Raw genomic sequence first — 288,358 nt, forward strand, 5'->3', positions numbered from 1 at the left:
ATAAAGGAGGGGATACGACAGTTAGTTTTACTACTACTAAAGCACTGAGGGATGCTGCGGCTAAGAAACGAGCATTATCCAAAAGGAATCAACAAGCTGGCAAAGCACAGGTGATTTTTGACTCCCCTACCTGTGAATATTTCTGAATCAGATTTAGTTGGCTAGTTCCTGTTACTGTAGAGTGAAATGATACTTAGCTGAATACTAAGTTTTTGTTCGCTGAATATACCAATATTAATGATTGTTTCTGGAGCAAGATAGAATTTGAGTGGAGCGCACAACTGATGGACGGTCAATGTCAAGCCAACCTTTGCTACAGTGCTACACATAGATTATTACATTTTGAATTGTTCAAAGTAGCTACTGTGCGTCAGATACCTTATGTGTTTCAGTTGTTGTGCGTGTGTTATCAACTAAGTTTGACATTGGATGTGGTTTCATTAATGAGTTGTACCAACAAAGCATATTTTGGATTAATGGATGTCTAAATGCTTCTTTCATCATATATTGTTTGGCATGCAATTATTGTTTGAAGCAAACAAAGCGTTGCAATATGGACTATCGACAAAATAATTTGGCGTTGCAATATATGATATAGCAACAAACAAATGGTGTTGCAAAAAACATCATACCAACAGAATAGTGGGCGTTGCAATGGAGTCTCCAAACTGTAGCAACACAATAGTTAGCGTGGCAATAGAGGGTCCAACAATAGCAACCAGTATTGATCATTACAATAGAGAGGCAACCTCTAGCAACCAAACATTTACTGTGGCAATAGATGGATGCACCTATAGCAACCACAATGTTTAGTGTTGCAATAGAGAGGCTACCTCTAGCAACCAAATGTTTATCGTGGCAATAGACGGTTCCACCTATAGCAACCAGTATTGATCGTTGCAATAGAGAGGCTACCTCTAGCAACCAAATATTTATCGTGGCAATAGACGGTTCCACCTATAGCAACCACTGAGATAGCGTGGCAATAGAGGGTCCATCTATTGCAATGCTATTGATGCATGGCAATAAGGTCTATTGCAACACCAAATATCGTTACTAGTGCACCTATTGCCACACTTTGGGTTCGTGGCAATAGGTATTTCTGGTGTTGCAATAGGGGAAAATCTATTGCAACACAAAAGAGAGTCATTGGGCAAACCTCCCCCCACGGTTATTATGGCAACGCCTACCAACAAAAATTTTCCGTTGCAATTTTGTCTTTCGCAACCATTTTTGGTATATTGCAACGCTTTTAGGCCGTTGCACCAGGGGTAAAACCTTGTAGTGTTAGATAGTTTATCTTTTTGCATTGGTTTTGGTAAGGTTAGAAAAAGAGGCCATGGTTTAGAGTTAGAGTTTTAAGTTGCCTAAGTCACCCCCTCTTAGGCATCACGGTCCCTTACACACATAAATGCAAAAAACACTCTAATCAGAGCTACATTGATCAAGAAACATCTACCGGAAGATTTACTTTTATATAAGAAGAAGAAAACTATAGGCTTCATTTACTTTAACTATATAAAATCATATATATAAGATATTTTAGAGAAATATCCAAATAGAATTAAGTCAAATTATATTTGAAACTAGAAAACTAAAGTAATTTTAATCATATTTTATTTATAAACCTCATTGCATAAACATTAATCAAGTTAGGATTTAAATCATGAAATTCTAGATCGAGTTACACGGTAAACACTGTTACAAACGCGTAGATTATGTCATTACGAATCTAACACATCATAAACGGATCAAATCGGAGCTAAATGGAGATTTTATGGCTAAAACAAGATCAGTGGCATAACTATAAATAACTAGATTTTATTATGAATTAAAATAAATCAAAAATTGAAATTTTGAATTTGGTCAAGGACCACGGGTTGATTTGTGGAAAATAGAGGGTCTCTTTAGCAAAATTGCCAGCAAAGGAGTATCTTCTAACCTAGGCCATTGATCTGGATTTGGGCGGCTAGGAACAGAAGGGGGAGATGGGGGTTGTCGGCACAGTGACCGCATGGCAGCGGCACCATGGCCGGGAAACTAGGACCTCGTCGATGTTCATCGATATGGCAACTCTAGACGTCATAGGCCAAATGAAAAGGACAAGGAGGGATAGTGGAGCACGACAAACTCATCTAGGCAATCGGAACAAGCTGCGTGAGTTTGAGGGCGGTGCTATGCTCGGTTTGGCAGCTCGGGCTCGCTGGTGATGTCTCAGCGATGGTGTGCGAGTGAAGCAAAGCAAGAGAATCCAAGAGCGGGCACCATGAGCCCACTTACCGACCTTCGAAGCTCGGCAAGCAGCTCAACGCGACGGTGAAGCGGTGGTGGCTTTTTAGGGTTTCACGATGGTGAAAGCTCAGGGCAAGGGCGATGGCTTGTGATAGGGTTGGCAGAGGGGAGCAGCACACCTAAGGATTGACTTATATAGGGGTGCAGGCATAGGGAGCATGCCAAATCATGGGAAATAGGGCTCGATTGCATCCAATTTAGGACAAAGTCCCGATTGGAGACGACGGAGGTAGGGGATGACGTCGGCTGACAAGCGGGCCCGATGTGGCAATGGGTGAGGAGTGGGCCCCAATCATTAGCCGAATAGAGGGGGTGGGAGAGCGACGCGCATGGGCTTGGGTTGCTGGGCAGCAGCTTTGGTGGGGAGAGGGGAAAACAGGAGCGGACCAGCCTGCTGCCGAGCTTGGCCTGGTGTGGGCCATGGGGAAGGGTGCTCAGGCCTACAGAAATGGGAGGAGGGGGAGCTAGAGGAGCTGGGCCTTGGAGCTGCTTCGGGTTAGAGTCAATAGAGAGGGGGAAGTGGGCCTAGCTGGCTGTCGGCCTGAGAAGGAGAGGGAGTGGGTTTTTTCAAAGCCATTTCAAAACCATTTTGTAAAAGCAATTCAAACCATTTTAAGTTTTAGACAAAGCCACGCATTTCAATAATTCCAATGCAGAGGCATGTATGCTCAAACATGTTTCTACATCCTATGATAAATTTTAACTTAAAGAAAAGATATATTAATTTCCTATATTTCATGAGTGCAAAAATACAAAATTAAACCTTTTTAACCCTATTTCAAAAGAGGCAAATTTTAGGGTGTTACAGAAAGTGAGAGTGAAAATGAGAGTGATGATGATGATGAGTTCAATCGACACTTTGCACATCTAAGAAAGAAAGACAAGTTGATGGTGCTCATGCTCATAGAGAAGATTGATGAGCAAGAAGAAACACTTCACAAGCAAGAAGAGTTTGTCATCAAAAAGATAAAATGCTTGTAGAAGTTGACCAAAGAGCATGAAAAGCTTAAGTGCTCTCATGCTAGTTTGGTTGAAAGGTAAGAAAACCTTTCAATTGAGCAAACTTATACTATTAACTCTCTTTCTTGTGTTGCTTAGTTAGAAGATGAGAATTATGTGCTCAAGGACAAAGTGGAAAGGCTCACTAGCAAGAATGAGTTTTTGCAAGAAAATCATGATGAGCTCTTGTGCTCTCATGAGAAGCTTATGGATTCTCATCTTATGCTAGAAATTGCTCATGAGGTTGTGTAACAATGGTAAAATCATATCAACCTCACACACAAGTGCACATGTACACAAGTTCAATCTATTTTATCATGTGCTAACCATTGTTGCTCTCAAGAAAGCCAACCTTCCGCTGAGCATGTACTTGTAGAAACTTGTGATGATTCCATAACAAGAGAAAACAAAGAGATCTAGGAAGAAGTTGAGAGGCTAAGGAAGGACTTGATTCAAATGAAGGAAAAGTGCAATGCTCAACCTTCTCAAGATAACCGTGAATACATAGTGAAGAAGCTTGAGAAGGAATCAACCAATGCATGCATCAAGCCCCATCAAGAAAGTCACAAGTCCAACAATAGCAAGATCAAGGAGCAAAGAAAAATGATGAACAAGACTCCCATCATTTGCTTCAAGTGCAATAGAGAGGGTCATCATGTGAGAAATTGCTCCTTGAAGAGAGAAGAGAAGCACATGAGCAAGATCCAAGAGAAGAAGATGGCTCATGTCAAGTGATCCAACATGGGACATAATGCCTCTACGTGTTCCAACAAGGTTGATGACCAAGCCACACTTCCAAAGAAGAAGGCAAAAATAAGCAAGAGGAAGTGTTATGGTTGCCATGAGAAGGGACATGAAATTGGCTCATGCCCCAACAAGAAAAGTGAAGGCCCTATGTCATCAAGAAAGATGCTCATCGGTAAGGAAGCAAGCAAGAGGCAAGAAGAGAAGACATCCTACAAGAACAAGCACTGCCTTTACTATGCTTGCTAAAGAGAGGGACACAAGATTAGTGAGTGTCCTAACAAAGACAACATCTCATCAAGGCCAACCCAAGTACATGTGAGCAAGAAAATACAACATGAGAAGGCTAACAAGATCGAGAGCCGCCTATGCTACACTTGTAGAAGAAAGGGACACCTAAGTATGGATTGTCCCATGGGTAACTCTCCTAATCTCAACTTATCAATTAATGCAAATTTGCTTAGGAGACCCAAAAATGACACTTGTGCTAGGAAGGTGATTGGTTCACCATGTGCTAGCACAGAGGCCATTTGGGTGCCTAGGTCTCTTGTGACTAACCTTAATGGATCCAACATAGCTTGGGTACCAAAGTGTGCTTGATGAGTGTTGTAGGTACTTGAAGGTGATATGAAGCCTTGGGGTGCATGAGCAAGTTTATTGAAAATATCATCTCAAGCTATCAATCTTATTCATATTGTTTATTCTCTAAAGATTGACCCAAGGAGAAATTTATGGATATATTTCTAACTTCATACTCATCTCGGTAACTAGTACCTAACCCTTGCAAGCTAGCCACTTAACTTGTGTAGTCTCTAGTAGTTCACAAATATGTGTGTGTTTATGAATTATTAGGAGTGGCTATCAAGGTTAATTGGATCATTTGCCATATGATGCTTTTAATGGCTTTCTAGTAGAGCAAGATCTTGTTAATATTGTAGGAATGATGAGCCACCAGTAGAAGCATTAGATCAAGAAAAAGAGGATCCTTAAATGGTTGCCTCACATAGTTTGTGACTTACTGTTTCCATGGAGGCTCTGCTCTAGTACGTAGAAGCTCCGTGGAGCGAAGGCTCCGCGTAAGGACATGAAAGCTCTACAGACTAGGAGGAAGATCAAACTACACCATGTATAATTTAGGATCAACATCAAATAGAAGATGAAACTCATGATGGAGGTGATTCATTGGCAAAGATGAAAATGAAAGGTCAATTCAAGACCAATCTTGATGCCACAACTAAGAGCTCACCAAAACATTGAAAAATAGTGGTAATCTCTAAAATCTCAAGTGTATGTTATTTTCAAATTTTACTCCTCTATGTCTTGTGTAGCCACTTATAAAAAGAAATCACTTGGGTTTCCTTGGTGGACTTCAAACCAATCTTGATGTATATTGGTTGTTGGTCATGAAACAAAGGTATGATTGGAATTGAATTGATCATCCAAACAAGCAGCATAGATGACTTGGGTTTCCTTGGTGGACTTCCAACCAAGAATTTCAAAGTGAAGCAAGTTTATGTCCATTCATGCATACTATAAGTTGGTTTGAAGGATTTAGAAACTTGGCTTACATTGGAGGATACAAGTAAATTTCAAGAAGGCAAAGAATGAAGAATCATGCTCAAGTAAAGTAGAGGCACTTATCACTCATAATTCAAGAAGCCTCTATTTGATGTAATCTTGTCATATGGTAGATTGCCAAATTCTCATTGTCATCTTATATGGCCATCTACATGCTCAAATGGTTGTAAGTATCTCTTGGCATAATTCAATTTGATTATTCTATTGTTGCCATGACCTAGACATTGAGTGAATCCCAAGTTCTTAATTGAATAAAGTGCTATGTGAGAAATTCAAATACTTAGAGCACTTAAAAAGGGAATTTACTCTATGACTAGTGTTGTGAGACTAACCTTTCTCTAAGTGATTTGCGTAGTCTCACTAAAAGAGAATGTGTTTCTCAAATGGAGTGTGCTATCATATAAAGGCCATCAATCTAAGACCATGTGATGTATTCTCTCTAGTCAATTTGGAATTGATTCATTTATGTTAGCCACTCACCATAATATGGCTTAAATCTACCCTTTGGACTTAATTGACTAACCATGCACATTCACATTTCCATTCCACTCAAAAGAGTGTGCATGAGGCTCTAAGGGAGATTTAATCCATGTTATGAGGTTTCTCTATTTTGGTAACCTACTTGCCTTCCACACATAAAGGGTTACTAAATGAGAAACTAGTGCTTGTGTTACTAATGCCCTCTTGTGTTGAGTTTATTTATAAAAAATCAATAAGAAGAGGGTTTCTTGTATAATTGGATTAATCACAAGCTTAAAGGTTACTCTTCACCTAAACTAAGATGAGGTTGCTAGAGGCTAAAGAGGCCAAACTCCGAGTTTGAATAAAATCAAGTTTGAGGTTAAGTTGGATAAGCTATATAGGAAGATTTTACAAGACAACAATTATTTACAAGAGGACTGAATGTAAATAACATCTTGTGAATATTCTCAACCAAAATCACCTCAAGATTGGGCAAGAAGAGAAGAATTGTGAAATATCAAATCTGTCCAGAAAATTAGAATTCGGAGTTGGCTGCTTTCAAGCATAAATTTGGAAGTTCAAATAGTGATGAATTGGCCTGAAACTTTGTGAGCATGCTATACACATCTAGTACTTGTTGTTGTACAATTGGCATGAATATTGGTTTAGAAGAATATCAGTTTTGAGTTGAATTCGGTTAGCTTCAGTACTGTAGTTGCAGACTCTAGCAGTTTTGGTAGAAAATTGATTTGACTGATCAAATGAAGCCCAAATGAGCTGAAATTTTTACAGCAGTTAGAGGACTCATCGATGCACATGTCTACCAAGTTTTGTGCATATTGGTCTAGTAGTCTGAGAGATATGAATTATTTTTCAAGGAAGACAGAATCTGAAAAGTGTATGGAATTGGATTGTATCGCAGCAGCAAGATTAAGTTGGCTCTCAAGTTGGTCATGAATAATCAGTAAATACGAGAAGCATCAGTTTGGTCTAAAGGAGTTACAACCAATATACAAGTGGCAGCAAGTAGTTGACACTAGTTGGAACTAGATGAAACTAGTTGACTTCGACAGTTACAAGTAGCAGAAAAAGTTAAAATCAGTAGGAATTTGCTGAAATCAATTGGAAGCAACTAGAACCAGCTAAAACTAATTGGACTGCAAGCAGTTTGAAGGAGTTTGAATATATAGTGTAAACTTCTCCTTTGACTTCATGGTACTGATATGCATAAGCGTACTTTGTGTACTCTTGTATGCACAAATTGAGGGGGAGTTTAGCTTATATCTTGTGAGACTAATGGATTCTTTCAAGTTCATATTAAATAGTCTCACACATTGAAGAAAGAAGAACATCAAAGGAGGATGGATGGTTCCAATGGAATCTTTGGGTACTCCAAAGGTTATTCTTGGGTGTCTTGGTCTTTATAAACCAAGTGCTCTCGATTTAATGTCGGATGCCCCAATCCTTTAGTGGAACTAGATTTGAATGAGTTGGAGAAAAGAATCAAAGAGTGGGCTTTCATTGTTATTTCTCCTCTCTAGAGCTCAACAAGTGCACTTGGATCCACCCCATTGATCGCCTAAGACCTTGTCAACAAAGTGTGAACTAGGAACATAATATGGATCTTGGATGATCACAAAGAGCTCTAATTCACCATGAATCATCAACTAAGAACTATGGCCATCCAAATCATTGAAGTCTCACTTATGATGATCATATCAATGAAAATTTTTATGGTGATCTATCTACCTTGGTGTTGGTATGTTTCCTTAGCATAATTTCAATTGTTGTAAATTTATCATGCCCGGACCAAGATATAGTATGAACTCCTCTAGACTCTTAAACCGATTCAAGTGCATTTCACAAGTAATTCGAGTACTTGATGCACATATTAAGGGGGAGCTCATTCTATGTCTTGTGTCTTTTGGGACTAACCTTTTCTTCTAGTGAATTTGTGTATTCTCTTGGTGAGAATGAGTTTCTCATGAGTATGCTACATTAACTCAATCCAAATTGGTAAAGTTATCTCTCATATTCATTTGGATTGAGTGAGGTATGAGCTAAATATGCTAACTTCTCAAGAATCTTGACTTAAATTGTTGCATACTTTGTTTGGTAGAAGACTTAGGAGAGAAATCCTATATACTAAACTTTTACCTACCTCTTGTCGTCACTTGTCTACCATCATTTCTTCCTTTTGGTAGAGAGATCCTTTTTGGAGATTAATGCTAAAGGGGGAGAAATATTGGGAGAGAGTGTAGAGGGGAAAGATTGATATATGGATTTGAAGGGTTAAAAGAGAGGCATATAAGATGGGGAGAGATTGATATATGGATTTGAAGGGGTAAAAGAGAGGCATATAAGATTTTTCAATTTTTATTATGTGGTGTGTGCAAAGATAGTTTAGATTGATGCTCTTAATAAGGACCTCGTATGCTAGTATGTGATGTTCATGCATTCAATGGTGTATTGTTTTATTTGCTAACTACACAACTTGTGGAGGTTCCACACCTGGTTGTAGAGGCTCCACTCCACAGAGGTTCTACGACAAGACGCAGAGGTTCCGCGGACTGGCAGTTTAGCAACTTCTAGAGTGCATGAACTGTCATGAGCATCACATTTATCATGTTGACACCTTGCACCCCATGGATGCTATGATATAGGAGAGTTCCCACACTTCTTCTTAAATATGTGTATTTGGCATTTGAGGCCAAAATTTGAATTCCTTTCAATGCACACATTTAGGGGGAGCTTCCTATATCATAGGATTCAAAATCTTATTATTTATCAATCTCTTGTGAGCTTTAATTCTGTTGTCATCAATCACCAAAAATGGGGAGACTGAAAGTGCATCTAGCACTTTAGTGGGTTTTGGTGGATTCAATGACAACATAATTAAAGGTCTAACATGTTTGCTAAGTGTTGAACAGGAAATTGAGTCTATTGCATATACTTATGGATTATGGAATGAGAAGTGACTAAAGGTTCAACAAGAAGGCAAACTTGATGATATTCCACATAATGTTCAAATCAAGGCCAAAGTTGTGTATTGTTGTGTTAGAAGATCATGGAAACAATCTAGTTCAACAAAAGGACAACAATGCAAATGGAGTTGATAAAATGGCTTCTATGTTGTGGGATATCATAGTATCATGAGAAAGCAAGCATATTTAGCAAATGGCAAAAGAGACATGAGTTGATGATTTTGGATTGGTCTCAATAATGGCTTGCTTCACATGAACAAGAAGAGTTTGATAGTAGATTAGCTTTGATCAAGGATTAAAGAATGAGTCAAGAATGCATAAGTGAAGAAATACCAAGCAAAGGTTAAATGACAAAAGACACAATTCATATTGGATATAAGTCAGTCTCTACATTGGTTTGCTTGTATGGATAAAGATTTAGAAAATCACTTTGCATTGATTTGATCAAGCTAGAAGTACGAAGACATATATATTGAAAAAAAGTGTTAGGAATATCAAGCCAAAATGAAGAGGAAATGAGGAACCATGAATTGGCTTGACCATATTAATGTTTATTCATATATGTCTCAATGTGAATCAAACTAAAGCTTGATTGATCTCAACATTCATATGTAGAAGATATTCAAGAAGGATCACAATATTGAAGAAATGTGTCGGTGCAGAAAGTGACCAACAAGTAAATATATGTAGTTTTGTCATACGTTGTGATCGGAGGTGGCCTAGCACTCAATGACACAGGGTTTATACTGGTTTAGGCAATGTGCCCTACATCCAGTTTGAGTTGGTTGGTGACTTTATTCCTGAGCCTAGGTGCTCGAAGTTTGTAGTGGGGTTACAAACGAGAAGGAGAAAGATGGGGTGTACAAGAGGTCCGGTTGGACTCTAGTCGGAAGGGCCGAGAGCAACAGGAACTCTGCTATGAGCTAAGTGTTCAAGCGTGTGCTTGAGGTCCGAACCTGACGGTTCTATGGTTATGAGCTAGTGAACTTGGTTGATCTAATGAATCTTTATTCACTTGGATGAACTGAGTTTCTTGGGAGAGAGCGCATCCCCTTTATAGATGAAGGGGACGACCTTACAAGTGAGAGGGAGAGAGTACGTATGCTTCTAAACCTTGTTACCCATGCCAGCGGGTATAGGATGATTGTAGGTGCCCACAATACTGTTGGATGTCGGATGCATGTGGGAGGTTCTATCGTTTTGTTCGGGTATGGCATATGTCGGTACCTGCTATACTATCATTGCCTAGAGGCATGTGAGGAGTTTCACCATATTCACTCAGTATGGTAAAAGCCGGCGCCCACAACACTGTCGATGCCCAGAGGCATGTGGGGGGGGCTTATCGTATGGGAGTTAATGGCGCCCACAATACTATAGAGGAAAATGTTGGCACCTACAACACTGTTTGTGTCAAGGAGGTTGCAGAGTATTATTTCTATAGGTGTATAGGGTATGGTTCCTGGTATCATGGTTTGACTTGTGCTCCTTGCCTTGCTTTCTCTGTTTGTTCCCTGGTCCTTTCTGAGTAGGTGTCCCTGGTCGGTTGATCCCAGTCGGCTCTGATCATGCCAGTTGGAGAAGAGCAGTGAGCAGGTTTTTGCATGCTCCGGTCGGAGACGTGGGGTTGGAGTTAAAAGTAGTGCTTTGGCTAGGCCTTCCAGTCAGAGAGGCCATCTGGAGGTGGGCTAGAGACCGAAGCAAGCTCTCTAGTCAGAGAGGTGGGCTAGAGTCAGAAAGCGGGCATCGCTCCTCCTCGATCAGGCCTTCTGGTCGGTGATTGGATCACCCTTCTGGCCTATTGTTCAGATACTTGGGCCAGCCCATGAGTTGTGCATTGTCTTCTTGGTCCGAGCCTTTTGTTGGGAGGCCGGTCCGCGAGGGACCCTGGGCTTATGAACCCGACAGGAGCCCCCGAGCCCCCGAGCGATTCGAGTAGAATCGTCTAGGGGATTTTATCTTGATGGTGGGTGCGCGTGAGCACACCCGTGGGTGTAGCCCCCGAGCCCCCAGGCGATTTAGGCAGAATCGTCTGGGGGGTTTTTGTGTTGCCAGCAGGGGAGGTTTTCATTTCATCAGCAGGTGCACGCGAGCGCACCCTTCGGTGTAGCCCCGGAGCCCCGAGCGAATTAGGCAGAATCATCTGGGGGTGTTTTGTTAGTGGGCGTGTGTGCGTGTTTTTAGTTGAGATGGAGTCGTTTAATCCAAGGCGTCGTTGCGTAGCCAAGGCAGTTAGTTTTTAGGGATTTTAGGTGAGACGGAGCTCGCGGATCCTAGCATCGGTGCACGCCATGGGATCGGGCGAGGCAGTTAGTTTTTAGGGATCAGACGAGACAGAAACTCGCAGGTCCTAGCATTGGTGCGCATTGGGGGATTAGGCGAGTTGGAGTCGTGGATTCTGGCCTTGGTGCAACCTGTGCAGCCAAGGCAGTTAGTTTAGGGATTGGGTGAGCCGGAGCTCATGGATCTTGATGGGGCGAGTTTGGGGTCGCAGACCTAGGCATTTGGTGTGCAGTCGAAGCGTAGCCGGATGGGGTGAGTTTTGGGTCATAGACGCATGCATTTGGTGTGCAGTCAAAGCATAGCTGGATGGGGCGAGTTTGGGGTCATAGACCCAGGCGTTTTGTGTCTTGAGCCCTTGAGCCCCGTTGGGCTTTAGTAGGGGTCAGTTTGAGTTGTGTGCATTATCCCATCCTCAGTTCCTCACAACTAGAGGGGCTGAGTTTTGTCGCTTGTCCTAATCGGTCGGGCTTAAGTGACGCACTCGGTGAGTTTGCTAATGGGTATGATCAAGTGGAATCTAGGTCCATCGTTCATGACAGGGTCGGCATAGCCCTATTGTAACATTCCACTGCTTCTTTACCTATAACTCGATAGATGCCTGGGTCATTCCGGAGACCGACCCGAGTGGCCTGATGGCCTCCCCTCGATGGAGATTCTATGGGCTTGGTAGAGGCTTAGGATCGAACGAGAAGGTTGAGATGACCCTATCTGCCAAACTAAGCAAGGGCCACATGGGGCTCATCCCCATTTTCTCCCCTGGCTCTATTTGATGTGGGGCAGCCTCGAGCCCTTCGTAGGCTAGCCTTTGAACCCTGGTCGATCATTGCTCATGTTGAATGAGGCAACTGCCGCTTCATGACGCAACACAGAGCATTGTGATGCATTTCACTGCATGTGCGATGCTTAGTTCCCAAGCCCCCGGATGGTTCAGGGCCCGAATCATCCGGGGGGCATGGTCATATGGAATGAATGAGTGTATGGATGTATGAATTGACATAAAGAAAATTTGGGGGTTAGTAGTGTTACCTTGATGACTCGAGTGACGGGGCTTGAAGAGCTCCAGTCGGAAATGTCTGACCAGGACCCATGCTCGTCATTCGTGACTGAGTCGACATGGCCTACATGAGGCATCCCTTTGCTCCTTACCAGTCCCTCAGTGTGTTTTCTTGAGCCGTTTGATCGACTTAAGAAGACTAATGGTCTGGAATGAATGGATGTATGAATGTTGCTTTGTCGTTTATCTTCAATTGCCCTCTCATTGCCTATTTTCTTAAAAGAAATTATAGCCTAAGGCAACATATTTTGAAAAAATTGAGGGTTTGAGAGAGGTCACTCATATTAGTCCCAATTGGTGTTTATTTGGATCTTTTTGAAGTTGGGACTTGATTGGGAACAGACAACATGAAAGACTTTGAAGATTTACTAGAAAAAGAGTGACCGAACACTACACCAGACTCTGAAGTCCAGCATCCAATCAGTTCATAGGTGGTGAACCTGCTGTGATGGAGTGATTGGACTCTGCTATTCAGCATCTGGTCAGATGGTGGTTCAGCATCCGATCAAGCGAAGGCGATCAAGGTAGTGAGGACTGAACTCTGGCTGTGTCCGGTCAGGGTTCACTGAACACGTCCGGTTGTGGCTACTGAGGTTTTGGACCTCTCTGAAGTCAACCGAACTCTAGGTGGCAGCGTTTGGTCATTGCCACCGGAGTGTCCAGTCAGTAGATAATGTGCGGGTTCCAAACTCACTATTCTTTCCTTATCCGTCATGTCAAGGGGGCCACCATATAACCTAATTCGCCACGTGCTTCTCTGACCTAACCCACTAACTTCACCTCACCGCCATGCTTTCTGTCCACGCCTCTGCTCCGTAGCGACTCCACCGCTAGCCCATGCCTGTGCCACCTTGCCTGCACTGCTCCACACTGCCACATAGCGCCTCCCCACATCAGTGCCACCACACAACCACTCCTCCCCATGCTCCCGAGCCACCATGCCCTACTCCAGCACCGCCGCTGTGCCAGCCATCGAGCGCCATAGCCCTAGTTCACGCTAGTGCCTCCCCTGCCACATTGCTCCATGTGCCAGTGCCTACATTGCATCGCTTGGCCACCACACTTTGCCAGAACCCTAACCCTAGGTGTTTACCCAGTGGTGCCCTCATGATTCATTCCTCTACTTCACAGATCGCTGGGTTATCAAGTAGTAAGCCCTTGGTTCTAATTTCATACCTAATGCTTGCTTCTTGGGGTTTTGTATCTCTAGATATGTTGTAATTATTTATAAATCCAATCTATTCTAACGTGCAGCGAGTCGGTGTTTCTGAGGTCTCAGTGGCAGTTGTAAGTCAACTCGTGGCCAAGCTCACAAGTACAGATCGAGGCCAAGCCTCGGAAGTGACAGTTGGCAGTTGATCTTTGTCAGCGGCAGTTGTTCTTTTAAGCACCATCAGATGGCTCATGTCAAGAATGTCAGAGGAGGCCCCAGTGATGAGGATTTGAGGCCCCTGCCTCACCAGCCTATAGATGCAAAAGGCATGGCAATGAAGAAGCTAGCGATGAAGAAGCGTAAGTACCCTGATGCAGATACAGCGAGAGCAGCCGTAGTTGTAGAGGCCACAGAGCGCGTAGAGAGAGGAGGTGCTAGGAGTGGTGTTGTTATTGCAGATCAGCTTTCACTAGCTCAGAGGGCCACTGTCCAGGAGGTTGAGCATCATCATGGTGGTCCAGTTGGGATAGCCATGGTTGGAGGACGGCGTGTTGCTATTGATGAGAGTCAGCCTCAGGGGGAGTCACAGCAGTAGCCACAGCCAGCAGAGCAGACTCAGGAGGGAGAGTAGGCCGAGGAGACAGAGCAGGCACCTTAGCCACAGTTACGCTGCTCTAGTCATACCCATGCTCCAGTCACACCAAGGCTAGAGACATAGCAGAGGGGTTCTTGTCTGCCTCCTAGACCATAGGGTCTGCCTCTAGTGACCCATCTAGATTTGAGGGCCACCACGGCCAAGCAGGTTCAACAGCTCAGATTTGTGGACTTTGAGCAGTGGTTCCCATCGAGGAGGGATGACCAAGCTTTAGAGGGCTTCTACACACTACTGCAGGAAGATTTTTATAATACATATCTTAATAGTGGGGCAGTTTTTAGATCTCAGAGGGTATGCAACATTAAGTCCATAGTAGCAGCAGCTGGAGAGCATATTCGCCCTTACCTATCTTACTTGTCAGGGCTAATAGACTTACTTGGATGGATAGACTTATATGTTCCATCTTGGGTCCATGAGTTCTACGCTACACTTTGGATTGACCAACAACACAGATTTAGTCACTTTGCTTTCAAAGGCAGAGATTACAGGCTGATGAGCTTTAGGGTCAAAGAGATACTCAGGCTTTAGGAGCAGCCCATCTGGCTACATGAGGTTTGCTATGGACAAACAGCACCTCCTAGACACCCTCATGGCGGTCTTGTGCCCCCTATAGATCTAGTCTGCCATTGCTTCATAGAGTCTTTCGGTGAGGGGTCAAGCAGGACACCTAGTGATCTCACTCCTGCTAGAGTGCTGGATGCTATTATGAGGAGGACCCTGCTTCCAAGGATGGGGTATCGTGAGGGCTTGACTCACATACAACTATGGCTACTGAACTCTGTGATGCAGCAGACTGTGTTTGACATTTGGGATCTCCTTCTATCAGAGACGGAGGATACTATTGCAGAGGGGTTCATGGGTCATAGGTAGCTATCCTATGCTCACTAGATTACATTCTTGATCCATAGGGCAGTTACTATGAGGCCACCTGAGATGCTGACAGAGTATAGTGGTGCTACTACAGAGTTCCCTACATACAACATGACTCAGATGATCCACCATAATGCAATGAGGATACCCAGCCAGCCACGCCATCATCTAGAGGTGCTAGAGACTGTAGCCTAGTAGGATGAGACCATCAGGGGTATATCAGCACAGAGGAGGAGGAGCTTGATGCTCAGAAGGAGGGGATGGTCAAGAGCGACCCCAGTGATAGCTTAGATGATGACTACTGGGATATTCCTCAGATGCCTCCTCGATGACATGACCATGAGGCCGGTAGCTCTAGTTCAGCTATACCTACACCACAGACAGATCCCACTCTACTTGCTATACTTGAGCAGATGAGGTAGGATTAGGCTCGCTAGGCTTAGGAGACCACTACTACATTTGCACAGTTCAGACTAGGCAGGATGAGTTCTAGCGATAGCAGGAGGTGATCCAACAGTAGTAGCAGGCTATACAACAGCAGCAGTAGGCCATGCATCAGTAGCAGCTTCTCATGCAGTAGCAATTACTTGGGTTTATGCAGCATGTTGTCATAGCTATTGGGGCTCCACCGCCACTGCCTTTACCCCAGCTTGGTCAGCCTACCACCACTTCTATGACTCCAGCTTTCTAGCCCAGTGGGCTTTAGAGTCAAGGACAGCTAGTGCCACAATTTCATTCACCTACAGAGCAGGTGTCCCATTGGTTTGCTTTGCTAGTGCCAGCCCCGCAGTTCACTCCTCTTCATATGGCCTTTACTCTGCCTCAGAGTTCATCAGTGCTCACCCTAGTTTCTAGGAGCCTTGGTGCTTCATTCAGTGAGTTGATAGGGTAGCCTACACTACTAGAGCTACATGTCCTAGGTCCTTCCATGGTTGCATATATTACTAGGACTATAGAGATGCTCCCTTCATTAGTTGCATTATCAGAGCAGGCAGCGCTAGTTCTAGATCTGACCCAGACCGCTTTAGCATCGCTTCTAGCTAAAGAGGGTCAGACTGCTTAGAGCTTAGGATCAGATGATGATGGCACATAGTTCTAGCTCACTCCTCATATCTCAGCACCTGGCTCGTCCACTGCTGCCCTGCTGACTGACCCTTAGGTTTTGGTGTTTGACGCCAAAGGGGGAGAGGGATCGAGTATGTTAGACTTAGGGGGAGCGATTTATCTAGGGGAGCTTAGTTTATCTATTATATTTGGTTTTTTATGTGTGATACACTATTATGCATTCGTGTGTTTACTTTCATGCATCAAACTATATTTATGTGATAGTGGTATCTACGTGATCGTGATATTATGTGATATGTGACATGTGTGTTCTCTACTTTGAATTATTTATATGTCATATCACTTGTGTTATGCTCATTTGCTTTGCTTCCGCATTTTCCTCTGATGCAAATGAGCTTTATTACTTGTACTCATGCTTATTTCATATCTTTGGAGTACATTATGTTGGCTTGGGTCATATAAGCTTGCCTAACTCTTTTGTGCTTATTGACAAAAGCTTATATGAACCAAGTATGTTAAAAACCTCATCTCTTTCACATACTCGAGGTGGTATTGTCGTCAATCACCAAAAAGGGGGAGATTGAAAGCATCTAGGCCCCTAGTTGGGTTTCGGTGATTAATGACAATACGTGATTACTGTGACTAACATGTGTTTTGCAGAGACAATTAAGTTAGGTCATAGTAATGGAGATCGATTGGGCAATCATGGTGGTCATGCCCCTATGATGTAAATTGTTTTGGTTTTCGAAGGATGATAGACAAGGTTATGGATGGACTAGTTCTAAGTGTCGTTTGGTGTTGAGGAGACACTTAGAGTAGTTTAGGACTTTGTTTTTCCTTTGGCCGTACTATTAAGGGGGGTATGGATGGGTAGCTTGACCTAGGTGAGTCTAGTGAGTTAGGTGTGGTGCACACTTGCTAAATCTAGCACTAGGCAGCTCCTAAAAAGCCCTTAGATCTATTGGAGCAAACTTCATTCATGTATGATTGAGAGTTGGAAGTGAATGGAGAGTCAAATACTGACCGGATGCTGGTTCCGGTGTGACCGGACGCTGGTGTAGAGTCCGGTCAGTTCATTTGATCAAGGTGATTTCATCTGGTGCGACCAGACGTTAGGTGCCAGCATCTGGTTGACTCCAGTAAGGTTCTAGAGAGGGAAAATCATGACTGAACACGTCCAGTCAGTGCTGACCAGACGCTGTCCAACATCCAGTCACAACTTAAACACTAGAGGTCAGGGAGAACTGACCTGAGCGTCCGGTCAACACGACCGGAGCGTTCGGTCACCCCGTAGAGGCACATACCGGTTCATTTTGAACACGGGTGTATAAATACTTTCTCCATTCATGTGAGAGGATACTTTTGCTCATTCCAATAGCTGAGAAACACCCTTGAGAGTGCCAAGAAGAGCAAGGTCCTAGTGAGGTGATTGAGATTTGAGAATCCAAGAGAGAGACCTCATTAGTGAAAGCAAGAGTAGCAAAGTGTGCATCCACCCTTCTCATTAGGCTTGTCGTGGTCAAGTGAGAGTTCGTGCTTGTTACTCTTGGTGATCGCCATCACCTAGATGGCTTGGTGGTGATTGGGAGCTTGGTGATCATCCGATGGAGCTTGTGGACGACCCAACTCAAGTTGTGAGTGGTTGTGGGTGATTCACCACGACGGAGTGTTAAAGAATCAACCCATAGAGAGCACTTGATCCTCGCGCGGATCAAGAGGGAGCTACACCCTTGCGCGGGTGCTCCAATAAGGACTAGTGGGGAGTGGCGACTCTCCGATACCTCAGCAAAAGATCACCGCGTTCCTCCTTCTCTCTATACTTTGAGCATTTACTTTGAGCAATTCAATTCTTGTCGTTACATTCATAGAATTGCCATGCTAGAGTAAGATTGGAACTTAGGTTGCAAGTCTTTTTGTGCGATAGAACATTAGAAACACTTTCTAGGCACAAGGGGTGAAGTTGGGCTAACCGTAGAACTTAATTATTGCAAAGAAATTTAGAATTAGCGCAATTCACCCCCCCCCCCTCTTAGGCATCTTGATCCTTTCATGGCCCATATGCCAGGTGTGACATTTCTACCCCTTAGGAACCTTGCTTGTCCCCAAGTAAGGACATGTTCTCGCCTCCTACATCCCATTGCCGAATAGAAAAGCATGTGCTCTTGCTTAGAGAAGCACCAATAACCAATGCTTACTTGAAAACTCTATTACCAACTTGCATGCCATAATCAACTTATGAAAGGTTTTGTGTTTTCCGACATTGTCATGTGATGCAACCCTCTAGCTGATGTAACATCATTTATCACTCAAATAATAGTTATGCACAAGTTCGTAGTTCCAACTTCTGCTCCAAATAGATATTTGCGCAAAATATCTCTATCCAGAACTGAATAGAGTATAGTCTCCAACAAATTCTAAACCTTCTTCCCAAAATGCTTAGCAAGAAAGTTTGGTCTCCTAGGTACACTTAGTTGTGCACTTGCTCTTAGCCTAAACCATTGTTCCTCCATGCTAGCACTTTGCCAAACACATCTTGAGTGTCATTACAACACTAACTGAAACAAGGCAAAGATGACCAGCTACCAAACATTGTCAGGATAAAGCCATTGTTCCTCCATGGTGTCTTTTCACCAATTACAAAGAGAGCACCATAGTGATGGTTAATGCATTATTTGGAGAAGTAGTCTACCACACATCCTGTGGAGAGCAGCACCGTTCTAAAATTGACATATTCTTCTACCTACAAGTTGTTACTAGCTTCATTGAACATTTCCTCTGATTCTTGATCAACATTCACCACATCAAGCCCAGTCATTTCCTCAAACTCATGATGTGCAGAACCTGAAAGGGACCATGATGCCTAAGAGGGAGGGGGTGAATTAGGCAACTTAAAACTCTAACTCTAAACTATGGCCTCTTTTTCTATTCTTAGCAAACCTATGCAAAAGATAAACTATCTAAATATGCAACTACAGTTTTGCTAGTGTGTTGCTATCTCTACCACAAAAAGAGTTATGCAAACAATGTAAATGCAGAAGCTAAAGAGTAAGGTAGAGATATGCAAACTCCCGTCAACGATTCTGGTATTTTTACTGAGGTATCGAGAAGCGCGCAAGCTTCTCCCTAGTCCTCGTTGGAGCCCCTCGCAAGGAATCCCTTGCAAGGGCCAAGCTCCCAGTCGGGTAACTCTGTGGATAGCCCTGGTCCTTCCCCATGCACAAGTGGGTCTCTGGTGTGCCTTCCAGCAAGCCTCTCCCAGACCGCTCCCCGCCATCTTCACTATCAAGCTTCCGGTCGAACCGCCATAGACCTTGTTCCCTTTGGTACACTATGGCGGCCACATCAAAAATGCGGTTGGTGTGATCTTGCAAGACTACAAGCCCCTTTGATGTATAATAATGGTGCATGCAAGTACCGAGTGGTAAGAGGTATGCAAACCTCACTAAACACTAGGCCTAAACCTAGAGCAAGCGCATAAGCGATGGTCTAATCAACCTAAGTACTTTGTAAAGCACCTATGCTAATCACCTAATGAATCACTAAACACTATGCCAATGAAGATCACTAAAATGGTGTATCAACACCCTTGGTATGTTTCCTCAGCTCTACTTTTTTAAATGGCCGATTGGGGGTCTATTTATAAGCCCCACTGAGAAAGTAGCTTTTGGGGATGAAACCCAGCTTTCTGCTACTGACCGGATGCTGCTGTCGTCCTGACCGGATGCATCTGGTCATCCCGACCGTTGAAGCTAGCGTGTTGATCGGACTCAGTGCTAAGTCCCATCACTGTCGATCAGATGTGTTCGGTCACACTAGCACCGCTCTAGAACATCTCTAGACTCGATCGGATGCTACATTTTCTACGTTCGGTCGATCATCCTCCAGCATCTTGTCAATGCTGAGCTATTGTCATGATAGTGAACAGTGTCATCGTCGTGTCCGGTCACTTGAATCCTCAGTGTCCGGTCGTTGTGCTGACGCTGCCATTGTCGAGCATCTTGATTGGACTCGTCTGGTCCATATAAGGGTCACGTCCGACCACCTCTGTCGAGCTCGTTTCTTCGCGATGTTGCGTCCGGCTTGGTTCCCATCTTCATACTTGGACTATGCTTGATATCTTGGGTCTTCTCTTGTGCTTCTAGGGTCTTGCTTATGGTGTTGATCGTGGGATCATCATGTAGCCTTCGTCCAAGTCACGTCTTGCACCCTATCGAACTACAAAACAATTACTTGCAAATTCATTAGTCCAATTTGGTTGTGTTGGTCATCAAACACCAAAATCCAAAGTAAATGGGCCTAAGGTCCATGTTCCTTACAATCTCCCCTTTTTGGTGATTGATGACAACACAACCAAAACAAGCAAATAATAAAAATTTTGGAATTTAAAAACTATATACTTGCTAGGATGCAATGCAAAGGGCAAGGTTATATGATGCTAAAAGATACCACATGTAAACATCTTTGGAAACTTATCTTGCCCTTGCAAATGTCCCCATGTGGCATTATGGATTTAAGCCTCCCCTAACTCCATAATCCACTATCCTCCCTTTCTCGGACCATTACCACTTGTGAATTATTATGACCAGGCTTGCTTTTGGTCCTACAAATTCCCCCTCTTTGGAATCAAACACCGAAAAGGAAGACATAAGTAGCACAAGGGAGGGTCAAACTTTGTGATCCTTTGTATGTGGAGTGGAATAGGTCACAAAATTTGACTCTCACATTACATAGACTAAGCTCCCCCTAAATATATACATACATATGATGAAGAATGTAGTTTATGCATAATTGGCAAATTAGTGCTCAAGGGAGTTTAATATATATACTGCATGGAGAAAGCATCTAAATACCAAAGTGAAATCAACATGATAGGTTTAAAAATACCATATGTGGAAACCAATTTGATTTATACCACTTGCAATATGTGATGGATATTTGAAGTATGATGCTTAACTCCAGGGATTCCATTTTCCTTGCAATGAGACTACTACACACATGATAAGCTTGAAAAGGTGTTAGTCTCAAAGCATCCAACTTGTAAAGTAACCTCCCCCTAATTTTGTGCACACAAGTATGGAATACTTGTAGGAGATATGCACATTGATTTTAGAATAAAAAATACAACTTGAAAGATGACATCATAGGAATGTGAGAATCATTTTCGAAGGTGATATTCGGGAGAAATTATCTATAATTTGGACTTTGGCACATATTAGATGAACAATTATAAAACAAGCTATGTGTCATGCTTCTAAACAATTTAAACCATGTAGGTTTGGTCCAAGGGTTAGGAGTGAAACTGAGCAAGCCTACCATATGATATATCTAGTGTATGCATGACAAAAGATATAAGCATGCATATGCAAACCTAGGCATGAAAAGGAAGTAGATGCTAATTAAAATTGCAAGAAATTAAATCTAGTTACCTAACATGGGAAGGGGAATTTGGGTCCATAGTATTCACTAACCCACTTGGCAATTACCTTGTTCATAATGATGCACCCCATGAAATGCACCCATACTTTGCCAAGTCTCCAAATTCTCCGAAGTCCATTGGACTTCTCACTTCCCTTTCAGGATCCAAACCTTCTTGGTGCTCTTCATGTTGGAAATGATCTCCTTTGGCACCCAAATGTGTTTAGCCCCATTGTTGGCTTGCTTGTTCACCTTGATGGCCACCACCTTATCATTTTTCTTCTTCTTCAAGAGATAAGGTGTGGAGGCCTTTTTGTCCACCTTGTTGGTGTAGGTGTTGGAGAGCTTGCTTGTTTGCCTTTTGTTTTTCTCTTCTTTTCTCCTCCCCCATTCTTCACCTTGCACTCATAGGACTTGTGGACTTCCTTGTAGCATACGTAGCAAACCACGGTTTGTCGTTCATCAAGCTTCTTCACTCCCATGATGGTGTTATCTTGATGAAGTTGGGCTTGCTCCGTCTTGCCTTTCACTTGAGTCAAGTCCTTGGTGAGGCGAGCCACTTCTTGCTTGAGTTGCTCATTCTCCATTGCGACCTCTTGTGTGCATGTTTCTACAACAACTTTCTCAACACAAACTTGGTTGCACAAGGGTGAGTCTAAACATAAATCATTACAAGAAGTAGAGGCATCCTTTTTAGGCATGTCAAAAATTGAACTTTTATTTTTAGGTGCCTCGATGGGGGCTGTACCGACAGCTTCAAGATTAGCAACTTTATTAGTTAGCTCATCACAATGTTTGCACATGGTTTCCAATTTAGCAAGCAAACTTTTATAAGCACCTTGTGAGCTAGCTAACTTTTCTTTTAATTTTTCATTTTTCTTTACAAGTTGCCCATCATTGATTGTGCATGCATTTGTTGTTGCACTAGCCTCAAGTTGCTCAATTTTAGTAGATAGTTCAATATTGAGATTAGCAAATGTCTCATATTGTTCAAGCAAGGTTTTATATGCTTCTTGTGAACTATCTAGCTTTTCTTGCAACATTTTTAGCTTCTTTTGTTGGCTAGTGCAAGCCTTAGCATATTTAAGATTTTCTTGCACAAGTTCATTAAGAGAAGGCATTTCATCATCACTATTACTCTTACTAGAGGATGAGCTTTCATTACCTCATGCCATAAGGCACACAAGAGAGGAGCTTGATGATGAGTGCTTGTGGCCTCGCCTCTTGTGATGGTCTTCTTCTTCACTTGAAGAATCATCCCATGACCTTATTGATGTGAGGGCTTTGTCCTTGCATGCCTTCTTCTTTGTCCTAGGTGTGGGCTTGTTTGGACAAACTTTTACAAAGTTCCCTAAGTCACCGCATCCATAGCATCCTTTCTTCCTTTGCTCATTTCTTTGATTGGTGAAAATGAAATCTTGAATTTGGATGGGCACACCCTTGACATTGAGCCTTTGGGTTATCCTCTCCACCTTGTTGATAAGTTTGATTGATTCTTCATCAAGGTCGGAGGTGGAGGAGGAAGATTGATCATCATCACTTGATTCTTCATCATCATCATCCTCATCTTCTTCTTCTTCACTTGAGGAGCTTGAGCTTGTCTCAACTTGCTTGCACCTCATCTTCTTTTTCTCACTACATGTGAGAGCTTTGCCTTTGCTTGATGATGAGGCTTCTTCTTGACCTATCTTCCATGACATTTTAAATGCCACTATCTTGCCAATGACTATGGCCAGGGTCATGGTGCTTAAGTCCTTCATGTTGTGAAGGATGGTGATGATGCTTGCATATTTCTTTTGTGGTAGCACAGAGATGATCTTCCTCATGATGTTCACATCATCTAGCTTCTTTAATCCTATTGAATGGAGCTCATTGATAATTAGATTCAAACGAGAATACATATCACGAACAAGCTCATCATCATTCATTTTAAAGGAATCATACTTTTGTTTAGCTAGACAATGTTTTTGCTCACAGATATTAGTTGTGCCGTCATGGAGCTCTTGGAGTTTTAACCAAATTTCATGTGCCGTATTTAAAGTGAACACTTGGTTAAACACATCCATGCTAAAGATTCAAACAAACAATTTTTAGCTCTAGCATTGAAATGAATTTCTTTTTCTTCAATCTTTGTGGGTTTATTAGGATTCTTAATGGATTTCATCCTATCATAAGTGACTCTCCAAACACCTAATCTACCACCTCAAGGTGACAACCCATTCTAGCTTTATAGTAGGAGAAGTTAGTGCCGTCAAAGTGTGGAGGCCTAGAGATATCCATCCCAACCACTCTAAATAGTGTCGGCTCAACGGCGGTGAAGCCAAAGGTTCAACTTGAGCCAATCGGCTCTGATATCAATTGAAAGGGACCATGACGCCTAAGAGGGAGGGGGTGAATTAGGTAACTTAAAACTCTAACTCTAAACTATAGCCTCTTTTTCTATTCTTAGCAAAACCTATGCAAAAGATAAACTATCTAAATGTGCAACTATGGTTTTGCTAGTGTTGCTATCTCTACCACAAAAAGAGTTATGCAAACAATGTAAATGTGGAAGCTAAAGAGTAAGGTAGAGATACACAAACTCCTATCGACGACTCTGATATTTTTACCGAGGTATCGAGAAAGCCACAAGCTTCCCTATAGTCCTTGTTGGGGCCCCTCGCAAGGAATCCTTCGCAAGGGCCAAGCTCCCGGTCGAGTAACTCCATGGATAGCCCTAGGCCTTCCCCACGTGTAAGTGGGTCTCTGGTGTGCCTTCCAGCAAGCCTCTCCTAGACCGCTCTTCGCCGTCTTCACTATCAAGCTTCCGGCCAAACCGCCGCGGGCCTTGTTCCCTTCGGTACACGGTGGCGGCCACACCATAAACATAGTTGGTGTGATCTCACAAGACTACAAGCCCCTTCGATGTACAACAATGGTGCGCGCAAGCACCGAGTGGTAAGAGGTATGCAAACCTCACTAAACACTGGGCCTAAACCTAGAGCAAGTGCATAAGCGGTGGTCTAATCAACCTAAGCACTTCGCAAAAGCACCTATGCTAATCACCTAATGAATCACTAAGCACTATGCAAATGGAGATCACTAAAGTGGTGTATCAACACCCTTGGTATGTTTCCTCAGCTCCACTTTTTTTAAATGGCTAGTTGGGGGCCTATTTATAAGCCCTACTGAGAAAGTAGCCGTTGGGGATAAAACCTAGCTTTCTGCTACTGACTGGACGCTACTATCGTCCTAACCAGACGTGTCTAGTCGTCCTGACTGTTGAAGCTAGCACATTGATCGGACTCAGTGCTGAGTCTGGTCACTGTCGATCAGACATGTCTGGTTATGCTGGCGCCGCTCTGGAACCTCTCTGGACTCAATCGGATGTTGCAGTTCCTATGTCCGGTTGATCTTCCTCTAGCGTCTGGTCAATGCTAAGCTATTGACGCGATAGTGAACAGTGTCATTGTCACGTTCGGTCACTTGAATCCTCAACGTCCGGTCACTGCTGCTGACACTGCCATTGCCGAGCATCTTGATCGGACGCGTCCAGTCCCTATAAGGTCCACGTCTAGTCACCTCTGCCGAGCTCGTTTCTTCGCGATCTTGTGTCCGGCTTTGTTCCCATCTTCGTGCTTGGACTATGCTTGATATCTTGGGTCTTCTCTTGTGCTTCTAGCATCTTGCTTATGGTGTTGATCATGGGATCATCATGTCACCTTTGTCCAAGTCACATCTTGCACCCTATTGAACTACAAAACAATTACTTGTAAATTCAGTAGTCCAATTTGGTTGTGTTGGTCATCAAACAACAAAATCCAAAGTAAATGGGCTAGGGTCCATTTTCCTTACAACACCCATACCAAGATTACTAGCCACCATCATAGATGAGCATTTCATCATTGAGAAGTTCTTGTTGTTCCTCATATTTGATCCAAGCCAATGCATCAACTCCTCATCCCACACAACATTCACAGGAGGCTGCTCGTCACAAACTTGGTCGGTGTCAACCTCGCAGTGCTCTAGGCTCATTAACAAGCCACCTGCAAGTGTGAGCACATTATTGATGATCTAAGCCGCAAATAGCTTTCTCATGTCACAATCAAAGTCCTCGCTACCCCCTATTGATGGCTACAATTAGTTGTTATGGTCTCAAGTGCAGATGTCAAGTCCTCATGTACATTAATACTAGCTACATCTCTTCCCAAACCACATCCAAATGTGTTGTTTCATCAAACATACTAAGGACATCACTATTAGATAGAGAAAGCTTGCACTTGGTCCCTTCAATCATTTCTTCCATGCCAAGATTGGAACATTTACTCACACCTATAGTTTTAGCCCTCACATGTGCCAATGACAAGTCAAATGGTGGGATCAGCCTTCCATCTAACACCTAGTTGGTATTGGATAGGTGTGGCCCAACATGGATGGTAGATCAAGCAAATACACCTCTGCCTGTTGTATGTCAAGAGCACAAACCTTAGAAGTTGGACCGAGATGCGCAACCATGCTATGATATTTAGTGTTGATTGACCCCAAACAGATGTACTATACCGATCCAAGCCATCAAGCAACTTCAATCATCACGCCTCTTGCTTTGCACTTGTTGTCGTCAATGCTGCCCCACCAAGAAACACCACCAGGAGCAAAGAGAGCCCGACCAAGATCTACCACCACCACACGCCAGCAAACTATCGTCGCCAATCATCGTTGAAATCCTATAGAGAGATCATGAATCGAGCACCACAAAAACTAACACGCCGTCATGCTTGGTGAAGAAGATCCACACACCCATGCCAAAAAAGATGAGCTCTGATACCAACTAACACCACCCGTTGTCCATGGTGAGATCAAACTAATAAGGGTTTGAGCTAATTACAGAGGACATCAAAGAAGGTGTCTCTATAACACAAGGAGGAAGAAGCCTTATGTTGCCCTCTGTTCTATTTCTTCTATTTATATTCGATGATTCCCTCTTGTCATGTTCTCAGCACCTCTTGTAGATAAGTGAACCCAACCTAGACTATGGGCTTTGGCGTGCTACAAATAGCCCATATGCTAAGTGTGACAATGGTTAGAGTCTCGTCCCCCTAATCTTTGTGACAAACTTCATGATTCAACCTAAGCATATCTTGCTATCCCTATATGTCATGCCATCCAAAAAAATAGTTACTTCAATGCCATCAATTTTGATGCCACCTTTTAGTTTTTATGGCCAAACTACCGCTATCTTCTTCCATATCTATTTGCAATTTGCATATACTATGTAGAATCAAAAGTTGAGTGGACTTCTGTAGTCAATAGTTTAAGTGGCGTAGCTTGTGAAAAATAATGTGTGGCAATGCAATGCTAGATGGTTCAATAAAATAGTGAACCAATTCAACTCCACTTGGCATGATTGGCTACTTGGAGCCACTGCTCTTGCTTCCACAGGTCACTAAGCTTGCATACGAGATGTCACCCTTGTCCTCTGCATGCCAACAGTGAGCCGTGAACCCATGATGCACTTAGTCCGTGGCTAGGGAATGCTCTAGTCTCATCTTGTCATCCGTCATGCCCTACGCCAAGGCACTAGGTGCAACAATACCTCATCGTGTAGCACTAATGCCTAAAAAGTTTAGGATTTGATATATTTACCAGAATGGTACTTCCTCTATTATTCCAAATTGCAAGATATTTTGGCTTTTCTGGATACATTGCTTTTACTCTGTATCTATACATAGTATATATATCTAAATGCATAGCAATAGCTATGTATTTAGAAAAGCCAAAATGTCTTATAATTTGAAATGGAGGGAGTACAAATGATAATCTCAAATTCATTATTTTCAATATGACAATTTTCACTGTTTAACATGTCACTAAAAATACAATTGCCTAGTCAAGCATAGGCTCACTTAGGCGTTGGGTAGAGCCTTACCGCCTACCAAGCCTTGCCTTTTGAAATAGTACGCTCAAGCGTTTCACCTATGCGAGATTCACCACCACCCTTCTTCTTCCTTGTCTTCGTCAACTCTATGCTATTCCTAAGTTCTCGCACCTACTATCAATTTGTGACACTCTTATACTCTGACTGATCTCTAAAAACAATGATCCTATATCGTCTTGCCTATAGCTAGTTACATCACGGCTGCCGATGTGCTTGTATGTAAGGATTGAATAGCCTCAAGAAAGGGGTTTAAAAATTAAAGCAATAACTTTAGTCTATTAAAACTATTCCTCCCTTGAGTAAGAAATAGCCCTAGAGATTCTATAAAAGCACACTAAAATGTCTTTAGGTCCATTAGCCCATTACGCTAGACATGTGAGAAAACTACTAACTAGAGATATACTAAGCAAGTCTACCTTAAGCTTCACACAATTATTAATGCACACAACAAGATAGGTAATACTAGTAAATCTCATCACTCAATATACAATTTCCCATTATTATATTTCCCTCATCAATCATGGATTGCTACGAGAGGTGTCATATATATAGCTACATAAGAATGGCTTGTCCTCTTTTTCCATTCTCTTTCTATGCATAATATATTTCCTTATTCTCATTTCTTTGCCCAATTTTAGAATGGCTTGTCCTCTGTTTATTTGCATAGTACAAGCTATAGAATAACATGACAATTATTTTGTGTAAAAAAGAGATAGATGTGGATGACTTGGGTTATCATGTTTGCATAAAGTTACTATGGCATTCATGATGATAAGTTATGGAGTACCAATAGATTTTATGGATCAATATATTCATATCGGTGAATGTACTGTCATAGAGAGTTTTAAAAGGTTTGTTACACCTATTTTCTGATGTTTGAGTACGTGCGGGCTCCCTGGAGGTTGCTCCCCTACGTAGATGAGGGATCTTGTGCGAGACCCTAAATGTGATGAGAAGGTGGGAGGCGATGCATGAGGGTCTCTCATCCGGTGGGAGTTGATGAGGGATCGATTGGAGAGTTGTTGTATAGTTTGGACCCTCAAAAGATGGATAGGGGGCTAGATGAGGCTTGGTTGGTGATGCTCTAATAAGGACCTAAGGCCAAGTACTCAAGTTTCATGTTTAACTACGTGTATCAATATGATCTCGATGCGGAAGCTACAAATTAATAGTAAAGCTAAAACTAAGGGTAAAAAATGGTGACCACGCGTGAGTCAATACACCTTGAATTTAATAAGAAGACTAGCTATAAAAAGAATTGAAGTGGACGGTGAAGCGTGGTCATGTTGTTTCATGACGCTCAATAATTTTCGTTTTGTTGCGTGTTTCAGTGGTAATTAAGCTTCCTCGTCAGCAGCAAGCAAGCAACATATGCAGCTTACGTGTGCACGTCCCATCAGAGTCTAGTCACCACTCACTAGTAGGTGCCCATGCATCTCTCGCCGTGAGGACCCTGATCAAGAGACGACTAACTCGGCATCGGAGCACTTGCAGGCTGTCCAGCCACACCCAGTCGCGTCTTTCAAAAACCCTTCTCCTCCAATCTCCCTCCCGCGTCGCTCAATGCAACTTTCTCCATACTCCACCCCTCCACCTACTCCCATTAAACAAACATGAAGCCACGCAAGCAAAGGCAGCACCGTGGCTGCTACAAGACGAGCAGGACGATGCTCGCCAGTCGCCGCCACACTTACGCAAACCACCACTGCTGCGCTGGCCGCCTCCGCTTCCCCTTCCGCTACCACCAAGCGGACAGCCGCCACACTCGGGAGAGGCCGGATGGCAGCGGCGGCGGGTGATATGGTGTAGGTGCGCATGTTGGAGGAAGGGGTGCTCCGGTTCGATGCATTGGAGGCAGCGCGTGCCGCGGCGGGGCCTAGCCTCTTGTTCGCCGATCCGCGGTGGCGGGAGGTGTCGTGGGAGGGAAGCGACGAGCCGACGGTTCATCCCGACGTGCGAGGTCATCGGGGCTGTCCAGTAGGTCATCCTCAAGGTACGGTACATATGTGATGTAGGGATGATCATCCTACTAGCTAATGGTTGATGTGAAAATTTAATGTTTTCTGGCCGCAATCGTTGAAAACTTAGAAATCACAAAAAAAAAGAAAAAGATGAAACTTGATCAAATGAAATGTGAATAAGATGAAATTTTGCACACACCTTGCCACAATGATGTGAAGATTTTCACAAAAATTCACCTTTAAAAGATCAAAGCTGGGTTTTAACAATTTTTAAGAGAGGTTGATTTGAGAGTCCTCGTGGGAAATTGATTGAAAGCAAAGCTTACTCATGCATCCCATGTGTCATAGCACTCAAGTGACCAAGATCAACTTCAAAAGCTTTGATCAAAGGTTTCTCAAGAATTCACAAAAAGGATAAGAAAGATCGAGGAAGCTTTGGGGCGTGGAACCAAGATAATAGAAGCTGAGCTTCAAGATATGATTTAGATACATTTTGAGCATCCCAAAAACTCACAAAAACATGCCAAATAATCAGCCAAATGAGTAGCACAAAAGCATCCCAAAATGACTAGAAAATCACTGAAAATAGAGGCCTCATAATCTAAGAGGTGGTTACTTCTCTCTAGCCTAATCTCTCTAAAACATGGAGTTCTTGGCTAATCCTAAGGAAAATAGCAATGGGAGAAAGGATGGCTAATGGGGACGGGGATCCTGATCTTCTGTCAGGTAGAGATAACTATTGTTATGGTGGAGAATGACACACCGATCTGGTTTCAGATCGAAAGATCAAACCCTGCAATCTTAGCACCACAACTCCTCTGGTTATAAACCGAGACTCGGTTCCGGTTGACCTTGCCAAGAAGGCTAACCCCTGCCTACGCAACAAAGAACACAAGCAAGAGCAAGAAAGAAAACAACCAAATTGCAGATAAATGATTAATCTCACAATGTTGGGGTCTCACAAACCGATGAACAGTGAAACTATTCTTGACAGATTAATCTAAGCAAAACCCAAACCCTAATGGAGGGGTGGTGGCTGTTTATGAAGACTCTAGGGTCATGCAAAGACCCCTGGACGCACCCCCTAATGGGCCCAAACACAATACACGGTCCAACAGACTAAAAGACGGTGTTGCAGCACCCTGGCAGATTCTAGATGCTGACTTGTTTCGATGATTCCTATTGATTCCAAAGGGCTTTTGATGTGAGACCACTTGCATTGGCTTCCTTATCTAATTAGCTTTCCATCCATAAGTGGATCATCAAAAACAGAGCCCGGACGCGCCCATGTGACCAGTTTTATGACAGACTAGTCCTAGAACCCTAGATGGGCTCCAACTTCAGTTGGACTGGGCCTCCAACTTGTGTTAGTCGTCCTTGCTGGTTTTCTCCACCTCTATACCTTTCTCCAAGTTCCTGATGACCCTCTCCTATGTTCCTAAGCAAGATAACATCATTAGGTAGTAGTCTATTCTCAAAAGTATGAAAAGGATAGCTTAAGAATGAGCTCACCTCTAAATTGAGTTGACGCATTCGAGCTCGGGTCATTGGACGTTGCATAACGGTTGAAGGATCAGCGGGTACATCCAAAGGATTGATGTCCTCATCATCCTCCCCCTATTGAAACTAAGTTGTCCTCGACTCAAGTTCATCTTCTTCTCCCAAATAAGGTTTCAAATCTGCAATGTTAAAGGTGGAACTAACCCCAAACTCGGGTGGCAACTCAAGTTTGTAGGCATTATCATTTATTTTCTCAATTATCTTATAAGGACCAGCTGATCTTGGCATTAATTTAGACTTATGTAGCTCAGGAAATCTATCTTTTCTCAAATGTAACCAAACCAAATCACCCGGTTCAAGTTTAATTTCTTTTCTACCTTTATTACCAGCAATTCTATACTTTTCATTCATTCTTTCAATATTTGCTTTAGTTGTTTCGTGCAACTTACGAATGAAATCAACACACTCTCTAGCATCACTATGTGTTCTCTCAGTGGTAGGTAAAGGCAAAACATCAATAGGAGCATGAGGGTTAAAACCATACACTACCTGAAAGGGACTTACCTTGGTGGTGGAATGTTCTGCCCTGTTATATGCAAACTCCACATGCGGCAAACACTCTTCCCACATCTTCAAATTGCGCTTCAAAATTGCTCTCAACATGGTGGACAATGTTCGATTCACTACCTCAGTTTGCCCATTAGTTTGGGGATGACAGGTTGTAGAAAACAACAGCTTGGTCCCCAATTTATTCCACAAAGTGCGCCAAAAATGACTCAAGAATTTTGCATCGCGATCTAAAACAATAGTAGAAGGCATACCATGCAAGCGAATGATTTCTTGAAAGAAAAGGTCAGCAATATGAACAGCATCATTGCTCTTATGACAAGGAATAAAATGTGCCATCTTAAAAAAATGATCAACCACCACAAAAATACTATCCCTCCCCCTCTTAGTCCTTGGCAAACCCAACACAAAATCCATAGATATATCAGCCCAAGGAGTAGAAGAAATAGGAAGAGGCATATACAAACCATGTGGGTTCAACAGCGACTTAGCTTTTTGACATGTGGCACACCGAGCCACGTACCGTTCTACATCTCGCCTCATCCTTGGGCAAAAGAAATGTGTGGACAGCACCTCCTCTGTCTTCTTGGCACCAAAATGTCCTATCAATCCACCTCCATGTGCCTCCTGCAACATCAAAAGACGAACGGAGCCAACTGGAATACATAGGCGGTTAGCTCTAAACAAAAACCCATCATTGATCATAAACTTATTCCATGTATGTCCCTCTCTACAATACAGCAACATGTCCTTAAAATCAGGATCAAGCGCATATTGTTCTTTTATTGATTCAAGCTAAAAAATCCAACAATCAAGTTGGGACAGCAAGGTATATCATCTAGACAAAGCATCAGCAATCACATTATCCTTCCCTTTCTTGTGTTTGATAATATAAGGAAAAGATTCAATAAATTCAACCCATTTAGCATGCCTACGATTCAGATTATGTTGAGAGCGAAGATACTTAAGCGATTCATGATCAGAATAAATAACAAATTCTTTAGGCCACAAATAATGATACCACGTCTCTAAAGAACGGACACATGCATACAATTCCTTATCATATGTGGAATAATTTAGAATAGGGCCATGCAATTTTTCACTAAAGTAAGCAATGGGTTTACCATCTTGCATCAAAACACCCCCAATGCCAACTCCACTAGCCTCACATTCTAGCTCAAAAGTCTTACCAAAGTTTGGAAGTTGTAGCAATGGTGCATGTGTGAGCTTGTCCTTCAAAGTGTCAAAGGACTCCTCATGTGCCTTTCCCCAATGAAACACCACCCCTTTCTTCATCAACTCATGCAATGGGGCAACAATGGTGTTGAAATCTTTGACGAACCGGCGGTAGAATCCCGCAAGACCAAGAAAACTCCTCACCTGTGTGACGGTTTGGGGAACCGGCCAGCTCTTTATGGCTTCAATTTTCATCTCATCCACCTCAATTCCCTATGGAGTTACAACATAGCCAAGAAAAGAAACTCGATCCGTGCAAAAGATGCACTTCTCAAGGTTACCAAATAAACGTGCATCATGTAAAGCATTAAAAACAACACGTAAGTGATCCATATGTTCAACAAAAGACTTGTTGTAAATCAATATATCATCAAAGTAAACTACCACAAAACAACCAATAAAAGCTCTTAAAACCTCATTCATTAAGCGCATGAAAGTGCTAGGTGCATTTGTTAAACCAAAAGGCGTTAGTAACCACTCATACAACCCAAATTTAGTTTTAAACGTGGTTTTCCATTCATCTCCAAGTTTCATTCTAATTTGGTGGTATCCACTTTACAAGTCAATCTTGGTGAAAATTATAGAGCCACACAACTCATCAAGCATGTCGTCTAGCCTAGGAATAGGATGACGATACCAAATAGTAATATTATTGATGGCTCTACAATCAACACACATACGCCAAGTTCCATCTTTCTTAGGAACCAAAAGTATAGGAACGACACAAGGACTAAGGCTTTCACGTACATACCCATGGTCCAAAAGGTCTTGGACTTGCCGCTGAATTTCCTTAGTCTCCTCAGGATTGGATCAATAGGCAGCACAGTTGGGCAAGGTTGCTCCCGGAATCAAATCGATTTGATGCTCTATCCCTCTCATAGGTGGCAGCCCTAGGGGTATCTTAGCTAGAAAATTTTTCTCATACTCCTGCAAAAGGTTAGTGACAGTAGGAGGCACCAAACTAACAATATCATCAAGCGAAAACATAGCTTGTTTGCATACCAAAGCATAGCAAATATCATCATCAGAAATTTCAGCAAAGTCACATTTTGTTGCAAGCATAACACCACCCTTCAATTTAATCCCCTCGGCCTTAGAAATAGATATAGACTTATCCTTTTTAGGTGGGAGAATAGAATTAGCAACTTGCTGATTTTTAGATTGAACATCATTCAAACTAGCAGTGCGTTCTCTATCAGCTTGTACAATTTGAGCAGGGGTCAAAGGTACCAAAGTAATTTTCTTTCCTCTATGCACAAAAGTGTATTTATTACTTCTACCATGGTGTGTAGCATCATTGTCATGTTCCCAAGGATGACCCAATAAGAGTGAACAGGCTTGCATAGGTACCACATCACAATCAACAGAATCAACATAAGAACTAATGGAAAATGAAACTCTGCAAGTTTGTGTTACCTTTCCTTTTCCATAATCATTTAGCCACTGAATATGGTATGGACGTGGGTGTGGGCATGTGGTCAAGCCAAGATTCTTGACCAAATCAGAACTCACCAAATTATTGTAGCTACCTCCATCAATAATGACACGTGCTCGATGGTTGCTGATGATGAAGAAAATCTAGAACAAGTTATGGCGTTGTAGCTTCTCAGGTTGCTGTACTTGTGAGCTGAGCACCCGCTATACAATGATGCTCCTATAGGCCATTGTGGCCTCGTCACCAAGGACTTCGCCGCCCTCCTCATCTGTATCTTTGTCTTCTTCATCTTCAATGTCAGAGGTACTAATGTAACCATCTTTTGTAGCAATGTATGCCCACTAACTTGGGTAGTCCTTCTACACATGGCCAATTTCATGGCAGTGATGGCACTGAATGCATGAAGTGCGTCCCATCGATGCAACAAATGAGGCACTCTTGGCAGGCACCTACAAAGAATTTTTACCTAAATCTAAAGGTCGTGCGAGAGGTGCCTTAGGTGTAGTGATAACTCCAGAGGCAGCTAGTCGCTTGCTCGCTGGTGGAGGTGCCCAAAAAGTGGTTGGCTTGGTCAGCCCTAAAGATAGTGCCGAGCGTGGCGTGTATGTGGTGCTGACCTTGCTCTTGCTTTGCTATTCATACCCCTGCAATTCCTTTTCTACAAGCATAGCGAACTAAAACAATTGGTTGATAGTGTGAAATTCTTTATAATCAACAATGTCCTGAATCTCACGCCTCAAACCCGAATAAAAATGACAAATGGAATCTTTGTTCCCCTCCACAACACTACAACACATCAATCCCTTTTGGAGCTCACCATAGTAATCATGTACATATTTCTCTCCTTGTTCTAAACGCATCAATTTCTTACGCAAGTCTCTATGATAAGGAGGAACAAAACAATCATGCATAGCCATCTTAAGTTCTTCCCATGTACCAGGTAAAACATTCTGTGCAGCTAGCCCATTCCACCAAATAATGGAAAAGTCCTTAAACTCACTAGTAGCTTGTTGAACTCTATGTTGCTCAAGCACAATGTGGGCACTAAACTTTTGTTCTACCATCATCTCCCAATCAAGATATCCCTCAACATCATAATGACCCAAAAAGATGGTATTGTGAACTTAATCTTAGCATAAGGATCATCGGTCACACGATGATTATTACCTTGATGGTGGTGGACACCACCCATACCTGTCGTGTTACAGTGAATACATCGTCGTAATCTTGCTTGTCGGAAGACTGCTTGATCTATGTTCCCATTGGCATCATACACCGTGTCTTCTGGCAAGAGACCATCGGTGTTGCTGCCGAAGACGTCATTGTTGACCGCCATAAAGGTTTCCAACTCAGTAACCTTGTCGGTTAGCGTGGAAATTCATTTGTCTAATCTCTCCATGTTGTTGCCAATGTTGAGTTCAATGAGTGCATCAGTGATGGCCTTCCTGATGGCCTCATTCATTCTTTGTTGGGCATTCTTTACAGCAGCTTGCAGTTGCTCTTGGCTGACACACTCATTGAAATCCTTGGGATTGTTATCTCTAGTCTGATCATCTCCTGCCATTGTAAACACAAAAATAGGAACAAATGGTGAAAGTTATCCGTACCAAATGACTACATGGTTGCAGTGGTGTCACTTTTCACAGCAAGTGGAAGTGTCTTACCAAGCTCTTATAAAGTTCTTACCAACACAAGCAGTGGGCGGTACAACCGGTGGTTGGTTTGTGATACCTGTGAGGCAGTGGCACCGAGATTGCAAGGGCCTTTTTCTGTACTAATCTAAAGAGTTTGTGAAGCTTGGAAGGTACACAAAGAATAATATGTATATTTGGCACACAAGTCAGTAACAGAAAGTAATGCTAAATTATAGTCCAAAGTACTTATTCTCGTTAATGGTCTAAAATGTTCCAAGTGCCAAGTGTGTGTCAAACAAGTATGGTGGATAGCAAGAGCAACACGAACAAGGCACCAGACAGCACACGCTAACACAACTCACTTTGGCCTTCTCTATGTTCTCCTTTAGATATTGTTCCTCTTTTGCCCCTGTCTCTTTTCTATTTTTTTGGGTTGTCATTATTTTTTTCGGAAACTTCGACATTTTCTTTTAATTTTTTTGATATTTTTTCACTTAGGAGCACAAAACAAGTAACCACAGAAAATATGAGCTTAAACAAGTGAAAGACACGGCCTGTGGAAAATTCAAAAGACATGCTCAAAATTGACAAAAAGCTTGTGACCACGAAAAGAGGATTTTGTGACTAGTTTTTGGCCAAAATAAAATTTTTTGACCCTAAAAAAGCAGGGGATGAACGGATCCAAATTTTTTTCTGATCGATTTTGATATATGGAACATCGAAATCTGAGTTCGTATGCGAAAGCTAGACCAGTTTTGAGACCTAACTCCGAATTAGAGGACAAAATGGGAACAATACACACAAAATTGGTCATGGCAGCAAGAATTTGATGGAAACGATGGGAAAACACATGAACTGGATTCTAACATGACCTAACCAGCAACAAGACCTCGACCAGGACACAAACTCAACACGACGAACTCTGAAACTAAAATGTGCAAATGCAATGGCGTGGAAGGTTCTAGGATAGGAAAAAAACAAGTATGGCACTGGACTATGGGACGAATGTGAAACACTCAAAACTAGGGGATAAATGTGAACCTTATGGTATACCTTAGCTCTGAATACCACTTAATGGGGACAGGGATCCCAATCTTCCATTAGGTAGAGGTAACTATCGTTGTGGCGGAGAATGACACACCGATCCGACTTTAGATCGAAAGATCGAGCCCTGCAATCTTAGCACCACAACTCCTCTGGTTATCAACTGAGACTCAGTTCTAGTTGACCTTGCCAAGAAGGCTAACCCCTGCCTACGCAATGAAGAACACAAGCAAGAGCAAGAAAGAAAACAACCAAATTGCAGATGAATGATTAATCTCACAATGTTGGAGTCTCACAAATCGATGAATGGTGAAACTATTCTTGACAGATTAATCTAAGCAAAATTCAAACCCTAATGGAGGGGTGGCGGCTATTTATGAAGACTCTAGGGTCATGCAAAGACCCCTGGATGCACCCCCTAATGGGCCCAAACATGATACATGGTCCAATGGACCAAAAGACGGTGTCGCAGCACCCTGGTAGATTCTGGATGCTGACTTGTTTCGATGATTCCCATTGATTACAAAGGACTTTTGACATGAGACCACTTGCATTAGATTCCTTATCTAATTAGCTTTCCATCCATATGTGGATCATCAAAAATGGAGCCCGGACGCGTCTGTGTGACTAGTTTTATGTCAAACTGGTCCTAGAACCTGAGATGGGCTCCAACTTCAGTTGGATTGGGCCTCCAGCTTGTGTTGGTCGTCCTTGCTGGTCTTCTCCACCTCTATACCTTTCTCCAAGTTCCTCATGACCCTCTCCTATGCTCCTAAGCAAGATAACATCATTAGGTAGTAGTCTATTCTCAAAAGTATGAAAAGGATAGCTTAAGAACGAGCTCACCTCTAAATTGAGTTGACACATTCGAGCTCGAGTCATTGGACCTTACATAACGGTTGAAGGATCAGCGAGTACATCTGAAGGAGTGATGTCCTCATCAATGGAAGTCTTGGGCAACCACTTTTCTTAATTATAGGGTTATTATATATGTCAATAATGCCCCTAGGTTTAGACTTTAACCACTTAGCCACTAGGGGTGAAACGGTCCAACTTGATTTTCATGAATTGGACGGCCACGAGCCCTTCATGAAGTCGCTTCGTCTGGACACAAGCTCTCTAATGATGCCATGTGCGATCCTGAGATTCTTCCCCTAGTTTCCAAACTCAGAAACCACTCCACCTATAGTTCTGAGGTTGAAACTACCAAAACCCTCCAGGCTACGCAGCTGCTATGCAAAGCCTCTAATGTCAATGCGTGTCCTCCATGTCCTCAGCCTGGTGGTCCACCAAGTGCTCACAATGCCTTGCCACCTTGACTTGGTCCAAACTCAGCTTAGACACTGATCACACTGTCTTCATCACCGTCTTACATGTACTCTTGCTTGATGACATGTCCAAGTGATAGATGTACACAGTCTATCCTCCGGCCACTAGTCCTTCGGTCCAAGCCTCCGTGTCAACCCTTCACTCCTCATGATCCATCGTGCATAGACTCCTACTTCACCTTCTCTATTGTCATCAACCGTCTCACGCTCAACACCTATACATCCACAAGCCAAGAGACATGTTACACATACAATTCATACCTTGGTTAGTCACACACACATTTAACCAAAGCTCTGATCACCACCTAGACAACCACTCATCACTCACACATGGTCATATCTCAACCATGTGTTTGCATAGCGAGGCAGAGCCAGGCGAGTGGTGGCCATAGCCCACTAGGCCATGGCTATGGCCAGCCAATGATAGCTGGGGCAGCCAGAGGCCTCTAGGCTTGGCTAGGGTATGCAAGAAGAGATTAGGGAAAAGAAATATTGGGAGAAGTTGCCCCCCAATGCAGATTGGAAGTAACCCTCCACATGTATTTTTCCACACATCAATCGGTTTTTAAGTGCTAAAACATTGGTAGGAGTTAAGATAAGTAGTTGTTGGAGAGAACTTTTTTCAATTCCGCAAAAACCAAGATTGGAAGTAGGCTTTGAGAAGCATTGCCACACCTGGTTTTAAGGACAAAACTAGATACACACCATATGTGTGCCCAGGAATTCAAATCACACATATAGTTACAAATGAAGGGGTAATATCAAAGACAATGCCTTTATTACATAGCGCATAAATGTTTGTTACAAAAGACATAGTATTACTTTACAGTGTATACTATAACTCTATTCTTCTGGTGAAGCCTCCAACACCACAGGAATAATCAACTAGTTCATCACAAGCCTAACACCTCTTGGAAAACTCCACTGAATAACCTCCATCTAGTACCCAACTGGGATTTTGCCAAAGTATTGAAATAAAAACAAGCATAAGCTACTACCGCTTAGCAAGTATAACATGAGGGGATGCCGGCTCAAAAGGCTTGACATGGCTAAACTCTGGTAAGCACTTTTAGTTGGTCATCTTTTATTATTGATCATAAGTTGCTAAGTTATGCTTAGGCTCCCAAATATGAATAGTTAGAGATATTGTCAATTTTATTCATAACCCAAACCATCCTAGTAACCAACTATTCAGTAAGGGTCCAGGCCGCTTGTATCCATGAGAACGATGGATATACCAGTTTTACACTCTGCAGAGGTTGTACACTTTCACCTTGAGTCGTGTTGCCCATATGCCTAGATTAATTACTCCCAAAACACTTCCATCTAATTATGTAACACCCGGTTTTAAGGACAAAACCTGATGCACACCATATGTGAGCCCTGGTAATCAAACCTCACATATAGCTACAAATGAAGGGGCAGTATCAATTCACAATGCTTAATATATTGCAAACTTAGCAAAAGAGATAACCTTAGAAAGCAATCAACAGATAGACAACTCTGATCTCCGGGTGCAGACTTCACTCCCCTGGATCCAACTGACTGGTTGATCACAAGCCTACATCCTTTAGATTCTAGCAAACCGATATTCAGCCTGAGGTGTGGGGGAAATTGCAAGGGTGAGTCCATGTCGAACTCAGCAAATATAACAACAAGGTAGTGTATTCCATAACCACATGATCAATGAACATGAATAATCAATATCTTAAACAATTAACATAAATGATCATCTTAACAAGTAGAAGTCATCATCTCTTATGTAAGGGTTCCAAGGCCGCTTGTATCCGTGAGCACGGCTAGTATACCAGTTTATTAAACTCTGCGCAGAGGTGTACACTTTCACTGTGAGTCGTGATTTGCCCTTTCGCCCGAGGTGATCAGCCTCTTAACCCACTACCAAGGAAGGTCGGCAGGGTTCACTATGAAGCCTTTCAAAGGTTCCGTCTAACCGGGAAGGGCCGCAGGGTCATCGGATATAGGAACCCCCCTTCCAAAAAAATAAAAGGCCGCTTCCATAGCTAGGCTCAACAGGACAGAGGCTGTCCTATACCCAACTCGTAGTATCCTCTAAGCCGGCTAGAAAAAGACCTCATACTGAGCTAAAGCCAGAGCCATATAGCCCTCACAGCTGTACTGTATGTCCTGGATGATCACTTACAAGACAAGTCCTTATGTTGCTAAAAAGTCATCTTGTTTATGTTTATAGCATATTCATTAATCAAGTTTCAAGATCATGGTCACAGAAAGAAAACCCAAAGCTATACTTGCCTTAGTCTTGCTTTACACCCAAAGCAACTTGCTTCAGAAGCCTCACTCTATCTTCAATTCTGCAACTTCTGTAGCTTCGGTACTCAGCTTCTGATCACCGGCGCTTACCAACAATTCTGGTTCTACTCGCGGATCAAAGCACACCAACAAACATACAAGGAAACAAAGTAGACTAAGAACAGCAGAGCAAGAGCTTTAAAACAACGTGCTAAGAGAGAGCTCGTTGCTACAGTCAAAGAAACGCAAGAAACACCGATAACCAAACTATCTTTAAAAGAAACGACTAACGGAGTTTTAAATTATACAAGAAAAGAGATGACTACAAGCTCGATTAATTTTAGTTAAACAAAATCAGAGAGTGGTTATTAGTTCAGATTAGTCAAATCATAATTCAATTTAAAAGCCAAGTTAAATCTAGTCATATGTCACCTATCAATTTTGTTATATATTTAAGCAAATTAAACACTAACTTTGAAAAATAAAAGGACATGTGAAACACCTACTCAAACTACATATCATGCAGCTTAAGCTAAATAACTTATAACTCAAAAGTACATTGATGATAACAATTAATCATATTAATATTTATATATAAAATACCAAAGTATAAAACCTATATATTGATTTTTAGTTATGAAACTAGTTGCATGTATATATAAATTAAACCAACATGTTTAACTATATATGGAAAAACATATTAAAGTCATTTTAAATTTACTTTACAAAAGAAATAAATATTTGAGAGCATCTACGTCTAATATATGTAATATGGTTAAACTAATCATATTTTAATGTATAAACTAGCATGTATTATTTAACCAAAATAAACTTTAGCTTTTCAAAATAAAAGAACATGTGAGAACCTCTAATAGAACTGTATCTGACGTCTTGTTAAACTAAGCAAACTTATAATACATATATATGACTTTTAAATTGGAAAACTAGTCGCAGGCATATTAATCCATTTAATATTCTATTTATAAAATTTACAAGCATGTAACATGATTAAAGTCATTGCTATCATATAGTTTACATCGGCATGGTCGCAACACAAAAAGAATGGAATTACAACTCTACGTTGCTTTTAATTAGAAAACAATTAAATTAGTACTAATCAAATTATATTTAAATCAATAAATTCATAATTGGGTGACATAAGATACGTTAGTGCTACTGCTTAGAGCGCGACTTTACGAAACTAACGCGACAAGAACTACTCGAACCGGATTTAAAACGAAGAAACGGAGTTTAAAGACTAGGTGGCAAACTCGTAATTACATCGTCTTGTACCTTGTGTCATCCTCCCGATCTGAGCCTGAGCATGGTGATGGCCTGCTGCTAACGTGCGCAGGGGGAGGGGCTTGGGCTGTTGCAGATCGTAGCTTCCTTGGCCATTGGAGAGGCTACTGCTGTCCTCGTAGGGAAAGGAAGGGCCTCAGTCTGGGATTTTTCATATAGAGAGGAATATGGATATCGACGAGCTCTGAAGACATAAGATGAACTGATATAAGAAGATAACTTTGCATTGATCTAGAAGGAAACGGGTAGAATTTTGAATAAAGAAATAATTGACGCATGATTGAGTATAAGTAGATGAGGCATGCATGTGTCAGCAGTAGTCAAAGGCATAGTGTAATTCCCAGCGAGGAAAGAAAATATGGAGATGTGCTCAAGATGATTGTATGTGTATATGTATTTTCATTGTATTTTCTGGATTTGTTTTTCTAAAGGAAAACGGCAAGAAAACAACATGTGATGTCATCAAGGCTAGATATGATGTCATGAAAGCTAAAGATATCATCAAAGCTAGGAACTGGAGAGAGCATGCTTGCACGGTGCAGTGCAACTATGGCCAGCGATGGAGCTAGCTTCGACCGAGTTCTATGAAAGGAACCTACATGCCTCGTTTTGCTATGGGACCAATACCGGGAGATTGAGGGGGCAAAGGAGCTCGATGGTGGTAGACTGGTAGAGTCACGTCGCACCCGCAGAGGTCGCTCGGCGGAGCGGCGGCAGCTTCCTGCGATACATGGACTGCGGCGTGCGTGAGCAAAATAGAGAGGAAGAGGCCAAGAGAGGAGGTAAGAGCATCAGCAGCTTCGTCACCTCGACGTGGGGGCTCGGCTACGATGAGTTGTGAGCGTTGGAGACGCGGAGGACAGCAACGATCGATGCAGCGGTGGCGGACGTGGTCTGCTCGATCGGCGAGATCCCAAAACGAGCCGTAGAGCTAGATAGCTATAATTAGGGCTAGGGGCGTCGGATCGTTGGAACAGTGAATCGAGCACGGCTGCGGTTGGTGTCGGCGTTGTGGGCTCTGGGATGGGGCGGCAACGAGCAGCGCGGCGGCGACGGCGAGAGGAGAAAATCAAATTTACTACACGAGGGATTTTCCCCACGGTAGTTTTGGTGTACTTTGCCCAAGGGGTTGGTTGATATATATAGGAAGAAAACTCCCCACATCTACATCAACTAGCAATATGGTACTAATTGATGTTGCACCCTCCACCTTTACTAATAGGCCTAATTAATTATTAAAGCCCATTAGTAAATAAAGACATGGGCCTTTGGGCATGAGAAAATCTGAGATATTTCATTATTTTCGGAATTAATTAATTTCATGGATAAAATAATTCTAGAAAAGTCCAGAATTGAATTTTAAGCCACGAAAAATACTCCGAAGGCTCCAAAAATTTAGGGAAAATTCTCAGAGATACTTTAGAACAAGACGAACCCAAATAAAGTATTTGGAGCTCATGAAAAGATATTTTGGAGCATTTAAAAATTAGATTATGCTCACAAACAAATGAGAACAAGTTCCGGAAAAAGCCAAAGAAATTCCCGAGGTATCCATGGAGATAGGTTGATGAATAGTGAGCAGGAAGGAGTGATTTGGATTTCATGGAAAAGATTTTAGGATACTTCTCAAGCAAATATTAAGTCGGAAAACAAGGAATTTGATCGGTGAGAAAGACTAAGAATTGCTGGAGAAAGAAGATCGACCTACTAAACGCATTTTTAAAATCTTTTCTCACAACATGAAATAAATCAACAACCAAGCATCACATCAAACAATAGCTGGTCAAATTAATTTGGAAAAGCTTGAAAATTCATATTTTTCCTATAACTAAGTTCACGCTAGTTCAAACTAAGATTGGTAAATTTTATCCAAATATCAAAACATTTATTTTAATTAGTGTTTTCTATGCACAACCCAAAATTAGAAATTTTGGGGTGTGACAAATTGACACTGCACACCTCTCTTGTTGTTGTAATTGCCTTGCATACAACTTCTTTTCCTGACTTGGATGTCAAGTGTACTATACCATTCTCACATTGAATAATAGTTGTTCATGGATTTAGCTAATCCATTCTAAGAATTACATCTATGCTAGAAGACTTCAGCACAATCGGATTTGTCGAAAACTCTACCCCACTTATTTCAACTCTTACACTAGGACACATTAGAGTAGCTTGCATATCCCCACAAGGTGAGTCAACTAACACCTGTTTCTTCATAGGACACTTTGGTATATTGTGCTCCTTAACAAAATGATGTGCAATGAAGGAATGTGAAGCTCCAGAATCAAACAAAACTGATGCAGGGCTAGAGTTGACTAGACACATGCCAAACACAACATCTAGGGCTTCTTGTGTAGATTCTATCATCACATAATTGACTCTACCTTGCACATGAGTCTATTGTTTATGGTTTCCATTGTGGGATTGTTGCTTGTTCGACTTCTTTGGACACTGACTCGCATAATGACCGGGCTCAACATAGCGGTAGCACTTCTTGCCTGAAGAGGGGGTGTTGGGCATACTATCCTTCATTGGAGTGTTGATGAGGGGTTCTTGGGGTGGACTCTGGTTCACATACTAGTGCTCTTGCTGGTATTGAGGAAGTTGTTGAGGAGGATCAAAATCCCATTGACTAGTTGGTTCCTAGTACCTCTGCTAAAACTCTTACTGGGGAGTGTAGCGGGGGCATGTGTTGCTACCTACAGATTGGCTTTTAATTCTTCTTTTCTTCTCTTCCATTTCCTGACGCTTGTTCTCAATCAAAATGGCCCTATTCACCAAAGTTTGGAAGTCAGGGTACACAACAGTCATCAACTGTAGTTGAAGTTCGTCATTCAAATCTTTCAAGAAGCGTTTTTTATTCTTGGAATAATTAACCACCTCTCCTGGAGCATAACGTGTCAGCTGAGTGAATTTGTTATGATACTCTCACACTGTCATTGAGCCTTGTTTCAAGTTGAGGAACTCCTCCTCCTTGATCTCCACCAAAGCTTCTGGAACATGATAAGATCTAAAGGCATTCTTGAAATCTTCCCAACAAATCTAATTTACATCTTTCTCAATCTGAAATAGTCCCCACCAGTCTGAAGCTACTCCTTGAAGTTGACCAGAGGCATAAAGCACTTTTTGATGGTCATTACACTGAGCTATGTTAAGTTGTCGCTCCACAGCTCTAAGCTAGTCATCAGCTTCTAGTGGGTCACTTGCATGAGAGAATGTCAGCGGATGTCCCTTCATAAATTCACCATGCTTGTCCCTTGGTGGTGCTTGATGTGATTTGGTGCATACATTCTGAACATAGGTCTGTAACAATTGAGTCTGTGTCATCATAGATTGCTCTATAGAAAGAGGATTTGGTGGCGGTGGATTAGCATTGGGGGGCATTCCTTCTGGCATCACGTGAAGTAGTTCTCCTAGTAGAAACCATCTGTTTGAAACATTTAGCACAATTATTGGTTGTAATCCATGATCCAAAAGTAGTTCACATGATAAAACAATCAATCTAACATTTTCTAGACTAGAACTACCAATAATAGTTTAGAAAGACAGCCATATCTCAAGTTCCAGAAATCATATGAAGGCATTCCCTATTAGGCTAGAAAGCTTATGAAATTCTCTACAATTTTTGTATAGACAACCTTGCCAGATTTTGTGGTTAATTTAGTCAGAAATAGAACACACCCGGAACTGTTTAGACTCCTTGATAGTGCATAAACTTCAACTTGTAGAGGTCATAACTCCCAGACCATAATAGATATGAAGATGATTCTAGTGGCATATGAAAGATACAGAAGTCTTCTTTCATCCATAAAACTTTCATGACTTTTGGGCATCTACCTTTGGAGATATAACCCAATGAACACTGACTACTCAGAAAACAGCATGCCCAAAGATGAGAAAAACCAACCCAACTATCTAATCATTGGTCCTTATGCCTTATCATGTAAACTAAATGAAATTATGAGCATAACCCATAAAATCATTGCAATCATTACAAAGATCCAAATCAAGCATGACCATCAAGACAACCATTCAAACATTAAATGTTCACATTTCAAGCATAAGGGCTCAAAATTATGCTGCTTCACCTTCATGTTGCGCAAGAATGTGGTAAGTGATACCTCTAAAAGCAACGCAAAGCAAGGATGGAGGTAGGGACAAAATTTATAGCAACTAGGAGGAGATGAACAGCAAAGACAAGTATATAGTATAGGAGAAAATAGCAAGGTTTATAGATCAAGGAGTTCATAGCAAATTCTGAACCTTAAAACAACCATTTTTTAACTAGGCTTGTGTCCTACAGTCGACATAGCTCTGATACCACTTTGTCGCACCTGGTTTTAAGGAAAAAATCAGATACACACCATATGTGTGGCTAGGAATTCGAATCACACATATAGTTACAAATGAAGGGGTAATATCAAAGACAATGCCTTTATTACATGGCACATAAATGTTTGTTACAAAAGACATAGTCTTACTTTACAATGTATACTATAACTCTATTCTTCTGGCGAAGCCTCCAACACCACAGGAATAGTCAACTAGTTGATCACAAGCCTAACACCTCTTGGAAAACTCCACTGAAGAACCTCCATCTGGTACCCAACCGGGATTTTGCCAAAGTATTGAAATAAAACAAGCGTAAGCTACTACCGCTTAGCAAGTATAACATGAGGGGATGCAGGCTCAAAAGGCTTGACACGGCTGAGCTATGGGAAGCACTTTTAGTTGGTCATATTTTATTATTGATCATAAGTTGCTAAGTTATGCTTAGGCTTCCAAATATGAATAGTTAGAGATATAATCAATTTTATCATAACCCAAACCATCCTAGTAACCAACTATTCAGTAAGGATCCAAGACGCTCGTATCCATGAGAACGACTGATATACTAGTTTTACACTCTGCAGAGGTTGTACACTTTCACCATGAGTCGTGTTGCCTATATGCCTAGGTAAATTACTCCCAAAACACTTCCAAGGTGAGCAGGCAGGGTACACTACAAAGCTTTTCCCCAGTCGTTCTAATAAGGAGCAGCCGCTAAGGATTCCATCTCCCAAGTGTTATAGAGTCATCTCCAAAAATGGCACTAATACTCGTAGCATAGTACACACCCTGGGGATGAGGCCCATACCCAGCCTGGTATGCCCCTCTTGCCCTTTTGGTAAACTACTACAAACTAGAAAGAGCAAGGTACTAGACTAAGACTAGAGCCATGTGGTCCTCATGGTTATACTGTAAGTCCTCGGTTGCCACTTAAAGATGAGTCCTTATGGAGAGAAACTAGAGCACCATAAGAAAAGGCCCAATGCTCTAGCCCCCTTGGTTCCATGTTGCTAAAAAGCATCTTTTAATACCATGTTGCATATATCTTTAATTGTATTCTTTAATCAATATTAGTTCGAGCTAACTGAGCATACTACCCACATGCAAAACCCATAGGTAACTCAAGAACAGGATAATCAATATCAAGGTAAATAGACTCCAAGCGGTTCATTAACATATGAATATGAATTGAGATTGCATTAAAGTGAATAGGTAACAAGGAGCCTCATATTATACTAGCCTTAATTCAAAGTATCGCTGCTGGTCTTGATCTTCAAAGAGTTGCTCCAGATCACCAACACAAAACTCACTGTCTACTCAAGATCAAATAGCACCACATAGGCATCCATACATACATGCATAGCAAATGAATATAAGCTAATTAGAACAATACACCAAACAGTAGAAATAGAAGTTAAAAAGGTTTTAAAAACTATTCTACATGATGCTACGAACACGCAGACACGAGAATCACTCAAATCGGAGTTAAAATGGAGAAGTTATGAATTAAACAAGATTTCTCTTAGTAAAATAATAGATTAAATCTAATCTCAAATTTTAAAAGTTGAAAACATACTTAACAGTAGTATGAACATGTAGATTATGGAATTATGAACCTAACGCAAGTTGAACGGATCAAATCGGAGTTAAAATGAAGATTTTATGGCTAAAACAAGATTAGTGGCAAAAATGTAAATAGATGAAAATGTATTTTGGATACAAACTAGAAGAAACTATGCTTTTAAAAGAACAAGGCGTATTCTAGATTTGCACATTGGACTGTAGGTTCTATAACTAAAAATCCGAGGGACTCTTTAACAAATGTTCAGGGAAGACGGGTTAAGATCCAAATAATTGTAAGGGCCTTTTTGCAAAAACAACAAGCGAAGGCGGCACGGACTCTGGCTCGGTTCTATGACCGGGTCGACGATGAGAGGCAGAAGAGGGCACTGACATGTGGGCCTGGGATGTCAGCGAAACAAGGCAGGGGGTTGGCCTGTCAGTGAGCCGAGGGAGAGAGGGGCGAGTGCCTGCGTGGCTTCGGCCTGGGCCAGGGCGCAGCAGGCCCATGCCAGAGAGGGCGGGGGATGGCGCTGCTTGCTTGGCCCTACGCATGGAAACGGTAGATGCAGGCCGTGGGGAAGAGGAAGGGAGCTAGGCCGCGGTGGAGGGCAGGCCGACTAGGCCAAAAGAGAGGGAAAGGGGGAGAGTTTTTCCTATTTACTTTTCTAAATTTCTAAAGAAATTTTCAAATCCAAATTCAAATCAATTTGAAGTTTGATTTCAATTCACACAATATAAAACAGTATGTAGCAGCATGAATGCATAAACATGTAGGTGAACCCTATAATTGATTTTAAGTTAACAAAAATTATTATTTTTCTAAGTTTAAATGCTCACAAAAAAACTTAATTACATCAAATTCTCCTATTAAAACACAATGCAAATTTTAGGGTGTTACAATTCTACCCCCTTAAAATGAATCTCATCCTCGAGATTTGGACGATGCTTACTCAAAAAGCTACGGGTATGTTTTCCTTAGATCCTCTTCTCTTTCCCATGTAGCATCAACTTCTGTATACCGATTCCACTAAACCTTAAACATCTTTATAACTCGGCTCCTTGTAACCCTTTCTGTCATCTCTAAAATCTTTAATGGAAATTCCTCATAAGTAAGATCTTCCTTAACTATAAGCTCTTCTAACGGTATCTGCTCCTCTGGTATACATAAACATTTCTTTAATTGAGACACATGGAACACATCATGTACACCTGACAAACTCTTGGGCAATTCCAACTGATAAGCTACTTCTCCACATCTCTCTAAGATCATGAAAGGCCCAATATACCTTGGCGCTAACTTTCCTTTCATGTTAAACCATCTCACACTCCTCATAGGTTACACTTTTAGGTAAACATAATCTCCTAGTTCAAAAACCAATTCTCTTCTCCGAGTGTCAGCATAACTCTTCTGTCGAGATTGTGCCGCTCTCAAGTTATCTCTAATCATCCTTACTTGCTCTTCTATGTCTCTTAGAACATTCGGTCCGAACACTTGAGTTTCACCCGTTTGATTCCAAAACAATAGGGTTCTACACTTTCTACCATATAGTGCCTCAAACGGTGCCATCTTGATACTCTTCTATTAACTATTGTTGTAGGAGAACTCAGCGTAACACAAACTCTTATCCCAACTCATGCCATACTACAAAGCACAAGCTCTCAACATATCCTCTAAGATCTAATTGGTTCTCTCTGTTTGTCCATCACTTTGTGGATGATAAGCTGAGCTAAAGTTCAACTTAGTGTCCATAGACTCATGCAATTTCTTCCAAAAGTGTGATGTAAACTGAGTATCTCTATATGACACAATATTCTTAGGAACTCCTTGCAAACATACTATCTGTTGCATGTATAATTCTGTCAACTTTGCACCTGTATATGTAGCATTGCCCGGTATGAAGTGAGCAACCTTAGTCAAACGTTCTACTATTACCCAAATTGAGTCATAACCACTATGTGTTCGTGGTAATCCAACAATAAAATCCATACCAACTTCTTCCCACTTCCACTCAGGTATCTTCATAGGTTGAAGTAAACCTGCTGGTCTTTGATGTTGTGCCTTAACTCTCTGACATGTGTCACATATTGCTACATACTCGGCCATATCTCTTTTTAAACCATACCACCAGTACTTCTCCTTCAGATCTAGGTACATCTTAGTACTACCTGGATGGATAGAGTATGCTGAGTCATGAGCTTCTCATAGAATCATCTCTCGAATGGACTTTATCTCTGGCACACATATTTTCTTTCCAAACCACACTGTTCCCTAATCATCCAATCAAAAACCCGATGCTTTGCCAATTCTGATAAGTTCTGCTATCTCCTTGATTTTCTCATCTTCCAACTAACCCTTGCGGATCTCTTGTTCAAGTGTAGGTTCCACTTCCAATTCCATCACATTAGCATCTATTCCCAAATTAAGATGCTCGAATTCAGCATTTAACTCCTAAGATAACTATGTCACTAGAGCTGCATTAGCATAGCTCCTTTGGCTCAGAGCATCAGCTAGAACATTTGCCTTGCTAGGGTGATAATGTACCTCTAGATCATAGTCCTTGATTAGCTCTACCAACATCATTGCCTCAGGTTCAGCTCTGACTGAGTAAAGATATACTTCAAACTCTTGTGGTCTATATAGATGTCACACTTATGCCCAACAAGATAATGTCTCCAGATCTTCAATGCATGAACCACAGCTGCTAACTCCAAATCATGGGTTGGATAATTTAGTTCATGCTTCCTTAGTTGCCTAGATGCATAAGCCACTACTCGTCCTTCTTGCATAAGAACACAACCTAGACCAAGTCGAGATGCATCACAGTAGATGGAGAAACTCTTGTTTAGATCTGGTAGTACCAACACCGGAGCTGTAGTCAACCTTTTCTTCAACTCTTCAAAACTAGCTTGGCATTGCTCAGTCCATACAAACTTAGCATTCTTCTCAAGTAGTGATGTCATAGGCTTGGCAATCTTAGAAAAACCTTCAATGAACCTCTGATAATATCTGACCATTCCTAGGAAACTCCGGACTTCACTTACATCCTGAGGTGGATTCCAACTCAACACATCACTAACCTTCTTAGGATCCACAACTACTCCACCATTAGAGATAACATGCCCAAGGAAAGAGACTTCCTTCAGCCAAAACTCGCACTTGCTTAGTTTAGCATACAGTTGATGTTCTCTAAGTTTCTACAGAACTAATCTCAAATGCTCTTCATGTTCTGCCTCTATTTTGGAGAAGACCATAATATCGTCAATGAAGACCACAACAAACCTATCGAGATACTCCATAAACACCTTATTCATCATATACATGAAGGATGTAGGGGCATTAGTCAATCCAAAAGACATAGCCATGTACTCATATAATCCATACCGAATAGTAAAGGCAGTCTTGGGAATGTCCGATGAATGAATCCTCAACTGATGATAACCAGAGCGAAGATCAATCTTGGAGAACACACAAGCACCTCGTAATTGATCAAACAGATCATCAATTCTAGGCAAATGATACTTATTCTTGATGGTTGCCTCATTAAGAGAGCGATAATCCACACACATCCTCTGTGTACCATCTTTCTTATCAACAAATATAACTGGGGCTCCCCATGGTGAAGAACTAGGACGTATAAAACCTTTATCCTATAGCTCCTTTAACTATTTCTTAAGTTCTTCTAGCTCATTGACTCCCATCTGATATGGTCTCTTGGCTATAGGTGCAGTTCTAGGCAAAAGCTCAATAATAAATTCAATATCCTGATCTGGCGGCATACCCGGCAAATCATCAGGAAAAACATCTAGAAACTCATTAACAACCATGGTCTTATCTATGGTTGCACCTTCCATCTGATTGACACTACACACCTCTCTTGTTGTTGTAATTGCCTTGCATACAACTTCTTTTCTTGACTTGGATGTCAAGTGTACTGTACCATTCTCACATTGAATAATAGTTGTTCGTGGATTTAGCCAATCCATTTCAAGAATTACATCTATGCTTGAAGAATTCAGCATAATCGGATTTGTCAAAAACTCTACCCCACTTATTTCAACTCTTACACTAGGACACATTAGAGTAGCTTGCATATCCCCACAAGGTGAGTCAACTAACATTTGTTTCTTCATAGGACACTTTGGTATATTGTGCTCCTTAACAAAATGATGTGCAATGAAGGAATGTGAAGCTCTAGAATCAAACAAAACTGATGTAGGGCTAGAGTTGACTAGACACATGCCAAACACAACATCTAGGGCTTCTTGTGTAGATTCTATCATCACATAATTGACTCTGCCTTGCACATGAGTCTATTGTTTATGTGATTTCCATTGTGGGATTGTTGCTTGTTCGACTTCTTTGGACACTGACTCGCATAATGACCGGGCTCACCACAGCGGTAGCACTTCTTGCCTAAAGAGGGGGTGTTGGGCACACTATCCTTCCATTGGAGAGTTGATGAGGGGTTCTTGGGGTGGACTCTGGTTCACATACTGCTACTCTTGCTGGTATTGAGGAAGTTGTTGAGGAGGATCAAAATCCCACTCACTAGTTGGTTCCTGGTACCTCTGCTGAAATTCTTACTAGGGAGTGTAGCGGGGGCATGTGTTGCTACCTATAGATTGGCTTTTAATTCTTCTTTTCTTCTCTTCCATTTCCTAACGCTTGTTCTCAATCAAAATGGCCCTATTCACCAAAGTTTGGAAGTCAGGATACACAACAGTCATCAACTGCAGTTGAAGTTCATCATTCAATTCTTTCAAGAAGCGTTTTTTATTCTTGGCATAATCAACCACCTCTCCTGGAGCATAACGTGACAGCTGAGTGAATTTGTTATGATACTCACACACTGTCATGGAGCCTTGTTTCAAGTTGAGGAACTCCTCCAACTTGATCTCCACCAAAGCTTCTAGAACATGATAAGATCTAAAGGCAGTCTTGAAATCTTCCCAACAAATCTAATTTACATCTTTCTCAATTTGAAATAGTCCCCACCAGTCTGAAAGCTACTCCTTGAAGTTGACCTAGAGGCATAAAGCACTTTCTGATGGTCATTACACTGAGCTATGTTAAGTTGTCGCTCCACAGCTCTAAGCCAGTCATCAGCTTCTAGTGGGTCACTTGCATGAGAGAATGTCAGCGGATGTCCCTTCATAAATTCACCATGCTTGTCCCTTGGTGGTGCTTGATGTGATTTGGTGCATACATTCTGAACATAGGTCTGTAACAATTGAGTCTGTGTCATCATAGATTGCTCTATAGTAAGAGGATTTGGTGGCGGTGGATTAGCATTGGGGGGCATTCCTTCTGGCATCACGTGAAGTAGTTCTCCTAGTAGAAACCATCTGTTTGAAACATTTAGCACAATTATTGGTTGTAATCCATGATCCAAAAGTAGTTCACATGATAAAACAATCAATCTAACATTTTCTAGGACTAGAACTACCAATAATAGTTTAGAAAGACAGCCATATCTCAAGTTCCAGAAATCATATGAAGGCATTCCCTATTAGGCTAGAAAGCTTATGAAATTCTCTACAATTTTTGTATAGACAACCTTGCCAGATTTTGTGGTTAATTTAGTCAGAAATAGAACACACCCGGAACTGTTTAGACTCCTAGATAGTGCATAAACTTCAACTTGTAGAGGTCATAACTCCCAGACCATAATAGATATGAAGATGATTCTAGTGGCATATGAAAGATACAGAAGTCTTCTTTCATCCATAAAACTTTCATGACTTTTGGGCATCTACCTTTGGAGATATAACCCAATGAACACTGACTACTCAGAAAACAGCATGCCCAAAGATGAGAAAAACCAACCCAACTATCTAATCATTGGTCCTTATGCCTTATCATGTAAACTAAATGAAATTATGAGCATAACCCATAAAATCATTGCAATCATTACAAAGATCCAAATCAAGCATGAACATCAAGACAACCATTCAAACATTAAATGTTCACATTTCAAGCATAAGGGCTCAAAATTCTGCTGCTTCACCTTCATGTTGCGCAAGAATGTGGTAAGTGATACCTCTAAAAGCAACTCAAAGCAAGGATGGAGGTAGGACAAAATTTATAGCAACTAGGAGGAGATGAACAGCAAAGACAAGTATATAGTATAGGAGAAAATAGCAAGGTTTATAGATCAAGGATTTCATAGCAAATTCTGAACCTTAAAACAACCATTTTCTAACTAGGCTTGTGTCCTACAGTCGACATAGCTCTGATACCACTTTGTCGCACCTGGTTTTAAGGAAAAAATCAGATACACACCATATGTGTGCCTAGGAATTCGAATCACACATATAGTTACAAATGAAGGGGTAATATCAAAGACAATGCCTTTATTACATAGCACATAAATGTTTGTTACAAAAGACATAGTCTTACTTTACAGTGTATACTATAACTCTATTCTTCTAGCGAAGCCTCCAACACCACAGGAATAGTCAACTAGTTGATCACAAGCCTAACACCTCTTGGAAAACTCCACTGAAGAACCTCCATCTGGTACCCAACCGGGATTTTGCCAAAGTATTGAAATAAAACAAGCGTAAGCTACTACCGCTTAGCAAGTATAACATGAGGGGATGCAGGCTCAAAAGGCTTGACATGGCTGAACTACGGGAAGCACTTTTAGTTGGTCATATTTTATTATTGATCATAAGTTGCTAAGTTATGCTTAGGCTCCCAAATATGAATAGTTAGAGATATAGTCAATTTTATCATAACCCAAACCATCCTAGTAACCAACTATTTAGTAAGGATCCAAGACGCTCGTATCCGTGAGAACGACTGATATACCAGTTTTACACTCTGCAGAGGTTGTACACTTTCACCATGAGTCGTGTTGCCCATATGCCTGGGTAAATTACTCCCAAAACACTTCCAAGGTGAGCAGGCAGGGTACACTACAAAGCTTTTCCCCAGTCGTTCTAATAAGGAGCAGCCGCTAAGGATTCCATCTCCCAAGTGTTATGGAGTCATCTCCAAAAATGGCACTAATACTCGCAGCATAGTACACACCCTGGGGATGAGGCCCATACCCAGCCTGGTATGCCCCTCTTGCCCTTTTGGTAAACTACTACAAACTAGAAAGAGCAAGGTACTAGACTAAGACCAGAGCCATGTGGTCCTCACGGTTGTACTGTAAGTCCTCGGTTGCCACTTAAAGATGAGTCCTTATGGAGAGAAACTAGAGCACCATAAGAAAAGGCCCAATGCTCTAGCCCCCTTGGTTCCATATTGCTAAAAAGCATCTTTTAATACCATGTTGCATATATCTTTAATTGTATTCTTTAATCAATATTAGTTTGAGCTAACTGAGCATACTACCCACATGCAAAACCCATAGGTAACTCAAGGATAGGATAATCAATATCAAGGTAAATAGACTCCAAGCGGTTCATTAACATATGCATATGAATTGAGATTGCATTAAAGTGAATAGGTAACAAGGAGCCTCATATTATACTTGCCTTAATTCAAAGTATCGCTGCTGGTCTTGATCTTCAAAGAGTTGCTCCAGATCACCAACACAAAACTCACTGTCTACTCGAGATCAAATAGCACCACACAGGCATCCATACATACATGCATAGCAAACGAATATAAGCTAATTAGAACAATACACCAAACAGTAGAAATAGAAGTTAAAAAGGTTTTGAAACTATTCTACGCGATGCTACGAACACGCGGATGTGAGAATCACTCAAATCGGAGTTAAAACGGAGAAGTTATGAATTAAACAAGATTTCCCTTAGTAAAATAATAGATTAAATCTAACCTCAAATTTTAAAAGTTGAAAACATACTTAATAGTAGTATGAACATGTAGATTATGGAATTACGAACCTAACGCAAGTTGAACGGATCAAATCAGAGTTAAAACAAAGATTTTATGGCTAAAACAAGATTAGTGGCAAAACTGTAAATAGATGAAAACATATTTTGAATCCATACCGGAAGAAACTACGCTTTTAAAAGAACAAGGCATATTCTAGATTTGCACATTGGACTACGGGTTCTATAACTAAAAATCCGAGGGACTCTTTAACAAAAGTTTAGGGACGACGAGTTAAGATTCAAATAATTGTTAGGGCCTTTTTGCAAAAACAACAAGTGAAGGGGTACGGGCTAATTTGTGCCATTGGATCCAAGATTGATGGCTCGGATTAGATCAGAGGGGAAAGGTGAGATGCTAGCCGGCCGGAATTGTGGCGCCAACGCGGTGGACTCCATTGCCGGCGGCAGAAAACTCGTCGGTGGACTTCGAAATTGGCCTACAGGCCATGGCGGAGCGAACCGAGAGCACGGGGAGCAAGAGGGCGCCACAGTGAACTCATCAGTGGGGTTGGAGAGGCCGCGAGGGCATGGTGACAGCGCATGGCTCGCCCCGAGCGGCCCGAAAGTGACGGCGATGCTACGACGGCTACGCGAGAGCGAGAGAGAATGGGCGCGCGGTTCAGGCGGCTTCCTTACCGTCTCTAGAAGGCAGGCACGTGGTTCAGGACGACGGCGAAGTGGCAGAATAGTGAGGCGAGGTCGGCGGCGGTGAATTAGGGTTACTGCGGCACTGCAGCTCAAGCGAGGGCGACTGGGCGTGCTAGGGTCTTGATGGGATGGCGGCACGGCACCTGCAGCTTGCTTTTATAGGGCCGAGGCTTGGGAGGCATGCCAATCAGGCGGTGACATCGGAGGCGGCATGGACTCTGGCTCGGTTCTGTGACCGGGTCGACGACGTGAGGTAGAAGAGGGCACTGACATGTGGGCTCGGGATGTCAGCGAAAAAAGGCGGGGGGTCGGGCTATCAGTGAATCGAGGGAGAGAGGGGCGAGTGCCGGCACGGCTTCGGCATGGGCCGGGGCGCAGCAGGCCCATGCGGGAGAGGGCGGGGGACGGCGCTGCTTGCTTGGGCCTGCGTGTGGAAACGGTTGATGCGGGCCGTGGGGAAGAGGAAGGGAGCTGGACCGCGGTGGAGAGCATGCCGACTGGGCCAAAATAGAGGGAAAGGAGGAGAGTTTTTCCTATTTACTTTTCTAAATTTCCAAAGAAATTTTCAAATCCAAATTTAAATCAATTTGAAGTTTGATTTCAATCCACACAATACAAAATAGTATGCAGCAGCATGAATGCATAAACATGTTGGTGAACCCTATAATTGATTTTAAGTTAACAAAAATTATTATTTTTCTAAGTTTAAATGCTCACAAAAAAACTTAATTACATCAAATTCTCCTATTAAAAAACAATGCAAATTTTAGGGTGTTACAAGCATTGGAGATGCTCTTAGCTTATCTTGAGATCTTTGTTGAAGTGGGAGTGAATTGTCCGTTCTTCACCTGGTTTAAACTAGTAGGTAAATGCATGTAAATGCATGCAACTCTCTCAATAATCTTGTGATGCTCACGTGAGCCACCTCTACAAGTACTCCATTTTGCTAAATTGCCATTGTAGTTATTAAATCAATCATCCTCCACGCCAAATTGGCAAAATGGTTATCATTGTTTCTAATATGATATCTATTACGAACATAACTTTCATAATTTTCATTTTGACAACGCATCCTTTTTTAAAGGAACAGGAGGGGCAAAGCCTCTACTGAAATGCATTATAAAGAAAAAGAAAGTGCAGAAACGGGAAAAAAGAGCGCATCCTTATCCTTTTTTTTCAGGCAAAAAAGGGACGCAGCCGGCTTACAGGTTTTGCCCACGTGGTTTTCTTAACTCTGATACCAATAATAATGAACTATGTTTATGTATTGACTCTTTTTGATATGTTATCTCTCTGAAAGTTAAAGAAACATTACCTCGGAAAAACAATACATTTATAGGCTTAAGTACATGTTCTCTTTTTTAACATGGCAGCTTCCTTCTGGGGCATCTTTCTATGGCACCGGTGAAGCAAGCGGCCCACTTGAAAGAACTGGGAAACGAGTACAGAACCTGACCGAAGAAATTATAAAATATACTTTGTTGGCTTCTTTTATACTCTCTATTTTAAATTATAAGACATTTTGGCTTTTACTAGATACACTGCTACGTGTATCTAAAAAAAGTCAAGACATTTATAATTTAGAATGTAGAGAATATTAACTAGTTTTTGACTTGCCATGATATCTGTCAGGTTTTCACTTGGAACACGGATGCTTGGGCTTATGGACCAGGAACCACTTCATTGTACCAGTCACACCCTTGGGTGCTGGCTGTCCTCCCTGATGGGAAGGCATTGGGTGTGCTTGCTGACACCACTTTGCCGTGTGAGGTATGCAGGCATGCGTGAGTTCTGATGAGTACCCTCGTTATATATAGCTCATACTAAGTTGACAGTGTAACTGATCTTTCTATTAACGTAATGATTGTTTACCATGGTACAGATTGACTTAAGACAAGAATCCACTATAAAATTCTCGGTCTCATCTGCTTACCCTGTCATTACTTTTGGGCCATTGAATACACCAGCTGAAGTTATCACATCATTGTCTCATGCAATTGGTATTTCTCCCACATTATTTAGCCAATCTCTTCTGCTACTATTGTTATATGCTTGAAACATGGCAGTGCTCTGAAGTCAAAAAATTAATTTTGTACATGAATAAAGAAGCTGTATTCCTCTGCTCTGTTTTGAACAACGTAGTTGTAACGATCTTTAAATTCAGTTTAGCAATTCCATAGATACACGTTTGGAATCTTGATAACGTTGTGGTATGTTAGCACTAGGGGTGGAAATGGATGTTCAGTTATCCGTTTGTTTGAATTCATATCCAGTAAAACTTAAATATTTTTTCTCGGACGTTCAGCTGCGCATCATTTTGTTAAGAAGAGAGTGTACATAGAGTAGAGTAAAGGGAAGAAGAATCCCAAACACACACACACACTAACACACAAAGAAAAACACAGCCCACACCTCACCCTTTGAGAAAGAAAACATGATAAAACCTTGTTGGGGGCATGCCCCGCCTATGGGCACCCTATGTGGCTCAATCGACATCCTGGTTCCTCGCAAGAGCGAAATAATGGGAGTTGGACTCCGGTGCAATCAGCATTTCGCTATAATAAGAGGCGAGAGAGCTGGCCGTGTGTGAAGAGAAGGATGAGCCGAGGCCCCCCTTCTCGCCTCAGCGAAGTAAAGGCGCCGCTTGCCATCCCATTCTTAGGATTCCCTTTTCGCCATGGCGAAAGGAAGGAACTTTGCGGCCGGGATCAGGTCGTACCTGGTTCTTTTCCTTTCGCCCTAGCGGCAGGACTTGCTGACGGTCTTGGTTATTCGCTCTAGTGAATAGCTGTTAACAGTTCGTTCGATCGTTTCTACAGATTTCGCCAAAGGAGGGCGTGCAGTAGGTTTCGGCTGTTCGCCCAGGCGAATAACTCCTAACTGTTTGGTTGATAGTTTCTGCAGGTTTCGCCAAAGGAGGAGCTGCTCGCCTTCGCGTGGCCGACAGCTTCTGTCGCTATGCCCCCCCCCTGGTTGGTTGGACAGGCGACATAAGACGGAGCTAGTCGAACATTTTCGGGCAAGCATTATCCAGGGGAGGCAGGGTGCTCCAAATGGCGAACAAGCCCAAACCTGCAGGAAATATTCCCCGAATTTGTAGTAGTTGAGAGGGCATTTACGTCCTATGAGAAGCCAATGGGCGTGTATAAATAGCCCCCACTAAGGGAATATAAAGGAGGGAGAAACAAGTTCAACGAAATCATTCATCTTGTTTCACTCAAGTCTTATTTTATCCACTTCTCATGCCTTATTTCGCTTGAGTGGCAACCGGTGTTCAAAGGCCGTGGCCTAAAACAACATTGGCGCCCACCGTGGTTGTTGCTCGAGCTTATCATGCTCCCAAAGACGACTGAAGATAACGATGGATAAAGCTAGGACCATCCACGGCTGCAGCCAGTTGCGGCGACAGCGGAAGCAACCACGCAAAATGATGTAGCAACACCTATGGAACCACCCACACCGCAGCTTGTAGATGGATAATACAGTAGCGCCTAGGAGGATGAGAGCAAACTGCCAGAAGGCGAACGTCGAAGAAGTCAAGATCGACCAAAATGGTGAATGAGGTCGAAGAATATGAAGATGGCGAGATCACTAAGCAAGCAAGAAACCTGAAGACCCTGAATCAGTACCAGCTGAAGGCATCTAGGCCCCTAGTTGGGTTTCAGTGATTAATGACGACACGAGATTACTATAACTAACGTGTGTTTTTCAGAGACAATTTTAGTTAGGTCATGGTAATGGAAATTGATTGGGCAATCATGGTTGTTGTGCCCCTATCGATGGAAATTGTTTTGGTTTTCAGAAGATGGACAACAAGGTTAAGGACAAACAAGTTCTAAGTGTCGTTTGGTGATGGAGAGACACTTAGAGTAGTTTAGGACTTTGTTTTTCCTTTGGCCGTACTATTAAGGGGGTATGGACTAGTAGCTTGACCTAGGTAAGTCTAGTGGGTTAAGTGTGTTGCACACTTGTTAAACCTAGCACTAGGTAGCTCATGAATAGCCCTAAGATCAATTGGAGTAAACTTCATTCACATAGGATTTTGAGTTGGAAGTGAATGGAGGGTCAAATGACTGACCAAATGCTGGTCTAGTTATGACCAGACGCTGGAGGGTGAGTCCAGTCAGTTCATTTGATCAACTGCAGTCGTCTGGTACTGACCGGATGCTGAACAGTAAAGTGACCGAACTCTAGGTGCCAGTGTCCGGTCAACTCCAGAGAGGTTCTAGAGAGGCATTTTTGTGATCAAACACGTCCGATCAGTGCTAACTAGACGCTGGTCAGAATCCGGTACCTGACCGGATGTTGAATAGTGAACTAACCGAACTCTGGGTGCCAGTGTCCGATCAACGTCAGTAAGGTTCCAGAGAGGGTTTTTGATGACCGGACGCTGGTCAGAGTCCGGTCAGAGCTTAACGGCTCTCTCGAATTGACCGGAGCTTCCGGTCACACTGATCGGAGCGTCCGGTCTACCCACAGAATGCTAACTCAACCTCTAAACATTATGTTTTGAATGAGGGGGTATAAATACTTACTTCACTCATCCATGGGAGGTCTCTTGCCCATTTGTTCAGCTGAGAAACACCTTTGGAGTGCAAGGGAGAGCTAGAGCCTAGTGAGGTGATTGAGATTTGAGAATCCAAGATTAAGGACCTCATTAGTGCATAGAGAGTAGCAAGTGTGCATCCACCCTTCTCATTAGGCTTGGCTTGGTCAAGTGAGAGTTTGTGTTTGTTACTCTTGGTGATCATCATCACCTAGATGGCTCAGTGGTGATTGGGAGCTTGGTGATCATCTGGCGGAGCTTATGGATGACCTCAACTCAAGTTGTGAGCAGGTTGTGGGTGATTCACCACGATGGAGTTTCAAAGAATCACCCCGTAGAGAGCACTTGATCCTTGCGTGGATCAAGGGGGAGCTACACCCTTGCGCGGGTGCTCCAACTGAGGACTAGTGGGGAGTGACGACTCTCCGATACCTTGAGAAAATATCAGCCATGTTCCTTTCCCTCTCTTTACTTTGAGCAATTTATTTCATGTCTTTACATTCCTAGAATTTGCCATGCTAGAGTAGGATTGAAACCTAGGGTGTAAAACCTTTGTGCGTAAGAACAATAGAAACACATTCTAGGCACAAGGGGTGAAGTGGGCTAAGTGTAGGGCTTAATTATTGCAAAGAATTTAGAATTAGCCCAATTCACCCCCCTCTTGGGCATCTTGATCCTTTCAATTGGTATCGGAGCCTCGTGCTCGCTAAATTAGGCTTAACCGCCTAGAGCAAGATGTCCCATGGGGATAGACCCCCTCCTATCTTTGAGGGAGATGATTTTCCTTATTGGAAAATTCATATGGAGGCTTATCTAGAAGCTTTAGATGTTGGAGTTCTTAGAGCCGCCTCACAAGGCTTCCTAAAACCTAAGGATCCCACAAACCTTCAAGGTGATGAAGTTAACTATGAGACGTGGAATGCAAAGGCTAGAAACACCCTCTTTAGAGGCCTTTGCAAAGATGTTTTTAACCGTGTGTGGAACCACAAAGATGCCCATGCACTATAGTCGAACATTTGTGTGCTCCATGAGGGAACCAAGAGTGAGCATGAGGAACTGCTACCACCTTGTGATGAAAAAGCTTAATTCATTTGAGATAGCTTCCTATAGAAAATGCCAATGAGATGTACTCACGCTTGAATGTTCTTGTAGAGGAAGTCAATGGGCTTGGACTCACACAAATGCAACCCTCCGATGTTGTAAGAAAGATCTTGAGTTCCTCCCCATTAGACAAATATGGGCATATTAGTGATGGTGCTTCATCAAGGTGATCTTTCCGCTGCTACACCAACTCAAATATTGGGAAAGATCAATGCACATGAGATGTACATGCACATCACTCCACAAGATGGCTCTTCTTCCACTAAGAAGAAAGATTTGGCATTCAAGGCTAGCCAAGAGAAGAGGGGCAAAGCAAGAGTTGATCATGATAGCTAAAGTGATGATGAGATTGATGATGTAAGTCTTGCTCTCATGGTGAGAAGAACTACCAAGATGCTCAAGAAGCTAAACAAGAATGGTGTCAAGTTCGATGGCAAGAAGAAGAAATTCTTCACTAGTAATAGAAGGAAGCTCATCTCCTGAAATGGATTGCTATAATTGTGGAGAACTTGGTCATCTAGCTCATCAATGCCCCAAACCTAAGAAATACAAGTACAAGAAGAAGTACAAGGGCAAGAAAGATGACTCAAGTGATGAAGATGATGATGAGAAGAAGAAGAACTAAGCCATACAAGAAGAAGGATGGCAAGAAGAAGGCATATCATAAGAAGAAGAAGAATGGCAAGACATACATTGTTGGTGATTGGCTCACGGAATATTAAATCATCAGGTGGCTCATCCTGATGATGAAAGTGAGAATGAGAATGAGAAGGTGGCCACTATTGTAATTGATTCTTCACTATCTTCATCGACACCATCACCGTCATCCTCTACACACCTATGCCTTATGGCCAAGGGTGAACGAAAGGTACAAAATGGTGATGATAGTAGTGGTGATGATAATGCTAGCGATGATGAAAGTGGTAGTGATAGTGATGAAGAATTTGAATCAACTTCTTATGATGATCTTGTCAAGTTGCTAAACCAATACACTAAAATCATTGGAAAGACAAGAGCTAAAAATGAAAAGCTAGAACTTGAGAAGGATTCACTCTTAGCAAAATATGACATAGCCGAAAAAGCTAGTGTTGAGCTTAGAGAAGAAAATAAAATTATGTCATCCAAACTCAATGAGCTCAAATCCTCTAAAAATGAGCTTAAAGAAAAACATGATAAACTTGAGGGGATACATAATGAGCTCACCACTAGCTACAATTTGTTAAAAGAAGAGTACACCAATCTCAAGGTTAAGCATGACAATCTTGTTCTTTCTCATGAGTTATTATACAATGAGCCACATGATGCTACTAACAATGTTGTTAAGATTGATATAGCTACATCATGTGATGACTTGATTGTTGAGAGCATTGAGCAAGGTTCTAGTAGCAAAGGCAAGAAAGTGGTTGAGTCCAACAACTATGATGAGTATGTCAAGCTCAAGAATGAGAATGAAAAGCTTAAGAAAGATCTTGAAAATCTATCAACCACCAACACAATTGTGATAGAGAATCTTGACAATGATTATGATATAGCTCTTGAGAATGAGATGCTTAAAGAAGAGAACAAGAGACTCAAGATGGAGAAAAATCATGATGAACTTAGAGAAGAGAACAAGAAGCTCAAGTTGGAGAAAGAACATCTCAAGACCAGTTTGAGCAAGTTCACAAGAGACCAATATCTCCAAAGTGAGCTACTCATGAACACCATGATGAAGATGGATAGAAGTGGTATTGGGTACTTAGCAAATCAAGAGAAGAAAGCTCAAGCTCAATATCAACAACAACACAAGTCAAAGCCTAAGCCAAAGAGATGTTTTGAATGTGGACAAGAAGGTCACTTTGCCCATGAGTGTCAAACTCCATCACCACAACCCTTGCCCAAGCATGCTAGACCCTTTGCCTTCAATGCTCATTACATGCTTAGAAAGGATTCTAGTGGAAAAATAAAAGTCATGTTCTTAGGTCCTCCCAACAAGAATAGGCCTAAGCAAATTTGGGTTGCAAAGTCACTAGTTGAGAAAGTCAAGGGCCCCCATCAAGTTTGGGTCCCTAAACAACAAGCTTGATCTCTTGTGTGTAGGTGAACTACAAGACCGGTGGAAGTCATTGGGTTATTGATAGTGGTTGCACTCAACATATGACCGGTGATCCTCGTATGTTCACCTCACTAGATGAAGAAGTAGATGCTCAAGAAAGGATTACATTTGGTGATAATTCAAAGGACAAAGTTCAAGGATTGGGCAAAGTTGCAGTATCAAATGATCATTCAATATCAAATGTGCTATATGTTGCTTCATTGAGTTTTAACTTGCTATTCGTTGGTCAATTGTGTGATCTTGGCTTTCAATGCTTGTTTACCAAGAAGGAAGTGGTTGTATCAAAGAAAGATGATGATCAAGTTATATTCAAGGGATTTAGATACAACAACCTATATCTAGTGGATTTCACCTCCGAAGATGCAAACTTGAAGACATGCTTATTCACCAAAACATCACTTGGATGGCTATGGCATAGAAGACTTGCACATGTTGGGTGAGCTCACTCAAGAATCTAATGAAGAATGAATTGGTGAGAGGTTTGAAGGATGTGAAATTTGAGAAGGACAAGCTTTGTAGTGCATGTCAAGCTGGCAAGCAAGTTGCAAACACTCATCCAACAAAAGCTTACATGTCAACAACAATAGTGCTAGAGCTTCTTCACATGGATCTATTTGGACCAACAACTTACAAGAGTTTGGGAGGAAATCTCTATTGTCTTGTGATAGTTGATGACTACTCTAGATATACTTGGGTGTTTTTCCTTCATGACAAGACCGAAGTGGCTATAAGTTTCAAGAAGTTTACCAAGAGAGCACAAAATGAATTTGATGTGAAGCTCAAGAAGATAAGAAGTGACAATGGAAAAGAATTTGACAACACAAACATTGAAGCATATTGTGATGAAGTTGGGATCAAGCATGAGGTCTCCGCAACATACACTCCTCAACAAAATAGTGTAGTAGAGAGAATGAACCAGACACTTATCACACTTGCAAGAACAATGCTTCATGAGTACAATACACCCGAAGCTCTATGGGCAGAAGCTATCAACACCGCATGTTATGCATCCGATCGCCTATTTCTTCAAAAGTTTCTTGGCAAGACCCCTTATGAGTTGCACAATGGGAAGAAGCCGGACATATCATTCTTCTGGGTGTTTGGTTGCAAATGCTACATCTACAAGAAGCGGCAACACCTAGGGAAGTTTCAAAGACGTTATGATATTGGTTTTCTTGTTGGTTACTCATCAAAGTCCAAAGCATATCGAGTATTTAATCATGCCACTGTCTTGGTTGAAGAAACATATGATGTGGAATTTGATGAATCTAACGGCTTCCAAGGAGCACATGAGAATCTTGATGATGTAGGTGATGAACCATTAAGGGAGGCCATGAAGAACATTCCGGTTGGAGACATCAAGCCCAAAGATGATGTACAAGTGATTGATCCACCTTCTTCATCAAATGTGCCACAAGATGATGATAAAGATGGGAGAGTAGAAAATGAAGATACTCATATCTCTCATGATCAAATGGTGGCACAAGCTCAAGATGTTGATGCTCCACAACCTCCCCCTCAAGTGGTTGATAGAAGAAATTCACTCCTACTACAAGCACATCCACAAGATCTCATCATAGGGAGTCCTTGAAAGGGTGTAATGACTCGCTCTCAAAAACTTACTTCATTTATTGAACATGACTCTTTGTTTCTTGCATTGAGCCTAAAAAGGTAGAAGAAGCTCTTCAAGATCAGCTATTTAGACGATGCGGGCATAGCAAACAGCCAAAGTCATGTCCGGTCAAAAGCAAATCTACCAACTAGCATCCTCTGATCTAAAGTACTAAAAGTGGGGGTCGACCAGATCGATACATCCATAATAGCAAGCCATAGACTAGATTTAACTAGCTAGTAAACCTTCTCAAGATCAGACACGCCTTGGGCGCATACTATGCACGACCAAGATCGAAGTGGAACAACCGATGAAACATAATATGTCGTTTAGAGTAAGAACTGTCACAATGTAACAAAATAAATAATGGACTAAAAGGATGTGAGGTCAATCTAGATCGATCTCGATCGGGCAGGTTGATATTGCTGAAAACTAATGAAAATAAGAACATTAGCAAGATCGGTAACTTAAAGAATCTACCAGAAGGATGCCACCCTTAGGTAGAGCCAATAACTTGACCTTAATCTAATTCGAGTAGTGGAGGTCAAACTTAACCGATGCAGCCGTACTTGAACTAGATAAGGATCGATAACTAGCTTATGCTAGAGCTCGCAGTGGAGATCGAACTTAACTGATGCAGCCTTACAAACCAAAGCATAAGCCATGATGGTACTTATAGACAAGCCAAAGGTTGGCTAGACCGATGCAGCCCTACTTGTTGAAGAACTCACCGAGATCTACACTACTCCTACTACTAAGGGTTGGTGTGAAGCCGAAAAAGTAATTTGTATTGATTGATTGGATGTCTTTTACAATAGTCGGGGTCCAATATTTATACACGGAATCTAAGCATGAATCCTACTCAAGTACGACTCATTACAACTTTTGGTATTAAGAGAAAACATTCCTAATTTAAAATAACATGGACCATAATCTTTCCCTTTTTGTAGAGTCCGACATGTCTTTCCCAACGCCAACCATAGCTAATTGGCATTACTTGCTGATGTCATCCGAAGAGAGCCGATCCCAGTGCTGCATCCGAATCAGCTGATACCGACCCTTACGCGATCAATTCCTTGATGACAGAATCTTGGAAGCTTCAAGTTTTCCCATGTTTATCTTCTAAATTTTGGTGTAAACACATGCCTCCCAATTTTGGGATAAAAATAATTTTATTCCAAAATTACCGTGTCTGTACCTCTAATGGGTCCGTAGTCACGGGTAGAGAATCTTGATCTAGGGCCTATTATCCTTCACCTTCACCAACGTTCTTGCCTGCTCATGAGCCCATACCTCAAAAGTTTCATGAGAGAATTATTGCTTCACGGGCGCTTGGATTCATTCTTTCAGATCGACTATAAATGTGTGTCTGACTCTAGCGAGAGCAACCCAACAATTTAGTAATGTTTCTCTTCTGCTTGCCTCCTCGAGTGCACTTGGTTCTACCAGACCCTCCATGGTCTAATTCTTTGTTATGAGGGTCTTGAGCAGTTAGAAGAATTCTTGTGCATAGGGTGATTGTGTCGCTCATTTCAGCACCTTGTCGAGCAAGAGAATCAGCTGTTGTGGTTAGAAGAATTCTTGTGATATCACCAGAGTTTTCTCACCATGATCGCAGAGCTGTTCTAGTGTTTGCAAGGGTTAAAATGCATGGACACCTTTCCCTTGTTCACTCTATCAAATGCTCATCGGAGAAACCATAGACTTCTTTCCCATGGTTTCCCAGCTACCGAGAAATTGGTTGGATGTATGGGCATCTTTTTAGCAGGCAGCCTTTTCTCTCCCCTGATGCCACTTCTATCTACGGGTCGATATGACTCGGTCCATGATGACCTTCAGCCTTGTGGGGATCCAAACTCCCTTCAATCCAAAGCAGTCTTAGTGGCTTGATAGTCAGTTAATGTAAACCTTTTGTATCAATCCCATGTTATCTTGTAATTATGGGAAGCAATAAGTCTGACTCCATGATCCATCCCCTGAATTTCTAGAGTATCGATCCATTTCCATAACTGACTTCAATTCCATAACTCTGATGAAGCCTATCTTCTCACCTCTTGGGCTATATATATGGGCCATGGCTGTGTATCGAAAAACAACCTGCTTCATCCCAAACCTTCTATGTCTTTGGTGCGATTTGCTTTTCAATAGGCTTGAAGGCATGGAGAACAACAAGAGGTCTGCTGAAGAGGCCCTTGACAGGTCTGTTCCACCACGCCAGCGTCTTCGTCATTAGGAGGATGCAACCCATGATCTTGAGCGGATGGATCTTCATCTGAATGCTTTGTAGGATGCTCTCGCCATCTTAGATCATAGGGCCGACTCCACTCAAGCAAGGCTAACTGAGGCTGAGGCTAGAATCATGGGTGAGATGTCCACCACAATTTTCTGTTTTTCTTAGTTTTATGTTCAAGATCCTAATTATCCCCTCCTCGAATCTTTCTAGACCTATCAGCCTAGTTGAAAAGCCTTTGATTAGCTATAGAGTATGTGGTAGGATTCATCAACGCTAGGGGTGTCGTGCCGATGGTTCGCTTGTACGATGTCCCAAACTACATCAGAGAGGTTTCCCTTCACGGTGTTCGTCTTGGTGCTACCATGGCATTGGCTATAGCGCAAGCTCGCTCTGGCCATGAGCTTTGACTTCTTCCCCATGGTTTCCCAGCCACCAAACACCCTAAGGATCATGACCACATGGTCAAGGACTTCTTCAATGCCACCAACTCCATAGACATAGTGAACAAAGTGTTTTCTAGCCCTTAGCTTGTAATATGGAGAAGCTAGCAAGCAATCTCTTCATTTTAAGTGGTTTCTCTTTTGCCTTGTACTCATGTTCCATGTACCAATTTGTTTGTGTTTGTTTTTGCTCTATAGGCAATACATATCATATCGGCTTTTACTCCTTCGGGTTTATTTGAACTAGAGGCGATACCCTTCTGGTACCGGCTATTAGAGCCGATGATGGAACAAATCGGCTATCAAGTATTAATCCAAATGCTAGGATAATATTTCTTTAGATATTTTCCATTGATTGCTCTATCAAACTCCTCTTCCCCTCCTAGTGTTTCCAAAATATAAGCATTGCTAGGCGCACAAGGTTTAATCCGATAAGGTCCTTCCCAATTAGGTGACCATTTGTCGAAACTTGTTGTCTTTTGACCCGATTGGCAATTTCACCTTCCAGACTAAGTCTTCTTTAGAAAATTGTTTGCTCTTAACCTTTTTATTGTAATACTTCACAATCCTCAGCTTATTGGCTTTGATATTCTCAAGAGCACGTAGCCGATGGCAACTCAAGTCCTCTAAGTCGTCTATCATAAGATTCTTGTAGACTTCGGCTGACAAATTATTTTGCAATGTGACACGCCTCGATCTAGTTTGAATCTCCCAAGGACTACATTATGACCATACACAAGTTTATAAGGTAACACTTTAATCGATCCTTGATAGGCTATCCTATATGCCCATAATGCCTCATTAAGCATTGAATGCCACTTCCTTGGCTGCTATTCAATCTTTTTCTTGATCAGCTTAATCAAAATTTGATTGGACGCCTCTGCTTGGCCATTAGCCTAAGTATAGTAAGAAGAAGAATTTAATAACTTAATTCCCATAATGGCATCAAAATCTCTGAATTCTTCTGATGTAAACATTGTCCCGTGATTAGTAGTGATAATTTGAGGAATCCCAAAATGATACACAATATGCTTCTTGACAAAATCTATCATGCTCTTTGAGGCTTACCATCTTCAAAGGAACTGCCTCAACCCACTTAGTGAAATAATCTATTGCTATCAATATAAACTTATGTCCTTTACTTGAAGGCTGAAAAATCTAGCCAATTAGATCAATTCTCCCAAACTCGAAACGGCCATGGTTTGATTATTGGATTCATAGCTAATGCGGGCGATTTCTGAATATTACTAAAACATTGACAATCCTAGCATCCCTTTATAATATTCAAAACAATCTTCCAGTGTTGTTGGCCAGAAATATCTAGTCCTGTGAATAATCCATTTCATCTTATAAGCCGATTGATGAGCTCCACATATCCCTTCATGCACTTCACCCATCAACACTTTAGCCTCTTCTTGATTTCAGCATTTAAGCAACACCCCCATCGACTGTCTTGTAATATAGCTTATCATCTAGCAAAACATACTTAGTCGATTTATACCTTAGTTTCTTGGTAACCTTCTGTGATGGATTCTTAAGGTAATTGGATATTTCAACTCTCCAATTATTATTTGAGGTCTCACTACTTAAGACCTCTTGAAACACTCAATAACCTAACGCACTTTGAGCTAAACGATTAGCCTCTTGATTCTGTGCTATCGGAATATGCCAAGAGAAACATGATGAAATTCCTTGAGTAACCTTTGGCACCCATCATAATATCCCCTTAGAGTATCTTCTTTACATTCATATAGGCCGATCAACTGATTAATAATTAACTATGAATCTCCAAATACTTCAATTGCCTCATCCTTTACTTCATGAAGAAGTTGAAGCCCCTTAAGAATAGCTTCATATTCTGCTTGGTTGTTGGTAATCATTGGTTCGGTTGGAAAAGCAAACTCAAAACTTACCCCCCGAGGTGAAATAATAACAATACCAATGGCACCACCTTGCTTGCATGATGATCCATAAAAGAATAATGTCTAAGGTACCAGCTCTACATAGCTAACACTTGGCTTATGATGCTGGGTGACAAAATTGGCTATTACTTGCCCTTTGACTGCTTTAGCTGATTCGTACCTCAAGTCAAATTTCCGACAACAGCAAGAATCCACTTCCCCATTCTCCCATTTAATATCGGCATCGATAGCATGTGCTTGATCACATCAACCTTGGAAACAACTGTACACTTAGCCGATAGTAAGTAATGTCGCAACTTAGTGCAAGAGAAATATAAGCACAAGCATAACTTTTCAATAGGAGAATATCTTGTTTCTGGATCCAAAAGTCTTCTACTTAGATATAAAACAACTCGTTCTTATCCTTCAAACTCTTGCATTAAGGCCAATCCAATGGTTAGGTCATCGACCGATATGTACAACTTAAAAGGCTTACCTTGCTGAGGAGGGACTAGTACAGGGTGGACATTTCATGTATTCTTTTATCTCCTCAAACGCCTTTTGTTGTACAGTCACCCCTCTTAAATTCTTGATCATTTTTCAACTTCAACAAGGGAGAAAATGATAGAACCTTTTCTGACAAATTTGAAATAAACCTCTTGATAAAATTAATCTTACCAAGCAAAGATTGTAACTCTATTTTAGTAGTCGGGGACACTGCTTCATCAATTGCTTTTATACTTTTTTGACCAATTTTGATTCCTCTCTCAGTGGACCATAAAACCCAAAAATTGTCTAGCTGATACTCCAAAGGCACACTTATTGGGATTCATCTTTAGACCATGTTTTCTTGTGCACTCCAAAGTCTCCCGTAAATCAGCTAGATATTCCTTGTACCCCTTAGATTTTACCATCACATCGTCAATGTAGATTTCAACAATCCTAGCCGATCAACTTATGAAAAATATAATTCATCACCCTCTGATAAGTTGCACCAGGCATTCTTCAAACCAAAGGTTATCACAACCCATTCAAATAAACCGATTGCTGCCAGGGCATCTGAAAGCTATTTTTGTTATGTCGTCCTCAGCCATAAAAATTTGGTTATATCCTGCATTGTCGTCCATGAAACTAATAACCTTATGCCCGGCTGCTACATCTACCAACATATCGGCTATCGGTATCGGATAACCATCCATGGGTGTAGCCCTGTTCAGATCTCTGAAATCGATGCAAACTCTTAACTTCCCATTCTTCTTATACACAGGAACAACATTCGATATCCACTCTGCATATCGGCACAGTCGGATAAATTTCGTTTCTAGTAATCTTTTAGTCTCCTTTTTGTTATCATCAAGAATGTTTGGGTTGAATCTTCTCGGAGCTTGTTTAAATGGCTGATATCTAGGTTTGATTGGGCAACCGATGTTCAACAATCAATCGGTCTAGACCTAGGCATCTCATAGTATTCCCAAGCAAAATAATCTTTAAATTCCTTTAATAAATCCACCAACTCTTGCTTGTACTCAAGATCCAACTTAGCACTTACATATGTCGGCCTAGGCCTATCTCCAGAACCAATATCTATCTCTTCTAATTCATCGGCCAATGTAAAGCCATGTCCTAGTTTACCATCTATGCCATCTATTAGATTATCCATTAAAACAAATTCTCAAAGCCAGCTGCTTGGATCGACCTATTGGCTTTCATCATTGACCTTAATGAAGCCTTCTTCCCATAGCTTGCCAGAAAAACACTCAAATTCTTCTAGCTTCCAATACATTGGATCAGCTATTGCGATACTTACATAATCAACAGCATGAACCAGGCTCAACATCAGTCTCCATGCCACTAAATCAAGCACTGATGCATAGTCAATGGTACACAATAATTTGCATGAATCTAATCATGACCAAGGAGTAAACTATATGACCCTTTTCCATCAATGACGAAGAATGTGGTGAGCAAAGTTTTACTTTCGATTGTCAATTTGACATTTATTGCCCCCCTGGTCTTAGATGCATTACCCCCAAAATCCTTAAGCATCATGTCAGTCTCAATCAAATCTCCTGGTCCCTTGCCAAGTTTATGGAAAGTGGTATCAGGCATAAGATTGATACAAGCACCTCCATCCACCAACATTTTGCTCATCGACTTCCATCAACGAAACCTTTTACATATAAAGCCTTTAAGTGCCGATGTTTTATTGGCTTATTGAATATAGCTTGTTGTATAACTGCCAACTTGGTAACTATCTCCTCATACTCCGATTCATAAAAATCTGAATAGACATCTTGGTCTACTGGAGCTCTAAATTCTGGCGATAATAGAAAAGCCATTTCAATAGTAACCAATGGTTGACCCTTATTGGCTGTATGTTTAGCACGCCACACTTGAGGTCTACCAGATGCCTAAGTCTGTTCTTGCTCTCTGTTTCTTAGGCGTTGCACCCTTCTTTTCTGGCTTCTCATCAAACCTCCTAGACATTGTTGCCCTTCCTACCAAACATACTCTTCCTCATTACATTCTTCTTCATAATCAGCCCAGTTTTGATCAACAACTCGCTTCCCAAGCCGATCATGAACACTTCTACTTTTTAAGCGCCCATCCAAATTATTATGATGATACTCTTCTCGAGCATGGATAGACCCTTGGTTTGAGATTGCCTAAACTCTCAATGTTGCTCACTGCATTCTGGGCAATTATTTCTAGTAGGCAATTTTAAACCTTCATTCCAACAATGTCTGAAGAAAGGACAATTCCAATATGATTCATCTTGCTTTCTTTCATACCTCTCTTTCTCCTATTGACACTGGTATTCTTTCTCTTCTAGCCAATGCTGATAATCCTTTTCCTTTTGTCGTTGCCATTTATTCAACAAAATTCGAGATGCGACACGTGGCCTTATTGCCCCGTTCCTTGACGTCTCCCCCTGCTCGTATTGGCTCTTCTGTTGGTCACAATGCCTTGTAATCTCTCTATATTGATCAGCCGATATTTGGATCTTCGGGTCAATGGTTATAGTTTCTTTTCCCCTAGTCGATGTTAGGACTTTAGTCTTCCCTTTGAGCAGCCTAGCATCAACCATGTTCTGATCTCTTGAGAAAGGATTATCATTGACTTTCATCTTTTGAGGTGTATCGAATTTAAGCCTCCCTTGCTGAATAGCCCTCTGTATTTGTTGTCAGAAAATTCTACACTCATTAGTAGAATGGGAAGTAGCGTTATGAAATTTGTAGAACTTCTTATTCTTCAATTGATCAGGGGCAACATAACATGATTGGCGGGCAACTTGATCTATCCTTTCTCAAGCAAGAAATCAAAGAGCTTGTCTGATTTTGTGACATCAAAATCATAGCTCTCTTCAACTCCTTTTCCCCAAGGATTTGGCACCATTACTATCTTCTTACCCCAATTCCATTCAGCCACAGCAACCTCTTCTTCTTCATCATCCTCATAGTCATCATCAACTGAATATGGATTATAGGTTTCGGCGATTGCGACACTCTTCTAGAATCGGGTATCTCCATATTCTGGAATTGGCTATTGAGCATTGCCACTCATTGAGCCAACTAACCTAAATTGTCAAACTCTTGTCCCAGCAACTTCTCTTTCCACGTTGGCAACATTCCATGAATGGCCAAAGTAGCTACTTGATCATCAGTCAAGTTCAATGAGAAGCACAAATTTTTTGTCTCTTGGAACCTCTAAAGAAACTCAGTGCCTGATTCATTGATTCTCTACTTTATAGTCGTCAAATCAGTAATTTTATTTTCTTCTATCAAGTATAAAAATATGTATGAAACTTCTTCTCTAGGTTAGCCCAATTGGCAATGGAATTGACTAGTAATGATGAAAACCAATGGAATTGACTAGTAATGATGAAAACCAAGTAAAGGCTGGTCCTAACAGGGACAAGGAGAAGAAACAAACTCGATGGTCCTCTTCAATGGATGCTTCGTTCAACTGTGTAAGGTACCAACTGACATATTCTATTATACTCGTGCTGTCCTGGCTAGTGAACTTAGCAAACTCCGGGAGCCTGTAATTTGTAGGAATAGTGACCAAATCATTCCACTCTAGATATGGGCATTTTTACGAGAAGGTCTGCCCTTTTGGTTTCAAACTGAACTGATTCTTCGTCATCTCGGTTACTCTAAGCAACAACTCATCAGTATTTAAATCTGGATTTCTTTGCAATTGCTGACCCATCTATGGATTAAAATTTTGGGTACCTTGATACCCCAGATTTGGAATCATATGAAGGGTATTGTAATCTGTACCATAATGATATCCTTGTGGAATCCCTATCTGCTGGGTCCTTTGTGGTTTGCTGCTTGAAGTCTCTAGGTTGTAAATGCTTGGATCTATATCTCTATGAATCCTTTGAACTGATGGCGCTATTTTTTTGAGACGACGATGGTATCTAGGCCTGTTGTACCAAAATTAACCATTTGATTCTGAACTTGCCCCATCGGCTATTACACATGCTGCACTAACGATCTAGGATTATACTGCATCTGATTAGTTGTAGGACCCTAAACTAGCTTAGATGACCTCTGAACTGCCTAGACATCATCATTACCAGTTGGTGCTGCTTCTTGATGGCTAGTACTGGCTTGATTAGTCCCCTTGAGTTGATAGATGTGGAATATTGCAGTAAACCGGTCCAATCTAATCAATTGGATATCCATGAAATAACCTCTTTCATGATGTTGTGGAATGTGTTTAAGAAAACTATATTATGGTTCAATATGGCATCAAGAACATATTTGTTAAAGCCTCTATGAAGAAACGCCTATCCTCAACTTCGTCTATATCTGACTGCCCATGCAACAAAACTCTTGGCAGTGGATATTTCTGAACAACTTTATTGTCACTGTGTCTTGGTGTAGGACAACAAATAATTGTTCTAAATTCTTCTATAGCTTTGCTGATGACATCTTTATCTTCATCAGGTAGGTCTTCATAAGGTACCATAAGGATGTCACTGTTGTTGTGAGTTGCCATGATGATTGTAGGGGTCCCATCCGAGCATGCCAGAACTGTGTGTCGGCGCAAAAACATGTTGATGCGACTAGCATACAGCAAACTAGAAGGATCAGCATTGATGGAGTAAGGCTAGAGATCCGCTTGGCTTCAATGTAGGGCTAGCCGATCCTATGAATTCCTGAAGGCATGCAAGTCAATTTGACCTGCAATTGACTAAGGAGAGAAAGTTTATCAGTAATTTACGGTGGAACATGCTGGTTGTGCCTCTTCGGGAGCAACCAGATAGAGAAATCGACTAAACAGCCGATACGTGAAGAAATCAGCTATTAAGGACTGTAAAACTCATGGGTTGTGATTGATTTTATGATGACTAGTACAATGCATGCAGATGTAAGTAAATTATCAGCTAGGTGGATATTACCAGCGTAACGCATTGAGCCGATGAATCTAACGAGAAAGGATATAACATGCGAACAAATCAACTCTCTAGCACAAACGGGTCTACAAATGCTCTGAATCTAATATGTTACTATCAACAGTGAGGTTCGACTAGATCGATGGCAGCTATGATGATAATAACAAACTAAACCAAAGAATCCATAAAACCGTCTATACATTGACAGGTTTTCTGAAAGATATGCTATATGTGTGAAAGCACAAAGCGAATTGGCTAAAATAGCCAATTATGGTAGAAAAGGAGACTACAGCATGTGAACAATCGACTATTTAACATGGACAGATCTATAAACTTATTAGACCTAACCTATTATCTTTAACAGTAGGGTTTGACCGGATCGATGGCAGTTGTGATAAAGACAACAAATCAAACCCTTAAAATAAATAGATTTATTCACATCTAACAGAATCATGGAGACGCACTGTAGGCGTTAAAGCACGGGCGATCGGCTATTTAGCCGATGCAGGCATAGCAAACAGCTAGGGTCATGTCTGGTCGAAAGCAAATCTACCAACTAGCATCCTTCAATCTAAAGTACTAACAGTGGGGGTCAACCGGATCGATACATCTATATTAGCGAGCCATAGACAAGATTTAACTACCTAGTAAACCTTCTCAAGATTAGACACGCCTTGGTCGTGTACTATGCATGACCAAGATCGAAGTGGAACAGCCGATGAAACATAATCCATCTTTTAGAGTAAGAACCGTCGCAACATAACGAAATAAATGATGGACTAAAAGGATGTGAGGTCGATCTAGATCGATCTTGATCGGGCAGGTTGATATTGCTAAAAACTAATGAAAATAAGAATATCAACAAGATCGGTAACTTAATGAATCTATCAGAAGGATGCCACCCTTAGGTAGAGCTGATAACTTGACTTTAATCTAATTCAAGCAGTGGAGGTCAAACTTAACCGATGCAGCCATACTTGAACTAGATAAGGATCGATAACTAGCTTATGCTAGAGCTCGCAATGGAGGTCGAACTTAATCAATGCATCCTTACAAACCAAAGTATAATCCATGACGGTACTTACAAACAAGCCGGAGGTTGGCCGGACCGATGCAGCCCTACTTGTTGAAGAACTTGCTGAGATCTACACTACTCCTACTCCTAAGGGTTGGCATGAAGCCAAAAAAGTAATTTGTATTGATTGATTGGATATCTTTTACAATGGCCGAGGTCCAATATTTATACCCAAAATCTAAGCATGAATCCTACTCAAGTACGACTCATTACAACTTTTGGTATTAAGAGAAAGCATTCCTAATTTAAGATAACTTGGACCCTAATCTTTCCCTTTTTGTAGAGTCCGACATGTCTTTCCCGACGCCAACTGTAGCTAATTGGCGTTACCTACTTATGTCATCCGAAGAGAGCCGATCCTAGTGCTGCATCTAAATCAACTGATACTGACCCTTACGTGATCGATTCCTTGGTGACGCAATCTTGGAAGCTTTGAGTTTTCCCCGTGTTTATCTTTTAAATTTTGGTGTAAACAAGTCTCTTATTGCAGCTGCAGGCGAGCAGATCCATCTTCACCTTTCTTATCTGCCAGGCTTGATAGATCTTCTTGGACGGACTGGTTGCTATGTTCCATCATGGGTTCATGAGTTTTACTCCTCTCTTTGGATTGACCCAAGGCATAGGTTTATTCACTTTGCTTTCAGAGGCTGTGACTACAGGCTCCAAAGCTCGAGAGTCAGAGAGATACTAAGGATTCCAGAGTCCCCTATTCGCCTTCACAAGGTATGCTATGGACAGACAAAGCCTCTGAGATGCCCTCACGGCGGACTTGTGCCACCGACAGATCTTGTCAGACCATGCTTCGTAGAGCCATTTAGCAAGGGGTCGAGCTAGACACCACATGATCTTACACCTATAGCTCAGCTTCTTAATGCTATTATGAGGAGGACTCTACTTCTAAGGATGGGCTACTGCAAGGACCTAACTTGAATTTAGTTGTGGCTAGTGTATCACCTGGTGTCTCAGTTTGCCTTTGATATTTAGGATGTGATGCTTTTAGAGATGGAGGACACACTAGCAAAGGGCTTTAGAGGTCACTATCAGCTGCCTTATGCTCATTGGATCACTTTCTTACTCAGAAAGGCAGTTACATAGAAGTCCCTAGAGACACTGGTAGAGTGGACAGGTGCTACTACTGAGTTTCCATAGTATGACATGAGCCTGATGCTACGTCAAAGTCGTGCGAGGACACCTCGCCAGCCGAGTCATCGCCCAGAGGTACTAGACAGATAGTAGCTCAGCAGGATGAGATCATTAGGGGCATCGCTGCGATAGAGGACGAGCAGCTTGATGCACAGCAGGAGGATGAGGTCGAGAGCAATCCGAGTGATAGCTCAGATGATGACTATCAGCCAAGTTCATAGATGGCACCTCATCTTCATGATAGAGAGGCTAGTGGCTCTAGCTCAGCTCCACCACAGCCACCGTAGATAGACCTGACACTCATAGCTGTACTTGAGCGGATGAGATAGGACCAGGCACATCAGGCACAGGAGACCGCCGCTACACTTGCTCAGGTTCAGGCACGATAGGATGAGTTTCAGTGGCAGCAGTAGGCCATGCAGTAGCAGTAGCTTATAATTTAGCAGCAGTTACTCGGCTTCATGCAGCATGTATTCACTGCTATCGGGGTTGATTCTCAGTAGTCTACATTTTAGATAGGCCAGCCAGCCACCACCACTGTAGTGACTCTAGCTGTACAGCCCAGTGGGCTTCAGAGTTAGAGACAGCCAGCTCCTCAGTTTGCTTCTCCTACAGAGCAGGTGTCTTAGTGGTTTGCTTCACTAGGGGCAGCTCAGGGTGTGCACTTTACTCCTATTGTCACAGGTTTTACTCCGACTCAAACTTTTTCGGCGTTAGTGATGGACACCATAGTCTCTTAGACTCTCAGTGCTACCTTCAGTGAGTTTACAGGGTAGCCTACACCTCTAGTATTCTGAGTCTCTGCCACTACCTCAGCTGCTCCTGTTACCAGGACTACCAAGATTATCCTGTCGTCTATTACATCATTCGAGCCACCTCAGACAGTCATTCCTACACTTGAGGCTTCAGCGATAGCGACAGCGATAGTGGCTCCACTTCCTATAGTTACACCTCTAGAGTCATAGGCCGCACCAGTTACTAAGTAGACCTAGATTGCTTCACCTTCACTTCCAGCTACAGAGGGTTAGACCGCTCAGAGTTTAGGGTCAGAGGATGATGCAGCTCAGCTTCAGATCTCTCACCACACCTTAGCGCCCAACTCGACTACTCCTATCCCACCGTCCGACCCTGAGGTTTTGGTGCTTTATGCCAAAGGGGGAGAGGGAGTGAGTATGTTATATCTAGGAGGAGCGTTAGATCTAGGGGAGCTTGTGATTCATTTCTTTTGGTCCTTTGTGTGTGATACTTTGTGCATTCATGTTTACTTTCATGCATTGCATTACATACATGTGATGGTGAGACTTATGTGACATGTGTGCTCTCTCTCTCTCAATCTATATATATATGTCAGGTCACTTGGTTATGCTCATTTGCTTAGCTTCCGCGTTTTACTCTGATTCAAATGAGCTTTACTTCATGTACTCATGCTTAATTCATATCTATTGAGTACACCATGTTGGCTTGGGTCATATAAGCATGTCTAACTCCTTTGTTCTTATTGTCAAAAGCTTATATGAACAAAGCATGTTGAAAACCTCACTCATCTCTTTTACATACTAGAGGTTGTGTTGTCATCAATCACCAAAAAGGGGGAGATTAAAAGCATCTAGGCCCCTAGTTGGGTTTCGGTGATTAATGACGACACGAGATTACTATGACTAATGTGTGTTTTGTAGAGGCAATTTGAGTTAGGTCATGGTAATGGAAATTGATTGGGCAATCATGGTTGTCATGCCCCTATCTATGGAAATCATTTCAGATTTCAAAGGATGGACGACAAGGTTAAGGACGGACTAGTTCTAAGTGTCGTTTGGTGATGGAGAGACACTTAGAGTAGTTTAGGACTTTGTTTTTCCTTTGGCCATACTATTAAGGGGGTATGGACTAGTAGCTTGACCTAGGTAACTCTAGTGGGTTAGGTGTGGTGCACACTTGTCAAACCTAGCACTAGGTAGCTCATGAATAGCCCTAAGATCAATTAGAGTAAACTTCATTCACATAGGATTTTGAGTTGGAAGTGAATGGAGGGTTAAATGACTGATTGGACACTGGTTTGGTTATGACCGGATGCTGGAGGGTGAGTCCAGTTAGTTCATTTGATCAACTACAGTCATCTAGTACTGACTGGATGCTGAACAGTAAAGTGACTGGACTCTAGGTGCCAGCATCCGATCAACTCCAGAGAGGTTCTAGAGAGGCTTTTTCGTGACTGAACGCATCCAGTCAGTGCTGACCGGATGCTGGTCAGAATCTGGTACCTGACCGGATGCTGAATAGTGAAGTGACTGGACTCTGGGTGCCAGTGTCTGGTCAACATCAGTAAGGTTTCAAAGAGGGTTTTTGATGACTAGACGTGTTCGGTTAGTGCTGACCGGACGCTGATCAGAGTCTGGTCAAAGCTTAATGGCTCTCTCTAACACAGTAGCGGGTATAACTGACTAGAGCGTCTGGTCACACTGACCGGAGCATCTAGTCAACCCACAGAATGTGGACTTAGCCTCCAAACATTATGTTTTGAATGAGGGGTTATAAATACTTACTCCACTTGTCCATTGGAGGTCTCTTGCCCATTTGTTCAGCTGAGAAATACCTTTGGAGTGCAAGGGAGAGCAAGAGCCTAGTGTGGTGATTGAGATTTGAGAATTCAAGATTAAGGACCTCATTAGTGCATAGAGAGTAGCAAGTGTGCATCCACCCTTCTCATTAGGCTTGGCTTGGTCAAGTGAGAGTTTGTGCTTGTTACTCTTGGTGATCGCCATCACCTAGACTGCTCGGTGATGATTGGGAGCTTGAAGATCATCCGATAGAGCTTGTGGATGACCCAACTCAAGTTGTGAGCAGTAGTGTCAAAGAATTAGCCCGCAAAGAGTACTTGATCCTTATGTAGATCAAGGGGGAGCTACACCCTTGCACGGGTGCTCCAACGAGGACTAGTGGGGAGTGGTGACTCTTCGATACCTCAGGAAAACATCACCGTGTTCCTTTCCCTCTCTTTACTTTGAGCATTTATATTTAAGCAATTCATTTCATGTCTTTACATTCCTAGAATTACCATGCTAGAGTAGGATTGGAACCTAGGGTGCAAAACTTTTGTGTGTAAGAACAATAAAACACATTCTAGGCACAAGGAGTGAAGTGGGCTAAGTGTAGGGCTTAATTATTGCAAAGAATTTAGAATTATCCCAATTCACCCCCCCCCTCTTGGGCACCTTGATCCTTTCACCAGCAAGACATCCTCAGACTCCATAACAAGAAGGAGCAGCTACTTAGGCAAGCTACTGCCCGTAAGAGAGCCAAACAGATGCAAAGGGCAATTAGGGAAGCCAAAATCTAGAGGGATAGATTGGTGAGAGAAATTCATGGACTATAGGGAGCAGGAGCAGGAGGTGCCATCCACGTTGGCGGAAACATTGTAATACCATATTATAACCTCTCAGAAGTAGACAAAAGTGCATATGACCCACTTCACCTTTGTTGAAAGAACTTCAGCTGTATCCATGGCCAGCCAGCTACAAACCTTTCCATTCTGGTCTTTGATGAAAAGTCAAACCTGAGGAAGTTCCTCGTGAGTTATGAGACCATGGTAAAATCAGTCGGGGGAGATGCTCAAATCCTTGCAAAGTCACTCATCATGGCGGTCGAAGACATCGCACATGATTGATATACTTCATTGAAGCCATTATCCATCAGGCCCTGGGGCCAAGTCAGAGCAGAGCTAGTGTCCACCTTCCAAGGACATCACCTGGGAACGAAAACAACGAGAGATTTGCTAAATTGCATTGAGCGAGATGACGAATACCTATCTAAGTTTTTGGAAAGATTCATTTAGACCAAAGCTCAGGTGCCAAACACACCAGAGGAGATGGTTATAGTAGCAGTCATGGAAGGGTTGGCCATATGCCAATGTGCAGCTCACTTTGCCAGGAATTACCCCACCTCCATAAAGGAGTTATTCAAGGTAATGAGGCAATACGCAAGATCAGATGATGACTTGAAGAAGCAAAAAGCGACAAGGAATTCATGGAGGCAAGCAGGCAAGGCCCCCAGGCCTCCACCAACCCCAAGCCAGCAAAATATGAGACCATTCCACGCAATCAACAATCTGCAAGAGCAGCCAAAGCACAACTTAGCGGAACAAAGTCTCCAAGGGCCACTGCCTAACCAACAATACACAAGTTTTGATCAATCTCCGCATGGTGGGCAAGGAGGACGAGCTCCCCATGATGGACGCAAGGGCAGAGGAAGGGGACGAGCCCCGAGAACAACATATTGCATCGTTTGAGGTGAAAACATAGGACATTTCATGAAAGACTGCAAATATAACAAAATGGCTATAGAACTTAAGGAGAAACACGAGGCCACAAGAAGCAGTGAAACATCTAATCATGTGTTCCACAACACTGGTCATGAAGCAGTAAACAATTAGGGTTACAACAGCCACTATTTGTCGACAAACAATAGCGCTTTCCAGCACCCTACCTTTTCACACGGATGCAGCCAGCATCCGTACATCTGGCATCTGGTAGCAACTGTCATTTCTAGTATACCTGCATTTCGCCTAGATCCCAGGGCAGTTAATAGTTGCATCCTCGCTAGTTTAGCAAGAGCAGCAACATTCAAGTCAGCCTTAGCCCGCAAAGCAAGAAAATACTCAAGAACATCAAGCCGTAAACAATATCTTACCATCCCAAGGCCATATATTCGCAATCACTGGTGGATCAAACCAAGAGCATGAAAACAAGAGAGCTAGAAGAGAATTTGAAAGAAGAGTGCACACTATCTCACCAAGGGTACCACTCAATAGGCCGGCTTGGTCCATGGTGCCCATTACTTTTGATGAAAATGACTTTCAAGTGCGGGATTTTCCACACACAGATGCCTTTGTAGCAACAACAAATATAGTTGGGTTCACTATACACAACATCCTCATCGACAATGGAAGCTCCGCTGACATCTTGTTCATCAAGCCTTTCAAGTAGATGAACCTTGACAAGAGAATGTTGGAGCCAGCCGGGAACTCATTGTTCGGTTTTGGCGAGAAAAAGATAGACGCCTTGGGGAAAAAGGCAATCCTGGTCTCCTTCACAGAAGGCGAGTAGGTCCACACAGAAACCATAACTTTCGACATAGTCAACATGGATTATCCATACACCGCAATCTTCAAGAGGGGAGTTCTTAGCAGATTCAAAATCATGATAAAGCAAAGATATTTGTGCATGAAGTTGCCTTCCCCTTTTGGCATCATTGCAGTACATGGAGATCAAGTGCATCTAGGCGAATAGAGGGCAAACCAATCCTAGGTTATAGCCTTGTAATTGAAGTTTCCAAGAAATCACCTAGCGAAGAAGTAGACAGTGAAAACAAAGTTGAACGAAGGGCTAAAGCAGCCGAAAACACTCAGAAAGCCCCATTGTCAAAATTAGTGCCAGAAAAATGAGTACATGTGGGCTCTGATCTGGTAGAGCATGAAAAAGATAGGCTATTAGCTTTTCTCCATAAGAACCAATATGTATTTGCCTGGTCGGCAAAAGACCTGCAAGGTGTTAGTCATAATCTCGCGCAGCACAACTTGAATGTAGCAAAAGGGGCGAAACCCAGGAAGCAAAAGTTGAGGAAAATGTCCACAGAGAGAGCCGAAGTAGCGAAAGCAGAAGTGCAGAGGTTACTCGACACTGGCATCATCAGGCCTATTCAGTACCCAAAATTGTTGGCCAACATTGTAATGGTTAGAAAGAAAAATGGGAAATAGCGAATGTGCGTTGATTTCACCGATATGAACAAGTGTTGCCCAAATGACCCATATCCGCTCCCAAGAATTGACAAGTTAGTGGATATCGCAGCCAGGTGTGAAGTGATGAGTCTATTAGATTACTTCTCTGGGTATCACCAAATCTGGTTGAACCCGGATGACAAAGACAAAATGAGTTTCATCACCCCAGGAGGAACTTATTATTTCGACAAATGCCTGAGGGACTACGAAACACATGCCCTACCTTTTTGACAAATAGAAAGGCAAAAATCTCGCTGCATATGTCGATGACATCGTGGTCAAGAGCCATAAGAAGGAGACCCATATTCAGGACCTTTAGGAAACATTTGAAAACCTACAAAAGGCCGGCCTTAGGTTGAACCCAGATAAATGCATATTCGGCATTAAGAAAGGCAAACTGCTCGCTTGTCTTGTATTGGCAAGAGGCATCGAAGCAAACCCTAAAAAGATAGTAGCAATAGTAAACATGAAACCGCCAGCAAGCAAGAAGCAGGTATAGAAGCTTACGGGAAGACTAGCAACGTTGAACAGATTCATCTTGAGATCAGCCAAAAAAGGCCTACCATTTTTCAGAACTCTCCGAAGCTCAAATCATTTTGAATGGGGGCATGAGCAGCAGCAAGCTTTTGATGAACTCAAAACTTACTTAACCAAGTTGATAACTTTGTCCAAACTATCGCCATCTGCAACATTGATGTTATATCTAGCAGCATCGCCAACAACCGTCAATGCAGTGTTGGTCGAAGAAAAGGAACACGAAAATAAGATGAAGCAATTCCTAGTATATTTCGTATCAGAGGCCTTGTCAAGAGCAAAGCTCAACTATTCAGAGCTAGAAAAAATAGCATACAATGTGGTCATGGCATCAAGAAAGCTGAAACATTATTTCCAAGCTCATCACATCAAAGTCCTTTCAGCGCAACCGCTGGAACGCTATTTCGCAACAGCGAAGCCATCAGTAGAATCAGAAAATGGGCCACCGAGTTAAACAAATTCGTAGTGGACTTCAAGCACAGATCCGCTATCAATTCTCAAGCACTCGCATATTTCATCGCAGACTGGACCCTAGCAGCTTATGACACAACAATACAATTTGAAGAACCAATTTGGACTGTGCATTGCGACGGAGCATGGAGAATGAATGGTGCAGGAATAGCAGCGATATTAACGCTGCCAAAAGGCCCAAAACTTCACTATGCAGCAAGGCTCGAATTCCTCACAACCAACAATATAGCCGAAAAAAGGAGTTCCTAGGGGGATGATGTACGAGCCCCACTGCATGACAGTCCGTTAAATTCACAAGGCACACATACTCGGACTGAGAGCCTCCTCATGCATTTCTGAGGGGCTGATGTTGGGGGTAGTGCCCCACCTATGGGCACCCTGTGTGGCTCAATCGTCGTCCTGGTTCCTCGCAAGAATGAAATAATAGGAGTTGGACTCTGGCGCACTCAGCATTTGGCTATAATAAGAGAGGAGAAGGCTGGCCGTGTTTGAAGAGAAGGATGAGTCGAGCCCCCCTTCTCGCCTTAGCGAAGTAAAGGCTCCGCTTGTCATCCCATTCTTAGGATTCCCTTTTCGCCATGGTGAAAGGAGGGACTCTACAGCTGGGACAAGGTCATACCTGGTTCTTTTCCTTTCGCCCTAGCAGTAGGCCCGCTGATGGTCTTGGTTATTTGCTCTGGTGAATAGCTGTTAACAGTTTGTTCGATCGTTTCTACATATTTTGCCAAAGGAGGGCGCGCAGTCAGTTTCGGCTGTTTGCCTAGGCGAATAGCTCCTAACGGTTTTGTTGATAGTTTCTGCAGGTTTCGCCAAAGGAGGAGTCGCTCACCTTCGCGTGGCCGACAGCTTCTATCGCTATGCCCCCCCCCCCCCCCGATCGGTTGGATAGGCGACATAAGGCGGGGCTGGTCGGACCTTTCTAGGGCGGCATTATCTGGGGGAGGCAGGTGCTCTAAATGGCGAACAAGCCCAAACCTACGGAGAATATTCCCCGAATTTATAGTAGTTGAGAGGGCATTTATGTCTTATGAGAAGCCTACGGGCGTGTATAAATAGCTCCCGTTGAAGGAATGTAAAGGAGGGAGAAACAAGTTCAATAAAATTGTTCATCTTGTTTCACTCAAGTCTTATTTTATCCACTTCTCGTGCCTGATTTCGCCTGAGTGGAAACCGATGTTCGAAGGCCGTGGCCTAGAACAACAAACATGAACATGGTTACTCATATTAGCATCCATTTTTGGTAGGGATGCTATGTACCCGAATCTAGCATTTCGTAACTTTTATATATCAGAATCTAGATTTGTATTCAAATAAATCATGCAATATCGAACAAATTATACATATCAGTTAGGAATATACATATGATGAAACTATTTAAAAGCTATTTTTATATTGACTACTGGTATTAGTTTTTAATATCATTAATGATGTATCTATTGAAACTATTGTTAAATATACCATTTTAAATTGTGCAAAATATATGTTGTGGTAAAAATTTTCTATGATTAATATGTTGACATCAACCGTTTGTTGTAGATCTATGTAACTTTTCATATATTAATGATCCAAGTTAAAAAGAAGTTTGATTGGATAGAATCCTAAAATGACCTATTTTTGGAACCGGAGGAAGTAACAACAAACTCATAATCATAGGAAATAACTTTTAACTAATATAGTGGCACCATTTTGAATCAAATAACCTTCATATATTGCGAGACTATATTAGTTAATGATTAGAAAGTTAGATTTTTGAAACACATTGTTTTGAAAATGTGGATGCGGCCTCCATTTTGGAAAAGAGGTACTACCTAAGATGCATCACTGTGCTTTTCACTATGTGAGAGGCCACAGTTGAACACACACATTCAAAAGTTTTATGTTACATCACTTGCTATTTGCTACCTTGTCAATTAAGATGGGAGAATTTTCCAATGTAGGAACTGTGTCCATGCCTCCGAAGTGGTCACTTGGCTATCATCAATGTCGTTATAGTTACATGTCTTCTGAGAAAGTGCTGAAGGTATTTTCTTGCTAGAGCTAGGTCAACATGGTGTCATGTATATGTTTATTCTTTTATATGTTTATTGATGCCACAAGTATGATCCAATAAAGTGTGGCATCTTAGACTTAAGAAATAAATATGCAAACTTATATTTAGTTACAATGGGAGTATATGAAAAATACTACAATAGGTATGACTTTATGTGACGTTCCATTTATGTCGCAGAAAGTGAAAATTATGTCGTATTTCACAATTTACGACGAATGCACGACGAAAATGCATTTGTCACCTATTCCCGTAGCTAAAGGTGTTCTGCGACGAAACTAATATTATCGTCGTAATTTTGTGACGATCATACATGCGTCATTGATTTACGACGTTCAATTTTCGTCGTTATCATCTAGAGAAAACATCGCAAAAAAGTTGACCATAGATGACTATACATGTGCCACGTAGGACAAAAAAATCATCGTAAAATGTTGTTGTCATATGATGTGGCAGGTTTTGACATGGCACATTGGAGCTCACAATACACATTAAAGTCCATTGAACAATATACAACCCATCTCAGCATTGCAGACAGAAATCAATAGACAACCATCAAGCAAATTTAAAGTGCTCACATTCATTACATCATAGATCCATTCAGAGTTAAATGTTCAAACAATTTCACATGTCAAACTCAACCCAAAATACATTAAACTCATGTCCAAGTCACTACTAGATCCAACCAAGTGGCAAAATTAGCAGCCACTTATCCAAGGCATTACCAAATAGACAACAAGATGCAAACCATTACCAGGTCTAAGCCATGTACCAAAATAAATAAATAGCCACATATCCAAGCCATGTTGAGGTCATGCATCATGATCAGTAGGATAAAAGCAAAAGGGTAAGGAGTGACCTAATCCTTGTTCAAGGTGAACAACTGACGAAGAAGAACATTGGTTCCCTCTCCTTGTTTCTTCAAATTTTCAATTTGTTCTGCCTGCTTCTCCCTTGCTTCCTCTGATTCCTCAACCATCTTCTTCAACACTTCCAACTCATCCCGCTGACCATGAAGTTGATCTCTAAGTGATGCAGCACCTTGCATCTCTGCCGCAACTTCAGCCTCCAACTCTTGTACATGTGCAGCAGCAGTAGCGCTTCTCTTGGGGACTGTTGTCTCAAGGCCAACATTTCGAAGAAATTTACTTGATGGCAAAACATGAACAACAACTTCAGCAGGAGTCTTTGGTTGTTCCCCTTCTGGTGTAAGCTGAGCCATCATGGTATCCATTTGGTCCTAACATGATAAGAAAAATAGTTTGCATTATAGTTAGTATACAAATATGGAAAAAAATTCAAGCAATTACTGACTGAATAGAAAAACATACTACATTTGATGACAAAACAAGCTAGAACCAGTACGAGCCATCATGTACTTGTGATCGATACATGGTGCTAATTTCCATAAGCTGTATGTAGTAAAGAATTTTTATTATTGTTAATTTTTTGTACTTGGTGTTGTAAGCTTCAAAGTGATTCCAATATTAGAAAAAAAAATAGTCTACTTCATGGGCCTATTGCAGCATGCAAACCTTCTATTTCTATAGCCCCAATCTTTTTTTGTGGATCTTTTTTTTTCTTAAACACACAGGAGAGTTATGTATCATTCTATTAAGAAGAAAAAGGGTACAGCCCTTACACAACACACGCGCAAGCGCACACACACCACCTCTGTTCACGTAATTGTTTGTGGGTCATACTGTTTCAATTATTGATAAATTTTCTTTGTCACCTGACACCTCTGCTCTCTCTTCTTCATTTTAAGGCATGAATACATCTTAATAATTATTGTTTAACAGGTTGTTAGAACATTTAGAGAGAAAGGCATTCCTTGTGATGTTATCTGGATGGATATTGACTATATGGATGGTTTTAAGTGCTTCACGTTTGATAGCGTAAGTACTTGTTCTATCAAAGATTCTTTGTTTGAACATCTACGCTCGTTTATCCTCTACTCCATTCGTCCCACAAAGAGTGTCATTCTCACTTCCCAAGAAGTCAAACACTTTCTACTTTGACCAAATATATATAAAAAATTATTAATATTTATGGTGCATAATTGGTATCATTAGATGAATCGCTTAATATATTTTTATAATAAACTTGGAGATATAAATGTCGCTAATATTTTCTATAAATCTAATCAAACTTAAGAAAGTTTGACCAACACGAACCCCGTAGCGACAATTTTTTTGGGACGGAGGGAGTACATGGTTACAAAATTATATTTCTTCAAGATTTTGAATTTTTGCCCCTATCATTATGTACAAAAGTGTAGTTGGATTGTAATTGGTCCCGTTAGGTCCTGTTTGAGCATTTTGCTAATGCTATCTGATATATATACTGCAGAACCGCTTCTACAGTCCAAAATCAATGGTTGATGATCTCCATTCCATCGGATGCAAAGCAATCTGGATGCTTGACCCAGGAATCAAGAATGAGGAGAGTTACTTTGTGTGCGAAAGTGGTTCAGAAATGGATGTTTGGGTTCAAAAGGCAGATGGGAACCCATTTATTGGTATGTTTTGCAAACCTTAAATGCTTTTCCTTCATTTTTTTTCTTGAATTTAGTAGGATACCTTCTTGTACTGTTTATGTTCTAAACTCAGGGAAAGTATGGTCTGGTGATTGTGTTTTCCCTGATTTTACCTCAAAAAGAGCACGTGCCTGGTGGGCAAGTTTGGTAAGGGACTTCATCTCCAATGGTGTTGACGGAATATGGAATGACATGAACGAGCCTGCTGTTGCCGATGTAAATGATTTTCATTATCTGTACGTTCATCTTATCACTACACCAGATTTGCACATCACTGCCGGCCTCATCACTGCCGGATTTATGAGAACCGGCAGTGATGTACCTTCACTGTCGGTTATGAGCTTGAAAATGAAAAATTGATTGGGGCTAGGCTAAAACCGGCAATGAAGGACCACATCACTGCCGGTTTGTGGCTTGAACCGACAGTGTTTTGGCAGGCACTCATCACTGCCAGTTTAAGCCAAGAGCCGACAGTGATAGGGCTCTATCACTGTCGATTCTAGCTAAGAACCGACGGTGATAAGCCTACAACACAAAAAGGCTGCAGCCGTCCTCTCCTTTCTCCTCTCTTCCATCCCGAGAACAGAGGCGCGCGTTTGGACCCTTTCCTCCATTGTTGCGGCTTCTCTTCACCATGAAGCTAGTGCTTGGATTTTGAAGAATGGCTTGATCTTTTTGCTTTAAGGTTAGTAACAAACATCGACTCCTTTGATTTTGTTGCTTAATTAGCTTCGTTTTGATGGCTACATTGCTTGATTCTCATTCTAGTTCTTTCTCCATTCTAGAGAGCACTTTTCCAATTGGACATTTGTGTCAGGCTCAAATTGTGGTGAATTCATCATCCAAAAGGTTGGTGTCTATGAACACATTTAAAATTCTAGCTAATTATTCCATGGTGGTCAAGATCATCATTGTTAGTATGTGATGCTATAATTAGTTCTTAGAAGTAGAGTAGAATAGTTGTTCTTCAATATTGTGCAATAATTATTTTTTACCACGATTTTCAATTTACAGGGTCGGGCTACCAATTTCAATTTTTTAATAATTAGTGTACAATAATGTTTTTCAAAAATGGTACTTTTGAGCTACAATTGTTGTTCATGAAGCTCGATTTCTTATTAATTCTTTGTAATTATTGTCTCAGTATTTTTTTTTGTGCAGAGATGGATCGAGAGTGGATGCATCTGTCCTGAACGGACAAGCGGTACATGCATGGCGTCAGCCAGTTTATCACCAATGCCAAAGCCCATGCTGGGAATGGGAACCCTGTCTTCTGCCCATGCAAAGATTGCAAGAATCATAGGAACTTTTGTCAAATTGAGTCTATATGATCGCACTTGATTACTAGGGGGTTCATGCCAAACTATACATTATAGACTATGCATGGCGAGGTTGGTGTGAATGTTCTGTGGGAAAACGATGATGATGTGGACATGCCTGACGTAGCCATCCACGATGCTGACAAGGAACCCAGTGTCAACACGAAACCTATGGCCACAGTTAATAATATGTTTAGGAACACGCTAGCTGATGACACCGAGGATAACGATGGCATTTCTCAGCTGCTACGTAATATAGAGACCAGATGTCTTAGTGAAAGACAGCTGAGAAAGCTAGAGAAAATAAGACAAGATTGCAAAACACCATTGTATAGGAATTGTCCAATGAGCAAACTGGAAGCCGACATCATGTTGTTAGAGTTCAAATCGACAAACGGATTGAGCGATAAAGGTTTTGGTCAGTTGTTAGGTATAATAAGGAAAATGCTCCCAGAAAAAAATAAGTTGCCAGAAAAGACATACTTGGCTAAGCAAATGATCTGCCCCATCGGCCTCGAGGTTGAAAAAATCCACGCGTGTTCCAATGATTGCATATTGTGCCGTGGAGAAAATACAAAGACTTGGACAAGTGCCCCAAGTGTGAAGCTCCACGGTACAAGGAAGGGCCGTCCAATGAGGGTATCAAGACCAGAGGAGGTCCCATAAAGGTCGTTTGGTATTTCCCTATAGCTCCCCGGGTGCATAGGCTGTTTGCATATGCAAAGTCAGCCAAGCTGTTGCACTGGCATGGCGAAGAGTGTAAGAAAGATACAATGATGAGGCACCCCACCGATGGGCATGACTGGAGGACTATCAATACTATGTTCTATAAGGACATCGGTGGAGAGGTAAGGCACCTTTGGTTTGCTTTGAGCATAGAGGGGATGAATCCATTCGACCAGGTTAGAAGCAATCATAGCACCTGGCCAGTGATGCTCTGTATATACAACCTTCCACCTTGGGTCTGTATGAAGCGGTCGTACATCTAGATGCCACTACTGATCCAAGGGCCAAGACAGCCTGGGAATGACATTGATGTGTTTCTGGAACCAGTGATCAATGAACTAGTGAAGATGTTTGAAAAGAGTGTGCCAGATGTTTGGGACGAGTACAAAAAGGAACATGTCATGATCAAGGGAGTACTTATTGCTACAATCACCAACCTGCCAGGTCGAGGTTCGTTGTACAGAGAGAAGACAAAAGGCTATACTGGATGTGTCGAGTGCTTGGACGACACCGATGCGATAAATCTGCCAAATAACTCAAAGATAGTTTATATGGGACACCGTAGGTTCCTATCTAAGGATCACCCTTACCGTAGGAACAGAAAAGATTTTAATGGTACTATTGAGAAACGCTTAGCTCCAAAATATCGAGACGGGCCTGCGATACTTTGAGAACTCAACAAACTGGAGGTTGTCCTTGGGAAGGGGGACAATGCAGTAGCAGTGCCTGATGGGAGCGTTTGGAAGAAAAAATCGATTTTCTGGAAACTACCTTACTGGCCATTTCTGAGTGTACGCCACTGTCTTGATCCCATACACATCACTAAAAACATGTGCGCTAACACTCTTAACACCTTGATGGACACTGGGGGGACATCGAAGGATTCACTAGCCACATGCCTGGACATGCAACACTTGGGAATCAGGAAGGAGCTACATCTCGTGGAGCTAGAGAATGGCCAGTTTGAACTTCCGATTGCGTCATGGACATTGAAGAAGGAAGAAAAGTATGCGCTTATTTCTTTCTTCAATGAACTCAAAGTCCCGATGGGCTACTGTGCGAACTCGAAGAGGCTAGTGAACATGAGAGAACTCAAGTTCAACTATGGCCCTATGAAGGCCCATGACTGTCATGTCATTATGACTCAGCTGCTCCCTGTTGCCCTGCGTGATATCCTCCCCCAAAGGTCCATGCCCCAATCATAAAGCTTTGCTTGTTCTTCAACATGATCTCAAAAAAAGGTCATTGATGTGTCCACGCTAGAGCAGTTGTAGCTGGACATAGCCGAAACTCTCGTTAGGCTTGAGATGCATTTCCCGCTGACTTACTTTGATATCTCATTGCATCTGCTCATTCATCTTGTTGACCAAATTAGAGCCCTTGGCCCAATGTACCTGCATCAAATGTTTCCTTTCGAAAGATTGATGAAAGTTTTCAGGAGGTATGTTAGGAACAGATTCAGGCCAGAAGGGGGCATGGTTGAAGGATGGTCAACGAAGGAGGCCATTGAGTTTTGCACATATTATCTAGACATCAAAAGGGTCGGAGTTCTAGAATCTCATCATGAGGGAAGACTACGTGGCAAAGGAACGATCGGGGAGAAATCTGTTATAATAGATGACCTTGTTTCTTTAAGATAGGCATAGTTCATTGTTCTCCAGCAAGCCGAGGGTGTGATGCCATACATTGATGAGCACAGGCAATTGTTGCAAACTCTGTATCCGAGCAGGTCACAGGCTTGGCTGGATAAAAAACATAAGGAGGAATTTGTCAGTTGGTTACAATGTCACTTGCTTGGAATAAAGTTGGGTAATCAATTGGATGCCTTAGCCAAGGGACCTTCGAGTACATATCTTAAGTACCAAGGGTATGAGATCAATGGATTCACATTTTACACAAAAAAGCAAGATGGAAAGAGCACATACCAAAATTGTGGTGTTCGTTTTGATGCTCATGACGAGAACGGCAACGTGTAGGCGACATATTATGGTTTCATAGAGGAGATATGGGAGCTAGCCTACGGTCCATTGAAGGTAGCTCTTTTTCGCTACCAGTGGGTCCGGCTTGAGGAAATCAACACTAACAGCGAAGGGTTCACTACCGTTGATCTCACTAAGACCGCATACAGAGACGACCCCTTCGTCCTTGCAAGAGATGTTATGCAAGGGACAACAAGACAAAAGGAAGGCTAAAAGTAGTCCTAGAAGGGAAAAGGAAGATTGTCGGTGTCAATAGAGTGACGGACGAAGAAGACTACAGGGGCTATCAGGAAATGCCTCCATTTAGGGTGAACGTACCCCTACCTATCCTTCAAGAGGGTGACGAACCTGCTTACGTATGAATTGATTACAATGAGGCCCTCATTGTTGATGGACCTAAAGATAGTTAGATTATTGTTAACTATGTAATCATTATACAGATGTTGTATCAGTAATTCGCACTGAATATTTAATTTATATTTTGTGCGCATCTCTATAATTTAATTATTGACTATGTAATCAAATATTAAGATGATGTTCACAAACACTATTATTTGATAATTATAGACCATTAATTCACTATCATAGAATTAAATAATCAAGACACAAAATTTTGTGGTATTTTAGAATATAAACTAACTGCATCATTTCTATTAATAAATAAAGAAAGAAAAGCAAAATAAGTGAACTCCCTATTCTAGCTCAGCGGTTAAGGCCACGCACTCTATACTCTGAGACCCGCACTCGAATCCCAGGTGGGCCAAACTTTTTTGATTTTGCATTTATTATTTAGTAGTACATTACAATGGGATAAAAGAAAAAAATAAAACCATTCTAACTGAACTCCATATCCTAACTCAGCGGTTAAGGCCACGCACTCTCGACCCCGTGACCCACGCTCGAATCTCAGGTGGGCCAAACTTTTTTATATTTTTTACAAAAGGCTATGATGGCAGGCTCCAAACCGACACTATTTTTTTTATATTTTTTTACCTAAAGTTGGCGGCAGGGCCCTTCACTACTAGTTTTGGTTTTAAAACCGACAGTGATAGTTTCTATCATAGTCGGTTGCTCAAACCGACACAGAAGGCCCCATTCAATGTCAGTTTTTAAACTAAAACCGACAGTGATATGTAGATGCTCCTCACATGCCAATAGTGCTCCCATGACCACAACCACGACTGCTAGCCCCTATAAAATGGCCCTTGGCTAGGAGCTAGCCTCTCCATGCATGTTGGTTTCAGCCAGACCTTATCAGCCATGATATAATATTTTCCTCTCACAACAAACCACAGATATCGTTATGCATCGTAGTCCACCAAAATGGTGCACACATGAGGTACTAGAAGAATGCTACTGAAGATAGAGCAACGCCGAAGATTGGAGATGCCACGAGGTTCACAGAGCCATCTGCTGTGGTGCTGAGCTAAATCCGATGTGCTCTGGACTGTACCAAGAAAAAGGCCATGTACAGTAGAGGCATGGATTCATCAATGCCACTTATCATCTCCAACCAGTATAGCTCGTAGACCACCTCTGTGCTATTGTTTGACCCTAGTTGGTGCTAGAAGAATGCTACTGAGGTGATTAAATTATAATGTGTTGATACACATTGATGGTAACATTGACCTGTATGCAAATAGGTCTTTGTTATCGTATATGTAATTTTAGTGTAAGGTCTTTGTTATCGTATATGTAACTTATTTCTAATTTTTTGATGTATTTCATTACTATCTAAATAAATATATCATTGTTGTTAAAACTTTCCCACTGTAGTATCTAAATAAATATATCCTTCACATATATGCACCTTCACTGTCGGTTCTATTTAGAAACCGGCAGTGATAGTCACCTTCACTGTCGGTTCTATTTAAAACTAGCAGTGATAGTAACTTTCAGTGTCGGTTCTATTTAAAAACCGGCAGTGATGTCCATGCCCCCCCTATATAAAACAAATTGCCGGCCACATACATCGATCCCACCCACCCATGAACTCTCTCAGTCTCATTTCTCACATTTCACTCTCACTTCTCAAGACATCCACTCTCTCTCTACGTGATTTGGTCATGGCTCCTGCATTTTTCAATGGTATTGATATGTTGTCTTCTCCAATATTCTATCTATATTCATTTGATCTATATTTATATTCATGTTTCTTTGCATTCTACATTTATATATATTCTTATTTCTTGCATTCGATCTATATTTAATTATGTTGCCACATTTTACTTGGAAGAATTTTTTGTGCATATATTTTATGTTTATATTTTTTTTTGCATTTTATCGATCAGGTGGTATGAACAACGGACCTCCCCCCCACAAGAACCAGGTTTCCACCCTGGCGATGAGCCATTCGCTCCTAATGTGGCCATTCCACGGTTCTCTGTTCCAGCTATTGTATGAAATATTTTCCAACATCTTTGTTTTTTATGCTAACAAAAAACTGTAATTAGTTTCATATCATTGTTGCATGCATATATGTCACAGACTATATCCCCAATAGATTGGTTGCGAACAACACTTAGCTGGTTCTTTATCTCGGACATCGTCGAGAACATGCCATCTAATGCAAGTGGTCGGCTATGGACGTGTGAACTCAGCTTTTTCATCCCTGTAAGGGGTTCAAATCATCGGAACCATATCCACGGGATAGGAATATAGAGCCCAGACGTGATAAGCACCCAATTAAGTGCCATGCGCATTTGTTTAGAGGCACTTCGACGTATTTGCTATGATGTGCCTGATTTCTCGCACTTCAAGGCACTTGCTTTGAATGCTGGTGATATCCCCGTCCCGCAAGCAAGTGAATGGTTTGCGAGCTACAACCATGCGGATGTGGTAAAATGGTCACTTATACCTGAGTCATGGTTATTTGTTGTTTATTATTGTAATAACATTCTCTAATTTTTTTCTTTTTCTCCACATGCAGATTGCGCTACAGGACCTTACCTATGCTACATGTGGCTTGTGGGCCGTTCTAGACCAAGCTATAGAGCAACTCGGGTATGATTGGGACTTCTGTAATGGAAACCTCAGCCAGCTCACTATAGAAGGACGCCAGTACTGCATAAGGATTACTAACAGGGCAGTGGTCGTTTAGTAGGTTACATCTATGGCTGACCATTCTTTTGGTATTGTGAGGCACGAGAGAGTGCACTCATTAGGGCATTGGACTTCATCGATACAAGCAGATACATAATCCGTGACATCAATTACCATATATGGCTACAGAGGCATGTTAGTGTGCATGGCCCGATCGATCCTAGTAGTGATTCCAATAGTAATTAATGTTTATTTAGCTAGGTTTTCAAGGTCATAGTTTAATTGGGTTCTAATTTTAATATGTATGGCTTTGTGTGTTTAATTATTGTCATGCATGTAATTCGTGTAACATTCCGATGTCATATTGATCTCAGACTTTTTCTCAGGATTGCACTTGCCATGTGTGAAGGAAACACCAAGTTTGGGATTTTCCGAAGATGGTTTGCTACTTTCTAAGGTTTAATTGAATTTTCGCGCGACGAGACCGTTTAATTATAGGTTGAACTGAGTCTACCCATGAAAAGATCCAGAATGGTGTCAAACTTTTACATAGGCTCTAATGTGCCCTAGGGATAAGATTTTTGTGGAGGTGGATGGAAAAATCTATTGGGTCGAAGATGAAATTCACCCTCTTTTGTCTCATTTGGCACGGAGAAAAATATAATAAATAAAAAAATGAACAAAAAAACCTAAGATCCTGTGTGGGGTCTTAATTTGGGTGTACATGCTTGCCAAAAAAATTTCAAGTCATTTCAACATAGGCGGAGTATACATACTTTACAGAGGTATATGCGCCCTTTCATCGAACCATGACTATACACATAGGTTATCAAGGTTTCTATGGTTCATAGGCATTCTAGTGTCGTATTGGTCTCAAACTTTTTCTCAGGCTTGCACTTGCCACGTGTGAAGGAAACACCAAGTTTGGGATTTTCCGAAGATGGTTTGCTACTTTTTGAGTTTTAATTGAATTTCCGTGCGACGAGACCATTTAATTATAGGTTGAATGGAGTCTACCCACGAAAAGATCCGGAATGGTGCCAAACTTTTACACAGGCTCTAATGTGCCCTAGGGATAAGAATTTTGTGTAGGTGGATGGGAAAATCTATTGAGTCCAAGATGAAATTCACCCTCTTTTGTCTCATTTGGCACGGAGAAAAATATAATAAATAAAAAATGAACAAAAAAACCTAAGATCCTGTGTGGGATCTTAATTTGGATGTACATGCTTGCCAAAAAAATTTCAAGCCATTTCAACATAGGCGGAGTATACATGCTTCACAGAGGTACATGTGCCCTTTCATCGAACCATGACTATACACATAGGTTATCAAGGTTTCTGTGGTTCATAGACATTCCGGTGTCGTATTGGTCTCAAACTTTTTCTCAGGCTTGCACTTGCCACGTGTGAAGGAAACACCAAGTTTGGGATTTTCCAGAGATGGTTTGCTACTTTCTGAGGTTTAATTGAATTTTCGCACGACGAGACCATTTAATTATAGGTTGAACTGAGTCTACCCACGAAAAGATCTGGAATGGTGCCAAACTTTTACACAGGCTCTAATGTGCCCTAGGGATAAGAATTTTGTGGACGTGGATGAAAAAATCTATTGGGTCCAAGATGAAATTCACCCTCTTTTGTCTCATTCAGCACACAGAAAAATATAATTAATAAAAAAATGATTAGAAAAACCTAAGATCCTATGTAGAATCTTAATTTGGGTGTACACGCTTGTCAAAAAAATTTAAGCCATTTCGACATAGGAATACATATGCTTTTATTTATTCAGTATATAAAATATTTTTTAATATATATAAACATTACTGTCGGTTTCAAGAAACCGGCAGTGATGAGAAGAAACCGACAGTGATGCTTGTTATCACTGTTGGTTTGTTTTGAAAACCGGCAGTGATATATAAAAAAAATTATGCCAGCCCTCGGGTTCGAGCTCGGGTCTCGAGCTACAGAGTTCAGACACTTAACCGCTGCGCTAGTATAGGATGTGTGCCATGGTTTATTTAATTTATCGTTTTGACCTATAGACCGCTTAATAAATTATAAAATTAAACCAAAAAAATTGGGCCACCCGGGATTCGAACACGGGTATCGGGGGCTAAGTTGCGGGGTCTTAACCGTTGAGCCAATAGGAGGTGTTTGAAAGATGTGGAAAAGATAATTTACTTATGCTATAACCACACACGGAAATCACTATCAGTTTAAAGAATCGCCGGGTAGTAATGTGACAGATGACAGACATGCTGCAACACGGTATTATCTAGAAGAGCCACAGTCCTATTGGCCCCCTCGATCTCCGATACGTAGCATATCATATACTATGATCTTTGTGATAACGAGGTAAGCAAAATGTGGTCATACAAAATGCAACATCCAATATGTAAGCAAATAAAATGAGAGGTCATATGTAATGCAAAGTATCAACCCAAGGTGATGATGATCAAACAAAGGATTCAACGACATGGTTTTTTTAGCACAAGAAAATTATTACATCGACCTAAGGCATTGATTAATCAGTAGTGCTACTACTAATTACTACCAGTGCTACCGCATGCGTCATCCCCCTGCTGCCGGTCCTCTTCGCGCTTCTTGGGCTCATCCCTGCGCCAGTGCCATTCCATGTCCATCGTGAGACGCTGCTCGGTCTCCTAGCGGTGGCGCTCCTCCTCCTCGCAGCGGCGCTCCTCCTCCTTGGAGATCTCGACGACGCACTTCAGGATGCAGTCGTCGGTCTCCTTCTGTGTGATGGCATAGAGGTGCCAGTCCTCCTCCTCCTTCCGAGCCGTCTCCAACAAGTTAAAGATGACCTCCTCCACCAGAAGAGGTTCTGGTTCCTCCTCCGATGCGGTCTCATAGTCCGGATCATCCTCGAGGTTCACCTCGAGGTCCGATTTGGACAATGGTGTCAGTGGAGGCATCGGGGGGCGACGTGAGGACGACAGGTTCAGCTTTGCCCATGTTGTCTTCAAGCAGCGAGGCATTATGCGTGGCAGCCAACTGTGTGCATGGGGGTGCTTATATAGGCGTGTCGGTGGTGGAACTGATCATGGTGCAATAACTTGCACCCCTCAGAAGACAAAGCACGCTTGCATTAGGAACAGTTGAACCACCATTGCGCCTGTGTTGGGAAGACGGAGCATGCCTGTGGTGGGAAGACGGAGCGCGCCTGCGTTGGGGAACCGGTGAGAGCAGCTGATGGACGGGTAAATGCGGCGTCTCTTCATGGGGAACTAAAGGGCTCTTCATGGGAACCGCGCTTCATGGACTGGGTAATTAAAATAGCGGCTCTTCATATGGGAACCGCGCGACCAGCGTGGCCGGGGAGTTGAAGGGCCTACACGCAAAGCAGGAACAGATAATCACTCAAAGGAATAAATTCCTTCAAACTTTCTGAAATTAGGTGATAGCTCAATGGTTTGTCCGCTGCTCTGGAACTTGTAGGCTTCGGTTCGATTCAAGGATGCAACACATTTATTTTATCTTTTTGACCTTTAGATAGCTTAATAAATTATAAAATTAAACCAAAAAAATTAGGCTGCCTAGGACTTGAACACAGGTCTCGGGGGCTAAGTTGAGGGGTCTTAACCGTTGCGCCAGTAAGACAAGTTCGAAAGAAAACAAAAACTTATCCTACTTTACACCTAAGTTAAACCTAACTGCTACACAACATCACTGCCGGTTTGGGGAATAACCCGACAGTGATGAGCTATTTTCCGAAATAAATTAATAATTTATAAAATAGAACAAAAAAATTTGGGCCACCTGGGACTCGAACACGGGTCTCGGGGGCTAAGTTGAGGGGTCTTAACCGTTGCGCCAGTAGGAAGAGTTCAAAAGAAAATGAAAACTTATCCAACTTAACACCTAACTGCTACAGCACATCATTGCCAGTTTGGGGAGTGACCCAGCAGTGATGTGCCCCATCACTGTCGGTTTACAAGCAGAACCGGCAGTGATGAGTTACTGCTATAAAAGTGGTGTGCCACGTCGGAGTAGCGGCCCACGCTAGAGCACCGCCCCATGTCGAAGCACCTCCCCACGCCGGAGCACCGCCCCATGCTGTCCACCGCCCCAAGCGAGAGCACCGCACCGTTCGTCCCACCGCCGAGGCCTTTAGGAGCGCGCAGATAGCTGCTTCCCCCCCCCCCCATGGTGAGTGCATGGCTCACTGCTTGCTACGTGTCTGATGAAATGTCCCATAGCTACTTACTTGAATCAGTTTGATCATGCAGTGTGTGCTGTCATATAGTTTGATCATGCAGCTATGAATGCTAGAACCTAGGTTTGCCACACAGTGTGTGCTATCTATTTCTTTGTGTTTCTAGATGCATTGCTAGTAAGTAGTACATTGTTACTTAGTAGCACGTTGCTCAGCTCTATTCATCAGTATACTGATAAGAACAAAAGCGTAATTTTATTTTTGGTTACCAGGATAAACATAGCAGGGACTCGTAATACTTGACAGAAATTGCTCTCTGAATGTTAATGGTAGTTTGTTTTTGGAGTACTTGCATTTTCTCTGTGAAACAAACTTACGTTTTCTCTGTGAAACTATCTTGTGCATCATTGGAGCTTGGTCGGATACATATGTGAAACCAATGGCTGGCCTCACCTCATAGCTTGCAATTGCAACTGTGCTCCCATCAGGCAGGTACTCAATGTTTTTGGAACTGTGCCACCGATGCTCAATGTTTTTAGATGTGAGGATGGAGTATATATACTTTAGACCTATAGAACTAATATACGTCCAAACTTGTCATGGAATTCTCCATGCTATCAACATAAAGATGCATAATTATTAACTTATGCAAGATTACAAGTAATACATAGTTATGTAGCCTTGTGCATTAAACTAGGAATATTTTCCAACAATCCTATCTTATTATGAGTTTTTGCATGTCACTTTCCTAGGATAGTATGAGATGCATATTTGCCCCTACCAACCATGTAAGTTTCAGATCAAAGTATCACTAATTTGGAAAGATGTTTACCTGCACTGATACTTGTAAAAGAACCTCGCGCCGATGGTTGGGGGATTTATAGTGAGACTGAAGACTATTAGACATCTCTAGGAGTATATCCAAAAGTCTTAAACTGGCTCTCTAAATCATCATTTGGTTTTTAACGAATAAAAATATTATTTATATCTTTCCTACATCTAACAACTATTACTAAGGCACGTGAATAGCTATTTTCTAAACACTCCTATCTATGCAATGGTCGTGTGTTATTCGTAAATATATTAAATTGTATAAGAATACATCATGTTTGAATGATAACCTAATTTACTTAAATGTATAGGCAACCATGGCATGGTATGTAGTGCATGTTGGTCACATGCCTGGGATTTATCGAACCTGGGAAGATTGCTATGCTCAAGTCAATCGCTACCCTGGTAATTTGCACAAAAAATACAACACAGAAGTTGAAGCTCTGAGGGCCTACTATAGTCATCCAACCTACCTTGCAAACCATGGGCAACCAGCCTACTATGGTCCAATGAATGCAAACCATGGCCATCCACTGGCACTGGAGATCGAAGAGAAGCTACCCGCCGAAGATGTGAAGATTAGGAGAATTGCTCCTTGGTCTTGGAAAGATGTCATGCTTTTATTTATGGCTATGGTCATCGCTTTTCTTATTTGGAAGTTGATGTAGGCTTAGTTTTGTAGAAGAGTAGGTGGACTTTATTGTATGTGGTCAATCACACAATGAATTTGTTCTAGGTGAACATATGTTATTATTTGACTTTGTTGTATGTGGACTTATTGTTAGACTTTGCATTAAACATATTATATATATATATATGAACATATGCTATTAGTAGTTGTCTGTGGCCAAAACTAACCACGATCGTGTCACAGCCATGACTCATCATCGCTTGTTACCCCATCGCCGAAGAACTGATCGGCAACAAGAAGCGGTTGATATCGCTAGGACGAGAGAGCCACATGATCGGACAAACGGTGATGGTGTCAATTAGGTCGGTGAGAACGAGCAGCCATGGACCCCGTCCGGCCTGCTCAATCTAGGTCAAAATGACCAAGATGGCTAGGTAACTTTGGTATCATGTCACTATGTAGCCACACACGCTAATCAATTGAGAGGGTCATAGCTTACTTAGTGTCTCTAGTAGGAGCCTCTGCCGGTCGAGGAGCCAGAGGGTTCGGGTAGCAGGAAGGCTAGATCTAAGCTAGGCGTGTCAAAGATTCCTGTTGGTAGGAATGCACACTGGCACATTACTAAGTTCGATGAATTTGGGGATCCACTCTCACCACCTATAGCTTTGACCAAATACAAGACTATCCTTGGGTTACTTGTTAGGGACTTCATCCCGATTAAGTACAGGAAGTGGATTGGGAAAGATGATGACCGGTGGAGGGTTTCCAAAAGCGAGAAGGATTACAAATGGGATGTCAAGATCCTAGAGTATTTCACTTTCCTAGCCGAGTATGATAGGGAGTTAGTCAAGAAAAAAGCAAAAGAAATCATGGGGACATGCTTCAAGAATTTCAAGGGGACATTGTACAAGAATTTTATCCTCCAAAATAAAGAGCCAGATTTCGATGGTGGATAGTTTAGCAAGCAGAAGGACTTCTGGTAGGATTTTAAGGAATACAGGTTATCCAAGGAGTACTTAGAACTGAGCAGAAAGAATAAGGAGAATTCATAGAAAGCAATGAATCCTCATCATCTTAGCTCTCGTGGCTACGCCAAAAAGGTGCTAGAATTTGAAGTAGAACTTCAAAAGATGGATCGCCTTGCTGAGGAAGGCGTTCAGGTTGAGACCGCCGATTGGGAGCCCAGATCGGTATTATACTGTATGGGGAGAAATGTACGGCACACCAAGGATAGGAGCTAGCTCCTCAAATCAACCCATGAGCGAACTCATCTAGAGGATCTCCCAGGTAACTGAGGAGGTGAGGTAAGGGACTCGCACTTCTAATAGGGAGAAAGACGTGCTCACCCAAGCACTTGGAACCAAGTAGCACCCTGGTCGCACTAGAGGAACCAGTGTTGTTCCTTGGAAACTAGCATTCCCCCAAGAATCTAATACTTACCGGAGCCGCTCGAGGGGTAGCGGAACATGAGGCAGAGTATTTGAGGAGACTAAAAGAGATCGAAGATAGAATGGAAGCATGGATTGAGGTGACCGTTGAAGCGTGAGTCGAGTAAATTTTGCTATCTAAGGGGTCAGTAGTACCACAAAACCCTACTCCTAGTGCCTTTAGCCCATAGTTTAGGGGTCGCAGCAGCTACGGATCGACCCCGCTCGACAAAGAAGAGGTGAATCTACCTCATCCGGTGGATGACATCACTGAACCCATCAATGTTAGGTTGTACATCTATCAGGAATGGACAAAGGACAAGGTGGCACTCGGCCAGGCCTAGCCTACAGGAGACGGGACAATTAATGGCTGCCCAATTCCATTAGGGTATGCTCACGTCACCATTGACAGAATACTTGATAAGAAGTTTAACAAGATACCCATTGAGTACCCCGTAGCGAAAGACAGGCTGAAACTTGGTCAAAACAAGGGCTCTCAAGTGGCCTGGCACAAGCGCTTCATTAAGCTTGACCATCAATTGTCCTCTAATGATGAGGACGACTATGAGTCTTCGCCCACCCCCGATGATCACTCACCATCTCCCAACAGAGATCACGCCCCTCCTCATCCGGAGCCATCACCCCCGAGAAGACAGAGGTCTCCTTCTATTCCTCCTTGTCCGACTCCATCTTCATCAGCCCCAAGAAAAGAGACTCCTCCTCCTCCTCCTCCCCCTCCTCCTCCATCTTCATCAGCGCCGAGAAATCAGAATTCTCATCGTCATCCTCCTCCTCCACCTCAGCCCAAAACAAGATCAAGGACATCCTCGCAGTCACAAAAAAGGTCCTTGGATTCGATCGCTAATGCTCCCAAAGTGGACCAACAGAAAAGAAAAAGGCCATTCAGTGGCAGCGTTACCACTTGATGAAAGAAAAATTTACAGCACACATCTTGAAGGAAGATTGTGTTAGTTTCTTCAATCTCTGTGCCTCAATGCCTTCATATATGTTGAAGTCCGAATTCGAAAGGCAAACACAGAATAAATATGCAGCAACAAGAGACGAAGAAATACACAATAAAGATTTAAGGAACATATAGAAGTACGTCAAAGACAACCCAGGATTAACCATGGAAGAGGCCGCGAACATCTATTATGATGTACAAGGGACGGGAACACCGGCAATGAAGTATGAAAGGGGCAATCTTTTGGTTCTCGATGACGAGTATAAAAATCTGACAACATATATGCGCCAGTTGCATGAATATTATATGGCTCTAGCAACATAGACGGATGACTTTGGTTTTGAGGTTATTATCCATTCGTCACATGTTTTCCATTATCCCGAAGAAGAGAAGTTCGATGTCGAGTGGGAGTGCTTGTTCCAGCTATACCAGAAACGCGATCTTGATGTTCAAATGTTGATGCTGTGGACTATGTAAGTACCCTACACGCGCAATATTATAATTAACTACTCTCTTGAGACAAATTGTTAACTTTTGAGCATTTCCCATGATTTTATGTAAGTGTATATCAAAATTTTGCATTGTAAAAAGCAAATGGGATTACATAGGCTTCTTGGACCCCTTGTGAGTCAATGAGAGGACATATCTAGGCCTCTATGGATGTGACATGGAAGACCTAAAACAGAGATTGATTGCTATTTTCGACGAATTTGCGATGAAGAAGAAAACCCACATACTTCTAGCCTACAACTGCGAGTATGTGTTTTTGGCTTTTAATTTTATGCTTCTTTTTTCGTTAAGATTATTCGATAATTAGGATTATGTGATTGCAGCAACCATTTTGTCTTCATTTGTGTCAATCTTGCCAAAAATTTGATCGAGGTGTGGGACTCAAAGAAAAAACCATTTCATCATCTGGATGCACTGGTGGTAGTGCTGAATTAGTAAGCGATCCTAATAACTATTATTTTCTAGTCACACATACCGCTTTCTAATGTTTCTCCTTTTAATGTTTCTCAATGTCCAAAGAAGACATATCGGTGGGACGCCGGTCCCATTCAAGGTTGTTAAAATGGAGGGGAAGTACCTATCACAGCCGGCGGGAAACAATGAATGCGGGTTTTATGTAATGTGGGCAATGCTTCGCTACATCGGTGGAAATCGGAAGAAGCCGATAAGTTGGTGTGTATAATCTCCATTTCATTTATGTTTGTTAATAATTCAACAAAATGATTTACTATTCCTCTTTGGATATCATCTTTTTTGAACGACAGCGCAAGAAATTTAAGCACGAAAGGCTGCTAGACATGGAGATCATCGCACTACAATCAGAGCTGGCAAAATTCATCTTAGCCGAGGTATTGGAAAAAGATGGAGTATTTTCCATTGCACAATCCGTGAGGTACCAGGACCAGTATGGCCCAGAGCGGCTTGCCAGATTATTGTAGGAAGTCCGAGAAGCATGTGTGAAGTCCAAGAACATTTCTTTTTTATTTTGAGGGATCGAGATGTGGATAAGAACATTTGAATTGTAATTGTAACATTTGTAATGTTTAATATTGATGGACCTGTCATCTACGTAGCATATATAAAGTGAAACCTGATTCCACAAAAAAATATAAATTAAAATAAATTATAAAACAATAAAATATGAACAGGCCATCACCGCCGGTTAGCAACAAACCGGTAGTGTTGTCGTAACCATCACTGCTGGTTAGAAGGAAACCGACAATGTTGGCTTGCTCAACATTGTTGGCTTGAACCATGGACCGACACTGATAGTTACAAGAACACTACCGGTTTGATCCATGAACCGACACTGATATTTACTACAACACTATCGGTTTGAACCATGAACCGATAGTGTTGGCTTGCTCAACACTGCCGTCTTGAACCATGAACCCACACTGATAGTTACGAGCACACTGTTGGTTTGATCCATGAACCGACAGTGTAGGCTTACTCAACACTGCTGGCTTGAGCAGAGAATCAACACTCTTGAAGCATCTGTCACTGTCGGTTGGCTCTACAAACCAGCAGTGTTGTTCAACTGGACACTGCCGGGTGGAGCTAGGAACCGACACTATTTCCTATAGATCAGTGTCAGTTTTTAAGGACCGACAGTGATGTCAACCCCTCATCACTGCCGGTATGCCACTGTCGGTTCAAAATCCGACAGTGAAGTGGGTTTTTGAATCGGCAGTGATGTCCAGATCTAGGGTAGTGTATGTCTTGTTTGGTTTGTTTCCTTAGCAACTGAAAGTGATAATATGAATTTAATTTGTAGACTACTACCAAGACAATGCCTGAAAGCAATATCCATAGGGGAGATGCTGATATCGGTGGCACCCAGAACCATCCATACTATCACAATGTATATGTTGTTCCTCTGCCGAGGATTAGCTGCCATTGTCAATGCAATATTTTCACATAATTTTCTATGTCATGTACATTTAATGCTTTTGTGCTTTTTAATTTTTTAGGTCTATGGAATGCTAATGGCAAGATCTACATACGAAGGAATGGTGTTGGCCAATGCTTCTAAATGACCATTTGTTCTTACACGAGCTGGTATTACAAGAAGCCAGCGGTATGCCGCAACATGGACGGGTGATAACATATCAACTTGGGAGCATTTACACATGAGTCTGTCAATGATTCTTCAATTGGTAGGCAAAATATTTGTTCCATGTATCCAAAAGCTCCACCTTAAAACATTTTGAGGGCCTATGTGGCAGAACCTCCTAAGAAATCGAGCCCACGTACATCTATCGTTGTCTCAACAGACCTCTGATAGCGTACACAAGTTCCTAGCAACTTAACAGGTCTGTCGGGTGTCCTCGAGAAACCCGAATCATCCATGAATCTTTTCCAAATAGGATCCCAATCACAGACATTGTAGATTACAACAGTTTCCAATATACATATCAGAGATTATAAAGCGGAAGACTTCAGTTTTAATATTACAAACCAGTTGTTTCAAACTTACAAAACCATAAGTGTCATACAACCATAGTAGCGGGATAATATTACATTAACATCATTTTTCATACAAACTAGTGCCTTGTCCAAAGGCCATTCATCATTCCTCATCATCATCGACTTCAAACACTGACATGCAGCAGGGACCAAAACAAGCCTGTGCATGCGACTCACCTGTAACAAGGGTTAACAAACCCTGAGTACAAAAGTACTCAACAAGACTGACCCGACGTAAAAGGGAGTGAAAGAATTTAGAGATGCAGGAGTTGGGACAAGGTAAGGATGTAGCAAGATTCAAAAGTTCTTTGCCAAAAGCTTACTATTCTTGATCCTATTTTCAAGTTTTTCCCCTATGTCTTCTTGGTTCATAATCTCAAACTAAGTGTTCATATCCCATGTTCCAATCCTTCTCATTCCATTCCTTTTCTCAAGTTTTAGTAATTCACCAGTCCTGCATTGCTTCTGTAATGAAACGAGTCTCCATATCCGTGGAGCACCGGCAATTCAAATTGATTCAAGTCCCAGCTAGGGATTCCTTATCACATGACATATGTAGAACTTAATCTTGCATATATCAACCTCGCTACCGGATCCTCCTATACTAAGCCATCTCCACGCCACCCAAGAGCATAGCACACCTCTAATCCGGCCACATTCTAGCCACAAGGGTACACGCTACTCCTGCCATCTCTCCACTCCTAGTGCGTGGGCATTCGTCTTAGTATCGGATTAGCCGAAGTAGGCTTACCAGAGTATGTGACCAGTACTACAAAGTGTCTCGTTCAGAAGATCCACAATGAGTGGCCTTTAAGCGACATAGTCGGCAACATTACCCAACATTCAAGATAAGTCACCCGACTAGTCTCTAGTTCATTCTATCTTCTTTCTTTCTTTGGCCAGTATGCCATCTTTGATTGTATCGAAACTTTTACTTTGAAAGCCTACCATAAAGCATACTAAGCATTCTACACCTTTGTAAATGAAATCATCTTCAAGGATGGTAAATAATTAACAAGGTAGGCAATGCATCAAGTAGGTGACATTTGAAATAATCAACTTAATGCAATAGGTAACATAGGTGATAAACTTTTCAAAGTAAATAAGGTAATGGTTTAATGCATAAACCGGGGCTTGTCTTCGTTGATTATCTCGGGTTCCAGATCAGTACCACAAATATCGAATCCTGAGACAACTGGGGATTCTTCCACAACTTGCTCAACTAGGATCGGTTCACTCTCGGGTTCTACATGAAATAATAACATATGCTTCAACATGATGATAATGTAAACATGATGCTTTCATGGTGCATGAAATATAATAACACCTTGAATACAACTTTCCTTCACGGTATAGTTGCAAGCCAACAAAACCAACTTGCAATTCTACCATCAAGGACCACACTAAAATGTTTACTAAGAAACCCTACATTCTTATAAAGAACTACCCAAAGTTTCACTCCAAAGTTATACCCTTAATGAATGAAACCACCCATTAACTAAACTCTAACCAACACTTTAATGACCTAGGGCTTATGACCTAAGTGACTTGACCAAATTGATCTTGAAACCCTACTGGTCACAAAACATGACCAAAACAAAAATCAAACTCTAACCTAACACTTAGGGTTTGCTTTTATTCATTTTTTTTAAATTAATTTGGAAATAAGCCCAAAACGAACTTGTTCCAAATGACCTCAAAATTTTATGTAAGCTTCCTCATGACAAATTAGTGTACCAAAACAAATTTCATAATTTTTGAAGTTATATAGTGGCCTACAAAAATTACGGAAATTACATTTATTAATTAATTGACTGAATTTTTGAACATTAAAAATTTAATCAAATTTCAAGTTTCATATTTTTAAACCATAATAGAACATGTACAGAAGCTACACACAAATTTTCAGAATTTCTAGAGCTGTAATTATTTTTCTATGAATTTCCAAAGTTTCTACACTATTCAAAATCCAGAAAATACAAAACCTCACTATTCTCTCCCTCTTCTCTCACTGACAGCTAGGACCCGCTTGTCAGCGACACAAAACAGGACACGGCGGTGCTGCCAGCATCGGTCGGCCAAAATGCACCGACGGTGAGACTCCGGCGAGGCAGACCGCACCAGCATGACCAACAACACCCCGTGAACCTATCCCGGCCCTCAAAACAGCAGCAGGCGCACCGGAGGAAGCTCTACACCGGCCATGGCGGCCACGGTGGCGCAGACATGGCGGCGCATGTCACAACACTGGCTACAACGTGGTAGAGACTAAAATGGAGAGAGCATCACGCTCAGGAGCTCATCGTGAACACGACGGTGTGCTTGGTGAAGGCGGAGACGGACTAGAGCGTCCTGGCCATGGTGAGGTCGGTGGTGGCGGTGCTTCGGCCGGCTCCGAGGAAGAAGATGTCGTGCGGTGGCGCTGGACTACTAGAGACAAGGTGAGTAGGCCTAGAAGGAGTGGCAGGTCGAGGCAGAGATGTTGGCAAACACAATTGACATGAGGTGCTACGGTGAGGATGCATTTCGCAGGCACGGCAAGGTCACCGGCGGCGAGTAGATGGGAGGAAAAGAACGATGGTGGCGGGTGCTCCTATTTATAGAAGGGGAAGGTGCGTCCAGCTTCGCCAGCTCCTGAACGAGGTCGCCACAGAGACAAAAACGTGTCACCGTGCGAGGAAGCGGTGAAGACGGTCGACGGCAGCAGCTCGGTGGCGAGCAGGCGGTGGTGCCCTACTGTAAATGGATTTTTGAAATATTTACAGAATTGCCACTGAGTTCATTTTACAAATTACTCCCAAATTCTCTAAAGAAGTTGAAAATCTCCAAAAATAAAAGTTGTCCAACATTTCAAGTTCTACGTCTTTGCTTAAATGAACATTTTCAAATTCTGCCTCCATTTTGAAATTTGAATTTGGGGTGCATTTGAGCATTTGAATCATTTCAAAATTACTCCAAATTTTATATATAAACTTTAACAACTTTGAATACCAAAGTTGACCCTTATAAAATAAGCTTCAACTTTGCTTTTTGTCACACCCCGAAATTCCAAATGGATTTTGAAATAGATAGAAGGGGAAAAAAGGACTTTTATGATTTAAATTTGAATTCACATTTGATTTGTTTACCTTTTTACTTAACTATGCTTTTTGACCATTAACATGGCCCATTAGGGTTATTTGAGTCAATTGACACATGGTCTCACATGATCACATGAAATTTGACCCTTGTGGTCATGATCTTTATTTAGAGTTTTGGATCACATACATCACATAACATAACAACTTATGAAATAAAGCTTATTTAGTGAATGCATTCAAAATTTTCTACTTTATGAATGCTTTGCAATGCATATGATGACATGTTAAGTTTTAGTGCTAGGTCAAAACACCAGAGGTGTTACAACCCTTCCCCCTTAAAGAAATCTCGTCCCAAGATTTAAAACCTAAGGCTAAGTAATGGAAAAGGAAATGTGTCAAACTAACACATCATAACTTTGTTCAAAAAGCTAGTGAGGGGGGTTTTCCATTCTTTTGACAAAAGAGACAAGTTACAACATAGACAAGGTATTGCAACTAAATAGAAGCGAAGAAGTCAGGAAAGTTTTCTTCTAAGTAATCCTCGGACTCCCAAGTACCTTCATCTTTAGTGTGTTGATTCCATTGTACTTTGTAGAACTTGATTGTACGTCTTTGAGTGACTCGATCTTTCTGATCTAAGACTCTAATGGGGTACTCGGCATAAGTCAAATCAAGTTCTAGTTCTACATCACCAAAGTCGATCAATTGGTTAGGTACTTGAAGACACTTCTTTAACTGGGATACATGGAAGATATCATGCACAGCTGACATGTGATCTGGTAGCTTGACGCGATAGGCAACCGGTCCACATCGTTGTTGGATTTGAAAAGGACCGACATAACGGGGCGCCAACTTTCCCTGAATCCTAAAATGATGAACTCCTTTCATCGGCGATACCTTGAGGTAGACATGATCTCCCACTTTGAATTCTAGTGGTTGTCTCCTCTTATCAGCATAGCTTTTCTATCGGGATTGAGCTACCTTCATATTAGCTTGTATGAGTTTAACTTTCTGTTCAGCTTCCTTGACCACATCTGGCCCAAAGAACCAATGTTCTCTAGTTTTGACCAAATTAAAGGTGTCAGGCATCTACGGCCATACAATGCTTCGAATGGTGCCATTTTAATGCTCTCTTGATAGCTATTGTTATATGAGAATTCAGCTAAGGGAAGGCATTCATCCCATTTAGCACCATAGGAAAGGACACATGCTCTTAATATATCTTCAAGAATTTGATTTACCCTTTCAGTCTATCCATCTGTTTGCAGATGATAAGCAGAACTGCGGATAAGTTTGGTTCCTAAAGACTCATGTAGACTTTTCCAAAACTTAGATACGAACAATGACCCTCTATCAGAGACAATTGTCTTGGGTGCCCCATGCAGACTGAAGATTCTATCAAGATAAAGCTTTGCATACTGTTCCGCTCGATATTTATCTCTGACTAGTAAGAAAAGAGCTATCTTGGTTAGGCAATCAATAATAACCCATATTGAATTGTAGCCTGCAGATGTCTTAGGCAATCCCATGATGAAGTCCATATAGATATCTTCAAACTTCCAAGATGGAACTGGCAATGAATGTAATGGACCTGCAGTCTTCATGTGAACCACTTTGACTCTCTAACAAGTATCACATTTGGCCACATATTGAGCTATTTCTATTTTCATTTTGGTCCACCAATATCTCTTTCTCAGATCATGATACATTTTGTTGCTATCTGGATGAATGGAGTATCTTGTAGAATGAGCTTCATCAAGAATATGCTTTCACAGCTCCGGACTTTTGGGTACTACAAATCTATCTTTGAACCATACGACATCGGATTCATCAATATTGAAACATGTTGGTTTTCTAGATCTGACTTTATCATTGATATGGGCTATTCCCTTACTTTTCCATTGAGCAACAATGATCTGATCTTTGATAGTGGACTCAACTGCAATATTGGATAGGGAACCTTGTTCTATGATTTGTAAATTCAAATGCTCCATCTCTTGACACAATGTTCGTTGCATAGGTTTCATAGTCAGACAATGGCAATGGCTCTTGCGACTCAGCGCATCGACAACCACATTAGCCTTGCCCGGATGATAATGCACTTCTAAGTCATAATCTTTGATAAGTTCTAACCATCTTCTTTGCCTCATATTCAACTCTGACTGAGTGAAGATATATTTCAAACTTTTGTGATCCGTATAGATATGACAGATATTGCCCAATAAATAATGTCGCCAAACCTTGAGTGCATGAACAACAGTGGCTAATTCAAGATCCTGGGTGGGATAATGTTCTTTATGTTTCTTGAGTTGTCTAGAAGCATACGCTATGACTCTGCCTTCTTGCATAAGAACACAGCCAATACCAATTCCAGATGCATCATAATAGATATCAAACAGCCTCTCGATATCAGGTTGTGCTAATACTGGTGCAGTTGTCAGTAACTTCTTTAATGTTTGAAAGGCCTTCTCACATTCTGTGGACCATACAAACTTAGTTTGATTTTTCAGTAGTTCAGTAATCGGCTTCACAATTCTGGAGAAGTCAGGGATGAACCGATGATAATAACCTGCCAACCCCAGAAAACTACAAATTTGATGAACAGTGGTGGGTGCTCTCTAGTTAAGGACTTCTTCTACCTTGCTCGGATCAACAGCTATACCTTCAGTAGATAACACATGACCCAGAAATTGAATGTCATAGAACTGACCAATTTATAAGAGTATAAGTACAATGGCAGCTCACAAGCGGTCGCATTATCATACTTGAACCCATATAAACCCGGTAGTCCATCGAGTACCACGACGGGTCTTGATAAATGATTTACAACAACCAAGATCGTACAAGATTCAACATACATGCCACATATTACATAAAGTTCACAGATACATTTCATCATTAGAGTACAAATAAAAGTTATTACAAACCGAGTTTGATAGATAAAGCGGAAGCAAATCAGTTCGAAAATAAAATTTCCAACATAGTTCAATACAGTGCCAGGTAGGATCACAGTCCACAAAAGCAAGGATAGGAATTAATAAAGAAGCCTGCCCAAGGCTTACTCCTCATCCACAGTGGGATAGAAGCAACTCTTGCAATAACCATGATACACAGTGCCATCTGCAACAATGGGAAAAATAAACCCTGAGTACGAGAAGGTACTCAGCTAGACTTACCCGTCATGAACCAGAAATAAATGACTCCAAGGATTATGCAAGGCTGTATAAGTGGACGTAACTCGATAACATTTTGCATAAAGGCAAATGACTCATTGTTATAATTACGATTCCTTTATTAAGTTAATTATAACTATCCATTTCTAGATTAGCAACTATCATGTGCCAAACATGTGGTATATCATTTAGAAGCATATAATAGTAACCATAGCAGGTATTGTAATTCCATATTTATTCGAACCATCATGTTTCATAACACAGTTACTACGATGTTGGGACTAGCCAAGTTTCTCACTATCCAGGAGAGACGGCGATTCGAATTGATTTCAACCAGCTGGGAATTTATTCCTAACACAAACCTAGGTCTACCAGCCATGATAGCCTTAGGTCACCTTTGGTACAACTTAGGTACACATTTTGCGGGTCTATACCACGCCACACAATCTGGAACACCAGATGCTAGGATGCTCAGGCCAAGCCTGCCCTTGGGCTCAGTCTGATCGTTCCCCAGAAGGAGCGCACAACAGAACGGTTCCCCGCCTGAGTTGAATCACTCGGCTTCACGGTTGGAACGAGTTATCTAGCCAGCTAAGTGAGAGGCATGCGTTCAATCTTGTCAAAAGCGCCAACAACGGTATGGTCCTTAATCGACACAGACGGGGATAGATCCACACCCAAGACCTCCATGTCTTGTTGCTTCTCTATCGACTTCTTGTCCGATCTCGATTTTCTTTTACCCCATGGTTCTGTTCCACGATAGCAAATATAGCCAACCGTGCTCCGGTATCCACCTATATCTCACAGGTGACAGAACATCACCCGACTTCTACCGGTCTAAGCATGGCTAAGCATTTATTCGATCCTGGACCTATACCGGTTAAAGGTTTAATATCTGGACAAGGAAATTTATATGCATCAAGTGATTCCATTCAACTCTTATAACCTAATGCATCAATCATAAGTACTTAAGTAAACATTTGTAAATTACTAGAAGACTTAGAATGCTCCGGGGCTTGCCTCGCAGAAAGGAAGTAGGGCGGTGGTCAGGACACTCCAGAAGCTCTTCAGGATTCTGCTCCACGCCTTCGGGAGCTGCGGCTTGTGGATTCTCCTGCTGGTCCCCTTCCTCTGCTTCTTCGAATTCCAGCAACGTTATCTCTTCCTCCAATCCTAGATGCATGAATATGGCATAAGTATTATGAATGCATATATGTTAACAAGTGCATCATGTTTATTGAGTAGGTGCATATCTCTTCTCGATTATTTAATTATCTACTTCCATAATGCATCGATTATACCACAAAATAGCAGCTACTTGTTTCACTCATAACTAGAGTTCTACTAATCCAAATCCAGTGATCTTGGACTTTCTGGAAATCTTATCAAATTCTCTACAACTTTGTTATTAACCATTTTTACAGTACACATCATTTTCAACATGCAACTCATCAAACTACAGAATCTATCCGGAACCCTTTTAATTTTGCATTTTAAAGCAACGATACTACTACTTCATGTAATTACTCAAAATTTGACAACATAAAGCTTACCAACAGTTTAAGCATACCAAATACATTTAACATAATATAATGGTGAAGCCCAAACTATTTATTTAAATGCCTTTATTATTTTACTGAGATATTTAGGTTAAATAATAAACATATACCAGATGTACTTCATAAATTCTCAAAAATTTATAGTGCCTTACTAATGCTATCAAAGGACTACTATAAAAATTTCATGTCATTTTGCCAAGTAGAACATTCTATAAAAAAATGACAAGGCAGCAATGCTTGAAATAGCATAATTAGAAAACCTTATTGAAAAGTGTCAAGCAACAGATTTCCTATTTTTCTTAGCATCCATATACTACTAGGATAACCTCCAACAAATTTTATGAGTATTGGATTCCTAAATAATTTATAAAAATTTACACAAGGATCTCCTAATTATAAAAGAAAAATCTATAACTACAAATCTGCACATGCACTCATCTTCAAATTTTTACCAGAGCTCATATATGCTAAGACTAGCTTACCACAAAAATTTCATAATGTTTGGAGCACAGGAACTCTAGATATAAAATAAACAAATTTGAATGCATTCAAAAGCACATTTCAAATCTCTATTTAAATCTCCAAAAATTTCTACTGTAAATGTCAAGAACATATTTTTCCTAAATACTACACTTCCTAAGAAACACTACACAATTTATTGCACAATTTTTGAAGCTACCAAACTGAAGATACAAAATTCACAAAACATATGAAATCTGCATTCAAAATGAACTAGCTTTAAAACATGGAGTCGCTGACATGCGGGACCCACTGGTCAGTTGACCCCACTAGTCAGCGAGACAAAACAGAGCATGACGGTGCCACTCGACGCTGCATGGTTGGAGCTCGTCGACGGTGAGTTCGCCGGCGGTGACATCTTCACCAGACGTTCTACTCGACGAGGCGCATCGTTTGCACTACTTGCCCGGCCCTAACATCGACGATAGTGACGACGGCGGCGGCCATGGCGGAGCGGTGGTGCTGAACGATGGTGAGGTGTCGGTGGAAGCTATGGCGGCTCCAACTAAGGCATGGACGAGTATCTCTAGACCACGGCGATCCTATACCACAAGCTATCACGACCAATGGTGGATGGAGGCGACGTGGCCACGATGATGGGACTAGCGGCGGAGCTCCGATGAGGTGTTGCGCACTGCGATGGCTTACCAAGCTGGAATAGCAGGCAATGGGGGACGCTGAGAGTTGCTGGGGAGACAGTGGTGCTGCTGTGGTGGCGAATGGGTGGCTCAGCGAGGCTTGGCGTGGCTATGGCGACGGCGGAGGCGAGGAGGTGCTCGGCTGCTGCTGCGGTGAGGAAATGAGGCCGAGGAAATGAAAATGGTGAGCACAGGAGGGAGCGGGCGGACGCTAGGGAGTCGAAGGCGTGCGTCTGCCTGCCTTGGCCACGCTAGGCAGAGCGCTGGCAATGCGCAGCCAGCCCCGCGTCCACACGGCGGCCAAGGCCTGAACCGGTCGGCCACTGAAGAATTACGATTCAGTTCATTCAGTCGAGCAAGTAGCAGCCTGACAGTGCGTTTTTGAATCGATCAAACTCCTAATCCGTGGACTTCTAGCCAAAACTTCCTAAACCAAAGTTGAAGCCCGAAGTACCAGCTACACATCTTGTTCAAAGAACTTGTTCTAATTCACAACAGAAACAGAGTAAAATCATCCCAAACATCGGCTGTCAGCACGGTTAGGGTACAAGACTTAGAAAAATTTCTTAAGTGTTGAAATCTTGATTTTGCTGATTTTTGTGGGACCAATTCAAGCATGTTAGGAGCTGAATCAGTTAATGACCTAAAAATAAACGTTGTTCCTTATGTCAAATACTACAACTTTGCTTTAGTGATTTCCTCCATGCAAGGTCTCTAACACCTAGTTCAAACTTGGTCAAACAAGCTACATTCAAATGATGATACATACTTAAACTATGACTTAATGACCGAATTAGCCCTAGCCATAAATACCAAAGTTGTTCATGATGATATTCTAAACATGTTTAAGCTATTTGCAAGGTCACACAATCATCTACATGTTTACACTCGTGATCATATGCACATACACATGGAAACATGAAATAATAAGAATGTTGCATACGTTTCAATCAAATGTTTCAAGTGTCAAAGCTTATATATGAATGCTTTATGATCATGCTCATGCTATGCAAGTCAAGTTATGCAAGGCTAACACCTGAGGTGTTACATTGTACTTCCTCTAACCAGAATGCACATTTACTAAATTTGGCATATAATTTGTGGTCTCTTAATCATTGTAGAACAATGCGGAGATGTTCCGCATGTTCCTCTTTGCTCTTAGAATAGATAAGAATATCATCAATGAACACCGCTACAAACTTATTCAACTTGGGCATGAAAACTGAGTTCATTAGGTACATGAAATGAGCCGGGGCATTGGTCAGCCAAAAGACATGACTAAATACTCATATAGACCATATCGGGTAGTAAACGCTGTCTTCGGCACATCTTCCCATCTAATCATAATCTAGTGATAGCCTGATCTCAAGTCTATCTTTGAGAACACCTTAGATCCCGCAAGTTGATCAAAAAGCAAATCAATTCGGGGTAAGGGGTATTTGTTCTTTATGGTGACTTCATTTAACGGCTGATAGTCAATACATAATCTTAAGGTTTGGTCCTTTTTCTTCACGAAGATAGCAGGGCATCCCCAAGGTGATGAACTGGGTTGAATGAAACCCTTGTCTAACAACTCTTGTAGTTGGATTTTTAATTCTGCTAGTTCTTTGGGTGGCATCCTATATGCTCTTCTGGACACAGGTGTCATTCCTGGTTTTAGATCAATTCTAAACTCTACATCTTGGTCTGGTGGCATACCATGCAGATCATCGGGAAAGACATCCGTAAATTCACATACCACCAGAATTTTCTCGGCTTCTTCAACAGTAGTTGCATAGACTGTTCCAACCATACTCTTAGGAAAGGGAAGTTGGATGAGAAGTTGGGTTTTGCTGTCAGGTACATTTACCCTTATGGTTCTACGCATGACATCTATGATAGCCCCGTGTTGAGTTAACCAGTTCATACCAAGGATCGCATCTATATCTTGATCCTTTAATATCAGCATATTGGTAGGGAACTCATATCCTCCCAAATCAATAGGTACATACTGAACTATTTCCCTTGTATAGATTCATCCCCTAGGCGACTGTATATGATATGGTTCTTTTGTCTCCCCAATAGTTATCCCATGCTTCACAACAAATGTACGATTAATGAATGTATGGGATGCACCAGAATCAAATAAGGTAATTGCAGGATGCTTAGCAATGGGAAACATACCAATCATTACTGGTTCTCCTTCTGGAATAGATTCCACCTGAGTATAGAAGACCCTTCCAGTTTTCTTCTTAGCCTGACCCTTCTGACTATTCTGAGCATTGCCCTTGTACTGATTCTGAGCTTGAGTAACAGGGGCTTTAGGTGCATTAGGATTACTCTTCCTGGGATATGGACATTCTTGGGAAAAGTGTCTGGGTTTACCACAATTATAACATGGATAATTGTGATTCTAGGGAGTAGCAGTGCGGTTTGCATTATTTGTATTATTTTGCTATTGCGGTGCTTGATGAGGATAAGGCATATTAATTGCACGGCGAATAAAGATTTGTTGCCTGCTTTGCCTTTGTTGTGGGCGGAATGGCGCACAGCCATGATTCTGAGGATGGTAGACCATCTTTTGACGCTTTCCACTTAATGATCCGGAAGTAGATACTCTCTTTTTCTTCGCCTCCTTATGTCGGCAGTAATTTTCCTCTGAAGCGATAACAATGTTGACTGTCTCATGATAAGTTGCATTGCCACAAGTTGCCATCATGGTATGAAGTTTGGTGTTCAGGCCTCTTAGGAAATGATTCTTCTTCTTCCTGTCAGTATTCACATACTCTATAGCATACTGTGACAGGTGATTGAAGCACCCAATATAGTGCATCACTGGGTGCTCCCCTTGCTTAAGAGCCAAAAACTCTTCTAACTTCATGGTCATCACACCATCTGGAATATAGTGTGCCCTAAAGGCATCCTTAAACTCTATCCAGGTGATTTGGTGACTAGCAGGCTATACAGCTACCAAATTTGCCCACCAGGCACCAGCAGCTCCTCGGAGTTGCTGTACCGCAAACCTTGGTTTCTGAATCTCGATAGAGTGAATTAGCTCAAACTTTTGCTCTATTGTCTGGAGCCAATCGTCAGCTTCTAAAGGCTCTTCTACCTTAGAGAACATAGGCGGACGTGTGTTAGTAAAATCAATATAGGTTGACTCATCATTTCCATTATTACGGTGGCCATGATTAGGGTGTGGTGCCTATTGGTTCTGAGCCAATTCCCTTAACAACCTAGCATTCTCAACCGTTGCATTGATGAGTGCGGCTATGGCATCTGCCATAGTCGGAGGCATTGGTGGAGGATTTGGGATATCATCATTGTCTTGCGAGGTACTTGCACCAGCTCAGGTGATAGGACGAGGCATTTGTTAGAGAGACACGTTTATTTACATTATTATTTATTGAAAGCAGTTAAAAGATTTCATGCTACAAAGGGTTACTTATTTATATTACATGTCTTGTATCCCACAAGACAACCCTGGTTTACTAGAAAAGTAGTAAAGGAACTATTACTACTCCAAGCTCTCAGTCATCGATGTCCGTGTCCATACCGAACGAAACCTCATCTTCATCTGAGAAGTACACTAATTCCTCAGGGTCCTCCTCCTCTTCTTCATCCTGGACTTCTCCTAGATCTATAATCATTTCTTCATCTGTAACTTCACCATCCCCATGAGGAGGATGAAGTTGAGCATACATCATGTGGACATTCTCAAGAAGAATGGCATTGTCCATCTCCAGGTCTTCTACGTAGAACTCCAACTCATGGATGCATTTGTTGGTCGCATCCTCTCGTGTCCAGGCTTCATTTCATAACTCGGTGTTCATGGTGATGTCCCTTCGCATTTCTGCCAGCTTCTCTTGATCTTTGGCATGAGCTCGACGAAGAGTGTTGAGCTCCATGGTAAGGTTCTCGATGTTGGTGGGATTGCTTGAAGATCCTTCATCTCCTAAGGTCCTAGAACTTCCTTCACCAAGCTCATGGTTTCACGGTGCCAACTGGTGACGAGGGACTCCGTGAGGTCCGGTGGACTTGCGTGCGGTTATCTTGGTCTTTGCCATAGCCTATAGAAGTTAGGGTAGGACTATAAGAATAGCTTGAGGATAATGGAGGTTAGCAAGAATGGGATTGACATTACTTACCCAACCACTTTTAAGGGGAATTATTATGCAAGGTGTTCAAGCATGATGCATGAATCAATCTTACGAATCTAGGTACAAAAGATTTATATAATCAAAAGTACTAGATTTTTAATACATAGGACAAACCTAATCATATTATCTGCCATGAACTTTCAAATAAGATAGGATTGAGGCTAGATCAGAGGTAAGAAGAAAGAAATTTGAACTTCAAAATATCAAGTTTACTTTCTTTGATCCAAATCAATTTGAAGGTTTTCCAAAGTAACCTACAATGATCTTAGATAGGACCTGCTCTAATACCAGCTGTGGCAGAACCTCCTAAGAAATCGGACCCACGTGCATCTATCATTGTCTCAACAGACCTCTAATAGTGTACACAAGTTCCCAACAACTTAACAGGTCTATCGGGTGTCCTCGAAAAACCCGAATCATCCACGAATCTTTTATGAATAAGATCCCAATCATAGACATTGCAGATTACAACAATTTTCAATATACATATCAGAGATTATAAAGTGGAAGACTTCAGTTTTAATATTACAAACCAGTTGTTTCAAACTTACAAAACCATAAGTGTCATCCAACCATAGTAGTGGGATAATATTACATTAACATTATTTTTCATACAAACTAGTGCCTTGTACAAAGGCCATTCATCATTCCTCATCGTCATCGACTTCAAACACTGACATGCAGCAGGGACCAAAACAAGCCTACGCATGCAACTCACCAGCAACAAGGGTTAACAAACCCTGAGTACAAAAGTACTCAACAAGACTGACCTGACGTAAAAGGGGGTGAAAGACTTTAGAGATGCAAGAGTTGGGACAAGGTAAGGATGTAGCAAGATTCAAAAGTTCTTTGCCAAAAGCTTACTATTCTTGATCCTATTTTCAAGTTTTTCCCCTAAGTCTTCTTGGTTCATTATCTCAAACTAAGTGTTCATATCCCATGTTCCAATCCTTCTCATTCCATTCCTTTTCTCAAGTTTTAATAATTCACCAGTCCTGCATTGCTTCTATAATGAAACGAGTCTCCATATTCGTGGAGCACTAGCAATTCGAATTGATTCAAGTTCCAGCTGGGGATTCCTTATCACATGACATATGTAGAACTTAATCTTGCATATATCAACCTCACTATCGGATCCTCCTATACTAAGCCATCTCCACGCCACCCGAGAGCATAGCACACCTCTAATCCGGCCACATTCTAGCCACGAGGGTACACGCTACTCCTGCCATCTCTCCACTCCTAGTGCGTGGGCATTCGTCTTAGTATCGGATTAGCCGAAGTAGGCTTACCAGAGTATGTGACCAGTACTACAAAGTGTCTCGTTTAGAAGATCCACAATGAGTGGCCTTTAAGCGACATAGTCGGCAACATTACCCAACATTCAAGATAAGTCACCCGACTAGTCTCTAGTTCATTCTATCTTCTTTCTTTCTTTGGCCAGTATGCCATCTTTGATTGTATCGAAACTTTTACTTTGAAAGCCTACCATAAAGCATACTAAGCATTCTACGCATTTGTAAATGAAATCATCTTCAAGGATGCTAAACAATTAACAAGGTAGGCAATCCACCAAGTAGGTGACATTTGAAATAATCAACTTAATGCAATAGGTAACATAGGTGATAAACTTTTCAAAGTAAACAAGGTAATGGTTTAATGCATAAACCGGGGCTTGCCTTTGTTGACGATCTCAGTTTCTGGATCAGTACCACAAATATCGAATCCTGAGACAACCAAGGATTCTTCCATAACTTGCTCAACTAGGATCAGTTCACTCTCGAGTTCTACATGAAATAATAACATATGCTTCAACATGATGATAATGTAAACATGATGCTTTCATGGTGCATGAAATATAATAACACCTTGAATACAACTTTCCTTCATGGTACAGTTGCAAGCCAACAAAACCAACTTGCAATTCTACCATCAAGGACCACACAAAAATGTTTACTAAGAAACCCTACATTCTTATAAAGAACTACCCAAAGTTTCACTCCAAAGTTCTACCCTTAATGAATGAAACCACTCATTAACTAAACTCTAACCAACACTTTAATGACCTAGGGCTTATGATCTAGGGCTTATGACCTAAGTGACTTGACCAAATTAATCTTGAAACCCTACTGGTCACAAAACAAAAATCAAACTCTAACCTAACACTTAGGGTTTGCTTTTATTCATTTTTTTAATTAATTTGGAAATAAGCCCAAAACAAACTTGTTCCAAATGACCTCAAAATTTTACGTAAGTTTCCTCATGACAAATTAGTGTACCAAAACAAATTTCATAATTTTTGAAGTTATACAGTGGCCTACAAAAATTATGGAAATTACATTTATTAATTAATTGACTGAATTTTTGAACATTAAAAATTTATTCAAATTTCAAGTTTCATATTTTTAAACCATAATAGAACATGTACAAAAGCTACACACAAATTTTTAGAATTTCTAGAGCTGTAATTATTTTTTTATGAATTTCCAAAGTTTCTGTACTATTCAAAATCCAGAAAATACAAAACCTCACTGTTCTCTCCCTCTTCTCTCACTGACAGCCAGGACTCGCTTGTCAGCGACACAAAACAGGACACGGCAGCGCTGCCAGCACCGGTCGGCCAAAACGCGCCGACGGCGAGACTCCGGCGAAGCATACCGCACCAGCATGACCAACAACACCCCACGAACCTATCCTGACCCTCAAAACAGTAGCAGGCGCACCGGAGGAAGCTCTACGTCAGCCATGGCAGCCACGGTGGTGCAGACACGGCGGTGCATGGTACAACACCGGCTACAATGCGGTAGAGACTAAAATGGAGAGAGCATCATGCTCAGGAGCTCACTGCGAACACGACGGTGTGCTGGGTGAAGGCGGAGACGGACTAGAGTGTCCTAGCCACGATGAGGTCGGTGGTGGCGGTGCTTCGGCCGACTCTAAGGAAGAAGACGTCGTGCGGTGGCGCTGAACTGCTAGAGACAAGGTGAGCAGGCCTAGAAGGAGCGGCAGGTCAAGGCGAAGATGTTGGCAAACACAATTAACACGAGGTGCTACGGTGAGGATGAATTTCGCAGGCACAGCAAGGTCACCGGCGGTGAGCAGATGGGAGGAAAAGAAGAACGACGGCGGTGGGTGCTCCTATTTATAGAAGGGGAAGGTGCGTCTAGCTTTGCCAGCTCCCAAACGAGGTCGCCACGGAGACAAAAATGTGTCACCGTGTGAGGAAGCGGTGAAGACGGTCGGCGGCAGCAGCTCGGTGGCGAGCAGGCAGTGGCGCCCTGCTGTAAACGGATTTTTGAAATATTTACAGAATTGCCACTGAGTTCATTTTACAAATTACTCCCAAATTCTCTAAAGAAGTTGAAAATCTCCAAAAATAAAAGTTGTCCAACATTTCAAGTTCTACGACTTTGCTTAAATGAACATTTTCAAATTCTACCTCTTTTTTGAAATTTGAATTTGGGGTGCATTTGAATCATTTCAAAATTACTCCAAATTTTATATGTAAACTTTAAAAACTTTGAATACCAAAGTTGACCCTTATAAAATAAGCTTCAACTTTGCTTTTTGTCACACCCCCAAATTCCAAATGGATTTTGAAATAGACAGAAGGGGCAAAAAGGACTTTTATGATTTAAATTTGAATTCACATTTGATTTGTTTACCTTTTTACTTAACTATGCTTTTTGACCATCAACATGGCCCATTAGGGTTATTTGAGTCAATTGACACATGGTCTCACATGATCACATGAAATTTGACCCTTGTGGTCATGATCTTTATTTAGAGTTTTGGATCACATACATCACATAAAATAACAACTTATGAAATAAAGCTTATTTAGTGAATGCATTCAAAATTTTCTACTTTATGAATGTTTTGCAATGCATATGATGACATGTCAAGTTTTAGTGCTAGGTCAAAACACCAGAGGTGTTATAGCCTAAGCATTTTTGTTTTTGACAATAAGCTCCAACTCACTTCAATAATCCATACACTGATAAAGTATCTCGACTAGAGACATCCACCCTAGCATTTTAATAGGTACAAGGTGAGAATCAAACCCTGGTTGGCTATGTGACATCCTCCACCCCCACTAGCCAATTCATCTTAGGGGGATTCTCCATACCCTGATAAAGTAAAACATATGCTTATCACAAGTATCCTAAAATTATGTGTATAATGTTGTGACACAAAAGTGACACATAGTCTGTTATAGTACTGAGAACCATTCCCTTGTGTATTGTTCACAAATTTTGGTTCCTCCAATAATTTGCTCCAGTACAATTATATTATTCTCAATTCTCATTCTTTGAAGTTTTTTGCATACCCTAGCTTTATTGTATACTTTACATATAAAGTTGAATCATATTGTAGTGATAAAATTATTGTTATTAATGAGTGTGATATAAGAACTTAAATATAAGCTTATAAGAACCTAATGACATGGTTATCCATTCAGGGTCTCAGTGGTCAACCGTTCTCAGGTCCTGATATTGGTGGTTTCGCTGGAAATGCCACTCCAAAACTTTTTGGAAGATGGATGGGTATGGGTGCATTGTTTCCATTTTCACGTGGCCATACAATAACCGAAAGCAATGACCATGAGCCATGGTCCTTCGACAAAGAGGTATATCTTTATGCTCCCTATGGTGCGCTACTCACACAACAACACAAGCATGCACATAAACTACACAAATAACTATTTTCTCACACTCTAACTATTCCATGAATCACTTAGTTGTAACCCCTATATGTTTTCCACACTTAGTCCTCGAACTAGAATCAAGACTACTTAGAACCCTACCCTTGTTTTTAACTAGCAGATTTGCCAAGTGGATATAGTTTGAAGTGGCATAGGAATGAGTCAAAGCCATCTCGATAAATAATGCAAATCATAATTAACCATGCCAAAAAATGCAAGTCATGACTACATCTCAGCTGGTAGAAGGGATCAAGTAAATCATAACTATATGTATATAACTACTCTCTTTAACATGCCAGGAATCCCTGGCCTCTTAGGTCGTCTGCAACTGCTCGGCATTGTTCTTTTTCTCATTTTTTATTTTTTTAATTATTTTTTATTTTAAAATTTTTTTATTTTTATACCTTTTTCTTCTTTTTACAAAAGTTTTTTCCCTCTGATTTTTTTATTTTTTCCTCTTTTTGCTTCTTTTCACGGACATTTTTTCTCCTCCAAAAAAACCGATGCAGCGTAGCACGCCCATCGTGCTAGTTAGTTACATCAGGTAAGAACTCTAAAAGTAGTGAGTGCCTCTAGAGGAGAGTGGCTAACTCACTACCAATCAAATTTATACCATTTAGTATCAGAGCCAAATCATGATGGAACATGTTCAGTTGCTAAACCTTGTTTGTTGCTATTTTAAACGCTAGTGCTGTTGATACACAGCCTACACCAAAACTCGAGGACTTGAAGGGTTGGAATAATGTTATACAAATAAGGCTATCTAGTATTCATCTTTTTCTTTTATCAAGATAGCACTTGCTAATTGAAAAACTTTGTATGTCTTGCAGTGTGAGGAAGTTTGTCGCCTTGCGCTACTAAGACGGTGCCGGCTACTACCACATATCAACACTCTTTTTTACCATTCACATACAAAGGGTATTCCAGTTGCTACTCCAGTTTTCTTTGTGTAACACCCTAAAATTTGTAATCTTTTAAAATAGTAAATTTGATTTATTTATGCAATTATGTGTGCATTAAAACATAGGAAAATAATATTTTTTGTGAGATTAAAATCAATCATAAGGATAGATATATGTTGATGCACTCATGCTGCAGCATTTTATTTAATATGTTGAGTGGTTTTGATTTAAACTTAAAAGGAATCAAAAATCAATTGGAAATCAATTTGGAAATTTGATTTGGAAAAAGAAAAAGGAAATTCATTTCTCTCCCCTCCCTTCCTCATTCTAGCCCGCCGGCCCAACTCTCCCCACCAGCCCGCTCACCCCCTTCCCCTTCTCCCCCTCCTCTCATTTCCTTCCTAGGCCGGCCCAGCTCGGGTGGAACCGCCGCCGCCGCGCCCTTCCCCTTCCCTCTACCACTGATGGCCTGGGCCCACGTGTTGGCGCCGTCTCCAACCTCCCGCATCACGTGGTCAAGGTAGCAACCGTCGCCCGTGCCCACTCGCGTCGTGGGAGCGTCCTCCCCCGCTCCCTGGCCTCTACAAAAGGCAATCCAAACCCATAGCCGCCCTCTCTACTGCCTCCTCCGCTCCATTTTTGCATTCGCCGAGCACCCGGAAGCCGCAACCGCCGCACCGAAGAACGCCGAGGTCCACCGTCCGCCCCTCCGCGCGGTCCGCTATCCCCGAGCCATCTCCGTCCTCGTTTTCCTCGGCGGTGAGACCCCCTTGCTCCCCTCCATCTCCCCATGCCATTATTTCCTAGTTTCATGTCCTCTAGGGCCCAATCCGCGAGTGCCATGGAGTTTCCCGCCGCCGGCCATGGCCACCTCCACCACGGCCATGTCCTCCGGACGCATTCTTGGCCTGGCCGAGGTCGCCTGCACCCCCTCTCTCCCTCGGTGCCCTCGATTCATCGAACCAAGGCCCATAGTCCCAAATCAAGCGTGCCAGCGAGCTCCACGTCGCTGGCCATGGTGCCCTGCCGTGAGAGCACTGTTCCTGGCCGGTGTACTCCTTCTCTCTCCCTCCAGCTCTAATCTGCACCGTCCAATGCTTGATCAACGGCCACCGATGGCCGATACCCCTTTGCGGGTCATTTTGCTAAAGAGACCCCCAGGTTTTGCCAAATAGAACCCGCAATCCTCGACCGTTTTAATTATTCCAAAATTGATTTTATTTAAATTTAGAAATAGTTCATTCTATTTACAGAAATGCCACTGCATTGTTTTGCTTATAAAATCGTCGTTTTAGCTCCGAATTGACCCATTCAAATTGCGTTAGTTTTGTAATTGCATAGTCTACGTGTTAGTACCACTGTTAACCATGTTTGCAACTTTTAAATTTTATGGTTAGGTTTAATTAAATAAATTGCTATAGGAAACCCCGTTTAATTCATAACTTTCGTGTTTTAGCTTCGTTTTTCGTGAACTTTGAGTTGACATGATCTTAGTGAGACATAGATTCTTTTCATAAACATTTTATCTTGTTTTCTATACTACTAGTGTACTATTCTAACCATAGGATTGTTTGCTTTGCATGAATGCCTTTGGAATGCTTGTATGTTGCTTTGTTGGTTGAGTTCAGACGGTGAGGAGAACGTTGGAGACCAAGAGTTCTTCGGAGACCAGCAGGACCAACAGGAGTTTGTTAACCAAGGCAAGTATAGCATGGGATCTACCTTGATGTCCTATTCACCCTTATTAATTACTCATTTGCATGTGTCTAATTTTGATACCCGTAAGGACATCCTAGTGGTTGATTATCCTATTCCCTTGTCTCCTACGGGTTATATGCATATGGGTAGTTGCTAGTGCTCAATGTAACTGTACATGATCCAAATAATGAATAATGGTTCTATGGAACGAAAAGGTAAAATTTGCTTTTAAACAACTAAATTATAGGGCGAAGGAGCAAATGACTTTTAATCATGATGCTCTCGGCCCTCCATAAGGACTTATCTATCGACAAAAGCTAGGGCTGACAGTGCAACCGTGAGAGTCACATGGCTCTGACTTTAGCTCAGTAATAGGACCTTTTCTAGCTTGTTAGAGGTTATCTTTATAGTGCAAAAGGGGCTTGCCATGTTGGGTATAGGACTGCCCTTGTTCTTATGTGTATAGCCACGAAGGATTTGTGCCATAGGAAAGGGGGGTTCCAACATCTACCTGCCGAGGAAACCTAGTGGCCCTAACTTGTTAGAAAAAACTATGAAATGGCTTCATAGTGTACCCTGCCCACTCACCTTGACAGTGATATGGGAGTAATTAACCTAGGCATATGGGAATCACGACTCACGATGAATGTGCACAACCTCTGTAGAGGGTTACAAACTGTTATAACAGCCGTGCTCACGGTCACAAGCAGCTCAGAAAACTCACAGAATAACTGGTTATTTATTGCTGTTCATTTATGATGTTCTATGATGATAATATGATACAATTGATTCTGATATCTGATCATGTGGGTTTAATTGGGGCTCAAGCATAACTTGATAATAGTTGATGATAAAATCATGACTTACTAAAAGTGCTAACTGCAGTAAACCAGAGTCATCATTTTTGAGCTTTCATAACCCCATGGTATCTTGTTAAGTATGGGAAGTACTTACGCTTGTTTATTTTCAATATTTGGATAAAAATCCTGGATGGGTAACAGATGTCAATGAGTGTGAGGAGTTTTCAGAGGACTTTTAGGCTTGTGGTCAACCAGTTGACCATCCCTATGTTGGAGCTTCCACAAGAGAGTTGTCTTTTTATCTTCCGCTGTGTTGTGTAAGACTATGTTATGGTATTAATCATGATGTAAGATACACCATGATGATATTTTTGTAATTTGTCAACTTATGTGTGTGACTGATCCCTAGGCACACATGGGTTTAGTGCATTCAATTTTATCCTTAAAATTGGGTGTGACAAATTGGTATCAGAGCCATGTTGACTGTAGGACGCAAGCCTAGTTAGAGATGGTCATTTTAGCATCTTTGCTCCACTGATTTCATGCTTACTGTCTTATCCTTGTTATTTTATTAAAACATTTATGCTTTTCATACCTTAATCTATTATATAAAATGGTTAATTCTAATTCTATCTTACTCTAAATATATAGATGTCTTGTAATCCAAAGACCGCCCGCCTTAGCACTATAGGCTACCATGCCATGTTCACCCCCCATGCTCCATAGGTGGAGAAGGAGATTGTGGTCATCTCTAATGATGAGGAGTGGATGGCTACCCCGACTCCTGCACCAGCACCTACTCCTACTCCAGCTGTTGCACTAGTCTATGTTGTTGCAGCTACCCTGATGGAGTCATCAGCTACTTCACCTATGCCTGTGCCACCCCCAGCTGTCCCTATGGTGGATGAGGAGATGGGCTGGGCGTGCAAGTATTACTTCAAGCAAGCCCCAGAGACAACCTACTACCACACCCTCCTTACTCAGATGCTAGATGACTACTACACTGACCTGCACGCCTCCATCAACTATCACTGTGCAGAGTACCAGCACCCTTTGGAGGCAACTTTTTGGAAGGTAGAACTGGTTGTCACCGCCTGGAATGACATAAAGAATGCACATGAGGTGGAACGACATAAAGAATGCACATCTCTAGGTGCACATAAGATTATGCATCCCATTTTATCCTTAAAGTTGGGTGTGATAGATTGTTATCAGAGCCATGTTGACTATAGGACGCAAGGCTAGTTAGCAATGGTCGTTCTAGCCTCTTTTGCTTCACTCCTTTCATGCTTCGCATCTCACACTTGTTATTTGCTAAATTTTATGCTTCTTTTGCCTCACCTGTTATGAAAATTATTGTTCCTACTCTAACTAAATCTAATTATGTAGATGCCTCGTGCCAATAAGACCGCTCGCATCAGCACCGGAGGCTACTACTCGCCTCGTGGCTTGTATGAGCCTATGGATCCACGTGAGGAGGAGGAACCCTAGGAGCAGGAAGTTGACTCGCTAGCACTTGCACCAGCACCTACGCCTGAACCACTCTAGGAAGAGCCCAAAGAAGAAGAACCTGAGGAAGTGGAGGTCATTGTATTGTCTAATGAGGAGGAGGAGGAGGACACCGTTCAAGAAGATCAGCCTACCCCTACCATAGGATGGACTACAAAGATCTGGTACAAGCCGGGGTGTGAATCCTCCATTTCACACCACCGACTTATGGGGATTCTTCAGACCTACTACGCTGATTGGGACGTAGCTGTGGAGTATGTCTGTGAAGAACATACGCACCCTCTGGAGGACACTTATTGGAAGACTAAGGTGTGCATCTCCATTAGGGATGAAGAGAAGGAAGCATACCAGCTGGACGTGAGCTATTCGCATCATGCTCATCATGCCACCATGGAAGATGGCATAGAAGATGCAGCCGCTGAAGCCTGCATGGGTCTTCATGGCCACCGTTTTGAGGATATGAAGGAGGACCAATATTGATTCCTCCCTCATCAACACCCTGAATTGGAGTGGGCAATGATAGACCCTCAGGGCATGGATCCAACTACTCAAGTGATGGTACACTTTGGCTGTGAGTTAGTAGGGAAGATTCGGTGACTGAAAGATCAGTTAAAGGCACAGCAGGAGACACTTAAGAGGTACCAACAAATGATAGATGACCAAAGGGAGTGCCTCAGCCTGCCAAAGATTTATGAGAAGCTTCCCCATAAACATCGCCCATAGGTGTTGGAGTTCCTGTCTATGTAATAAGACGTTAGTAGCACGGGTCAAGTTGAGTCAAGTCGAGTCTAGTAGTGTGGTGTGAACTTTGGTGTGTCTTGTTGATTTATTATTATGTTTATGTGTGAGTTGGATTTTTGTAATGAGTGCTAGAACTTTGTGGGCATGTCCGCAAGTTCCATAGTTAAGAATATTAAAGTTTGAGTCAATAAATAAATAGTTGGAGTTGGTACATCTTGTTCTCTTCGATCTGTTTTTCAGAGTAGTCTACCCTTATCACAATACCCATCTAAATCTACTTGACCAAAAATTATAACCTTTTTATGGGAATAACTATACTTAAGTATTTTTCTAATGCCGCTGGAATCACCCCTAAATCTGATTTTGTTTGAGAGATATAGCTGTTTCAAGTTGAAGTTTCTGCGCAGCCTGGAATCTAGAATAGTTTCGGTTGTGTCCTATTTTTAATTAACCTAACAATAGAATCTGGGCATGTAGTCTGAATACAAGTTGTAGATCATTTCTTAAGCTTTCCAACCATGTAAAGAACACCTCTTTTGGATATCTAGAACTCGAGATATGACTGTTTTACCGAGCTACTAATGTTGAAACTTGTCTAAAAAAATTTTAGAATGTATTATATATCTCTTTAAGTGTCTATAATTTGGAAATCTCTAAATTTTGAATATTTGTGTCAGATGTCTGAAAGAAGAAGAGGCCGAGGTCATGGAGGTGTTCCCCCACATCCACCACCACCACCGCCACCAACTATTGAGCAACTTTTGGTAGTGTAGACATAGCTTATGCAATCACTGGTGCAGAATCAACCAATTGATGGAGCACCACGTGATAAGCATGGTGAATTCTAGAAGGGCCGCCCCCTGGTGTTTTCACATGCCACTGATCCACTAAAAGCAGATGATTGGCTTTGTGCAGTGGTGAAGCAACTCAACATAGCGTAGTGTGACGACTAGAAGAAGGTGTTGTACGCATCAGGACAACTCCAGGGAGAAGCCTAGCACTGGTGGGAGGCATTCGAGTATGGACGTCCCAATAATGCTCCTCCTATCACCTGGCTAGAATTTAGAGAGAATTTCAGATCCTACCACATACCTGAAGCATTGATAGAGCTAAAGCAGGAAGAATTTAGAGCTTTGAAACAGGGGTCCATGTCTATGGCTGAGTATCGTGACAAATTCGCTCAGTTGTCATATTATGCTCCGAATGAGGTGGCTGATGATGCTGATAAGCAATGCCGCTTTCTCAAGGGGTTGTATGATGGTCTGCAACTCCAGCTTATATCCAATACATACCCCAATTTCTAGATGTTGGTGAACCACGCTATTGTGATTGACAATAAGTGCAAAGAGATGGAGGCTAAGAAGAGGATGCTTTAGGGATAGGCCTCTGGGAGTAATACTCATCTGCACACCAATCTATAGCAAAGCTTCTAGCAAAGGCACCGGGGCCACCTAATTAGTGGAATCGCAACCCAAACTAGCAGCATCCACCATACCAGCAGCAGAATGGCAATCAATGCCCTCAGCAGCAGAGTGGCCAACAGACACCATGACAGGGTGCACCCAACAACACCCCAATGAAGACCAGTGCCCCTAGCACTCCCAACAAGTGTTTCCGTTGTGGTAAGGAGGGTCATATGTCTTATAACTGCCTTGAGAGGCCAAACCAGTAGACCCCACAGAGGTAGAATAGTTATCAAAAGCCAGCACCCAACACAGGAAAGGTGAATCATGTGTCTACAAAGATGGCGCTTACAGAACTAGAAGTCATGCTCAGTACGTTTGATGTCAATTCCACTCCTACCACTGTTCTTTTTTATTCTGGAGCTTCGCATTCTTTCATATCACAAGCATTTGTTAGAACGCATAGCATACCCTTATGTGCCATCAAAGATTACATATTAGTAAACTCACCAGGAGGTAGTATGCAAGCTTCTTATCATTGTCTTCCAACTAGTCTATCCTTAAGGGGGTAGAGTTCAAAGTGAGCCCTGTTGTGTTGAGAATATCTGACATTGATGTGATTCTGGGTATGGATTGGATGATGAAACAACAAGCAGTGATTCAGTGCAAGGAGAAGATAGTTGTTGTGACCACACCGACTAGGGACAGAATTAGTGCCGATGTTGTAGTACAGAAGCAGCCGATAGCCATAGTGAACCAGCTTGATGATAGCGCCAACAAGGAGGACCTAGTTGTGGATGAGTTTCCAAATGTGTTCCCTAATGACTTGCTAGGTATGTCACCTGACCGTGACATTGAGTTTATTATTGAGTTATTACCTAGAACTACACCTATAGCTAAGCGTCCATATAGAATGGGGGTTAATGAATTAGAGGAACTTAAGAAACAAATAAAGAAGTTGCAGGAGAAAGGTTTCATTCATCCTAGTTCGTCACCTTGGGAAGCACCAGTTATCTTTGTTGACAAGAAGGATAGTACCTAGAGGATGTGTGTTGATTATCGATCACTAAATGAGGTTACTATCAAGAACAAGTACCCGCTACCTAGAATTGATGACTTGTTTGATCAGTTGAGAGGTGCTTGTGTTTTCTCTAAGATTGATCTTCGTTCTGGTTATCATCAGCTGAAGATTCATGCAACTGACATACCCAAGACAGCTTTTACTACGAGGTATGGTTTGCATGAGTACACCGTTATGTCATTTGGATTGACCAATGCACCTGCATACTTTATGTAGTTGATGAATAAGGTGTTCATGGAGTTTTTGGATAAGTTTATGGTGGTATTTATCGATGATATATTGGTATTCTCCAAAATAGAAGAAGAGCATGCTGAACATCTAAGGTTGGTCTTGTAGAAGCTCAGGGAACACAAGTTATATGCTAAGCGAAGCAAGGTGATAGATGTGTTGAACTAGAAGCCATCGATCGATGTGGGAGAGATTCGTAGTTTCTTGAGATTGGCTGGATACTACAGAAGGTTCATAGAAGGCTTTTCTAAACTTGCCAAGCCTATGACAACTCTATTGGAGAAGAATGCTAAGTTTGTGTGGTCTGAGAAGTGCTAGGCTAACTTTGAGGAATTGAAGAAGAGGTTGACTATAGCCCCAGTATTGGTTTTGCTATATTTGAGCAAGAACTTTTCTATCTATTGTGATGCATCTCATCAAGGTCTCGGATGTGTTCTTATGCAAGAAGGAAGAGTAGTGGCCTATGCATCCCGACAATTGAGAAAGCATGAGCTAAACTATCCTACTCATTATTTGGAGTTAGCAGCAGTGGTTCATGCTATGAAAATATGGAGGCACTATCTTATCGGACATAAGAGTGATATATATACTAATCACAAGAGTCTAAAGTACATTTTCACTCAGACAGATGGACAAACTGAGAGGACTAATTAGATTTTAGAGGACATGTTGAGAGCTTGTGCATTGCAGTACGATACAAGTTGGGACAAGAGTTTGCTTTATGCAGAGTTTGCCTTATGCAGAGTTCTCATATAACGACAGTTATCAAAACAGTCTCAATATGGCACCTTTTCAAGGCTTTGTATGGACGAAAGCATAGAACCCCATTGTTTTGGAATCAAATGGGAGAAACTCAAGTATTCGGACCAGATGTTTTAAGAGACGCAAAGGAGCAAGTAAGGACAAGATTCATTTTAAGGGTGGTAGAATTGTAACACCCTAAAATTTGCAAGATTTTAAAATACGAGAAAATAATTTAATTATGGATTTTGTGAGCATTTAAATTTAGAAAAAATGATAACTTTGTTAAAAATAAAATCAAATAAAAGGTTTACATACATGTATGTGCATACATGTTGTTGCATATTTTATTTGTGATGCTTTGGTATGATCAAAATCTGCAAAAGGATTTAAATTTGGATTTGAAATTATGTTGAGAAAATTAGAAAAGGAATTTAATTTTCTCTCTTCTCCCTCACTTGGCTCTGGCCCAGATCAGCCTTCTCTCCCGCCACGGCCCGCTCCAGGCTTTCCCGCGCAGCCCGGTTTCCCTTCCGCACGGCCTGTTTCTTTTTCCCCATAGGTGGCCCATTCTCTCCGTAGCCCATCACCGCGCCGTTCTCCTCTCTTCCCCCACGTGACGCTGACTAGCTGATCCCACGTGACAGCGTCTTCTTCCCCTCGGTGTTACCAAACCAGAGTCTATTGTTGCCTCCGACTCCACAGCTGCCATGCATCGCCCTTGTTGTGCCACCCAAGCCACCCGCCCTCATAAATAGTGGCCTGCACCACGCGCCGCCTCCCTATCTTGCTTCCGAGCCATAGCCGCCTCACCGAGTAGCTATGCCACAGCGAACCCTAGCGTCGCCATCACCGTCCGCTTGTCGAGATGCTTCGTTTCCCTTCGCCATCGACCGATGTAAGTGGCCTGGTTGGATTCGCCTTGTTCTCCTCTTTCTACCCATGCCCTCGATTCATCCAATCATAGCCGTAGACCGGGTTTTACGTGCGCCGCCCATCTCCAGCCATGGCGTCATTGCCAGCTTACCGCCAGCTTGCCGCTAGCATCCTCTCCCCCTCCCGTATTCGGACGGCCATTTTGCAAAAGGGCCCCTGCAATTTTCTAAGTTCAAACCCACGGTCCAAAGCGTATTTCTAGAATACGTTTTCTTTTTCAGAAAGCGTAGTTTCTTCGGTTAGATCTAAAATACGCTTTCATCTATTTACAGTTTTGCCACTAGTCTTATTTAGGCCATAAAATCTTCGTTTTAACTCCGATTTGATCCATTCAAGTTGCGTTAGATTCGTAATTGTGTAATCTACATGTTCATACTACTATTAAGTATGTTTTTAACTTTTAAAATTCAAGGTTAGATTTAATCTATTATTTTATTAAAGGAAATCTTGTTTAATTCATAACTTCTTTGTTTTAGCTCTGTTTTTTGTGATCTTCGCGTCTGTGTGTTCATAGCGAGATGTACATTCGTTTTACAAACTTTTCATCTTGATTTTATGTTGTTGGTGTACTGTTCTAATCTATAGTCATTGTTTGCTATGCATGATTGCTTCTGGATGCTTGTGTGTTGCTGTGATTATCGAATATAGACAGTGAGCAATTCATGGGTGATCAGAAGTACTACTTTGACGAGCAAGATCAATAGGAACACTTTGTTTAAGGCAAGTATAGTATGAGATCATCCTTATTTCCTATCAACTTTAATACATTTAATTCATATTGCATGTGTCACCTTGATAGGGATTCCCTAGAATTGAACTTATACCTTGCCTCCTATGGGATATGCATTGGGTAGCTTTGCTAGTGCTCAACTAAACCATGATCTTGTAACTTGACTAATGAAATATGCAATAAACATTAAAGCTTAACTTTTTAGCAACTTAGAAATAGGGGGCTAGAGTATTTAGCTACTTTCTAAATGCTTCAGATTCATCTTCCAAAGGACTTATCAATAAGAGATCATCCAAGACTTATAGTACAGCTATGAGGGTTACATGGCTTTGGTTTCAGCTCAGTATGAGGAGTTTTTCTAGTTTGTTAGTGGTTACCTTTATTGGTGTAAGAATGGCTTGACATATCAGGTATAGTGTGGCCTCTGTCCCCTTATGTATAGGTTGTGCGTCATTGTGCCATCGAAAGGGGGGCTCTACATCTATTTACCAAGCAAATCTAATGGCCCTAACTTGTTAGACGAACCTTTAAAAGGCTTCATAGTGAACCCTGTCTACTCACCTTGGAAGTGTTTTGGGAGTAATTAACCCAAGCATATGGGTATCATGACTCACAGTAAAAGTGTACAACCGCTGCAGAGTATAAAACTGGTATATCAGCCATGCTTATGGGTACGAGCGGCCTTGGACCCTTACGGAATAGATGATCACTAAGAATTATCCGTTTATGCTATTCATTATTCATGTTTACATTGATCATGTATTTGTCGATGTTTCACCACCGATAGCCTGCCACGGGGGTACCCGGGGCAGTTTGTTCGGGCTTTAGCATATGCAGAACTCGATGGTAAACACAAGAGACAGTCAATTTATCCTAGTTCGGGCCCTCGACCATGATCGAGTAATAGCCCTACGTCCAGTCGGCGTTAGCCTTTGCGTTGGATTGATTGTAAAGTGTTGTGTTACATTGTGTTTCTAGGAACCCTGCCCTCCTTTATATAGTCAGGAGGACAGAATCCTAGTTAGTTTACAATGAGAGTTCCTAGTAAGATTACAGAATAATACTACTACTAAGATTACATTGGAAGAATCCTAGTTAGACTAGATCTTCTCCCTTCCTTGCAGGGTATCCCGTGGGTCCCGCACCGACAAGCCCCCAAGCACTTCATGGTTGAGCTCTGGAAGCCTTGTCTTGTTCCTTCAGGTCTTGTCGAGCAGGAACAAGCATCGTCCGAGTGCTTTCTTGAGCAAAACCATGTAGCCCTTCGTGAGATCTTCGCATGGTGTGTACCTTTTTGAAGAAAAAAGTACTCCCATTTGGGTATAGCCCCCGAGCCTCTTGCTGTTTGGCACAAGGAGCTGGAGGTTCTTCTCTTGAAATCGCTCTGATTCTTCATCAAAGGGCTCCAGAGCATATACCTGGGTTCTTTGTCAAAAAGAGCTCGGATATAGCTATGTCCGGGTTCTTTTTGTCGTGTGGCCTTGAAGTGGTCTGTCTTGAAGAAGTCTTCTGAGTGATGTGCGCTTTTTTTGAAGGAAAAAGGGCACTCACTGAGTGTAGCCCCCGAGCCTCTTACTATTTGGAACAAAAAGTTGGAGGGTCTTGAATCTTATGTTGTTTGAAAAACTACTGTCTTGAGGAAGTCTTCTGAGTGATATGCGCTTTTTTGAAGGAAAAAGTGCACTCACTGAGTGTAGCCCCCGAGCCTCTTGCTAGGTTCTTTTATCCAAAAAGAACTTGGATACATGTTCTTGGCATGTTCTCTAGTAGTCTGCTGTTGTCAGGTGTAGTTGTATGGTGGTGGTTGATAGTAAATGCTGTTTGTTTATGAGTTGCACAGTGCTGGTATATTCTTCTGAATATGCTCGTTCTTGAGTACTGCTCCTTCACGCCTGAGTCCTCTTTCATTGAATTATGTCTTTTCACTTGTGTCCTTTGTTAGGTTTATGCCATTGGTGCTCCCAGTCCATGTGCACCGCTTCTTTGGCCTATAAATATCCTCCTTGTGTGTTGTTTTGATTCATCGAGCATTTTGTTGCGTGGTCTGAAATTTCCGTAGTCTTGAATATGGTAGTTTGTGAAGTAGAGCAGCCTCTGGGCATATTTTGCAGTTCTTATGTATCTTTCTGTAGCTGGAGGGAGTCTTGTGATAGGGATTAGAGGTAGACTAATCCCGCAATAGCATTGTACTTGGAAGTACGTGGCGGTACTTGGAGGGAGTCTTGTGATGTGGGATACATTCCTTCATCTGGCAGTTCTGGGTTGATCCTCGTCGCCTGCCCTAAGACTGTCCGATGTAGATCAACACCATATTCAGCATCACATCGGACTTGGGTAGACAGATGTCTACCGGCCTTCTCTACTCCATGTTGTCCCACCATGCTACTGATTTCTGCCTTGGATGCACTGCGTCCATCCTTTGAAGAAAATAGTGTAGCCAAGTGCGATTTGTTCTATCGAGTAGCAATTTGGAATACGGAGTCATTCTAGAGCCTAGCTGTGTCCAGGTTCCTCTTTGCAACCTTGCTTATCATAGTGCCAAGTTCATTGGGTCTTGTAAGATGTGTAATCTTCTATTTTTTGAAACCATTTATAATGGAAAGAATCTTGTCTTCTGAGTTGTTATTCTTTATTCTCCTGATGTCCCAGTTGTTTATGAGATTCTCGAGTTCTTTCTATAAGGACCGGGTTGTTGCATTCCTTGTGAGGTAACCCTTCTTTGCTTCATGGTTGATGAGTTCTTTTTGTAGCAATATGATAACTCCGCCGTGGTGCTAGATGGATAAGTCTGAAATCTGCCCATTGAACTATACTGTTGTGTGGATTTGTGTCGTCTGTCATTTTAGCTATGTCAGTAAATGGACTGTTGCATCCTCATGCCGTGTTAAAATGGGCCTGGTGGGCCACGTTTTTACTGGTGTAAAATCTATTTAAGGGCCTTTCCTCTTCTTTTTCTTTACTGCCCTGATTTTCCCTTGAAACCCTAGTCTTCAAACTTCCACCACCACCATTGTTGTCGTCATCTGAGTGCCACCATCCAAATCATTATTGCCTCCTAGTTCTTTATTGCTCCTGCTAGTATATGGGTAGGAAGAAATCAGCGAGCAGGTCCCAAGCAGCCATTGTAGATGAGGAGGCATCACTTTCTGTGATTGAGAATCAAGAGTTTATGGCCATGAGGGATGCTCAGAAGATTTGGCCGGCTCCGACAACGACTGAAGATTAGCTTCGTGAGCTTGTTAGCGATGGTCTAATTCAGAGCAAGGACATTGCTGATTGGAGAGCTCTAGGCGAGCATCGGGTCCCTACTCCTGGTCCTGGTGAGATTATTCTTTTTGTCTCCTTTATCTGTGCTGGACTCTGCCTTCCTACTTCTGCTTTTCTTCACCGATTTCTCAACTATTTTGGGATTAGCCTGAACCATCTTGCTCCCAATGCTGTCCTTCATCTTTTTGTTTTCGTTCATCTTTGTGAAACTTTCCTTGGAATTCCTCCTTCTCTTTCTCTCTTTTGTTACTTCTTTTGTCTAAAACCACAACCCCGCCATGATGACACCAATGTTCTTGGTGGCTACAGGATTTAGTTTCGACAGGGTCTTAAGAGCAAATTCTTTGACTATGACCTGGTTGATTCTATGAGGGATTGGCGTGCCGACTAGTTTTATGCCACCAATTTGATTCCTCATCTTTCTGTTCATTCTGGATCTGGTCCCTTGGTTAATGACCGATAGGAAAAGAACCCCCTGACGACGGATGAGAGCCAAGCGATCAAACCGTTTCTTGAGAGGATATGTACTTTGAAGTAGCAGGGCTTGACCGGCTTTGGTATCGTCTCTAGTTTTCTTCACCGCCGTGTTCAGCCTCTGAAGGAGCAGGAGAATTTTGGGTTTGAGTACTCTAGGGCAGAGGACCCTTCTCATATGGTCCTTGCCCTTGAGTTGACTGATGAGGAGGTGCTCGAGCATCTTTAGAAGATGCTAAAAGGAGTAAGCGTCGTCTCGCTTGCTGTCCTTGAGTATAGTGCTAACAACCCGCCTCCTATTGTGAGTTGTTTTTTCTTATGTGGGTACTTTTTGTATTTCTTTTGCTGTCTCCACTTTTTGCATAGTCTTCCTTGTCTTGTTATTTTACTCTTTTATAAGAATTGGGGCGTAATTTCGCTGATCCGATTCCCCTTGATGATTGCTCTGCAAATGTGGAGGCTGGGGATAGTCTTGCTGGGGCATCCTTGACCAGTAAGTTTCAAACCACCACAATATTTCCTGGCATTTCTTCCATAAACCTTGATGTATATGTAGAGTATGTTCCTCGTCAAGTTCTTCGAGCTCCTCATACTATCGGAAAGAGGGGGCGAGCAGATAGTTCTTCTTCTGCTCTATCTGCTGCCAAGAAGTCTCATCAGTCGAGTACTCGTCTAGGTACTCCAGTTGTAGCTAGCATGCTCTTAGGTGAGCATATTAATACGCTCTATCCTTTTGTTGTTTGTTTTTATCTTTGGCCGAGTACTTTTGTCCTTTTTTAGCTAGTGCTATGGTGGCCTTGGTCGAGAGTGAGGAAGAAGAGGATGATGATGCTGCCCTTGTTACTCGTCGGTGAGTTGTTTTCTTGTTTTCTTGTTCTTGAACCCCTCTTTTTGTTTTGACTTTGGTCTTGTTCTCTTGTAGTAAACGGTCATTAGGTTCGAGTTCTTCTGGGGCTCTAGTACCGGCCATGCCGCTCCTATCACTGGGTGGCGGTGATGTTTTTGCTGCTATAGTTCCCCCTCTTAGGTCCTCTATTGGTTTTCTAAAGAAGAGGGTAGCTGAGTGACTGATTCCTTGTTATGCTTCTTTGCTTCTGTTTTCTTTTTCCTGACTCATATTCTTATCATTGAGTTTTCTAATCATCTTGTAGACCCTCGCCTTCTCTTACTCCTGAGCCACCCTCTTGTCAGTCCTCTGGTGCGCCCCCGCGTACTGAGTCAAAGGACTTAGAAAGTACGGTCGGTGAGGTGGCTGTGAGGGATACGGGGCCCCCTGGTGATCATGCTGCTTCGGATCTGCTAACTCCGGGGGTGACCATGGCCATGGGGGTGTATCCATCTAAGGAGGTAGCTAGGGCTTCCCAGGATATGGCCATGGTTTTGCCTTCTTTGCCTGCGCCGACTTCTCCTTCTACCTCTCTTGGTACCGGTGCTCCGCATTTGGATGATGATGTGTTGCATCAATTTGATGCTACTCATCGGTTGTCAGAGTTGACCGCTGCCTGGGGAAACTTGGCGACCTTTGTGACTTCTTTTGGGGAAAAGCTCTAGGTAAGTTTTTCTGAAGTTCTTTCTTTGAATGTTCGTCTTTCTTCTGTCCTTATATCTTGTTTTTCTCTATCTTTTTGCTCAGTCTTTTTCCCATGATCATACCGGCTTCTTTTTCTCATCTAAAATCAAGAAAAAGTTATCTTCTGAGGTGAGTACCCTAAAGGCAGAGCTTGACCTCTATCGGGCCGAGTTGGAGACCGAGCGTCAGACGCATTAGAAGGAGGAGATGGCTCTCTATGCCTGGGTGGTTGAGGCAGAAAAGCAGAGGGATGTAGCTACCCAGGAGGCCTTGAAAAATGTGGAGGCCATGAAGAAAGAGTGCACTAGTATTGCGAGTTCTTTTTTGTTTCCTTTTGTACTCAAATTTGCCTTTCTGCTGACTTGTTTTTTATTGCCTGGTCTAGCTCTCCGAGTTGAAAAGCAGAAGCTCTCATAGGGTATCGAGGAGATGAAGACACTTGTTCGTACTAACCACAATAGGGCTGAGGAGGTAATTACTCGAGCTGAAGAAGAACTCGTGCTTGCTAAGTTGATTAGGCGTGGAGCTGACAGGGATCTTGTGTAGGACCAAAAATCTATCAAAGTCTTGACTGGCAAGTTGGCGATGGCTACTGAGAACTGGAATGCTTTGTGGAAATCCTTTCAGACAATAGCCGGTCTTCTCCAGACTTCAGCGGATGATGGTCAATCTTGGGCTCAGTTTATTCCCCAAGTGCTGACCTGTTTCTAGGAGTTTGTGAAGAGGTGCGCCCAACTGTGTACCAGAAATGTTCTTTCCCAGGTCCAGGTTCTTTCTCTGGAGTTTCCTTTGTCCAAGGTTGCTGATGAAGCCGAGAGTCAAGAATATCTGGATGCTGTTGAGAAGGTGGAGCCTGAGGTCGAAGATTTAGCTAGGAGGATTGTTGATAATCTTAACATTGACAATGCTTGATGTAATTGACCTTTGTACTCCAGCTTCTGTAATAGAACGCTAAACTTCTTTTTGAATGAAGATTCTTTATTTTTTGTTGATATCTTCTTTGCCTGTATTTCTTCATCTTGTAAACAACCCGGTTTAGGTAGATCATTGTCTTGACAAACTTTCTTGATCTGTCGAGTGCTTTTCTGGCTTTCATTTGTGCCATGTAAATAACTCGATATATGTAGATCGTTGTCTTGACAGACTTTCTTAATTTGACGAGTGCTTGTCTGGCTTTCATCTGTGACTTGTAAACAACTCGGTATAGATCATTGTCTTGACAAACTTTGTGTTCTTGTTAGTACTAAAAAGACTTAGGACTAGCGATCTCAAGTATCTTCAACTTCTTCTTTTTGGCTTAACTCGGGATGTGGTCAGCATCTGGTCCTTTCCCTGGTTGCAAAAACATTCTAGGATCGACAAGCCCCCGAGCCCTTCCTGGTTGAGTTCTGGAAGCCTCGTCTTGTTCCTTCAGGTCCTGCCGAGTAGGTACAAGCGTCGTCTAAGTGCTTTCCTAAGCGAAACCGTGTAGCGCTTCTTGGGATCTTCTGAGTGTAGCCCCCGAGCCTCTTGCTATTTGGAACAAGGAGCTAGAGGGTCTTGTCTTGAAATTGCTCTGATTTATGCTCAGGCTTAGTTTCAGTCGTTTTGATTTTTGGTTTGGGTGTTAGCTTATTTGCTACCCTCATCGGCGGGCTCAAGCATCTTTTCAGCTCTTTTGCTCTTGGACGGTATGCTTAGGTGTATTTTCAGCCATTTTGCTTTTTGGTTCGGGTGTTAGCTTATTAGCTACCCTCATCGGCGGGCTCAAGCATCTTTTCAGCTCTTTTGCTCTTGGCCGGTATGCTCAGGCGTATTTTCAGCCATTTTGCTTTTTGGTTCGGACGTTAGCTTATTAGCTACCCTCATCGGTGGGCTCAAGCATCTTTTCAGCTCTTTTGCTCTCGGCCGGTATGCTCAGGCGTATTTTCAACTATTTTGCTTTTTGGTTCAGGTGTTAGCTTATTAGCTACCCTCATCGGTGGGCTCAAGCATCTTTTAGCTCTTTTGCTCTCGGCCGGTATGCTCAGGTGTATTTTTAGCCATTTTGCTTTTTGGTTCGGGTGTTAGCTTATTAGCTACCCTCATCGGTGGGCTCAAGCATCTTTTCAGCCCTTTTGCTCTTGGCCGATATGCTTAGGCGTATTTTCAGCCATTTTGCTTTTTGGTTCGGGTGTTAGCTTATTAGCTACCCTCATCAGCGGGCTCAAGCATCTTTTCAGCTCTTTTGCTCTCGGCCGATATGCTCAGGTGTATTTTCAGCCATTTTGCTTTTTGGTTCGGGTGTTAGCTTATTAGCTACCCTCATCGGCGGGCTCAAGCATCTTTTTAGCTCTTTTGCTCTCGGCCGATATGCTCAGGCGTATTTTTAGCCATTTTGCTTTTTGGTTCAGGTGTTAGCTTGTTAGCTACCCTCATCGGCGGGCTCAAGCATCTTTTCAGCTCTTTTGCTCTCGGTCGGTATGCTCATTGGAAACAACTCGGGGAAAGCCATAATAAGACATATGTTGTCGAGAAAGAACCATCTTTATTGATCATGAACATTGATAAGTCATAATAGTACATATGTTGTCGAGGACACCATCTTTATTGATCATGAACATTGATCTCTTGTGGCTTGTATATATATTCTTCCTTGAGTTGTTTTCATACGTAGAATCTTCTTAGTTGGCTGATGTGCCATGTATTGTTGACTTCTTTTCTGTCTTTGGTTATCAACTTGTATGTGCCTGGTCCAGTGACTTTTGTGATGATAAAAGGACCTTCCTATGGACTGAGTAGTTTATGGCGTCCGTTAGTTTTTTGTATTCTTCTTAGTACTAGGTCTCTGACTTATAGTGATCGAGGCTGGGTATTCTTGTTGTAGTGGCATCTTAATCCTTGGAGGTATCTTGCTGATTGAAGGGTAGCATTTACTCTGACTTCTTCTATACTATCGAGTTCTAATCTTTGGGTGTGTTCTGCTTCTCCTTAGTCATATTGTTCTATACTTGGTGACGTCCAGATCAAGTCGGCAGGTAATACGGCTTCTAATCCGTAAACTAGGAAGAAAGGTGAGTATCTGGTGGCTCTGCTTATTTGAGTTCGTAGCCCCCATACGACCTTGGGTAATTCTTAAATCCATTTTGATCCATAGTCCACTAGTTCTTCATACAATCTTGGTTTTAATCCAGCTAGTATGAGTCCATTAGCCCTTTCTACTTGTCCGTTGGCCTCTGGATGTGCGACTGATGCGTAATCTATGCTGAAGCCGCAGGCCTGTGCCCAACTTTGGAATTCTATGGCTATGAAGGGAGAACCCAAATATGTGATGATTCGATTGGGCATGCCGAAGCGGTACATAATGTCTTGGATGAACTCGATTGCTTTGGCTGCGCTGTATTTTGCAAGTGGTTTGTATTCAATCCACTTGGTGAACTTGTCAATTGCTACGAAGATGTACTCAAAACCGCCTTTTGCTTTCTTGAGAGGTCCTACTTGATCCAGCCCCCAGCAGGAGAAGGGCCAAGCGGGTGGGATGCAGATGAGATTGTGTGCTGGCACATGAGCTTGTCTTGCGAACATTTGACAACCTTTGCATTTTCTGACAAGTTCTTCTACGTCTTTCAAAGCGATTGGCCAATAGAACCCGGTGTGGAATGCCTTGCCGACTAGTGTTCTTGAGGCGGCATGATTTCTACAGCAACCTGAGTGTATTTCGTCTAGAATCTCTTTGCCCTTTTCAAATGAGACACATTTTAGGAGTACTCCTGATGACGTGGCTCTTCTATAGAGCTTGTCCCCTACTAGGATGTAGTTCTTGCTTCTGCGAACAACTCGGGTAGCTTCCTCTTTATCCGCTGGCAACTTATTCTCTTTGATGTAATCAATAAAAACCTAGGTCCATGAAGTGGTGATTACCAAAATCTGGGTGCCTTTAGCTGAGATTTCAGGGGTTATCTCACCGGGTTGTTTGGTAGAGGGAGCTGATAACTCCTCTATGAATACACTGGGTGGGACCTTCGCCCTGTCCGATCCAAGCTTGGCGAGGACGTCTGCCACAATATTAGAATCGCGCAGGACATGTAGAATTTCTAATCCATGAAAATGTTTTTCGAGCTTTCATATTTTAGCACAGTAAGCGCCCATGTTTTCTTTGGTGCAGTCCCAATCTTTGTTGACTTGATTGATGACTACTGTCGAATCATCATATATGAGTAAACGCTTGATTCCGAGGGTAATTGCCACTTGTAGCCCATGGATGAGGGCTTCGTATTCTACTCCATTGTTTGTAGCTTGCCATAATATCTGAAGGACATACTTGAGTTGTTTTTCGTCTAGAGAAATGAGGAGAACGCCTGCACCGGCTCTGCCTGGCTTGAGTGATCCATCAAAGTACATCTTCCAATGATCAAGGATGGTATTTGACATAGGTTGTTGAATTTCTGTCCACTCGGCAACAAAATCGGCCAGGGCTTGAGATTTAATTGCCTTCCGTGGGGTGAAATCGATATTGAGAGCACCAAGTTCAACTGCCCACTTAGATATGCGCCCTGTTGCATCTCTGTTGTGTAGGATGTCTCCGAGTGGGAAATCTATCACCACGGTAATCTTGTGGCTTTCAAAATAGTGGTGAAGCTTGCGTGAAGTGATCAGGAGGGCGTAGAGTAGTTTTTGCACATGCGGGTACCAGATTTTTTATTCTGATAGTACTTCGCTGATGTAGTATATGGGGCATTGTACTTTATATACATGCCCTTCTTCTTCTCTTTCTATGACAATCGCTGTGCTGATCATAGTAGAAGTTGCCGCAATGTACAGCATCATGTCTTCATATTTCTTTGGAGGTGTGAGAACGGGCAAGGAGGTGAGGTATGCCTTGAGCTTCTTGAAAGCTTCATTGGCTTCTTCTGTCTACTCGAACTTGTCTATCTTCTTTAGCAGTTTATAGAAAGGTAACCCTTTTTTGCCCAGTCTTGATATGAAACAATTGAGGGCCACCATGCAGCCTGTTAGTTTCTACACATCTTTGACACTTTGAGGAGGGCCCATCTCTGAGATGGCTTGAATTTGCTTGGCGTTGGCTTCGATTCCACGATGACTGACCAAGAATCCGAGTAGTTGTCCCGAAGGAACTCTGAATACACACTTGTTTGGGTTCAATTTCCACCTCTATCTTTTCAGGTTTTCGAAGGTTTGCTTTAAGTCTTCAATTAGTTTATCCAGGTTCTTTGTCTTTACTACTACGTCATCCATGTATGCCTCTACATTTTCACCGATCTGATCACCAAGGCACGTTTGGATAGCTCTTTGGTAAGTGGCACCAGCATTCTTGAGTCCAAATGACATGGTTTTGTAGCAGTAGGCACCGAATGGAGTGATGAAAGATGTCTTGCTCTGGTCTTGTTCATTTAATGCGATTGAGTGATATCCTGAATAGCAATCAAGGAAGGATAATAGGGCAGATCCTGCTGTTGAATCAACTATCTGATCAATGTGTGGTAGCCCGAACAGATCTTTCGAGCAGTGTTTGTTGAGATCTGTGTAATCGACACACATGTGCCACTCGTCCGTATTCTTTTTCTGTACTAGAACTAGGTTTGCTAGCCAATCTAGATGGAGGATTTCTCTGATGAATCTGGCTGCCATTAGCTTTGTGATTTCTTTTTTAATTGTTGCCTTCTTGTCGGGTGAGAATCGTCATAGTCATTGCTTCACAGGCTTGGAGCCTTCATTGATATCAATTATGTGCTCAGCCAACTCTCTTGGGACACCTGGCATGTCAGCCGGCTTCCAAGCGAAGATATCTTTGTTGTCCCGAAGAAAGTTGGTGAACGCGAGTTCCTATTTTGCCGAGAGGTGGGCGCTGATGGTTGCTGTTTTGGAGGGATCACCGGTGCCCATGTCGATTTGCTTAATGTTGGCTTCTTTTGGTGGTGCGAGGATGCTGAGTTTTTTAGCCAGTATCTCTAGCTCTTCTAGGCTCATTTCTGCTACGACGGTGGCTATTTCTTTTCTTCCATTAGTGGCTTGTGCTTTTGCTGCAATTTGGATTGCCTGAACATCGCAGTCAAAAGCGCGCTTCAAATCACTCCGAAGAGAAAGGACACTGTTAGGCCCTGGCATCTTAAGCAACAGGTACGGATAATGCGGTATCGCCATGAATTTTGCTAGTGCTGGGCGCTCGAGCATTGCGTGATATGATGAATCGAAGTCTGCAACTTCAAACTTGATGAACTTTGTACGGGAGTCCCAAAAGTAACCGGTAGAGTGATTTGTCCAAGTGGCATTGCTGCCTTGCAGGGTACTATGCCATAAAAAGGTGTGCTGGTTGGTGTAATCATCCCGGTGAGTTGTAGTCCCATCTTCCTTAGAGTTTCTGAAAAATGATGTTGAGTCCGGCTCCCCCATCGATTAGTACTTTTGTGACAGTCATACCGGCAATAGTTGGATCTAGAACTAGTGGGTAATGGCCTGCGTTTCCTATGCTAGTCCATTGGTCTTCTCTTGAAAACTAGATTGGATACTATGACCAGTTGAGATATCTTGGAGTAACCAGTTCTGCTGCCATGATGGTTCACAGCGCTAGCTTTTCTTGATGTTTGCTTCTGGAATCTAGAACCCCGGTGAAGATCACTGCTACTGTTTCCCTAGATTTTTGGAATCCCTTATCTTCGAGGTTGTCTTCTTCTTTTTTCTGATTGTCTTCTTTGACGCTCCCCTTACTATCTTTTCTTGTGTATCGATCATTGAAGGTGTAGCAATCTCCGATTGTGTGATTTCCTTTAGGGTGCAAGATGCAACGCATGTTTTCAATGTCGTCATACCTTCTAGGCTTGGAAAACTTCCTTGATTTGTCAGTCACCGCTACGGTGTTGTCTGGTCCATGTTTTCTTTCCTGATGTCTATTGTTTCAATGATTTTGCTTGTCCGGGTTGTCTTGGTTGTTTCTATCTGGGAACCTTTCTCGTGTCTTTTCCTCTACAGTAATTATCTTTTCTACTATTCGTCTAAATTCTTCATTGTTTCTTGGGTTTTCTTTGTAGAAATCTTGAAATTGCCACCTAGCCATGATTCCATGAGAGAAAGCTTCGATTACTTCTCGTTTGGTGATGTCATGTACTTGAGCTCGTAGTTCGCCAAATCATCGATAGTAATTTCTGAGACTTTCACCTCTTTTCTACTTAAGTCCTTTTAACTCTGCGTGGGTGATTGGCTGTGTAATGATACCCGTGAAATTTTCATAGAAAGCTCTTTGTAAGTCCTCCCAATTTCTGATTGATCCTGGATTCAATTTGTCAAACCATTGAAGGGGCATGGTTTCTAGGGCCATGGGAAAGAACAAGGTCATGATATCATCTCTCCTCCGGCCAATTCAATCGATTGTGAGTAAATCCTGAGCCACTACCTTGGTTCGGTCTTGCCATCATACTTGAAGTGGTTGGACGGCTTGAACTTGTGAGGCAGTCATATTGAAGCAAGTCTGTTTGCAAAATAGGGGAATCTATCATGCGTTCTGGCTTCTATGTATTCTGATTCCGCACCCCCTTCTTGCCAACTGTTGTCTTGGTGAGAGTAGTTTCGCGTGGCTGTCCAAGTAGGTGCTTTGCTTCTGACCTTTCTTGGTTGTTCAACTCGGTCGTTTTGACTATGGTTTCTTCTACTTTCTCTGTTGTGACTTTCACTTGGTCCAAGTCTCTCAAAAGCAGACTTCCTTTGATTTTGATCTTCCTGATCATGAGATGTTGACCTGGCAGGTAGTCTTGAGCAGGTCCTTCCGTTGTGCATCCTTAGGACTGTTGATCGGAGAAAGTCTCGGAGCTGTTCTTGTTTTTCACTAGGATGTGAAGTCGCCCTGAGTTCTTCTAGTGCTTCTCGGATCTTATCGTAGGGTGTATTCGCCGCTTGTCCTTCTTCGACCTCTCGCTCTAATTTTCTTCTATTGTACTCGGCTAGATCTGACTCATATCTGATCCAAGCTTCCTTGCACTGCCTAGCACGGCGTTGACGTCCTTGTTTCAATTTGTTCTTTCTCTCTGGCTTGCCTCTGACTCTCGGTCTCACCATCGTGCCCCTTGGTAAAGGGTGATATGTTGGACTCAGATTCATCCGATGACCTGACGTCGGGCGCTTCTAGGAGGACCAATGGTGATCGAGGACGGCAAACCATGAATACTTCTCGTGCGTGAATTGCTCCGCTATCGGCGTCGGTTTCTACACTGTCGGAGTAGTTGATAACTTTAGTAAAGGCTTCAAGGTCGCAGATTGAGTCTCCTTCTTGGTAGGGTAGAATTGTTGTTGTGGTATTGTCAACTAATTAGGTGCCGCTGTCATCAGGAACAGAACCTGGCTAGTGGACGATGCAGTCTTGAGATGTTATAGTTAACACGAGACCTTCCTGGGCTCCTTTCAGTGGCATTCTAAGCACCAGATCGAGGAATCCTTCGGGCCATGTTTGATAAGACGTTGCCATGTTGTGGAGTCCGAACGAAAAAGGACCCGACTTCTTGAAAAGACTCTGAGTATACTCCGAGTTGTATTCTTGATAGGCCAAGGCCGCGTTCTTAAGCCCCATCGGAAAAGAACTCGGTTTCTCAGAAGAACTCAGGTAAGACTCCGTTTCGGATGCGGAACCTGAGTTTGAGTCGGATGCGCAAAGTCGCGAAATCTGAGTTGGATCGGACATCGCGAGCTGCGCGAATCTTCCAGCAAGTTGATCTGTCGTAGTCGCCGAAATAGAATGGTCTTCATGGTGATCCGAATTTTCGAGAAGACGGCTTTGGAGCTTGCCATTGTCACCTGCCTCGCAGATCCATGAACCGAAGACAAAGGTTGATCCCGTCGAGAAGATCATGTTGTCGAGTTCCGTCGAGCTCTCGGATGCAAAGTCGCCGAAAGCCCCTACCTGGCGCGCCAGCTGTCGATGTTTCACCACCGATAGCCTGCCATGGGGGTACCCGGGGCAGTTTGTTCGGGCTTCAGTGTATACATAACTCGACGGTAAACGCAAGAGATAGTCGATTTATCCTGGTTTGGGCCCTCGACCGTGATCGAGTAATAGCCCTACGTCTAGTCGGCGTTAGCCTTTGCGTTGGATTGATTGTAAAGTGTTGTGTTACGTTGTGTTTCTAGGAACCCTGCCCTCCTTTATATAGTCAGGAGGTCAGAATCCTAGTCGGTTTACAATAAGAGTTCCTAGTAGGATTATAGAATAATACTACTACTAAGATTACATGGGAAGAATCCTAGTTAGACTAGATCTTCTCCCTTCTTTGCGGGGTATCCCGTGGGTCCCGCACCGACAATATTTTACTTTGGGATTAAAACAACTTGTTGCTACTCTTATGCTAAAATTATGACAACTAAAAGCTAAATGTTGTTAAACCTATGTAGCCTTTTGAGCCTCATGAACCTCATGTTACACTTGTTGAGTACGACATGTACTTACGCTTGTTTAATTTCATTATTTGAATAAAAAATTCTGGATGGGTAACAGGTGACTATGGTAATGACGACTTTCCTGAGGATTACTAGACTTGTGATCGACTAGTTGATGTCCCTGTGCTATGGAGCTTCCGCGAGAAGGTTATCTTTATAATTTCGTTGTATTTATGTGAAGACTATGTCTTATTATTCGTGATGTAATAAACACTTGTGATGATACTATCTATAATTTATCGGCTTATATGTGTGACTAATCTCTGGACGCACATAAGATTATGCATTCCATTTTATCCTTAAAATCGGACGTGACACTCTAGCGCTCACCAAGGCGATCCCGTCCATCGAGGCCAAACGCGCATACTGTAGCTTTCAGGACCTAGTTGCCACGTCAAAGTTAGAAGTGCCACACACATCCTCTAGCTACCGGTCCGAAAACCTCCTTGCGTCAGAATGGCCGCCGCTGAGCGGGACCGCCCACCGTCAAACCACGCAAGTCACCTTGGCGACATAAATCTGCTGGCCACCGCCTCCCACGTTGGCCAACTCTGTTGGCGCCTCCCGCGCCGGCCTTCCCGCCAATTTTATGGCCGCAACTGGAGTACAGTCTCACCAGACCGCCGTCCTCCACTGCCGAACAGATGTAAGGCCCTCCAATCACCGCGCCAAGGTCCTCCTCACTGCCTTCCTCCGCTCTGGACACCAAAAACTTAAATCGTCAACTAGGCCTCCACCTTACTCACCACGACGTTGGCCGCCACCGACTGACCGAGCACGAGTCTAAAACGACGCCTCGGAGGAACGCAACGCCACCGGCGCCGGCGTCGCCTAACCAAAAGGTTTTCGCCCAGGACGCCACATAAAGGGGAGAGGACCGTTCCATAGACGCTTCCAGGAAGAGACGGCTTCCGGAGGCGTCGCCGTCATCGGCCCAACAGGGGCAAAGCTTCTCGCCATGGCGCCTCAACCCTGTGCGCGGCAATGGCCATGGTCCATCCGCTGCAGCAGCCGTCGCCCCGTCACTGCAGCCCCGCGAGTCGCCCCGCGTGCAGTCGCCAGCACGCATCACCATGGCCCGTTGCAGCCGCCGCAATCTCGCGCGGCCACCGCCGCCGCCCTTCCTCGCCTGCTCAGACCCGGCCTCGCATGCTGGACCCAGTACATCGTCGCCGCTGCCCACTTGCGCATGCACCGGCACCGACCAGCGCCGCCGCAGGCCATCCATCTGCGCCCCCAGCGTTCGGCGTCCACCCCTGGGTGAGGCACGCCGGCACCGTGCGGATCTGTCCCTAGGGGTGCCGCATCCGACCGCTGGAGATGCAGACCCACCCTAGGCCGCCGCTGAATCCCGACGAAGGGCCTTGGGACCGCCGGATCTGGCCGAAACCGCTGCCTCGGCGATGCCCCGAAACCACCGCTGCGCTGCACCCTGAACTGGGAAGAAGGCCCCGCCGCCGCCTTCCTTGCGCCCACACGGGCTTCCGGCGGCGCACTCTGGTGGTGGCGAGGGAGCTGGGGACGGGGAGAGGGGGCGGCGGTGCGGGGAGGATGCTCTATCCGTGTCGCCCTGAGACGGACGACGCGGACGGGTGCGCGGTGTACTTCTTTGAATAGATCATGTTAATTTGTCATTAGCTTTGAGTATCACGTGTTAATTATTATCTAGCATCGCTTGAGTATAATTTGTAACTGATATTTGCAGATTCCCGGTGGCTTGACAGCAGGATTGAGATAATAATGAAATGTTTAGCTGGCCTAATAAGCCAGCTTATTTGCTGGCTTATAAGCCACGGTACAGTATTTTTCTCTCTAAAAAAACCAGTCATACAAATCAGCACCGGTTGCTTTTCAACGAGCCGAACACTGTAGCCATACAAGTCTGATGGCTGCACAGGTAACTGAAATAGTCATTTCAGACTAATTGCTCGTGCGGCTATTTGTTGCCTGTTACATTGCATATTTCTTGTCTAGTTCCAGTTTTGTCCACTAAGTAACTTTAAGTTCAAAAAAACTATAGGAGGTATCTTGAACAATCTGGACAGGATGAATCTATTTGTATGGAAGGAGACATTGGTGGTGGTCTGGTTCTCCAGCGCCAGATATCTATTTTGAAGGACAACCCAAAGATTGTTCAGATCGATTCTAGCATTCAGGCAAGAAGTGTAGGAGTTGGTTCTGGTGGGTTTTCAAGGTGAGGGCCCTTCTTCCTCTCAGTCTCTGCCTCTTCCTGTGCTCAGATGCATGTGCTCCTTACTGTTCTTTACGGACTTGAGGAATTACAGAACAAAGATGACATCAGAAACAGAACATTAAGCATGAATAGTTTTTTTCTTCAAACAGTTCAATTGATTCTTTCAAAGAATATATTTTGAAACACTGAATTCTGTTTTCACTGTGAAGGTTGGTCTGTTTACGAGTTCATCCTACATTCACCCTGCTACACCCAACTGAGGTAATGGTTGCTTTCACGGCCATCAATGGTTCAAAGGAAGGGATCTCCCCGGAGGCAGGAGAAATAGCATTCGAGGGAGACCTCAGACCCAACGGTAAGTTACCCTGTGCTGCACAATTTCATGACCCTTCATCTAATCATCTCTGTCAACTCATGTACTTACTTTTGGCAAATTCACAGGAGAATGGATGCTAGTGGACAAGTGTGTCGGGCTGAGCTTGGTGAATTGGTTTAATCCCAGGGAGGCAGCAAATGTTTTGTGCACTGGGGAACTGGTGATGTGAACATGGAGCTCTGGTCAGAGGAAAGACCAGTGTCTAACGAGACGCCGTTGAGGATTTGCCACCAGTATGAGGTGCGGCAAACAAGCTAAACACTGCCCGGACAGCAGAAATTAAAATACCAATTTGGAGGATGCTTCTTGCTTCAGTTCAGGCTTGCACGCGCTTTAGTCTTTGTGTAACGGTCGCGCACCAAAACATCTTTCATGGTATTTTTGAGTCGTGTCAGTCACCCTATTGGACGACGTTGGGTCTGCTAAAACATGGTTGCTCTGCAATCACTGCATCATACTGTTCACAACTGGCATAAATAAATATGTGGTGTATACTCACTAGATCCGACCCTAGATGCTTAATCTTTCTGTTCAGTTAATTCTCAACTTTAACGTTAGGGATTGGCTCCAACGAGATAGTGTTGGCTTCGTGTAATTTTCTTTGATCTTCTTCAGAGATATTTCTTGAGCGCGTCAGCACTAACCCAGAATACTTTCATGCCCTGAAGTCAGAGCGTGGCATTGACTAGCTTGGAATATAAGTGAATTATCCACTTCTCCCCATCAGTTTAAGCTTTTGGGTTGAATTGATCGGTGCATGCAACTCAGTATGATATCAAAGCCAGAGGTCTGAGTTCAAATTCTGGTTAGCGCAATTAAATAAAATAATTGATGCTCGCCCACGTATGAGGCATGAGGGAGCCTTCACGTGAGGGGAGTGTTGGAATACAAGTGAATTGCCCACCTCTCCCCATCAGGTTAAGCTTTTGGGTTGAATTGGTCGGTACATGCAACTCAACTCAGTACACCTCTTAAAATGCACACCGAAAAAAAATTCGGCCTAAGAGCGTCAGCAAAACCAGTCATAATTAATTCAGGAAAAGGCCTACAATAATGTTTTTGGATTGTTGAAAAGGTAGGCAATTTGGAAATTAAAACCAGAACATAAATCATGACGATCTCATATACTAGCATGTGAAGCCCTAGCGTACTAGTTAGATTGGTCAGCATGAACAGCGGCGTGATGAACAACAACGTGATCATCATAACAGTAGGGAGATGTCATTGCTTGTGATCATCAAAACAGTAGGGAGACAATAACAAATTGGATCGCGGTGCATGTACTTTTTGTCTGCAGAGGGAGACGCCATTGCTTGTGATGGTACAAAGTCATGGATGAGTGGTGGAGGGAGCAGCTGACTATCCTATTTCGGTAGACCATTCACGCAGGTGTTGCGCCCTTCGCCTCGCCCCACCCCACCCAGCGAGGCGAGTGAGCTCTTATGGGTTTACTTTCTCCTCTTCACACTAAACTTGAGGAAGTAGAAAGGACTTCCATACTAATCATGGCTACCTACACTTCCACAAGCAAGGTGGAACTAAAGGTTTTTCACTTCCTCTCTTTGCTCACTTGAATATGCCTTTAAGATTTTCCTGGAAATTTCAGAATCTCTTATTGAGCCAAGCCCATATATCCCAACAGGAATCCAGAACGAGGAGGGTTACGTTGTGTACGGAAGTGGATCAGAAAAGGATGCATGTCTGGGTTCAAAAGGCAGATGCATATGGCTGCCCATTTATTGGCATGTTTTGCGAACTTCAATTTTTTTTTCTTTCGTTCTTTTCTTGGACTTAGTACTTACTGTGGCCACACCTTTGGGGCTTGGAGGAAGCAAAACGAGCCAGCAGGGGCACAAGTTCCACCTCGTCAGTTCATCACCCTTCCCTAGATTGAGCGACCCAGCCAGAGGAAACCTCCCTGCGATGCTGCCCAGGGCCACCACTGCACCCACATGCATGCACATTAATGCCCAGTGTTTACTCATCAGACGCCCCTGAACTCGCCGACAACGTGAATACTTCGAAAGCGAGGAGATGTTAGAGCTCACTGCTCACAGATTGATCGAGCTGCCTGCGAAAGCGGAGATGATGAGTTGATGACGACGATGAAGAAGAAGAAGAGAAACGCAGCAGCTGGACGCATCAGTCGTCCATGGACTCGGAGGAGCTAGCAGTGCCGGAGGAGAGAGGAGCTGATGGGTGGAGCATATATATATAGCCGAGAGGGGCAGAGGGAGGAGGAGGCTTTGCATTCACGGTTTTGCATGGGCCCGTCTTGGGGATTTGGGGCCCGTCCCGTCCCGTCCGGCCCGTGACTGAATCCGCGCGCGAGAGCGAGAGAGATAGCATGAGGTGCAGAAGCGGCCAATGAGGACCCTATCTGAATCTCCACCAATCCACCCTTATCAGCGATACCTCAGCAGCCCCCTCGCTCGCTATCATTCTCCTTCCCTCCGCTCCTCTCTGCTCTGCTCTGCTGCTCACCTCCCAGCTGGGCTCCCGCCTCGCTCCCTGCAGCTCTATCCTCTCGCTCTCGTTCTTTCGTTCCATCTACAACCTTCTCTCTCTCTCTAGCTTATCCCGATAATGGCAACCTCCAGCAGCACCGCTTAGCTAGCTGTGCCCGCTCTACACAACATACACGTCCGCTGTTCGGTGTCGGTGCTCGCTCGTACAACTACACTTTGCGCAGCCTTCAGCGAGGTCGTCCAGCAAACACACAGGGTTCTGAAGAGCAGCAGCAGCAGCTGGGCGCCAGCCCACTGGTAAATTCTTGTGCCTTGTCTTGTTTCTTTGGCGGCGGCGTCTCATGCGTCCATGCTCATGCTCAGCCACGCGGCATTTGGCTCTCTTCTCTTTATTGCTTCTGTGGTATCTATGATGACTGTGAACACTGAAACATGGAGCACGTACTGCTCTGCTGCTTCTCTCTCAGCGAATTGCTTGTTGCAATCTGATGCTGTGTGGTGTGTCCTGTCATGCCTGCCTGCCATTCAGAACTCTTGTTTTGTAAGAGGTAGCAAGTGTGTATGTATATCTTGAACGTTTCAGTACTAGTGTTGTTGCATACTAGGCTAGCTACTGCTTGTGTGAGAAAGGTGAATTATGAGCACCTCTGCTAGCGATGCCTAGCGTGGGCGTAAAATTATCATGAGGCCCAACCCGAACCCATCCCTGTTCTGTTCGTCGCAATATCTGTTTCTGCTCGGCAGGCGCTATCACTAGGTGTGAAATTTGGTACCAGAAAAACGAAGGCAAGCAGAGCTAGCTTTCTCTTGGTTCACAGGCTGCGCTGCTCCGTGAAAAACCTTATCCCTTCATTTTCTAGTTGGCATTAACACAACTAACTTTCTGAATTACTCCTTCCAGCTCCAGTATACATACATATATACTTTTGTGCAGCACAAGCTAAGTCAGTCATCTCTCATCCGGTCGTGGTAGGGGCCGCCGGGGGTCAGAGTTCCAAAACTGTTGCTTACTCTTCTTTCTTACACCATTTATCGGTATTTTTTCTGGTCAGTATTCGTGGCGTGGGCCGGGCAGATACATGTACACACGACCAGTGTTTCTCTGTCACGGCTAACTTTTACCATGAACACGGCATGCCCACATGTCAAGGACCCCTAATTTGTCCTCACCGTGCTTTTCCGTCCCTGTAACCATTTCTTGACGCTCGCTCCCTTTTTACAGAACATGTGCCACACGCATGTTTCTTCTGAATAGCGGTGTGAAAACATGTACCTGCTGTGCCTTGTGCTGTGGTGATGGGCTCACGGCGTGTTACATGCAGATACATTACTAATACTCTAATAGCACCGCCTTTTGCTAACAATCATACCATCATCATATCACTATGATGCCATCATATGGTACTAATAACTAGGATATAGCAAGGAAGGAAAGCGAGTGCCTTTTCTTTTCGGTTGTTTGGCGGCCATGATGGTTGCTAAGCAATGAGCATGCGACTAAAGGTTGCATTTTTAATCCGCTCTGAAATACTAAGACAGAAAGGCGGTGTGTCGTTCCATATTTTTCTCAGCATTTGATGGAACATAGAAAGGTTGGAAGAAGCGTGTTAAATAATCAAGGTGTATCTAGTGAAAGTGAATCAGATCTTGCTGCATGCCCCATGCACTAGTATTACTCTTGTTTAAATCCAAGTGCTTGACGGCCATTCTATATCTAATTGTCTGTGTGCCAAACCTTCAGTTCAGACTTCAGAGCATGCAATTTAATTGTTTCGGTTTTGTTGCTGTTGCGCAGTTGGGCTGCTTGAGCTGAGCTTGCTCGCTCGCCGTTGGGCGCGTGCATGGCGCCCAAGAGCAAGCGTGGGAAGGGCAAGGGCGAGAAGAAGAAGAAAGATGAGAAAGGTGAGTGCTTTTCATCTTCACTATATAGTCTTAGTTTCCTCTTAGCCATTGTTTAATTTCCAGCTTATCATTTTGATTTCATCTTGTGATTGTTATAGTTCTCCCTGTCGCCATTGACATCAGTGTGAACCTCCCGGACCAGTCTCATGTCATTCTGAAGGTTTGGTTTCCGAGTCCTTGTCACACCATTCTAGTTGTTCAATCTCATTGCAGTTTTCTCATTCATTGTATTACATACGTACACACCCGAACAAGGCGGCGAATTATGTTTTCTATTGCAAATCACATATTGAAACTGCAAACTATAGTTTTATTACACTAAAACCAGTTTGGTCGTATTCATAGCATAGCTTTGCTCCATATTTGCCTGCTTCTTTGTTCAGGGGATTTCAACGGACAGGATCATCGATGTGAGGCGGCTGCTCTGCGTCAACACCGCCACGTGTGCCATCACAAACTACTCTCTCACACATGAGGTAAATGCCAAGTACAAGTAGTTATGGGGCAGCGGGCAGCAGCCAAAGTCAATTTGGGTTGGTGGAGAAAAAAAATGAGAAAGTTTCACAAGAAATATTAGAACACGCTGTTTTTTTCAACCTACGTGGTGTTACTATCTGCATCATGTTCATATACAGTAAGAGTGAAATGGTAGCTGAGTCACATTATCTTTGCTTTCAGTTATTTGTGTATTTCTGGTATTTCCAAATTGTATATACAGTGATTACTATTCATCTTATTTTGCTTCCTTGTAGATGCGTGATGGTGCCTTGAAGGATACCGCTGACATTGCTACACTGAAACCGTGCACGCTCACGTTGGTGGAAGGTATAAAAACCAAGATGCCCTCCATTCTACTGCATTAGTCTAAAAATCAATTATCATTTATCAAGAAATCTGATGATTTAATGTTTGACCAAATTTGTTTAAAAAAACTATAATTTATAATGTCAAATTGGTACCATTAGATTAATTATATAATATTATTTTACATTTAAGAAGTTATATCACAGAACTACATTTCATGTATCGTATTATCATAAAAGTACATGTGTATTGTCATAAAAAGTACAATAGTACATGTATAAGGAGTTGCATATTAGGAATACATATTGAATGTGCGCTAGTATCACAAATGTACAAATGTATACGTAGTATCCAATGTATCACAAAACTATAGGTTCTACTCATTTAAAATTCTTTAAAAAGTATAAACATAACCTTATTTTTTGTGATAAAATTACATTCTTTGATAGACACAGACACTTTTGTTTGAAAAATAAAAAAATCTAGAATTAAATGCTGCCATTTTTTATGTTTTGATTTCTTGAACTAGTATTCATATTAAAATAAATGAAAAAGTTTGAAGCTGTCAAAAGTTTTAACTGTTGGAAATGCCAAACACTAAAAATAATTTAGATATTTTTTAGAAAGTTTGAGTAGGTCCTTGTTTTTCCCATGATAAAATGTTTAAAAATAGCCAAAAACACCCATGTCTGAAAAAATAGAATAAAATCTCCCTGAGACCGTCACCGTTTCAAATTATAGATCATTTTGACTTTTTTAGATATATAACTTTTGCTATACATCTACACATATAATATATCAAGATATATAATAAAAATTATGTATCTAAAAATGCCAATACAACCTATAAGTTGAAATTGAGGGAGTACCTTTTTCCGGTTTCGATTTCTCGAAAATACCCTTTCATCAAAAGGAATTCTCGAAATAATAGTGCTAATAATAATTAATAATTAATAATTTTAAAAATGCAGAGGAGTACAGCGAGGAGAGCGCGGTCGAGCACGTCCGGCGTCTGCTGGACATCGTCGCCTGCACCACCTCCTTCGGCCCCGCGCCGCCACCTCCGCCGCCGCCGTCCCCCAAGGACGCCGATGGCGCCAAGGAGCCCTCCAGCTCCAGCGCCACCACCAAGGCCGCCGCATCCGCCTCCTCGGGCGGGCGCCGCACTGCCTCGCCGCCACCGGCGTCGCCGTCCTCCGCCGCCGCGAAGGAGTCGTCAGCCGCAAAGGAGGCAGCAGCCAAGGAGTCCGCGGCTGCGGCAGAGCTGGAGGCCGAGATGAGCGGCGCGTGCCCCCGCCTCGGCGCCTTCTATGAGTTCTTCTCACTCGCCAACCTCACGCCGCCACTCCAGTGTAAGTGGCAGCCTCTCGTTATCTGCAATCCGAAGCACGCATGGGTTATTGGAGTGAAGACGTCTAGCACCCACGATTTGTTGCATTTACGTAAAGTTCTTGATTAATTTCAGTTGTAAGGCGAGTGTTGCAGCCTCGACAGGAGGAGCAGCCTTCGGATGACCATCTGTTCTTTCTTGAGGTAAAATGGCTAATAAGTTGCATCTTCTTTTGGCTCATTTGTGCTAGAATGCTTCGTTTTTTTGTTCTGTGGCTGGTGGCCTTAATTAGAGAATCATCTGGTGCTTTTCAGGCAAAGCTTTGTAGTGGGAAATTCATTGTTATTGAAGCTCGACGAAAGGGATTCTTCAGTTTAGGAAAGCAGCGAGTCTTGTGCCATAACCTAGTCGATCTTCTGAGGCATCTTAGTAGACCATTTGATAATGTTAGTCTATCTCCCTGAACTTCTGGATTTTTTTCATTATTGGCTAATAGTATCTTGAATGCTGAAGATATTTGACCTTGTTATTTAGTGCCCACCTTTTAATTATTACTATTTTCTGAACCATAGCAAAACTGATTCATAATCCAAGGAGGATTTCAGGATCTCCTTCACTTTGATTAAAATGACTGATATCTGTTTGTGAAGAGTGTGTGTCTTTCTCAGTATCGAAATATACTCAACTGGCATAATTTTAGGTTTAGCATGATAAAACCTTTTGTGGGATTGCAAATCAAAAGCAATTCGTTTATGCCTAATGCTGTTTTAATAGTAATGTGGACATGCTGTTGCAGAAAGTAAATTCTACATCCGCGTTTCTTTTATGATAGTGTCATGAGAAATATTGGAATCACAGATTGCTAAAGTGCAACAGGAGTCATCTAATCACCGGCAATTATAAGTTGCAAGATTTTCCATCATACTTGATGTTTCATACTACTGCCAGTATGTTCCATGTTGCTAAATTCTTTCATTATGTCTAACTTTATGTCTATCCTTTTTGTTGTTTGGATATGTTTTAGGCTTATGAAGATCTTATGAAGGCATTTTTGGAACGAAACAAGGTTTGCTATTACCTCATTCGTTTTCGATGTTGGAAATTATCAGGGGTGGAGCTAGAATTATCCCAAGCATAGGGCTAGTAGTGCCGTCTTAGCCTTTATCGCTCTAATCTATTGATTCTCAGAGTATTTTGGTTTAGCATTCTAGTTCTATGCCTAGGGCTAGAGCCCTAGGCCGAAGCTGCTGTAGGCCTTCACCCGTGTAAAGTATTCACATTAGTTCTATTAGAATTATGTTATATGATCAGGCATGCATTATAATAGTATGGTTGATTTGAAACAGAACTAGTTAAATGTTAATGTACTTGTACTTCAAGTAGAAAATAAAAATTTTGGTTGTGTTCTCTTCTGGGAATACCTTTTCTACTCGTATAGATATGCTCATGTACCTTCATAACCTGTTTCAACAATATTGGTTGCATATAGTGCTTTCTGCTTTTGTTGAAGCACCTTAATTCAGCACTCATGTATTGCAAAAGTGTTGAATCTTCATGGATAAGTCCAGTTTTCTGGTACCCAAGTACTTCTTTCCAAATTATAGGTTGTTTTGGCTTTTCTAGATACATAATTTTTGCTATGTATCTAGACATAGCTTTATCTCTAGAAAAGCCAAAACAACCAATAATTTGGGCCGGAGTGAGTACATTGAGCTATGCTGCATCTTTGTTTGATAAATCTTTCTCCTATTCCATTGTTATGTCCTTAACCTAGTTGGTGTCTTTCTTACATTGCAGTTTGGCATTTTTTTGATATAAACCTTTCTCCTATTCGATTGTCATGTCCTTACCTAGTTGGTGTCGCTCTTACATTGCAGTTTGGAAATTTTCCTTATGGGTTTCGTGCAAATACATGGCTTGTTCCTCCAATTGCTGCCCAGTCACCATCAACATTTCCTCCTCTTCCTGCTGAGGATGAAACATGGGGAGGCAGTGGAGGTGGTTGGGGGAGGGATGGAAAGAGCGACATGGTGCCATGGGCAGATGAATTTCTCTATCTCACATCCATGGCTTGCAAAACTGCTGAGGAGAGGGAACTCCGTGACAGGAGAGCATTCCTACTTCACAGCCTCTTTGTAGATGTTGCTATCTTTCGGGCTATTGCAGCAGTAAGGCATGTAATGGAAAGTACAGAGTTATCGGCATCAACCAAGATAGACGAAGTTTTGTATTCTGAGACAGTGGGAAATTTTAGCATCACTCTCACAAGAGATTCTTCAGATGCAAGCTGCAAGTTGGACACTAAGATAGATGGAAACAGAGCCACAGGAATGGACTCTAAGAATCTTGCGGAAAGGAACCTTTTGAAAGGAATAACTGCGGATGAAAACACAGCTGCCCATGTAAGGGTTCTAAATTAAGGTTGCATTGTTCATATTCTGCACAAACTATAGTAATTTATTATTTTTCTCTCTAATGTTGCAGGATGTTGACAGTTTGGGCATTATCAACCTTAGATATTTTGGGTATGTTGCAGTAGCAAAGGTGGACAATATCGACAAAACCAAAGTAAACTCTTCTATCAAGCCTATGAATATCGCAGATCAACCTGAAGGGGGTGCACATGCATTGAACATTAACAGGTTAATAACAAGAGTACAGCAATGCTTCTATGTTATTCTCTAGATTTTATTTGTGCTTCATCCTGTCTTTTGTTGATGAACTGCTCATTTATTTAGTTTGAGGATGCTCCTTAATGAAGCCACTTCTACTGGGGAGAAGAAGATATCAAACCTTTTACAAAATCATAGGCAGGAAGAACTAATTGCGGCACAAACTTTTGTTGAGAAGTTATTGAAGGAAAGTCTTCAAAAGCTTGAGGAAGAGGAAAATGTAAAAGAGTCATTTATGAGATGGGAACTTGGTGCCTGCTGGGTTCAGCATTTGCAGGATCAGAAAAATTCTGATAAGGATAAAAAGCAAGGTGGTGAGAAGGATAAGAAGAAAACAGTGGACAAATCTAAAGAACCAAAGATTGAAGGGCTAGGAAAGCCTCTCAAAGCTCTTAAGAATGCGAAAAATGTTAATTCTGCTGACCTGGGTTCCTCATTGGGGCCCAAAAGCTCTGCAGAAAGCCAGAAAGACAAGCCATCAGATGTTGAATTGCCTCAAGGAGAGTCTAGTGCTTCTGAGAATGAAAACCTGCTGAAGGATTTATTACCAGAATCTGCTTTTACAAGGTTGAAAGAATCTGAAACTGGGCTCCACCAGAAGGTGATGCATCTCTTTTCAATACAACTGAAAAGTCAACTTAGCTTTATTTGTGTTGTGTTTAACTGATGAATAGTAAAACAGTCTTTGTTGTACAAATGTTCATTTCTTTATAATTCTCCATGAAGACTGTAGAGTAACCTTGTTTGTTGTACAGTCACCACCTGAGTTGATTGAGATGGCTCTGAAGTACTACGATGAAGTTGCACTTCCTAAGCTGGTATGTATCGATATCTGAGATTATGAGTTTTATGACAAACCCAGGGGAGCATCTTCTCCTGTGGTCAAGTTTTTAATGGCATTATGAGTGATAGATTTCCATGTGGCATTTTTTTTTTCGAGTCAGAAGCCTAATAACTAATCAAAGAAAATATTCAGGTTGCTGATTTTGGTTCTCTGGAACTTTCACCTGTTGACGGTAGGACTTTGACTGATTTCATGCATACCAGAGGCCTACAGATGCGCTCTCTAGGACGAGTTGTAAGTTTCAAATTCTGGTTTACATTTGATAGAATGAATGCCTTTCTTTCCAATTTCTTTGTAAATGCTGACTAGATAACTATCGGTATAGGTCAAGCTTTCAGAGAAGCTTTCACATGTTCAGTCCTTATGTGTGCATGAGATGATAGTGCGTGCTTTCAAGCATATCGTCCGCTCTGTGATTTCTGCTATTTCAGACATGCGACAATTAGCACTAACAATAGCTGCAGCGTTGAACTTACTGCTTGGTGTTCCTGAATCTGATGTCTCTGGAAGTTCTCCTAATGTACATCCCCTAGTATGGAGATGGCTGGTGACCTTCTTGAAAAGGAGATATGAATTTGAGCTCACGGAGAAACATTACCATGATGTGAGGAAATATGCTGTCCTTAGAGGACTATGCCATAAGGTAAAAGTTCATATTTTTTTTATCTTTTTTATTATAAAAATTTCATCCTGATGTGGTGTGCTCTAATTGAGGATAATCATTGCTTTTAGGTGGGCATTGAGTTGGCACCCGGAGATTTCATTATGGATTGCTCTTTCCCATTCCATAAGCAGGACATTATTAGCCTGGTACCTGTACATAAGGTAAAGTTTGCAAGATAGGGTTATTATCCTTCTGAAATTAATTTGGTTCATCATATGTAATCAGATATATGGTTTCTGTGATGAAATGTACATCAGTCATGATCTCCAGTAGTTTACAGCTTTTTATATTTATCAATATTTTGTTAGCCTTAACAGGAAATGACATAAAAATGCAACTAACTTGATTTTTCCATAATATGCAGCAAGTTGCATGCTCATCTGCAGATGGTAGGCAACTGCTAGAATCCTCTAAAACTGCCCTTGACAAGGGTAAACTTGAAGATGCTGTCAATTATGGGACCAAGGTATCTTTCTAAAATCACGTGTAAATGTCACATCTTTTTTTCATATAATATTCATTGATTTCTATTTTTCTCTACGACAATACAGGCTCTTTCCAAGCTCATAACTGTATGTGGTCCCTACCACCGAATGACAGCTGGAGCTTATAGTCTGCTAGCTGTTGTTTTGTACCATACTGGTGATTTTAATCAGGTATATTGTGTTGCAGCTGTAAATAAATCAGATCATTTGATAAATTGCTAAACATTTTCAGACAATTCTAGGTGGCTACAACTAAACATGGTTCAAAACAATGATTATATATGCTTACACAATATGTTAAAGGATTAAAGTAATCATAGCACTAAAAGACATATGATACATTTTTAGAAAATAAAATAAATATGATATCTTTTAAGGAGAAATTGTGTTACATGTGTATGGTGAAACAAAGTACCAGAGAGCATGTGATGACTAATCAATTGATGATTTTAAGGCCAACGTTCCTGTAGATAATAAGCTTTGTGACAGTGTCTGTTCTAGCTTTTGACATGTTAAAAAAAAATACTGCAGGCTACTATTTATCAGCAAAAGGCCCTAGACATCAACGAGAGGGAACTTGGACTTGACCACCCTGATACTATGAAGAGCTATGGAGACCTTGCTGTGTTCTACTACCGTCTGCAACATACAGAATTGGCCCTAAAGTAAAGGCACATTTATAGCATTCTTTCATTTTCTGTTTCATGAATATCATCTATAGTTTCATAATAATAGCCTAAAGGACAACAATAGTCCTTTTAGGTCTTAGCTAAGTTAATACCTTATCTCTCACTATCTTCAAGATCTAGATTGGCGTTAGTATTCTATCTAGTTTATTCATATGGTGTTAATGATATTTGGCAAGAGACAAAATGAAACATATTTGTTATTTCTGTCAAGCATGCATTGATTTGTTTCTGTTACTCAGTCTAGATTTTTTATTCAAAAAATTGTCACATGTTCAAAAAATTTGTTATTTCTCCCATGTCGCAGATGATGATTCCTTTACAAATATGTTAATCTACAAACATCTGTTGTTGTTGTTGTTTTTAATTTTTTAGGAAAGGATAAAGAGAAGTGTCATTTTTTTATTCTACCAATTTTTTTGTTTAGTAGGTCATTGTTTTTTCTTTATGATCTTTGTCTATCAGGTTATATCTTATGTTCTGCTAAGCTCAAATATTTGAAAATGAAAGGATTTTTTAAAACATAAGTGGATTGTACTTGTTTGTTTGATAGTCCTTGTTGAATGTACAGTTCTGATGGTTTAAATTAACTGCAACAGTATCTGCAAATATTAACAATTGGTGTGAATTAGGTATGTCAAGCGTGCGCTATATCTTCTGCATCTTACGTGCGGGCCATCTCATCCAAATACAGCTGCTACATATATCAATGTAGCTATGATGGAAGAAGGATTGGGCAATGTGCATGTAGCTCTAAGATACTTGCACAAAGCTTTAAAATGCAACCAGAAATTGCTTGGGCCTGATCATATACAGGTAATAATTATAATATGATGTTTCCTTCTTGCAATGCCATGCTTAATATACTTGGCATATAGTTTTTGATTGATTCACAACTTTCAGTTGATCTATTTTCTGTTATCTGTAGACTGCTGCCAGCTACCATGCTATAGCCATAGCTCTCTCATTGATGGAAGCATATTCCTTGAGTGTTCAGCATGAGCAAACAACCTTGCAAATCCTTCGTGCAAAGCTTGGACCAGATGACCTACGAACTCAGGTATGCGTTCTTGAAATATGATTGTTACAACAACAACAACAAAGCATGTCAGTCCCAAGCAAGTTGGGGTAGGCTAGAGTTGAGACCCACCAAGAGCCCCTAGTCATGGTTCAGGCACTCCTATTCAAACATAGATCTCTAGGTATATCCTAAACTTTCAAATCTCTTTTTATTGCCTCTCTCTATGTCAATTTCAGTCTACCTCTACCTCTCCTCACATTATTAGCTTGGCTTAGGACTCCACAATGCACTGGTGCCTCTGAATGTCTCCTTTGGACATGGCTAAACCACCTCAATCGATGTTGGAAAAGCTTTTCTTCAATTGGTGCTAGGCGGTCACGTATATCATCGTTCCTAACTCGGTCCATTCTTGTGTGACCACAAATCCATCGCAACATACGCATTTCTACAACACTCAGTTGTTGAACATGACGAATCTTTGTAGGCCAACATTCTGCTCCATACAACGTAGCGGGTATAATCGTTGTTCTATAAAACTTGCCTTTTAGCTTTTATGGTGCCCTCTTGTCACAAAGAATGTCAGAAGCTTGTCGCCACTTGATCCACCCTGCTTTGATTCTATGGCTAACGTCTGCATCAATATCTCCATCTCTCTGTAACATCGATCCTAGATAACGAAAGGTCTCCTTAGGCACTACTTGGCCTTCCAAACTCACATCTCCCTCCTCCCATGCAAAAAGTACTGCCTACAATTAGAGGTCATTTTTAAATGCATGTAGTCAAAACAACGCTTCACTACTTGTATTAACTTAATAATGAAATTGATCAGATAAGAATAATGTCACTATATAGCCATCAGAAGTACCTCCAAAAACTCTGCACTAATGGAATTACTCCCTTAAACTGTCCTTTATACTCCACAGGAATATAGGTAGACAACTTGGTTGTCCTTCAGATATTCCAAGTTTCCCACTAGAAATGATGCTTTTGTTCATGAGAGTGGTAGAATCATTTATAGCTAACCACAAGCAGAAGAAAAATATGAAAAGCTCAATAAAATTGCACCACTAATTATATATGGGGATGTTTCAAATGTATAACCAAAAGGCAACTGAGGTGAGTTGCATATTACTATACAGATTTATAGTCATTAGTCAAAATGTACATTACAGAGCATTTCATTGTCCAAAATGACACATGTGTAGTTTTTTTTTCAAGAACTGCCAGTTCCTTTATTTTGTGAAGAAAACATTCCCTTCTTTGTGACATATAAAACGAAAAGTTTGACCACCTAGGAGGAACTAGGTGGCTTTATATTAAGGAGAAATAGGCACCCAGATTTGCCTAGACAAGGACTCGGGGGCATTCATAACCTTTTAGCCTTTTCTGAATGCAGGATGCTGCTGCTTGGCTTGAATACTTTGAGTCAAAAGTAATTGAGCAACAAGAGGCTGCACGGAATGGAACTCGGAAACCTGACGCATCAATAGCTAGTAAAGGACACCTAAGGTGAGACCTTAACTGGATATTTCTCACCAAAGCATATAATAAATCCTTGGATAAACTTCTGTTCTGCACTAGGCTAGTACACAAAAAACTTGTTCACTGCTATTTTGATGCCCCATTTTAGATAGATATTCAGATATTGTATTGACTTTTACTTTGGTCCAGTGTATCTGATCTTCTTGATTACATAAATCCTGACCAAGAGAGCAAGGGAAGAGATTCTGAATCTGGAAAAAGGAGATACTCAAGCATAAAGGTTGGTTACCTATATTTCTTTCTGCCTTAAATTTGTTTTCTGTCTAAGAATTTATTCACCCATACTCATTCTGTCAGGTTTTATCTCATTCAAATGAAAGTTCAAATGGAGCAAGCCCTGAGATATCTCCAAGACATTCAAATCTCATTATAGATGAGGAACAGCAAGTTACAGAGCCATCAAAAGATGACAGTACTAAAATTATTTCTGAAGCTGAGGTTAAACAGACTCCTGAATCATTTGAGCATCCAGCACCTTCTGAGCTACAACTAGATATAGCTGAGGTGAACATTAATGCACCTAAGGAAGTTATTGAAGTTGAAAATTCAGAACCTGAAGATGGTTGGCAGCCTGTTCAAAGACCTAAATCAGCTGGGGGTCCAGGAAAACAGATGAAGCATTATCGCCCAACCACCAGAAAGGTGTATGAACCTGATAGTCATGATCCAACATATACTTCACAATACAAGGCAAGGAATTCCTACTCAAATAACCGGTATTATTTCTTAAGGAAGAGAACAGTTGTACCTACAACATACACAGATCCTCAGCAGCATGTGAAAGTGCAGACATCTGGTGCCAGGTTTGGTCGCAAGATTTACAAGGCTGTGACCTATCGGGTTAAGCCAGGGACTGCAACCACGGAGGTGCTAGATACTTTTAAGAGTACAGAGCAGATGAGTGGTAAAGCAGAATCCCAGGTAACATACTCACAAGCACACAATCCTACCTCAACAGATCACAAAGAAAGTGAGTCACATGGAACTTTAGTTGCAAGTAGTGGAAATGCTCCATCATACAAAGATGTTGCATTAGCACGCCCTGGAACAATTGCCAAGACTCAAATACAGAAACCTAGAGATGATGTACCACAGAACCAACCATCACTTGGTCAGATTATTGCACAAGAAATGAAAGATTCTTTGGTTGATTCACTCCAAGTGGAGCAGGGACCTGTCTCTGCAAATACCAATAATTCCAAAGAAGAAACCAATGTGCTAGGAAAACTCCAGAAATTAGAAGAAACAAAATTCTCTGAAGGAGAACTGGAGATTGAGAATCTGGGCAAAGACAGGTTACAAGATTTGCCAATACCAAAGGCTGAGGAATCTGGAATTGGAAGTGAGCCTGTAAATAGTCCAAAAGATGCCAATGTGTTAAGTAACACAAGTCAAGAACTATCAAGTAGTAACAATGATGGTGCAGCCATTGAGTTTTCTGAGTCCACTGGATCTGTAAAAACTGAACAGACTGAGAAGTCTGATACGGAATTTTTTGAAGCTCTACCCCACAGTATAGAAAATATTTCAGTTTCAGCATCTACGACAAACGCAGGGAGTCTTGAAGGTGTTGGAAGTGAGAAGTCCAAGCCTAACTTAGTGCTAAGTAATATTGATTTGAGAGAGATGCCTAATAAGAAGCTATCTGCTTCTGCACCACCATTTAATCCATCTCCACCATCTGTACTTAGCCCCCTTTCTGGCAATGTTGGTCTCCCACCACCAGGTGCCATTCCAGGAGTAGGACCTTGGCCTGTGAATGTATCCCTGCATCCTGGTCATTCAACTATGGTACCAAGTGGTCCTCCTTTGTGCACTTCTCCTCATCATTTGTACCCTACTCCCCGATCTCGTAATCTCATGCATCCTGTGTCATTTATTTATCCACCATATAGTCAACCACAGGTGGTTCCAAGCACCACATTTCCCATGAACACTAACATTTTTCGGCCTAACCATTATGGATGGCAACCTTATATGGGCCCAGTGCCATCAGAATTTGTGCCAATGTCGTCATGGTCAAGTAGCCATACAGTTGACTTCATTCCCGCGCCACATGTTGTTGACCCTATTTCTCAATCTTTAGCAGATAAACATATTCAATCTGATGCAGCTGTTGTTAGTATAGGCCCTTCACTGGACAGTAATGCTGCAGTGGCCAAGGAGGAGATGGAGACTCCTGCAGTGGTAGTAAGTGGCAATTTGATAAGCAACAAACATGATGATCAAGATAAACAATTAAAGGATGCCATTAGAATTGAACTGAGTCCTGACATGCAAGAAGACAACAGGCATGATGAAGGTAGTTTCAGGATATATGTAAAGGGGAAAAGCCGTCGGAAACAAACTCTGAGAATCCCAATAAGTTTGCTTAACAAGACATATGGGTCACGCCCATTTAAGCTTGTCTATAACAAAGTAGTCAGAGAGAATGACATTTTCAGGCCTTCCTGTGTGTCATTTGCTGAAGTTGTTTCATCTGGCAACTAGGCTATGCAAATTCTAAAGCATCTAATATTGGCGTTAGTACCCAAGAGCAAATTGTCATGGATCTCCAACTGAAATGTACTAAAAAGAAGTTCTTATTTGGAAGGCAGCATTATTCTCATACCATATCCCAGGTAATGAGAAATTTGGTTCATAAACTTTCCCTGTTTATCCATAATATTCCATTCATTGATATGCTAGCTGTCAATATTTTTGCAGATATGAAATCCCATCACTCGAAACTATTCAAAAAGGATAAATGGTTTTTTTTTTTCATTTCAAATACGGTATGTTATCTTTGCAACAATTTCTTTGGTTATTTCATGTTTGACTCCTCTGTCTCTATTTGCTAGATCAGTTTTTATTGCAGTTCTAACTACTTCAATATTCTTCGAATCAGCTTACATAAATCTGAGCATTGTTAAATATTCTTCCAATCAGCATACATAAATATGAACATTGTTGTAGTGCCTTTGGAACTTCTGAAGAGTGATGTTTATCATTGACAGCATCTTTGTGTACTAGTTTTCGATGTTTTATGCTGTAAAATCAACCATATCATAGAGTTCTTTGGAGCAGAAAGCCCTTGCAGCATTGATCCATCAGGATTATTGGTACAGTAGTTCCAATTAGCATGTGAAACTTGAGGACATAATATGACTTAATTAACTCTGTAGAAACGAGATTTTATTTTGTAAATACAGTCGAAGAACATCATTTCAAATTGTTATGCTGCAAAGTAACAAGATCTTCACCTGTTTAGTATTGTCTCATTTTCTGATTCAATTGTAGAACTGTGATTCTACCCATTTTTGTATATATAGACAGCCTTCACCTTAAATTTAGTGTTAGGACTTAGGAGGCACCATATGCAGTTCCTTCTTATTTTACATTATTGACTTTTTTCTATTTTCGTGAGATAACTTTGACCACACTTTTTACACTTCAGTACTAATAAATTATAACAAAATTGACATGTTTGAAAGCATTTCAAAAGACAAATCTAGTCACATAGTTTATGTAGCCAATCTTGATCATTTAAACATATCACGGGTGACCACTGATTCTGGAGCATAAAAACTAATAGAACAAAACTAATATAGAACCTACATAGCATACAGTAAATCTCCTTTGAAAGTTTGAATTATCTATATTATGCTTCAAGTTTTTTTGGTGATTTGTTATACACTGTTAACCACTCTATTTACACCACATTACAGGTGTCGACAATCCTGTGTAGAGTTCAGAAGACTTGGAAAGAGTTTTGTGAGATCCAGAACTAATAGGAGATGGAAGTATTACGAATAATACTAGACTGTCTAGACAGGCTGATTTTTCTTCAATTTTGATAGATTAAGAGAAAGGAATCCTCTTCAATTTTTGGAGCTCACTTTTGGGTTTTTGAAACCTAGCGTTTAGATTTTGTTTTCTTTTTGTTGCGCTGCCGCATCTAATAATTGACTTGCCTTTTTGTTCTAAAAAAACTAACATTATTCTTTTTTATATAACAATAATACTGTCTATTCAGTAAAGCTTCTTGTTTGTGGATGCGATTTTCCCCCCACAAAACAAGAGGCAATTTGATATGATTAATCCATATATGTTGAATTTGAGGGCTTAGTGTCAGGTCTGTTGTGAAGTGCAAAACGCATGACTAACTGCCGTAGATATCGTCTTACATATTTTAGAGACTGATCCAATGCGACACCGACATGTTTCCATTTGGTTGGCATTTTTTCGATTTGGCAACTTTGTATCTTGTAGACTGACTGTGTTTCTAGGCGCCAGGCCAGCGACAGGCTTAGCGTGCCTAACCGTTTCTAACAGTTAAGTAATGCCATGCTAATAAAAAGGGAAATTCAGCACATCATGAAAAATTGATATTACATGCATTCATAAGTAATATAATCGCAATTTATCTTTGTCCATCACTACTTGGTCCATTTTCATACGTGCATCTGTCTCTGTACAGACAAAACTGGGCATTATATGCATTCATGAGTATATATAATACCGGAGTTTATCTTTCTCAATCTCTGATTTGTTTCATTTCCATACATACATCAAAAGCATTCTATGATGATTTAAAAAAAAAGGCATCTCCATGCGGAGAAAATCTAGACAAAACACTAGTAGCTATACTAGATGAGGTGGTGCAGCAACGCTAAATGGAGTTAGGCATTGCCTTTTTAAACAGAGAGACCGAATAAGAATACAGTTTTTAAGGATTATACGTGTCTATATGAGTGATCATATATGGTTTTGGTGATTTGGATGATAACACAAACATTAAGAATAACATGTGTATTGTCTTACACAAGTGGCATGAAGAAACGAAGAACAAATGAAGAAATCAACAAAGGAAGACTCCGTAAGGAAATTACACAAGACGAAGGGGAACTCGTAGCATTATATATCGCCACTGTTGAGGCAGAGTGGCTTCGTGAACTTCTTATGGATTTACCGATAGTAGAAAAACCTATACCGGCTATTTCTATGAACTGTGATAATCAAGGTGAACAGTTCTAAGGATAACATGAAGTCCACAAGGCATGTAAAGAAGCGGTTAAAATCTGTCAGAAAATTAAGAAACTCTGGTGTGATAGCGTTGGATTATGTCCATACGTCTAAAAATCTGGCAGAACAATTCACTAAGGGACTGTCACGTAATGTGATAGATAGTGCATCGAGTGAGATGGACTTGAGACCCATATAAAGTTTATCATGGTAGTAACATGTTCTATGTGATCGGAGATCCGGTGAAGTAAAATGGTAAAACAAGTCCGTGGTACACTATAAGGATAGATCCAACTTATAGCGGTTTGGCCCTTAGCAGCCCTGCACATGGAACATAGCCACATTTCTCATTCTAGAAATGTCGTTCTGAGAATAGTTTTCTTCCCATGGTACAAAACAATCTAAAAGTACCATAGCAGTGTCATACCATGTTCCTCGTTCCTCGCCCCTATCGTTTCGGGGACATAGCTTCTCAGGTTTGGTCACTTGCTATACTAGTAGTACCGTTCGTTACAACGCTTCCGACGATCCAGCGATGGAGTCGAGGAATGTTGGACAATTGGCTAAAGCTAGGCCGTTGGAAATTATCTACGGTCACTGTTCAGGAAACACACGACAAGTGATTTAGCCAAAGAGAAATACAACACGTCGAATAGTTGGACTTTGTCCAGCCAGCACATAGTGTTGTGGCACTGCTCAAATGAACAGGTCGGGCATTCCGGCTAGGTGAAGAAAGTCACTGTTGGACTAACACATTAGCAAGATCTACAACAACTACTTCAATCAATGGGTAGTACGGGTAGGACTGTCAGACCAAGGAAAAAATTGACCACACTCGACTATCCGGCCAATGCTGCTTTTTGCATAATTTAGCTAACAGCTAGCTAGGGTTGATCGGCTAAATATAGGGGTTCCCATTCACTTTCCTGAGGTAATTGGAGTGCCAAAATACTGCTGGAAGCTAGAATAAGTGAGTATACACTCTATCCACTCTATCATGTGCATATTGATCAAATCCAAGTCATAGGATTAATCTTTTGTTCATCTTTGTAGGTTTAGGCCTTAGAGCTTTAGAATTTGAATGTGTTGGTATATTGGACCCTAGGTACTCTTGCCGCATGATGGGAAGCCTGAATAAAATAGGATGGGCCGAGCCTGCTGAGGAAGAAGCCTAAGTCGGACGGGGTACATATCTAGTACTTAGAAGACAATATATATTGACTAGATAGCTTTGCAAGCCAAGTAAATCATGTTGGTCTGCTTGGATCCGATAAGATTACCTTATAACAAATTAGAAAAATTATAGATTCAAGTCATTCGGCATTCCATCTGTAACCTTACCCTTGTTCCCTGACTAAATAAGGGGAGGCAGGGGTGAACCATTTGATAGAACAATATCTCATAGCTAGGAATCATACACAAACTCATCAATGCCCCTGTAAATCCAAGCATACGAAGCAAGAGAAGCATTATCCACCGGATGTAGGGTATTCCGTACTTCCACTAGTATAAATTTATGTCTCTTGTGCTATTTCTCTGATTTCCTATGCACAAAATGCTGATCTAGTACTTTGTCAAAGGATAATTTCTACAATAGTTGGCGCGTCACGTAGAAGAACTTTATGCGTAGATTCCTTTAGTATTTTAGATAGAAATCATCTTCAGCATTTGAAGAGAACTATGACACCTTTATTCTGGGAACCATGATTTTCTTGGTTAGCCTGAACTACTTTGTGGATCAACTCGATGATGTACATTTGCAATATCAAACGCGATCATGCAGCAGGAGCCATAGTAGCCTCTAATCGGCCGGCTTATTTTGTCGAGAACATGTGCTAGGGCGCAAGCTTTTCATTAAGAGGATAGGAGTACGTGTTACACAGTCGAATTACAGATCTGATCCGAACGGAGTGCCGGCAATGCAAGAAGCAGACCGAACAACCGTCAGATCAATCGGCTGGCTCTGTATCCACCGTGCAGATATAGTTGCCACGTGTCCAGATCCAACAGCGATCACGTGCTCAGCTGCAACGTCCACGCTCTCGTCCGTGGTTGTTGGGCCGCCTCCGTCATGCAACCTCCACACTCTCGGAATCTGACGCTGTTAGTGGACACATGCCACACATCGAGGTGTGATGTGCATCCAGTATACACAGGATTTTTTCCCCATATATTTCTAGCCTGGATAATGGGCCTTTGCCGGGCCAGCGGGTTTAAACGGGTGGGCTATGCCGCCGTGCTTGGGCTGAACCAGAAAAGCGGGCTCAGTATAGGGCTATAGGTCCACGTGTTTTCTGTACATCTATAACGAGTTGCCATTTTTGCCCATTTTAACACGTCGAGTGACATATGGCCTGTTTAGTTCCCCACTTTTATCAAAACCTTTGTTGTTTTATCTCATCTTTTGGCAAAATGGATCTAAACACCATGGGCATAAAACAACAAAACTTTTGGCCTTTGGAAGCCAAGAGGCCTAAAACTGGGCAAAACACGGGGGGAGTTGAGTTGGACGCCCACTACCCCGCACCCACCCACCCCACCGCTCGGGTTCTATCCATTCCCCCGTACCTCACTCCCCACTGCTCTCGTTCTCTCCCTCCGCGTAAACCCTAGCTCCGCCCGCCGCTCTCACTCTCGCCCGTCGCCGCCGTTCTCGCTCTCAGCCTCCGCGGCCGACCAGATCTAGCTCCTCCTCGCCGGCCCCTAGCTCCAGCTCGTGCTCCCCGGCCGCAAGATCCAGATCCATGCCTCACAGATGGACTGTTTCAATGGCGATGGCTACGGCAACGGCGACCGCACCAGGCATGTCTTGTCGCAGCCTGATCCGTATTCCCCTGCCAACGGCTACGACATCTTCAACGACGCGGCACATCCCTTTCCGGGCTCGAGCAGCGTCAATGCTCCCCAGATGGGCATGGCGGCGCTCGACCTCAACTCCCATGGCGAAGGGTGGCCCGGAATGCCAAACTATGAGGGCCTCCTTCGCTCTAACCCACAAGGTGGTGGCATCGGCGGCAGCATGGGCCCCCTCCCGTTCGCGTCAGCAACGACAGTCGTGCCCTCAGCTTACGCGCGGCTTGCAGTGGCGGTGGAGGAGGCGCCACGGCCGCTCACGCCTTGTCGTCATCCTCCGGTGGTGGCCGTGGCCCTGCCTTGCCTTCTATGACCGCCGGCGTGCGTGACTCATGTGGATCTACATCCGGCGTGCCTGTCGGATCTAGGAGCCGTGATGGACGTCGACGACCCACGATGGCAGTTGTTGCGGAAGACAACTTCGACGTCAACAATCACAATGTAGTTGAAGATGACGAGATCCAACATATCTTTTCGAACACTCAAGTCGCGGTATATTTTCAAACCCAGAAAAAATATGCTATGTGTTGGATTGTTGCCGTTTTCATAATGTATGTACCTATTGTTGCTATGCATGGATTATGTTAGAGTCGATAGGGGAAATTGGTCAGATCGAAATACCGGGACACTGTGTGAAATTTGGGTTGACCAAATTAATAAGGGTAACTGCGTGAGAGGAGTTATGAATAAGACAGGGATGAATGAGGTCATAAGAAGGCATTATGCAACAACCAATTTGGTCCATGATAGAGTAGAGATCGATAATAGGATTAGGCAATTGAAGGAATTTTAGCAATTCATACAAAGGCTGCACAATGACACTAGCTTAGGCTGTAGAGCTGATGGCACTATTGATGCAACTGATCAGTGGTGGGAAGACAACACTAAGGTAATTGCCAAACTGCTTGTTTGTTGTTTTGCATGTAGTAAGTTGTACACTAGCTCACTGAAAGCATCTAGGCCCCTAGTTGGGTTTCGGTGATTAATGACAATACAAGATTACTATGACTAACGTGTGTTTTGCAGAGGCAATTAAGTTAGGTCATGATAATGGAGATCGATTGGGCAATCGAGGTGGTCATGCCCCTACAATGGAAATCATTTCGGTTTTCAAAGGATGGACGACAAGGTTAAGGATAACTAGTTCTAAGTGTCGATTGGAGTTGGAGTGACACTTAGAGTAGTTTAGGACTTTGTTTTTCCTTTGGTCGTACTATTAAGGGGGGTATGGATGGGTAGCTTGACCTAGATGAGTCTAGTGAGTTAGGTGTGGTGCACACTTGTTAAAACTAGCACTAGGTAGCTCCACAACAGCCCTATGATCCTATGAAGCAAACTTCATTCACATATGCTCGAGAGTTGGAAGTGAATGGAGGGTCAAATGCTAATCGGACGCTGGCTCTGGTGCGACCGGACGCTGGCCGTAGGGTCCGATCAATTCATTTGATCAAGTGATTACGTTCGGTGCGACCGGACGCTGGAGTGGTCAAGTGACCGGACGCTGAGAGGCAGCATCCAGTCGACTCCAGTAAGGTTCTAGAGAAGGGAATATACGACCGAACGCGTCCGGTCAGTGCTGACCGGACCCTGGGGGTTCAGCGTCCGGTCGAGTACAGTAAGGTTCCAGTGAGGGTTTAATGCGACTAGACGCGTCCGGTCAGTGGTGATCAGACCCTGCCAGCGTTCGGTCAATACATTATCACTGGAATGCAGGTTTAACTGACCGGAGCGTCTGGTCAACATGACCAGAGCATCCGGTCACCCCGCAGAAACTCATAACGGTTCGTTTTTCAGGCTGCCTTATAAATAGAAGCTCCACTCATGTGTGGAGTTACTTTTGCTCATTCTAATAGCTAAGAAACACGTTTGTGAGTGCCAAGAAGAGCAAGGTCCTAGTGAGGTGATTGAGATTTGAGAATCCAAGAGAGTAGCCTCATTAGTGAATCAAGAGTAGCCAAGTGTGCATCCATCTTCTCATTAGGCTTCGCGTGGTCAAGTGAGAGTTCGTGCTTGTTACTCTTGGTGATCGCCATCACCTAGATGGCTTGGTGGTGATTGGGAGCTTGGTGATCACCCGGCGGAGCTTGTGGGTGACCCAACTCAAGTTGTGAGCGGCTTTGGGTGATTCACCGCGACGGAGTGTCGAAGAATCAACCCGTAGAGAGCACTTGATCCTTATGCGGATCAAGGGGGAGCTACACCCTTGCGTGGGTGCTCCAACGAGGACTAGTGGGGAGTGGCGACTCTCCGATACCTCGGCAAAACATCACCGCGTTCCTCTCTCTATTTACTTTGAGCATTTACTTTGAGCATTTACTTTGAGCAATTCAATACTTGTTTTTACATTCATAGAATTGCCATGCTAGAGTAAGTTTGGAACATAAGTTGCAAGTACGTTGTGCGTTAGATCAATAGAAACACTTTTCTAGGCACAAGGGGTTAATTGGGCTAACCGTAGGATTTAATTATTGCAAGAAAATTTAGAATTAGCCCAATTCACCCCCCTCTTGGGCATCTTGATCCTTTCAATTGGTATCAGAGCCTCGTGCTCACGTTTTTAAGCTTAACTGCTTAGAGCAAGATGTCTCACGGGGATGGACCTCCTCCTATCTTTGAGGGAGATGATTTTTCATATTGGAAAATCCGCATAGAGGCGTACTTAGAAGCTCTAGACGTTGGTATTCTTAGAGCCGCCTCACAAGGTTTCCCAAAACCTCGAGATGCTACTAACCTACAAGGCGATGAGGTTAATTATGAAAAATGGAATGCAAAGGCTCGCAACACCATCTTTAGAGGCCTTTACAAAGATGTGTTCAACCGCGTAAGGAACCACAAAGACGTCCATGCACTATGGTCGGACGTTTGTGCGCTCCATGAGGGAACCAAGAGTGAGCGTGAGGAACGCTATCATCTTGTAATCAAAAAGTTAAATTCATTTGAGATGCTTCCCAAAGAATGTGCTAATGAGATATATTCACGTTTAAATGTTCTTATAGAGGAAGTCAATGGGCTTGGATTTACTCAAATGTCACCATCCGATGTTGTGAGAAAGATCTTGAGTGTCCTCCCCATTGACAAATATGGGCATATTGTGACCATGCTACATCAAGGTGATCTTTTCACCGCTACACCGACATAAATCTTGGGAAAGATCAATGCTCATGAGATGTACATGCACATCACGCCACAAGATGGCTCATCCTCTAACAAGAAAAAAGACAAAGACTTAGCATTCAAAGCTAGCCAAGAGAAGGGCAAGGCAAGACTTGAGTATGAAAGCTCAAGTGAAGATGAAGTTGATGATGAAAGCCTTGCTCTCATGGTGAAGAAGACCGCCAAGATGCTAAAGAAGCTCAACAAGAGTGGCATCAAGTTCAATGGCAAGAAGAACAAGTTATTCACAAGCTCAAGAAGAAAGCCAATCTCCGAGATGGATTGCTATAATTGTGGCGAACTTGGCCATCTTGCTCATCAATGCACAAAGCCCAAGAAAGACAAGTTCAAGAACAAGAACAAGGGCAAGAAAGATGACTCAAGCAATGAAGATGAAGATAAGAAGAAGAAGAACAAGCCATACAAAAAGAGAGATGGCAAAAAGAGAGACTTCCACAAGAAAAAAGAAGAGTGGAAAGGCCTACATCATCGGTGATTGGCTCATGGACATTGATTCATCAAGTGGATCATCCGATGATGATAGTGACAATGAGAAGGTGGCCGCCATTGCTATTGATCTTTCATCTTCACCGCCACCATCGCTATCATCCTCTACACACCTATGCCTTATGGCCAAGGGTGAACGCAAGGTATAAAATGATGGTGATAGTAGTGATGATGAACATGCTAGTGATGATGATAGTGATAGCGATAGTGATGATGATGATTCACCTTCATATGATGATCTTGTTAAAATACTAAGAAAATACACTAAGATCATTAGAAAGAGTAGAGCTACAAATGAAAAGCTTGATGCTAAACATGATTCACTCTTAGCAAAGTGCGACACATTAGAAAAGGCTAATGATGAGCTTAGAGAAACTAATGATGCTATATCATCCAAACTCAAGTAGCTCAAATCTTCTAAGAAAGAGCTTAAAGATAAACATAATAAACTTGAGTGGGTGCACAATGAGCTCATCACTAGCCACAACAAGCTAAAAGATGAATATACAACTCTTAAGATCAATCATGATACTCTTGTTATTGCTCAAGAATTTTTACCAAATGAGCCACATGATGCTACTAACCATGTTGTTAAGATTGATATAGCTACATTATGTGATGATTTGATTGATGAGAGCATTGAGCAAGGATCTAGTGGCAAAGGCAAGCAGGTGGTTGAGTGCAATGACTATGATGAATATGTCAAGCTCAAGAACACAAATGAAAAGCTCATGAAAGATCTTGAAGAGATCAAAAGCCACAACACCGTTGTGCTAGAAACTCTTGATCATGACAAAGAGTTGATCCTTGAGAATGAGAAGCTCAAAGAAGAAAACAAGAAGCTCAAGGAAGAGAAGAAAGATGATGCTCTAAAGGAAGAAAATAAGAAGCTCAAGTTGGAGAAAGAGCATCTCAAGATTGGGTTGAGTAAGTTTGCTAGAGGCAAGTACCTCCAAAGTGAGCTATTCATGAACACCGTCATGAAGATGGATAGAAGTGGCATTGGATATGTGGCAAGTGTAGAGAAGAAGAAGGCTCAAGTTCAACAACAACAATCAAAGCCAAAGCCAAAGCCAAAGAGATGTTTTGAGTGTGGACAAGAAGGCCACTTTGCTCATGAGTGCTAAACTCCACCGCCACAACCCTTGCCCAAGCATGCTAGACCCTTTGCCTTCAATGCTCACTACATGCTTAGAAAGGACTCTAGTGGGAAGATGAAAGTCATGTTCTTAGGACCCCCTAACATGAATAGGCCTAAGAAGATTTGGGTGGCTAAGTCACTTGTTGAGAAGGTGAAGGGCCCTCAACAAGTTTGGGTTCCTAAAGCTTGAATCTCTTGTGTGTAGGTGAACTACAAGACCGGTGGAAGTCATTGGGTTATTGATAGTGGTTGCACTCAACATATGACTGGTGATCCTTGTATGTTCACCTCACTAGATGAAGAGGTAGATAGACAAGAGAAAATAACATTTGGAGATAACTCAAAGGGCAAGGTTAAAGGATTGGGTAAAGTGGCAATATCAAATGATCATTCCATCTCCAATGTGCTATAGGTTGCTTCATTGAGCTTCAACTTGCTATCCGTTGGACAATTGTGTGATCTTGGCTTCCAATGCTTGTTCACCAAGAAGGAGGTTGTTGTATCCAAGGTAGATGATAATCAAGTGATATTCAATGGATTTAGATACAACAACTTATATCTAGTGGACTTCATCTCCGAAGATACAAACTTGAAGACTTGCCTATTCACCAAAACAACACTTAGGTGGCTATGGCATAGAAGACTTGCTCATGTTGGTATGAGTTCACTCAAGAAGCTAATAAAGAATGATTTGGTGAGAGGGTTGAAGGATGTAAAGTTTGAGAAGGACAAGCTTTGTAGTGCATGTCAAGCCAGCAAGCAAGTTGCAAATACTCATCCAACTAAAGCTTTCATGTCAACCACAAGAGTGCTAGAACTCCTACACATGGATTTATTTGGACCAACAACATACAAGAGTTTGGGAGGGAATCTCTATTGTCTTATGATTGTTGATGACTATTCAAGGTATACATGGGTATTCTTCCTTCATAACAAATCCAAAGTTGCATCTTGCTTCAAGAAGTTTTCCAAGAGAGCTCAAAATGAATTTGAAGTGAAGCTCAAGAAGATAAGAAGTGACAATGGAAAAGAATTTGACAACACAAACATTGAAGCTTATTGTGATAAAGTTGGGATCAAGCATGAAGTCTCCGCAACTTATACTCCTCAACAAAATGGTGTAGTTGAGAGGAAGAACCGAACTTTGATCACTCTTGCAAGAACTATGCTTGATGAATACAACACCCCCGAAGCTCTATGGGCGGAAGCAATCAACACCGCATGTTATGCATCCAACTGCCTATTCCTTCAAAAATTCCTTGGCAAGACACCTTATGAGTTGCTCAATAGGAAGAAGCCGGCCGTCTCCTTCTTTAGGGTGTTTGGTTGAAAATGCTACATCTACAAGAAGCGGCAACACCTAGGGAAGTTCCAAAGACATTGTGATATTAGTTTTCTTGTTGGTTACTCATCAAAGTCCAAAGCATATAGATTATTTAATCATGCCACCAGCTTGGTTAAAGAAACATATGATGTGGAATTTGATGAATCTAACGGCTCCCAAGGAGCACATGAGAATCTTGATAATATAGGTGATGAACCATTGAGGGAGGCTATGAAGAACATTTCGGTTGGAGACATCAAGCCTAAAGATGATGAAGATGATGTACAAGTGATAAATCCACCCTCTTCATCAAATGTACCACAAGATGACGAAAAAGATGGGAGAGTAGAAAATGAAGACACTCATGTCTCCCATGAGCAAATGGTGGTACAAGCACAAGATGTTGATGCTCCACAACCTCCTCCTCAAGTGGTCAATAGAAGAAATACACCTCTCCTACAAGATCATCCACAAGATCTCATCATAGGGAGTCCATCAAAGGGTGTAATGACTCAATCTCAAAAACTTGCTTTATTTATTGCTCATCACTCTTTTGTCTCTTGCTATGAGCCTACCAAGGTAGAAGAAGCTCTTAAAGATCCGGATTGGATCAATGCCATGCATGAAGAGTTGAATAATTTCACTCGCAATGAAGTTTGGACTCTTGAAGAGCGACCAAAAGGTGCAAGAGTCATTGGAACAAAGTGGGTGTTCCACAACAAGCAAGATGATCAAGGTGTTGTTGTGAGGAACAAGGCAAGACTAGTTGCAAAGGGGTTCTCCCAAGTTGAAGGTTTGGATTTTGGGGAGACCTTTGCACCGGTTGCAAGATTAGAAGCCATCCGTATCCTACTTGCATATGCATCACATCATGAAATGAAACTATATCAAATGGATGTGAAAAGTGCATTTTTAAATGGCTTTATTAATGAACTAGTCTATGTTGATCAACCACCCAGGTTTGAAGACCCTAGATATCCTAATCATGTTTATAGGTTGTCCAAGGCGTCATATGGGCTTAAGCAAGCCCCAAGAGCTTGGTATGAGCACCTTCGAGACTTCCTCATTGAGAAGGGCTTCACCATTGGGAAAGTTGACACCACACTATTCACCAAGAAGCTTGATAGGTATATCTTCATTTGTCAAGTATATGTTGATGATATCATCTTTGGATCATCAAATGAAGACTCATGCAAAGAATTTGGTGAATTGATGTCAAAGGAGTTCGAGATGTCTATGATTGGTGAGCTTACATTCTTTCTTGGTTTTCAAGTCAAGCAAATGAAAGAAGGCATTTTCATCTCTCAAGAAAAATACATAAAAGATCTTCTCAAGAGATTCAAGATGGATGAATGTAAGCCAATCAAGACACCAATGCCTACCAATGGACATCTCGACCTAGATGAGGGAGGTAACCCGGTTGATCAAACTCTCTACCATTCCATGATTGGTAGCTTGTTATATTTAACCGCATCTAGGCCGGATATCATGTTTAGTGTGTGTATGTGTGCTAGATTTCAAGCTAATCCTAAGGAAACACATTTAATTACCGTAAAAAGAATCCTTAGGTATCTTAAGCCCACACCAAGCATTGGCCTTTGGTATCCCAAAGGAGCTATATTTGAATTAGTTGGCTATTCTGATTCGGATTACGCCGGTTGCAAAGTTGATAGAAAGAGCACATCCGGAGGGTGCCATTTGCTTAGTAGATCACTTGTGTCTTGGTCCTCCAAGAAACAAAATAGTGTGGCTTTGTCCACCGCCGAAGCGGAATACATTGCCGCGGGTGCTTGTTGTGCACAAATATTATATATGAAACAAACTTTGCTAGACTATGGTGTAGTTCTAGAAAAGGTACCTCTTTTGTGCGACAACAAAAGTGCGGTAAAACTTACAAATAATCTAGTTCAACACTCTCGCACCAAGCACATAGATATCCACCATCACTTTCTAAGAGATCATGTTGCTAAAAATGATATATCACTAGAAGGTGTAAGAACCGAAGATCAATTAGCGGATATCTTCACTAAACCGCTAGATGAGGCTATATTTTGTAGATTGCAGAATGAGCTTAATGTACTTGATTTTAGTAACTTCACTAAAAATTGAGCATGTGTTGTCCCTTGCATTCATTGTAATATACAACATGTTTAATTTATAGCAATGCATATAGGGCTTGTCTAACATGGTTAAGATAACCGCCGAAAAGCGTGTGAAGAAGCTTAACCTTGGATCAAACTTGACAAGCAACTAGATTTACTTACAAGTATTGCATATGCATGGATGTTATTTTGTCGTTTTGTTCCATTTGCCCTCTTATTGCCTATTTTCTTAAAAAGAATTATAGCCTAAGGCAAAATATTTTGAAAAATATGAGGGTTTGAGAGAGGTCACCCACATCAGTCCTAATTGGTGTTTATTTGGATCTTATTCAAGTTGGGACTTAATTGGGAATAGGCAGCGCGGAGGAACATTGAAGATTTGCTGGAAAAGGGTGACCGGACGCTGCACCAGACTCTATAGTCCAGCGTCCGGTCAGTTCACAGGAGGTGAACAGAAGCTGAAGGTGTGACCGAACTCTGCGTTTGTGCGTCCGGTCAGAAAGGGCTCCAGCGTCTGGTTGATCTACATGGCGTTGAAGGCAACTGATCGGACCCTGCCTGCGTCCGGTCATGGACCACCGGACGCATCCGGTCGTGATTCCAGAGAAATTGGACCTCTCTAGAATCGACCAGACGCTGGGTGGTAGCGTCCAGTCGCTACCACCGGAGCGTCCGGTTAGTGGATCTCGTGCGGCATCAGATCTCTTCTCACGTTTCCTTATCTGTTGTGTTGGGGAACCTTTTTAATCGAATCACCGTGTTGCTCTGGATCCATCCCGTTGACTTCCTTAACCCTAGCTGCCGCAAGTCCCAAATCACCGAAGAGCTTGCCGCGCTCGCCTCTGCCCACGTCGCCGTCTCCACCGTCGCTGTCCCACGCCTCATCCCATGTTGCGTCGAGCGCCCAACCTTGCAGCCGCATCCACTCCACCTTGCCATGTCGCCGTGCCTCCACGAGCTCCTGCGTCGCTGCCTCTTCCAGTGCTGGTGTGTGCTCCTGTCCTCGCCGACGGCTATCAACGTCTCCCTGAGCCATTGCTCTCCTTTGGTCGACTATGTTTTCGGTAAGGCAATGCCCTCAACCACTTTGTTTTGTCCATAACCTAGATCGATTTCATAACACTGATTTCAAATCACATCCAGGGCTATCAATTCATTCACCGCTCAAAACCCTAACCCTAGCCGGTTCTGAGGTTTCCCCCGCGTGACACGTCTCTTCTTTTCTCGGATTGCTGGTTCGTTAGGTAGAAAGCCCGTTGTCTCAATTTTGTACCTACATTGCTTGCTTCCTAGGGTTTTCACATCTATTAGATATACCGTATTTACTTGTATATCCATCTATTCCATTATGCAGCGAGTCGGTGTCATTGAGGTGATAGGTGCAGTGGTCAGTTAACTCGGAGCCAAGCTTGCGAGTATGGATCGAGGCCAAGCCTCGGGAGTGTCAGTTTGACAGTTGGTCTTGTCAGCGGCAGTTTCTCTCTTGTCAGATTAGATGGCTCGCACCAAGAACATTGGTGGTGGTCCAGGAGATGACGATCGGAGGCCCATGCTTCGCTTTATCGCAGGAACCAAAGGCAAGGCGACAAAGTAGGTTACATCTAAGAAGCGCAAGTACCCCGACGCTGAGACAGCGAGAGCAGCAGCAGTTGCTGAGGCCATAGAGCACGCCGAGAGAGGAGGCACTCGCAGTGGTGTTGTCATTATAGATCCGCAGCTCACACCAGCACATAGGGCAGCAGTTGAGGAGGTTGAGCGTCGTTATGGTGGTCCACTTGGGACTGTCATGATGGTAGGACGTTGACTGGCTATTGAGGAGCCTCAACTTCAGGGGGAGTCCCAGCAGGAGCCACAGCAGCAACCCCCACCAGCAGAGCCTTAGCCAGCTCAGGAGATTCAAGAGGGCTAGTAGGCCGAGGAGACCAAGCAAGCACCCCAGCTATGCTGCTCTGGTCGTACTAGTGCTACAGTTCCATCGAGGCCAGCTACACAGCGCAGGGGTTCACGCCCACCGCCTAGACCATAGGGTCCACCTCCAGTGGTACATCTTGACTTGAGGTCCGCCATGGCCAGGCAGGTTCGGCAGCTAGGCTTTGTTGAGTTTGAGGTGTGGTTCCCTCCAAGGAGGGATGAGAGAGCAGCAGAGGGTTTCTACATGCCACTGCAGGAGGATTTCTACAATGCTTATCTCAACAGTGGGGCAGTGTTTAGATCTCAGCGAGTATGCAGTATAGAGTCTATTGTGGTAGCAGCCGGAGAGCATATCCACCCCTACTTGTCATATTTGCCGGGGCTGACAGATCTGATTGGCCGGACTAGACTGTATGTATCATCTTGGGTTTGGCAGTTTTATGCTTCGCTCTACGTTGACCCGCAGCATAACTTCATACACTTTGCATTCAACGACAGAGACTACAGGGTGATGAGTTTCAGGGCCCAGGAGATACTAAGGCTACAGGATTAGCCTGTCAGATTGCATGAGGTATGTTATGGACAGCAGGAGCCTCCCAGGCGTCCTCATGGAGGGATGGTGCCCCCTACAGATCTTGTGCGCCATTGCTTCAAGGAGCCCTTTAGTGAGGGGTCGAGGAGGAACCCCAGTGACCTTACTCCTATAGCTTGAGTGCTAGAGGCTATCATCAGGAGGACACTACTTCCCAGGTTGGGATACAGAGAGGGTCTGACTCGCCTATAGCTCTGGCTCCTTAATGCCCTGATGCAGTAGACCGGGTTTGGCATTTGGGACCTCCTTCTATCAGAGATGGAGGATACTATAGCTAAGGGCTTCAAGGGTCGCATGCAGCTTCCATATGCACATTAGATCACTTTCCTGATGCTTAAGGCTATGCAGGTTAGGACCCCAGAGATGGTTGCCGAGTACAAAGGTGCCACCATAGAGTTTCCAGCTTATAACATGGCACAGAGGATCAGGCACAGCACACCACAGGCACCCACTCAGCCCAGCCATCGTCTAGATGTTCTAGAGTTAGCAACTCAGTAGGATGAGATCATCAGAGGCATAGCCGCTACTGAGGAGGAGCAGCTTGAGGCACAGCAGGAGGTGACAGAGTCTAGTGACAGTTCGGATGATGACTATCTGCCAATTCCTCATATGCCTCCACGTAGACATGATGCAGAGGTCAGCAGTTCTAGCTCAGCTCCACCTACACCGCAGATGGACCCCGCTTTGATTGCTATTCTTGAGCGGATGCAGCAGGATCAGGCACGACAGGCTTAGGAGATAGCTACCAACTTTGCATAGTTTTAGGCTCGCTAGGACGAGTTCTAGCGGTAGCAGCAGCTCCTTCAGTAGTAGCAGCAGTAGATGCATCAACAGTAGTTACTCATGCAGTAGCAGCTTATGGAATTTATGCAGCATGTAGTAATAGCGCTTGGGGCCCCACAGCCATAGTTTTTGCCCCAGCTTGCTCAGCCTGCCACCACTACGATGACTCCAGCAGTATAGCCTAGTGGGCTTCAGAGTTAGGGACAGCCTCCAGCTTCATTTGCTTCACCCACAGTTCAAGTGTCCTAGTGGTTGTCCTCACCAGTGGTAGCCCCGTAGTTCACATCATATCATACGGGCTTCTCACCAGATCAGTCATCCTCGCTATTTGTGCCTGACACGTCAGTCTCCAAGAGTCTTGGAGCATCCTTCAATGAGTTGACCGGCATGCCTACACCGCCACATATGCATACCGCCGGTCCCTCTACAGCAGCCCCTATCGTCATGACTACTCAGAGGCTCCCTTCGTCTGTCGCATCTTAAGATCCTACGATAGATATTCTAGCAGCATCACAGGCAGCACCTGCCCCAGCTCAGACCCAGACCGCTTTAGCGACGCTTCCAGCCACAGAGGGTCAGTCAGTCCAGAGCTCAGGGTCAGATGATGATGGTGCCCGGTTTTAGCTTGCTCTACGTACCTTAGTGCCCGGCTCATCCGCTGCAGCCCCGCCGACCGACCTTTAGGTTTTGATGTTTGACGCCAAAGGGAGAGAGGGTTCAAGTATGTAGACTCAGGGGGAGCGATATTTAGGGGGAACTCGATTATTAGCTTATTATATACATTTGGAGTTTCATTTGTGTGATACACTATTACTATTATGCATTCGTGTGTTACTTTCATGCATATTATTATATCTATGTGATAGTGATATCTACGTGATTGTGATATATGACATGTGTGCTCTCTACTTTACATTATTTATATGTCATATCACTTGTGTTATGCTCATTTGCCTTTGCCTCCGATGCAAATGAGCGTTATTACTTGTACTCATGCTTAATTCATATCCTTTGAGTACATTGTGTTGGCTTGGGTCATATAAGCTTGACTAACACTTTTGTTCTTATCGACAAAAGCTTATATGAACCAAGCCCATCAAAAACCTCACTCTTTCACATACTCGAGGTGGTATTGTCATCAATCACCAAAAAGGGGGACATTGAAAGCATCTAGGCCCCTAGTTGGGTTTCGGTGATTAATGACAATACAAGATTACTATGACTAACGTGTGTTTTGCAGAGGCAATTAAGTTAGGTCATGGTAATGGAGATCAATTGGGCAATCGAGGTGGTCATGCCCCTACGATGGAAATCATTTCGGTTTTCAAAGGATGGACGGTAAGGTTAAGGATGACTAGTTCTAAGTGTCGATTGGAGTTGGAGTGACACTTAGAGTAGTTTAGGACTTTGTTTTTCCTTTGGCCATACTATTAAGGGGGGTATGGATGGGTAGGTTGACCTAGATGAATCTAGTGAGTTAGGTGTGGTGCACACTTGTTAAAACTAGCACTAGGTAGCTCCACAACAGCCCTATGATCCTATGGAGCAAACTTCATTCACATATGCTCGAGAGTTGGAAGTGAATGGAGGGTCAAATGCTTACCAGACGCTAGCTCCGGTGCGACCAAACGCTGGCCGCAAGGTCTGGTCAGTTCATTTGATCAAGTGATTGCGTTCGGTGTGACCGGACGCTGGAGTGGTCAAGTGACCGGACGCTGAGAGGCAGCGTCCGGTCGACTCCAGTAAGGTTCTAGAGAAGGGAATCTATGACCAGACACGTCCGATCAGTGCTGACCGGACCCTAGGGGTTCAGCATCCGGTCGAGTACAGTAAGGTTCTAGTAAGGGTTTAATGTGACCAGACACGTCCGGTCAGTGGTGATCGGACCTTGCTAGCATCCGATCAACACATTATCACTGGAATGCGGGTTGAACTGACCGGAGCGTCCGGTCACCCCGCAGAAGCTCATAACGGTTTGTTTTTTAGGCTGCCTTATAAATAGAAGCTCCACTCGTGTGTGGAGTTACTTTTGCTCATTCCAACAGCTGAGAAACACGTTTGTGAGTGCCAAGAAGAGCAAGATCCTAGTGAGGTGATTGAGATTTGAGAATCCAAGAGAGTAGCCTCATTAGTGAATCAAGAGTAGCCAAGTGTGCATCCATCTTCTCATTAGGCTTCGCGTGGTCAAGTGAGAGTTCGTGCTTGTTACTCTTGGTGATCGCCATCACCTAGATGGCTTGGTGGTGATTGGAAGCTTGGTGATCACCCAGCGGAGCTTGTGGGTGACCCAACTCAAGTTGTGAGCGGCTTTGGGTGATTCGCCGCGATGGAGTGTCGAAGAATCAACCCGTAGAGAGCACTTGATCCTTGCACGGATCAAGGGGGAGCTACACCCTTGCGCGGGTGCTCCAACGAGGACTAGTGGGGAGTGGCGACTCTCCGATACCTCGGCAAAATATCGCTGCGTTCCTCTCTCTCTATTTACTTTGAGCATTTATTTTGAGCAATTGAATACTTGTTTTTACATTCATAGAATTGCCATGCTAGAGTAAGTTTGGTACATAGGTTGCAAGTCCGTTGTGCATTAGATCAATAGAAACACTTTTCTAGGCACAAGGGGTTAATTGGGCTAACCGTATGATTTGATTATTGCAAGAAAATTTAGAATTAACCCAGTTCACCCCCCCTCTTGGGCATCTTGATCCTTTCACTCACAATGATAAGTTTTACAGGGCCACCCAGACTAGAAGAAATGCAATTTAGGGTGGCCAGGTTACATCGATTAATTGGACCAAATGTTCCATGGTGTAGCTATTGATAGCTCCACCTCATTTGTTGCTGGACAAAGTATGACTGTGGATGAGGAAGATGAGGAGGACCCACCTGAGGACTCTAATGTGCAGACCCCTATTAGCATCACTAGCCACAAGAGAGCAAGCAACACAAGCACCACTGGCTCTAGTCCGCGCAAGCTGCCCAAGAGCCCAACAGTTAGGAGCATTAACAAGTTCATGAGTGAGAACACTAGGATTCAAGCTGAGAGGAATGTGATGATGTAGAAACATTTAGATGCCAAGCAGCACATGGCCTAGGAGAAGGAGATTGCCAGACATGAAAAGATTAGGTATGTGCAGCAGTTGGCTAGAGAGTGTGGTGTAGAGGAGACAAACCGATAGTTGTAGTATGCCATGCACAAGATCACCAATGATAAGGATAGTATGGAGTTCTTCATTGGCACATCTACACCTACAGAAAGGCTCACCTTCATTGAGCACTATGTCGGGGTCAACCCCTAGATCCTCTTATCTTAACTATGTCTGTATTTTTCACAATTCATGTCATGTGAACTCTGTCTGTCATTGTAGTAAGGGTGTCATTTGAACTATGTCTGTTGTATTTGCACTATTTCATTTGAACTATGTTTGGCATTTGCACTATGTTAGTTGTGTTTGAACAATGCCTCTTTGTACTATGTGTTGAATTTCAATTATGATTGTGATGTGAGTATGTTCACTTTTTATTGGCATATGTAATTGAGTTTGTGATGCATTTATGTGTTAGGATGGTAATTCAACAAGGGATGGGGACAATTCTGATGAGTCAAGTGATGAGGAAATCTTCAGACTTGTTATTGAGGATGATGACAGCGATTTTATGAATGATATGCTTCTGTATATTATTCACCATGACAAATACTGCAATATTAGGGCTAAGAGAAGGAAACCAATGCTAACTGAACTGGAATGGGTAGAGAGAAAGCTAGGAGATAGAAATAGCTGCTACAACATGTTTAGAATGAGCCCAACTGCATTCCATCGACTGCATGATCTACTGGTAGAGTCATATGGCTTAAAATTTAGTACTAAGAGTACCTCGGTTGAGGCTTTAGGAATGTTCTTGTGGATGCTTGGAGCACCACAATCAGTTAGGCAAGCTGAGGATAGATTTGAGAGATCACTAGGCACAGATCACAACAACTTTGAGAAAGTTTTGCAAAGTGTGGTTAAGCTAGCTACAGACATCATTAAGCCAGTGGACCCAGAATTCAAAACAATTCATCCTAGATTGAGAACCCTAGGTTCCATCTGTGGCAGAACCGTCTGAAATAACGCACTTACGGAGGCACTCGTCCTTCATCAGACATTAAGCACCCCGAAAGCAAGCTACAACGAGCAGTTCCGTTGGGCACACCCCAAGGGAGAGCCCGAAAGATCCCCATTTTCCCCCAAGGATCCAATAATGAGAACGAGTTACAATACTTAATCCATTTCATACATCCAGAGTTCTTAAAAATTACATTATTATATTTCCAAAGTCAGAGTGCAGAATATTAAATAGTGGAATAAAAATAAACATTAAGTAAACATCTATTGATAGTAAGTAAGGATTCTGTCTATGCCCACCAGAAGAATCCTTCACATAATGGTACTCCTCAAGCATTACTTGTAACAGGGGTAAATAAACCCTGAGTATACAATGTACTCGCAAGACTTATCCGACTAGTGGGAATAATTTCCTAACTCCAAGGGATATGGTAAGCTTTATGGTTTGCTGGTTTTCTTTTTGCGAAAAGCAATGCTAATAGTGAGTCCTTATTTATGTTATTATTAGCAGCCTTGTTTAATTTATTATCTAGCCATTCTATGTAAGCACATGTTCTACTTTCAAGCAAGAGTGGAGCAAATTAGTTCCATTTCATCACCTTTCATCTTTCAGTTCTTACTACGATGCTAGAGTTAAGACAAGTCATACCGACACGGCGACGATTCGCAAATCAATGTGCCCAGCTAGGTACCCTAAAAACACACACCCCGCTTGTACCCTAGGCACAAGTAGGACCAACCCATCACCCTCCTGTCAAGGACTCCAAGCCCCCGCTCCTAAGTCCCAAACTTAGTGTGGTGCCCATACCCGCCTCTAATCAGTCGGTCCAAAAAGAGCCGGAACCCACAACAAGAGAGCAACAAGTCTTCCCTGTGCCCATACCCAAGTATGTGCTCAGGATAATAAATCTATGACTTGCCTAGCATCCATTGCAACGACCAGTCCTTAACCGACATAGATAGGGAAAAGTGTAACCAAGCTATGCCCTATTGGCTGCAGGACACAATCTCTTACACCAACCAGTACCCAAACCATATCCCTGCCCGGTCACCATTTTTCCTTTCCATCATTTATCATGAGTGATCATAATTATCACCTATTGTGAGTAACGGTAGGTTACTCACGCTACCAAAATCCTGAACATAGCAGCTACTCGACCTGTACTAGTAGGTCTCATATGGAGATATATTTATGCAAGTAGTTTCTATAAAATGTCTGTAACGTAAATGCACATCATATATATATATTTAGTGATCATTAAAAATATGGGTTATGCACCGGGGCTTGCCTTGGGCAGGCGGTGTATCAACAAAGTCAGTAGCGAATGGCTCCGGGGCTCCCTCCTGCACGAGGATCTCCTCCTCGTACTCCTCAATGACCTCCTCGTAGTCCTACTCGTCCGCAGGCATGAACTCTACCAACTCATGATCTATATGCATGAAATGATGATGGAACACTTAGTAATACGACAGCAGCAACTCTTAAAATAAAAATACATCTATCAAGCTACCAAGCTAGTTCTACTAACTAAGGTGCTAAGTTATCTTCTGTCACTACTAACAAATATGAAGCATAACATATATTATCTTTGCCACTAAAGGTATTCCTACTCTCAATATCGATTTACTCTATATATGATTAAACGGGGGTACCAGCTACTCTATTTATCAACCTATTCTAGGGCTACAAAAATTACAGTGAGTACATAATAATCTAATGATTCTACTATAAATATTTCATGGCTAAAGCTATCATCAATTTGCCACTAAAATTACTACAAATATTATGCTAAATAATACTAAGCTTTCAAAATTGAATTTATGAACCTATTATTATCACAGCTAACTATAAACTAAATACACCAACAGATAGATAGCATTTTTGTGAACCTAACAAATTTAGTTTCACTATTTTTGGACATCTACATAATTTACTATCATTTTTTAAAGTTTAGCTCAAAACTAAATTGAATAAACATTCATAACTTTACTGGAAATTAGAAAACCTAATTCTATCGCACGGCCCAAAACGCGAGCGGCTCGGCCCAGTTCGACGCAACGCGCGCGTGCGACGCACAACACGGCCCATGCGGGTACGGCCCAGTCCACGCGATGATGGCCCATGACGGGGAGGACCCGCGCGCGTCGGTCATCATGCAAAAACACCCCTAGCCTACCCAGTAATCGCACGAGCACTAATAGCACTATTTTGCCAGTCTGCTATCTTACACCTACGCCCCTCCCTCTTTCTATCTTTACCACGGCCATACCCTTGTTCCGTCCCACGCGCACATCGGCGCGGCACCGCTAGCACCGGTGGTTACACCGGCTAGGCCAACCCTTCCCCGCCCTATCTACGAAGCCGATACCTGCCTAGGCATGAACGTGGAGCACTAGGTGAAGGAAGCGTGAGCTAGGACGCTGCAGCGAGGCCAGACCATAGTGGCGGAGCTCCTGCACTGAAAATAGTGATGTTCTAGTGAGCTACAACAACGTCGAGGCAAACAGGACAGCGAGTGAGCTCCAGGCACTCACCAAGGAACCAATCGAGATGGTGGTTCGACCAGAGGCGGCCCGAGCCAAGCTGGCCGCGTGCGCACGAACGGTGTGGTGGCGCATGGCGGTGGCAAGGCCGCGTCAGGGGTGGCTATGAGGTGGTAGCGATTACGCAAAGGTGCGTCGGGTGATGAGCAGGTGGAGGCGAAGTTGGCGGTGCAACTAATTAAACGCAAGTAGCTCTGGATAGGGAGCTTGCCTTCGATGCGTGCCACGGCGGTCTTAACGACCCGGTGAGAGGAAAACTCTGAATTGGATCATGGCATGGTGGGGCGGTTGGCTGACAGATGGAGCTATAGACGGGGTTAATTGGACTAAGGTGGCTCCAGCAGGACGAATTTAGAGGAGCGGGTTCGGCGACCACAGCGCCAGAGGAACAGGGGAAGACAGCATGGCGTGGCTCGTCGCTACCGTGGCGGGACGTGGCTGTCAACTCAGTTCACAAACGCGCACGGGCTATAGGATGATGGGGGAAACGGCCAACGCGCTCAGGACGGTGGGCTGCACGACCATAAACCGCAAACAGACGACGACGACCCGGTCCTGCGCCGTAGTGGCATGGCGCCGGTCTGAGGAGGCAGCAGCGCAGCGTCATCGAGCGCCGATGTGACGGCAAGGTAGGTGGGGCAAGGCGATGTGCGGGCAGGGCCAAGTGTGGCCACACGCTCACGACACCGCACAGGTGAGCACGAGGCGGTAGAGCGGCAGGCGAACATGATGGCGGTGGCAGAGCGCACGCGGGCTACTTCGCACAAGCGGCCACGGCTAGTAGCAGCGCAGTGACGCGACGCGCGGGGTCAGCGACACGGCGAAGCGGTGGTGGTGGGCAGGCCAGAGCTGCAGGCCCACGACGACGGCGGTGGTGGCCGAGCGGCCAGGCCGCCGGGCGCGGCGTGCTCGTGCGTGCGCGGTTGCTTGCGTGCGTGAGCACTGCAGTGTGGTGCGAGCCCATGTGGTGGTGCGCGCGTGCGAGGCAGGGGCAGGCCAGTGCCGCGCGCCAAGCCAAACTGAAGCCTGGTGACCGCGGCCTGATGCTGCACCCGCTCGGGAATGTGTCTTGCATGCTTTTTAAAGCGTGCCCAAAACCCACCTCAATGCTTCAATTGCTAAATCAACTATTTTACGCTCGAGATGGTATATCAAACTACTAAAACAAACCCTAAGACCTTGCCACTACTTAATCTGATCCCCCTATAAAAATTCCCAAACGTAGCCTCGTCACACCGTTTTCTAACTTAAGAAATTTGATTATGACTCGCTCGGATTTGCCTCAACTTCGATTTCCAAGCTACCAACCAAGCTAGCTAGTGACTCCCGTTCTGGACCGCAAGTATTTCACCGTCACCTACGAAGTTCATACTACAAACTTTACTAAAGTTTCGTATAGGCATTCTATAGCATTCTTGTTTAGTAAAAATTCGTTTAGAACGCTAAGTGATACAACGCGACCTGAAATATAACATTCGTTTCATGTTTCCGATGAACGTTTCAAGTTACGTGTATTGCTTCACACCCTATATTACACACATTTACACATAAGTATGATGCTCATGCAGTGTTTTAGTAAAAGATTATACAGTGTAACACCATAGGTGTTACACCATCCCTTCTTCAATAATTGTATAGGAGCAATAGATGGCACTCACATTCCATGTGTGGTGCCAAGTAGTAAGCTAGTTCAGCACATATGCCGCAAGGGCATGACAACACAAAATGTGCTGGCTGTTTGTGACTTTGACATGAGGTTCACATTTATTCTTGCTAGATTGCCTAGTTCTGTACATGACATGAGAGTATTCACTGATGGTATGACTAAGTACAGCCACGTCTTTCCACATCTACCGACAGGTAAACACCTTCCTGCTGTTGCATTTACAACTTCTACTTGAACTAGGTGAAACTTACAAAACTGTTCCATTGTGTAGGAAAATTTTACCTGGTGGACTCCGGCTACCCAAATCATCCAGGTTACCTTGTGCCCTACAAAGGAACAAAGTACCATCTTCCAGAGTATCGAGATGGCCCAGAGCCACAAAGTAAAAAAGAGATCTTCAACTACGCACATTCATCTCTTAGAAATGTTATTGAGAGGTCGTTTAGAGTTTTGAAGATGAAGTGGAGGATTTTGTTGCAAATGCCAAGTTATGCACCTCATAAGCAAAGCTAAATTATCGTTGCATGCATGGCACTCTATAACTTTATTAGAACGAGTGGAATAGTGGATAGGGATTTTGATCGTTGTGATCATGATGAGAACTATGTTCCACCTGAAGCATCAGCCTCTCAGCCACATACTCATCAAACACTGACAATGGATGAATCTGCAATGATGAATGCTTTTCGTGACTCGATTGCCCTTGGTTTGTTAAATCGATCATGATAATTGGAATCGTGTGCTTCAAATGTAACGTGTATGAGTAATTTGTATAGTTGAGGACAATTAAGTTGTGTAATTGAACTATTCAATAATTATGCAATAAAGTATAATATTTAATTGTTTGAAAACACCGCCGAACATGCAACAAGTCCTAGCCGCAGCAATGGCGAGCAGCAGCAAGTGCCAGCAGCAAGCGATTGCGAGCAGCAGCAGCAGCAAGGGCGGGCAGCAGCAGCAAGCCCAACATGCATGGCTTTGCACCAAATCATGTATTAAATGGGACAAATCAGTCTTTGTTTTGTACGGTGCTAAAGTTTTACAATGCATCTAAACAAGATGTAAAGTTTAAATGTCAAAAAATTTGAAACAAAAAATTAGTACATCTAAACAGCCCCTAATGTACGAGTTGGCGGCGAGCATGGGGATCACAGGAGCTTGGACGGACCTCGAGAGCTGCACGCTCTGACGCTCTCGAGTAGAATACTCCCAGCCCAGAATCCGGTGGGCGGTGGCGCCCAAACTAGAAGCATCCGTTCCTGCCGGATTGGCCAGCTCGTGCGGTGGGCAGCTGCACGCCTGCGCGCTTTGCGCGCGCGCCGACTCCCGGGCACGCCACGTACGTGTCCTGCCCCCCACCACCTGTGCGCGCGGCCGACGACGCTTGGCTTGGGCGCGCTGCGCTGGCGGTGCGCGCACACGCGTCGGCGCCTCACGCGCCTCCGCGCATGCAAAGCCGAAGGGCGAAGGCGACCTGCTCTCTGCTGCTCCCCTGTGTGCGCCTGCATGCGCCGCTTCAGCCTCACGCTAGCTAGCTCCCCAGCGTCGGCGACGGATCGGATAGATAAGCATCGTGGCAGGCTGGCGATTGATTGGTCCCCTACCGCGCCACCCCCCTCCCCCCCCCCCCCCCCCCCCCCCCCCCCCCCGCGTCTTTAAAACCAGGACACGGCAGGATCTGCTGCTTCGTCAATTCAAGTCTGTCCATTCGCCTTCTTGGTCTAACTACTGAAGCTAGTAGCTCGAGTGCCACTGCGCAGCAGCTGCCTGCTCGCCATTGCCGTGTTCAAGCTTAGGCTCTCGCTCTAGATCTGATCGATCCAGCTTACTAGTTAGCAAGCACAGAAGTAGCAGTGTGCACCCCTGCAGTGCGTGAGAGGAATCAAGAAAGAGAAGAATGGCCGGGGTTGGCAGGAACATGGTGGCGCCGCTGATGGTGCTCAACCTCATCATGTACCTCATCGTCATTGGCTTCGCGAGCTGGAACCTCAACCACTTCATCAACGGGCAGACCAACTACCCAGGCGTGGGCGGCAACGGCGCGACGTTCTACTTCCTGGTGTTCGCGATCCTGGCGGGGGTGGTGGGCGCGGCGTCGAAGCTGGCCGGGGTGCACCACGTCCGCGCGTGGCGCCACGACAGCCTGGCCACCAACGCGGCGTCGTCGCTCATCGCCTGGGCCATCACCGCGCTCGCCTTCGGGCTGGCCTGCAAGGAGATCAACGTTGGGGGCCACCGCGGGTGGCGCCTGCGCGTGCTGGAGGCCTTCGTCATCATCCTCGCCTTCACGCAGCTCCTCTACGTGCTCATGCTCCACGCGGGACTCTTCGGCGGCAGCGGCGGATACCGGGACCACGACTACGGCGTCGGCGGCGGCGCGGCCGGCGAGCCGAAGGGACCCAGGGTCTGATGATTTGATTCTGATGGATCGATCGTCAGTTATCTATCACCTGAAGCTAGCGTTCCATCGATCACGCGCTACAGGAGTGTGATGCATGACGTAATAAGGAGTAGTACCCACATATATGTAGTGTGTGTGTGTGTGTTGTGACGTACCACTACAGTACGTGTGTACCTAGCTAGTCCACCGTCGGCTCGATCATCTCTACCACCTTGCTTCTGGGTTTTTTCCTGGTTTGTAAATGCATGTATCCCGTGTCAAATGTAGTCAGTTTCAGCCGGTCAGTGACACTGATTGAGATGTATCTGACATTGGCGTTGGCTCAAATGATTCTGACCTTTATTTTACAGGATTCCACCCGGCCCGTCACTTGATGCATAGCACAAGAGCCAATATAATATAATACATCCACCCATTCACCCAAACATTGTAATGCCTATTATATCATGCTTAGTTCATCACGCGGGTCCCTGCGCGTTAGATTATTTAAACAAAGAAGAAGCGGCGCGTCGATTATTTAACCAAAGATGCAGCAGGATTGAAAGCCTTTTTTTATCTGAAAACCAGGTAAGGAACAATGAAACTAACAAGACAATGCATTGCCTTAAATTGATAAGCTAATATTTTTTTCTCAATGCAAGCTAAGAAATAGTGTTTCTATTGAAACATTGGTGAGAGTCATAGTAATCTTAGGTTGTGTATGTGCTAATTAGATAGAAAGAAGGAATAGAAATGGCGCTCTGATCTTACTGCCTCTACTAAATCTGGAGTTAGTCATTGGAAGTTGGAAAATTAGAAATGAATCAACATTTTTAATTCCAATGAACTAAGGGTAAGTAGAGGGTATTATATAAGTCAATGCTACACACATTGATCAATCAAGTAACTAAATTCATAACTTAGTGAACTTAAACATTAGTTTTTACCATCCTAACTAATGCATCTTGCATCTCAGGTTTCACTCTAATAATAAATAAGAATAAAGACAACCATAGAAGCAATTTAGAATTGTTCACTCTATTTCAAGTACACACTTTCATAGTAGCTTCTCAAATGAAGAGCTCATCAAATAGAAAGTGTTAGGCCTAAACACAATAGGGTCACCTTGCCCAAATAGTACTGTAGCTCAATGACCATCAGCATCATAAAATGGACCTAATTGTTTCTTACATTTGCTAGAGGATATGTTTATGGACCTAATTGTTTCTTACATTTGCTAGAGGATATGTATGTACAATTTTAAGATGGCTAGTAATAAACACGAATGGGGACATTTTCTGTAATCCTTTCTGCCTCCTAGACTTCATGTAACTAAATCAAATGAATTTAATTCTCATAGACACGTAAAAATAATCGGAAACTGTACTGGATTTTACTAAGCACCAACTGTTCATGGGCATATTCAAATTGGTAAGCCTCATTAACCCCAACTGTTTTACTTCAACTAAACTACTGTCGTAACCCCCATTGCTTCTAAAAGAAGCAAGCTTCACTACAGCATCATTATATAAGAGGACTATTCTGAGGAAACATCATACCTTTTATGGAGCAGGACTGCACGAAACATTAGTGTATACACACCGGACTGTAAAAAATAAAGTAAAACCAAACGATATTAGATTCAGTAGGGCAAACACCCAACATGCAAAAATTAAGAACTAAATACAATTCATCCTGCATCAGGAGATAAGAGAATCTACAACAAAATAATAAAGGATAAAAGAAATCATCCATTTGGTCTCCAACCTGGTGGTATAGAGAAGCCTGTACTGCACTAGCAAGCAGAGAAGTCAGAAAAACAGACCAAAATGCAAACTCTAAAGTTAGCCCAATCCCTCTTCTTTATTCAGTGGCCCAAGAACTAAACCTTACACTGACATAAGAAATAATCAAGGCCAGTGCATAAACCATGAGTGACAATGCTGGTTTATTTAGCAAAGGTTAACTGAGGAACAGATCTATTTGTTTCTCTGGGTTATATTACAGAAGCACAACACCAATCGCGGCGCAATAGACCATACCATTTGTGTCTAAGCAATCAAAGACGTATCTCAGTATTTGTTTCTGCAAAGCACACCAAAATAAAGGAAAAATTAAATCCATACGCTCCAGGTTATCATGTTTCCAAGAAGAATTACACAACCACTACTACAAAAACGATTTGTGGCAACGCCTCTCTTTCTTTGTAGGGGCAGCTCTATATTAAGCCGCCCCTACAAATGGTTGTCAAATGAGCCGCTCTTACAAATGGATTTATAGGGACGGTCAATATTATTAGCTGCCTCTACAAATAGTTCGATTTGTAGGAGCGGTTTAATATTGAAGTGCCCGCAGCATGCATGTGGCTGACACACCTCCCGCGCGACACAGCACCAACCCCACCACTGTGGGGCACAGGGCACTAACCCCACCGTCTGCCTTGCCTGGGGCGAGAGAAAAACAAATGCTCCGTGCAATTTAAAGCGTACACGCAGGCCGTAGGCAGGTGCAACGGCGACGGCAAGAGCTCGGCCGGCGGTGGAAGCAGGCGTCGCGCGGACACGGTACGTGTACTCCGCTGGAGCTGGACACGCGATGCGCGGGCGGCTGGCGACGAACTTGCCGACCTAGCACTAGCAGCACGAGTATTAAAAATTAAGTACTAAAATTTAAATTTTATAAATGATGAGAAACAAACAAAATAAAAGTTGTAGATCTCAAAAAGTTATGAAACTTTGTGATTGACAATTTTTTAATTTGAAATCATCTTGTCAAGGAAAACTACGTTTGAATTTCCAAAAAATTAAAATTTTAATTTTTTAAACGATCTCGGATGGACAAACAGTCAAAATGAAAATTGTAGATCTTGAAAAGTTATGAAACTTTGTAGTTGATAACTTTCTCATTTGAAATCATCTTGTCATGGAAAACTACGTTCGAATTTCTCAAATTTGAAATTCAAAATTTATTAGTGACCTCGGATGGAGAAACTACCAAAATGAAAGTTGTAGATCTCGAAAAGTTATAGAACTCTATAGTTGACAACTTTTTCATTTGAATTAGTTTAGAGCCTCAAACAATCAATTTATGCTCAATTTTGTATAATATGTGGGGAATCAAAATGGATTGTAGACACAAGTGAATGTGAGGTGCAGTGGTAGAGGAGAGGTCGTCGGTTCGAATCCTGGCCAACTCGAAGTGTGCAAAAATCGTAAAAAATGCTACAACCATAGAGTGGGGTGTGTGGCTGCCGGTGGAGGGACCTCCTCGGATTAAAAAAAATTGTTATTTTTCCCCCTTTTTTGTGATTTTTAAAAATTGATTTGTAGGGACGGTCTGGGAACCGCCCCTACAAATCGGCGATTTGTAGAGACGGTTGGGTAGGGGCGGCTAGCCAAACCGCTCCTACAAATAGTTTGGAGCTGCCCCTACAAATCTTTTTTTACGTAGTGAACTGAAGTGGCTGGGTTAAACAAGAACTCACCATCTATTGTCCTAACTAGCTGTCCTTGTTGCCACCATTTCTTCATCTGCTTTCCTGTGCAACAACAAGAACTCACAAGACCGAAAAGAAAAGCGGGGTCACATGCAAATACCTGGAACATGTATGATCAATTTTCGATAGACAACAATAAGCACAAAGGAATTTTAAAAACATGTCAGTAGTATCAAGACAAATATCTTTCATAAAAAGGTTCAGATGGCAACAATCAAGATAGAGGGAGGTCCATTTGGTCCTTTGTCGGTACACGAGGGTTTTGTAGCATAGGAAGCTAACACCTTGTCCATCCTCCAAAAGCATTGCCTGGTTTTTCCTTCTTTGGGGTCCACTGTAAGTCATGAACAAACTATGGATATCGTATCATATATTCAAGGGCAATCTAAAAGTGGACATCGTACTCTATATTATTCAAAGTAGAGTTAACCTAGAACCACATAATTTTAGGCTAGCTGTATTTCATATTTTTGTTGCAAAGAAAGGCATCAAGGTTGAGTAAATCTAGATTTGCAATTAGCAGTGAAGAATTAAAATCAAGAGCGCGCTCTAAGGCTGACAAATACATTCTATGTTCTGCAGCTAAATATTGAAAAAATTACTGAGTATTCGAAACAATATATGTCGTATACTCCCTCAGTCAATTTTCTAAAATTACTGGAAAAATTATTGGAATGCATAATTCAGTTTTTCCAGCAAGTCATCGTAATTAGGCCGTAACTGGAATCATTTGGATGGACCTAACTGGTGTATAAATGACACTGGTATTAGTATTCTTAGACAAAAAATTAAAAAGATGTAGATTCAGTAAAAATGATAAACCAAAATTTTAATATGGCCTGAAACTAAAATCCTAAAGTAAAAACACAAAGTATGCTGAACTAAGTGTTAACTTTATAAGTTATAAAATTATGTATAGGAAAATCACATATACTATGGTAGAATCATATATCTGAATATACTACTCTACCCAACCATAAATATACCAAGGGAAGGCCTAGAAAATACATGTTAATCTACGGTAGCAACCTCTCATGTAACTCCACAATTTTGTGTTTCCGATAGTACAATGACCAAATGTCATGCAATCCTGCAGTAGCTATATGGACCCATATCAAGTTGCAACAATGAATATCATCTGAGTAAAAGGAGAGAAGCGCGGGAAAATACCATAAACTGAACTGGAATTAAATACGAAGAGAACGACTGATAGGCTACCTAATTGCCTAGCAAACCATTTTGTGAGCTAAATTACATAATTCCTACAAATTACAATTACCCGGAATGGGATCAAATTAAATAACACCTACTAAACCAAGGTCGATTAACTAAGAACAATGGCCAATAATCTTGTATAGACCTAAAAAACAGTAAGCATGGGAAATTTAACCTCAAACATTCGCCTTTTTCCTTTGTTTGCCTAGTCTCTGTAATTAATAGCTACTAAACCAGTCCCAAGGAATTCAGTGGATAGTTAAATTATATGGTCGTGATCCTGAAATAGAAAGGGCCTATACGGAAGTAAATCTTCAGTGGATTGTAGATCCATCGAAACGATAGACAGCCGTGCGAATCCTTTAGAAATTGTTTGCTGTGATGTTGATTACCTGTTCGCTGACTGTTGCCCTCTATGTAGAAGCCTGTAGTCCAACATCTTAGATCACCGGTTACCTGGTCGAGATAAGAGGACGATCATCCCTATGAGATAGAATTGCCTGACTAAATGAAAGATAACACGTCTGAAGGTTCAGTTTCAATAGCATGGATCTTAATTAAAAACATAACTCACATGTTTCTAAATAGGTAAAAAACATATAGGAGGTATAATTGAAAATTAAAACCAAACTAAAAAGACATACAGAAGGCTACACCACATTCATCAGAGTAGAAATTAGTTTGGTATTTAGACATACCCAAAAGACAGTGACCTCTGCTCTTGTACGTACATGATGAGCAATGGCATACGCTTGTATATGTTTTGAAAAGGTTCACAACAGTAACAGGAAGCTTTGAGACATGGTTAGGTTTTTCTTTTCCAGAACACAAACTCTATGTGTAAGTAAAAATAACACATACATATAGAAAGTGAAATCAAGGGATTAGAGACATAAGGTGGCAAAGGAGTTAAAGGGGATTTTTAGGCTACCGTACCAAGCCCAAGGGAGGTCAAGGAGGAAGAAATAGAGCAGAGGATGGCCGCCGCTCCTGTCGCCGGTGAGCGTCTCGATGCGGGAGCAGGGCACCGCCGCCGGGGCGGGGTCAGTGCTGTGCTGCCCTAACCTGTAGCACGGACAACCAGGGTTTCCTCGAGCACAGTAGCACACACGGATCAGAGGGAGGAGGCAGTGTCGGGGAGAAGTGACGCCGGCGGGCAGCGGGGGGGGGGGGGGGGGGGGGGGGGCGGTGGCGACGGTCGCGTCGGGTCATGGCCGGGGACGACCATCACCGGTGGCCACGGGCAGAGCCGCGCCGCAGGCTGGGAGCAACGTCGCGCCCCGACCGTGCCTGGCGCAGTGAGCCGCTATGCTAGGCCGGACGGCACCCCAGGGTGGTGAGGAGGAGGAGGAGGGCTGCAGCCACCACGTCAGCCGTCGTCGCCGTGTCCATGTCGCGCGTCCGCGTTGGGGCTAGGAGCGACGGGGTGAGAGATGAGAGGAGGAGGCGAGATATTCTGGGAAGTTTCAGGAAGGAGAAGTAGAAGCTGGATATATATTTGGTTGCTTGGCTTCGGACGAGAAGCAGGAGAGTCCAATGAGAAGCAGGTGAGAAGCTGGATAAGGTAAGGAGAATCACGAGAAGTCGCTTTCAGTAAAATTTGCTTTACGAAATTTGGGTCGTCGGATGGGAAGATCGAACGGCTAACAAAATTTAAGCGAAAGCAAACTGCCTTAATATATTAGAATATTATACAGCTCTCTAGCTAGGGTGGATAAGAATGCATTAGTTCAGCCACATCATCTCTCTGCACATGTGTTCGCTGCATGTTTGGCTCATGTCACTTACGTGGCATGGCATCCGTGACAAGTCGACGTGGCATAACAACGAGACCGCATGTGTATCATCTGTGTTACTCTAGCCGTTCTAGCTACAAGTTGAATGTAAACTAGCTAGTATTTACCATGTATAGAAATAGAAGAGATTTGATCTCAAAATATTGAAAGGCTGGATATTGTGTTGACCATAGCAAATACCTGTTCCAAGCTTAACATTGCTAGCTAGGTGTTATTAAAAAAACATTGCTAGCTCGCTTGCTCGCCGGCTTGCCCGAAGCCCCCGGAACGGCCAGACAGCCGGCGGGCCTGTTGCATTGCCCGCAGGGCAGGGACAAGTGGGCACATGGGTCATGGCCACGTCAGCCGGCCGCAGGCCTTCACCACGCTAGCATGCCCTAGCCCAACCTCGCGGCCCTCGTCCTCCCAGTGCCTTGCGCTCACATCATGCGGCCGGCCAACAGCACTCCCTTTGTGGTCCACGCCCACCCCCCACCCCCCTCCCCTTCCCCCTCCTCCCGCCCCCACCCCTCTTCTGGTAGGACTAGAGTCACACGCTAACCACCCCTTTATGACCGAGAAACTCCACACGAGTGCAGCTGCGCGGCCCACAAGCAACTGTGGCCCGCGCGCGATGCAGCCCCTTCCGTGGAGCTTCAGCGAAGGAGGTCACTGACGGTAAGGTTTCAGCGGGGTTAGGTTTTTCCTGGCGGCCTTAGGAGGATTTGGGGAGAGGCGGCCGCAACACAATGGTGGTGGCGGTCGAGACGGCGACGGGGCGGAGTGGCAGGAGATGGCGGTTGGGCAGGGTCGGCCGCGGGGGCGTGGCGGTGTGATAGTCAACTGTCGCCCATGATTAGTAGAGGACGGGTTCGACGGGTGGGGACGGTTGGCGAGCGGCGCAGCAAGGCGGCAGGAGCAGCCAACGGCCGGAGGTACGGTGGTAGGGGAAGCAGGAGAAAGGTATGGCGGCCGAAGCATCTTGAGGCGCCGAGGCCGGGTGGGCCAACTGCAGGCGTGGGCGGGGGTGGGTGGTCGACGCTCGACTCGATGCCACCCTGTTCGGACGCTAACATGACCCCTCGCCCCTCTCACTCACATTCACATCACACAGCAGGACACAGGCACTTGTAGAAGTTGTGGTTGGCCCTTTGCCTGTTCGGTTGGCTGGTTCATATCGTTGCTGGTGCGTGAAGAAGTACTACTGGCTGGTTTATGTGAGAGAAAAATATTGTTCCGGCTGAAAAATTTACGATCGTTTACGACAAGCCACACAAACGAACAGGCTGTTGTCCTGTTTGGCTCCAGTCGTTGGGCTTGTCACTTGTGGTCGTAAGCTTAAGAGGTCAAGTGGCTCCCATCAACAATTTCACTTCAACCTGCTGGCCCAACTCACTATTACCTCTCTTCACACCCAAGGTCCTAAGTCAAACTTAGCCAATACTTTGACTTTCTCCTAAATCAAACTTTATTTAGTCCTAATCAAATTTATAGAAGAATTCAGTGACATCTACTTAGTCAATTGTCGTGTATGATTTCTAAAAAAATCTTGCTTGCTCGGAGCTCACGCGTCAGCGTCCTATTACTGAGATTCAATCCAAGATGAATAGATGATGAACAGACCACCTCTCAATCGTTTGTTAGTGTTTTTATTATGTTCTATAAATCCGTCGCCGTAGGCGTAGAGAAAGATTTGTGACCCTATACAACATACGGACATATATCTAATATAATTATTAGTATACACTATCTACATTCGTAAGTCGCTGGCAAAGTTTCTACTCATATGTAAGTAAAACCACTGAAATACCCATTCAGCAGCGGCGGCGGATACCGGGACCACGACTACGGCGTCGGCGGCGCGGTCGGCGAGCCCAAGGGAGTCCCCAGGGTTTGATGATCGTTGCATCATGTGTCACAGTTCCATCATCTGGTCGGACCAGAGTCACACGTCGACCACTCCTTTCGTGACCAAGGGATTCCGCATGAGTGTAGCTGCGTGGCCCACAAGAGACTGCGCCCCGCGCGCTACGCAGCCCCTTCTGCGGACCTTCAGCGGAGGAGGTCACCGACGATAGGGTTTTGGCGGGGTTAGGTTTTTCCTGACGGCCTTAAAAGGAGGGTTTAGGGGCAGGCGGCCACAACACGATGGTGGTGGTGGTCGAGACGACGCCGGGGGTGGGGCAGTGTGATTAGTCAACTATCGCGGAGGGCGGGTTTGATGGGTGGGGGTGGTTGGTGGGCGGCGCGGCAAGGCAGTAGGAACCACCATCACCGGAGGTGGTAGGGAAGCAAGAGAAAGGTGGGGGCAGCCATAGCACCGGGAGCCGTCGAGGTCGGGTAGGCTGGCGACAGAACTGGCAGGGGGCGGGGCGGGTGGTCGGCGCTCGACTCGTGCCACCCTGGTCGGACGCTAACACGACCCCTCGCCCCCCTTACATTCACATCATGCAAATAGGACACAGGCGCTCATAGAGTCATGGTTTGCCCTTTGCCTCGCCCGGTCGCCATCGGGGGATTTTAGCGATCGATAATATATGTTCTGTTGGGCTCTGGTTGTTGGGCTTGTGCACTTGTTGTCGTAAGCTTAAGACATCAAGTGGCTCTCATCAACAAATTCACTTCAACCTATTGGCCAAACTCACTATTACTTCTCTTCGCACCCAAGGTCCTAAGTCCAACTTATTAGCTAGCAAATTTGACTGTCCTAAATCAAACTTTATAGAAGAATTCATTAACATCTACTTAGTCAATCCTCCTCGTATGATTTCAAAAACAATCTCGCTTGCTCAGAGTTTACGCGTCCACATCCTATTACTGAGATTCAATCCAAGATGATGCACAGACCGCTTTGTTGACGGTCATTAACATCAATTATTAACCATCAACATATCCTATATATATACTTAATTCCATCATCAAACATAGGTCCAGGGGCTATGTTTGCAGGGGGATTTAATCAGAAAACCTTCAAGGTAGACCTATTCATCAAAGTAAATCATGTTTATCCGCGATGAAACCGACTTAGGAAGACTCTAGAATACTCCAGAAGACAACTCACCAAAGATCGAGCCAAGAGGCTGACAGGGGGCTGGCCGGCCCCACCACTAGGACAGACGGCCTATGGGCCCCACCTATCAGGCTCTCCTTCGTCTGTTGGTTTCCCACCGCCATTGAGGTTCAATCTACACTGTTGCTTTAAGTCAATTTGATCTGAGGGCTTAGAATTGTTTGTTCCCCCTATATATAGCAACCCCTACCCCCCCTCCCTAAAGCCATCCTGAAACCCTAATTCATATCCTCCTCATCAGGATCAGAGTCAGCAATCAAGAGAAGATTAGTCCTCCATAGGATCTAGTATTATAATTAGAAATAGTGAGATAGAGAGTGAAGGAAGAGTTTGAAGATAGTACCGGCATGTCAGTGCTTTCTCTACGGCTTGTACCTTGGCAGATTCAAGTTCTACCTGAGCTTGCATCTAAGATTTCTCTGGTAATCAACTTCTGATTCAAGTAAGTATCATGTTTATATTGTTCTTTAGGTTTGTGACTCTTTTGAGTGCTTAAATCTATTGGTCATAGGTTAAAGTAGTATTGGTAGTGTAAGCATGGTGCTTAGACTCGGTTACTCATGGATGTACCCTATATTCTGGATCGGTGGTAGCTTGCGAGGGTGACTCTTATAGCCTCGTTAAATCTTTTGTAGTCCACCTCTTGTTTGTAGGCCGAGCAGGACCTAGTTACTATAGAGAACATACTTTGCTTGTGTTTCCCTTAGTAACATCCCTAGAATTGAACAATAGAAGTGAAAGGACCTTGATGTCGCCCAGAGGATGTGAATAGGCGTTTCTAAAAGTTATCAACAAATAAAACTTGCAGCGGATTAGCAGACTGTGAAACATCCGAGAAACTACGCGGAGCCTCTGGGGCGTAGAACCTTCGGGCAATGTTGTGGAGCCTCTGGGCAACACAGAGTACTCAGCAGCTTCTATGCCTAGACATCAAACTCAAACCAAACTTCTTGATGATGTGCTTGGAGATGTCTAGTGGCAAGTCCACGAAGTCCCTGCACACACAACCAAGTAGATTGAGTGGAACACAAATATTGCAATTCAAAACATAAGGGACAAGATACACGATTTATCTCGTGGTTCAGCTTACCACCAAGGCATGCCTATGTCCACGTTGTTGAGGAAGCCACAAAGGCTTTGGGTCTCTTCCAACCCTATCCTCTTCTCAAGTCCAACACCGAGGTTGAGCTTGAGGGTTCCACTAAGATCTCTAGGTAATACAAACTTTCCCATGGCTCACCACAAGCATGGGAGCTCACTAGGCAACGCCTAGCCGTCTAGGAGGCTTCACCTCCAAGAGTAACGAATGCTTGACGTAGCCCAACAAGTGCTCAAGGTTTAGTTTACTCTAATCAGCTCTCTATCACTTAATCACACACTAATTACTCACTATCACAAAGAGAGGAGTTAGAGAGAACTCACAAATGGCTTGAAATGGGTTGGGAGTGAAATGAGAGCTAGCAGCTCGGCCAGAAGATGTGGGATGGGTATATATACTCACCCCACAAAAACTAGCCATTGAAGGTCAAAACTAGTTGTTATGACCTATAAAGCCCAGAACCTCCGCGGGTCTTCAGGACAGCACAAGACACCATACGAAAAAAATGCATAACTTTTTACTCTGAACTCCGTTTTCGGTGATCTTGGACTTTCCGGAAAGCTTATTTCGAGAGCTTTCCAACCCAACAAAGAACAAGCCCCAAAACCAATGAGTGCAAGTGTTGTGTCATTGTGTTTCTCTCATGTTAGCACTTGGGTTTGGTTAGTTTGAGCACTTGAGACTTGGCTACGATTCGTATTGCATCCCCCTTGATAGTATGACATACCTATACTCAAGATAAAGAGAATATAACCATTTCAACCACTTGAGTCTTCAATGTCTTCATATGCCATTTCTTCTCAATATCACTTCATAAGGCGTTGCAATCATCTTTGTCTCATCTCTTCGAGAAAATATACCTTAAGCATGTGACTTGAACCATTTCAATACACATAAGTTCAATTCATGACTTCAAGTCACTTTTCACTAATGATTTGGTCCTCAACACAATATGACTCCACATAGCTCGATTAGTTCCTTGACTCAATGCAAGTACTCTCTTCTTCACCTTAGCCATGGTACCTCGGTCCTCAAGCCATCGCTTGCCCTTCACCTCCGCTTAGTCCATCGAAGCCCTTTCCTTGCTATCTTCACCTTATCAAGCCATACTCAAGTCACATCATACTAAGCATCCATTAAAAAACCATTTCTTTAATATTGTGATCCTTACTTGAATATCTTCTTGATAGGAATGTTGAGATCAATCAAGCTTCAGTTTGATTCACATAGAGACATATATGAATCAACGTTAATATGGTCAAGCCAATTCATGATTCCTTATATCTTCTTCATTTTGGCTTGACACTCCTAACACACACTTCAATATTTATCTTCATACTTCTAGCTTGATCAAATCAAATGCAAAGTGATTTTTCAAATCTTTATCCATACAAGCAAACAAATATAGAGACTGACTTATATTCAATATGAGTTGTGTCCTTTGTCATTTGACCTTTGCTTGGCATTTCCTCACTTATGCATTCTTGATTCATTCTTTATCCTTGATCAATGCTAGTTCACTATCAAACTCCTCCTGTTCTTGAAAAGCAAGCCATTACTTGAGACCAATCCAAATTCATTCACTCATGTCTCATTTGCCATGTGCCAAATATGCTTGCTTTCACATGATACTATGATATCCCACATATATAAGCCATTTTATCAACTCTATTTGCATTGTTGTCCTTTCTCTTGAACTAGATTGTTTCCATGATCTTCTAACACAACAATACACAACTTTGGCCTTGATTTGAACATTATGTGGAATATCATCAAGTTTGCCTTCTTGTTGAACCTTTAGTCACTTCTCATTCCATAATCCATAAGTATATGCAATAGACTCAATTTCCTATTCAACACTTAGCAAACTTGTTAGACCTTTAATTATGTTGTCATTCAATCCACCAAAACCCACTAAAGGGCTAGATGCACTTTCAAGAAGACATAGCTTACCGACATTAGAACTATAAGACCTTTGTGATCTCCTCTATACTCCTATTATCTTAAGTCTTGTTGCTACTCCTGGTTAAGATAGATTGTAGTTAATCTCACACGTTTGCCTATGGATACGATACTTAGAATACTTCCGGCTGAATGCTACAGCAGTATCCGTGCGCTTGCAGATTTATCTGTGTGTGTTAATAAATACCAACAAGCTTTTTGGCATCATTGCCGGGAAATGGTTGCTGAGTTAACTCCAAACCTAGCTTAACCTTGTATCTTTTATCTTTTATTTTATTCTTTTCCTTTTTCACTATGGATCCCACACCTATATATCAATACGTTGCACCTACAAGCGCACGCCTAGATCCACCAAAATCCTCAAAGCCTATCCTAACACCTGGCTATGAGCTGCGCATGTGTTTAATAAAATTGATTTGGGAACAAACCTTCTCAGAAAAGGCGATGAAAACCCATACTCACACCTATGTGAGTTTGAATAGACCCGTGCATGATTGCATATCGCTGGCATGTCTGATGAGACCTTAAGATGGAAGTTATTTCCGTTCTCTTTGATGGGAAGAGCTAAGCAATGGTATAACAAAACCGTAGGAAGTATGTAAGGAGATTGGGAAACACTATGCTCTAAATTTTGTTTATCTTTCCTTCCCATCTCTAGAGTTGTCAGCCTTTGATTTGAGGTTCTATCTTTTAAACAAAAAGAACAAGAATCTCTTGGCATGTCCTAGGCCTATTTTAATGACCTCATCACCACTGGACATGACCTTGCATTCAAGACCCTGTACTTCTTCAATATTTTTACAAGGGTCTTAGCAAGGATTCCATGAATTTCCTTGATATGGCCTCTAGAGGAGCTTTTCTTCATTTGTCTACTAGTAAGGCAAGGACTATCCTTGACAAAATTATTAGACGCATTCCCTATACTAGCATTCATGATGAACTCCCCGAGTAAGAGAAGACGTCATCTCCCGAACTAGAAGAAGAAGTTTTGATAGTCAAATCAGAACCACTCCAATCCCACGGTTCAGCTATCAATCTCGAACCATCAATACCCTAAAATCCTCCAAGGGAAGAAGAAATTCAACCTTTGGAAATTCATTTTGAAATTAAGGATGATCTTTTTGATGCTGATTTTGGGAAAAGCTTAAACTTTCTGCTACATAAGAGACCTTCAAGTGAATATAATTCAAATCCTCTCAAGAAAGAATCTCTTAGAAAGCATCCTTATTTCTATGTAGGACATTGGGAAGAACTCAAGGATGGCATGTCAAGTGATGTCATAGAAGTAGAGCCAAGTCATTTAGAAGCCATTCCTGTCCTCTCTCCTTCTATGCTCACAACCAATACAAGTTTTGAACCCATCCTTGACCCCAATGATCCCCCTGATGTTCTTTTTCCTAAGTCTTATGATGATTCTAGAAATCCTCTGAGACACCCAAAGTATAGGAGTCATGGAGGCCACAAGATAGACCAAAAAGAGCAACAATAATGGCTAGAGGATATTAAGAACTCATATGCCATTGCTAGTAAAGAATGGATGGACAAGGCCGAATCATTAAGGATAGAACCCATACCTGATCCAAAGGATGAGCTTAAGTCAATCTCTTTAATAAACATGACTTATCCAAGTTTGGAGGAGGCCATAGAAAAGATCAACCCAATAGTCACAAATCCATGGGAAATCTTGAACAATAAACCATCCAATGAATGTAATAGGCATGGAGTGATGGAGACAATGTTTTTGCCTATGAACATTCATGAAGAATCAACCCTGGAACTTGAAAAGGAAGATGACATCAATGAGCATGGAAGTTACTTCATCAACACCTCATCAAATCCATGCTTACATGAGAAATCTCTTGAATCAATTGGTCTCTCTAACATTACCACACACAAGATCTTCAACCCCCTCATACTTCCTGTTCATAAAGACTTTGAAAGGGTGGTTGTAGAAGCATATGTTTATCATAAATATTGCAGATCTCATTGTGTAGTTGGCATGAATCTTGAGATAGGTACACAAAGATTGGTGTTGAAGGGGAAACCACTTCACTAACTTGAAGCGCAATTCGAAGGTTTCCCAAAGACGAGCTTTTGTCTTAAAACAAGCACTTTCGGGAGATAACATGAGCTTTCACCTTTTGTTGTAATGCCATTGTGAAATGAGCATAGCAATATAATTATAAAAATATCCCTTTGGGTACTTTTGTCACTAGCCATTCTAGGTTTGAAGCAAAAAGAACAGAGGATGACGATGCAAGTTATGTCCAACCAATCATCATGCAACATCGAATCACATTCATACATGAGAGTTCTATCATCCTAACTTGATTTTGTTGCAAAATTCAAGCTAGGGGATAGACTTATCTAAAAATATCTCTTGCCATGTTGCTAAATTATCTTGGTTGTCTCTACCTTTAAAACCATGCTTAGTTTGCAAAATAACAATCATACTCTTTAATCTTTATTTGAATAAATCTCTATAATGCTTTCATGCTACCTTTGTTTGCTATAGCATGCTTAAGGTTTGGAGTATGTTCATACATCTTTTAAATTAAGCATGGTGCTTAGGTTAAAATGCTTTTCTAGATTAAATTAGACATGGTGTCTGTTGGTATTTATTAACGTGTCACTTGTTTTAAGTAGCCACCTATTATAAACCTATATCTCCTAATATTACTTTACTAGGTTGACATCCCTAGTGATGATGCCAGAGATGCTTGTTGGTCCTACTCACCATTACTATTAGAATAATACTAAGTAGTTCTTTATCATTTTATGTGACTAGAAAGAATATATAAATATATGAATGAAATGGATCAGTAAGCACATAGATAATATACTATTGTAGCACTTTACCTGAGAGTATTTCAGGTATCATTATTTATATTTTTACCACAGGGAAGGTCTAGCATGGACATGTATTGATAACTTATACTATTGAAGGAGAAATAAACTATAACCAATGTTCTATTCATAACAGGGGTAGGTCATAGGATAAGATATATATATGATAAGTATTGATCAATAATAATGATAAATCACTCAGAGTACTCCTTTCTATGGCATTAGCATGACCAGGTAGAATATTAGAGGAATAATTCCTAAGTTATTCTTAATTACAAGTCAAAGCATAAATTAATTAGTGCAATTATACCTAGTAGTCATTGCTTAGATCATTCTTATATCTACACATAAGGGATATTACTAAGGAAGATTAAGAATAGAGCTTGTCCTTCCTTCATAACCGGACCCTACGAGTGTCTATATTTGGGGAGTGGACTACAAAGAACTCAACGAAAGTGTCACATCCGCGATCTACCACATGACCTAGAATATAGGGTGTATCCACAGGTATAAAATGTATAAGCACCACGCTTACACAATATCGACCACTCACCCCGTGCACAGTGGATCGAGTGCTATCCAAACTTATGCATGGATATAATGATAAACTAGCTATACTAAGTATATAATCAAAGTAGACGATGAACATTATAACAAAGAACATTAATAAGACGAATACTTATATTGTCATAACAATTGTAACTAGCATATAAAAGTAATGGAGAAACAAAAGAGAGGGGGTACAAAGATTATACCGAACCACGCTCTTGACAAGATCGGGAATCCAAGCGAAGCCTACTTGCCTTTCTCTAGACCTAGCCTAACTAGCTATGCCCTAAAATATGGTGGAGCTCTAAGAATGATTAGGGTTTCTGTCTTCTCAAATGACTTATGCCTTCAAGGGGGCAGGGGATGATATATATATATAGGCCGGAGCGTCCAATGTGAGCCCTTGGATCAAACCGACTTAAAGGACGGTGTAGATGAAACCTAGGAGGCGGTGGAGAACCAACATTGTGACGCGGAGGCTAATAGGTGGGCCCAGGGGTCAGGTGGCCTGTAGGTGGGGCCAAGTGGCCCCACTTGGCAGCCTCTTGCCCTTAGCTTCGGTGTGGAGTCCTCTCGAGTCTTCTAGAACCTTTTGGTGTCCATTTCGCTGTGGAAAAGCACAATTAAATCTGACATGTAGGTCCATCTTGATGGTTTTCTGAATAAACCCTGCAGAACAAATAGATTCACCAAAACTTGTGGAATTTGTTAGTTTAAACTCCTAAACCTTTATTGGTGATTATATTTATGCCCTTATACATGTTATATTAACAGCTTATAATGGTTGTTAACTGCTGTCAACAAATTCTCTCAAGCTTATCCTTTGCTAGTCCCTTAGCAAAGCTAAACTTAGTAAATGGATCAGGAGTTTTTGAGATTTTTGAAAACATTATAGCAACTCCTCAAAAGTACACATGCGTTCAAATAAGAATTCTCCTCCAGATTATAATAAACCGATCTAACTTTTAAACTCACCCATATTACCTTCAACCATGGGGCTTCTCAGTCTTCTCTTGGGTCTTGAGCAATTGAAAGACAGAATGATCAAGTCAAGCACTATGTCTCAAGTTCTTTGTTCAACCATTATTCTAGAGTTTTTATAGATTTTCAAAATAAAACTCAGAGCTTCCATCGTATGACACTCTCAAGTCTCTCAATATATGTGGTATTTGTGGATCCTCACCAAGGCAATAAAGAGGTTATGCCTTTCTCTTCCTACAACTAAGGCTTATGTGGAGCTCACAGAAGTGGAAAAAGCATAAAAGAGCATACTTGCAATACATATATTGTAAAGTCAACCCTCGGATCAAAGAGAGTTAAGGCATACAATCAAATCAAGATGTGCATGTATATGGATATATGGTGGATATATTGGTGACTAACCTAGTTCTACTATGCTCCATGAAAACATATCTCTCTTTTAAAACTTGGAAACAACTTTGCAAGAAAACATGGGCTATCTTATTCAAATTTTCTTTTTTCGGGCAGGCATATGAGTACCTATTGTTATAAATATATCGGACACTTGTCTATTTTTCTATGAATAACTTTTGCATAGCCCCATGCCTCTTTTCTGCAACAGAATTTTTGAGAGATAGTAACAAGAACTTGGAGCATTTATTTGGTGGAAATTCCTATCAAGAATATTTTTGGTGTTTACTCCCAGTGTAGGAGTAAAATATTTTTAGGTGGATCTAGATGGAATGACATATTATTGTGCCTACTCCTAGTGTAGGAGTAGTGCATATTTGGGTGGTGTGTACGTGATCTTGATTTTAAGAGCCTGACAAACCTCTCATAAGGGTCAACAAAGCTTGACTAAACTCAATGCAGTGCAAGCAGCATATATATGAGTGGAAGTTTTCCAAATCTAAATATCATATATGGCTTTGGTAGGAATTCAAGTTTTGTCATATAGGAGCTCATCATGTAGGATTTTCATATTTTTACAAAACATAAATCTCCAGAACTTTAATGTCACTTGGAACAAGATAAACAATAGCTCAAACCATCTCAATCACATCAGTCAATTATCTAGACTTAGATCAAGCATATGCTACCCATGAGTTTCAAGTTCAGAGTAAATTCTTATATCAAAATAGTCGCATCCAAAACTCAGGAGAATTCAAGACTGAAAACTAGGTACTTGAAAGGAATTACGACAGATCAACTATTAATCATTTCCATTTAAGTGATTATCCTCGGAGCCCATTTATTTATTCACTCTTAAAAATAGAAAATTAGACACACACTTTTTATTTTGTTTTTCATAATTTAAGATCACACCTTTAATATATATATATATAACTAGCTAAAATAAATTGTTATTTTGCTTTTGTTTATTATGCTTCTTTTTATTCTTTAGCAAATATGAAGCAAACTTAAAATTAATAGAACCAAAAGAAATACTTAGCTAGATACATGGGAGATGCTACTCTCCTAAGCTGGATGTTGTTGTGGTCTTTCTTAGAGTGAGTCTACCAGCAGAAGTCTTTCTCATCCATCTAGAAGTTGTGTTCCTTGTTTAGTGGTTGTAGCGATAGTTCGGGAAAATGTACCTCGGATGGATGGCTTTACTCTTGATCATCCTCCAAAATACTCCAACAAGAGCACCAAAACTCGTGGCACAGATTAGGGTAAGGGGTTAGCGGTCAGCCAATCAGAGATTTGTTGTCCTTGGAGGTTTAGACATATTTCCTAATTGACAAAGTTCTAGTAGGATGTCTATTTAATCTTTTTGGATTTTCTTATCTATATAATGCAGAAAATATGTATGTGTGGTATTCTTATTTTTATTCCACCATGATGAATGTTCCTACGGGCCTTTACACACCATAGATTTATTCACATAGGGCTTTAGGCTTTAATGATGCAATGATGTAATTCTTATTTTCTTTCTACTAATGCAATACTAATGCAGAAGAGTAAACTTGCTAAAAGTGAAAAATAATTCATGCAATACTAAAAAGTAAATGTGGATAACTACCGATATTACATCACGGCGAGGGTTTGGATTTTTAAGTCCTCAGGACAGGACTCTTTTCCTATCTTATTCATTCCTTGGGTGTATCAGCCGGTCCTGGGGATGGAGACCCTAATGGTTGCACCTCTTGTGACTCTGGTAGTGATGTTACCTTTTTTCCATACCTACTTGGTCTGTGGAGTTGACTTTAGTGGAGCAGGTTCATTGTTCATAGGTTCTTCAGATTCTTTATCTTCCTCCCAACTTCTATTTGGGGATTGATTCTTTTGGTTTCGGGATGATCGACGTCTCCTCCTGGAGTGGGACTTCTAATGGAAATGGGGATCCCGATCTTCCGTCAGGTGGTGGTAACTATCATTGTGGCGAAGAATGACACACCGATCCAGCTTCAGATCGAAAGATCAAACCCTGCAATCTTAGCACCATAGCTCCTCTGGTTATCAACCAAGTCATGGACCAGGTTGACCTCGCCAAGAAGGCTATTCCCTGCCTGCACAACGAAGAACACAAGCAAGAACAAGAAAGAACACAACTAAATTGCAGATGAATGATTATCTCACGAAGTTGGGGTCTCACAAACCGATGAACGGCAAAACTATTCTTGACAGAATAATCTAAGCAAAACCCAAAACCCTAATGACGGTGGCGGCATATGATTATAAAGGTCTTAGGGTCATCGCCTACCCTAGACGTGCCCCCTAATGGGCCCAAACACGATACATGGTCCAACAGATCAAAAGACGGTGCCGCATCACCCTGGTAGATTCTGGACACTAACTTGTTTTGATGATTCCTGCTGATTCCAAAGAGCTTTTGATGTGAGACCACTTGGATTCACTTCCTTATCAAATTAGCTTTCCATCCATATGTGGATCGTCAAAAATGGAGTCCAGATGCGTCCTGGGTGACCAGTTTAAGGCAGACTGGTCCTATAGGCCAAGGCAGACTCGAAATCATGTTGGACCAGGCCTTCGGTTCCTGTTGGACGTCCTTGCTAGTCATCTTCACCTCCACCACGTCCTCTAAGTCCTTCATGACCCTCTCTAATGTTCCTAAGCAAGATAACATCATTAGGTAGTAGTCTATTCTTAAAAGTATAAAAAGGATTGCTTAAGAACGAGCTCACCTCTAAATTGAGTTGACGCATTCGAGCCCGAGTCATTGGACCTTGCATGACGGTTGGAGGATCAGCGGATACATCCGAAGGAGTGATGTCCTCATCATCCTCCCCCTCTTGAAATGGAGTCATCCTCGACTCAAGCTCATCTTCTTCTCCCAAATAAGGTTTCAAATCTACAATGTTAAAGGTGGGACTAATCCCGAACTCAGGTGGCAACTCAAGTTTGTAGGCATTATCATTTATTTTCTCAATTATCTTATAAGGACCAGCTGCTCTTGGCATTAATTTAGACTTACGCAGCTCAAGAAATTTATCTTTTCTCAAATGTAACCAAACCAAATCACCCGGTTCAAGTTTAATCTCTTTTCTACCTTTACTACCAACAATTCTATACTTTTCATTCATACTTTCAATATTTGCTTTAGTTGTTTCGTGCAACTTACGAATAAAATCAGCACGCTCTCTAGCATCACTAAGTATTCTCTCAGTGGTAGGTAAAGTCAAAAGATAAATAGGAGCATGGGGGTTAAAACCATACACTACCTGAAAAGGACTTACCTTGGTGGTGGAATGTTCCGCCCTGTTATATGCAAACTCCACATGCGGCAAACACTCTTCCCACATCTTCAAATTGCGCTTCAAAATTGCTCTCAATATGGTGGACAATGTTCGATTCACAACCTCAGTTTGCCCATTAGTTTGGGGATGACATGTTGTAGAAAACAGCAGCTTGGTCCCCAATTTATTCCACAACGTGCGCCAAAAATGACTCAAGAATTTTGCGTTGCGATCTGAAACAATAGTAAAAGGCATACCATGCAAGCGAATGATTTCTTGAAAGAAAAGGTCAGCAATATGAACAACATCGTCGCTCTTATGACAAGGAATAAAATGTGCCATCTTAGAAAAATGATCAACCGCCACAAAAAATGTTATCCCTCTCCCTCTTAGTCCTTGGCAAACCCAACACAAAATCTATAGATATATCAGCCCAAGGAGTACAAGGAACAGAAAGAGGCATATACAAACCATGTGGGTTCAACCGCGACTTAGCTTTTTGACATGTGGCACACTAAGCCACGTACCGCTCTACATCTCGCCTCATCCTTGGCCAAAAGAAGTGTGTGGACAACACCTCCTCCGTCTTCTTGGCACCAAAATGTCCCATCAATCCGCCTCCATGTGCCTCCTGCAACAACAAAAGATGAACGGAACCAACTGGAATGCATAGGCGGTTAGCTCTAAACAAAACCCATCATTGATCATAAACTTATTCCATGTACATCCCTCTCTACAATTAAGCAACACATCCTTAAAATCAGGATCAAGCGCATATTGTTCTTTAATTGATTGAAGACCAAAAATCCGACAATCAAGTTGGGACAACAATGTATGTCTTCTATACAAAGCATCAGCAATCACATTATCCTTCCCTTTGTTATGTTTGATAATATAAGGAAAAGATTCAATAAATTCAACCCATTTATCATGCCTACGATTCAGATTAGTTTGAGAGCGAAGATACTTAAGCGATTCATGATCAGAATGAATAACAAATTCTTTAGGCCACAAATAATAACGCCATGTCTCTAAAGAATGAACAAGTGCATACAATTCCTTATCATACGTGGAATAATTAAGAATAGGACCATATAATTTTTCACTAAAGTAAGCAATGGGTTTATCATCTTGCATCAAAACACCTCCAATGCCAACTCCACTAGCATCACATTCTAGCTCAAAAGTCTTACCAAAGTTTGGAAGTTGCAGCAATGGTGCATGTGTAAGCTTGTCCTTCAAAGTGTCAAAGGACTCCTCATGTGCCTTTCCCCAATGGAACACCACTCCTTTCTTCGTCAACTCATGCAACGGGGCAGCAATTGTGCTGAAATCTTTGACGAAGCGGCGGTAGAATCCTGCAAGACCAAGAAAAGTCCTCACCTGTGTGACAGTTTGGGGAACCGACCAGCTCTTTATGGCTTCAATTTTAATCTCATCCACCTCAATTCCCTGTGGAGTTACAACATAGCCAAGAAAAGAGACTCGATCCGTGCAAAAGATGCACTTCTCAAGGTTACCAAATAAACGTGCATCACGTAAAGCATTAAAAACAGCACGTAAGTGATCCATATGTTCATCAAAAGACTTGTCGTAAATCAATATATCATCAAAGTAAACTACCACAAAATGACCAATAAAAGCTCTTAAAACCTCATTCATTAAGCGCATGAAAGTGCTAGGTGCATTTGTCAAACCAAAAGGCATAACTAACCACTCATACAACCCGAATTTGGTTTTAAACGTAGTTTTCCATTCATCTCCAAGTTTCATTATAATCTGGTCGTAGCCACTTCGCAAGTCAATCTTAGTGAAAATTATAGAACCACACAACTCATCAAGCATATCATCTAGCATAGGAATAGGATGATGATACCGAATAGTAATATTATTGATGGCTCTACAATCAACACACATACGCCAAGTTCCATCTTTTTTAGAAACCAAAAGTACAGGAACGACACAAGGACTAAGGCTTTCACATACATACCCGTGGTCCAAAAGGTCTTGGCCTTGCCACTGAATTTCCTTAGTCTCCTCGGGATTGGTTCGATAGGCAGCACGGTTGGGCAAGGTTGCTCCCGGAATTAAATCAATTTGATGCTCTATTCCTCTCATAGGTGGTAGCCCTAGGGGTATCTTAGCTGGAAAAATGTCCTCATACTCCTGCAAAAGGTTAGTGATAGCAGGAGGCACCGAGCTAACAATATCATCAAGCAAAAACATAGCTCGTTTGCATACCAAAGCATAGCAAATATTATCATCAGAAATTTCAGTAAAGCCACATTTTGTTGCAAGCATAACACCACCCTTCAATTTAATTCCCTCATCCTTAGAAATAGATGTAGACTTATCCTTTTTAGGTGGGAAAATAGAATTAGCAACTTACTGATTTTCAGATTGGACATCATTCAAACTAGCAGCGCGTTCTCTATCAGCTTGTACAATTTGAGCAGGGGTCAAATGTACCAAAGTAATTTTCTTTCCTTTATGCACAAAAGTGTATGTATTACTTCTACCATGGTGTGTAGCATCATTGTCATGTTCCCAAGGACTACCCAATAAGAGTGAACAAGCTTGCATAGGTACCACATCACAATCAATAGAATCAACATAAGAACCAATAGAAAATGATACTCTGCAAGTTTGTGTTACCTTTGCTTTACGTGAATCATTTATCCACTGAATATGGTATGGACGTGGGTGTGGGCGTGTGGTCAAGCTAAGCTTCTGGACCAAATCAGAACTCACCAGATTGTTGCAGCTACCTCCATTAATAATGACTCGTGCGCGACGGTCGCTGATGACAAATCTAGAACAAGTTATGGTGTTGTAGCTTCTCAGGTTGCTAGACTTGTGAGCTGAGCACCCACTGTACAATGATGCTCCTATAGGCTACTGTGGCCTCGTCACCAAGGACTTTGCCAACCTCCTCATCTGCATCTTGGTCTTCTTCATCCTCAATGTTAGAAGTGCTGATGTAACCATCTTCTGTAGCAATATATGCCCGCTGACTTGGACAGTCCTTCTACACATGGCCAATGCCATGGCAACAGTGGCACTGAATGCCCGAAGTGCGTTCCGTTGATGCAACGGATGAGGCACTCTTGGTAGGCACTTGCAAAGAATTTTTACCTGAATCTGAAGGTCATGTGGGAGGTGCCTTAGGTGTAGTGGAAACTCTAGAGGCTGTTGGTCGCTTACTCGCTGGTGGAGGCACTCGAAAAGTGGTTGGCTTGGTCAGCCCCGAAGATGGCGCCGAGCGTGGCGTGTATGTGGTGCTGACCTTGCTCTTGCTCTGCTGTTCACGCCTCTGCAATTCTTTTTCTGCAAGCATAGCAAACTGAAACAACTGGTTGACAATGTTAAATTCTTTATAATCAACAATGTCCTGAATCTCATGCCTCAAACCCAAATAAAAATGACAAATAACATCTTTGTTCCCCTCCACAATACTACAGTGCATCAATCCCTTTTGGAGCTCACTATAGTAATCCTATACAGATTTATCTCTTTGTTCTAATTGCATTAATTTCTTACGCAAATCTCTATGATAAGAAGGAGGAACAAAGCGATCACGCATAGCTACCTTAAGTTCTTCCCACATACCAGGTAAAGTATCCTGTGCAACTAGCCCATTCCACCAAATAATAGCAAAATCCTTAAACTCACTAGTAGCTTGTCGAACTCTATGATGCTCAGGCACAAGGTGGGCACTAAACTTTTGTTCTACCGTCATCTCCCAATCAAGATATACCTCAGCATCATAATGACCCAAAAAGATGGTATTGTGAACTTAATCTTAGCATAAGGATCATCGGGTACACGGTGATTATTACCTTGATGGTGGTGGACACCACCCATACCTGTCGTGTTGCGGCAAAGACATCGTCGTAATCTTGCTTGTCGGAAGGCTGCTCGATCTATGTTCCCAACGGCATCATGCACCGTGTCTTCTAGCAAGAGACCATCGGTGTTGCTGTCGGAGACATCATTATTGTTGACCGCCACCAAGGTTTCCAACTCAGTAACCTTGTCGGTTAGCGTGGAAATTCGTTTGTCCAATCTCTCTATGATGTTGCCAATGTTGAGTTCAATGAGTGCGTCAGTGACGGCCTTTCTAACGGCCTCATTCATCCTTTTTTGGGCATCCTCTACAACAGCATGTAGTTTCTCTTGGCTGACACACTTGTTGAAACCCTTAGGATTGTTATCTCCAGTCTAATCACCTCCTGCCATTGTAAACACAAAAAATAGGAACAAACGGTAAAAGTTATCCCTAACAAATGACTATGTGGTTGCAGTGGTGTCACTTTTCACAGCAAATAGAAGCGTCTTACCAAGCTCTTATAAAGTTCTTACCAACGCAAGCAGTGGGCGGTACAACCGGCAGCTGGTTTGTGATACCTATGAGGCAGTGGTACCGAGATTGCAAGGCCCTTTTTCTGTACTGATCTGAAGAGTTTGTGGAGCTTGGAAGGTACACAAAGAGTAATATGTATATCTGGCACACAAGTCAGTAACAGAAAGTAATGCTGAATTATAGTCCAAAGTACTTGTTCTCATTGCTGGTCTAAAATGTTCCAAGTACCAGGTGTGTGATAAAAGTATGGTGGATAGCAAGATGACAAGTGTGTGAAAAACAAGTATGATGGATGAAAACAGTAACACAAACAGGGAACCAGACAGCACATGCAAACACAGCTCACTTTGGTCTTCTCTATGTGCTTCTCTAGATATTGTTCCTCTTTTGCTCCTCTCTTTTTTTCTATTTTTTGAGCTATCGTTGTTTTTTTTTGGAAATTTTGACTTTTTTCTTTTATTTTTTTGATATTTTTCCTTTACTTAGGAGCACAAAAGAAGTAACCACAACAAATATGAGCTTAAAGAAGTGAAAGACGTGGCCTGTGAAAATTTCAGAAAACTTGCTCAAAATCGACACAAACCTTGTGACCACGAAAAGAGGATCTTGTGACCACTTTTTGACCAATTTAAAAATTTCTGACCTTGTCAACGCTAGGGATGGACAGATCTAAAATTTTTTTCTAATCGATTTTGATATATGGAACGTCGAAATCGGAGTTCATATGCGAAAACTAGACCAGTTTTAAGAATTGACTTCGAATTAGAGAACAAAACGGGAACAATGTGCGCAAAATTAGTCACAGCAGCAAAGATTTGATGGAAACGATGGGGGAAAGCACACGAACTAGACTCTAACACAACCTAACCAGCAACAAGACCTCGACCAGGACATAAACTCAACATGATGGACTCTGAAACCGAAATATGCAAAGGCTATGGCGCGAAAGGTTCTAGGATAGGGGAAACAATATGGCACTGGACTATGGGACGAAAGCGAAACACTCAAAACTAGGGGATAAAAGTGAACCTGTTGGTATACCTTAGCTCTAATTACCACTTAATGGAAACGGGGATCCCGATCTTCCGTCAGGTGGTGGTAACTATCGTTGTGGTGGAGAATGACACACTGATCCAACTTCAGATCAAAAGATCGAACTCTACAATCTTAGCACCACAGCTCCTCTAGTTATCAACCGAGTCACAGACCAGGTTGACCTCGCCAAGAAGGCTAATCCCTATCTGCACAACAAAGAACACAAGCAAGAACAAGAAAGAACGCAACCAAATTGTAGATGAATAATTAATCTCACGAAGTTAGGGTCTCACAAACTGATGAACGGCGAAACTGTTATTGACAGATTAATCTAAGCAAAACCCAAAACCTAATGATGGCAGCAGCGTATGATTATAAAGGTCTTAGGGTCATCGCCTACCCTGGACGCGCCCCCTAATAGGCCCAAACATGATACATGGTCCAACAGACCAAAAGACGGTGCCACAGCACCCTGATAGATTCTGGACGCTGACTTGTTTTGATGATTCCTATTGATTCTGAAGAGATTTTGACGTAATACCACTTGGATTGGCTTCCTTATCAAATTAGCTTTCCATCCATATGTGGATCGTCGAAAACGGAGTCCGGATGTGACCTGGATGACCAGTTTAAGGCAGACTGGTCCTGAAGGCTGAGGCAGACTCGAAATCATGTTAGACCGGGCCTCCTATTCCTGTTGGACGTCTTTGCTGGTCATCTTTGCCTCCACCACATCCTCCAAGTCCTTCATGACCCTCTCCAATGTTTCTAAGCAAGATAACATCATTAGGTAGTAGTCTATTCTCAAAAGTATAAAAAGGATCGCTTAAGAACAAGCTCACCTCTAAATTGAGTTGACGCATTCGAGCCCGGTCATTGGACCTTGCATGACGGTTGGACAATCAGCGGGTACATCCAAAGGAGTGATGTCCTCATCAACTTCCTTCGGTTGCTCATAAGTGGTATAACTATTGAAATAACAGCGTACCTTTTCTCCAAGGAATTGAAAGTGGATTTGTGTAGATCCAACGTAGATGATCGCGTTGGTAGTGTTGAGGAACGGTCTTCCAAGAATGATGGGTGTATTTTCTTCTTCTTCTCCCATGTCTAGAACCATGAAGTTGGCAAGGGCATTGTGATCATGTATCCTTACCATGACATCTTTTGCTATTCCCTCTAGAAATCAGATTGATTGGTCCGCCATCTGCAATTGCATATATGTAGGGAACAAAGGTTCATCACCAAATAAGTATTCATACGTTACCTTGGACATTATGTTGACACCCGACCTAATGTCATAGGTCTTGTGGAAGATTCTTTGTCCAATGGTACACTCGATCGTTGGTACACCTAGGTCATCCTTCTTAGCAAGGAATGGTGAAGCGAGGAGGTGGTCGTACTCCGATCGAAGTGTGTTGATCATGTTGACCGATTCTTCTTGAGGTTGCCTAGCCTTGTTCTTCCTCCTTCTCCTGTTATTCTTCTTCTTGGTCACTATTGTCTCTTCGGGTAGGTATGTCGTTTGTGGATGTCCAGGAGATTGCAGGATGCGGTTCTTAAAAGAAAACTTCTCCTTTCTATCATTGATTGTGAAGCAGATCTTGGCACTGTCCACATAGATAATGGCTTTAGCGATGCTTAGGAAAGGTTGGCCCAAAATAATGGGTGCCCTTATATCTCCACCTGTTTTTAGAACCACAAAGTCTACAGGAACATAAGATTGTCCACAGTGGCATCTTCACGAACTCCCTTGGGGTAGCAGAGTGACTGATCTACAAGCTACAAATGCATATTTGTGTACAACAAAGTATCTCCATTAATTTGATCATAAATTACCTTAGGCATGATGTTGACACTTGCTCCAAAATTATAGATAGCTTCTAGGAAAATGTGAGGTCCAATGCCGATGGGGGTGATAGGTCTTCCTAGATCGCTCTTCTTTTCTAGCAAGGTATAGTCTATCCACCTTTCTGTCAATGATTGTTTGCAGTAGTATGCTGCATTGTGAATATCGACAAGATTTGTAGTTTCTAGATCTTTTGGTTGCCCCAAAATCTTACCTTTGTTGGACGGAGGAACAGCAGCAGCCAGCTGGGCTATTTGTGATTCTATCATTTTATTAAAGCTATGCTGGTTCTTAATGACAGAAGTAAAGCTATCCATTCTATTATTTATGTTCTCGAGAATTTTATCATTGGTAGCTACCTTTCTAGATAATCTCCCCATAAGTTTGGATTGGCCATCAATTAATTCTCTCATGGGTGGTTGATTGAAATTGTTAAAATTATTACCTTTATAGTTACCTTGGTAGTTTGGTCTCTGTTACTGGTTCCATCCTTGATTCTGCTGAGGACGAAAGTAGTTATTGTTATTGACAAAGTTCATCCTCATCGGTCTTAGGGCAGTTGTTCCCTGAATACCCAGTGTTTTCATATACTTCACACGTCACGCGAGAATCATGAATATGCATGACTTCTTGCTTCTCATTGGCTCGATCTTCAACCTTCTTCATTAGCAGGTCTATCTTGGCAGATAGCATGTCTACCTCCTTGAGATGATGCATATGAACATGTTCTTCATTCCAACCTTGATTGGAGGCCATCTTCTCCGCAAGAGCTATTGTAGCTAGTATGGTGAGTGACAGGAATGCACCTCCAGCAGCAGCATCCATAGTCTCACGAGTATTGTTGGTCAACCCATGGTAGAAAGTCTACATGAGTAGCCAATTCTCCATCCCATGATGAGGACATTCCACAATATAATCTTGAAAGCGTTCCCATGCCTTAGGGACAGATTCATCATGTTGTTGCTGAAAGCTTAAAATTCTCCCACGCAGAGCATTGGTCTTGCCTGTGGGAAAAACTTTGCTAGAAAAGTAGTGGAGTAGTTATCCCATGTAGTATGTCTATCCTTGTTGGCGTAGAACCATTGCTTGGCCTTCCCCAAGAGTGAGAATGGGAAGAGACGAAGTAATATGGCATCTTAGGTTACTCTTTTGATGGTGAAAGCGTTATAGATCTCTAGAAAGTATTGGAGATGTGCACTCGCATCTTCATGTGCCTTCCCACAAAACTGGTTTGCTTGCACCATATTGATGAGAGTTGGCTTGAGCTTTAATCTATTATCTCTAATAATAACTATTGGTCATACAGATGGTGGCCGTAGTTGGAGCAGAGAATTCACAGAGAGTCCTGTTAGCCATGGTTTCAAATTTAGGTGTTAAGCTTCATCTTATATGGTTGTCTTCCGACTTTAAAACTGGAACTTTCTTGAGTTTAGCTCTAGTTCTCCTGATTAAAACTTCTAGATCTTCAATGTAGTTTGTCAGAAGATCAAAACCAGTCATATATTACCCTGCATAAGATACATAAGTAGATAAAACAAGGGTAAGCCTGTTTGAGTAGAGGTCAATGGTTATCTTCAATCACATCAATAAGTATAACTTTATCAATACTTCTTTTGCCTAGCTACCTTCCCCGGCAATGGCTCCAAAAATGCTTGTTGGTATTTATTAACGTGTCACTTACTTTAAGTAGCCACCTATTATAAACTTATATCTCCTAACATTACTTTACTAGGTTGTCATCCCTAGTGATGATGCCAGAGATGCTTGTTGGTACTACTCAGCATTACTATTAGAATAATACTAAGTAGTTCTTTATCATTTTATGTGACTAGAAAGAATATATAAATATATGAATGAAATGGATCAGTAAGCGCATAGATAATATACTATTGTAGCACTTTACCCGAGAGTATTCGAGGTATCGTTATTTATATTTTTTACCATAAGGAAGGTCTAGCATGGACATGTATTGATAACTTATACTATTGAAGGAGAAATAAACTATAACCAATGTTCTATTCATAACAGGGGTAAGTCATAGGATAAGATATATATATATATGATAAGTATTGATCAATAATAATGATAAATCACTCAGAGTACTCCTTTCTATGGCATTAGCATGGTCAGGTAGAATATTAGAGGAATAATTCCTAAGTTATTCTTAATTACAAGTCAAAGCATAAATTGATTAGTGCAATTATACCTAATAGTCATTGCTAAGATCATCCTTATATCTACACATAAGGGATATTACTAAGGAAGATTAAGAACAGAGCTTGCCCTTCCTTCGTAACTGGACCCTACGTGCGCCTATATTCAGGAAGTGGACTACAAAGGACTCAAGGGGAGTGTCACATCCACGATCTACCACATGACCCAAAATATAGGGTGTATCCATAGGTAAACAATGTATAAGCACCATGCTTACATAATGTTGACCACTCACCCCATGCGCAGTGGAGTGAGTGCTATACGAACTTATGCATGGATATAATGATAAACTAGCTATACTAAGCATATAATCAAAGTAGACGATGAATATTATATCAAAGAACATGAATAAGATGATTACTAATATTGTCATAACAATTGCAACTAGCATATAAAAGTAATGGAGAAACAAAAGAGAGGGGGTATAAAGATTATACCGAATCACGCTCTTGACAAGAGTGGGAATCCAAGCGAAGTCTACTTGCCTCCCTCTAGACCCAGCCTAAATAGCTATGCCCTAGAATATGGTGGAGCTCTGAGGATGATTATGGTTTCTGTCTTCTCAAATGACTTATGCCTTCAGGGGGGCAGGGGCTGATATATATAGGCTGGAGCGTCCAACGTGAGCCCTTGGATCAAACCAACTTAAAGGATGGCGTAGATGCAACCTAGGAGGCAGTGGAGAACCAACATTGCAATGTGAAGGCTGACAGGTGGGCCCAGGGGTGGAGTGGCCTACAGGTGGGGTCGAGCGGCCCCACTTGGTAGCCTCTCGTCCTCCGCTTCGATGTGGAGTCCTCTCGAGTCTTCTGGAACCTTCTGGTGTCCGTTTCGTTGCGGATAAGTGCAATTAAATCTGACAAGTTGGTCCACCTTGACGGTTTTTGGAATAAACCCTGCAAAAAATACAGATTCACCAAAACTCATGGAATTTGTTAGTTTAAACCCCTAAACCTTCATTGGTGATTATATTTATGCCCTTATACATGTTATATTGACGGTTTATAATGGTTGTTAACTACCATCAACAGTATCTAGTTTAATTTTTGAACCAAGAGTGTGCCTTTGTAGATACTGGATATTTTGTTGGACTAACCTCTACAGGAAACTCTCAATTTAATTTGGGTAAGTCATGAGTAGAATTCAAATTAGAGTTAAAGCATGGCACATCATTTAAAACATGGGATAAAAGTTTTGTGGTAATGTTAAAACTAGCTTTGCTATAGCATAGAAAGATGACCTTAACTCTATGACAACACTACCTTTGCTTTGAATTATTGTATATTCCTTCGGGTATGTGTTGTCCACTAATCCTTTGCAGGGATAAAACAATGAGTGAGGCGGAAGGTCAAACAAGATGACAAGATCAAAGAACAAAAAGATGGCATAACTAAAGGATGAGAAAGAAATGGTGCAATCTAGGAAACAAGAAGCTCATGAACAGCTTAAGCTATGAGGCTAGCCAAACAAGGAAAACTTCAAACAAAAAGGGAAGGAGCATCACGAGTCATCTACTCTTCGTCACATGGTGTCATCACGCTCCAATGATGAAGCTAACATCCTAAGGTAAATGGTCATTGTTTAAAAAAAGGGGGGGCTTTTCCTTGATTATGGTATGCACATAAATAAGAAACAAACATGTTTACAACTTACTTGATCTAACCTGATTAACTCAACATGTTTAGTTTATTCATAGCACCACTTCCTTGATCTCATAGTCCTAACCAAATGAGTTAAAACATTGCACATCCTATCTCTGAAAGACGACAGTCATAATCATGAAAAAATTGATACATTATGTATATAGACAATCCTTCCATGGGTTAAGCAATTCAACCCTTTTCATCAAATGTCTTCTAAATGCTACATTCATGTTCAACCTTCTAATCTTACCACCAATGTTATAATTGAACAAAGCACATAACATCAACTTCATCTTGTTCAATGTGCCTAAGGATAGAGAAGAATAAATAAAGTTTTGGTTCTGTTGGTGTTTTCCCACCAACAGAGCCCATACGCTTAATCTCTACCTTGTCTTATGAACAGGACACACTTCAAGCAACGTGTGGGGGAAGATCGATTCTCCAATTTCTACAAGTGAAGGTTCTAAACCTGTCAAACTAAAATCAAAACTCAAAAACCAAGACGGTGTTTGGCAGAAGAAGGTGGCATCACCATTAGAGGCGCCACCACAAGAATCCATGTTTTTAGAGCGAACCAAGGTACTCAATCAATGAACTTTACAAGGAGCAGTCTAGTTCGAAGGACTTACAACACCGAACCCTCACCGAAATAGCAAGCTTGGGGGAAGGGCATCCCCCGTGTATCTAGGTAAGTATTTCTTTCCCCTTTGTTTTATCTGGTTTGTTTTAATTATTATGTTAAAAAAGATGCATAACTAAAAAACAAAATAAAAATTTATCTTTGCATTAGTTATCTATAATAATAATGTGTGATCTAGAAATAAAAACAAAATAAAAAGAGTGTGTCTAGCTTTAAGTTTGATTTTTAAGAGCAAAATAAATAAAAGGGACTCTCTAGATAATCTCTTGAATGGAAATGATGAATAGTTGCTCTATTGTAATTCCTTTCAAGTACCTAGTTTTCAGCTTTGAATTCTCTCGAGTTTTGGATAAGATTGTTTTGATATAAAGATTTACTCTGAGATTGAAACTCGTGGATAGCATATGCTTAATCTAAGTCTAGGTAAATAACGGATATGATATGAGAAAGTCTAAGCTGTTGTTTATCTTGTTCCAAGTGGCGCAAAATTCTAGAGATTTACTTTTTGGAAAACACAAAAAAAATGCTATGATGAGTTTTTATATGACAAAGCTTAAATTCCTACCAGACCCATACATGTTATTTAGGCCAAGAAAACTTCCACATATATGCTGCTTATTTTGCATTGAATTTGGTCAAGCTATGTGACCCTTATGAGAGATTTGTCATGCTCTTAAAATCAAGATCACGTACACACCACCCAAATATGCAGTACTCTTACACTAGGGGTAGGTGCAAAAACATGTCTTCCATTTAGATTCACCAAAAAATGTTCTACTCCTACATTGGGTGTGAACATAAAAACATGCTTGTTAGGTTTTTACTCAAAATAAATGCTCCAAATTCTTGTTGATATCTCTCTCAAAGTTTTGTTGCAGAAAAGAAGCATGGGGCTATGCAAAAGTTATTTATCAAAAAATAAAAAAAATGATGAGAAAAAAATGGACACAAAAGTGTCCAAAATATTGAAAACAATAGGTACTTAGATGTCCGTCTAAAAAAAAGATAAATAAGATAGCCCCTGCTCTCTAGAAAATGTTTCCAAGTTTCAAAAGAGATATGTTTTCAAGGAGCAAAGTAGAATTAGGTTAGCCATCATATATCCACACACATGCACATCTTGATTTGATTGTATGACTCAACTCTCTTTGGATCCGTTGTTTGACTTTACAATATATGCATTACAAGTATGCTCTAGCTTTCTCCCTACCTATGAACTCCACATAAAGCCTTAGTAGTAGGAAGAGAAAAAGGCATAACCTCTTTATTGCCTTGGTGAGGATCCACAAATACCACATATATTGAGAGACTTGAGAGTGTCATACAATGAAATCTCTGAGTTTTATTTGAAAACTTATAAAAACTCTAGAACAATGGTGGAACAAAGAACTTGAGACATAGTGCTTGACTTGATCGTTCTGTCTTTCAATTGCTCAAGACCCAAGTGAAGGCTAAGAAGCCCCATGGTTGAAGGTAATATGGGTAAGTTTGAAAGTCAAATCAGTTTATTCTAATCTAGAGGAGATTTTTTGATTGAACGCATGTGTAATTTTGAGACGTGAAAATATTGTAGCAACTCCTGATCTATTGCTGAGTTTAGCTTTGCTTAGGGACTGGCAAAGGATAAGTTTGGGGGAGCTTGTTGACGGTCATTAACAACAATTATAAACCATCAATATATCCTATATATATACTTAATTCCATCACCAAACATAGGTCTAAGGATTTAAACTAATAAATTCTACGAGTTTTGGTGAATCTGTGTTTGCAGGAGGGGGCTGGCCGGCCCCACCACCAGGCTGGCTAACCTATGGGCCCCACATATTAGGCTCTCCTTCGTATGTCGATTTCCCACTACCATTGATCCGAGGGCTCAGAATTGATGGCTCCCCCTATATATAGTAGCCCCTACCCACCTCCCTGAAGCTATTCTAAAACCCTAATTCATATCCTCCTCATCAGGATCAGAGCCAGTAATCAAGAGAAGATTAGTCTCCCATATGATCTAGTCTTGTAATTAGAAATAGTGAGATACAGAGTGAATGAAGAGTTTGGAGATAGTACCGGCCTAAGAGTGTTTTCTTTATGGCTTATACCTTGGCGGATTCAAGTTCTACCTGAGCTTGCGTCTGAGATTTTGCTGGTAATCAACTTCTGATTCAAGTAAGTATCGTATTTATATTGTTCTTCAGGTTTGCGACTCTTTTGAGTGCTTTAATCTATTGGCCATAGGTTAAAGTAGTATTCGTAGTGTAAGTGTGGTGCTTAGACTCGGTTACTCATAGATGTATCCTACATTTCGGATCGGTGGTAGCTCGCGAGGGTGACTCTTATAACCTCATTGAATCCTTTGTAGTCCATCTCCCGTTTGTAGGCCGAGCAGGACCTAATTACTATAGGGAACATACTCTGCTTGTGTTCCCCTTAGTAACATCTCTAGAATTGAACAATAGAAGACATAGCTTACCAACATTAGAACTAAAAGATATTTGTGATCTCCTCTATACTCATGTTATCTTAAGTCTTGTTGCTACTCCTGGTCAAGATAGATTGTAGTTAATCTCACATGTTTTCCTATGGATACGATACTTGAAATACTTCTGGGTGAAACCTACAGTGGTATCCGTACGCTTACAGATTTATCTACGTGCATTAATAAATACCAACAATCCTAATCGTTTATTAGTGTGTTTTATTATGTACCGTAAATCCATCACCGTAGACGTGGATAAACATTTGTGACTGGATAAACATTCGTGACTGTATACAACGCACGAGCATATATCTAATATATAGTTACTAGTATACATTCGTAAGTCGCTGGCAAAGTTTCTGCTCACATGTAAGTACTTGAAGGCGTGGAGAGTATACTGTAACAAATCACTATGTATCAGCATTATTTACCCGAAAAGAAGTTTGTAATCAAACAAGGTTTTCCAAGTAAACCCGCTGAAATTCTGAGCACGTGCAATGATAAAAATGTTAAAAAAAATGTGTCTACTACCATACACGCCGACATGTCCACTGCACGATCAAAATCTGATTCGCAAAATCATCCGAATTTGATGCCCCATACAGCGGCGGATTCAACGGGGAGGGGGGTCCTACCGATACCGGAGCCCTGGAGCCCTATGAATTTTTAGGCAAAGTTTTATTGTGTAGGTGAGGCTGAGACTTAAGATCGAGCAGCAGTCGGAGGTATGTTGATGTCGCACTTTTGTTTAGCCCCCCTATAATTTTTCCTGAATCCGCCGCTGGCCCCATATATATAGTTAATAATGTTGATATGGACTATCTAGGAGACAAGAATATATGTTTTGTTTTTATCTCCCAAGAAGACGCCGACCTCGAGTGTTTGGCTCCTTGACCCTGATCTTCAGCTCGTCATAATCTTCTCTACATTGCCCATTGCTTTTGTTTGCATGAAAGAATCCAACAAACATAAGGAGGATATATCATACTCATTACTCAAGCTAATGTTACATAAGAGCCTGTTGGTAGAACTTCATCAGATTCTGATTCTCTATCAAATTTGATTCTCCGGGAGAAGTGATTCTCTTTGATTTTTTAGTATAAATTCTCAAAATCACGATGGCGAATCACTCCACAAAATCAAAAGAAGCTATCTTTTTCAGCTTCCATCCTCTTAGTTCATTTCAGATAATCACTTTACAAAATCAACAGAGAATCACTCTATCTGAAAAACTGTTTGGTAGAGCTCCGGTTGAATTCAGAAAAGAATCAGCTCTGGGAGCTCTGCCAAATGGAGCCTAAATGGTGACCACCAAAAAGGAAGAGGTATCGAGAAGTTGCTAGAGTAAGAAAAGGATACATTTATCCCTACCCTAGTATGCCCTCAGAGAGGTTGCCGAACGGGCGCTAACCATCTCGCCGGCTGAATCCCAAAATACGAGACAAAAAGGCTGCCTTGCAGCCGGATGCAAGCTGGGAGCTGCCGCTTCATTCTCCAGTGCTCGGACCCGACTACAAAATATTAATTGCTTGTGTAGTTGATGCAGCTGATCTCCCGGCCAACTTATTATTTGAGGAGACTATATTGCTTACTTTACGTGACATGGCATATGTATTTAGCCAGCAGCAAGCTAAATTATTAGCCTTGCTCGATCTCATGGGGTAAGTGATGAGATGCTGCTAAGAGCATGTCCAATAGCTCCCGATAATTCATCTCAATAGTATACTATTGATGATCACCAATATTGTATTTTTTAGACATGCCGCAGTATATCCCTTTTATATCCATCATCAAAACAGTGGTCATAGATGTAAGTTCTTAGACTCCTTTAAGTCTTTCTAAATCTCATTCTCTAAATCATTATTTGGAGAGTCATTCCTATAAAAATCGCTTTCTATATCTTTTCACTCTCCAACAGTTTTTCTATATCTCGTGCACACTTTAGAGCCATTCTCGTCTTCTATTTTTGGCTAGCGAAAAATTAAAATAGAAGATGGCTATATTTGCATAACCATTCAAATAAGTTGTTGGAGGGTAATTTTTCACTAAAATCTCTATTCCTAACATTTAGAAAAGGATATAGAGAGTCTTTTGAACAGCTTGGCTAAAATTAGTAGCCAAATTCTATTATTTAGCCATTTTGTAAAACAGAAAATTGGTCAAAAAAGAAGAGATTCACAACAACCTTGCTATTTTACAAAGTTAGATAGCGAGCACTCGTGGTTGGCTATATATAGCTACCGAAGATGAAGGGCAGACAACTTTCTATTTTATAAAGTCAAATAGCACATCTGTTGGAGTCTAATTTTTGCTATTATAAATTCTAAAATAACCCCCACAATAGGAATAACCAAGTTGTTGGAGTTGCTTTTAATTAATTTATTTTTCTTTTTTATTCCGCCCTTTACTTCCTTGGATTAATTGGTTTGAAGCCATTACAATTTTTAGATTTTTGAGATTTGCCATTACAATTCAGGTATTTGGAGATTCACCGTTACAAATCTAAGTGTCGCATACTTGCCATTGTGGACATATTAGGCGTCCTTGGACCCATTTACAGTTCATATGTCTACCGTATTTACCTATGGAGTCAACCATATCTTCGATTCGGGCCCCTCGACGAGCTCGACTGGCCTCGCCGTCGGCGTCGTTCTTGCCTGCGGGCACAGGGCGGGCGGTCCGGCGACGCTGCAGCGCAGGTGCGGACGGGCGTTGCAGCGCAGGCGGTTGCTGCGGCGCTGGCAGGTGCAGGCGGCCGCTGCAAGCGCTGCGGGTCAGCCTGGGTGGGCATTCGGTAATAACGAACCGGTCGGTTCGTTTGTTCGGTCACCACTGAAATTCGGTTCCTTAGAAAATAGGTATCGATCGGTTTCTTTTAAAAATTGATACCGAGAAAATTCGATTTTGGTACTTTTACTTTGGTTTCGGTATTTATCGAACAGTACCGAATTGATTACAGAGATATGTAATAGTAGGTTCAAAAGCTAATTTTGACATGATTTCATAGCGAATAATAGTGCAAAATAAATATACATACAAAAGTCCACGAGACTATAAGAGTGAGTACCACAAATACATAATATAATAGTCTACATTAGTACAATCAATAATATAACAATACTTAAACTTAGAACATTTCAGGTAATTCGGTAAATTCGGTTCCCCGAGGTAAAGATCCGAATTTACTTCGATAATTTCGGTTCCGGAGAATTAGGAGGATACCGAAAAAATCGATTTCGGTATTTTCGATTCGATTTTGGGTATTTTTTCTCGGTCGTCGGTATTTTTTTGGCCAGGGGCTAGCTGCGGGCAATCCGAGGAGAGGCGCCCGCGTACAAGGGAGCCGGACGAGCAGATGGCGCACGGGAGTCGACGGGAGTCGCGTGCAGACCTGCAGGGAGCCGGACGAGCAGAGGCGTGCGGGGGCGTGCAGTCCTGATTCCTGAAGCGTTTGTTGCCTGAAGCTGCTGAAATAGACAACATGTAACGCCTTTGTTGCCTGAAGCCGCTGAAATAGACAGCATGTAAATTCTTGTTTGCAGATTAATTTGCCAGCAACAACAGAGATGATTGCAGCTTCTTGTTTGCAGATGAATAGACATAGACATCATTAATTTGGACAGTATATGGAGAACAATTGCACAACATTTGGACAGTATATGGACACATTACACACTTCCTTTATAAATGAGTTTTTAGCTCACATAACAGAACACATGAGTGAGTCTGTAACTCACAATAAACATCCATACAAATAGAATTCTAAAGGAAATGAGTTTTCAGGTCGCATTTGACAAGCCATACAATAGAATTCTAAAGGGAGTTTCCAGCTCGCATTTAATAGGCCATACAAATAGAGTACAAAAGGGAGTGAGTTTTCAGCTCACTTTTAACAGGCCATACATAACATGTTCATAGCTCATCATTCAAGAAATCCTTCAGCCTTCTAACAACTTTTGGAGGTGGAGCAGCTGCTTCTTTCTTTTGCTTCTTTAGCGGTGTCTTCTTCTTCTTGGGTGTCTCTCCTTAGGTGTCTTTTTCTTCGTAGTCGCTTTCTTCCTCTTGGTGCCCTGAGATGGTCCAGCCTGTGAAGGTGGAGGTTGGGATGTTCCTGCAGTATCAAATCCTTGTGTTTGCCTAATAATAGTAGATATAGTAGCTTATTTAGACAAATTGAAAAATCAAAAGAAGGAATGAATTAGCCCAAATAAACCCTCACCTTGATTCTTGTGCAGCAGTTTGGTCATCGTAACCTTGCTCAGGATTTTTGCATGTTTTTGGCAAAGTGGCCAAAAGTCCCACACATCTTACACTTGACCTTCTTCATGTTGGGATTGTTTTCTAGGCAGCCCCTTATCCTTTGCACCCTTGGTCGCCCAGGTGGTCTCCCTAGCACTGGTGGGAACACTTTGAAACCGAGATCAACTTCAGGCCATTGGGATATATCTGGAATTGGCTCAACTCTACCTTCATATGTAACCCTGAACATAGTAACAGAATAATATAGGTGGACATAATCAGAGATTTGGAGGCCCCTATTGGATAATATCCAAGCCAAAGCATGCTTGCACGACTTCACTCCCTGCATAAGCACTTATGATTTTGCAAATCCATTATGTGCCTCTTCTGATTGTTCCAGTTATCAAGTATAGTAACCTCTACAATGTCATCATCACTGACAGAAACCTTTACAACTTTTAGATTATTACCGATGAGATTTAACTCTTTCAGCACATTTGGGAGAATGCCATCCTCCCACCGCCTATCTATTGTTTTTCTAAGTGTAGGATCTCTGGTTAGCCTAGATGGGAGTGAATAGGCCTGTTAAAACAAAACTCGAGCAAACATCAAATTCAACTCGCGGCACTGTCGCGCTAAGCCCACGGCACTGCCGGGCCAGAACAGCGGCAGTGCCGCACCTGCAAACAACTTCGTGGCACGGTTCAAAATATATGAATGAAAATTTAGATCGGAAACATTACTGAGCTTACTACAAGTATGTAGTTCACAGATCGACAGCACAAAGTGGTAGCACAAGTGTATGCAAGTAGATCGACCACAAACCATAAAAATCACATCAACAACAATATGAAATGCAATGAAAGTAAATCAAGCACAAGGTGACACAAGCATTTATCCCTGTGGTTTAGCTCGCCACCAAGGCTTGCCTAAGTCCACGTTGTTGAGGTTAGCCACTAAGCCTTAGGGCTTTGCAACCCTTCCTCGATTTCAAGTCAAGAGAGTTAACTCTTGAGATGAGGGGTGAGTTTACGAGCTTCAAGAGATGGTTACAAACCTCCTGAGGCTGCCACACAAGTTGGCAAGCTCTACAGAAGACGCTCTAGCCTACTAGGAGCAAGCTCCAAGAGTAACAAACACAATCCACCGGCTAAAACGTGAACCAAGTGCTCTTAGACTTTGGGAATCAATGGACCTGCTCTCTATTGGAGTTTTGGAGCCTTTTATCTCAAGGATTGATGGAAAATCACAAAGAAATGCATGGGAGCTCAAGGTCACCAATAGAGAAGAGAGAGAATGAGCAAAGAGCTGTTCTGATCAGTCTGAATGGCCAGAGGTGGAAGAAGAGCCGTTGGAGGAGTGTGTGAGAGGTATAAATACCCCCAACGGTCAGTTAAGTCACGACAGTGCCGCGGCTCAAGTGCGGCAATGCCTTTCTTTGGGTGCAGCACTGCCACACCAGGCCAGACAGCAAAGGTAAAAGCATTGAAAAACTGGCTATCTTGGCTAAGCACATGAGGATGTATGTGAATAAGATTGAGCACTTGGTTGCACACTTTAGCAAGTCTATTATGTCCTTTATAGTACGGCATTCCTATACTCAAATTCGAATTATAAAAGAATTTAAACCTCCTTTGAGTTTGATGTCGTCATCATTTGTAATTGGGGACTCCTCTATTTTGTATAACATCCTCGATTTTAAATTCTCTGCTTGTCATCTTGATAAATCTCATTAGTCCTCTAATTACGTGGTTATTATCATCAAAACCCACAATTAGGGCTTGATTGCACTTACACTAAGGTACCTCTTCTCCATTATGAGCTCTCTCAATCTATCAACTAACTCATGGAGGTTCAGTCCTTTCAATTTCTTCACCTGAGCATTGAAGCTCTCAGACACATTGTTAGTTAAGTAATCACATTTGCTATCTTCTGAGAAACCAGATCTGTACCATATTTTATTGTGATGCTCATCAAGATAATCAATTGCATCAGGAGCTAACTCAAAGATTTTTTTCATGTGCCACTTGAACCTATCTTCTGTGTAGCTTCCTGTAGTAGGGTACAAGTGATCAGCAAATGCATCTCCTAAGTAGTGCTTCATGAAGTTATTATACATGTCTCACACATTCTCTGTACTCAACTTGTGGGAACACAGCTCCCACTGCAGTCTCAAGCCCTTTACATGTATCTGTACATATGACAAGTCCTAGAGGGTCTCCTATCCCTGCACGTAAAATTCTCCATGAACCACTGCCAATTGTCTAATGTCTCTAAATGAAAAACAGCATAGGCAACATGGAACATCCAGTTATGTCTATCTACACTTGTGGCTGAAGCCAGCTGACCAGTATACTTTCCATTCAAACTAGAAGCATCTACACCTAAGAAAGGTCTACATCCTGTAAGAAAATCCACCAATGCATGGCTTTAGAGCAACAAAAATTCTCTTAGAACCTCTGTTTATTGTCTACCTCTTCCAGCTCAATCTGTACCCTACTGCCAGGTTGACTAACTTTTATTTGAGCTACCCAGTTGAAAAGCAACTAAAAACTCTCCTCATACTTGCCATGAATCTGATCTAATGCTAGCTTCATAGCAGACCAAGCCTTTGAATACTTTAGCTTGATACCATGGTCCCCCTCCAATTTGTCCTGAACATCCTTTGGTCCTTTTTTGGATTCTTCTTCAACCAATCGCCTAACCTATCTGCACACCAGCCCTGTGATGCCATTTTTCCTACTCTCAGCTTAGTGGTAGCACAGTTGTGCTCTTCAGGTAGCACTTTGATCAGCACAAATCAGCAAGTAATACAATTTAAAAAATTAGCAAATAATATAATGAAAAAAATCAGCAAGTAACATAAACAAAAAATCAGCATGCCACCCAAAGTTCAGCTAGGCGCTAGGCGAAATCTAGGCGTTGACCCATTGCCTAGCGCCTAGTCGGGAGTACTCGGTCCTAGGCGCTCCTAGGCGTTTTGGCAATATAGCCATAAATTATATATATATATATATATATATATATATATATATATATATATATATATATATATATATATATATATATATGACTATATGAGTCACAGTAATGAATAAGTAGAAAAAGAGGGCCAGTAGACATATCTGATTCCTAGCTGGCTTACTCTTGCTTTCTTGCATGTTCCTAGCTCCTGCCTCCTGCAACACATTTTGACAGCTAGTAGTTAGTAAATTAGTCAATAGACAGCTAGCTGGTCATCCAAAAAAAATAGAAAACACTAAGTTGTGACTTATCTGGATGATTTCAGCAGCTTTCCATCCATGAGCACACCATATCAGTAGCTGGTAATTACAATACAAGTGGATAGGACAGTAATACAAGTGCACAACACAATTTATAAATAAAGGACAGCACAAGCACATAGTTCCCTCACTCACTGTAGTTCAATACAAGCTGCACAACACAATTTATAACTAAAGGACAGTACAATACAAGCTGCAGTTCATATTTCTTCTTCACTGTAGTTCACATCCTCATCGTCATACTCTTCTTCTTCAGACTTAAATTCTTCTCCTTCATAGAGCTCCCTCACTCTTGCACTTCTACGCAGCTCAAGCTGTTCATCTGCTCCCACTGCCTCTCCAATGACAGACCAAGGTATCCCGGTACCTTCCATCTCATCTTCCTCCCCATCTCTAAGGTCAGCTAATGCACAATCATCCCCACCCTCTTGGAGAAAACCTTGAGCTTCAGTTGTATCACTAGACTGAAGTATCTCAGTGATTTTGTTTGACTTGATCTTTTCTCTCTTACTAAGCAACTTGGAGTTGAATTGGATATACACCAACTTGTTGAGGCGGGTTGTAGTAAGCCTATTCCTCTTCTTAGTGTGTATCTACAATTTAAAAAGAGCATTCCCAGTTCTACAATTAAATTGTAATGCTGCTGAAAGCCTGAAACAGAAATGTTCATAATGATAGGTAGTTAGGTACTAACCCCTTCAAACCCACTCCAATTTCTTTCACAACCAGATGAGCTTGATGTTAAAGATAGGATCCTTGTAGCCATCTTCTGTAAAGCTGGTGTTTCATATCCATACAGTCTCCACCATGATGCTGAAATAAAAAACACCTCTATTAGTTTAGAAAACAGCAAACAACAAACAGCCATGATCCATGCAAGCTTATAGAAAGTATCTCTACCTGGGTTGTAATCAAAGTTTTCAAAATTCTTAGCAAGCTTCTTGCTAAAGGGTCCTTCTCTATTCTGAAACTTCTTTAGTTCAATGTTGGCAGCCTGATGCTGCATGTCCTCATCATGATAATAAAATTTCTCAACACAAGCTATAAACCCTTCTGATATTTTGGGCTGATCAAAGATTGATGGGTCACTATAGCTATAGTGAGGATTCAGCAAATAGGCTGTCAAATGCAATGGAGAATCAAGTCTTCCATTCATCTTCTTATCAATAACAGCTATTACATCCTTGAACCGAGCCTCAACATTTCCAAAGGCCTCTTTGATCTATCTCTTTGCCTTTAGTAGTTCTCCATAAAGGAAACCCATGGATGGCCTCACATCCCCATCAACCAAACGGAGGACTTTGACTAATGGCTCAAAAACAGTCAATGTTAGCTTCACATCCTTCCAAAAGCTTGGACTCAATATAGTTGTTGTTGCCTCTTTTCCTTTCTTTGATTTCACATCCTTCAATGAGTCCCACCTACTATGAACCACCATCTTCTTTAACTGGTCCTTCTTCTCTTGCATGCTACTCAAAGTGAGAAAGTTTGAAGCAAACCTAGTCAGTCCTGGCCTCACTACCTCTTTCCCCTCTGTGAAGTATCTCAAGCACTCCAGTGTCCCTGTGTGGCCATAGACAAATATGGTAAATGCCTTTGCTTGGTCAACCACTTTCTTGAACCGAGTCATGTTGCCAATTCCTTGGAGCATAAGGTTGATTGTGTGAGCTGCACAAGAGGTCCAAAATATGTGTGGCCTCTTCTCTTCCAATAGCCTCTTTGCTCCCATGTTGTTAGAGGCATTGTCAGTCACTACTTGCACCACATTGTCTGGACCAATCTCTTCAATTGCTTTGTCCACAAGATCAAAGATGACCTCACTGGTATGTGAGACATGTGACATCTCCTTAGAGCTGATGAAGGAGGTTCCATCAGCACAATTGATGCACAGATTCATTATGCTTCTCCTCTTCCTATCTGACCAAGCATCAGTCATAATAGAGCATCCATTTTTCATCTTCTCGGCTTCACGCTCCTGCAGCAAACTCTTGGTTCTTTCATATCCTTCTTCCAACAACTTCCCTCGTAGTGCATCCTAAGTTGGAGGTACAAGTCCTGGACCAAACTATCCAATTGCTTCGCACATTTGCTTGAACTCATCATTGTCGCATGCATTGAAAACAATTCCTGCCAACACAACATTGAAAGAAGCATAATTAGTGTTCAGTACACGAAAACAACATCTAATGAACTTTGAAATGTAAAAACAGCATAGTATACTAGCAATTTACCATGTGTATAGGCCCATCTTGCAGTGTACTTATGCACCTCATTGGTTCTTTCTTTCCAAAGTTCCTTGTTCAGTTGTTGTTGCTTCAAAGAATCAGACTTGGTAGCTTTAGGATTAATAGCACGTGTCCATTTGTCAATGGGTCCTAATTTGTGGGGCTCTGAACTTCCAACACATGTAACTTCATCTGAATCTGTTCCAACCCTAGATACATGAACTTCCTCTCTAATTTCTAGCTCACGAACAGTCTTCTCCTCCCTCTTCCTTTTTGCATCAGCTAGTGCCTTCTTGCACTTCTCTTTAGCCTCCATAGCCTGTGGTGTTCTTGCTGTGCATTTCTTCACATTCTTTCCTTCATGAGCCAAATGCTCCTTCAACCTATGAATCCCTCCTCTCATCTCCTTGTCACAGAGCTTGCACTTCACCTTGTCCTTGTTGCTAGCATCAACAAGAACACCATAGTCCCATCCAACATCATCTGAGTTCCTTTTCAGGAGATTAGTTGCCTCAGTGCCTATTGCATCTGGTGCAGAAACACCTTGTTCTGTCGACATCCTACATTCAAATTTTGTCATCAGATGGAATACCAGGGACAGAGCCAATGGTTACTATTACTTGTAAGTTGTAACAAAGAGCATTGTCAGTGTTGCTCTCCAGGTCTGTTTTCAGGTATGTAAAGAAAGAGAGCATGCAGGGGAGATGAGCAGGGGAGGAGCTGCCGGCATGGGAGGGGAGAGGAGCATGGGAGGGAAGGGAGCTCACCTTGGGGACTTGGGGTGGGCGGCGGGGAGGGGTTCCAGTCGAGGACGAGCAGGACGGCGGCGTGCGAGTCAGGGACGAGCAGGGGACGAGCAGAGGAGGAGCAGGACCGGCGGGAGCAGAGGAGGAGCAGGGGAGGAGCAGAGAAGGAGCAGGGGAGGAGCAGGACCGACGGGAGTAGAGGAGGAGCAGGGGAGGAGCAAAGGACGAGTAGGGGACGAGCTTGGACGAGCAGAGGAGGAGCAGGACCGGCGGGAGGAGCAGGCCGTGCTCCCTTCTAATCCTCTCGCGCCTGGGTCTCGTGGCCGCGCGCGGGCCTGGCCGCGCGCGGGCCTGGCCGCGCGGGAATTCCTCCGCGCCGCGTCCACGCCGCCTAGCGCCGCGATGCGCGCCTACGCCCCTAGTCGCGGCGACGGCCTTCGCCCAGCGACTACGCGCGCGTAGTCGCCGACTAGGCGCCGCCTAGCCGAACTTTGATGCCACCTGAATTGTTTTATTATCATGCAGTCTTGAAGCATGTATGCGCCAAGGACAACCTGTGGCTGCACACTTTGCAATGAACCTTGTCTTGTCTGATTGCCTCGTGGAGCAAACTCAAAATCTTTCTTCACAGCATAATGCCCGATTGCTTTCCTGAATGATATGATGTCAGGAAACAACCCTCTCTTCACAATTTTAGGATTCTCATGATCATGAAGTACTTTAATCTCTTGAGGATCAGCATCATTCACCTCTTCCTCAAAAAATACCTCCTTCACCAGCAACATCATCAACAATATGATTAGAAAGGGGTGCATTATCATTTGGTTGTGGATTAGAAGATGGTTGTGCATTACTAGGTGGCACTGGAATATACATGTTCTCATCATCAATTCCCACATACTCTTCTTCATTATCAAACATATCAGCCTTCCTGTCAGGCTCTAAGTCATCATCTCCCATAGGATGGTCAGGGTCTAAATCAACATCATCAACTAAAGGATTCAGCTCCTCTGCAGCACCTACTGTTGCCGATTCAAACACCCCTACTGCTACTTGGCAACTCATTTCCTCCTTATACATGTCTGAATTTCATCAGCTAAGTTGACATCCTCGTTCAATCTTTTGACAAAGAAAGAAACTGTGACTAATTGGTTAGGAGCACAAACCAGTTCATTTGAAAGACTTTGCATCAACGAGTCTAATGTTAATGACCAAAACTCAACCTCGCACTTAATCACTCGGCCCTTTCTGTACGCTTTTCTACCATTAGAATCTGTTGACCAAAAGCCTTCGACCTTAACCACTAGCGAAAACAACTCAGCCCTACCACAAAGGGTTAGCACAAATGGAGCCAGAGCAAGTCAATCCTAGCGCAAATGAAACCATGGCCGATGAAACTCAAAGTGTCAAGCATGTAGGGTCTGCAGGGCCAAACTTTACCTGTTGCCGCCATCCTCCATCTCCCCTGTGGAAGGGCGGGGCTGTGCAGGTGACCCAGACATCAGGTCACTGCATCGCTGAGCACCGCAGATCCCGCAGCACCGCACGTCGGACGCCTCGCACCCGCACGCTGCACGCCACCTGCCTCGCGCCCCCAAGCCATCCGCCTCGCGCCCGCCCGCCGGCCCCCTTGCGCCCGCCGGCTGCCTGGAGCCCCCACGCCAGCCGCCTCACGCCCGCACGTCGGTGCCTTGGCTCACGCGGCACCCGCCTGAGCTCACCTGCCACGGCCGCTGCACATGCGCCGCCACCGCCAGCAACAAGTTGTGTGCGCTAGGTCTGGTACAAGGACGCAGCTGAATCGATCTAATTGCTGGACCTTATCCAGAGTGGTAAATATGTCCATACAAAAATACGGTACAGATACAAACTGCAGTTGGGCGCAAGAACGCTAGATACGTTCACAATGGCAAGTATGGAACACTGGAGGAATTGTAATGTCAATTCTCCGAATACCTAAATTGTAACTGAAAATTATAATGGCTTCAATCCAGTTAACCGTCCTCCCTTCCGTGTTCCACTCGTGCGCGACTGCTTCAACAGCCGTCGCTGGTGCCCCGTCTCTTCCCGTTCCGGCGCGTCCCCTTCCTCCTCCACATCGCCGGCGTCGGCCCTCCTCCCCGCCAGCAGCACGCGCTAGCGCCGGAATCGGCCCTCCTCCCGGCCAGAAGCACGCGCCAGCTCCGGCCCTCCTCCACATCGCCAGCGCCGATCCGCCTCCTCCCATTCCCCAATCCTCTCACCCAAACCCTCCCCCTCGCCAGCCGCCGCCCATGGAGGCTGCGGCCACCGCCAAAAAGCGCAAATCCGATCTAATCGAGGGCCAAGAACCACTGGGGAGTGGCAACGGCGTGGGCGAAAGCAGCCTAGACCTCATCAGCCGGCTCCCCGATGAGGTTCTGGGCACAGTCATCTCCCTCCTCCCCACCAAGGACGGCGCCCGCACGAGGCCGTCTCCCGCCGGCGGCGTCCTCTCTGGCGAGCCGCGCCTCTCAACCTAGGTGCCGACAGCGACCTTAGCAGCCAGGACCGGAAGCGAGTCGCCTTCGTCTCCAAGATCCTCTCCGACCACCCGGGCCCGGCCCGCCGCTTCGCCCTCCCCGGCCGCTACGCCAGTATCGACGGCTGGTTGCGCTCCCGGGCCCTCACCGGCCTCCGGGAGATCGAGTTTCGCTACGAGACCGAGAGCCCGCAGCTGCACTACCCGCTACCGCCGTCCGTGTTCCGCTTCGCACCCACCCTCTGTGTCGCCAGCATCGGCTACTGCGACTTTCCCAGAGAGATGGCGCCACTGCTCAAGTTTCCCTGCCTCAAGCAGCTCTCCCTGTGTTGCGTCTTCGTGTTGGAAGATGCTCTTCACAGCCTGCTCTGTGGTTGCCCTGTTCTTGAGAGCCTCTTGCTGGAGGGGAATGTCGGCGTTGGTTGCCTCCGCATTAACTCGCCCACTCTAAGGAGCATTGGCATCTGTGTTTCTTCTTGCTATGGTCGGATACTCGGATAGTAGAAAATCCTATCGAACTCCAAGATCTTATTATAGAAGATGCCCCTTGCCTTGAAAGATTGATCCCACTTTACCTGATCCGTGGTCCGTTAACAATACGGGTCGGGTGGGCGCCAAAATTAGAGATATTGGGCTTGCTGTCGGACGGAATAGCTAAACTCCATATTGGAAACACTGTTTTTCAGGTAGCAGCAGCCTTCAATTCTTCCATCTTGTATTCTGGATTTATATTTGCTAGTGACTAATTGTGATGTCTCCTGATTCTTGTCCAGAAGATGATTGCCCAAAGCTTGACAACCTCGATGTGTACTGTAAAGGTTTTGGCCCTTCACACTTTGGGGCCTAATCTGGACTTCAGTTGTTGACTTCCTCAAGTGTTTCCCCTGCTTGCAGAAGCTGTATATCGCGGTGAGTATTTGTCTTTGCTTGCTTCATGTGCCAATATGAACAATTGAGACATAATGTAATCTAGTGAGCTGCTGTGTGACATTGCCGACTGCTTAGTAACTGCTTTCATATTGTTTTCATTCTTTTTTATCCAGTCTAACTTACAGAAGAGTAGGAAAAATAAGCGGAGCTATAATCCACTGGATCCAATTGAATGCCTTGAGTCTCATCTTAGACAAGTGGTCATGATATATTATCAGGGCATGAGACCTGATGTTGACTTTGCCAAGTTCTTTGTTTTGAATGCAAAAGTCCTAAAGAAAATGGTATTTGGATCTAAGAACGACCGCAATGATAAGTGGATGGCTAATCAACACAGACGGCTTCAACTAGACAACAGAGCTTCTCAAGGTGCTCAATTTGAATTCAGAACAGGTTTGGTTTCACCCATGTGCAACAACCACACACACGATTTGTGGATGGATGATCCCTCTGTCAGCACTTATGCGGATGCTGCATGAAGATTCGATGCGCATTCAGAAGATCGTCTTATCATAGCCTATAATTTGTTGCTTTGCAGTTTTTGACATACTCTTATTAAAGTTAGTTCGAAACTGTGATCACTCTATTGAAGTTGCGAGCAGTATCAGTATGTGTAAATTCGTTGCAACAGCTAACTTTGCATGCCCATGTATAGAAGTCAATCTTTTGGAGCAACATATATACTGTTTTTATGGGGTAACAGCCTCAATTTTGTCCTTGCAATTGTTTGCTTACAAAACCATATGTGAATTTCTGGTGTTGGTTTTAATTTATCTGTTGCTTTTTTTTTTTTTTGTCTACACAAAAGTTTACCAATGTCAGCACTTTTAATTACCTTACTGACAGAAGCTATAGAAGTTTGGGGAAAAGTAAGACTTGTTTTTTTATTAATTGCCCCAACATATCTTAAGATGTTGCCTATATATGAATGGTGATTTATAAGATTCTTAAAATTTCAGATCAGCATAACTGAAATAAACATATGCTGTCTACATTCATAAATCGCTGGCAAAGTTTGAAGTTTCTACTTGATGATGGCGTGGAGGGTATACGGCCACAAATCACTATGTATCAGCATTATTTAACTGAAAAGAGAAGTTTCTAATCAGAAGCTCGTGCAATGCTAAAAATCAGAAAAAAAAAGAATCAAAACGTATAAAATGTGTCTAATACCATACATGCCGACATGTCCACAGTAACAATGCTGATCAAAATCTGATGCACAAAATCATCAGAATTTGATGCCCCATACAGTTAATGTGATATGGACCACCTAAGAGACAAGAATATATGTTTTTCCTTTATCTCCCAAGAAGACGGCGAGCTCGAGTGTTTGCTCCCTTGACCCTGAAGTTCAGCTCATCATAATCCTTCTCTGCATGGCCCATCGCTTTTGTTTGCCTGAATCCAACAAACATAAAGAGGACATGTCATACTCATTACTCACACTATGTTGCATAAATGCTACAGCTTGAAGCAACAATACTCCAAATTAATAATTTAATAACTAACGAAATTGCCATCAGCATTCAAACTGTCAGATAGTAATTCCTCTTTGGAAGTTGTAGATACTTTCTTGAGAACTATTCTTCACTACTTTTATATTAATATAATATAATGAAAAGAGTCGAAAACAAAGTGGAAGAGACATATACTGGTTATACATTAAAAATCATGTAATCCCATGCTTACAAATTGACTATACAACAGGAAGAAAAATAAATGAATTACTGACCACAAATCAGTCTAAAAGATAGCGAGATGTGACATTACCTCTCTATCTCAGAGCCCATGTCAACGGCCATCCCTTTCAGCTCGGTCAGTATGTCGCTTAGATCAGACAGAGCATCATCCTGCTTTGCCTTCTCCATCTACCAAAGAAACAACCAGATGATTATTATGGAATACACATGTAGGGCATTAGACGCATGAAGATTTCATCACGTGCGGGACATGCATTAGCTTCACACAAGTGTGTATAGTACCTCAACTTTCTCAAGTGCTGAAGAGGGTTCAGAACGGAATTGGCGTGCATTTGATGGACGTGGATGATCTGCCAACCCTAGTTTCTGCCTTTGCTCCAAATGACTGCCCTTCCTTATGAAGGAATCATCTGCATCCATCATTGCATCCTTTCAGTCACGGACAGCACCATAACCAATACCAAGCGGTACAAGTTTCTCTAGTCATAGTGCAGTCCAGTTCAAGGTAATTACCTCTAGATAGCATAGGGCCCCTGATTGCGCCATTCTTCTTTGGCTTCCACTTTTTGGAAAATAGGCCCCCAAGATCACCCAATAGCTTCTCACTCTGAAAAATTGTGTCAAAAAAGACAGAGCATATTCAGCACCAGTCACTAACATGTCGGCAATGTGCAAAGGAGCATCCATAGTAACAAGCATGTCATTGTTACGTTAGTACTTCCAGGTTTTAACCCCCTCTCCCTTCTAGAAACTACTTCTAAAGTTATTAGCCGGAATCCCAGCAGATTTCATGATTTCAGGGACTGTCCAATTCTGGTTTGAAATTGGGAGTGCTGTGATTATCTCCCTACTTCAGCAGAACTAGGCTCATTAGTATAAGAATTTTTTTCATCCTGACTTGCCATGTGCAAATGGAGCATGAACATGCAAAAATGTTGGCGATGCAGGTTTAAATTTGCCTCTGTAAATTAGTCAGTTATCACCCCCTCTTCATGGATTTCAGGATTTCTGAAACTGTCTGGATTTGGAAGAACAGTAGTGACTACCTCCTGTTCAGGCGAACAGAACTAAGCCAGGAGTACAAACAATCTCATAAACTAATACCATATCGCAAATCAACAGAAGAAATTAGAAAAGGCTGTCGTTACCCTGGAGAGATCCTGGTCGATGTCGACAGCCATCATGTGCGTGCGGTGGATCTGCTGCCCCTGCTGGTGGACGGTGACGAGCGTCTTGGACGCGGTGTCCCGCATCTCCTCGGCGATCCTGACGCACCCCTGCGCGCGGCGCGTGGTCTCCTCGGCCTTGTACGCCGCGTACCCCTCCAGCTCCTGCACGGACTGGCCCTCCAGGCCGCCGGCGTCGCGGAAGTCGTTCCGGTAGTGATGGTTGGTCGAGGAGGAAGCGAAGAGCCCGGCCCTGTCGCCGCCGAAGAGAGAGGAGCCCCGCCCCTGCTGTTCGTCCGGGGGAGGCACGGAGGAGGCCCGCGCCGGCTGCCGCTGCTGCGGCTTGTCGTCGTCGGAGTCGGAATCGAACGGGTTCGCGGCCTTCTTCTTGGGCGCGAAGAAGGATCGCTTCCCGCTGCTCATGGTGGCTGCCGGCTGGAGTACTGGTGCCGCGGCAAGTAATCGCGATCGGGGTTCGGGAGTGGCTGCTCGTTCGTGCTCAACCGTTCCTGTGGGGAATTGAATTGAGGAACCAAATTTCATCCGCCATACATACATAATAAATAATTGAAGGACCAACTCCCATGAACTGAAATAAAATTCTCTCACGATATAAACAAAAACAGATCAAAGGATGAAGTCGAGCACCTGTACGGACGGACGAAGGTGGAGAAGATCGAGAGATCGGCGGCTGGGAATCGGGCAATGAACTGCGGCACACCCGAGGAGGAGGATGAAGCGTTGGCGGCGCCGGTGGGGATATAACAGTTAGCCGAAGACGACGAAGAGCAACTGCTAGGATATACCACCGTGCCCTGGTCGTAGGGGAATGGGGATGCACGCGAGCGAGGACACGGTCGCTGGAGCTGGATGGCGTGCGCCCTGACAGCGCCCGGCTCGTTTCCATTTCCATCCGGCTTCTTCCGGCTCGCGCACACACGCTTCTTGTCGTGAAAATTATTACGTACTAGAAAGAATGACTTGTTGATTGAGCGGGCGACTTTTCCCTCGTAAGGACGCGGCGGCGGCCCGGTCAAGGGCGGCAATTGGTGATGGCGCTAGGAAAGCTGACGTGCTTTCTTGCTGTGCTTTGCTTAGCGCTGAGCTAAGGCCCTGTTTAGATTTCAAAAATTTTCAACTCAAAGTGTCTTATCGAATCTTGCGGCATATGCACGGAGTACTAAATATAAACGAAAAATAAAACTAATTGTACAGTTGGGTGAGAAATCACGAGACGAAACTTTCGAACCTAATTAGTCCATAATCAGACACTAATTGTCAAATACAAACGAAAGTGCTACAGTAGCCAAAACTAAAAAATTTTGCCAACTAAACGCGCCCTAAATTGTGGCCTTATTATGTAGTTATGTTTCACTAGGTTAAACTGTGGACACCACATCACGTGCTTTCTTGCTGTGCTTTGCTTAAAACTGACGCCCCTATTTCATTTTTTCGGGATTTCTTATATACTGAGTATTACCTGAATTAGTAAATAATGTACTTATTGGTAATTGTGCAAATGGTACAGATATTTTTCACCTATATCCAAGTTCGAAACCATTTGGAGTTCAGATCCATCGTTCGAGTCTGGATATTCAATACCCGATACCATATTCGTATCCAAATACTCAAATCCATATATTCAATATCTGATACCATATCTATATCCAAATACTTAAATCCATATATTCAATACCTGATGCCATATCTGAATCCAAATACTCAAATCGATATACATGATGTCAATATCCATTGGCAACTTATCCGCCATAGTTGACCATTATCCATATTCGAATCTAAATCCAAGAAATATTGCATCCATTAGCATCTTATCCAACATAGTTGACCATTATCTTTATTTAAATCTAAATCCAAGAAATATTATAGTTATCTGTATATCCGACTGTTTGCACTCCTACTTAGAGCATCTCCAGCAATTCCTCAATAATTTATCCCCGATACATATGTATTGATATAGTTCAATTATTTTTATGAATATTTGGGGAGTTGTTGCAGCAATACCCAATATATCTCTCATAATACCCATATGGAAGGTGGGTTCCACAGAGATGTAGAAGAAAAGATGGCTGAAAAATGATAGTTAGCATTTGTTTAAAAGAATGATAGTTGTGGTGGTCCTTATTGTATTGGGGGAGATACAACTCCCCCTTTATTCGAGGGGAGATGGGGTAAATATCAGTGATCACAAAAGAAAAAAAGGAAAGATATTGAAAAACAATTGGACAAAAAAGAAAAACATAAGTATAGTTGTTCCGAATATGACAGTTTTTTTGGTTTCCAATATGATTTTTATTGGAGAACTTCCCAATGACAGTTCTGTGTTTCCCAATATGACAGTTTTATTGGAGAACTGCCGAAGCAATATGACAATATTATGTTTCCAATATGATTTTTATTGGAGAACTTCCCAATGACAGATTTATGTTCCACAGTTTTGCTGAACTGCCGAAGATGCTCTCATGGGACTATATTTGAGTAAAGAGATTTGAGAGTCTCCAACATTTAAGGACACGAGTAGACATTATTGAAGCAAGATTGTTGCTCCCCGATCCTAAAATGTAGGATTAAAAAAATGAGACCCAAAGAGGGGCCTTGCTGGAGTTATTCAATACACATATAGAACCATAAAAGATATTATATCGTTCGATAACCATATAGCACGGCATTATATTTTCTGTATCTATCACATTCAACCTTTCTATGAAAATTTCACAAAATCAACTCCGACGATTACAGTACACAACAAAAAACAGGCACCTTTACATACTTTAATTAACTATAGATTAATACTAATACTGTCTTTCTAGTATAGACGAACATGTAATGAACAAGCCCTTCCAATGAGCAGGCATACATAATTCGCTACATAAATACTGTGCAGGTTGCTCTGTTCCACTGGCAGATGCATATTCCTGCCTGCCTTTATTGAGAACTAAGTTTGTACACGGGAGCAGTGCAGAATCAAAACACCTTGCTGTTCGGCTCGCCCGATCAGTTTTGCGCCCAAGTAATAAAGAATACTGCACAATCAAACACCTTATGCTGTATTCCACGGCCCAACTGCATAAGGATTGCCGCAGCCTCCATTTCCCCAGTATATCTCCGATATTAGGTGGAGGTGCCACCATGGATCAAAAGAAATGCGAGACATTTCATGTCTCTTATCTACAAAGGGGACATTGTAAATATGGGGACAAACAATGGCAAAAATACTTCTTCAAGCATACGCTGATTGGGGGAGCTGATGTGCTGACATCCTAGTTGCAATCCAAACCACACTCCTCAAGAAGTGGACCATCATCCTTTGCAAGGAAAGGATCGATCCGAACCCAAAGGAGTGAGAAGATTGAAGCCAGCAGAATGGACCAGACGATGACAATTGTTGGTGTCCTGTTTTGCCTTCCAACCAAACCTTTGAGGAAGGGATACAGATGGACAATCACCCAAAATGCAAAGAAGAGCTTCCCAAAGAGGGGCCCCCATGACTCATATCCATTATTGATTGCATTGGAAACGCCAGCGACCACACCAATGAAGTTCAATAGGAGCAAAGTGGTAGGAGGTATCAATAAGGTAGTCCATTTGAATGTATACAGCTCTGAGAACTCCTCATCATCTCCACCCTTTGATGTCACAGTGAAGCTTGTATCAACACCAGCTATGACCTTGAGAAGTCCCTGGAACACAGCAAAGAGATGCGAGGACACACCTCCAATGACCCAGAACTGCTCATTTCTCCACCAATCATCAATTCCAACACCACTCCATCTCATTTCTAGGATGCTTGTAGCAAAAATGCAAATAAAGAGTGACATGAACCACAGGCTGGCAACATTATTCAACTGCAGCAGATGAAACAGTGAACATAAGATCCAGGCATTCCACAACATACAAAACTATAATTGAATTAGCTTTTATTTACCTCTGGAGTGATAAATTTCCCTGTCAATAAACAGATGGCAGGCAATGTACAGTAAGCCAAGAGGGGAATAGATGTCCAAGGATACACGATGGAGTTGGTGTAGGAAAATCTTTCCAGAAATTTCAGGCCACCACCATACCCATACCAAAGAGGGCAATGATTGCTGAAGAAGATTTCAATAGACCCAAGAGCCCAACGAAGCACCTGGTGAAGACGATCGGAAAGATTCAGAGGTGCAGAACCTTTGAATGCAACCCGTTTAGGTATGCAGTAAATTGACCGCCAACCATGACAATGCATTTTGAAACCAGTTAGAATATCTTCTGTAACTGATCCATAGATCCAGCCAATCTGAAAAGAAAAATATCATATGATTAACTATGTAGCATATGTTTTGACTCATCAACCAATAACCACAAGCTCTAGACTTTACCTCTTTTCCCCAGTCCGTCTTGTCTTCATAACCACAACTAATGACATGTATAGCTTCTTTCAAAAGAGAAGCAGGACTTGCACTCTTCAAGGTTCCACCATTCTCGAGAAGTGTGGATGTAACAAAGACAGAAGACTGACCAAATTTCTTTTCTAATTTTTGTTGATTTACAATACCAGCTTTTTCATTCTCAGCTCCTACAGGGAACAGCACAAGGTTAGATAGAGATCACAATGAAGAAGTTTCGGGGTTTCCCCTACTGTATTCCCCTCAAAAAAAAAAAAAACAATGGAGAAGTTTCAAGAATAACTCAAGTGCTTCTTTGAAAGCTCACAGTTACCTGGAGCAGCTTCATCAATTTCACCAAGAGCATATGCAGGGGATTGATTTTCTTCTTTCTTGAAAAATAATAATTTTTTCTTCTCCGTTTTTGGTTTGGTAGTCTTCTTCTTGTGCTTCCTATTACCAAAGCAGCAACAGCAAAAGCACCACTTCGGCCAGCAGTTGCAAGTCCTTGATGGTGGCTTCTTTGTTTTGGGGGCATCATAACCATATAATGCCTGCCTTCTAAATACACATCCAGTACCAACATAAATCGGACCCTGAATACCATCCAAACCTTTCATGTTGATCTGCACAACACAAATGTTAGTAAAACATTCATAAAGGAAAATATGTATCTCAGAAATGTGTAAACAACAGAACATCTCAGAAATATGAATGCCAAATCTTACATCGAAAAAGACAACATTCCTGTTAGCATATCGGTCATGGCGATCAATCCCATCAAATCTTTGAGGGAACTGTACATAGCAAACTTTCTTTCCTAGTAAAGGGTCCATCATAAAACACATTGCTTCCTTTATAGCCTTGGTGTTGTTGATGTAGTGATCACAATCCAAGTTTAACAAATATGGAGCATTTGTTAGTACAGCAGAGACTCGGACCTGTGATACAGACAAACAAAAGTAATTAAAACCCCATTGTATCCCATAGGTTATAGAAGACAGAAACAAATGATTCAAAGATGTAACAATTACCAATGCATTCATAGCACCAGCTTTCTTATGATGGTCATAGCCTGGTCGTTTCTCTCTTGAAACATAAACCAATCGTGGCAGTTCATTTCCCTCACAGTCAAGACCTCCACTTTGGCCAAGGAAGACCTATTTGTACAGAAGAATTAACTTCTCTTGTCTTGGTGATAAGAGACAGGAAAATAAATAGATGCTTGAAGCATGCCACAATAAGTACTACGTAGCAACAAACCGTAAGGCTTACCTGAATCATTCCAGGATGATCACGAACATTGTTTCCAGGCCAGGGGGTTCCATCTTGCATTGTCCATCCTTCTTCAGGAACTTTCTGTGCTTTAGCAACCAAGGCATTGATTCTGACCTTGAATTCCTCATACTCCCTCTGAAAATAATCCAAACTTGGTTTAATTATCATACTCTTAACAAACAGGATAGCAGATAACACATTAAGAAAAGGACAAATAAGGCACCTTCATTGCTCTCCTCTCCCTAACAAAACTTGCTGCCACCTTGTCTTTCAAGTAGTCTATCTTCTGTTGGAAGTACCACTCTGGAGCGCGAGGTTCAATATTGTACCTTTTGCAGAAAGGAACCCATTTCTTTGCAAATTCAGATGTTTCAGATAATGCTTCAAACGTTAGCATTGCGGCACCATCATCAGAAACATAGCAAGAAACCTTATCAACTGGATAATCCACCGAAAGGATAGACAGAACAGTATTTGCTGTGACCAAAGGAGGTTCCTTCAAGGGATCAACTGTACTGACAAAAAAATCAATTGGAGCAAGTTGAGATGGCTGGCCTTCCTTGTCGAACCTATCCAGATAAGCAATTAGTCACAAAACAACAGGAAGAGAAGGCAAATATTAGCAGGTGGCAACAGCAACTAACCTCAGTGACAGCCGGTCTAGGTAAGTCTCTCTCTCAATAGGGAACCACTTTGGGAATTGATCAAGAATCCAAGACATGGCAAACCAGATTTCACAGATAACCGATATGAGCCACAAAGCAAATGCATCATTCACCGGATGCATCACTCGGTAGTGGAAGAAGAACCCCAAAACCACAAGCCGAATAATGATAATCATCCTATATGGATTGATCTGGCTCGATGGAATCGGAATTTTCCTGGACAGCGGTTGTCTTGCTTCATCCATTCTGGTAAAGAAAGAAAAAAACAGCTAAAAGTTAATACTTGGGTCTAGTAGCATGTAGCAAGACAGGAGAAAAGATCTGCTTCTGGAAATATCAAATGGAAGGTGACGTGTAGTAAAGATACATGCAGGCAAACACGTTAAATTTTATAGAGCACATACTATACTGGCCTATCGTGCACTGCCATCCTTCAATCATGCAAACAAAGGCAAAATTAAAAAAATATGAATCCACCAGTTTCTTTCGTTTTACTAAGAAAGTTGGAAGCGTTACTTCTTTTTTTTGCGAGTGATAATTATGACAAAGGGAAACAAATGGTATCCTGAACAGAGCATGGACTATTTTAGAAATTAATTTGGATGAATACATGCAACCAAATAGCATAAAGCATTAAAGATACATAAAACTAACAGGGACCAAACAAGTTTTGAGGGTCATACAGTGGTAGATCAGCATCGTCACCGTCATCACCACCACCGTCATTCCTCGTCTGGTGCATCCTCTCCTGCCTCTGCTTCCAACTCTCCATCCGCTCCTTCCAAGCAACACTACCATATCCATATGCAGCAAGATCCTTGGATGGGTCCATAGACCTGGGTTGCACTGGAACACAACAACCGTTAATCAATTAAATTCAGGGCACCATGACCACAACTAAGTTTTGGCTGATGATCATCCAAATACACACCAGGTAAGCTGGGATCCGCATAAGGAAGCGGATGGATCCTCTTTCCCCCACCACCCATGAAAGAAGGCACGAGTGCGTGCTGCTCCGGTGGGATGTCATCGACCTGCAATCGCACCAGAAACAAGCAATTGAGCCATTGCCACACCAGTAATCCCACATACGGAGGTGGCAAGGGAACAGTGATACTTGGATTCTGCAGTACTAGTACCATCTGCCCGTTGGTGAGGAGTGGAACATTGGGGTTGAGCTGGAAAGGCTGTGGCACGCCATTAGGGTCACCTCCACGGCCGTAGCTCATGTGGCCGTAGAGCATGGACTCGGCCACAGACTGCGAGTCATGGCCGTTCCAGTTGAACTCGTTGTCAATGTCATCGACGCCGTCCTCCTCCTCATCACCGGTCACACGCTGGCAGCCTGCAAACAAAGTCCCGCACCGCACATCGGACGAGTTGAGTGAGCAATTGAGACAAGAGAAGAATCGTCGAAAGCCGCGCCCCGAGTAATTCATCGGCGCCAGGGTGGAGCTGCATTTCGGTGGATGGAGTTGGGGACACCCACCCTTGAGGCGCTTGTATCGGGTCTTGCACTGGGGGCAGTTCTGCGTGCCCTCCCGGCGCTCGTACTCGTAGCAGTCCCGGCAGACGGGGAAGGCGCACTCGTTGCACGCCACGAAGGGGTCCCCGCCGGGGGCAAGCCCGACGTCGTCGCCGCAAATCTGGCACACCCGCCCGTTCTGCTCCCGCAGCGGCTTCGGCTGCACACACATATAGAAACCAAAAAATCAGCACCGTAACGCTCGCTCCTCTCGCAAGCCAGACGGGAATTGAAGCGCGCACGTACCCCGGGATCGCCGTCGCGGCGGATAACGACGAGCTCGTTGCGGTTGTGAGAGCCGGCCACCAGCCCGGCGCTCGCCTCCATCGCTTCCTCCCCTCCTCCTCCTCCTCCGCCGCCGACGAAGGCGCAGGATACTGACTCCTCTCACTCTAGCAGCAGATCTCCATCCGAGTGATTCTCACCGAGCGCCGCGCCGCACCGACGAAGAAGAGAGGAGAGGAGAGGAGAGCAGGAATGCGTGCCAGCGGCGGCAGCGTCGGTGGGAGGGGAGGGGATTAGCGAGCGGGGGATTTTTAAAGAAAAATTGGGGGAGGAGGAGAGGAGTGTCGGTGGGCGCAGAAAAAGGTGGGGCCGAAAAGAAAAAGAAAAGACGGCCGAGGAAAGGGCCGCGCCAACTACTAGCGTTGAACTGGACAAATGAGAGGTAATTTTGGGATGAAAAGCGCTACCGAAAGTTTTGCCGCGTCAAAAATCACAGGTGTTTTTATGGAGCAAAACCACAGGTGGCTAAGGCACATCATCAAGGGCTGAAACGACACGACGAGGTCAATCCGGTGAACAAGAAACAAGCAAAGGAGCGAGAGATGGATGCATCTCACCTCAAGGGAAACCATGCCATGGATGCCCATCCAATGATTTCAAGCATCTTATTTTGGTTCATATTTACGGAGGAAATCCGTCTTTCGAAAATTAATACGACAATGTTTGATTATATTATAATAACTACTAACAAAATCTTATTGATTCGCACTGAAATATATCTAGTAGTCAACGGTAGCGCCAAGATATAGTGACAACAACCAGAGACAACGGTAACGTAAGAGTCCGATATCTTTTCCTTACAAAATATTCACTGTTCCTCTAAAATTTATATCTAGAAAAAATATATCACCGTCCTATTTGTGACGAACCTGATATAGAGCTAGAAAATAAAAATCAAAATATGACCGAGAAAAATAAGGACATGAGCATTCCTCCATGTTAATCGTGATATATATTCCTTGAGACATCTTCATTATTGATCTACAATTTAATTTAATATTTTACTATTTCTAACTCAGCACCAAATCGATGTTATATTACTATGTCGTACTTAAATGGTTTTTCGCCAGTAATCTTGATTAGAAACTATAAATATAATCTTAATGATTTATGCAATTATGCCCTATACGACCTCATTGACATGCTACTAGAAAAACATCACTATGTTTGAAGTGATGAACGTGGGACAAAACAGCATCAGCACTAGGCTGAAAAAAAACCATGACAACCGAGGAAATTAAGGCTATAGTCAAATGTTAAAAACTTTTACTGCTAACCTGGACAATACTAACTCAATGTTATTGATTCGTGCCTATGCCTTGTGGTATATCTAGAGGGATATTCTAGGCTGCGATGACAAATGCTAGATAAAAAAAATTGTCAGCGCTAGCACCACGAGTCCACGACATAGCGAGAGGCGAGAAGAGACGAACAAAACCACTCTCTTTCTTGTGAAATGTTCATTGTTGATTAAAGATTATCTAAAATATTATTATTATTATTATGAAGTAGTGACAAATGCGATATAAAATAGCAATCGTCAAGAAAAAAGAACAAAAAAATAAGTACATGAGCATCTCATATTTTGCCTTTTCACTGCACCAAATTACTATTTTAGAAACTAAGGGCCTGTTTGGCTGGGCTCTGGCTCCTCTGAAAATAGCTCTGGCTCTAGCTCATCTGGAGAAGCTGAAGCCATTCTGAAAAACGTTTGGCAAAACGGCTCCTTCGCACTAGACGACGTGAACCCACAGCAAGGAGCCACGCAAAGCTCGTTTTTTAGGCTTCTCCTGCACAGGCAAAAAATGGCTCCGGCTCTTGACCGGCTCCCCATACGGAGCCATTTTCAAAACAGGCATTTGGCACAGCTCCTGCAGGAGCCGGAGCTGAAGCCCCTGCAGGAGCCGTGCCAAAGAGACTCTAATAGCTCAATCTTAATAATTCATTCCCCTCGGTGTGATATACTAGAAAAATATTACTTGTTATGTAGGGGTTGCTTAGGTGGAAGCGTGAAAACTTGCCTAACATGGACATCAATCTCACCGGTATTGTCTTGGAGGCTTCTGTCCAAGCAAACCCATAGTAACGAACATGGAATAATATACTAGTAAACAGTACTAACATTGAAAATACCATGACAGATAAGGTTATTATTGGCATCCATTATTCAATGATTTTTTTTAAAATGTTGAGTGCTACTCCAAGATTTAATATTTCACCACCATTAACTCTACTCCATATATAGATGTGACATTATAATGCTATAGTCAAATATTTGAAACTCTTACCACTAGCTAGCTTTGGCTATAAACTACTAACTCAGTTTTTTATTATTATATTATTGCCCTATGCCCTGTGGCATATTTTGAGGGATATTAGCAGGCCGCAATGACAAATGGTGGACAAAATAGCAGCCAGCGTTAGCACCAAGATACGCACCATATCTAAGTACAACAATACCACTAGTATTCCCATATCTATTTCATGCGAAATGTTCATAGTTGACCTAAAATGCATATTAAAAAAATACCTATTATTAGGCTGTAGTGACGGATGCGAGATAAGATGGTAGTCATTAGAAAAATAAAAAACTATCAAGAAAAATAAGGACACGTGTAGATATCCATTCCTTAATATTTATTTTTGTTAATCTATAATTTAATATTTTGCCATTTCTCACTTTATTTGCACCAAATATATGTTACCTTACCATGTTGTAGAATGTCAAAACTTTGACATCAGACATAGAGTAGCAACTAACAACGTACTGAATCTTAATTATTCATGCCCTATATGTCATCGGTATAGTAGAAAAATATTACTTGTTTGTAGTGACGAACATTGGGGAAAATAGTAATTAACACTAGTGTTGAAAAATAACATGACAACTTGGGCATTAAGGGGTCATTGTTCATTGAGTTTTCTATTTGTTTCCAATTGTTGATGTCTAATATATCCAAGATTTAATGTTTCACCACTAGTAACACTGCTCAAAATAGATGTTGGATTATAATTCTATAGTCAAATATCGAAACTGCACCACTAACCTAGAGTAAAAACTACTAGCTCCATCTTATTGATTCATACATCTATCTGTGATATGCTACAAAAACATTGCTTCTCTATGTGATGAATGTAGGGCAAAATAGTAGCCACCATCACTAAATATCATGACAACTAGGGGGGGGGGGGGGGGGGGGGGGGGGGGGGATAAGGGCAATAACACCCCATATTTATTATGGTTTATATTTCTTTTGAAACCTTCATAGTTTATTATCTAGCGGTAACATTTAGTGTTTCACCATTACTAATCATGCCCCCCATATAGGTGTTACATTGTCATGTTGGCCCCGTTCGGCTGACCTTAAAAGTCGGCTTGTTCAGCTTCTTTTTTTTCAGCCGGAACAATATTTTCCTCTCACAACAACTCAGCGGGAACATTGTTTTTTAGCCAAATTCAGCCAAACGACCGGAGCCGTTGTGGTTAAGCGTCAAAAACTCTGACTACTTCCACTCAAAAATCTCGGTTTTACTTTTATATGGAACTTCCTCATTGTACAGCTATTCACGAATGTCCTCGATTGTGAATACTTGGAAGAAAAAAAATGTTGATTCGTGATACAAGCATTCTTTGGTAGCAGGAAATAGTAATGCGATATATAATGAATGCCTCACGGCAAATGCGGAAGCACGAGGAGGGCTGCGGTGTGATTCCACGATGGTTTGTGGTACCTGAGCTAAGAAACACACACAACAACAAAAAACAAAAGTCGCCAGCAGTAGGAAATATAAAATTTGTTTAGCCACCCACACTGGTATTAGTATCGGTATTATTATTAGTAGTAGTAGTAGTAGGGTGGCCTATATATGGAGAACAAGTGGTAGATGCATGCATAGATGTACATACATAGGCCAGAGTGGCTGGCTGCAGAATTGAGGCTATGTTCGGCTGTTCGTAAAGCCGCCTGTGCTGCTTTATACGGCTGATTTGTTAGGAGAGAAAAACACTATACCATGGCTTATAATCCGGCTTATAAGTGGGTCATGTAACCACCACGCAACCCAGCTGCACACGCGAGCGACACATGCGGCACACCCCGAGGAGGATCAGACGCCAAGAGAAAGAAAAGCTAGCAGCTCACTCCCACTCCCACTCCCACTACCAGCACACCCCCCTCAAAAAAAAAAGTGTGTGTGTGTGTGGTGGTTACCCGGAATAATTAGCAACGTAACCGCCGTGTTGATCGATGGATGTCTCACGAGCGGATCGAGCGACCCAAGTCGATCAGCAGACGGCATGCAGGTAGAGATCGAGCGAGGCCGCCCGGGATCCATCGTCCATGATGATGACGGATTGACGACGGGGGAGGAGTGCGATGAGAGGAACGCACGAACCAACGGGCGGTGGTGACCCCTCCGGGCTCCGGCTCAGGCCCGCCGGCCCCGGGAGCTGATAGCCTGACAAAACGGGCGGTAGGTGAGGGGTCCCTCGTGTTGATCTCTTCTTCGTTTTCGTGGGCAGCGAGCGCCACGTCCGCACGAGCGGCAGCGCTAACTCATCCATGGGCGCCAGCGCGCGCAACGTTTTCTTTCTCACGATGTTTGATGTCATTGGGTTTCTTCTTTTCTTCTTCTGAGAGGAAAATTAAAGACCGATAAAGCTCCTTTTTTTTTGTGGTTTCTGATGAAGAAAATGGTATTTATGCTAAGAGATCCTGAGAAGGCCCTATAATTTGCACGATGTGATCCCTGACCAACCGGCTGGCCGACTAACTAGACTAGACTGGGGCAAACTGTTACGTGTACATCGCACGCTGCTACAGCGCGCGATTGGTTGGGGATTTATTGCGACGAATTATTATGGAGGGGGTTCAGGTGGTGGCCAAAAAATCCCTGATTTTATTTTTCCCCTCTGGTTCACTTGGCTCGTGCAATAAACGAACAGCACTAACTTATGATATCGCTCGCTGCCTTCAAGTTCATGTTCGGCTAGACCTAGCTAACCTTGTGTGTTTTCTAGTTGCAGCTGATATATAGAATAACAATAATGCCATGAGCATCTGGAAACTGGAAAATAATAATCGCTTCTGTTACGTTAGTACCATCTCATATTTAATTTAATCTGTTTTCGGTGTAACCTGGTACTTCTAATCATATATCTGTTCACCATCACCAATTATAAGCATATTTTGTCACATCTTTCTGTTTTAGAGCCTCTTTAAAAAGCAAGAAATTTATAGGAATCGATTTCTTTTACTGAAAAAAAACACAAAAAAATGGGGGGAGGGGGGATCCCACGTTTCATAGCGCCCTGAAATCCTAGTATTTTTGCTACCATGCGTGTCCGAGTGTCAGGACATATAATTTTTTACCATCATAAGAAACACCACCATAACATGTGTCATTGACGCATGAGTCACTGACATGGTATTCTATATACCACTCCCATCGTAACTATGGTAAATATGTAAATCTTGCCCGAGTGTCTAGTTGTTGGTGGGGAAATTAAAAAGGAACAACTTAGATGAAATTGTAGCTCTATTACAGATTGTTGAGTCGTCCCAGGTCTGGCCCTGAAGCTCTATTTCAGTTAGTTAGACTGTCAAGACTCACTAATCTCATATGCACTGGTGAGGTGGACGTTGGAGTAGTATACACCGGACAAGTAACCGTTCTCTCTACAGCCACGCGCTCTCTCACAAGAAGGACCCCTTCTCGCGAGTCCTCTCTCCCACCCTCAGCCTCAATCATCAGAGTGTGGACTACTATAATACGTTCTTCTTAATACTAGTCCTGTAATACTATATATAATGTTGCTTTGGAAGATGGTGACATTCAACCTGCACTATGAACTAAGCAGGTTATCAGATCCAAAGCATTACAAGATGGTACTGATCCCTAGATGAGCATGAGCAGTAACTCCAATCACATTCCGATCACGAAGCTATAAAAGAGAAACTCCACAATCACGGTAGGAGCTTTATTGGCCGTGTCCGACCTGTAGGGTAGCCCGCCCCCCCGCGTTGCTCCCCAAGCGGGCGACTTGGGCGGCGCCCCCTCCGCCGCCACCAGCCCGTTCCCCACGCCGCCACCGCGCTGGCTGCTGCTGGGCCTCTTCTCCTCCCTCCCTTCCTCTCTCCCGGAGGAGCTTCCGTGCGGAAGTATGTGGCCGCCCGACAGCTGTCCTCATCCCGAAGGATTACGTGGTGGCGGCGGCGGTGGCCCGTACATCTTCGTCAAGGCCATGCTTTGCAGCATGGGGGGCACGGCGGTGTGGCGGCGATGGTGGCAAGCAGCGGCAGTGGACAGCGGCGACGCTGTCTTGCTGCTCGGGACACTTGTTGCAGCTGCCCTGAACTCCAGGGATGGCAATGACAGGCGGCAACCTACGTTTGGCAATGGCGGCACTGAGGCCAGTGCAGGGGGTGGGCGCTTGGCGAAAGCCGAGCCCTTTTGGGCCGATAACGGCGATGCCTCCAGGCGCCGCATACTTCCTTGGAAGCGTCTATCGATCAGCCCTTCCCCTTGCATGGCACTTTGTTCCTGGGTGTAAAACCTTAACCTTCTGGTTAGGCGACGGTGGCGCTTGTGGCGTCGTTCCCCTCGCTAAGGGCACCGTTTGGAAGCTCGTGCTATGCAGCCATGGTGGTTGCTGACAGGGTGGAGGCCTAGTTGAGGATTCAGGGTTCAATGTCCATGGCGTCAGAAGGTGGCTAGGAAGAGGGCGTTGACGCAGCGATTGGAGGGCTTGACATCTGCTTGGTGGAGGGCGACGGTCCTGGAAGGACCAGGCGCTAGTTGCGCCCACGAAGATGGCGAGGAGGCCAGCGTGGGCGGCACCCACAAAGTTGGCGAGGAGGCCGGCATGGGAGATGTGGCCACTAGATTTGTGTTGCCGAGGTGACTACGTGGTTTTGGCGGCGATTGGTCTTGCTCAGCGGTGGTCGTTCCAGCGTAAGGAGTTTTTTTTCTTACTGGCAGCTGGAGGGCCCATGTGGCACTTCTACCTTCGATGAGGCAACTAGGTTGCTGGAAACTACAATGTACGCGCCTAGATCTCGGTGGACGGGATCGACTTGGTGAGCGCCAGAGGCAGCGGCTCACACGTTAGTTTGGTAGCTTGCAGCGGGCTATGGCGGTTAGCCCTGCTTAGCGGTGGCTAGTCAGGTGTGGTAGATCGTCTTGACAGGCGGCGCAAGCGGATCCGATTGCGGGACGGCTACACAGCTTGTAGCGACCTACGGTGGCTAGTCCTACTTGGTAGCAGGCTAGCTCCGTGTGGTTCATCGTCGGTAACGACGGCGCGAGTGGTGACGATGGTGTTTTCGCCCTAATGTCCTTTAGTCGTACGGGGGTGGGCGGTGTAGTGTGGTGGTTTGGAGATGGTGGTGGTTCTCGTTTTTCTTTTTTTTTGAGTTGAGTTTTGGCTTTGTGCAGTTCGTGTCGATGTCTCAATCCGATCGGCTAGAGTTGTTTTTCTGTTCCTTTTGTTGAGCTTGTTTTCCGGTGTGGTTGTTGGTCACTGTTGTATTGTTGTGCCTATTTTGGGCTTATCTTCTTTTTACTATAATCAGTAGCTCTCCTGCCTAATTCGTTTAAAAAACAGTAGAAGCTTTGATAAGAATGAGAGGAGAAAAGTGGATGGGATCTTCATCTACTTTTGGTAGAATATTTGAAAGGAGAGAAATAGAAAATATTTTCAGCAGAAGGCCCGCAACCCAATTCAGGTGGCCACGCTATGTAAGGATGACATTATGCAATACAGGATCGCCATGGCACCAAGGGCAGTTGCAGATGATATTTAGGATCTTCGGAGTGCTTGCTTTCTTTCCCTGTCGTCCCTTTTGTGCCTTGGTTGTTTTTCGTTTTCCAGTAGTCTTTCTTTGGTCCCTCCTATTTTCAATAGTCGTACTCAGGGGAGAGGTAGCTCTATAGCGGTTGGTTTAGTGTTGTAAATACTTGTAAATCGCTTTTTTTTCTCTTTTCTATCGTTTAATAAAAACTGTGGCAAAGTTTTTGCCGTCCTTTCTAAAAAAACAAAAAGGCTCCTCCTGATTTTAAAAAAAAGAGAAACTCCACAAACTCACGTTGTACTACAAAATAACGGTTTATAGTCCATGCGTACTGTTGTTCAGTACTGATCTGAATTCTTAAACTCCAAAAACTTATCCAATCCGCGCTCATTGTGAGGCTGGATTTTCAGAATATATATATAAAAAAAAGCTGTGGCAGTGGCACACAGGCTGTAGTGGACCCTGAAGCACGCCTGGAAGCAAGGCACCCCGAAGCAAAGCTGCTCTGTCGATTTCCCCCGGTCCGCAAAATTATAAAGCTTGACAGAGGACTGCGCGCACACGTGTTTGCCACATGCTTTGCAGTGCAGCATCACCCCCAAACAAACATGCGATCCATATTCTCTCTCTCTCTCTCCATAAGCTTGAGGAACTGTGCATTTGTTCTCCAGCATGTTGCATGTACAGTGTAGACAGATCTCAATTCTCAAGGATGCAATGCAACAGGAGGTCAGGAATGTGCAAACGGAGGTGTGCTTTTGGCGAGGAGACAGCAAAGTCATCGTGCTGCTGCTCTTCCGATCCTCTGCTGTCAAGCGGCGATTAATCTAATGTAATCTACTAGTAGCTACTACTACAACAATATTCTTCTGACTAGACTAAAAGCAGTAGTAAATGATGAAAGCGTGGCTTGCTCAGAGCTCAGAACTCAGAATGTTCCATTCTTTCAACTGTCAGACAGTGATTACAGTGCCATAATCTTGCAGAGCGGATGGAATTGTTTAATCTCGCTTAGCGTGAGTGCCGCGTCAATGATTGGAATACAATTATGCACGGATGGCCAGCTTGTGTAGAAAGAGAATCTGCTGGTTTTCTTTAACGCAAATAGCTACAAGTACTGCCATGTTGTTACCCACTCCTATATATTTTTTATTATGTTATAGTAAGATGAAGAAATATAAGGGAAGATTCTGTCGGCATATGTCATATATAGTTTATACTCAACTTATACAAATATAATCTTACAAGAAAACAATTTTCCCCATAGCAAAACTAATTTTCAATAACCAGAGCGAGGCTTGTTCCGAAAGCATTGAGCAATCACACTTTTCTTTCCTGTGATGGTTGATATTTTTCCCCTTGATGATGGAAGAATTTTATTAATTCAAGATCTTTATATCGAGTAAAGCAAACTAAAATAAAAAGCCTAGCAATCTAACAACAATCAATCCTGAGAGACTAACCAATCAACGACCATTTGGGGCCCAGGTGTACACCAGCGGATTGAGGGCTCCGATGGGAGTTTTGAGGATCTGCCCAATTTGAGCGCTTGAATAGGGACTTGATGTTTTTCCTCTCATCCCTCAAATTGTGAACAGGGGCCTGTTTAGGATCCTTGCTAGAGTTGATCTAATGTTTTTGGAGTGCCCAAGGCTGCTAGAAGCCAGACTAAGTAATTATACACTCCATCTACCCTCTCATGTGCATACTGATTATCCAAGGCACATGATAGAAGTTAGGGTTCATCTTTGTGTGAGTTAAGCCTTAGAGATTGATAGCTTCGGTTGTTGTACCCTTGTAAGGTTGGTGTGTCGGAGCACTTTAGCTCTTGGTGTTTTTTTGGGCGACATCAACTTTTTGAGCTTGGTGTGGAGTGATGGTGACTTGGTGTGCAGAGGACAAGGAGACCCCTTTTTTCGTGGAGAACCTCCATAGTGGACGATGCCAGAGTGAGCGGGAAAGTCAGGTGGAACTGATGAGCATTTGTGGCTTGCATCATTTGCCTTGGTTGTGCAAATCTTTGTGGCAAGCTCAATGTTGTGACTGGGGGAAGGCTTCATAACCGAAGCATACATTGGTTGAGCTTTGGCATGGACTAAGGGTTGTGGTTTATCAACTGATACTATAAGATATCCTCTTCTCTGGGAGTTTACTCTCTTTTGACTTGCTCTTACTGTACTTAAACTTCTATTTTGTGCTTCTTTTGTGTGGCCTTTGCCTTTTCTAAATTAGCATACGCTAGTTGGTAGAATTAACTTTAAGTTGCAGAACTCTTTGTTAGTTTGGGTAGCCAGAGCACTTTTGAAAACAAAAACTAAGGACTACATCATGCTAGTTAATTAGTTTATGCATTTTTTTTTCTAGTGATGTTCAAGTAGAACCCCGGGCTAAGTTTTTAAGAGACCCAAATTCACCCGGCCTGCTCTTGATCTCAGCTTAGTTTTAGGAGACATCTGTTTCTTTCAAAGGAAAAATGTGACATATTGGTCGCCTATGCAGCCATGGATGGCCCCGTTATATATAGCTTAAGGGGTGCAATCTTCTAGTCTCTGTGTAGTTACAGGGATGAAAATGGTAGGGAACGGTTGATAAAACCTTCTAACCATTTTTTATTTCATATTTCTACACGAAAAATGGAAAATGGAATAGGGAATGCCAGTTGGGAAAACCAAACAACAGGAAATTCGGAATATCAGGAGCGAAGGTCAGATACACACGTCGATCGGGTACCCGTCGATAAACTGGGAACAATCGCATCACGAATGTAATAACCATTCAAGTGTGCAACGCAACACAATAGATACAACTAATGTAGATATGCAAATGGTATTAATGTACCGTAGATTAATTGGTTGCTACTAGATAGAACCATAATCCATAAAGGCATAAATATATGCATAATAGTAGTGATATAATTTGGTTGATACAAGAAGTCAGTAGATCATTAGTTTTTAAAATATACAAGTAATAAGAACCGCACATGCACATGCAACAAAAATTAAGTCGATATTATTTAAAAAAAACATCATGTACGTAGTCACTGTTGTAAAACATACGAACTCTATCCTAGAAGGAAAGAAGAAGGTGAAATACTAATTCTAGTCCGTTTGTATGTGGACTCTTACCAAACTCTTAGACATTGGCAGGACTATATATATGTGGGAGCTCTATGTTGTAATCATGAATATTCAAAGCAATAAAGAATAGTCTCCCTATCTTGTGTCTATTTGTTTTTCTACTTTCATCTACTATGTTGATCTTGAGAGACGGAGAGGGAAATGTCCTAACCGTTGACAATATATTTTATAACACGTTATCAGCACGACAAGCTCTTTGCCGACATCGCCGTTGGAGTCATCGTCGATCTTCAATGCCCACGCTTGTACCATCGACGTCCCGCTGCGACTACTTTGACGACGTACGTTATTAGCGGAATGGATCTGCTACCTCTACCTGCATCTAATCTACACTGCATCGACATGCATCTCTTTTGTCTCTCAAACACTCAAAACTCACATGGGTTGACTTGAGCACTTATGAAACATTATCTATCAACATGATGCATCCCTCTTAATAGTACAACATTCCTATTAACTCAAATTTAAAAGTATAACGAATTTAAACCTTTTGAGTTGATCTCTTTCAACCGAAGTCATGTATTCCAATCTTCATCAAGTGAGGGCGCCAACATGTTGATATTGATCTTTTCACTTGAGCATAGCCATCTTGAGCACGTGACTTGATTTCATTCATCAATTTTGAATAATCCCAAATGTATCAAGTCACTTCCATCAAACACTCCAATAGTGATTTGATCCTCCACATTGACATGACCATCATAGCTTGATTAGTACCTCAACTAAATGCAAGTACTTCCTTCTTCACCCTAGCTAGGTTCTTCGGCCGCCAAGCCATCGCTTGCCCTTCATCCTTGCTTAGTACCTCGAAGCCTTTCCTTGCTATCTTCACCATCTCAAGCCATCAAGTCACATCTTGTGTTGAATCATCCATTCATTTGTATTGTTATATTTTTCATTTCAATTTAGCAAGCTTCAAATATGAGACCATTCCATATGCAATCCCTCATGTCTCATTAATTAATTCTTACGAGCTTGCTTTCACATAGTACATAAAAATCCCATAATAAATAAGCCTTTGTATGAATTCCATTTGCATTGTTGTCTTGTGCTTGAACTAGATTGTTTATACAACAACACATCATTTTGGCTTTTATTAAGTATCTGTGAGATAACCTATTACCTGTCCACACTTAGCAAACGGGTTAGATATTTAATCACGTTATCATTCAATCATCCAAAACCCACTAAAGGGCTAGATGCACTTTCAATCTCCCCTTTTTGGTGATTGATGACAACTTGATTAAAGCTTACAAAAGAATATATGCATTTAAACTTTTGGGTTCAATGATTTATGAGAGGCTCCTCCTTAATATGTGCTTATGATTAGAATCCACAAAATGACCTCAAATGTCAATTGCACATACTAAAACATATAGGATACTCCCCATAAATCATTGCATCCATGGGGTACATGTGTGTGTGATAAAAGTAAAATTGTGATGCATATGACAAGATATATCACACAAGAATAAATATAAAGACATCACATCAAATATTTTCATTCTAGCATGCATAGTCCTTATGAAAATAAATATAACACATGTATGTCACACATAGCACTCATTGCACATTTTCTCAAGTCCACAAGTCACTGATATATAAATAAAGATCATATCTCAAGAGATACAAAGATAAAACATAAGTAAGTCTTATCTCTCACATGATACAATCTATTTCAAACTCAAGATGTACATCAATGAATCTCACAAACTATAGCCTACAGTATATATCTTCAGGTACAAAGATAAGCAAATGAAATAAATATCCCGAAGCTTTAATCAGTCTCTCTCTCCCTTTGTCATCTATCACTACAAAGATCCAACAATGACATACTAAGGACAAAGGGGCTTCAAGATGTCTCTGACAGCTGTGATCACTCATCATCATCTTCATCTCTACCAGCATCCTCATCATCTGAGCATGTAGCACCGGCAGGACGAGAACTATAACACCCCTGGTGTTACGAGCTTGTTTAGCACTGCGCTTTAGGCCTAAGAATTTTTTTCGAAACGAGTTTCTCGAATTTTTTTAATTTAAAACGTACTTGACGGGATTAGTGTGAAAGCGCAAACTGACGAGAGAGAGAGCGTAGCAGCCTCATTTATTTTTCCTGGCATATAGCGTAATCATTGCATGGCAATTATTCACCGTCTCATTCTCGCCGTGGCTCTGCATCCTGGCGCGTCGGTTTGCCTGCGCTCCTGTCCTCTCTCTCATTTGTGTCGTATCTAAATTATAATAGGTGCACGTGGTTTTGCCTCTGCCACATCGTGTCCTCTCACTTTCCTATGTGCGTGCTGGCGTGCCACTGCCGGCCATGCAATGCCTTACTGCTTTGCCTCCGTTGTCTCATCGCGTTGTTGTCCTGGTCACAACGCCGTGTCTACCTTCGCGTCTCGCATGATTGAGTTGTACCATCCACGTGCGCTTGGTTCCTCATCGGCCCTGCTCCCATCCTTCCGACCATGGCCGCACCTGCTGCTGCTACCTCTATTTGTCTGCCTCTTCACTGTCTCTGCGCTGCCATGCGTAATGGGAGTGGGCCAAACCCGAGAGCTGCTTTTCCTCCTTTTCTATCACTACTGCCGTGTACTACTCCCCTTGCGTCTGTCCGCTCCCCCTCCCTTGCCGTCCATGTCTCCTCTGCTCCGCGCTCGGAGCCACTAGCGTCGAGCTTCGCCACCACTAGGCCATGGCTGCGCCAAGCCTCGACCCCACCTTGGCCTCATCGAGCATCGACGCCCTTGGCACTGCCCTTACAAGCAACTCGCCGGGGCCACGCTCGCAGCCGCCGCTGCCCCGTAGCATGGTACTACGTGAGCTCGAGCCCATCACCACCGCGCGCACCCCTCGGTGAACCAAGCTGCTCTGGGCGACCTCTGTTGGCACCTGCGCTGCTCCCATTGCCGGCCAGCGTACGTGCTAGGCTGCTGCGCCCTCGGCCCCGTGCTAGACCGTAGTCGCAGCGCCGCTCTCCCATGCCTGCACGCCGGCACTCTTGCCGTTCCTCCCGTGCCTACGCGCCGACGCTCTTGCTGTTCCTCCCGCGCCACCGTCACGCCTCGCTGGTCCATTAGAGCCGAGCGCGGCTCTACATCACCCCTCCTTTTTCTCCCTGCAATGCCACCTCCAATCATGTTGTGGCTCCGCCTACCACCGTGTGTGCTGCAAGCCCAAGCTCGTCCACCGCCGCTCCCGTCGCACCTGTCGGTGGCCTTGTCGTGCGGTCATGCGGCTCGCCCTCACCACTGGCGAAGCACCGCTCCACCTCCATGATTCGTGCCCCGCCATGGCTGCTTCCGCCGCCGCCACCATGTGCGCGAGCGCACCATGCCGCCCTACCAGCGCATCCACTTCCTTCGCTTGCCGCCGTGCGAGCGAGCGCGCTGGGGCCCGCGTTGCCCCACGCGGTCTCCTCACCACCGGCAGGCGCGCAGGGGCCGAGATTTGGTCGCTGGAGCCGCCGTCCTTTGCTCCTCTGCTTCATGAAGATGTGAGAAGGGTAAGGATTAAGGTAGACATTTTTGTTCGGGGTTCCCTACGCGAATACGTGACTCACAGGAATAGTAGTCTCAATGGTTTTGGCAATTATGGAATAAAATGAGGACTCTTTTGGAAGATTGCCGTGACCATAGTGGATCCCTCCTGGGCCGGCCTGCTCCCGCACGTGGGCTAGCTGCTCACCCACGCCTGGGCTAGTTTGTTGGGCCGCGCTCGTGTCCGTGTCGCTGGGCCACGCGACTGACTGGGCCGCTCGCGCCCCGTCCGTGCGTGGGTCGGCCTGCCGTCGCTGTCTGCCTGCTCATGCCTGTGCTAGGCCAGCCTACCGCGCGCGCCTTTGGGCCACCCGTTGCCTGCGCGTCTATGGGCCGTCTACTGCTTTGCATTTGGGCCACGTATCCGCTGGGCCGATCTGATGGCCATGGGCCCTTTTAGATTTCTAAGCAATTGTTAATTTAGTTTCGTAAATAAACTTGTAAAATTTGTAGGAAATCATAGAAAAATCGTAAAAATGCCAAACCAATTTTGTTTAGTTCCTAAAATTATGATCTACCTGTTAGTATATTTTGTTCACATAGTGTGATAATATTCTTGAAAGCTATATAATTAATTTAAGGTGCTTAATATTGTAAAAATATAAACTTGTAGGAATTGTTGTGATAAATTGGTAATAGTATTGAATTTGAAATTTTTACAGTAGGCTCCTAGCAATATTAGGTACTCACCGTAATTTTTGTAGCTCTAGAATAATTAGTTTGCTAGACAGATAATGATGTCCTATTGCGAATAAAGATTAAATTGATAGAATAGGATAAAGAAACAACTTAGGTTTATATAACTCAAATAATTGTTGGGAAATAACGTCTTATTCGACAACATGGATGCGTAGATCAGCGTTAGAGCTATCTCGTTAGCTTGTGAGGCGTGATCGGATTTCTAAGCAATTCGGCTGTCATTGGTTATTTACATCTATGCATTTGCATCAATGCATATCATATAGGTACGGTGATGGATCAACGGACCAATTGAAGGATGATTGGGAATCCGAAGATGGTGTAATAGTATTATCTCCAGGAGATGATGTAATGGGCTTTCTATCCAGTTGATGGTGGATGATCTAAAAATAAAGATGCTAACTTTTTAATATATATCTTACCCAGACAAGCCCCGGTGCATAACCCCTACTTTTCTACAGTTTAAATTATATTTGTGCATTAAGTTTAAGGAGTTGAATGAAACCCACAAGCATATATATATCTTTATCCTATGAGTCTTACTAGTATGACAGGATCGTGTAGAATGCTATGCTACAGGACCCCGGTAGAAGTCGAGTGATGGCTATCACTCGCGAGAGATAGAAAATATATTATTGGATTATTATCACTTGGAATATCTAAATGGTGGAAAGAAAAATGGTGACCAGGTAGGGATATGGTTTGGGTATTGGTGGGTATAAGAGGTTGTGTCGCCGTGGACGCGGGGCATAGCTTAGTTGCACTATTTTCCCTGTCTGTGTCGGTTAAGGACCGACCGTTGCATAAGACTCTAGGCAAGTCACAGACTTATTATCCTGAGCACATACTTGGGTATGGGCGCTTAGAAGACTTATTGCTCTCTTGTCGTGGGTTCCGGCTCTTTCTAGACCGACTGTTAGGGTTTCTTTTTAGTGGAGGAGGTCCTTGCACCGCACTGAGTCCGAGACTCAGGGGCGGGGGCTTGGAGTCCTAGTTTGAATGGGGACCTAGACCCTAGGATAGGAGGGTGATGGGTTGGTCCTGCTTGTGCCTTTGGTACAAGCGGGGCGTGTGTTTTCGGGGTACCTAGCTGGGGACATTGATTCATGAATCACCGGTGTTTCGGTATGGCTTGTCTACGGCCTAGCACCGTAGTAAGAACTGAAGATGAAAGATGGAAGATGGAAAAAGGAAATCTGATTGCTTACCACCTGCTTGAAAGTAGCACAGATGCTTACATAGAATGGTTAGCTAATGAACCAATATGACTATTAATAAAAATCAAATATAAGGACACACGCTTAGTAATGCTTCCTGCAAATGCAATAAACCCACAAGCTAGATAGCCTTGCATATCCTTAGAGTCTTTTCTTTCCTCCTATCGGGTAAGTCTTGCTGAGTACAATTGAGTACTCAGGGTTTTATTTCCCCTGTTGCATGTGACAGGTGGATGCTAGAGCTGACTCTTGTGCATGGATTCCTCCTGGTGGGCTCAGCGAGGATTCCTTTACGCTGCGATCATAGTTGTTATTTATAACTCTTGCCAAATATTTTTATAAATGAAAGTTTTATAATCTATTGTCATAGTTTATATATCAATACTTCATCATGTCATGATTAGATATTTATTTCCGCTGTAATTCTGATCACATGTTTATATTCCGCTGTTAAATTAAATTGTTCATAACTCTGATAATATGAGTACATTCCGCTGTTATAGTAATAAATATTATACTCTGATGTTGTATTAAAAGTGATATAAAAAATGGTTAAGAATGATATAAGCTTTATCCTCTAATTTGTGATCCTGATGGCAAAAATGTGAATTTTTGAGTTCTCCCTTGGGGTGTGCCCGACGAAACTGAGTAATTTGGTGTTCTCCCTGGAGTGCTTAGTGTCTAATGGAAGACGAGCACTTCTGGGAGGCATTAGATTAGGCAGTTCTGCCATAAGAACCACCCGCACTAGACGTGTCATAGAAACTACCTGTGTGGTAACTCCACCAGTCTGAAGCATACTCATCTGCTACACTAGGACATGACTGAGAGTGAGTAGGCACCCGAGCCTATAGTGGTTAAGTGTCAGGGTGCTCTAGAGCCTGCTGCTGCTGCTATCGCTGAAGGAACTCAGCAAACTCTGTGCTGTACCTGCCCTGCTGCTGCTCCTTAGTCTCAGGCTCACTAGATGCCTCATCTTATAGTGGAGACCTAGGAGGATCAAGCTCAAGTCTAGAAGCAATCTGCTTCAAAGTCCGAGTATCCTTCCTCCTAGCCTCCCTCTCCTTCTGTTGATAGGTCCGTATGTCCTTGCACATCCCAAAGATAGCACTGAACATCTTGCGAATAGGAGAAGGAGGACTGTGGTGATATGAAGAAGAATGTGAAGGAGCATGTGGTAGAGAGGAAGCTCGTCCTGCTGCTGCACCACTTGCAGGTGCATCTGCCTCTGGTGCTACTCCTCCTCCAACTAGTCATGTGTAATTAGCCAATCAAACAATAAAGGAGAGCTATAATTATCACATGACAAAGCTAGGTCACAAAGACCAAGATTCAAATAGTTTTTCAAATTCACACCACCTACACATGCTAGTAATGAGTTTTGAAAAACATCTCTCCTATGTCACACAAATGCACATTCTAACATATAAAGGGCCTTAGATGCACTTACAATGCATGTATGTAAAAACATACCTTTGACTTGAGCCCACAAGAATACCACTAAGAAGATACATAGCATGATAATCTTTATGTTGACCTTAATTGCCAAATAATTATGCTAGATACGAAATCACTTTTTCATCCAAAGGACTACAAAGAGTGCAAGATCAATTTGTTAGTCCACAAGGTGCAAAATAAAAACTGAGCTCCCCCTAAATAAGTGCTTTAAGTAATTTGAATGACATTCAATTAGCACTTTATTCTATTAAGAATTTGGAAGTCAATTTTCTATTTTGAACCACAACCAAATAATTTGCCATATTCAAGATTTGAGTTTAAGAGATGCTCACAATTCACTTAGATTCGGTAAATGTAACACCTCTGGTGTTTTGACCTAGCACTAAAACTTGACATGTCATCATATGCATTGCAAAGTATTCATAAAGTAGAAAATTTTGAATGCATTCACTAAATAAGCTTTATTTCATAAGTTGTCATTTTATGTGATGTATGTGATCCAAAACTCCAAATGAAAATCATGACCACAGGGGTCAAATTTCATGTGATCATGTGAGGCCATGTGTCATTTGACTCAAATAACCCTAATGGGACATGTAATTGGTCAAAAACCATAATTAAGTAAAAAGGGAAACGAATTAAATGTGAATTCAAATTCAAAATATAAAAGTCATTTTTGCCCCTTTCGCCTATTTCAAAATCCATTTGGAATTTGGGGTTGTGACAAAAAGCAAAGTTGAAGCTTATTTTATAAGGATCAACTTTGGTATTCAAAGTTTTTAAAGTTTACATATAAAATTTGGAGTAATTTTGAAATGATTCAAATACTCAAATGCACCCCAAATTCAAATTTTAAAATGGAGGCAGAATTTGAAAATGTTCATTAAAGCAAAGTTGTAGAGTTTGAAAAGTTAAGCAACTTTCATTTTTGGAGATTTTCAATTTCTTTAGAAAATTTGTGAGTAATTTGCAAAATAAATGCAGCGGCATTTCTGTAAATAATTCAAAAATCCAAATGAAGCCGAGCGCCACCTCCCTGCTTGCCGCCGGCGCCATGCAGCCGCTTGCCACCGATCGTTTTTCACCGCTTTCTCGCACGGTGACACACTGCCGTCTCCATGGCGACCTCGTACGGGAGCCGTTGAAGCTGGACGCGTCCTTCCCCTCGATAAATAGGACCACCGCCACCATCATTCTTCTTTCCTCCCGTCTGCTCGCCGCCGTTGTCCTTATTGCGCTCGCAAAATTCGTCCTCGCCGTAGCACCTCATGCCGATTGCATTTGCCAGTAGCTCCGCCTCGCCCTACTGCTCCTTCCAGGCCTACTCGCCTCGCCTCTAGCAGTCCAGCGCCAACCCATGGCGTCTTCTTCTTCGGAGCCGGCCGAAGCACCGCCACCACCGACCTCACCGTGGCCACGTCGTTCCAGCCCGTCTTCGCCTTCACCAAGCACACCATCGTGTTCGTGGTGAGTTCCTGAGCGTGATGCTCGCTCCACTTTAGCCTCTACTACATCGTAGCCATAGTTACGTCGTGTGCCATTGTGCCCGCGCTGCCATGGCCGGCGTAGAGCTCCATCCGGTGTGCCTACTGCTGTTCTGAGGGCTAGGATAGGTTCGCGGGGTGGTGTAGATCATGCTGGTGCGGTCTGCCTCGCCGGAGCATCACCGCCGACGCATTTTGGCCGACCGGAGCTAGCAGCGCCGCCGTGTGCCTTGTTCTGTGTCGCTGACAGTGGGGTCTGGCTGTCAGTGAGAGAAGGGAGAGAACAGTGAGATTTTGTATTTTCTGGATTTTGAATAGTGAAGTAACTTTGGAAATTTATAGGAAAATAATTATAGCTCCAAAAATTCTGAAAATTTGTGTGTAGCTTCTGTACATGTTCTAATATGGTTTAAAAATATAAAACTTGAAATTTGAATAAATTTTTAATGTTCAAAAATTCAGTCAATTAATTGATAAATGTGATTTCCATGATTTTTGTAGGCCACTGTATAACTACAAAAATTATGAAATTTGTTTTGGTACACTAATTTGTCATGAGGAAGCTTACATTAAATTTTGAGGTCATTTGGAACAAGTTCATTGTTGGGCTTATTTCCAAATTAATTCAAAAATGTATTAAAGCAAACCCTAAGTGTTAGGTTAGAGTTTGATCTTGTTTTGGTCATGTTTTGTGACCAGTAGGGTTTCAAGATCAATTTAGTCAAGTCACTTGTGTGGTCCTTAATGGTAGAATTGCAAGTTGGTTTTGTTGGCTTACAACTGTACCGTGAAGGAATGTTGTATTCAATGTATTATTATATTTCATGCACCATGAAAGCATCATGTTTACATTATCATCATGTTGAAGCATATACTATTATTTCGTGTAGAATCCGAGAGTGAACCGATTCTAGTTGAGCAAGTTGTGGAAGAATCCCCGGTTGTCTCGGGATTTGATATGTGGTACTAATCCGGAACCCGAGATCGTCAACGAAGGCAAGCCCTGGTTTATGCATTAAACCCTTACCTTGTTTACTTTGAAAAGTTTATCACCTATGTTACCTATTGCATTAAGTTGATTTATTCAAATGTTACCTACTTGATGCATTGCCTACCTTGTTAATTGTTTACCATCCTTGAAGATGATTTCATTTACAAAGGCGTAGAATGCTTAGTATGCTTTATGATAGGCTTTCAAAGTAAAAGTTTCAATATAATCAAAGATGGCATACTGGCCAAAGAAAGAAAGAAGATAGAATGAACTAGAGACTAGTCGAGTGACTTATCTTGAATGTTGGGTAATGTTGCCGACTATGTCATTTAAAGGCCACTCATTGTGGATCTTCTGAACGAGACACTTTGTAGTACTGGTCACATACTCCAGTAAGCCTACTTCAGCTAATCTAATACTAAGACGAATGCATATGCACTAGGAGTGGAGAGATGGCGGGAGTAGTGTGTACCCTCGTGGCTGGAATATGGTCGGATTTGAGGTGTGCTGTGCTCTTGGGTGGCGTGGAGATGGCTCAGTATAGGAGGATCTGGTAGCAAGGTTGATATATGCAAGATTAAGTTCTACATATGTCATGTAATAAGGAATCCCCAGCTAGGACTTGAATCAATTCGAATTGCTAGTGCTCCGTGGATATGGAGACTCGATTTATTACAGAAGCAATGCAGGACTGGTAAATTACTAAAATTTGAGAAAAGGAATGGAATGAAAAGGATTGGAACATGGGATATGAACACTTAGTTTGAGATAATGAACTAAGATGACTTAGGGGTAAAACTTGAAATTAGGATCAAGAATAGTAAGCTTTTGGCAAAGAACTTTTGAATCTTGCTACATCCTTACCTTGCCCCAACACCTGCATCTCTAAAGTCTTTCACTCCCCTTTTACGTTGGGTCAGTCTTGTTGAGTACTTTTGTACTTAGGGTTTGTTAACCCTTGTTGCAGGTGAGTCACATGTGCAGGCTTGTTTTGGTCCCTGCTGCATGTTTGTGTTTGAAGTCAATGACGATGAGGAATAATGAATGGCCTTTGGACAAGGCACTAGTTTGTATGATAAATAATGTTAATGTAATATTACCCCGCTACTATAGTTGTATGACACTTATGGTTATGTAAGTTTGAAACAACTAGTTTGTAATATTAAAACTTAAATCTTCTACTTTTTAATCTCTGGTATGTATATTGAAAATTGTTGTAATCTGTAATGTCTGTGATTGGGATCCTGTTCGGAAAAGATTCATGGATGATTCGGGTTTCCCGAGGACACCTGACAGACCTATTAAGTTGTTGGGAACTTGTGTACGTTATTAGAGATCGGTTGAGACAACGATGGATGCACATGGGCCCGATTTCTTAGGAGATTCTGCCATAGCTGGTATCAGAGCAGGTCCTATCTAAGATCATTGTAGGTTACTTTGGAAAACCTTGAAATTGATTTGGATCAAAGAAAGTAAACCTGATATTTTAAAATTCAAATCTCTTTCTTCTTACCTCTGATCTAGTCTCAATCCTATATTATTTGAAAGTTTGTGGCGGATAATATGATGAAGTTTGTCCTATGTACTAAAAATCTAGTACTTTTGATTATATAAATCTTTTGTACCTAGATTCGTAAGATCGATTCATGCATCATGCTGGAACACCTTGCATACTAATTCCCCTTAAAAATGGTTGGGTAAGTAATGTCAATCCCATTCTTGCTAACCTCCATTATCCTCAAGCTATTCTTATAGTCCTACCCTAAATTCTATAGGCTATGGCAAAGACCAAGATAACCGCATGCAAGTCCACCGGACCTCATGGAGTCTCTCGTCACCAGTTGGCACCGCGAAACCACGAGCTTGGTGAAGGAAGTTCCAAGACCCTATGAGATGAAGGATCTTCAAGCAATCCCACCAACATCGAGAACGTTACCAAGGAGCTCAACACTCTTCGTCGAGCTCATGCCAAAGATCAAGAGAAGCTAGCGGAAATGCAAAGGGGCATCACCATGACCATGGAGTTGTGCAATGAAGTCTGGACACGAGAGGATGCGGCCAATGAACGCGTCCATGAGTTGGAGTTCTACGTAGAAGACCTAGAAATGGATAATGCCATTCTTCATGAGAATGTCCACATGCTGTACGCTCAACTTCATCCTCCTCATGGGGATGGTGAAGTTACAGATGAAGAAATGATTGTAGATCCAGGAGAAGTCGAGAATGAAGAAGAGGAGGAGGATCCTGAGGAGTTAGTGTACTTCTCAGATGAAGATGAGGTTTTGTCCGGTATGGACACGGACGCCGATGACTGAGAGCTTGGAGTAGTAATAGTTCCTTTACTGCTCTTCTAGTAAACCAGGGTTGTCTTGTGGGATACAAGACATGTAATATAAATAAGTAACCCTTTGTAGCATGAAACCTTTTAACTGCTTTCAATAAATAAGAATGTAAATAAATGTGTCTCTCTAACAGATGCCTCGTCCTATCACCCGAGCTGGTGTAAGTGGCTCGCATGACAATGATGATATCCCAAACCCTCCACCAATGCCTCCGACTATGGTAGATGCCATAGCCACACTTGTCAATACAACGGCAGAGAATGCTAGGTTGTTAAGGGAATTGGCTCAGAACCAACAGGCACCACACCCTAATCGTGGCTGTCGTAATAATGGAAATGACAAGTCAACCTATATTGATTTTACTGACATACATCCACCTGTGTTCTCTAAGGCAGAAGAGCCTTTAGAAGCTGACGATTGGCTTAGGACAATAGAGCAAAAGTTTGAGCTGATTCACTGTACCGAGATTCAGAAACCAAGGTTTGCGGCACAGCAACTCCGAGGAGCTGCTGGTGCCTGGTGGGCAAATTTGGTAGCTGTATAGCCCGCTAGTCACCAAATCACCTGGATGGAGTTTAAGGATGCCTTCAGGACACACTATATTCTAGATGGTGTGATGACCATGAAGTTAGAAGAGTTTTTGGTGCTTAAGCAAGGGGAGCACCCGGTGATGCACTATGTTGGGCGCTTCAATCACCTGTCACAGTATGCTATAGAGTATGTGAATACTGATAGGAAGAAAAAGAATCATTTCCTAAGAGGCCTGAACACCAAACTTCAGACCATGATGGCAACTTGTGGCAACGCAACTTATCATGAGACAGTCAACATTGCTATCGCTTCAAAGGAGAATTACCACCGACATAAGGAGGCAAAGAAAAAGAGAATATCTGCTTCTGGATCGTTGAGTGGAAAGCATCAAAAGATAGTCTACCATCCTCAGAATCATGGCCGTGTGCCATTCCGCTCACAACAAAGCCAAAGCAGGCAGCAAATCTTTATTTGCCCTGCAACTAATACGCCCTATCCTCATCAAGCACCTGACAGCAAAACCCAACTTCTCATCCAACTTCCCTTTCCTAAGAGTATAGTTGGAATAGTCTGTGCAACTACTATTGAAGAAACCGAGAAAATTGCTATGGTATGTGAATTTACGGATGTCTTTCCCAATGATTTGCCTGGTCTGCCACCAGATCGAGATGTAGAGTTTAGAATTGATCTAAAACTAGGAACAGCACTAGTGTCCAGAAGAGCATATAGGATGCCACACAAAGAACTAGCAGAATTAAAGATCCAACTACAAGAGTTGTTAGACAAGGGTTTCATTCAACCCAGTTTATCACCTTGGGGATGCCCTGCTATCTTCGTGAAGACAAAGGACCAAACCTTAAGGTTATGTATTGACTATCGGCCGTTAAATGAAGTCACCATAAAGAACAAATACCCCTTACCTCGAATTGATTTGCTTTTTGACCAACTTGCAGGAGCTAAGGTGTTCTCGAAGATAGACTTAAGATCAGGCTATCACCAGATTAAGATCAGATGAGAAGATGTGCCAAAAACAGTGTTTACTACCCGATATGGTCTATATGAGTATTTAGTCATGTCTTTTGGGCTGACTAATGCCCTAGCTCATTTCATGTACCTGATGAACTCAGTTTTTATGCCCGAGTTGGATAAGTTTATAGTGGTGTTCATTGATGACATTCTTATCTATTCTAAGAGCAAAGAGGAACATGCGGAACATATCCGCATTGTTCTACAACGATTAAGAGACCACCAATTATATACCAAATTCAGTAAATGTGCATTCTGGTTAGAGGAAGTACAATTTCTGGGCCATGTGCTATCTGCTGAAGGTATAGCTGTTGATCTGAGCAAGGTAGAAGAAGTCCTTAATTGGAAAGCACCTACCACTGTTCATCAAGTTCATAGTTTTCTGGGGTTGGCAGGTTATTACCGTCGGTTCATCCTTGACTTCTCCAGAATTACAAAGCCGATTACTGGACTACTAAAAAATCAAACTAAGTTTGTATGGTCAATAGAATGTGAGAAGGCCTTTCAAACATTAAAGAAGTTGCTGACAACTGCACTAGTATTAGCACAACCTGATATTGAGAGGCTGTTTGATATCTATTGTGATGCATCTGGAATTGGTATTGGCTGTGTTCTTATGCAAGAAGGCAGAGTCATAGCGTATGCTTCTAGATAACTTAAGAAGCATGAAGAACATTATCCCACCCATGATCTTAAATTAGCCGCTGTTGTTCATGCACTCAAGGTTTGGCGACATTACTTATTGGGCAATATCTATCATATCTATACAGATCACAAAAGTTTGAAATATATCTTCACTCAGTTAGAGTTGAATATGAGGCAAAGAAGATGGTTGGAACTTATCAAAGATTATGACTTAGAAGTGCATTATCATCCAGGCAAGGCTAATGTGGTTGCCGATGCCCTGAGTCGCAAGAGTCATTGCCATTGTCTGACTGTGAAACCTATGCAACAAACATTGTGTCAAGAGACGGAGCATCTGAATTTACAAATCATAGAAGAAGGTTCCCTATCCAATATTGTAGTTGAATCCACTATCAAAGATTAGATCATTGCTGCTCAATAGAAAAGTAAGGGTATAGCCCGTATCAAAGATAAAGTCAGATCTGGAAAACCAACATGTTTCAATATTGATGAATCCGATGTCGTATGGTTCAAAGATAGATTGGTAGTACCCAAGAGTCTGGAGCTGCGAAAGCAAATTCTTGATGAAGCTCATTCTACAAGATACTTCATTCATCCCGGTAGCAACAAAATGTATCATGATCTGAGAAAGAGATATTGGTGGACCAAAATGAAAATAGAAATAGCTCAATATGTGGCCAAATGTGATATTTGTCAGAGAGTCAAAGCGGTTCACATGAAGACTGCAGGTCCATTACATTCATTGCCAGTTCCATCTTGGAAGTGGGAAGATATCTATATGGACTTCATCGTGGGATTGCCCAGGACAGCTGCAGGCTACAATTCAATATGGGTTATTGTTGATCGCCTAACCAAGATAGCTCATTTCTTACTAGTCAGAGATAAATATCGAGCGGAACAGTATGTAGAGCTTTATCTTGATAGAATCTTCAGTCTGCATGGGGCACCCAAGACCATTGTCTCTGACAGAGGGTCATTGTTCGTGTCTAAATTTTGGAAAAGTCTGCATGAGTCTTTGGGAACCAAACTTATCCGTAGTTTTGCTTATCATCCGCAAATAGATGGACAAACTGAAAGGGTAAATCAAATTCTTGAAGATATGTTAAGAGCATGTGTCCTTTCCTATGGTGCTAAATGGGATGAATGCCTTCCCTCAGCTGAATTCTCATATAATAATAGCCATCAAGAGAGCATTAAAATGACACCATTCAAAGCATTGTATGGCCGTAGATGCCTGACACCTTTAAATTGGTCAGAAGCTGGAGAACGTTGGTTCTTTGCACAAGATGTGGTCAAGGAAGCTGAAGAGAAAGTTAAACTCATACAAGCCAATATGAAGGTAGCTCAATCCCGACAGAAAAGCTATGCTGATAAGAGGAGACGACCGCTAGAATTCAAAGTGGGAGATCATGTCTACCTCAAGGTATCGCCGATGAAAGGAGTTTATCGTTTTGGGATTCGGGGAAAGTTGGCACCCCATTATGTTGATCCTTTTCAAATCCAACAACGATGTGGACCGGTCGCCTATCACATCAAGCTACCAGATCACATGTCAGTTGTGCATGATATCTTCCATGTATCTCAGTTAAAGAAGTGTCTTCAAGTACCTGACCAAGTGATCGACTTTGGTGATGTAGAACTAGAACCTGATTTGACTTATGCCGAGTACCCCATTAGAGTCTTAGATCAAAAAGATCGAGTCACTCAAAGATGTACAATCAAGTTCTATAAAGTACAATGGAATCAACACACTAAAGATAAAGCTACTTGGGAGTCCAAGGATTACTTAGAAGAAAACTTTCCTGACTTCTTCGCTTCTATCTAGTTGCAATACCTTGTCTATATGGTAATTTATTTCTTTTGTTAAAAGGATGGAAAACCCCCTCACTAGCTTTTTGAATAAAGTTATGATGTGTTAGTTTGACACATTTCCTTTTCCATTACTTAGCCTTATGTTTTAAATCTCGGGACAAGATTTCTTAAAGGGGGAAGGGTTGTAACACCTCTGGTGTTTTGACCTAGCACTAAAACTTGACATGTCATCATATGCATTGCAAAGCATTCATAAAGTAGAAAATTTTGAATGCATTCACTAAATAAGCTTTATTTCATAAGTTGTCATTTTATGTGATGTAATGTGATCCAAAACTCCAAATGAAAATCATGACCACAGGGGTCAAATTTCATGTGATCATGTGAGGCCATGTGTCATTTGACTCAAATAACCCTAATGGGACATGTAATTGGTCAAAAACCATAATTAAGTAAAAAGGGAAACAAATTAAATGTGAATTCAAATTCAAAATATAAAAGTCATTTTTGCCCCTTTTGTCTATTTCAAAATCCATTTGGAATTTGAGGTTGTGACAAAAAGCAAAGTTGAAGCTTATTTTATAAGGATCAACTTTGGTCTTCAAAGTTTTTAAAGTTTACATATAAAATTTGGAGTAATTTTGAAATGATTCAAATACTCAAATGCACCCCAAAATTCAAATTTTAAAATAGAGGCAGAATTTGAAAATGTTCATTAAAGCAAAGTTGTAGAGTTTGAAAAGTTAAGCAACTTTCATTTTTGGAGATTTTCAACTTCTTTAGAAAATTTGTGAGTAATTTGCAAAATAAATGCAGCGGCATTTCTGTAAATAATTCAAAAATCCAAATGAAGCCGAGCGCCACCTCCCTGCTTGCCATCGGCGCCATGCAGCCGCTTGCCGCCGATCATTTTTCACCGCTTTCTCGCATGGTGACACGCTGCCGTCTCTGTGGCGACCTCGTACGGGAGCTGTCGAAGCCGGACGCATCCTTCCCCTCTATAAATAGGAGCATCGCCGCCGTCGTTCTTCTTTCTTCCCGTCTGCTCGCCGCCGGTGTCCTTGCTGCGCCCGCAAAATTTGTCCTCGCCGTAGCACCTCGTGCCGATTGCGTTTGCCAGCAGCTCCGCCTCGCCTTGCCGCTCCTTCCAGGCCTGCTCGCCTCGCCTCTAGCAGTCCAGCGCCAACCCACGACATCTTCTTCTTCGGAGCCAGCCGAAGCACCGCCACCACCAACCTCACCGTGGCCACGTCGTTCTAGCCCGTCTCTGCCTTCACCAAGCACACCGTTGTGTTCGTGGTGAGTTCCTGAGCATGATGCTCGCTCCGCTTTAGCCTCTACTGCATCATAGCCGTAGTTATGTCGTGCGCCGTCATGCCCGCGCCGCCATGGCCGATGTAGAGCTCCATCCGGTGCGCCTACTGCTGTTCTGAGGGGTGGGATAGGTTCACGGGGTGGTGTAGATCATGCTGGTGCGGTCTGCCTCGCCGGAGCATCACCGCCGGCGCGTTTTGGCCGACCGGAGCTGGCAGCGCCGCTGTGTACCTTGTTCTGTGTCGCTGACAGTGGGGACTGGCTGTCAGTGAGAGAAGGGAGAGAAAAGTGAGATTTTGTATTTTCTGGATTTTGAATAGTGCAGTAATTTTGGAAATTTATAGGAAAATAATTATAGCTCCAAAAATTCTGAAAATTTGTGTGTAGCTTCTGTACATGTTCTCATATGGTTTAAAAATATGAAACTTGAAATTTGAATAAATTTTTAATGTTCAAAAATTCAGTCAATTAATTGATAAATGTGATTTCCATGATTTTTGTAGGCCACTGTATAACTACAAAAATTATGAAATTTGTTTTGGTACACTAATTTGTCATGAGGAAGCTTACATTAAATTTTGAGGTCATTTGGAACAAGTTCATTTTTGGGCTTATTTCCAAATTAATTCAAAAATGTATTAAAGCAAACCCTAAGTGTTAGGTTAGAGTTTGATCTTGTTTTGGTCATGTTTTGTGACCAGTAGGGTTTCAAGATCAATTTAGTCAAGTCACTTGTGTGGTCCTTAATGGTAGAATTGCAAGTTGGTTTTGTTGGCTTACAACTGTACCGTGAAGGAAAGTTGTATTTAAGGTGTTATTATATTTCATGCACCATGAAAGCATCATGTTTACATTATCATCATGTTGAAGCATATGCTATTATTTCATGTAGAATCCTAGAGTGAACCGATTCTAGTTGAGCAAGTTGTGGAAGAATCCCCAGTTGTCTCGGGATTTGATATTTATGGAACTGGTCCGGAACCCGAGATCATCAACGAAGGCAAGCGCCAGTTTATGCATTAAACCCTTACCTTTACTTTGAAAAGTTTATCACCTATGTTACCTATTGCATTAAGTTGATTTATTCAAATGTTACCTACTTGATGCATTGCCTACCTTGTTAATTGTTTACCATCCTTGAAGATGATTTCATTTACAAAGGCGTAGAATGCTTAGTATGCTTTTATGATAGGCTTTCAAAGTAAAAGTTTCGATACAATCAAAGATGGCATATTGGCCAAAAAAAGAAAGAAGATATAATGAACTAGAGACTAGTCGGGTGACTTATCTTGAATGTTGGGTAATATTGCCGACTATGTCGTTTAAAGGCCACTCACTGTGGATCTTCTGAACGAGACACTTTGTTGTACTGGTCACATACTCCGATAAGCCTACTTCAGCTAATCCGATACTAAGACGAATGCCTATGCACTAGGAGTGGAGAGATGGCGGGAGTAGCGTGTACCCTTGTGGCTGGAATGTGGCTGGATTTAAGGTGTGCTGCGCTCTCGGGTGGCGTGGAGACGGCTTAGTATAGGAGGATCCGGTAGCGAGGTTGATATATGCAAGATTAAGTTCTACATATGTCATGTGATAAGGAATCCCCAGCTAGGACTTGAATCAATTCGAATTGCCAGTGCTCCGCGGATATGGAGACTCGATTCATTACAGAAGCAATGCAGGACTGGTGAATTACTAAAATTTGAGAAAAGGAATGGAATGAAAAGGATTGGAACATGGGATATGAACACTTAGTTTGAGATAATGAACTAAGATGACTTAGGGGTAAAACTTGAAATTAGGATCAAGAATAGTAAGCTTTTGGCAAAGAACTTTTGAATCTTGCTACATCCTTACCTTGCCCCAACACCTGCATCTCTAAAGTCTTTCACTCCCCTTTTACGTCGAGTCAGTCTTGTTGAGTACTTTTATACTCAGGGTTTGTTAACCCTTGTTGTAGGTGAGTCACATGCGCAGGCTTGTTTTGGTCCCTGCTGCATGTCTGTGTTTGAAGTCAATGACGATGAGGAATGATGAATGGCCTTTGGACAAGGCACTAGTTTGTATGATAAATAATGTTAATGTAATATTATCCCGCTACTATGGTTGTATGACACTTATGGTTATGTAAGTTTGAAACAACTGGTTTGTAATATTAAAACTTAAATCTTTTGCTTTTTAATCTCTGGTATATATATTGAAAACTGTTGTAATCTGCAATGTCTGTGATTGGGATCCTGGTCGAAAAAGATTCGTGGATGATTCGGGTTTCCCGAGGACACCCGACAAACCTGTTAAGTTGTTGGGAACTTGTGTACGTTATCAGAGGTCAGTTGAGACAACGATAGATGCACGTGGGCCCAATTTTTTAGGAGGTTCTGCCACAGTAAACCATAAGCTTCTAAGTAAATTGAGGATATATTAAAATATGTGGATCAAAGACTCAGTTGCAATCCTATCAGTGTTCCAGTTCCTGCAATACCGAACACATCCGGTAGGTATACTGGAGACGTTTGGAATACGCAGAACAGAAACACTTGCTTTCTGTCCCTGTCCATACCAGACACGTCCGATAGTAATACCGAATACATCCGATAGGTGCAGGACAGAAGCAAATAATCTGCTGCTTGTGATTCTTCGTTTTAGCGATAATAGTTATTTTATTCCCCACGACTCAACAAATAAATTGCTCCACTAGAGAGCCATTAAAAGCATCATATGGCAAAATAAAATACTTTTCAATTAAATCTTATTAGCCACTTTAAAAATTTCACAAATAGACTTAATTGTGAGCCATTGTGCACAAAATATACAAAGTGCCTATGCTATAGGGTTTAGGTATTTGTTACCAATGGTGAGGATAAAGTAAATGATATATTCATTAAATTATCTTTGGGTCAACCATATAGGAGATTATGATGAGAATTGATTGATAGATTAAGTGAATATTTTCAATTTACTTGCTCAACCACCCTGAAGCCTTCATCTCATCACCAAATACCTACATCATTAACCTAAGCACAGTTTGGTACCCAACTCTTGTTGGGTCCTTTTGGGTTAGTCAACAAGTGCTTAGGCACCCAAATGGT

At 42.5% G+C, this 288,358-nt stretch overlaps 6 protein-coding genes, 1 non-coding gene and 2 pseudogenes across 10 annotated transcripts; 5 read left to right on the forward strand and 4 right to left on the reverse strand.

Annotated features, from left to right (window-relative positions):
• Nucleotides 1-29,244: 29,244 nt before the first annotated feature.
• LOC136548397 (uncharacterized) lies at nucleotides 29,245-153,394 on the forward strand (annotated as a pseudogene).
• A 2,031-nt stretch (nucleotides 153,395-155,425) lies between these two features.
• LOC136549609 (protein REDUCED CHLOROPLAST COVERAGE 1-like) lies at nucleotides 155,426-171,482 on the forward strand. Its single transcript, XM_066540947.1, has 26 exons — nucleotides 155,426-155,749; nucleotides 157,248-157,354; nucleotides 157,453-157,514; nucleotides 157,738-157,830; nucleotides 158,107-158,179; nucleotides 159,130-159,510; nucleotides 159,624-159,691; nucleotides 159,803-159,934; nucleotides 160,513-160,554; nucleotides 161,366-161,890; nucleotides 161,973-162,130; nucleotides 162,227-162,761; nucleotides 162,916-162,978; nucleotides 163,137-163,238; nucleotides 163,330-163,647; nucleotides 163,737-163,829; nucleotides 164,033-164,134; nucleotides 164,220-164,324; nucleotides 164,685-164,818; nucleotides 165,472-165,655; nucleotides 165,768-165,899; nucleotides 167,257-167,369; nucleotides 167,532-167,622; nucleotides 167,700-170,023; nucleotides 170,109-170,176; nucleotides 171,110-171,482. The coding sequence occupies exons 2-24, from the start codon at nucleotides 157,294-157,296 to the stop codon at nucleotides 169,890-169,892; spliced, it is 5,760 nt and encodes a 1,919-aa protein (XP_066397044.1). The 5' UTR covers nucleotides 155,426-155,749; nucleotides 157,248-157,293; the 3' UTR covers nucleotides 169,893-170,023; nucleotides 170,109-170,176; nucleotides 171,110-171,482.
• Nucleotides 171,483-196,792: 25,310 nt separating this feature from the next.
• Nucleotides 196,793-197,800, forward strand: LOC136551343 (membrane protein PM19L-like). Its single transcript, XM_066542912.1, has one exon. The coding sequence runs from the start codon at nucleotides 196,983-196,985 to the stop codon at nucleotides 197,493-197,495; it is 513 nt and encodes a 170-aa protein (XP_066399009.1). The 5' UTR covers nucleotides 196,793-196,982; the 3' UTR covers nucleotides 197,496-197,800.
• Nucleotides 197,801-226,269: 28,469 nt separating this feature from the next.
• LOC136553046 (small nucleolar RNA R71) lies at nucleotides 226,270-226,378 on the forward strand. The gene has a single exon (XR_010782951.1). It is a non-coding gene; the product is annotated as a small nucleolar RNA R71 (small nucleolar RNA).
• Nucleotides 226,379-236,042: 9,664 nt separating this feature from the next.
• On the reverse strand, nucleotides 236,043-244,621 carry LOC136549611 (uncharacterized). Of its 4 annotated transcripts, XM_066540948.1 has the most exons (7): nucleotides 244,288-244,621; nucleotides 242,869-243,617; nucleotides 242,108-242,661; nucleotides 240,777-242,003; nucleotides 240,571-240,689; nucleotides 236,573-240,469; nucleotides 236,043-236,490 (listed from the first exon to the last, which is right to left on the reverse strand). In XM_066540948.1, exons 4-6 carry the CDS (start codon nucleotides 241,030-241,032, stop codon nucleotides 240,077-240,079), a joined length of 768 nt encoding a protein of 255 aa, XP_066397045.1. In that variant the 5' UTR covers nucleotides 241,033-242,003; nucleotides 242,108-242,661; nucleotides 242,869-243,617; nucleotides 244,288-244,621; the 3' UTR covers nucleotides 236,043-236,490; nucleotides 236,573-240,076. The 4 variants fall into 4 exon arrangements, with proteins under 4 accessions (XP_066397045.1, XP_066397046.1, XP_066397047.1 ...); XM_066540949.1 differs by lacking the exon at nucleotides 242,869-243,617; XM_066540950.1 differs by lacking the exon at nucleotides 242,869-243,617 and having other exon boundaries at nucleotides 236,046-236,490; nucleotides 236,573-240,497; nucleotides 244,288-244,616.
• Nucleotides 241,099-241,833, reverse strand: LOC136548398 (uncharacterized). The gene has a single exon (XM_066539945.1). It carries the CDS (start codon nucleotides 241,831-241,833, stop codon nucleotides 241,099-241,101), a length of 735 nt encoding a protein of 244 aa, XP_066396042.1.
• A 182-nt stretch (nucleotides 244,622-244,803) lies between the features above and the next one.
• Nucleotides 244,804-246,987, forward strand: LOC136549610 (FBD-associated F-box protein At5g60610-like; annotated as a pseudogene).
• Nucleotides 246,988-247,281: 294 nt separating this feature from the next.
• Nucleotides 247,282-250,091, reverse strand: LOC136551344 (SNAP25 homologous protein SNAP32-like). The gene is made up of 6 exons (XM_066542913.1): nucleotides 249,795-250,091; nucleotides 249,129-249,655; nucleotides 248,494-248,587; nucleotides 248,263-248,390; nucleotides 248,051-248,148; nucleotides 247,282-247,678 (listed from the first exon to the last, which is right to left on the reverse strand). The coding sequence occupies exons 1-6, from the start codon at nucleotides 250,057-250,059 to the stop codon at nucleotides 247,579-247,581; spliced, it is 1,212 nt and encodes a 403-aa protein (XP_066399010.1). The 5' UTR covers nucleotides 250,060-250,091; the 3' UTR covers nucleotides 247,282-247,578.
• Nucleotides 250,092-251,809: 1,718 nt separating this feature from the next.
• On the reverse strand, nucleotides 251,810-257,504 carry LOC136549613 (probable cellulose synthase A catalytic subunit 3 [UDP-forming]). Its single transcript, XM_066540952.1, has 14 exons — nucleotides 257,243-257,504; nucleotides 256,961-257,156; nucleotides 256,611-256,816; nucleotides 256,403-256,505; nucleotides 256,155-256,317; nucleotides 255,451-255,717; nucleotides 255,030-255,375; nucleotides 254,804-254,941; nucleotides 254,563-254,688; nucleotides 254,257-254,469; nucleotides 253,863-254,154; nucleotides 253,523-253,719; nucleotides 253,090-253,440; nucleotides 251,810-253,009 (listed from the first exon to the last, which is right to left on the reverse strand). The coding sequence occupies exons 1-14, from the start codon at nucleotides 257,321-257,323 to the stop codon at nucleotides 252,425-252,427; spliced, it is 3,264 nt and encodes a 1,087-aa protein (XP_066397049.1). The 5' UTR covers nucleotides 257,324-257,504; the 3' UTR covers nucleotides 251,810-252,424.
• Nucleotides 257,505-288,358: the final 30,854 nt, after the last annotated feature.

The sequence above is a fragment of the Miscanthus floridulus genome, chromosome 4 (genome assembly GCF_019320115.1).
Source record: "Miscanthus floridulus cultivar M001 chromosome 4, ASM1932011v1, whole genome shotgun sequence".
Lineage (NCBI taxonomy): Eukaryota > Viridiplantae > Streptophyta > Magnoliopsida > Poales > Poaceae > Miscanthus > Miscanthus floridulus.

Bases quoted from the DNA above. Each gene is read 5' to 3' on its own strand.
- LOC136549609 (XM_066540947.1), top strand. From the start codon at position 157,294: ATGGCGCCCAAGAGCAAGCGTGGGAAGGGCAAGGGCGAGAAGAAGAAG. The intron at 158,180-159,129 runs GTATAAAAACCA...TTAAAAATGCAG, and splicing joins CACGCTCACGTTGGTGGAAG to AGGAGTACAGCGAGGAGAGC. The intron at 159,935-160,512 runs GTTAGTCTATCT...GATATGTTTTAG, and splicing joins TTAGTAGACCATTTGATAAT to GCTTATGAAGATCTTATGAA.
- LOC136551343 (XM_066542912.1), top strand. From the start codon at position 196,983: ATGGCCGGGGTTGGCAGGAACATGGTGGCGCCGCTGATGGTGCTCAAC.
- LOC136549611 (XM_066540949.1), bottom strand. From the start codon at position 241,032: ATGAATGGAAGACTTGATTCTCCATTGCATTTGACAGCCTATTTGCTG. The intron at 240,690-240,776 runs GTAGAGATACTT...TTTTTATTTCAG, and splicing joins AAACTTTGATTACAACCCAG to CATCATGGTGGAGACTGTAT. The intron at 240,470-240,570 runs GTTAGTACCTAA...TTTAAATTGTAG, and splicing joins ATTGGAGTGGGTTTGAAGGG to ATACACACTAAGAAGAGGAA.
- LOC136548398 (XM_066539945.1), bottom strand. From the start codon at position 241,833: ATGAAAAATGGATGCTCTATTATGACTGATGCTTGGTCAGATAGGAAG.
- LOC136551344 (XM_066542913.1), bottom strand. From the start codon at position 250,059: ATGGAAATGGAAACGAGCCGGGCGCTGTCAGGGCGCACGCCATCCAGC. The intron at 249,656-249,794 runs GTGCTCGACTTC...AATTCCCCACAG, and splicing joins ACCTTCGTCCGTCCGTACAG to GAACGGTTGAGCACGAACGA. The intron at 248,149-248,262 runs GTACTATACACA...TTTCTTTGGTAG, and splicing joins CAGCACTTGAGAAAGTTGAG to ATGGAGAAGGCAAAGCAGGA.
- LOC136549613 (XM_066540952.1), bottom strand. From the start codon at position 257,323: ATGGAGGCGAGCGCCGGGCTGGTGGCCGGCTCTCACAACCGCAACGAG. The intron at 256,318-256,402 runs GTGTGTATTTGG...GTTGTGTTCCAG, and splicing joins TGCGGATCCCAGCTTACCTG to TGCAACCCAGGTCTATGGAC. The intron at 253,720-253,862 runs GTAACTGTGAGC...TGTTCCCTGTAG, and splicing joins AATTGATGAAGCTGCTCCAG to GAGCTGAGAATGAAAAAGCT.